Genomic DNA, 288,358 nt, shown 5'->3' on the forward strand with positions numbered 1-288,358 from the left:
ATTGCACCTTTTAAGGGAAAATATGATAAATATTTGAGGCAGAGGAAGGTACATAGCGACAGGGAGAGTGTGGGGCCGGTGGGATTCATTTTGGATTGCTCTATCAAAGAGCTGGCATAGACAAGATGGGTCTCTTTCTGTGCAATAAACTTATATAGTTCTATACAACCAGACTGATACTAGGTCAATTGCTAAATTTAAATCTGAGATAGATAGCTTTTTGGCAACCAAAGGTATTAAGGGATACGGGCCAAAGGCAGGTATATGGAGTTAGATCACAGATCAGCCATGATCTTATCAAATGGCGGAGCAGGCACGAGAGGCTGAATGGCCTACTCCTGTTCCTATGACTGAAAAATTTGCATTTGGTGCTAACTTCAGTAACATCAATAAAAGCCAAAAGTGAGGCTTAGGCTTAGTGGTACATGCCTCTCTCTGAGTTAGAAAGGTGAAGGGTTCAAACCCCACTCCAGGCAGTCCTGGTGAGTAGGGACCGGAGCTCCGGCTCTGAATTCCGGTTGATGTCCAGTGGGGTACTCATGTCCCATTGTCCAGAGGGTTTAGGTGGCCCCTCCCTCATCATACGGGTTGTGAGATCACTAAAACCCTCCTGCTGCATAAAGCTAACCACCCAGTCAGCTGGTAAACGTGTCCTCTAATCAGTATATACCCCAAAGAGATAAAAATAGAAGGAAGAAATACTACAAACAGAGTTTAATTCTGATATCATTAGAGAGGAATTGGATCAATACATGTTGAGAAAGTGGACTAGATGTTGTATAGATATTAATTATCAAATGATGGAAATGTCAGCACTGCACCCATTGTGTCAGTGCTAGCTACACATCAAAGCTTTCCTCTCTGATTCCTTTTTCCTGCTCATTTCCCCTATACTTTCAACAACACTCAAGAAACCAAGACCCAGGATGGTGTTGGGTTTCTTGAGTGTTGTTGAGACTGCAGTCATCGAGGGGAGTGGCCAGCATTCCTTGTGCAATATCCAGGCTTGAGCTGACAAGTGGCAGGGAATGATTGCACCACATAAGTGCCAGATAATGGCCATCACACAACAAGGGAAAGCCCAACCATCTCCACTTGGCATTCAGTGGCACCATCATCACCAAATATTCCCCTGTCAACATCTCAGGGGTCAACATTGAGCAGAAACATAACTGAAACAGCCATATTAACATCATGGTTGCAAGACCAGGGCAGAAGTTGGGTCCTCTGTGATGATTGCCTCACTTCCTGACCCCTCAAAGCCTAGCCACCATCTACAAGACTCAAGTCAGGAGTGTGAAAGAATGCTCACCACTGCAGACTGCAGAGATGCAACAACACTCAAGAAACTCAACACCATCCAGGACAGAGAAGTCCACTTGATCACTAAAAAGAAAGAAATACTTTAATTTATATAGCCCCTTTCACTACTTCAGGACATCCCAAAGCATTTTACAATCAATGAAGCGCTTTTTGAAGTGTAGTTACTGTTGTAATGTAGGAAACGCAGCAGTCAATTTGTGAACAGCAAGCTCCCACAAACAACAATGTGATAACGCCCGGATAATCTGTTTTAGTGATGTTAGTTAAGGCATAAATATTGGCCAGGACACCAGGGATAACTACCCTGCTCTTCTTCGGGATCTTTTATGTCCACCCGAAAGGGCAAGCAGGGCCTCGGTTTAGCATTTCTACCGAAAGACAGCATCTCCGACAGTGCAGCGGAAGCTCCCTCAGTACCGCACAGAAGCATCAGCTTAGATTTTGTGCTCAAGTCTCTGGAGTGGGATTTGAATCCACGACCTTCTGACTCAGATTGCTACCACTGAGCCACAGCTGACACCACTGCACTCAATATCAATTCCCTCACCACCACCTGTATAATCTACAGGATGTGCTGCAGCAACTGAGTAGGATTACTTGAGTACCGCCTCTCTCCCTCATGACCTCTAACACCAAGGAGGACACGAGCAGGGTGAGAACACCATCTCCTCCAACCACTGTGACTCGGACATACATCGCCGTTCCTTCATCGTGACTGGGCTTGCGGTGTCTTTCCTAACACCATTCTGGGATCGCCATCAGCAAAAGGAAGGACTGCAGTGGTCCAAGGAGAAAGCCCATCACTTTCTCGGGGCAACTAGGGATGGGCAATAAATGGGAGCTTCGCCCACAGGCCGCGAACAAATAAAACAAAGAGAGATATAGAGAATTTGGAAGGGCAGGGCAAAAACCACGAATGAGATGGTAATACTTAGACCAAGGAAAACATGCAAATAAAATCGCAGGAAGCATGCAGATTGTAAGAATGCAATTTCATTAGCCGACCGTTAAACATGGAGAACAAAGGGCACTGTCTTGTTTTTGGTTAGAAGTGGAATTCTGTCTATTGATAAACGGCCAGCATGGTTTAACAGCAGGTGAATAGACTTGAATATGGCAGACGCAGGTGGAACATATTGGATGCTTTACAAAGGTCATCCCAGATGAAGTATTAATGTCGTTTTTCTTTCTGCAGATGCAGAAGGACCTGCTGTTTTTATATCGTCAGTGTTTATGTCACACTTACTGGGCTGTTTTTAAAAATTTGTTCTCAGGATGTGGGCAACACTGACAAGGCTGCAGTTATTGCCTAGCCCCTGAGACGATGTTGTTGAGCCTTTTCCTTGAATCACTGCAATCTTTGTGATGATGGTGTGCCCACAATGGTTATACAGCGATTGTTTTGAACAGCTGAGTGTCTTGCAAGGCCACTTTGGAGGGCATTAAGGGTCGGACATGTGGGGGGGGTGATTTTAATCTCCAAGAACGGGTGGGTTGGGGGCGGGTGGGAGTTGAAAATAGTTGTTTCTGGGTCACGACTGCAACCTGGCTTTATTTCCGGGTTTAACGTCGGTGCGTAAAAGTACACTGGGAATGCAAAGTCTGAAAATTTTGCGGTTGCAACCCAAAAAAAACAACTATTTTCAACCCCCACCCGCCCCCAACCCACCCGTACTTGGGGTTTAAAATCACCCCTGTAGTGGGGGACTATAGGTCAGACCAGGTTGGAGTGGTAGGTTCCCAGTAAGCCAGATGGGCTTTACAACAACACAGTAATGACGCTAGTTTACAAATGAGTAGATTTTTTAAATGCACAATGGTGGGAGTTGAACTAATGACATCTGTGTTGCTAGCCCGGTACTATAACCATTACACAACTGTACCCTACAAAAGTACAGATTTGGTTTTAGGGGTATCACACCATTAGTCTCAGTCCTGCAGGCAGCATAACAGCCTGTCTAAACTGAAACAGTCTGAAGCAGTCTTCAAATAAAATGCCCATTTTCGATCATAGAATCTAATAGAAATCCGATCCAAACTTGTCACAAGGATAGAGGACTCAGACCTTCCAAGCTACCCTCATTTTCAGTGACACCCTCATTTCTGAACATCTCCCGTATACCTTATATACATACACTTAGCTCATTACCTAGATTACTACTATATATCAAACTGAACGACAATGCAAAGCTTTTGGGGTGTCTAAAAACATAAGCACATAAGACATAAGAACATAAGAAATAGGAGCAGGAGTAGGCCAATCGGCCCCTCGAGCCTGCTCCGCCATTCAATAAGATCATGGCTGATCTGATCCTAACCTCAAATCTAAATTCATGTCCAATTTCCTGCCTGCTCCCCGTAACCCCTAATTCCCTTTACTTCTAGGAAACTGTCTATTTCTGTTTTAAATTTATTTAATGATGTAGCTTCCACAGCTTCCTGGGGCAGCAAATTCCACAGACCTACTACCCTCTGAGTGAAGAAGTTTCTCCTCATCTCAGTTGTCCGCCCTCTCATCCCTGGGATTAACCGAGTGAACCTTCTTTGTACTGCCTCGAGAGCAAGTATGTCTTTTCTTAAGTATGGACACCAAAACTGTATGCAGTATTCCAGGTGCGGTCTCACCAATACCTTTTATAACTGCAGCAATACCTCCCTGTTTTTATATTCTATCCCCCTAGCAATGAAAGCCAACATTCCGTTGGCCTTCTTGATCACCTGCTGCACTTGCATACTAACTTTTTGATTTTCTTGCACTAGGACCCCCAGATCCCTTTGTACTGAATCATAAAGCACAGAAGGAGGCCATTTGGCCCGTCAATGTCTGTGCCAGCTCTTTGAAAAAGCTATCCAATTGGTCCCATTCATCTGCTCTTTCCCCACAGCCTTGTGAATTTCTCCTTTTCAAGTATATATCCAGTTCCCTTTTGAAAGTTATTATTGAATTTGCTTCCACCGCCCTTTCAGGTAGTGTCTTTGGCTTCTAATATTGCAATTACTATGATACTGCACTTGGCTGAGTCTTTATCTTCATGAACCATTCCTTAGGTCATTAAGTCTAAGAATTTCCTTGAGTAATCATTGCTTCCAAGAGACAAGCAAAATCACACCATCACCTGCATTCTGTAAATTAACAATGGTCTTACCAGGTTTAAATTCGGGCCTCTATTGACTCATCACATTCCTTTTCCTTGTTGCTGACTCCAATGGTCTAGAGGTGCTGCCATTTATCCAGAGGTTCTCCACTATCTCTTCGAAGTCCTACCCGCTGAATCACTCACCAAGGCAACACAAATTTTGAACAAGTCCATTTTAAAGATGGTGAGGTAAGCCAAGGGGATATCCATGCAATAAGACTGTTGTAAATCACTGCAAATGGAATCAAAATGTTTAGCTTAAAGGTTTGGTTTTTCATCTTTGTCTGTCTATTCCCAGCACCCATCTCTAAACTGACCATCTTCTTCTCGATGGAACACTTCAGATTTGATGCAACAGCTCCCCCAGTGGCCATGTGGGTTAATGTATGAAGTGGTACTAACCAGGAAGATCCCAGGTACACAGTGCCTAGTCTGTGCTGAGTCAGGCGACCTCCTCGTTGCAATCCATCGATCCCTACTGAAAACTGTGGACATTGACTGTAATGCCCCCCATGACAAAATAGCATACTTAGACTCACTGTCTGGGCTCACACATGAAGAATGCAGAGTTGGGTGAGATACCAGAGGGCTTTTCATGGTTGTGCAACCAGGACCTTGAGTGAAGAAAAGGGAGAAAACTAAAAAATTAAACTTCTTGTACCTTCCACGTTAACTACAGCACAAATCTGTGTTCTTTCTTATTTCCTACACAAGCACAGTATTCCTAAAAATAAAAGGCACTTTGTTTTTAATCCACTCAAATAACTTACAACTTAGCATCCAGCTCTCCTCCTGTCAGCATTGCTAAATAACTGGACAAACAACAACTGCCCCAAAGTTGAGAGTCTAAAACTCAAACAAACTATTCCTAAATTGGCCAGTAACACTCTACCATAAGTTTGTACATGAATCAGTAATAAATTGGCATTGATCTGCAAATAAGAGACTGATACACATTGGGGGTAATTTTGACTTTGATTATGGCCGTTCCAGTGCTGTAGCAGGGACGGAGTTGAACCTGATTGGAGAGGTTCAAACATGAAGTTGCGGGAAAGATGGGCATGGATTTGGAAGGTGACAACATGTTAAAGGACTTTGGAGAGGAAAGGGAGGATGGAGATGGGGTGGTAGTTTGCAAAGGCGATTAGTACTGAACTGCGGGTAATTTTGAGTTATGGGCTTGTGCTCACTGGCAATTGGATGGTAAATACTCAAGTTCGTTTCATGTGGAATCCTCACACGCTGTAGTTAAAGGAAACATTCATCCTATCAGACTGAGCTGGAACTGAACACAGGTCCCAGAAGTGAAAAGCAACTGTCCAATACATTGCACAATCCAGTCCCATTTTGTTTCATAATTAAAAAAAAAATCAGTTGCTGTGATGTCTTATATCTTGTAAGAAGCTTAATTAAACACTGAATGTAATATGCACTACTTCTGTAAACCACCAAACAGCGAGAAGAAAGCTTACATAATAGATGGAGCACCTTATTACCATGAACCATAGTCATTAATTAAACTAGATAAGACTGAACTGTCCAAAACTTGGAAAAGTTTTCACTCTGTTGATGAAGTATCCTAGATAATCAGTAGTGACAGACAATTATAGCCTGTTTCTCACCAATTTGCAGCTCGCACTGATTAGGCCTAACAGCTTAGGCTTCCATCACTTACAGACAACCCACACCTCAATACTGTTGTATGGTACATAGAGTGTGCAATCTAACCCTCGGTGAGTTGTGGATGAGTTATTGAGGTCCAATCAATCAGCGCAGCCAAAATAACTCATCCCTTTCATGGCAGAAAATCGACTCCAAGATTGACCTGGTCCTGTCCATCATTGAGGGGGACAGAGCCAACCAGAAAGAGAGAAAAACCTGAGAGCAACCAGAGGAAAGAATGACTTGCATTTATATAATGCTTTTCATGACCTCAGGATGTCCAAAAGTGCTTTACAGCTAATTAAGTACTTTTTGAAGTGTAGTCACTGTTGTAATGTAGGAAACGCGGCAGCCAATTTGCACACAGCAAGGTCCCACAAACAGCAATGTGATAATGACCAGATAATCTGTTTTAGTGACGTTGGTTGAGGGATAAATATTGGCCAGGACACTGGGGAGAACTCCCCTGCTCTTCGAGATAGTGTTGTGGAATCTTTAACATCCACCTGAGAGGACAGACGGGGCCTCGGTTTAATGTTTCATCCGAACGTCGGCACATCCAGCAGAGCAGCACTCCCTCAGTAGTGCACTGAGAGTGTCAGCCTGGATTTTGTGCACAAGTCCCCCTGGAGTTTTTTTTTTTTTATTCGTTCACGGGATGTGGGCGTCGCTGGCAAGGCCGGCATTTATTGCCCATCCCTAGCGAGATTGAACCTACAATCCTTCTGACTCAGAGGCGTCAACCTGGAAAAAGAGAGAATAGCCCGGAGAGGGGGAGAGCAGCCGCAAAGAGAGAGCGAGAGAGGACACCCGTAGCAAATCTGAGGACGCCAACCTGAACCACTCGTACATCCCAATTTGCGAAACTCAGAAAAGCTAATGTAAAGCCTATGACCAAATCCACTGCCTTAAGGCTGTGGAATAAGTTAAACCTCTTTTTATTACTTTAGAATTCTGAATTTTTATCTGTGCTTTGGGGTTGCAATCCGCAATTCAATTTACTTTTCTGTGAAATGTTTCATTTCATTTACCCCCACCCCGAACTATTTTTTATTCTCCCCGCAATTACCCACTTATAAGTTGAAAGCATTAGAGGAAAGGTTAAAATTTATTGCCTTATACTTTCATTTAACAAGAGCTGCTGTACGGCAAATCCATTATTAGTAATTAAGAGTTTAGCAAGTATTAAATAATTTCACTGACATTTTTCTTAATAAAATACTAGAAACATGTTTTAGTTGGATGCACATGTCCATCTTGGAAGCTTTTTAAATGAAGTATATAAACCTAAACATTATTGTACATAGTCTTTAAATTGTTGTAATGTAAAGTTATTGCATTTACCAGACTGATTCCTGGGATGGCAGGACTGACGTATGAGGAGAGATTGGGTCGACTAGGCCTATATTCACTTGAGTTTAGAAGAATGAGAGGTGATCTCATCGAAATATATAAAATTCTAACAGGACTAGACAGACTAAATGCAGGGAGGATGTTCCCAATGGCTGGGGGAGTCCAGAACCAGGGGTCACAGTCTCAGGATACGGGGTATGCCATTTAGAACCGAGATGAGGAGAAATTTCTTCACTCAGAGGGTGGTGAACCTGTGGAATTCTCTACCACAGAAGGCAGTGGAGGCCAAGTCATTAGATGTATTCAAGAGGAGATAGATATATTTCTTAATGCTAAAGGGATCAAGGGATATGGGGAAAAAGCGGGAACAAGGTACTGAGTTAGACGATCAGCCATGATCATTTTAAATGGCGGAGCAGGACCGAAGGGCCGAATGGCCTACCCTTGCTCCTATTTTCTATGTTTCTATGTTAATACAGTTGACAGATTTCACCTATTTTGAAAGCCTAACCGCTAACGATGGACTTTTTGCCTCTAAGTGCAATGAAGCTTTGTCAGTGCGATCTCTATTGCTGTGGACTGTAAGTGATAGTGCCCCTGAGTCAGAAGGATGTGGGATCAAGTCCCACTCCATAAACTTGAGCGCATAATCCAGGCCGATACTCCCAGTGCAGCACTGAGGGAGTGCAACACTGTCGGAGGTGCCGTCTTTCGGATGAGACGTTAAACCGAGGCATCGGCTGCCCTCTCGGGTGGATGTAAAAGATCCCATGGCATCATGAGGAGAAGAGTTCTCCCCGGTGTCCTACTCTTGGCGATGCTCTCCTTTGAAATAAATGACCAACTTTCCAATCTGCTCCTATAAAATGCAAGATTCCGGGCTAGGTGTGTAGCCTCGCTGAACTTACTCTATCGTAGGAAATATTTTTGATGAAAGTCTGTTCCTCATATTATAAAACATTTTGTCGAGAAGAAAGTCGCTCGGCCATCGTACCTGTGTGAGTTGCCAGCTCTCCCACTGGAGCTGTCTGCTCTAATTCTATTACCCTGCTCGTTCCCCATACCCTTTAATATCTTTCTTCTTCAAGTGTTTCACTTATATGTCATGACTGACTTGGCTTCAATAGCCACTTATGGAAATGCATTCCAAATCCTAATAACCCATTCATATGAGAAGATTCCTTCAAACCTCCCCCATCTGGTACTAATCCCAAGTTTATGTCCCTTGTCACTGATTCACCGACCAGTGGAAATAATCTTTCACTATTTACTCTCATAATGTTGAACACATCTATTAGATTCCCCTTAACCTTCTCTGCTTCAGTGAACACAGTCCTAGTTTTTTTAAGCCTCTCATCTGACTGTGTTCTTTTCTCCCTGGTATCAACCTATTAAATCTATATTGTAACTCTTGCACAGCTCGAATATTATTTCCATAACAGGGTTCCTAAAAGTGCACACAATACTCCAGCTGTGGCCCAATCAATGTCTTGTACAGATTTGCTTTCAACTCCTTACTTCTGGGTTCCGTGCTCCTGTATATACAAATAAATCTGTTCTTCTGTGAGGGAGAAAAAGTTACTCTCAGAGAAGGCATGATACCATAGAGTGAAATATGTGCGAGCAATTGATCCTGGACATTTGGAAAGACTTTAGTTTGTTTTATTAAAGTCTTGTTTGGCGAGCTGTTGTTGGCGGGCTGTACACGAGAAACTTCCTCCCCTTTACTGAACGGTCTAGAGCAGGGATGGAGTCAAGACTCCTCACAGATCATCCGAGAAGTCCAGCAATGACCAACTGTACCATGGGGCCACTTGGTTGTCTGGTTCTAAGTGAAGAAATCATGACTGAAGTATTCTCACTTGCAAAATTATTTTTTTTTTGAGTCAGCTGTGGCTCAGTTGGTTGCAATCTCGCCTCTGAGTTAGAATGTTGTGGATTCAAGTCTCACTCCAGAGAATTGAGCACATAATCCAGGCCGACAGTCACGGTGTAGTACTGAGGGAGAGCTGCACTGTTGGAGGTGTTGTCTTTTGGACGAGATATTAAACTGAGGCCCTCTCAGGGTGTAAAAGATCCCATGGCACTATTTCGATGAGGAACAGGGGAGTTCTCCCTGGTGTCCTGACCAATATTTATCCCTCAACCACCATCACCAGAACAGATTATCTGGTCATTATCACACTGCTGTTTGTGGGAGCTTGCTGTGCGCAAATTGGCTGCCGCGTTTCCTACATTAGAACAGTGGCTGCACTGCAGCAGTACATCATTGGCTGTAAAGCACTTTGGGACATCCCGGGGTTGTGAAAGGCGCTATATAAATGCAAGCTTTTCTTTCCTGTCTTTTTTTCTCCCCAATTGTCTCTTCCTGCCCGCTCCTGAATGCCTTAGGCCTCCGCTGGTGTACAGTTCCCAGAGCACACAACGTCCTGCAGTGCCTCACCTGGGTAGCCGTTATTTGTGTGCGAGCGTCAACAGTGAGCGTTGGCAGGAGAGCGGTTCAGCTAACTCCGAACAAACCAGAGATCGACCCTGTGACCTTTCCGGGCAGCGCATTAGCTGAGCGAGTCACGCAGGCCCCTTTACCTCAGAGAATTTCTGCAGCATCTTTCTTCACTGTCTTTTCCCGGATTAGGTGTTGTCGAGACACATTGTCAGAGAAACGTAATCAGTGCAGTTTTCACAGTGTGTGCAGATTCTTTCGGGAGCTGGAATCTCCTGTAATCCGATTTTCCTTTAATTGCCATTTTGCTGCTCCACAGAGCTTTGTGAATACTACCTGCATGCTAATCTAGGAGTGCGCACACCTGCAAGAACAAGTGCAGCACTGAGCAAATAAAAAAACACCACAAAAGGATTCTTTTCCACCCGAATCCATACTTGTGTACCACAGTTCTACAAAAACAATCAGCACGTGGAATTTGATAGCACGGTTATTTATGCGCAAATCGGACTGCAACTTCCAGTGAGCACACATGCGTGGTTATACACTAAAATCCGAAAGTTGCCGTCTGAGATGAGCTGCCCCTCCGTAAACTGCGCGGAAAGAAACGGCATCTCGCTGTCTGGCTCCCCGTTCAAACGCATTGAACGGCATGAAGTTCCTGAACTGACGTCGTAGATACAGACTAAACTTGCCACGAAAAGTTAGGGCTTGTCCATTCCAGTCTAAGTAGCCGTTTAAGGCGTGGTGATTCTTAATTACTGTCACTGGCACTGAAAATTAACTTTAATAAGTGTGGAGTCTCATTACTTCAGCTTTTAATTATTGATGGAGATTGTTAAAAAGATTTAAAAACATATCTCCGATCTGACAAATGTGTGCTGTACTTTTGATGTAATGGCTCTTTAAAGAATATATTTTCAAATAAAGATTTATATATATATATATATATTTATATATTTGGCTGCATGCAGTGACACCACTAGTCCTGAACAGAACGGAGATGATTGGCGAATTCGCCCTTCAATCGCGCCTGGAGAATGCACTGCTGTCAGTGACTGGAATCGATTTGATGCACATAATGTGACTATCCTCCACTCACTGCATTTCGCTGGAGAAATAATCCTGCTTTAATCGGGAGACTCTGTTTGTTGGAGTTTGGAGACTCTGTTTTTAAAATCACAAGTCCCTCTCTGCCTCCAACTCGTTGGCTGACACAGTAGTGTCAATTTTCACTCTGTGTGTATATATTTATATATATATATATATGTAATCTAGATCGAGAAAATGCCTTTTGGCCATTAAGCTCCTCTCTCACCACCTGCTGATCCCATTAATTTAAGGAACACTAAGTTCCCTCCTCTGAAAACAAATGAAGGAGTGCATTACTATCTCTTTGCCCCTCAATCCCCCTGCTCAATAGATATCCATCCAGCTCCCTTCCGAAGTTGTCAGCTGGCCTCGAATCAAGGACCTCCTCTGGTAGTCTGCGTATATACAAAAAGGCAGACTGTAAATGGTGGGAATAGGGGGAGCACACAATGTAATACCACTGGTCTTTTGTTTTTATTGATTTCTAAAGTGTAATCCAGTTCTACCCTGGAATCTAGGAGGACTTCCCTTTAAATACTGTGCACCTAAGCTTGCTGCTTCCATTGGTGGTACTGTTGCTATAACAGGGAATGCATGCTGTTTGTACTTGTGTTCTACTCAAGATCGCACAGGAATCGAGTGCCTCAATGCCCAGGCTCAAAGGTTTGATCCGCAGTCTGTGCTGAGTTAGATGATCTCCAGGTAAAGTGACCTCAGGGTGTCTGCAACTGGTCTCAGTCTCCAAGAAAGAGGAAAAATCAGCTAGGATTCCCACTTCCAATTGCAATTCAACTCATTGTTGGGGTTCATTTCTAAAGGAACAGAACTGAAAAGCAGAGAAGTTGTGTTAAAATTGTATAGAACCTTGATTAGTTCACACTTAGGGTACTGCGCATAGTTCTGGTCTCCATATTACAAAAAGGATATAGAGGCACTGGAGAAGATGCAAAAAAGATTTACAAGAATGGTACCAGAACTGAGGGGTTATAACTATCAGGAAAGACTGCGTCTTTTCCTTCGAAAAGAGAAGACTGAGGGGTGACCTGATAGAGGTCCTTAAAAATTATGCAGGGTTTTGATAGGGTAGATGTAGAGAAGATGTTTCCACTTGTTGGGGAGTCCAAAACTAGGGTCCATAAATGTAAGATAATCACTAATAAATCCAATAAGGAATTCAGGAGACACATCTATACCCAGAGAGTGGTTAGAATGTGGAACTCGCTACCACATGGAGTAGTTGAGGCGAATAGAATGGATATATTTAAGGGGAAGCCAGATAAGCACATGAGAGAGAAAGGAATAGAAGGTTATGCTGATAGGGTTAGATGATGTAGGGTGGGAGGAGGCGCGTGTGGAGCATAAAAATACCGGCATAGACCAGTTGGGCCGAATGGCCTGTTTCTGTGCTGTAACTTTCACATGACTCCTGCTGGGAGGTGTTCATGTGTGAACAGTGGGCGATGACAGTATAGACCTTAGTTGTGCTGCACGTCACTGTCCGTCAGCACTGACTTTCGAAGCTCACATTTTTTTATTCACGGGATGTGGGCATCACTGGCAATGCTGGCATTTATTGCCCATCCCTAGTTGCTCTGAACTACTTCAGACCACAGTTAACTATCAACCATGATGGTGTGGGACCAGAATCACATATACGCCCAGACCGGGGAAGGACGGCACGTTCCCTTCCCTGAAGGGCATTAGTGAACCAATTGGGTTTTTACAACAATCCGACAGCTTCATGGTCACTTTTACTGATAACCAGCTTTTTATTTCCAGATTTTTTAAAATTGAATCGAAGTTCTCAAACTGCCATGGTGGGATGTGAACTCACATGCTCTGGATTAGTCCAGTATCATAACCACTACACTACCGCACCCCTAATGTGCACATGTAGAATGGCCACACAAGTGTTGCATTGGGAGCCTGACCATGCCCACAGCACCATACCCCGCCACCTCCAATTGAGGAGGAGAAAAATTAAAGGGACAATGTAAAGATCTCATGCAACAGCTTTCAAGATTTTGCACGAGGATTAGCCAAGTATTCTAACACAGTTCTTCCTTTCTAACTCAGTAAAGTGAAGTCCTAAGCCATAAAACAGCTTTGCTTTGTGTGAGGAAACGCACTTTAGTTAAATGGATGCGCAGTCAAAGATCTGGATCCTGATTAAAAACCATTTGTTGCCAGTACATAAGAAATCGATTCTCAACAAGTACAGTTCCTGCGGACTGCGGAACAGGCATGGTTAGAAGTTGAATGGTACTTCACTGAAATTACAGACATTGATTTGGATTGTGACATGCCTCAGAATTCATGCCAGCATCAAATCAATGTGGATGCTCCGTGTTCGGGTGCCAATGAGGGCCCCAAGGGTGCAGTTCATCAGGTTTTGCCATCCCAACTTCGAATCAGAGAAATGGCCGATTCAGTTCGACAAACAACCATGTCAGTGTAAGTAAGTTTGGAAATTTTAATCCTGATCCCATTGGAGATGTTTCTGGATACTCCTCCTCCCTCCCCTCCAAAAAAATAATTGGGAATGGCCTTAAATTAAGTTGAAATTGCGAATGAAGCAGGAATTTAACTTTTTTTTTGGCTATTTATCTTTAGCCACCTAGGTCCCACTCTCTGGAATTCCTTTCCTAAACCCATGGACCTCTCCACTTCCCTCTTGTCATTTAAGGAACCTCCCTGAAACCCATCTGTTTGACCAAGCTTTTGGTCACCTCTCTCCTTTGCCCATTTTCCTTATGCCCTGTGAAGCACCTTGGGACTTTTTTCTATGTTGATGGCACGATATAAATGCGAGTTGTTGTGACTTATTTTGTCTGCAATTTTCTCCCATCTTCTCCTGAAGCCTCATGTAGGGGTGAGGGGGGGGGAGGGGGGCATGACTGAACAGGATGGGGCTCTTTTCTCTAGAAAAGAGAAGGCTGAGAGGTGACCGATAGAGGTCTTTAAAATTATGAAGGGGTTTGACAGGATAGACGTAGAGAAGATGTTTCCACTTGTTGGTGAGTCCAAAACTAGGGGCCGTAGATATAAGATAGTCACTAATAAATCCAATAAGGAATTCAGGAGAAACTTCTTCACCCAGAGAGTGGTGAGAATGTGGAACTTGCTACCACATGGAATAGTTGAGGCGAATATCATAGATGCATTTAAGGGGAAGGTCGATAAGTACCTGAGGGAAAAAGGAATATGCTGATAGGGTGAGATGAAGTAAATAGAGTGGCAGGAGGCTCGTGTGAAGCATAAACACTGGCATTGGGCCGAATGGCCTGTTTCTTTGCTGTAAATTCTATGTAATTCTTTGTAATCGAAGGCGATCCTGTACCTCACCCGGAATCACTACACACACTTACATTCACATAAACTCACACTCACACACACACAAAAACTCACACACCACAAACACGCACACGCACTCATGTCACAAACACACACACACTCACTCACTCACACACACACACACACACACAAATTCTCCAGCAGAGCTAAGTGGATAACAATCAGGAGTCAGACCCCCAGATGATTTTTTCCCCTCCATTGTCCAGGCCAAAGGTAGCACCATAGTTGAATTCAGCTAACAGACATCCTTCACAAATACACGGGGACAGAGAAGAACATACAGTATTTAAAGATTGTGTTAAGAAAAAAACCCGGTACGATCAAAGTCTGTGGAGCCAGGGTGCAAATGTAATATGTGTCCTGAGGCTGAGACATCTCTTTGGAATAAAATGCATATCTGATCATTTTGTTTTCTAAAAGCTGAACCGAAAGGTGGAAATTTTTGTAGATACGATCAGTAATTTTGAAGAGATCTGTATGACAGGAAGATAGACAGGAAAGCCCATTATCATCGCATATTCTGAAGAGGCAGAATAATTAAATGGAAATTGGTATTGATCTTCCCGAGGATTAAGCTTTGAGGGGAATTAAAAAAAAATCAAGTGATTTCTTTTTGGTGAATTCATCCAGTGGTTTTCCCAGGCCCTTGTATGGCTTTCAGGTCTTAACAGAAAGAGGTAAATGTCAAATCACCACCTCAATCCTGAAGCATAAAGACCAACCTGGATCTGTGTTCGTTTTGGTGATTTCAGCTTAGTAATACCGAATGATACAACCTCACATCAATTAATGCTGACAACATCATTTACTTCAGCCGTTGTGAACGTACTTCTTTTTTCCATCTTCTCTCCTCTCCTCATGTTGCTAGGCATTCACCTCTAGAGCAACAGTTATAGAATCACAGTTATTACAGCATACAGGGAGGCCATTCAGCCCCTCATACCTGTGCTCTGCTGATGCTGATTAACCTAGAGCTATCAAATTCCATTCCCCCTGTGCTTATATCTTATCCTTTTATATTCTTCCTTTTCAAATGCTTATCCAATTCCGTTTTAAGTGTTGTTATAATCTCTGCCTCTACGTCCTCTAGTAGTGAAGCATTCCATGTTTTGATAACCTTCTGTGTGAAAACAAACATCTTGTAACTTCCCATTTCGTTCTTGGAGTGATGATCCTAAGTCTGTATCCGCTTGTTACCAATAACCAACCAGTGGAAACAATCTTTCATTATTTGCCCTCGCAAAACCCTTGAGACTTTTGAACAGCCTCCATTAGATTCATTAGATAAGATGGCAGCCGTGGCTCAGTGGTAGCACTCATGCCTCTCAGTCAGGAGGTTGTGGAGTCAAGTTTCACGACAGAGACTGGAGCACAAAATCTAGGCTGTACAGAGAGAGTGCTGCACTGTCAGAGGTGCCATCCTTTGGATGTGACACTAAACTGAGGCACCATCTGCCCTTTCAGGTGGACATAAAAGATCCCGTGGCACTAATTGAAGCAGAGCAAGGAAGTTCTCCCTGGTGTCCTGGGCAATATTTATCTTTCAACCAACATCACCAAATCATATTATCTGGTCATTATCTCATTGCTGTTTGTGGAACCTTGCTGTGCGCAAATTGGCTGCTGCGTTTCCTACATTGCAACAGTGACCACACATCAAAAGTATTTCATTGGCTGTAAAGCGCGTTGGGAAGTCTTGAGGCCATGAAATATATATGCGCTATATAAATGCAAGTTCTTTCAAATTTCTCCTTAAATTAAAAAAGTTCCAATTTTTCAAGCCTTTCTTAAGAACATAACTTCTCATTTTATTTAAGTTGTTTTCGGTGGTGTTGGTTGAGGAAGGGATGTTGGTCAGAACATCAGGAGGACTCCCAGCTCTTCTTTGGATAGTGCCACGGGATCATTTACATCTACCTGAACGGGCAGATGGGGCATCAGCTTAACATGTCGTCTGTATGACTGCATCTGTAACAATGCAACGCTCTCTTAGTTTACTTGCTTGAGTCCAGCAGTGAGGCTTGAATTCACAATCATCTAACATAGAGATAAGAGTGCTCTCAGCTGAGCCGAGTTTATCCTCTAAGCTGTACCCTATAGATCTACACAAGAAAGTATTGAAATTCATTGCGAGAAAAAAATCCGAAATAAAAATAAAATTGATTGAAGAGTTTTCCAATAATTCTCTGATAATAACTTTGTAATACTGTAGTACACATCTCATGAAGCCTAGAAATTATCCAGTTCAACATTATATCATAACACATTCGTGTGAAATTACTGTGTCTGATATTTTAGCAGAGGTGCCGACCAGTTTAAAACACCTCCGTTAAAATAGTGGACAAATTAATTTCACATCAATATGCTAAGTGTTCGTAATGTAGTAACAGTTTCAGTCAGGAGAAGACTTCAATCCATTTAGCCCACCTGCCCACTGTGAATTTCTAATGATCCTGAATCCCATTTGTTGATAAGAACCTGTCCAGTTCTTTCTTCAAACCCATTAAGGTTCCATCATATATATATATATATATATATATATATAGGGTCTGGTAGTGTAGTGGTTATGTTACTGTACTGTAATCTCTGAGGCTAGGACTAATCAACCCAGCTGATTGTGAGTTCACAATCCCACCATGATAGTTTGAGAGTTTGAATTCAGTTTAAAAGAAAACATGAAAATAAAAAGCTGGTATAATTAAAAGCTGTCGGTTTGTCATAAAAAACCTAACTGGTTCACTAATGTCCTTTAGAGGAAGGAAACCTGCTGTCCTTACCTGATCTGGACCTACATATGAATCCAGTCCCACACCAAATGTGGTTGACCCTTAACTGCCCTCTGAAGTGGCCTCGTAAGCCACTCAGTTGTATCAAACTCTGCACGGGCCTTGTCAGTGACGCCAATAATATATTTTTAAAAAATCTGTTCCACATACTTATCGCCATTTTAATAAAAAAATTCCTCCTCTTTATCTATTTTCTTTTGTTGTCCTTAATTTGTAAATATGACCCTTGTGCTTTCCTTAATCATTTTAAAGACCTCGATTAGGTCACTGCTCGACTTTCTAAACTCATAGAAATACAAGCCAAATTTATGCAAACTGCCCTCATAATTTAACCCTTTAAACCCAGGTATCATACTGGGTCATTTCCCCTCACCCTCTCGCAGGCAGTAGGGAGCCTCACCTGAGTTATACCCCTTGAAATTACAATATTATCAGACAAAATTCTTCAAGCATTCTTATCACATTCCCTTGTACGTTATTTTAAATGGGTTAACACCTCCACTAACATAGCGGCCAGAAGACTGTCCTTAAGCATGTTGGGCGGTCTCCCCCTAATGTTGGCGATTGTAATTTTTCGGCTTATGTTGTATAACTCAGGTGCGCAGTCACTCAAATCATATTTAGGTCCCATTGAGGTGGTAGTTTCACACAGCTTGGCTTTGCAGCAGTTGTAATTATATTGGCCAACCTGGGATCATTTCTAAACTGCCTTTCTGCCGTTAGCTGGCTGTTCTGTCGTCTCTCTGGTAATATTAAAATTAATTTCCCTGGCCAGCCTGCAACAGGGAAACTGACTGTGTAACGCGGGTCTGCCTGGCCTCTATGCTGTAACTCTTGATACCAGTCTAGGTGTCAGCCATGGCTCAGCAGCTAGCTGAGATTTGTAGGTTCAAGTCCCACATAATCTAGGCTGACACATCAGTGCTACACTGAAGGAATGCTGCACTGTCAGGAGGTGCCACCTTTCAGGTGAGATGTTAAACTGAGGCCCTGTCTGCCCTCACAGGTGCATGTAAAAGATCCTCTGGTACTATTCAAACAAGAGCAGGGGAGTTCTACCTGGTGTCCTGGCCAATATCCATCCCCTAACCAGCAACACTAAAAAACAGATTGTCTGGTTATTACCTCATTACTGTTTGTGGGACCTTGCTGTGTGCAAATTAGCTGTTATGCTTCCCTACATTACAACAGTGACTGCACTTCATTGGCTGTAAAGTGCTTTGGGACATCCTGAGGTTGTGAAAGGTGCTATATAAATGCATGTTCTTTCTCAGTCTGAGACTGGTACCTGACGTATATCAACATCTTTACTATAATGTCTATTTCTCAAAGGTTATTGTTAGAATTTTTTTTTTAAATGATGAAAATGTTGCTGCTAATTTGTAGCATACCAACTAGCTCACCTCCAGATTGAACCTCCCAACAGCCATCCAACCACATTGCAAACTAGGGGCCATAAATATAAGATAGTCACTAATAAATTCAATAGGGAATTCAGGAGAAACTTCTTTACCCAGAGAGTGGTGAGAATGTGGAACTCGCTACCACATGGAGCAGCTGAGGTGACTAGCATAGAGGCATTTAAGGGGAAGCCAGATAAACACATGAGAGAGAAAGGAATAGAAGGATATACTGATAGGATTAGATGATGTAGGGTGGGAGGAAGCTCATGTGTAGCATAAAAACACTGGCATAGGCCAATTGGATCAAATGATCTGTTTCTGTGCTGTAAATTCCATGTAAAATTCTATCATGGAACATCTTTCTACCATGTCAAAGGACAATGCAGGACCATCAGTATAGCTTGGATCCGCCAGCCCTGTGTTGCTATAAGCAATTATTGATCCCTGTAATGTAACAGCACTTTTAACCAAGAATAGACAATAACTCTGCATTATAGTTATACCTGATAACAGCAACGGACTGGTGGTGAGGTTTGGGCTGTAATTCAATCACTAACTTCTGCTGACAAACAGAATCGACAGAGCCTTCGGTCTTGCGGTTTAAGACGTCATCACATCGTCTTGATTGAATTACGGCCTTGTAACTCACTGTCTGCCATTTATTACCCTATATAACGTGACTGTTAGAGGTCATGCATTGCCAGTTTGCGCAGTGGTACAAACGCTGTTATCCATTCTGCGAGGCAGCTGGTTGACATTACGTTTTATCATAATAAGCACTGCAGCTTCACAGAATCACATTTATATTATTTTTTTTTTGAAATCCCTTGCCAAAGGCTTCATACATCTGCCCCATTTGAATGAATCACTAAGGGAGAAAACGGAGGGATCAATATTTAGGATGTCTCTTTCCAGAGTACAACTTGCACAAGGAGCTTCACAATAGTTAACTCTTTAGATCAGGAGAAAGCCTGAAACAAAACAAAAACAACCCATCAGGCCCATTCAGCCCATCAGACCAGCTCCTTCTGTACATGACTGGTAGAATCATCCTCACCCAAGAGTGTCTAACCTCTCCTCCTAACCTCACGATCATGGGATTAAAATGACCTCCTTCTTAATATCAGTACAATTTGGAGCACTGCAGCAACTCATCAAGATTACTTGGACAGCCCCTCTCTCCTCTATGACCGAGCAGGACAAGAGCAGCAATGTTGTGTGAACACCATCACCTCCAAGTTCCCTTCCAAGTCATCAGTTCCTTCATCATCGCTGAGTCAATATCCTGGAATTCCCTATCTGACAGCCTAACGGGAGCACCATTAGCACAAAGACTGCAGCAGTTCAAGGAAGAGGCCCATCACCACCTTCTCAGGATAACCAGGGAACAAATAACAAAAAAAAGTAGCAGTAAATTTTGAGAATTCTAAGTGTAAGGAATGTGGGCCTGAGTGTGGTAGAGCAGCAAGATTGGAAAGGTAATGAGACAAAATGGGATGCTTTGTTAATAAAAAGCAGGACCTAAAGTGAATAAATCCATAAAGAAAGTACATGGAATACTCGGTTTTATGGCAAGAGGTATAGAATATAAAAGTTGAGAGATAATGGAGAATATATAAAACCTTAGTAAGATTATAGTTGGAATATTGTGTGCAGTTTTGGGCTCCACACTATAGGAAGGAAATTGAGAATAGAGAGGGTACAGTGCAGATTCATTGGGATGCTGCCTGGTTTGAGAAATACAAATGCGACAAAAGACTTGAAAAACTGGACCTGTTTTCACGAGAATAGAAGAGATTATGGGTTGAACTGATAGAAGTGGTGGAAATAGAGTTTTTCCAGTGATTGGGAGGTGTAAAACAAGGGGGACAGATATAAGATTAAATGTATGAGATTTAAGACAAAGAACAGGAGAACCTTTTTTTACACAGAGGGCAGTGAGACTGGAATGTAATACCGGAGTTAACGATTGAAGCAAAGATCGTGTCAACATTTAAGAACAGATGGTTGAGGGAAAGATGAATAAAAGAGATGGGGAACAGAGTCGGCACATGGGTTAAGGGTTACTGCTCTTTTTTTTTTATTATTTGTTCATGGGATGTGGGCGTCGCTGGCAAGGCCAGCATTTATTGCCCATCCCTAATTGCCCTTGAGAAGGTGGTGGTGAGCTGCCTTCTTGAACCGCTGCAGTCCGTGTGGTGAAGGTTCTCCCACTGTGCTGTTAGGTAGGGAGTTCCAGGATTTTGACCCAGCGACGATGAAGGAACGGCGATATATTTCCAAGTCGGGATGGTGTGTGACTTAGAGGGGAACGTGCAGGTGGTGTTGTTCCCATGTGCCTGCTGCTCTTGTCCTTCTAGGTGGTAGATGTCGCGGGTTTGGGAGGTGCTGTCGAAGAAGCCTTGGCGAGTTGCTGCAGTGCATCCTGTGGATGGTACACACGACAGCCACAGTGCGCCGGTGGTGAAGGGAGTGAATGTTTAGGGTGGTGGATGGGGTGCCAATCAAGCGGGCTGCTTTGTCCTGGATGGTGTCGAGCTTCTTGAGTGTTGTTGGAGCTGCACTCATCCAGGCAAGTGGAGAGTATTCCATCACACTCCTGACTTGTGCCTTGTAGATGGTGGAAAGGCTTTGGGGAGTCAGGAGGTGAGTCACTCGCCGCAGAATACCCAGCCTCTGACCTGCTCTCATAGCCACAGTATTTATATGTGCAGGATAAACACCAACCTGGATTGGTTGAGCCAACGGCCTGCTTCCATGTTGTAATTTCTATGTCATTCTATTGTAGCACCAGCATTCTGGCCATTTTTATGAATCATATTTTAATTCCAATACCCCCAGGAAAGAACTGTGCTGTTTGGCAAGCTTGTGGGAGTGGCTTAGGGAATAGGATTGACCGGCAGGAGTTTCAAGCCAGCCAAGGTGCAGTCATATGCAAACGGGAATTTCACACTGACAGGCTGGGTGGGAGGGAACCCAGGCCGATTGACGTCATCACCATTTAACATGATTACTGGGAACGATACCCCGAGAGGTAACTCAGAGACACTCAGTCCCAACCGAAACTGGTGGAAGGCAGGAGATGGCCGGGCCATTGTCTTCCAGGAGAGAAGCCAGTTAAGCAAGATCGGTTTGAGATCGAAACCCATTACCTGCTAATGGGGGCCATCAACTCAGGAAACGACAGACCCCCAGTAATCAGCACCCATTGTCTCTCCAGGTGCAAGGCCAGGGAGCGGGAAAACAAAATAGCATTTTTCACAAAGATTTCAAAGGTTATGAGTCACTCCAGGCCACGGGGGGCGGGGTGGGGGGGGTCCAGACAGATCACCTGAGTCAATACATTGATCAGTATTGGCGGGAGAAAAGGTGATGGGTGTTTTGGGGATATAAGGAGTCATTTTGCAACGGTTCGAGGCCCGGCTCTGCTCTCTGCTCTCTTCTCTCTTCTCCTCGGCATCAATCTACAGTGAGTCTCCCGAGTGGGGCTTGGCTCGATTCAAGGGAACACCGCCAGAAGCTGAGCGCTGCTCTTCATCCCTCATCAACGGACCTCGACTCGAACTGGAACTTGGATACTGCGTCGGCGGTACGGAACCAGGAGCGAGACGTGCAGGAAGAAACTGCAGGCAACAACCGGCTATCGGGATGAGCATATTGCCTGCGCCTACACATCCACAAGACCACTGAGCTGTGTGAGGGGGTGATTGTAAGTCCCAACCAAACCATGGAGGGTTTTAGTGCTGGATGGGGGGAGGTCCTGTGTTAGTTTATTTCACGGGAGGGGTTTCTCTTATTAGGCCGTGGTAATTTAGCACAGTAAGGCTTATTGGACAAGCCAAGGTTGTACTGTTTGTACTGTTTACTGGTGTCATTGTTAATCTTATTAAACACAATACGGTCGAGCCCGAAAACGTGTGTCCGAGTCTGATCTGTCCTTATAATCCCTATCGTTCCAGAACTTATAGTAAGAGGTGTGCTTTCGGTACGCCCGAGAAAACCACTTACACTATGTAACTTCAGAGAGTGATTGTTAGTGAGAGGCAGAGGGAATTGAAAGATGGAAAGGGAGAGAAGCATTTAGCAATCAGTCAAAACACTGGAATCTCCTTGTGGAATGTAACAGTATCTACAAGAGATGTCCATGGTGCTGCACAAGGAGATCAGAGGGCACCTACCAACTTTTATTGGTCAATAGCACAGTGGAATGCTGTTATACCAGTCGTTGCTCATAATGATCAGTCTTTTTTTAATGATCCAAAAATCTGCTTTCCTGAGCCACAGCCCAGCTGAGACGATGTTATTATAATCATTAATAGTGATTATGTTAGTGACAGTTTTCCATAGTTGAAAGAAAATTGCCTCGGTTGTAATATTGTTAATCTGCACCATCGAGCATATGTAATAACATTACTGATGGCCAGCTCATTGTCCTTAGCTGGATCCTGAACATGACTCAATGACAACACTGCTGAGCAGTGCAGCTCCACTTTATACAATGCTTCGCTCAGAATGCCAGTTTTGGGATCGAGAACAACGAATGGAACAGAGAAGAAACACTAACATTCTGGGCAGCATTGTGGAGAGGATGGGCAGCTATTAAAATGTAGTTTTCAGCACTTTAAAGCACTCGGTGGTGCTGCCCAGTGGCTCAGCACACATTGGGGATTTTTATTTTCCATTTTTGGAACGTGGGCTTCGCTGGCAAGGCCGGCATTTATTGCCCATCCCGAGTTGCCCTGAGAAGCTGCTGTTCAATGGAAAAGAAAATTGGACGGTCGGTGTATAATGGACGGCCGATACGGTATCGTCCGTTTTACGCCCCCGCAGAAGTTGAAGGTTTTGCCGATCGTTTGGACACACCTGTGATGAATGGGCACTTGTGTGAGGTACCACAAGGTGACCTCCACCCACAACATGGCAGGAAGAGGGGAAATTGAAAGGAGAAACAAAATGTCAGCGGTGGCTATTATTGGTGACCTTTGCTAAAAGCTAAAGCATATCATACTAAATCTAGACAGATGACACAGTGTAATACTGAGGGAGTGCTGCATTGTTGCAACTGCTGTCTTTCGGATGAGATTTTAAACCGTCTGCCTGTTCAAGGAGACATAAAAGATCCCACAGCACTATTCGAAGAACAGGGGGGAATTCTTCCGGTGAAGGATTTTGGACTTTTCAATATGGGCGTTCAATACTTGTTTCTCAGGAAGACTGAAAGAACACAGTTTGACCAAAATCTGAGTGCATGATGGTCTTTGCTCATTGTCCAGGATGTTTAGCGAGAGAAAAGTACGTGTCAACAAGACTGAATAAGCTACAAGACCAGGACTTGTAAACAAGGCCTGAGGAACTGATAAGAAATTCTTTAGTGTTAGAACTGAAAGCAACCCAAGTATGGTGTTATGTTCAGCAGCAGACTTGAAGGAAAACATATAAAACAGCCCATTCTGCAAGAATCCTCAGGAGAACCATATGCAACGTCGGAACAAGACAGCGTAGGAGAAGAACCTTCTTATTCTCCCAAGACAAAGGACTTCATCAATCCTGCAGTATCGAGCTACACTCGCTAAATATATGAGAAGCTACTACTTTCTGGTAAAAACTGTTGTGTCTGTATGTCAATAAAATCCTTTAAAGATGGAAAATAACTACAGTGTCTCACTTGATCCTTGACCTTTCTTATTCCAAACAATAGAGAGGAGAAACATTAATCTCAGTCAACATTTGTCCTTCAACCAACACCATCAAAAACAGATTAGCTGGTCATTCACCTCACTGCTGTTTGTGGGACCAAGCTGTGAGCAAATTGACCACTGCGACTGCCTACATAACAACAGTAACTGCACTTCGAAAAGCAACTCTTTGGCTGTGAAGCGCTTTGTGGCTTCTTGAGGATGTAAAAGATGCAATGCAAATTCAAGTTCTTCCTTCAAAAACTGACTTTCCACCTTGAAAAAAATAACCAGCATCTTTGAACCAACCAATATCTGGTTACTGGCGGTTCAGCGGGATCAAACAGATGGCCAAGGTTTCAATTCCAGTTGGTACCTAGAAACTTTCCCGGGGAAACAAGATTTTTTTAATTTGCCATTGAGTTAGAGGAAGGGATTCTATTCTGAATCAAATTTAATTTTGATTGAAACTCCAATCACTCATTCTTATTTGACGTTGATCACCACAGCTCTATAATTAAGCAGCCATATCATTTTCTTTCTTCCTTTGTCTGTACTTTAAGGACAGAAGTCTTTAGAATAATTTCACCGAGCGTTGCCCTACGGATTTCTTCATTGTCTCTTCTCTGCTTAGAAGTAGGTTTTGAGGATTAAATGGAACTAATATAAAATACAGTGAAGCCTGTCTTACTGATGAATAGCCACCTCTCTCAAGCAGCTAGCATTTTCACTTAGGATGAAAAGCTTTTTTCTTTAATTTAATTAAACGGGGACCCAGCCACCAGCTGGAATGAAAGATCAGCAATGTAGGTGAATGGAAACTGTGGTCAGATTGAGTAACCAGTGTTAAACACATTCGTGATCAGCTTCCCCCATGGGTCAATTGATTCAATTTTACAACACCAAGTTATAGTCCAACAATTTTATTTGAAAATCACAAGCTTTCGGAGGCTTCCTCCTTCCTCAGGTGAATGTCAAGAAATCCTCGAACCTTTCGCATTTATAAATCACAGAACAATACCTGATGATTACAGATAGTCTTTCCAACTGCCCGTTGCCAAGGCAATCAAAGTGTTCAGACAGAGAGGTGTTACTTACAGGGCCACCGAATATACAAACAACCAAAAAAAAAACAGAGAGAGGCAGAAACATGGAAACATCCGGAAGGAAGAGAAAGACAGCAAATGACCCGTTATATTAAAAACAGATAACTTTTGTTCGCTGGTGGGGTTACGTGTAGCATGACATGAACCCAAGATCCCGGTTGAGGCCGTCCTCATGGGTGCGGAACTTGGCTATCAATTTCTGCTCGACGATTTTGCGTTGTCGTGTGTCTCGAAGGAACACTTCGGGGAACACTTCAGCAGTCAAGGACATTCAGCCACCGACCTTCGGGTAAGCGTACTCCAAGGCGGCCTTCGAGACACACGACAACGCAAAATCGTTGAGCAGAAATTGATAGCCAAGTTCCGCACCCATGAGGACGGCCTCAACCGGGATCTTGGGTTCATGTCATGCTACACGTAACCCCACCAGCGAACAAAAGTTATCTGTTTTTAATATAACGGGGCATTTGCTGTCTTTCCCTTCCTTCCGGATGTTTCCATGTTTCTGCCTCTCTCTCTCTCTGTTTTTTTTTGGTTGTTTGTATATTCGGTGGCCCTGTAGGTAACACCTCTCTGTCAGAACACTTTGATTGCCTTGGCAACGAGCAGTTGGAAAGACTTTCTGTAATCACCAGGTATTGTTCTGTGATTTATAAATGCGAAAGGTTCGAGGATTTCTTGATATTCACCTGAGGAAGGAGGAAGCCTCCGAAAGCTTGTGATTTTCAAATAAAATTGTTGGACTATAACTTGGTGTTGTAAAATTGTTTACAATTGTCAACCCCAGTCCATCACCGGCATCTCCACGTCAATTGGTTCAGGCAGTGAGTAGCACAGCCATGAGGTCCCAGGCTCCATCTCTGATTTTGTGGTAGCACTCTCGCCTATGAGTCAGAGGTCTTGGGTTCAAATCCCACTTGAGAGACTTGAGCACATAATCTAGGCTGACACTCCAGTGCTGCACTGTCAGAGGCGCTGCAGAGACGTTAAACCGAGCCCTTGTCCGCACTTTCAGGCGGACGTAAAAGATCCCATTATACTATTTCGAAGAAGAGCAGGGCTGTTCTCCCCGGTGTTTTGGCCAATTTTTATCCTTCAACCAACATCACTAAAAAACAGCGTAGCTGGTCATTATCTCATTGCTGTTTGTGGGACCTTGCTGTGCGCAAATTGGCTGCCGTGTTTCCTACATTACAACAGTGACTACACTTGAAAAGTATTTCATTGGCTGTAAAGAGCTTTGGGTTGTCCTGAGGTCATGAAAGGCGCTGTATAAATACAAGTTTGTCGTTTGTTGCAGTGTTTACTGTTTTCAGTTGGGGCCAATGTAGGGATGGGAGTTAACTCTACTGGGTTTGGGAAGGGTAAATTGGCCATGTTTCCTATTCCTGATTGCTATGCAATGTTCCTTGCTGCAAAGTGTATGTATGTGGACCTCAGGTGACAATAGGATTGGGTTTGACAGTGAAGCCCCCCCCACATCATCCATTAGCCTGTCCACACACACTGGGGAGAGGAGGAATTGCCAACCTCCCCTGATGGCCAGAAACGGGCAGGTTTCTCGCAGGGGTCACCAGATGATGATCAGGAGCAGGGACCCCACCAGTCCACTAGCCTCTCTAAGCTAGCACGGACCAGGGAAGTGTGCTGCTTATTAAATTAACCCCGTCCCACCCCTGAGGGGGAGAAGCACTGGAACAGATGTGTGGTCATTTTTGTTGGGTTGAGAGTCAAACCCAAACAATGCCATGGCATGTTGCATTGCTGCTTACATCATCATGCCAAGTTACAATAACAAATGAATAAAAGTTTCCCAATCCTTTTTTAATTAAAGTGGTGTTCCTTTAAACATTTGATTGCCTTGAGATCTGAAGGTGACTACTCCACAAAGGTTCAGTGTAATAGATGATGCAAAAAAAAAATCATTACTAATCTTAAGGCTCATATGAATTGGAAGTATGGTTCAATTTTCACAGTAAAATTTGAAAAATGTCTAAAGGAAAAATCAATGCATATATTTGCAGGAGAATATTAGTGCATGCAGAGCACTAAATTAAAACAGGTTCCTTTAGCGGACAGAGTGAATGGTAGGTTCTGAATTTTCCAATTCATGAAAGTTCCAATCTCATTTGAACAGTTTTTTGTACAGTATTTTTAAAGGGATTGGGTCAGAAGTTTGTTAACTCTAATGTAACGTCTTTTCATCTCTAAAACCAGTGTTTAAGTCTGGTCCCAATTCATACATTGAGCAGTTCAATAGTGTCTAACTCCTTACATTTCTCCTACAATTTACAGGATTTTAAAACCCAAGACTCATCATTTAACCAGTACCTCTTGACTTATTTCATCTTTTATCTTGGTAATCTTGGTGCTATCCAGCATTATTTGCCTTGGCATTTCAATTATGGTTCTCAACAAGGTAGGGAAGGTGAAAGCCTCTACTCGCGGATCTGGGACTAGATGGCACCACGGGCTAAGGTACCGACAATGAACATGGGCCCACCTCACTTTTGAGGGCTGTGGAGTAGAACAGTGACCTTTGGGAATCAGATTGGACTTTTATTTAAAGTTGCTCAGTGCCTTGGACATTAGGATTGTCACTGAGCATGCCGAAGCATAATTTATTTGGCAAAACACTTCACTTGAATTTTTAACGAAAGGAAGTTAATGCTCAAAAGAAAATAAATGTATACTGAGGTACTACTGGGCGGGGCGAGGGGGGGGAGGAGAGGGGGTGGCAGCGGTTGAGCGGGGGGGCTTGCGGGGAGGGGTTGTTAGATGTTGCAAAGGGAAGGGTGACAACAAAGCCAGTTAAAGGATACAAGGCAGCATGGAAATGGAGACAAATATTAATGATAGATAAGCGAGAATAAAGAAACACAATGGTGAAGCTTCCCAAGTCGGATCATTTTGTTTTCCAACATGCCAAAGTTAGAGAGTAACTTGAGCTGTGTAGGAGAAGTGCAAATTATAGGTTGAATTGAAGCATTCATTCCCTCAATTAACACTGGTGTCACGGTACAGGCAATACTGAAATCAAAAGTGGTGTGCAAGAAACAAAACCAAACTCAACCGAGATGTTCTGACTGGTGTCATTTTAACACCGTAAACCCGTTTATTTTAAGCTAACGTCAATCAGAATGTCTGGGCTCTCTAGTGTTGTGTGACTAGAAAGTTTATGTAGATAAAGTGAATGTAATGACAATGATTTCCAGTACATGATTTTCCAGTTCAATAAAAGACAAATGGGATTTATGGTCCTAGGTCTTGGGTCGATAATGTGATGCAGTAAAATTTGTGGGAGTTTATACAGAAGATGGTAGCTTGGCAGTCACAAATTCCTCAACATATCTTTTCCAACTGAATCATCTTTTTCATAATGATTGATAACAATGCATTTCTTTGCTGCAATTGGTCACATTGCCTGAAGTATTGTCCCATTGTATTATTTTAGGTTGAAAAAGGTTCATCTAAATCAAAAGGCTTTCGAACATCATAGCAGGGATTAAGAGTTTTAAAGAGGTTTTGAAGAATTTTAAGACTTTGGAAAGAGAACAAAGAGAATGAGGCCGAAAAAACAATGAAAGAGAATTGGCAAAACTGGAATCAATACATTATTGAAACAGACTCACACACTCAACACTCCAGTGAATCTATTGTGACATAAAAGAGGTTGTATCTTTTGTAATTGAAAATCTACATTAAACACTTAACCTGAAACAGACTAATGCTTCTTTGTTCTCTGCCAAGAACATGCTGTAACCTTGGAAATTAAATTTTGTTATTGAAATGTTGGGTTAAATCTACCCAATGCGAAGCTATTCTAATCAAGTTTATTATTGTGCTTAAATTGATTTAGATTCTGTTCATTTACACTAAACATCAATTGCCTTTATTGTGACCACAAGCATTGAAACATATAATGGTGGTAATCATAGTGTTGCAGATATAGTTAAAGAAAAGAAAGAACTTGCATTTATATAGCGCCTTTCACAACCTCAGGACGTCCTAAAGCATATTACAGCCAATGACGTACTTTGGAAGTGTAGTCACTGTTGCAATGTAGGGAACGAGGCAGCCAATTTGCTCACAGCAAAGTGCCATGGACAGCAATGTGATAATGGCCAGCTACTCTATTCTTAGTGATGTTAGCTGGGGGATTAAATATTGGCTAGGACACCAGGGAGAACTCCTCTGCTGTTACTTCGAAATAGTGTCATGGGATCTTTTACATCCACCGGAGAGACAAGACAAGGCCTCGGTTTATAGTCTCATCCAAATGACGACACCTCTGACAATGCAGCACTCCTTCCATACTGCACTGGAGTGTCAGCTGGTGCTTGAGTCTCTGGAGTGGGACTTGAACCCATGACCTTCTGACTCAAAAGACATTAGTGCTACCAACTGAGCCACAGCTGACACCTCTACCGATCAGAAAGTAAATTAAACACCAGTCCTTCAAGTTTTCCAAGTGTGTTAAGTGTTGATAATAAATCTTCACAGCACTGCATTATACTCACGTTATTCACTGAATGAGGCAGTTTCTTTAATTGAATTGTTTTGCATGGGACAATTCCAAAGCTGAACAGCATCAAAGGTAAAAACCTAGACGTAAACAGTAAAACCCAATTCAATTCTCCCTACTTCTTCTATTTGGGCATCGTATGGCATTTTTGTGTAATGGTGTAAAGGGCGAAGAGGGGGAGGGATTCCTGAAGTGTGTTAAGGAGAACTTTCTTGATCAGTATGTTTCTGGCCCAACGAGGAAGGAGGCATTGCTGCACCTGCTTCTGGGGAATAAGGTGGGTCAAGTGGAGCAAGTGTCAATGGGGGAACATTTAGGGAACAGTGATCATAGTATCATAAGGTTTATATTAGCTATGGAAAAGGACAAGGAGCATTCTAGAGTAAAAATACTCAATTGGAGGAGAGCCAATTTCAGTGGGTTGAGAACAGATCTGGCCCAGGTAAATTGGAATCCAAGATTGGCAGGCAAAACTGTAATCGAACAATGGGCGGCCTTTAAAGAGGAGATAGTTCGGGTACAGTGTAGGCACATTCCCACGAGGGGGAAAGGTAGGGCAACCAAATCCAGAGTTCCCTGGATGACGAAAGAGATAAGGAGTGAGCAGAAGCAGAAAAAGGGGGCATATGACAGATGTCAGCTTGAGGATACAAGTGAGAACCAGGCTGAATATAGAAAGCACAGAGGAGAAGTGAAAAAGGAAATAAGGGGGGCAAAGTGAGAGTATGAGAATAGACTGGCGGCTAACATAAAAGGGAATCCAAAAGTCTTCTATAGGCATATAAATAGTAAACGGGTAGTAAGAGAAAGGATGGGGCTGATTAAGGACCAAAAAGGAGAACTATGCATGGAGGCAGAGGGCATGGCTGAGGTACTAAATGAGTACTTTGCATCTGTCTTTACCAAGGAAGAAGATGCTGCAAAAGTCACAGTAAAAGAGGAGGTAGTTGAGATACTGGGTGGGCTAAAAATTGATAAAGATGAGGTACTAGAAAGGCTGGTTGTACTTAAAATAGATAAGTCACCCAGTCTGGATGGGATGCATCTTAGGTTGCTGAGGGAAGTAAGGGTGGAAATTGCAGAGATGCTGGTCATAATCTTCCAGGAAGGTCATAGAGTCATAGAGTTATACAGCACGGATAGAGGCCCTTCGGCCCATCGTGTCCGCGCCGGCCATCAAGCCCTGTAAAGGGAATTAGGGGTTATGGGGAGCGGGCAGGAAATTGGACATGAAGCTGAGTTCGGATCGGTCAATGCCCTGTGGGTGGCGGAGAGGGCCCAGGGGCTATGTGGCCGGGTCCTGCTCCGACTTCTTGTGTTCTTTAGATTTATGGTTGGGATCAGATCAGCCATGATCTTATTGAATGGCGGAGCAGGCTCGAGGGGCCGATTGGCCTACTCCTGCTCCAATTTCTTATGTTCTTATGTTCTTATGTACTCTAATCCCATATTCCAGCATTTGGTCCGTAGCCTTGTATGCTATGGCATTTCAAGTGCTCATCCAAATGCTTCTTGAATGTTGTGAGGGTTCCTGCCTCCACAATCCTTTCAGGCAGTGAGTTCCAGACTCCAACCACCCTCTGGGTGAAAAAGTTCTTTCTCAAATCCCCTCTAAACCTCCCGCCTTTTACCTTGAATCTATGTCCCCTTGTTATAGAACCCTTAACGAAGGGAAAAAGCTCCTTAGTATCCATCCTATCTGTGCCCCTCATAATTTTGTACACCTCAATCATGTCCCCCCTCAGCCTCCTCTGCTCCAAGGAAAACAAACCCAATCTTCCCAGTCTCTCTTCATAGCTGAAGCGCTCCAGCCCTGGTAACATCCTGGTGTTCCCCAGGGGTCAGTGCTAGGACCACTGCTTTTTTTGATTTATATTAATGACTTGGACTTGAGTGTACAGGGCACAATTTCAAAATTTGCAGATGACACAAAACTTGGAAGTGTAGGAGACAGTGAGGAGGATGATAATAAACTTCAAGAGGACATAAACAGGCTGGTAGAATGGGCAGACACATGGCAAATGAAATTTAACGTAGAGATGTGCGAAGTGATACATTTTGGCAGGAAGAATGAGGAGAGGCAATATAAACTAAATGGTATAATTCTTAAGGGGGTGCAGGAACAGAGAGACCTGGGGGTATATGTGCACAAATCTTTGAAGGTGGAAGGACAGGTTGAGAAAGTGGTTATAAAAGCATACGGGATCCTGGACTTTATAAATAGAGGCATAGAGTACAAAAGCAAGGAAGTTATGTTGAACTCTTATAAAACACTGGTTCGGCCACAGCTGGAGTATTGTGTCCAATTCTGGGCACCACACTTTAGGAAAGATGTGAAGGTCTTAGAGAGGGTACAGAAAAAAATTACTAGAATGGTTCCAGGGATGAGGGACTTTAGTTACGTGGATAGACTGGAGAAGCTGGGGTTGTTCTCCTTAGAGCAGAGAAGGTTGAGAGGAAATTTGATAGAAGTGTTCAAAATCATGAAGGGTTTAGATAAAGTAAATAAAGAGAAACTGTTCCCATTGACAGAAGGGTCGAGAACCAGAGGACACAGATTTAAGGTGATTGGCAAAAGAACCAAAAGCGACATGAGGAATAGCTTTTTTACACAGCGAGCAGTTATGATCTGGAATGCGCTGCCTGAAAGGGTGGTGGAAGCAGATTCAATTGTGGCTTTCAAAAAGGAATTGGATAAATACTTGAAGCGAAAAAATTTGCAGGGCTCTGGGGAAAGAGCAAGGAAATGGGACTAACTGGATTGCTCTTACAAAGCGCCAACACAGGCTTGATGGGCCAAATGGCCTCCTCTGTGCTGTAACCATTCTATGATTCTATGATTTTCCATTTAATTCTTCTTACAGTTGGTGAGGAAAATATTCCCGAACTACAGCTCTTTTTTTAAATGAAGGAACATTGGTAGATGATAAAGGCAACAAAGATGAAAAAGGAAGAGACAAGACGAGGTAAATCAAGACGTTGGGAACTGGGTGAGACAATTTTGGGGTCTTAAAAACCTGTAGAAGGAAGAGAAGATTGAGGGACTTGAGGAGTTCCACAGTCTTCGGAAAGAATGAGTTGGAGCAGAAGATAAGTCTTGATTTTAACTCAGAGATGATGCAGCAAGGAGGAAGAATGTGTAGGATAGGATAATGGGATAAGAGGAACGTTGAGAGGGCCATTGATCGCAGTATTATAGAGAAAATATAGAAAGATAACAAAGCTTGTGACAGAAAGAGTTTGGAAGCCAGTGGAAGGAAGGAATATCTATACAAGTTTTTTTTCTCCTAGACTAATTTCAGTTCAGAAGAGACCGTCTTTCTGTAACAGTGCAGGCCATCCAATGCAATGGGGCAACTGATCCCAACAGATCAGAGGCTTTAATAGCAAAACAAATGGAGACAAAATCTGAAGTATTTATAAAAATATATTTCACAAAGTAGGAAACAATACAGGGGTTCCTCTGATGTACAATACATGGAGTAAAATAAATGAAACGTACAAGTAAATAGCATTAAAGCAACGTATAAAATTAATAAGGGCTCTTTTTGTGTGTGTAAGACTATTGTAATATACAATATCTACTCTGAAATGTCATATTTCCCATTAAAAATTGGCAATGCACGTAGCTTTCAGTGCTGTTATCATCAAGTTTGTGTGCAGGAGCTATCGTGCACAGCCAAAGTACATTTTCCAAAATAAAAAGCCACAAAAGTAAGCAGTAAATCTATATACACACAAAAAAACATTTTTTAAACCATTTTCATTTTTTTTTGTTCAAATTACACAGTGAAGCACAATAAGCACATGTTTGACACCGGTACTGTACTGTGTAATGAGCGTGTATCTAAAGGTTTGGGATTCAAATATTCACATGAACTCACTTCCATTCCAGCTGACGTACTTGGCTCACTGGCAATAGGTCAATAGGCCTGTGAATGCAAGCACTGTAATTAACCCAAAATGGTCATCGCCGTATGCTTCAAATCGTCTGGTCTCCTGGCAAACTGTCATCGAGGGGGTCTCAGGTATTTTATCGATATTTAAACTTGGCATGATATTAAACTCTTCATTTTTTTTTTAAAAAGTCCCAAAAAGATTTGATTTTTTTTTGTATCCTTGAGTCCCCTACCTGAGTTGGTGATTTGCTTCTGCCATCCTTACTCGGTGCCTACTTTTCGACGTACCCTTTTGGCTGGAATGGACATAGAGCATGAGCATATTATGAACCCTAAGGGCACTCTGTTAGAGTACACTGTGCCTACTTGTGTGACCACCAATCACAAAGAAACACTCGATTACACCTCAGCTAATATTACTGCAGGGGAAGGAGCTGGTATTGGTTTCGAAGCTTTATGATGTTCTGTCACAGCTGTCCCCTTCAATTCCTTTGGTTTCTTTCATCAGTTCTGCGATAAACACATTGATATTGCTTCACTTTGACTCAGCAGGATCTTGTTCTGCAATCAGAGAAAAGCCACTATCTACGGAAACATATAGGAAGCACTGTAAGATCCCAGCGTGTCCTCCACTTGAACGATAGTCTATATAAGAACCAGGAAACCAAAACCTGCCTAAACAATCCACATAATCCACACTCCACAAGAGTAAAACAGTCATACAATCTGCAATTTTTTTTGGTTCAATATTACAATGAGCTGGACTTCAAGGATGATAGGAGCTAATGTTGACTGCATCTAAAAGATTGGCCAGCTTATCCATTGTTAATAATTGGCAACCCTATAATTATACACCACTGTCCATTAAAATGTTGGGCAATTGTTAATTCCAAGTTGGAGTCAAGTTTCTCTGTCACTCTCTCCGACTGCGTACATATCCCCGAGTTTTTTAAACCGTGGGCCCCACTCCTTGAGGTAGTCAAAGTTCTGCTCTGAATCTGTCGATGTTGTTTCTAATGAGCTCAGTGAGCCAGCTACTGATCCTCTTCCTTCGTAGCCATAGATCTGGATGGAATCATAGGGAGGGGCAGTCGGATCGATGTCGGCATCGTGAAGCCTGACGTTAATAAACTCATCCACGTCGACTCCGTTAGGGACAGGTGGGAGTCCTTGCCTCGGTACGTACTGCAGGTCCGGTTTAATGTCCTTCCGGGGCAGAAATCCATTGAAACCATCAGGGTTTTGTAAAGTGGCGATATCAAAGGCTTCTGTATCCTCTTCCCCACCACCTTCATCGTCATAGCGAATGATGTTTTCCCTCACGTCTTCATCATCCTTGATAATAAGAGGCTCGTTCTTGTGCCTTCTTAAGGTTACAAAGAGTACCACAATAACTGTGAATGAAAAATCATATAGCAATTAATCGCAGAATGTAGCTCACCATTCCAATCTTGTTTTGCCTTTGTTTACATTCTCCCCACCCCCTCATTCTTTGCCCCCATTCCGGACGAACTTGGACAGATACCACTGCATCTCTCTCCAGACCTTCTTTGCAAAGGCGCATTCCAGAAGGAGATGGGTGACGGTGAATTTGGCCTAGAAAGAGTGCGCACTCTTTCCCTGTCGCAGCACACGCCAGTAGCTTAGGCCCAGAGAGCTTGGGTGCATGTTAGCATCAGGCTAGGCTTTAAGAATCCCCCCTCCCCCGTGTGTGTATAGGGATTCTGTTGGCATTTAACCAGTACAGAACACTAGTAAACTTCACATTGCTGGTTCAGCAATGTAATGCTACGGCTTGCAAGAGCTTAAGTAGGAAGAATTCCTGCCCCATTGACTGATCTACATCTCCAGGTCTCAATAATGATCCATACTTGCTGATCAATCATCAACAGTGCTCGAGCATGGAGGGTTGACTTGGTTTCAACTTTTCAATGCCAGTCATGTCCTCTTGCTTAAAATTACATGAATGTACAGCATAGAAACAGGCCATTTGGCCCAGTTGGTCCATGCCGGTGTTAATGCTCCACACGAGACTCCTCCTTCATCTCACCTTATCAACATATCCTTCTATTCCTTTCTCCCTCATGTGCTTATCCAGCTTCCCCTTAAATGCATCTCCCCTATTCGCCTCAACCACTCCACGGTAGCGTGTTCCACATTCTCACCATTCTCTGGGTAAAGAAGTGTCTCCTGAATTCCCTATTGGATTTATTAGGGGGGATGTGGGGGCCTTGGAGAGGGTGCAGAGGAGATTTGCTAGGGTGATTCCGGGGATGGGGGACTTTAGTGGTGTGGATGGACTGGAGAGGCTGGGGTTGTTCTTCTTGGAACCGAGACGGTTGCAATGGAGGTATTCAAAATCATGAAGGGTCTAGACAGAGCAGATAGAGAGAAACTGTTCCCACTGGCGGAAGGGTCAAGAACCAGAGGACATAGATTTAAGTTGATTGGCAAAAGAACCAAAGGTGACACGAGGAAAAACTTTTTTATATAGCGAGTGGTTGGGATCTGGAATGCACTGCCCGAGAGGGTGATGGAGGCAGATTCAATCATGGCCTTCAAAAGGGAACTGGGTAAGTACTTGAAAGGAAAAGAATTACAGGGCTACGGGGATAGGGACTAGCTGGGTTGCTCTTGCATAGTGCTGGCGCGGACTTGATGGGCCAAATGGCCTCCTTCCGTGCTGTAACCTTTCTATGATTCATTCCACCTCTCCTGAAGATGCTGAGTCATGCCAGGTGAGAATGGACTGCCCAGGTAGGTAGTGGAGGCAGAGAGCGTGGAACATCTTAAGGAATAATTGGATAGATATTTGAGTGAGTGGGAAAATGAGAGGCAATCATTTGTGGAACAAGCCAGATGGATTGCAGAGCCTATTCCAATCCTGTAATTTCCTACGTTATGGTTCCATGGTTGCTGGCAGTCCTCAGCTCCCTTGTACAAGTGTCCATTCTTCAGATATGACTCTAGACAATGAGGGTTGGCAGTCTATTTGACCACAGTACACACCACAGCTCAACCCAATCTTGCTCTTTCCCATTGTCCAATTGTGCACACCTTCCAACAATAAGGAGTGGGTCCCATAACTTATTTTTGCTCTCCTTAGCTCAGAGCTGCTGAAATTCTCCAATCACTGCCCCACCTGAGATCAGGTAACTCTTCACAGTCCAAGGTTAGAACTTGGAACCTTCTGGTCTACAAGGCGCAGTATCACAGCTGGCCAGTGCATGTATGCACTGAGCTAAAGGACCTCTTTATTGTCTTGCTGGAGAAGGACATTAACTGAACAAGGTGTTGAACGAACCTTTGTTGCTAAAGCACTGCATCAGTATTGTTTATTTTAATGATGAAGTTCTGCAATGTGCAAAAGTATCATGCTTTCCTCTAGTCTCTCATTTAACTATGCCCTTCCATCCTTTGCAGTAGATGCTGGTTTTCACACAATTATCAACGGCCCGTAACACCAGCAAATAAGTTTTATTGCAGAGAAGAGGAAAAAAATACACACACGCACGGGTTTCCTTAAAGGGCAGTGGCTTTACCAGCTGGACTCATCTAGTGAAGTCACGGCCTAGTATGGAACTGAGCCATTCAGATCAGGAAGTCCTAGATTTGATTCTCCGCCTGTTTTACATTATCTGATCTCAGCTACAGTGGTGACAAGGGCACCACAACTGGCTTGAGTGTCCTTGGGGTAGCGAGGAGAACAAAACATCATCCAGGGTTCCTATTTTGATCTCAGCTGGAAAGTGCATATGCCTGGATGCCAGCTCAAGACAGGATCAGGCTTAGCTTCTTCCCCTGGTCAAATAGATTGCTGGCACTCACTGTCCAGTCGGTGAGCGGCGGTAAAGAGCGAGACCAGAGCGGGGATAAAAACAGCGTGGAGAGAGCGAGAGTCCAGTTGGTGAGTGGCGGTAAAGAGCGAGACCAGAGCGGGGATAAAAACAGCGCGGAGAGAGCGAGAGTCCAGTCGGTGAGCGGCGGTAAAGAGCGAGACCAGAGCGGAGATATAAACAGCGCGGAGAGAGCGAGAGTCCAGTCGGTGAGCGGCGGGAGAGAGCGAGACCAGAGCGGAGACATAAACAGCGCAGAGAGAGCGAGAGTTCAGTCGGTGAGCGGCGGGAGAGAGCGAGACCAGAGCGGGGATATAAACAGCGCGGAGAGAGCGAGACCAGAGCTTACTCTGAGAGCGAGACTCTGAGACCAGCGGCAGTTCGGGGTGACGTCACCAGTCAGAAAGTGACGCGGCACAGGGGAGGCAGCTGATTGGTGAGTAGGTTCAGGTGAGTATTTCTACCATTTTACTGTAAGTAAAGTAATAAGAAAGGGAAGATCTGCAGGTTTTATAGCAGATAGTGTTTTTTTTTAGTGAACCTAGGTCCCTAGTATAGTTAACATTTTCTAATTTCAACGTAATTTAAAAGGGGTAACTAAGCTAAGGCAAGTCATGGCAGCAGACCTCGCACCCGTGATATGCTCCTCCTGCAAGATGTGGGAAGTCATGGACACTACCAGTGTCCCTGCCGACCATGTGTGCGGGAAGTGTGTCCACCTGCAGCTACTGACCGATCGTATCTCGGAGCTGGAGCTGCGGGTGGACTCACTGTGGAGCATCCGCGATGCAGAGAAACTCGTGGATAGCACGTTTAGCGAGTTGGTCACACCGCAGGTAAAGGGTATACAGGCAGGAAGTGAATGGGTGACCACCAGGAAGAGTAAGAGATGCAGGCAGGTAGTGCAGGGGTCCCCTGTGGCCATCCCCCTCTCAAACAGATATGCCACTTTGGATGCTGTTGGGGGGGATGACTTATCAGGGGAAGGCAGCAGCAGCCAACTTCCTGGCACCACGGGTAGCTCTGCTGCACAGGCTGGGAGGAAAAAGAGTGGCAGAGCTATAGTGATAGGGGACTCAATTGTAAGGGGAATAGACAGGCGTTTCTGCGGCCGCAACCGAGACTCCAGGATGGTGTGTTGCCTCCCTGGTGCAAGGATCAAGGATGTCTCGGAGCGGCTACAGAACATTTTGGAGGGGGAGGGCGAACAGCCAGCTGTCGTGGTGCACATAGGCACCAACGATATAGGTAAAAAAGGGGATGAGGTCCTAAAAGCAGAATATAGGGAGTTAGGAGGTAAATTAAAAAATAGGACCTCAAAGGTAGTAATCTCAGGATTGCTGCCAGTGCCACGTGCTAGTCAGAGTGGAAATAGGAGGATATTTCAAATGAATACGTGGCTAGAGGAATGGTGCAAGGGGGAGGGATTCAAATTCCTGGGACACTGGAAACGGTTCTGGGGGAGGTGGGACCAGTACAAACCGGATGGTCTGCACCTGGGCAGGGCCGGGACCGCTGTCCTAGGAGGAGTGTTTGCTAGTGCTGTTGGGGAGGGTTTAAATTAAAGTGGCAGGGGGTTGGGAACCGGAGCAGGAAGAGAGAGGAAAGCGTAACAGGAAGGGACAGAAGGTATGGAGTAATAGGTAAAGTGTTAAAAAAGGAAAAAGCAGGAACTAAGCGTCACAAAACAGATTTGAAAGTTCTTTATCTGAATGCACGTAGCATTCGTAATAAAATGGACGAGTTAACGGCACAAATAACTACGTATGGGTATGATCTTGTGGCCATTACAGAAACATGGCTGCAGGGTGACAACGACTGGGAATTAAATATGCCAGGGTATTTAACAATCAGGAAGGACAGGCAGGAAGGAAGGGGAGGTGGGGTGGCTATGTTAATAAAGGAAGGAATCACTGTAATACAGAGAAATGATATTGGGACAAAGCATCAAGATAATGAAACAGTTTGGGTGGAGATAAGGAATAATAAGGGAAAAAAAACATTAGTGGGCGTAGTATATAGGCCTCCTAATAGTTGCAACTCTGCTGGAAGAAGTATTAATCAGGAAATAGTCGGGGCATGTAATAAGGGAACAGCCATAATTATGGGGGATTTTAATTATCATATTAACTGGACAAATCAAATTGGGCAGAGCAGCCTTGAGGACGAGTTCATTGAGTGCATCAGGGATGGATTTCTTGAGCAGTATGTAACTGATCCTACAAGGGGGCAGGCAACCTTGGACCTGGTCCTGTGTAATGAGTCAGGATTAATTAATAATGTCCTAGTTATGGATCCCCTTGGAACGAGCGACCACAACATGGTTGAATTCCATATCCAATTAGAGGGTGAGAAGGTTGATTCTCAAACAAGCGTACTGAGCTTGAATAAAGGAGACTATGATGGTATGAGAGCGGAATTGATTAAAGTGGACTGGGAAAATAGATTAAAGGGTAAGACGGTACATGAGCAGTGGTGTTCATTTAGGGAGTTATTTTACAACTTTCAAAATAAATATATTCCACTGAGGAAAAAAGGGTGTAAAAGAAATGACAGCCATCCGTGGCTAAGTAAAGAAATCAAGGATAGTATCCGACTAAAAACAAGGACATATAAGGCAGCCAAACTTAGTGGGAGGATAGAAGATTGGGAATTCTTCAAAAGACAGCAAAAAGTAACTAAAGGATTGATTAAGAAAGGGAAGTTAGATTATGAAAAGAAATTAGCAAAAAATATAAAAACAGATAGCAAGAGTTTCTATAGTTATATAAAAAGAAAAAGGGTGGCTAAGGCAAACATAGGTCCCTTAGAGGATGAGACCGGGAAATTAATGGTGGGAAACATGGAGATGGAAAAAATGCTGAACAAATATTTTGTTTCAGTCTTTACAGTAGAGGACACTAAGAATATCCCAACACTGGACAAACAGGGGACTCTCGGGGGGGAGGAGCTAAATACGATTAAAATCACTCAGGAGATGGTACTCAGTAAAATAATGGGACTCAAGGCGGATAAATCCCCTGGACCTGATGGCTTCCATCCTAGGGTCTTGAGGGAAGTGGCAGTAGGGATTGTGGATGCTTTGGTGATAGTTTTCCAAAATTCCCTGGACTCAGGAGAGGTCCCGACAGATTGGAAAACTGCTAATGTAACACCGTTATTTAAAAAGGGTAGTAGGCAGAAGGCTGGAAATTATAGGCCAGTTAGCTTAACATCTGTGGTGGGTAAAATTTTGGAGTCTATTATTAAGGAGACATTAACGGAACATTTAGATAAGCATAATTTAATAGGACAAAGTCAGCATGGCTTTATGAAGGGGAAGTCATGTCTGACAAATTTGCTTGAGTTCTTCGAGGATATAACGTACAGGGTGGATAAAGGGGAACCAGTGGACATAGTGTATTTAGACTTCCAGAAGGCATTCGACAAGGTGCCACATAAAAGATTATTACTTAAGATAAAAAATCACGGGATTGGGGGTAATATTCTGGCATGGGTGGAGGATTGGTTATCGAACAGGAAGCAGAGAGTTGGGATAAATGGTTCATTTTCGGACTGGCAACCAGTAACCAGTGGTGTTCCACAGGGGTCGGTGCTGGGTCCCCAACTCTTTACAATCTATATTAACGATTTGGAGGAGGGGACCGAGTGCAACATATCAAAATTTGCAGATGATACAAAGATGGGAGGGAAAGTAGAGAGTGAGGAGGACATAAAAAACCTGCAAGGGGATATAGACAGGCTGGGTGAGTGGGCGGAGATTTGGCAGATGCAATATAATATTGGAAAATGTGAGGTTATGCACTTTGGCAGGAAAAATCAGAGAGCAAGTTATTTTCTTAATGGCGAGAGACTGGAAAGTACTGCAGTACAAAGGGATCTGGGGGTCCTAGTGCAAGAAAATCAAAAAGTTGGTATGCAGGTGCAGCAGGTGATCAAGAAAGCCAACGGAATGTTGGCTTTTATTGCTAGGGGGATAGAATATAAAAACAAGGAGGTATTGCTGCAGTTATATAAGGTATTGGTGAGACCGCACCTGGAATACTGCATACAGTTTTGGTCTCCATACTTAAGAAAAGACATACTTGCTCTCGAGGCAGTACAAAGAAGGTTCACTCGGTTAATCCCGGGGATGAGGGGGCGGACATATGAGGAGAGGTTGAGTAGATTGGGACTCTACTCATTGGAGTTCAGAAGAATGAGAGGCGATCTTATTGAAACATATAAGATTGTGAAGGGTCTTGATCGGGTGGATGCAGTAAGGATGTTCCCAAAGATGGGTGAAACTAGAACTAGGGGGCATAATCTTAGAATAAGGGGCTGCTCTTTCAAAACTGAGATGAGGAGAAACTTCTTCACTCAGAGGGTGGTAGGTCTGTGGAATTTGCTGCCCCAGGAAGCTGTGGAAGCTACATCATTAGATAAATTTAAAACAGAAATAGACAGTTTCCTAGAAGTAAAGGGAATTAGGGGTTATGGGGAGCGGGCAGGAAATTGGACATGAAGCTGAGTTCGGATCGGTCAATGCCCTGTGCGTGGCGGAGAGGGCCCAGGGGCTGTGTGGCCGGGTCCTGCTCCGACTTCTTGTGTTCTTTAGATTTGTGGTTGGGATCAGATCAGCCATGATCTTATTGAATGGCGGAGCAGGCTCGAGGGGCCGATTGGCCTACTCCTGCTCCAATTTCTTATGTTCTTATGTTCTTATATGAAGAATATAGGAAGAACATAGGAACAGGAGGAGGCCATTCAGCCCCTCGAGCCTGTTCCGTCATTCAATGAGATCATGGCTAATCTGTACCCTAACTCCATTTACCCACCTTGATTCCATATCCCTTAATATTCTTGGCTAGCAAAAATCGATCGATCTCAGATTTAAAATGATGGATTGAGCGAGCATCTACTGCTTTTTATGGGAGATAGTTCCACACATCTACCACCCTTTGCGTGAAGAAGTGTTCCCTAACTTCTTAGTAACTTGGGAGAGTTTTGTCCTCAGAACCTATTACTCTTGTACTGCTCGTCCCTCCAAAGCTGATATACAAACTTACTAATGTAAGGAATCTTACAACACCAGGTTATAGTCCAACAGTTTTATTTGAAAATCACAAGCTTTCGGAGGCTTTCTCCTTCGTCAGGTGTGTGTGGGATTCCTTGAAATTTAGCGCATATATAGACAGAGAACAATGCCTGGTGATTACAGATAATCTTTCCAACTGCCCGTTATCAAGGCAATCAAAGGAATTGAATAATGTTCAGACAGAGCGACATTAGATACAAGACTACTGAATATACAAACGGCCAGAACCAAAGACAGAGAGAGAGAGAGAGAGAGAAACATCCGAAAGGAAGAGAAAGAGAGAGAATGACCAGTTGTATTAAAAAACAGATAACTTTTTTTTCGCTGGTGGGGTTACGTGTAGCGTGACATGAACCCAAGATCCCGGTTGAGGCCGTCCTCATGGGTGCGGAACTTGGCTATCAATTTCTGCTCGACGATTTTGCGTTGTCGTTTGTCTCGAAGGCCGCCTTCGAGACACACGACAATGCAAGATTATCTGTAATCACCAGGCATTGTTCTCTGTCTGTATATGCGATAAATTTCAAGGAATCCCACATACACCTGACGAAGGAGAAAGCCTCCGAAAGCTTGTGATTTCAAATCAAACTGTTGGACTATAACCTGGTGTTGTAAGATTCCTTACATTTGTACACCCCAGTCCATCACCGGCATCTCCACATCATACAAACTTACTACCCTTTGACTGAGGGAAGTATACAGTGGTGTTCCCCAGGGGTCAGTGTTAGGACCACTGGTCTTTTTGATATATATTAACGACCTGGAATTGGGTATACTGGGAATGATTTCAAAGTTTGAAAATGACACAAATCTCGGGAATGTAGTAAACAATGTGAAGGATAGTAACAGACTTCAGGAGGACATAGACAGACTGGTGAAATGGGCAGACACAAGGCAGATGAAATCTAATGCAGAGAAGTGTGAAGTGATACATTTTGATTGGAAGAATGAGGAGAGGCAATATAAACTAAATGGTACAATATTAAAGGGGGTACAGGAACAGAGAGACCTGGGGGTGCACATACACAAATCTTTGAGGCTGGCAGGACAAGTTGAGAAGGCTGTTAAAAAAGCATATGGGATCCTGGACTTTATTAATAGAGGCATAGAGTACAAAACCAAGGAAGTTACACTAAACCTTTATAAAACATTGTTTAAGCTTCTCCTGGAGTAATGTGTTCAATTCTGTGCACCACACTTTAGGAAGGATGTCAAGGCCTTAGATAGGGTGTGGAAGAGATTTAATAAAATGGTTCCAGGGATGAGGGACTTCAGTTATGTGCAGAGACTGGAGAAGCTGGGGTTGTTCTCCTTAGAGCAGAGAAGATTAAGGAGAGATTTGATAGAGCTGTTCAAAATCATGAAGGGTTTTGATTGAGTAAATAAGGAGAAACTGTTTCCAGTGCCAGAAGGGTCGGTAACCAGAGGACACTGATTTAAGATGATTGGCAAAAAAACAGAGGCAACATAAGGAAACAATTTTTTACACAGCGAGTTGTTATGATCTGGAATGCGCTGCCTGAAAGGGCGGTGGAAGCTGATTCAATAATAACTTTCAAAAGGGAATTGGATAAATACTAGAAGGGAAAAAATTACAGGATTATTACAAAATTACAGGGCTATGGGTAAAAAGCAGGGGAGTGTGACTAATTGGATAGCTCTTTCAAAGAGCCAGCACAGGCACAATGAGCCGAATGGCCTCCTTCTGTGCTGTAACATACAACGATACTATCGTACATACAGGATGCAACTTGCCACAATCTGTTGTCACACTGAAACTTTAAAGGTACTTCACACAGCAAATTCTCCAACACATCCTAACTGCATGATGCATGTTCAGCTGCTGGCACATAACACATGTGAGCTACCAATGACTCTGCATTTTGAGAAGTGCATTGGTGCAGTGAAATTGAGTAGTGATACATGTTGCTGTTGAAGGAACGGAGATAAAAGTGCTGGCCTTGATCAATAATGCAGCATTTAATTGATACATCTATGAGCAACAAATTGGTTGATACAGCAAACGATCCCTATGTTAGGTGATAAACGCGGTAAAGTTGAAGAAGGAGGTGACTTTAATTGCCGTCAAGTGACACTTCCCATTGGGAGGGCAATATCACTGGATTTAGGAAGGACATATATTTATATAGTGCCTTTCACAACCTCAGGATGTCCCAAAGCGTTTTACAGCCAATTAAATATTTTTGAAGTGTAATGTAAGAAATGCGCAGTCAATTTGCACACAGCAAGCTCCCACAAACAGCAATGCGGTAATGACCAGATAATCAGTTTTAGTGATGTTGGTTGAGAGATAAATATAGGCCAGGACACCGGGGAGAACTCCCCTGCTTTTCTTCGAATAGTGCCATGAGATCTTTTATGTCCACCTGAGAGGGCAGACAGGGCCTCGGTTTAATGTCTTATCTGAAAGACGGCATCTCCTACAGTACAGCACTCCCTCAGTACTGCACTGAAGTGTCAGTCTGGATTGGAGTGGGACTTGAACCCACAACCTTAAAACTCAGAGACGAGAATGCCACCAACTGAGCCCTCCATATACTACTGTTAGCCTCTATGTATGGTACGCTGCAAACTCATACATACCCAGGAGGAGGATTATGCAGGCTAATATTGCTATTAGAGCCCCCATGCTTAACCCGATGGGCAAAACGAAAGCTTCCACGTTACAGGACTGCACATTCCCATCAGTGCTGCAGCCACAGACCCGGATGGTAAGCGTGTTGGTGCTGCTCATGGGTGGGTTCCCGCTGTCCGAGATCACAATGGGCAAGAAGTAAACGTCCTGTTTTTGCCGGTTGAATCCACTGTGTCTTGCCAAAATACTGACTGAGTTATCTAGGGGGAAAAAAAAAACAAGTGAAAATCAAAATCCAGGTTGTGTTGGATTTCTATCACCATCACGACAATGCTTTTCTTTTAGCCAGTCCGGTATCTGGTTTGCATGAAAACCCATGAAAATCCTTAATAACAACAATGACTTGCATTTATATAGCGCCCTTAACTTTGTAAGACGTCGCCAGGCACTTCGGAGGAACGATTATCAGGCAGAATTTGACACCGAGCCACATAAAGAGATATTAGGACAGGTGACCAAAAGCTTGTTATAGAGATTGGTTTTAAGGAGCATCTTAAAAGGAGGAGAGCGAGGTAGAGAGGTGGAGAGGTTTAGGGCCTAGGCAGCTGAAGGTGACATGAATCATTACTTTCAGAAGAAGAAGGATGAAAATTAGGGAAAGTAAATTTATACAACAAACATCTCCCTATTGTTTTAATGGATCTCATTTCGCATGAACCTACACTGCAGAGTACCTAATGTGATAATCGACGTCAGATTCCCTTCTGTGAAACGTTTGATTTCTTTATCACTAAAACTGATTAGAGAGTGACCAGATTAAGAATGAAGTCACCCGATAAAACAATTCTTTCAGCTGGTTTTGAAAAAAAAATCTAATTTGTGTGTTGTCAGATTGCCAGCAGCCAGTGTACAATTTGAGTTTCTTGAAGGGGATTGGAGGTTCTTCTCTATAACTGGAGCGACAGACGCCCCCAGGGAGATTTCCAACATTTAAACGTGCCCTTGAAGCAGATCCCACTCACCCATAAAATAATTTTCTAAAAACCTGTAGCTTTTCTCGGAGTAAAATATTTTAAATTAATACGCCAGGCCAACGAGCTTTCTTTGACTTGATTCAAAGCCAAGCATGTGGAACAAGTCACAGAGTATCTCGCCATCGCATTCATGCCAAAATTTACACCCTCTGAATGCCTAATTGGAAAATATACTCTGGAGGGCAAGAGTCCAAGGAATGGCGTGAGGACAGAGTGGTTGATAGGTGGCCAGTGATTTTGACAGCAGTGTTGAAGAACTGTCAATTCCTGGTTTGGTGTTTTGGCCCTTGCTATAATGTAGTTGGAATTCACACAACAGTAACTTTTGATGTGGACAATCTTAAGGACACTGGAATTTTAAGGGAGAGAAGGACGTGGGGGTAAAATATATCATGGATGAATCCACAAAACGGCCAATAACGAATCGGCAGCCCATTTTACACTCCGCCCGATTTTCATTTCCGAACAGGCTGTCGATTTGCTATCGCTCATTTCTGCTCTACCGCCCGAGATGGATGAGTTTCACTCCCCATTATCTCCCAACAACTCTATTCCTTTCTGAAAGATCTGTTGCACCTACCCACTTTCTCACCGTCTCTCTCAATCTCTTCTCTCTCCAGACTACATCTAATTATCTCTTGACCCATTTATACCGTCTGCTTCAGTGTCCTTCCCTCGCACCTTCCTCCACAACTCTATTAGCCTTCAGATGAAAATATTCTCTCTGACTTCCCTCCTTCCTCCTACATGCTTAATTTTTTTTAATCTTGCGTCCCCTGGGATTTGAACCCTTTAACCACAATGAACAATTTCCCTAGATCCAACCTTGTCAATTTGTTTGTAAGCTTTTATTCCGCGACCTTGAATTCTCCTTTTGTGCAGAGAGCATCCTTAATTTTTGCTCATATCTTTAAAGGATTGATATCTAGTCATCTTTGTTGCTCACCTCTGTTTCCCTCTCAAGGGTAAACAGCAGGAAGAGATAGACAAGTCTTTCATCCTATTGATTCAGGTTGGATACAAGCCTGGTTCCTATAGATCCAAGGATGATGTGCTAAACTGCTTTACCTGTCCCCAATTTCTAGTTTTATTTCTTGTACCAGAGACTCTTGTTGTATGTCAATACAATGTCGCTATGTTAGTAAGTAGGATTATACACGTTCTCCTCCCATTCGCATGCAACAAAGCTTTACTAGAATTTGTGAACAAGTATTAATCTTTCTGGATACTCATGAAATTCTCCAATATGAGAGATGACAGACAATATATATTCTACTGATGATATCGACTATTGAAGCATATTGAAAGATTCACTGCTGGCCTGCTTGAAACTTAGTAGGAGGTGAAATTGGTCTTTCACGATAGCACAAAATGGGTGATAGCGAATCGACAGACCCCTTTCAACAAACCCTCGACTCATTCATCCTCCCCAAGTTGTATTGCCCATCTCCAACCTCCCTTTCCTCTCTAAGGTCCTTGGACATGTTGTCATCTTTAAACTCAATGCCAATCTCTCCAAACAAGCCCCCCTCCACCCTCTCACAGCCCTAGCTATCCTGTGCTTTATCCCTACTCATCGTCCTCGACATATCTGCAGTATTTGATATTGATGATCAAAGGTCTATGCGTGATTCCCTTCTCAACCTTATTTACCTGCTGCCCCTTGGCAACATCATCCATAAGCATGGAGTAAGCTTTCAGATGTATGCTGATGATACCCAAATCCACCTCCTCACCGCTTCCCTTGTTCCTCCCCCCATCTTGCTGTTAGACTGCTGGCCTGCCATCAAATCTTGGGTGAGGCACAGCTTCCTTCATTTCAACAACAGGAAGACACAAAGCCTTGTTGCCCCACCACCTAATCCACTCTCTTGTCACTGACTCCATCCTGGCAATTCTCTCAGGTTGAACCAGACCATTTACAGTTTGGGCCTCCTGTTCAACCCTGAACTGACCTTTAAACCCCAACTCCATTCATCACCAACACCACTTACTTCTACTTCTGCACTATAGAAAATTTACATCACTGAAGGAGGCCATTCGGCCTATTATGGCTGTGCCATCTCTTTACTAGAGCATATACAATTAATCCCACTGCTCAGCTGTTCTTGCATATCCATGTAACTTCCTCTGTTTCAACTATTGATCCAATTTATTCACATAAAAGATGCAATAGTTTCTAGCTCAATCGGCCCTATGGCAAAGCATTCAATGATCCAACAACCCTCTGCATAAAAAGATCTCTCCTCACCTCTCCTCACTCTCTTAGTGGCAAGTCCCTTGTGACTGATTCCCCAACCAGAGGAAATAGTCTTTCCCTTATTCAATCTATCGAAACCTTTATAATTTTAGAAACCTCTATTAAATCTCTCACTATCACATCTCTCTTCATGACTACAGCTTTCCATCCCTGGCATCATTCTGGTCAATTGACGCTGTACTTGCTCTGTTTCTTGCTCTCAGTCTGCCTCTATCTCTTTGTTTTCCAGTCTCTCGATCTGACTGTCTCTTGCTGTCTCAGACTCTACTTGTTTGTCTGAATCTTGTTCCCTATCTCTGTCTTTTGCTGGGAATTTCCTTGGGGCATCTCCTGCTGTGCTGCAGGAAGTTTGGCAGAAAGAGAAGAACAAACTTGCATTTATAAAGCACCTTTCATGACCTCAGGACATCCCAAAGCTCTTTTACAGCCACTGAAGTACTATTAAAGTGTAATCATTGTTGTAATGTAGGGAGCCAATTTGCACACAAGATCCCACAAACAGCAATGAGATACATGACCAGATCACCTGTTTTAGTTGTATTGTTTGAGGAATAATTTTGACCAGGACATTGGAAGAACTCCCCTGCTCTTCTTCGAACAGTGCCATGATATCTTTTACATCTACTTGAGAGGGCAGACGGGACCTCGGTTTAACATCTCATCCAAAAGAGGCACCTCCAACAGTGCAGCACTCCCTCAGTACTGCACTGGAGTGTCAGCCTAGACTATGGGCTCAAGTCTCTGGCATGGAGTATGAACCAACAACCTTCTAACTGAGAGGCGAGAGTGCTACCAACTGAACCAAGGTTGACATCTACGCCAAAATTATGCTGGCAGAGTGGGTGAAGCCCTGGCGAAATTCCCAGAATTTGTCTCATTGTTTATCTGTATTATACAATGTCTTTTTTTCATTCTGAAGAGATTGTTCCCTCCGCAACACCCTGGTCCACTCTTCCATCACCCATTCCCCTTCCCATGGCACCTTCCCGTGCAAACGCAGGAGAAGCAATACCTACCCTTTCATCTCCTCCCTTCCCATCACATCATCCAGGGCCCCAAACACTCCTTCCAGGTGAAACAACGATTTACTTGTACTTCTTCTAAATTAGCATACTGTATTCGCTGCTCTCAATGCGGCCTCCCCTACACTGGGGAGACCAAACGCAGGTTGGGTGATCGTTTTGCTGAACACCTCCACTCAGTCCGCAAGCACAACCCTGACCTTCTGATCACTTGACACTTTAATTCTCCATCCCACTCCCGCTCTGATCTCCCGGTCCTCGGCCTCCTACACTGTTCCAATAAAGCTCAACATAAGTTTGAGGAACAGCACCTCATCTTTCGATGAGGCACTTTACAACCTTCCAGCCTCAACATTGAGTTCAACAACTTTAGATCATAACCACTGCTCCCATTTTCTCGGGCAGCAGGTGCTGGTAATGGTTTTGTTGTTACCATTTGCACCTCCTCTAGACCCATCTTTTTGTTTCTTTACTTGTCCCATTACCACCCTCCTTGCCTTGCACTATCAAACCTTTTGTCATTTAATCACTCCTGCCATCCTCTCTATCACAGGCCTACCCTTTTGTTCTTTCCTCCCCTCCCCCCTTTCCCAAGCTCTGCATTTGCTTAAAAACTGTTGAATCTTTAACTTCTTCCAGTTCTGACAAAACGTCATCGACCTGAAACATTAACTCTGTTTCTCGCTCCACAGATGCCGCCTGACCTGCTGAGTGTTTCTAACATTTTCTGTTTTATTTCAGATTTCCAGCACCCGCAGTGTTTTTGCTTTTGTCTCTCTTTCTGGAGTCTGGAACTTACTGCCTGAAAGGGTGGTGGAGGCAGAAACCCTCAACTCAGATGTGCATTTGAAGTGTCATAACCTACAGGGCTACGGACCAAGTGCTGGAAAGTGGGATTAAGCTGGATAGCTCTTTTTCGGCCGGCACGGACATGATGGGCTGAATGGCCTCCTTCTGTGCCGTAACTTTCTATGATTCTAACTGTTTCTTGCTGTCGGTCTCTGTCTCGTGGTCTGTTCGCATGTTGCTCTCTCACTGTCTTTCGCTCCGTGGTGCTCTCTCAATCTGTTTACCGGTCTATTTATCTGTGGCCCATCTCTTGCTCTTTCAGTCTGATTGCCTGTCACTGGCCCACTCAGTACAATCCTTTGTGCTTTTCATTTTCATACTATTTTAACACTCAATGGCTGAATTTCTAAAGCAAAAATCTCTCCCAAAGGTGATGATAATTGGTAAATTAGAGTAATTGGTTAATTAGAGTAATTAAAACACTAAAACATCTCAGCTGTGAAGCTGTTCGATCACCATGATTTTGCTGAACTTCTCCCAAGTGACCTTTCTTCATAATGTTAGCCTCGACAGTGGGTGTTGGTGGACTATTTGACTTTGAGTGGCATTACAGCTGAACATGATCCTACCCTCACTTGACATCTACACATGCACAGTATCCAGTCACTGCATATCCTCAACCCACCAAACCAGTGGGCAGGCGAGTGGCTGTGATATTTATTTGAAGGGATAAAGGAGAGTAATTGTTTCCCCATCCCTCGCCTCCCACAGTAAAGTGAAGACTCTCATTTCAGCTTGGACAACACTTGTTGAGACAATGGTTACACTCATTGCTCAGCAGGAGTGTCAACACTTTCCAATATCTTTCAGCCAGCACCAGGTGGGTAGTTGCTAACTGGGGTTTTGGAGATACCAGTTTTCTGAATCATACACGAGTAGTCATGGTAACAGAATGGCACACGTTTTGTTCATTCCCCCTGCACCTCTCGCCCCCTCTCCACTTGGGATGCAGCGTAGAATGGCCGCTGAGGTCTGTACGTCGTGTCCCCAGCAAGGACCCAGTGGGGTAGACTTTCAACTTGCCAAGCAGGCGTTCCCGGATGCCTTCAGGAGAGGAGGGGAGAACATCGGAAAAGAAATCCAAACAGCTCAAGTGATCATTTGTAAACTGAGTCCAAAAGTCGGTAAAGAGCTAGTGATGAATTCTTCCTTTTTGCCAACAACCTAATCACTTCTACATGGTTGGGTTTCACCTCTCTACTTAGGTCAACATTAGTTTGGCACTGTAATTTTCTTCCCTTGTTGTTATAATGAAAAGTTGAATGTATTTTACAAAAAACTGAAATGACATTTCCACAATCAGAGGCTGGTAGATTTTTTTTAAAAATAGCGTTTTGTAGTAAGAAGCAATTTGTGGTGACAATTCACATCCATGTGACTATTTGAACAGTGCTGAAAATATACACCCAAGCAGTGCTACCTGATGATTATTTAACTTGTAGAGAGATGAGAATGATTCCCCCAGCACCTGTGTCTTCAATGCACAGGCAGATGGATGGGAGGGGAATTTAAGGCAGAAAACACAATTGAAGGTTAGGGATAACATATACAAAACACTTGAGTTCTGCACCAGCAGGTTAGAACATCTGATTCCTCTCAATTTTATTGCAGTGTCTTGTCACTCCTTCCTGCCCACCTGTTATTCTGTGTTGATGGCAGAAGTGTTACAGGCACAAATGAGTGTTCGTATTCTTTTCACTGGTTTCAGTAATAATAAAGAACCTGCATTTATATAGCACCTTTCACAACCTCAGAGTGTCTCAAAGTGCTTTACAGCCAATGAAGTACTTTTGAAATGTAGTCACTGTTGTAACATAGGAAACACAGCAGCTAATTTGCGCACAGCAAGATCCCACAAACAGAAATGTGATAATGATCAGATAATTTGTTTTTGAGTGGTGTTGGTTGAGGGATAAATATTGGCCAGGACACTGGGGAAAACTCCTCTAACTCTTACTTGAAATAGTGCCATGGGACATTTACATCCACCTGAGAGAGCAGACAGGGCCTCAGTTTAACATCTCATCCAAAGGACAGCACCTCTGACAATGCAGTGCTCCCTCAGCACTGCACTGGAGTATTAGCCTTGATTTTGTGCTCAAGACTCGAACCCACAAAGAAAAGTAGTGACAGAGAGGCAAAGATTGTCTATCAGATCAAGGCTTTTTTCTTTATATCCTCTCCAGGCGACCGAAGAGCTTTCCCAGACACATCTAAGTCGTATCTAAGTGGAATGAACCTGGGATTTCCTTCTAGATTTGAATTTACTCAGGAAAGTACCTTTTCCTCCATATTCTGTGCTTCCCGCACAGAACCTATGGATGAGGACAGAAACTCTCGGTGTTGGAAATTGTGCTACCAAGGGGCTGCCTCTCTCATATCCCTACTAATTAGTAACCCCCCCATGTATCATTAAAAAATGATGAATTGGTTATTTCTCTTGTGAGAACATTGAGAGGGAGGGACCCGCTAATGCACAGGGAACAAAGCTGCCATCTCCTTCCCTTCAAATAACTACGTAATTACATGTGTAAGCTTCGGAGGGTGATTGCTAAAAGCCATTAATTAAAAACATGCAGTTCATAATTATGTAATTTTCCAAGATAACTCATCCATTTTCATTGTTCTTTCAATAAGAAATATACAAACAGAATCCGAAACTCCAATACATATGCCACTGCAGGTTTTATGTCTCAGCACTCCTATTGGCTCGGCCATGTACATTCAAACTCCACTGAGAGGATTCAGAGCAGGTTCAGGGCACCAGGATCTTTTAGGCATGTTCACGGGATTGAAGAGTTCCTCACTTCAGCTTGAGCTTGGGAAGCTGCGACAAGGAACCTGATGCTTGGAGATAGTGACAGGAAACTTGAGATTGGGAGGGAGTGACAGGAAACTTGAGGATGGGAGGGAGTGACAGGAAACTTGAGGATGGGAGGGAGTCACAGGAAATTTGAGGATGGGAGGGAGTCACAGGGAACTTGAGGGTGGGAGGTAATCACAGGGAACTTGAAGATGGGAGGGAGTCGCAGGAAACTTGAGGATGGGAGGGAGTCACAGGGAACTTGAGGGTGGGAGGTAGTCACAGGAAACTTGAGGATGGGAGGGAGTCACAGGGAACTTGAGGGTGGGAGGTAGTCACAGGAAACTTGAGGATGGGAGGTAGTCACAGGAAACTTGAGGATGGGGGAGAGTGATAAGAAATTTGAGGATGGGAGGGAGTCACAGGAAACTTGTGGATGGGAGATAGTCACAGGACACTTGAGGATGGGAGATAATCACAGGAAATGAGAGGCTGGGAGGTAGTCACAGGAAACTTGAAGATGGGAAGAAGTCACAGGAAACTTGTGAATGGGAGATGGTCACAGGACACTTGAGGATGGGAGATAGTGACAGGAAACTTGCGGTTGAGAAATAGTCACAGGAAACGTGAGTTTGGGAGGTAGTCACAGGACACCTGAGGCTAGCAGGTTGTAACAGGATACTTGGGGATGGGAGGTTATGACAGGAAAGAAAAGACCATACATTTATATAGCTCCTCATCATGTCTCTTAGAATGTTCCAAAGTGCTTCACATCCAATGAATTACCTTTGAAGTGCAGTAACTGTTGTTATGTAGGTAAACATGACAGCTAATTTGTGCGTAACAAAGTTCGACAAATAGCAAATGAGATGGATAAGCAGTTAATATATTTTTTGTCATGTTGGTTAAAAGTTGAATGTTGGCCAAAACACCAGGGGAGCGCCCTACTCTTTTTCACACAGTACATGGGATCTTTTGTGTCTATTTAAACAAAGAGATGAGGCCTTGGTTGAACTCCCTCAGTACTGCCATAAAGTGGCAGCCTAGACTATGTACTTAAGTCTTGGAGGAGACTTGAACACACAACCTCGAGAGAGGTACTAGCTGAGCTAAACTGACACTTGAAAGTCGGTGTTGGCTCATTGAAAACAAACCAGCGACCAAGATAATCTTGAATCAAATTTATGATGATAGGTTAAAGAACGAGGCTTGTTTTCTTTGAAAACAGGAAATTTTGGGTGGAGAGCTGTTTGCTCTGTTCCTGACCCCAGCTGACTTTCGAGAGCCAAGCTCTTAAGGTGAGATCCCAGCAGAATTCCTGCCCCCAGTGGGGAGCCAGGCTTGGGGAATGGTTGGAAAATGGCTGCGGCAGGACTTGGGCATGTGTTGCAGTGTAATGTGGCCACGGTAGACTCCATACACTCTCGTGTACACCCACGTTAGACCCCATACACCCTTGCGTACTCTCTTAGATCCTGTACATGGTTGCACACACTCATTCGACCCCGTACACACTCATTAGACCGTGTACACACTCATTAGACCGTGTACACGTTTGTTAGACCACGTACACCCTTGTGCACCCTCTTTGGAACCCATATACCCTTGCGCACCTGTACACTCTGGTGCTATAGGCTCATGCCCGTTGAGAGCTGGATTGAGATTGTCCACACTGATTTCACATTGGACCTTCACTGCCAGCAGATGGAAGAGATTTCCATCCTATCAGTCTGAGCTGGATTTGAAATCAGGTCGCAGAGGTGAAAGGTTAATATCCAGCAGTTCACCCATCTGTTTTTGTTCAATACTCTTATGGTCCTCTCATTCATGACACTTCAAGGGTTAACTACACATTCCCACGCTCGCTGTGAGCATTCCTCCTCACTGAGAATGCGGGATTGTGAAATTACCCCTTTTATTTCTAGATATTTGGCTGTTTAACTTGCTCTTCTGCTCCACCCCATAGTTTCCTCTCTTCATTTCCCTGCCAATTTGGATTTCCTGGCTATTCAAATCCTTCTTTCTGAAAATTTCAATTTGTTCAATGTCTTGGCTTTCACTTCCCTTTTTCTTTCTCTTACTGAATTCACTGCCATAACCCATCCTTCTGGATCATTCAGTTGCCCTTTTGTGAGCTTTCTATCTCTGTTCATCTGCTTTCTCTTTCAATTCTAAATCTCTTTCCATCCTCCTTAATTTATTCTTTGACTTTCAGCATGGAAGGAATTCACTGAATACATAATTTTTGGGTTGACTTGTTTAATAATTAGTCATCTTCACAGGCCTATTTATAGGATCTGGTAAGAACTAGTCTATTGGGACCACTGTACAATTCAGCAGAAGAATCTTGCCAATGTATTTTCAGTTTAATTGTGCTATTTTTTTTCCCAAAACATATTTGAATAGCTGGTAACTTTATAACACAGCAACTTAATGAATTAATTCAGCAAGTGACCCACAGTATGGTTTCTCCTTAGTACAATTTAGCATGAAGTAATATTTTGCTTGGCACCCAAGAGCTAAACAAAACAATAGATTTAGATAAAGAACAATTGGTAAGACATTATCTTCAGATTGTTAGCTCCTCTTGAAACTGCCCAAAGGAAAAAAAAGGGCAAATATTTGAAAAATGAAAATTTAGAAGGGTATGGGGTTAGGGTGGGGGGAATGCAAATAAATGTCTGGCTCTTTCAGACAGCTGTCATAAGTGCGATGGGCCGAATGGCCTCCTTCTATGCTGTAAAATTCTATGGGGGTCAACTGGCGGAATGGATTGCCAGCCCGTTGGAGAATCTGCCAAACTTTCAGCCCATAATTCTAGAGGAATCTCAACTTATCTACAGTTTAGTAAGTTTAGAGACAACTCATAACTCCGTCTCCTACTCTAACTGAAAACTGTGAGTTCTCAGACTGGTTTAGTGGCTGGTGCACTTCCCTTCCTCTTAAAATCTTCAAGCTTTTAAAACCCAAACTTTGAGTCACCGAATCACTCATTGTTAACTTGTCTTGCCTACTATTCTTTTCAAACTTAGTGGAATCCCAAAATAAGGGCCCTGGTCCTTCATCTTGGTGCCTCAGTCTTTTTTTTTAAATGTAATTAGCTTTTACAAACCCAACTTTAAGTATAAACAGATAAATGGGAGAGGAACTAGGTGGCATGGTTAATTGGAAAACTATCCTTTCACGTCTGGACTTGGGTTCAAATCCATGTCAAACTGAAGAGGTTGTCCTAAGTGAAATTACTTTGATCGGTCTTCATGCTGTTCCTACTCTGAGGGGGTCGACAGTGTAAAGCTGCCATATTCACAGTAAATGGTGCTAAATTTGGCAATCTGACCCAGATACATCAGAGGTGCAGTGGCTGTTGCTCTCTGAGGTTGGGGTCTGGACGTGACATGTTGGGGCTTGTGAAGGGAACATTAGCCTGTCGCTAATCAGTGCTGTATCTGGTTAGGTGTGCGCGATGCTGACGCCAAGTGTTAAAAGTAGGAGATCTGCTTAGTTTCCCAGCGACAATATCTCACTCGAGGGGAACAAATATTCACAGCCCCCTTCAACCTGATCACTATAACTCAGGACCACCGAACTCCAGATTAGCAGAGGTGATGTTCAACCCCAGTCTCAAATGATATTCACTGTCTTGAGTTTCGCCACAGTATTGACCTGTCCTGGTAGATTCTGAGGTGGGGAAGAGGAAACTGGTTCAGAGAAAAGGGGAGTCTTTCTATTCCTTTCAAGCACATCGTCTAGCAGATTGGCAAAAAAAACAATATCCTGTTCTCTGGTACAGTAGGAAATCGGAGCACTTCAATTGGTCTTGTATTAGGGAGGGCGACAAAAATCAGTCAGGGTTCTTGCTCCTGACCGCTCTGCACTGACTCTTGCTGCAAAGTGCTAGATATGCAGATGTTGGATGAGAGCCCGGATCAGCTTCAGCTGTGATGCTCTCCACAGTCGAACAGGCTGCCGGCAAGGTTCACACATAAAGAATGGGCATTGGGGTGAGGAACTAGAGGGGTCCAGACATCGGTGCAACTGTACTGTGCAACGGCAGGAGGGCACCTCCCCTTTTCACGGGTCAGGTGGGCACGAGCACCACCTCGAGCACAACCACAAATGCACTTCCCAATTGGAGTCATTTGTTTGTGCTCAGGAACGGGAACCTCGTCCTAGCCCAAGGCAATGTGATAATGACCAGATAATCTGTTTTTTGTAGTGGTGTTGGTTGATGGATAAATATTGGCCAGGAACACCGGGGAGAGCTCCCCTTGCTCTTCTTTGAAATAGTGCCATGGGATCATTTATGTCCACCCGAGAGGGCAGACGGGGGGGCCTCGGTTTAACGTCACATCTGAAAGACGGCACCTCCAACAGCGCAGCGCTCCCTCAGTACTGCGCTGGGAGTGTCGCTACTAATTCTCTGGTTGAGATCTGCTAAATCAGCACAGGCTGCAGATCAAACATGGGCCCTTCCATGTGCGTACAGTCAAGTTCCACACGGGGAGGCACATCGATCCATTGAGGTGTCACAGGAGCTGCATGATCAGCATGTATTTAATATATGTAAGGCCCTTGTATTTAGTCTTTCATAGTACATCACCCTTATTGAAATTAGTGCTCTCTCATGCAGCCGTTCTCACTGAGCAATACATTTATGTAAAATAGGAGCAATAAGACCAAAACAAAATTGCTCAGGCATAGTTACTTGGTTTATCTCTTCACTGCTGCTTTCTCTCAGAACCCTCGGAATGGATAATCTTTCAGCTAATTACTGTGGGTTATAATTAAGATCCAAAGGCACCGCAGCACGACCTGAACTTTCCTGATTGCTCATTGGCTTGCAGGCAGTGCTGTCACCGCGAAAGTGGAAGGATCTCACGTAGAAACATTGAACGTTTGGCATTTTACTTTCTGGCTCATTTACCTGCGTTGTTCTTGATCGTAAAGTTGGGGTTCCTGGAAACCTCTGGCGCCAGGCTGTAGAAGAAGTACTGTCCAGCCTTTGGGTCATCTTTGTCCGTGGCGCTGACCGTCTGAATGACCTGTTAATAATTAAATCACCACTGAAGATAAGCATTAACACTTTCATAACAAGTTTCATCTGGTGGCTCTTTTCAGCAATGACACAAACATTCTTTTGGAACGAAGATGTGGATTTGTAAGAAACAGAGGAAACCTCCCTCGGGAAAGCCCTTGTGATGTTGCTGCATGTGGCGACCAAAGGAATCTTTCCCAAGTGCTTTTACTCCTCTCCCTCCAATCTTTCTCTCCTGAAGGCGCTGTCTTAAGCCAGGGTATGGCTCCACGGGTCTGACAGGCCTCCAATACCTACCTATAGTGCCCGTTAATCGCACGCCAGCCTCGACAGTGAGCGTCAGCAAGTTATTCTCGTGCCGTGTGCGTCACGGTTGAGCCCAGCCATGACCTCATCTCGTCCACAGATGCGCAATTTTCCAGCGGGAGTTTCTGGATGGTGATTAGGAACCTGGGATGTCTTTACCTCACCTTGGCCCACAGACACTGCAAACCCCCCCCCCCCCCAGCTGAGATCAGCACAGACTGAAAGGTACGGTGGTGTGGTAGTTATGTTGCTGGACCAGAAATCCAGAGGCCTGGACTAAATAATCCAGTGAGAACGTGAGTTCAAATCCCACCATGTGAACTTGAATTCACTCTTACAAAATAATCTGGTAAAGTGACTGTGAAGATGTTGGATTGTCAGATAAAACACCAACTGGTTGATTAGTGTCCTTTAGGGAAGGAAATTTGCTGTCCTTACCCACTCTGGGCCTCTATGTGACTTCTGACCCACTTCAGCATGTTTGACTGTTAATTACCTTCTGAGGTGGGCTGGGCCTAGCAAGCTGCTCAGTTACTTCATGAAGACACACCACCAGTTTCTCTGGGCAATTAGGGATGGGCAATAAATGCTGGCCTTGCCACATCTCAAGAATGAATTGTAAAAAAAGACCCAGGGACCTTCCTGGTCTGTGTGGCTGAATTCCAGACGAGCTTGTGATTTTTAATGACCGCTCTGATTTAGGGATGTCAGGAAGGTTACTATATGGCTTTCTTGTACAGCAGGTACCAGTTGGACACTGATATCTGTTTCAGAGTGGTGCAAGCTGTTAAAGAAGTACTTTTTGAATGGTAATCACTGTTGTGGGGAAACACGGCAGCCAATTTGTGCACAGCAAGGTCCCACAGACAGAAATGAGATAAATGACCAGGTAATCTGTTTTTGTCGTGATATTGGTTGAGGGATAAATGTTGGTCAGGACACCGGGGAAAACTTCCCTGCTCTTCTCTGAAATAGTGCCATGACCTGAGAGGGCAGACGGGGCCTCGGTTTGACGTCTCATCCGAAAAGGTGGCACCTCCAACAGCGCAGCACTCCCTCAGTACTGTAAAGAAGCGTCAGTCTAGATTATGTGCTCAAGTCTTTGGAATGGGGCTTGGACCCACAACCTCTGACTCAGAGGCGAGAGTGCTACCCCCAAGGTTTGTACTCAGTGGGCTACTTGACCATGGGGGGCTAAGCCTGAACTTGTTTGCATATACATACACCTTTCAGAAGTAGTCACTGAATAATGGTCAAGCAGCAACTTTGGCTGTTTCCCACCCCCCCTTCCCCCACCAATCCCAGAGACACTGAAGCCAATTGTTACACCCCTGTGGCTGCCCTTGCTGAGATCAGCTAACCCATCACAGACCAGAGGTCAAACCTGAGAATTTCCTGGTCTATATGGCTCAGAACTGCGCTGATGCTGTTTATAGACAATATAACGCTGGTGTTCACAATAGGAGAAACTTCTTTACCCAAAGAGTGATAAGAATGTGGAACGGGCTACCACAAGGAGTAGTTGAGGCCAATAGCATAGATGCATTTAATGGGAAGCTGGATAAACACATGAGGGAGAAAGGAATAGAAGGATATCTTGAAAGGGTGAGATGAAGTCGGGAGGGTGAAGGCTCGTGTGGAATATAAACGCCAACATGGACCAGTTGGGACGATTGGCCTGTTTCTGTGCTGTAGTTTTGATGTAACTCAATGTAACAATAGTAACAATGGCACCATTTTATATGTTCAATGGCCAAAACTGAGGAGGTATTTCTGACCTAACTCACAGGGCGGGAAACCCACGAGATCAGACGAGACGCCAGTTTTACATCCCGCCTAATATTACTCTCTGTTAACTCCAATGGAGAGTAAAGTCGGGCGAGGGGATAAAACCAGCGGCCCACCTGATCCCAACAGCCTCCCGGCGGCCAGGTTAGGTTCAAATCAACTCCAATGTCTCGTTGGACTCTCACTTTGCCAGATCTAAGAATGAGTGCCTTCAGGGCCGGTGATGGGCATCAAACCTTTTAAACGGCTGCTCTGATGTACCCACCTGCCCGGATTTTCCATTTTCACACAGGTATGCTTCAGATTGTGAGGCAAGCTCAGGAGCGTTGTCATTAACATCAAGAACCTTAATGGCCATAAGCACTCGGGACACTTGGCTATGATTCCCTGCAGGGAGGAGAAAAAAAAAATAAGGGACTGTAGGTTAACACTTCCAACACTGAACTCATAAAAAGAATACATATTTGTCAAAAATTGTTCTTCATTTTCCGTGTTTTTTTTTTGTTTCTCTTCGCACTTTCTGCTGTTTTACATCACTCGGTGACCTTGATTGTTACAAAAAGGTAGCAGTTTAACTCATCCTTTCGTAGGAAGAGAAAACTGAGGGAAGAAAGGAGTTCTGAACTGTGAAACTTCTTGCATCTCTGGGTCTCCTTTTCCTCTGCAGGTTTTTAAAATGCAAGGTTGGTGTTATCGAACCATTACTTCTCAAATTACTTTGCCACTTCTCCTACTCTTTTCAACCTTGGGGCTGTCCTGCACCCTGGACCTCAGCCCTTCACCCAGGGTTACAGAGGAGCAGGAGTAGGCCATTCAACTCCTTGCCCTTGTTCCACCATTCAATTCGATCATGGCTGAACTGTACCTCAATTCCAATTACCCGTCTTTGTTCCATATCCCTTGATACCCTCACCCAACAAAAATATATCCATCTCAGAATTGAAAATTTCAATTGACCCCCCCAGCAACCACAGACTTTTGGGGGAACGAGATCTAGATTTCTTCTGCCTTTTGCGTGAAGAAGTGCTTCCTGATTTCACCCCTGAATGGCTCAGCACTAATTTAAAGACTGTGCCCTCTTGTTCTGGATTCTCCCACCAGAGGAAATAGTTTCTCTCTATCCGCCCTATCAAATCCCTTTATCATTTTAAACACCTCGATTAGATTACCCCTCTAAACTCAAGGGAATAAAAACCAAGCTTATGCAACCTGTCCTAATAAATGAACATTTTAAGCCCCGGTATCATTACGGTGAATCAGCACTGTAGCTCCTCCAAGGCCAATATATCATTCTTGAGGTTTCACTTCTTAATTTAAAAAAAACAGACATCATGTAACAAAACATCAACTTCAGCAGATTCTGCTTGAGGTATTTTTCCTCTAGCACATGAAATATTTCTTCACAAATATTTTTCCAACTCATTAAAATGCAAAATGCCTCTTCATAAATATGTGAAGCATTTAAATCAATATTAAATACACCAAATAGCAAAGAATAGCTACATGTAGTCTCGGAGAAAAAGCATTGAGATGTAAATCTCACCAAATGATCTGGCAAATATTTCACTTCAATCTGCAATGTAAACATTAATTTGAGATCCCTTCTAATTGTTATTTTAAACAGGCTAAAGAAAATAAATTATTTCTAGCTAGTTTGAATGCTCGCTTGGTAAGTGTTGTGCTATATCAAGCCATGCAGATAAGGAAAGTCCCAGGTTTGATCTCTGGTCTCTGCTGAGGAAGTTGGGCTCAACTGGATCAGTAGCTGGTGACACTATAATTGTTCCCAGTGCACGTCTACCAAGGAATGGATAATCACCCAGGATTCCCGCTCCTGATCACTATCCAGTGCAAAGCGTGGTGTGTGTGCCCTTCCCAGGAGTTCCAGGAGGTGCCAATGCACGTGCAATTTAGCCAGCTGGATTCCCAACTTTAATGAGCTCGACGAGAGAGAGCGGCGCGAGAGAAAAGGGCAAAGAATGAGATTGAAGACCAGGAAAGTGAGCTCAGAGAGAGCAAGGAGGTGAATGAGGCCAGACAGCGAGAGAAGGAAAGAGAGAGAAAAGAGCAGGGCATTAGCTCACAGCGATAGAGGGGCGCGGAATGGGTTTGCAGAGACACTGAAGGCCAGGGAATGCATTCACAGAAAATATCCTTTAGGGAAGGAAACCTGCCGTCCTTATCCTGTCTGGCCTATACATGACACCAATCCCACACCTACGTGGTTGACTCTTACCTGCCCTCTGAAGTGGCCCAGCAGGCCATGCAGTTGTCACCTTCACCACACGGACTGCAGTGGTTCAAGAAGTAGGTCCACCACCACCTTCTCAGGGGCAACTAGAGGATGGGCCAAACTTTACCTAAATGCCAAACTTGCCACATCCCGTGAATGAATAAATAAAAGAAATGAGTGACAGCGAGGGAGCTAACAGAGAAATTAAAGGGCAGGGGAATGAGTCGACAGAGAAATTTTTAAAAAATCATTCTCAGGAGGTGGGTATCACTGTCAAGGCCGGCATTTATTGCCCATCCCTAGTTTTGCTAAGAAGGTGGCGATGGGCTTTCTTTTTGAACCACTGGTAATGGTTTTTACCTCACTGACACTCACTGTCTTAGGTTTAGAATGACCGCTTGTGGGAGGTAATGGAGAGCAAATGGACGTGTATCTCAGGAAGGAGTCAGCACCTTCAAGGAGGAGAGGAGAAGATTGGAAATATATTTTTCCAGAGAGTTGATAGAGTTGTCACCCTTCAGAAGACACGAAGACATTAATTAATCACTCATCAATCTCTCTTAGTGTTGCACGTGGCGGGTGGAGATGAAATGCAGTCTTCAGGTTGTTGTTATTTTCGTATCTTCACGCTCTTCCCTTGGAGAATAGTGTGGAAGGATTCACAGGCTGATCAATAGTTCTTCCCTGGCCATAACAATCTTTATGCCAGAGGATAGGGTGGTTAGTCCTATGCAGCTGGAGGATTTTATGGGCTCCCAGAACCCATATGATGGGGGGTGGGCGAGGGGCCACACACCGATTGAGAGAATCCCACTGGATGTCAACCCAGATTTCAGAGCCATCGCTCTGGTCTCCACTCACCGGGACTGTCTGGAGCGAGGGTTTGAGCCCTCCTGACTCAGAGGCGGGAATGCTATCGCTAAGGTTCACTCCTTGGCTGAAGTGTAACGTCAAGTTACATTGAAATTACATTGAAATTACAGCACAGAAACTGGCCATTCAGCCCAACTGGTCTATGCCAGCGTTTATGTTCCTCCAGAGCCTCCTCCCTCCCTACCTCACCTAACCCTATCAGCATATCCTTCTATTCCTTTCTCCCTCATGTGCTTATCTAGCTTCCCCTTAAATGCATCTATGCTATTCGCCTCAACTACTCCTTGTGGTAGCGAGTTCCACATTCTTACCACTCTTTGGGTAAAGAAGTTTCTCCTGAATTCCCTATTGGATTTATTAACGACCATTTTATATATATGACCTCTAGTTTTGGACTCCCCCACAAGTGGAAATATTTGCTCTACGTCTATCAAACCCTTTCATTATCTTAAAGACCACTATTAGGTCACCCCTTAGCCATCCCCCAGCCTGCTCAGCCTTTCCTGATAAGTATATCCTCTCAGTTCTGGATTCAACCTTGTGAATCTTTTTTGGACTCTCTCCAATGCATCTACACCCTTTCAATAATATGGAGACCAGAACTATGCCCAGCACCTGAAGTGTGGTCTAAGCAAGGTTCTATAAAAGTTTAACATAACTTCTCTGCTTTTCAATTCAATTGGGGTTAGTGGACAGGGTATAATTGGAGGCAAACATATTTCAGTGGCCATTTTAAAGTCATGATTATCATATTCCCATTATAACTTTGTATCTCCACATTTGTAATGGGAAATGGCTATGTAAACTTGTCATGCTGTGATTACACCCACCCACCAGTGGAGGCACTGCAGTATATACACAGGCGGAGTCCGTTATAAATGTAGACAAAGGAACTTGTAATGTAAAAAGTTGACAGGAAGTCCATGCAGATGTAAGTTTTTTTTAAAATATATATTTTAGATAGATGTAACGAAGCTGCCCCATGACCATCGATAACCTCATCTGCTGCCCTGCATCTATTCCACTCCCATCCATTTTGGACTCCACAAAAGGTAGCATAAGGTTCTACCAACCCAATTGGCCAACCTGATACATACTGCTTTCTGTGGCGATAACGCTGATGTTATGCCAAACATCGGTTTCTCTGTCCAGAGGTTTTGCCAGGGTTATTTTTCCATTGTCAGCATTAACGTTGAACAACCTTTCAAGGTCGGTGTGCCGATCAATCGAATACCTACAAAACAGATAGGTTCAGTAATCATCCCAGGTAAAACACAGATACTCACGACAGAATCGGGGGAGGGGGGAGGGAGGGTAATTTTAACTTTTGGCAATAGTGCAAAATGTGCGACATTTGACTGACTACCCACTATACACCCCGCTCTATCGTCCTTTCCATTAAAGTCAACGGAAAGGAAAACTGGGAGAGGTGTATTGCTGGTGGCCGATCAAATATCACCCGTTTATACTAGAAAGAAAGAACTTGCATTTATATAGTGCCTTCCATGACCTCAGGATGACCCAAAACAGTTTACAGCCAATGAAGTACTTTTGAAGTGTGGTCACTGTTGTAATGTAGGAAATGCGGCAGACAATTTGTGCACAGCAAGCTCCCACATACAGCAATGTGATAATGACCAGATCATCTTTTTTTTTATATTCGTTCACGGGATGTGGGCGTCGCTGGCAAGGCCGGCATTTATTGCCCATCCCTAATTGCCCTCGAGAAGGTGGTGGTGAGCCGTCTTCTTGAACCGCTGCAGTCCGTGTGGTGATGGTTCTCCCACAGTGCTGTTAGGAAGGGAGTTCCAGGATTTTGACCCAGCGACAATGAAGGAACGGCGATATATTTCCAAGTCGGGATGGTGTGTGACTTGGAGGGGAACGTGCAGGTGGTGTTGTTCCCATGCGCCTGCTGCCCTTGTCCTTCTAGGTGGTAGAGGTCGTGGGTTTGGGAGGTGCTGTCGAAGAAGCCTTGGCGAGTTGCTGCAGTGCATCCTGTGGATGGTGCACACTGCAGCCACAGTGCGCCGGTGGTGAAGGGAGTGAATGTTTAGGGTGGTGGATGGGGTGCCAATCAAGCGGGCTGCTTTATCTTGGATGGTGTCGAGCTTCTTGAGTGTTGTTGGAGCTGCACTCATCCAGGCAAGTGGAGAGTATTCCATCACACTCCTGACTTGTGCCTTGTAGATGGTGGAAAGGCTTTGGGGAGTCAGGAGGTGAGTCACTCGCCGCAGAATACCCAGCCTCTGACCTGCTCTTGTAGCCACAGTATTTATATGGCTGGTCCAGTTCAGTTTCTGGTCAATGGTGACCCCCAGGATGTTGATGGTGGGGGATTTGGCGATGGTAATGCCGTTGAATGTCAAGGGGAGGTGGTTAGACTCTCTCTTGTTGGAGATGGTCATTGCCTGGCACTTATCTGGCGCGAATGTTACTTGCCACTTATCAGCCCAAGCCTGGATGTTGTCCAGGTCTTGCTGCATGCAGGCTCGGACTGCTTCATTATCTGAGGGGTTGCGAATGGAACTGAACACTGTGCAGTCATCAGCGAACATCCCCATTTCTGACCTTATGATGGAGGGAAGGTCATTGATGAAGCAGCTGAAGATGGTTGGGCCTAGGACACTGCCCTGAGGAACTCCTGCAGCAATGCCCTGGGGCTGAGATGATTGGCCTCCAACAACCACTACCATCTTCCTTTGTGCTAGGTATGACTCCAGCCACTGGAGAGTTTTCCCCCTGATTCCCATTGACTTCAATTTTACTAGGGCTCCTTGGTGCCACACTCGGTCAAATGCTGCCTTGATATCAAGGGCAGTCACTCTCACCTCACCTCTGGAATTCAGCTCTTTTGTCCATGTTTGGACCAAGGCTGTAATGAGGTCTGGAGCCGAGTGGTCCTGGCGGAACCCAAACTGAGCATCGGTGAGCAGGTTATTGGTGAGTAAGTGCCGCTTGATAGCACTGTCGACGACACCTTCCATCACTTTGCTGATGATTGAGAGTAGACTGATGGGGCGGTAATTGGCCGGATTGGATTTGTCCTGCTTTTTGTGGACAGGACATACCTGGGCAATTTTCCACATTGTCGGGTGGATGCCAGTGTTGTAGCTGTACTGGAACAGCTTGGCTAGAGGCGCAGCTAGTTCTGGAGCACAAGTCTTCAGCACTACAGCTGGGATGTTGTCGGGGCCCATAGCCTTTGCTGTATCCAGTGCACTCAGCCGTTTCTTGATATGACGTGGAGTGAATCGAATTGGCCGAAGACTGGCTTCTGTGATGGTGGGGATATCGGGAGGAGGCTGAGATGGATTATCCACTCGGCACTTCTGGCTGAAGATGGTTGCAAACGCTTCAGCCTTGTCTTTTGCACTCACGTGCTGGACTCCGCCATCATTGAGAATGGGGATGTTTGCAGAGCCTCCTCCTCCCGTTAGTTGTTTAATTGTCCACCACCATTCACGACTGGATGTGGCAGGACTGCAGAGCTTTGATCTGATCCGTTGGTTGTGGAATCGCTTAGCTCTGTCTATAGCATGTTGCTTCCGCTGTTTAGCATGCATGTAGTCCTGAGTTGTAGCTTCACCAGGTTGGCACCTCATTTTTAGGTATGCCTGGTGCTGCTCCTGGCATGCTCTTCTACACTCCTCATTGAACCAGGGTTGATCCCCTGGCTTGTTGGTAATGGTAGAGTGAGGAATATGCCGGGCCATGAGGTTACAGATTGTGCTGGAATACAATTCTGCTGCTGCTGATGGCCCACAGCGCCTCATGGATGCCCAGTTTTGAGCTGCTAGATCTGTTCTGAATCTATCCCATTTAGCACGGTGGTAGTGCCACACAACACGTTGGATGGTGTCCTCAGTGCGAAGACGGGATTTCATCTCCACGAGGACTGTGCGGTGGTCACTCCTACCAATACTGTCATGGACAGATGCATTTGCGACAGGTAGATTGGTGTTTTAGTGATGTTGGTTGAGGGATAAATATTGGCCCTGCATGCTGGGGAAAACTCCCTTGCTCTCCGCTGATCTTTTATTTCCACCTGAGAGGATTAACGTCTCATCCAAAAGACAGCACCTCTGACGGTGCACCGCTTCGCTGCAGTCTCAGCCTAGATTTTGTGCTTGAGTCTCTGGAGTGGGACTTAAACCCACAAACCTTCCAGACTCAGAGGTGAGAGTGCTGCCCACTGAGTCACAGCTGACACACTATCGCCAAACCTAAAATGATTCCCAACAAATTTCGAACTATCTCTTCGTGGCCTGAGTGCATATTTCAATTCACTGCGATAAGCTTACGGACCGGAGCTTAACAAATGCATGGATGGATGAATGATTGACAGCGGGCTAAGAAGAGCCACGTACACCAACAAAGGGCTAAATAAGTGTTGATTGTTACTCAAGTGCATTTTACTACAGAGTGACAGCCAGTTCGATACCTGCTGCTAGCATCATTCAAACCTCCTTCAAAGCTCGGCATGCTGGAAGAATAATTTTGTTTTAAATTAGCCCGTAATTGTTTTGTGCGAGATGTAGGTATTATCAGGGAGAAATAAAAACGCAAACACTTTGAAATAAGTACAGTAAATCATTTGTAAAAACAAGAGATTGTCAGTCCCTATTCGTACTGCTAGGAAATGCTTGAGTTTTCTATTTACTGAGGAAATACTTGGCTGCAATACAAGTGGCAATTCTTTCATTTTGACCTGTATTCTGCTCCATCACCCACAGGCATGGTTAAAGACAACAATGGGGGACATGTAGGAACATGTGTCTTCCTAATCCCCGTGCTGTTGTATTTTTACAATGACCTGTCAGTTGTTTCTTTTTAAATTTCTGCATGCGCTCAGTGCGTGTGTGTACGTGTGTGTGCCTGTTAGTTTGCTTACGTGCATGTGTATGAGCGTGCGTGTGTGTACTTGTGTGTGCCTGTGTGTGCACGCCTGGGTATGTGTTTGTGTGTGTGGGCACACGTGCACTTGTGTGTGCGTCCGTGGATGCTTGCATGTCTCCGTGCGTGTATGCATGGGTGTGTGCATATGTGCGTGCGTGTGTGCTCGTGCGTGTGTGTGCATGTGCCAGTGTTCACACTCGTGTTGTGGACATTCAATAAAAACAGGATCGGCTGTGATTCCCCCCGTGGCAAAACAGCCTCCTGGGATTCATGCACAAATAACAGTCAATTGGACAAGGTTCTGGAGGATGCCTAGAGCTGAAGAATCATACCCCAGCAAGCAGACATCACCTTCAGGAAAGAAGGGCAGGTGAGAGATATTGACAGAGACAATTGTTTTATCCATGCAAGACACCACAATGTGAAATGGACGGTTCATTGCTATTGTTTGAATAACACTTTAGTGAAGTATGCTGGGTAAGACTTTATATTTGTCTCTATCCCATCTTAAAATGGGTTTTAAATATTAATTGGGTTTTAAAGTTTGATTGGCTATCTCAACTGCGCATTTGAAAATTCTAAAATGACTGCTTCGAACATTACTCTGCTATAAGCTACATGGCTGAATCAGACTGAATCAGGGCAATGTAGCATTCTACACTTTCCTATTATTTGAAGCTATTTGCTTCAATTGAATAAATAGATAAATCAAACACTTCTAGTCTAAGAGCAGCACAGGTTATAAAAAGGGCACATCAATCTCTGCACCAAAAGAAAGAACGTGCATTTATATAGTGTCTTTCACAACCTCAAGACGTCCAAAAGCGCTTTACAGCCAATGAAATACTTTTGAAGTGTAATCACTGTCGTAATGTAGCCAATTTCCGCACCGCAAGGTCCAACAATCAGCAATGTGATAATAACCAGATAATCTGTTTTTTTTTTAGTGATGTTGATTGAGGGATAAATATTGGCCAGGACACCGGGAGAGAATTGCCCTGCTCTTCTTTGAATAGTGCCATGGGATCTTTTACACCCACCTGAGAGGCCTAATGGAGAGGTTTAATGTCTCACCCGAAAGACAAATTCTTGGTCTCTCAGAGACTCTTCGGTTCCAAATTAGGGACGGTCTTGGGCCGTAGACCCATTGTCTGCCAGAAAGGATCGAAACTGCCCCCAATTAATTTCACGTAGCACCTTTAGAACCAGCAGACAAATCTCCACCTGGCATGACTGAAATCAGGTGCTTGAATGGAGGAATCGAGGCACAGACTAGCATTCCTGAGGGCGACTCGAATCGCAGCCCTCACGAGAAAGTAATAGCGAGTAACGTGGGTTGGAATCCTGTTCCATCGAGGCCAAGAATTTAGGATGCGTTCATGGCAACAGTGCAATTATTTGTACTTCACAAAGGTACTACTGAGCAAATAAGCTCTTCAAACAGTTCTGTAGGCTTCAATTGTAAGCAGCTTTAAACTGCTGAATCCATGCTGGAAACATGGATTAAACCGCGACAAAATACAGGAAGACATTAATAAACTTGCAGAATGTGCGTGTAATTGGCAAATGAATTTTAAAAAAGACAAGTGTGAGGTGGTGCATTTTGGTAGGAAGAATGAGGAGGCCACATACTGCTTGGAAAATAAGAGTCTGAATGGGTTAGAGGAGCAGAGGGATCTGGGGGTACAGATACACAAATCACTAAAAGTAGTGACGCAGGATGATAAGGCCATTAAAAAAAGTAAACCAATCACTGGGGTTCATTTCTAGAGGGATAGAATTGAAAAGCAGAGAAGTTATGTTAAACTTGTATAGAACCTTGGTTAGACCACACTTGGGAGTACTGTGAACAGTTCTGGTCTCCATATTATAAAAAGGATATCGAGGCACTGGAGAAGGTGCAAAAAAGATTTACTAGTATGATACCAGGACTGAGAGGTTATAACTATCAGGAAAGATTGAGCAGGGAAGACTGAGAGGTCTTTTAGATTATGAAAGGGTTTGATACAGTAGACGTGGAGGAGATGTTTCCACTTGCAGGGGAGACCAGAACTAGGGGCCATAAACATAAGATAGTCACTAATAAATCCAATAGGGAATTCAGGAAAAAAGAAGGATTTGCTGATGGGGTGAGATGAAGCAGGAAGCGAGTAGGCAGATATGGAGCATAAACACCAGCATGGACCAGTTGGGCCGAATGGCCTGTTTCTGTGCTGTGCATTCTATGCAATTTTATGTCTTGTCCCCTTTGCATCAGTATTTGAGTGGTTTGGTTGAGTAAACCACCCCAAACCCTGTTAACAGCTTCCTACCACTGGCACTCATGAAAGGCGGCGGGTTGGGGCCTCTGGACTTCATGCTGATGCAAACACTTGCACGCTGATACCGCACTGGATTTCCCCTTACGCCAAGAAGCTGGCCAATCATGAAGTGCAACAATAGCGCTGGGAACCTGCAAGGGGTTGGACGCAGGAAATTTGGGTGGGTTCTAGGAGGGGCAACACTGACCAGCCGAAGTGCGGTATGATACAGCACAGAAGGAGGCCATTCGGCCCATCGTGTCAATGTAGGCACTATTTTAGCGCTAAACGGATGAGAGGAAAATCCTAGACCATGAACTTTAATTTTGTTTGTCTCGTCTTCCAGTCCTGCCGTCTAGCATTTGGGACTGTAGCTTCAAAGAATTGATACATCCTTAGAACTTCTGGTTAGACCCCATTTAGAGTGCTGCATTTAGTTCTGGGCACCGCACCTCAGGAAGGACGTATTGGCCTTGGAGGGGGTGCAGTGCAGATTCACCAGAATGACGCCTGGGCTAAAAGGGTTAAATTATGAGGACAGCTTGCATCGGCTAGGCTTGTATTCCCTTGAATATAGAAAATTAAGGGGTGATCTAATTGAAGTGTTTAAGGTGATTGAAGGATTTGCAGGGTAGATAGAGAGAAACTATTTCCTCTGGTGGGAGAATCCAGAACAAAGGGCATAACCTTAAAATTGGAGCTAGGCCATTCAGGGGTGATGTCAGGAAGCACTTCTTCACGCAAAGGGGAGTGGAAATCTGGAACTCGCTCCCCCAAAAAGTTGTTGAGGCTGGGGGTCAATTGAAAATTTCAAAACTGAGTTTGATAGATTTTTGTTAGGGAAGGGTATTAAGGGTTACGGAACCCTGGCTGGTAGGTGGAGTTAAGATACAGATCAGCCATGATCTAATTGAATGGTGGAACAGGTTCAAGGGGCTGAATGGCCTACATTCTGTCCTATGTTCCTAACTGCTGTCAGGCTTCACCCATTGGGTGTGTGGGTAAATGCTCCGCCTGGTGTGGTATGGACCAGAAAGTCCTAAATTTGATCCTTGCCCTGGTGTTAAGTTCGTTTGTCCTAACCCGGGCCAACAGCCGGGGCAGCGCGATTGTTCGCACCGAGCGTGAGAGATTGAAAAAAAAATCAGCTGCAAATCGTTTTCCAGTAAAGGTTACGGTTGCCTCGGGGGTTACGGTACTGGACTAGCAACCCGGAGGTGACGAGTTCAAATCCCGGTACGGCCACAAAAGCTGGCAGACTGTTGTAAAAAAAAACCCAACTGGTTCTCTAACGCCCTTCAGAGAAAGGAACCTGCCGCCCCTTACCTGGTCTGGCCTACGTGTGGTTCCATTCCCACACTAGGTGGTTGACTCAATGCCCTCAACTGGGGATGGCTAATAAATACCAGTATAGCCCACCTGCCAAGAACCAATTAACAAAGATGTATGCGTGTGGGTGTTGGGTGATCGGGCCCGGCTATGATGTCGTCCACTCTTGAATAACTTGACGACACTCAATGTCAAGGTTTACAGGTGGAACATGTTTGCTAGATGGTGGTACTTGACACATGGGACCATCCCAGCAAGGAGTCAAATTCTCAGCTGAATAGCCCGCTGACAATCACTGTCCACATTCACACAGGGTCAGTAGGACCTGAGGGAATTGCACCCCAGCAAGGAGCAAAGGCAGAACAAAGAGGTATGGGGGGGGGGGGAAAAAATGAAAGGAAACAGAAGGTGAGCTTTCATACCTAATAGGGCTAGTGATGACATCAGGGTCACGAGCCATTACTTGACCAATGACAGAGCCCACAGCTGAATTCTCCCTCACGTCCAAGGAATAGGCAGGTGACGAGAAGACAGGTGGCTCGTCAGTATCCTCCACCATGATCTTGACTGCTGCCGTGTCTTTGAAGGGTCCCTTGCTGATGAAGCGAGGATCAATATGTGCATTACCTGCCTCCACTTTCAGGGTATAGGATCTCTTGCTCTCGAAGTCCAGGGGCTGTTGGAAGTGACAGAGATGAATGCTTTTCACTAACGACTTCAAGCAGCAAGAACAAATGAATTTAACGTTGATGGATGGAAGTTATGGAGAATTAGTACATCTGCAGCAAGCCCACCAGAGCTGCCCAAGTCTACGAGTATTAGTCCTCTAAAATAATCAGGCAGCTTACCGATTATTATGCATATTTTATTTGGAGAGTGGGGAATTGCTTAGGGTGCTGTTAATTATTTCCAGCAGTAAAACACTCAAGGTCTTTTTTTTTTCTTTTCTTCCCATTCATTTATCGAGACAAATGCATTAAAATTTTAACAGTCATTACACAGATGGGGAACCGGCCTGACTATTTTTTCGTTATTAAAGACCTGCATGAGATGAGACATCCTTTCTCTCAGGAGCTCTCGTGCTGCTGCACTTCCAGCTGTACGTGGTCAAGGCAAGCCGGGGCCTGAGTCTGGTGGTGGTGGTGCCCCCAGGGCTGAGGGGGGTTGACCGCAGAAGCATTTCTTTTAAGCCTCGCACCGCTGCACTTGCCGCAGTTATACGTTGCGCGGTTCACGAGCTTTCAGCTCCTCCCCTTACGGGCAGACCACTCTGCATCTTTTGTTCTACTCGGAAGGGCAGGCAACAGGATCTCAGGGAACTGACTGCGGGGGGAGGAGGGGTTACTGAGGGATGGTGCGAGGGAGCAGGGTTAACATCAATAGAGATACAGTCAGGACAAAGGGGCGCTGGCTGGGAGGGGTTAATGAGTGACAATGTGAGGGAACTGGATTAACATAAGTTGAGGTACAGTCAGTCACAAGGATGCTGGCTGGAAGGAGTTACAGGGCGACAGTGTGAGGGAGCTGGATTAATATCAGCACAGATACAAGTGCTGATTTTCTGCCCGGGCAGAATGGTGGTGTATATTTGGCAGACTGCAGTCCTCCTACCCCGCGCTGCACACCTATCCCCAATCTCCCACGATCAGGTTAATTTTTATATATTCAGTGGGCTCCCAGCAGAATTCCCATCTGCTTTGGGGAAACCACCTTGGGGGGGGGGGGAAGGAGGGAAATGGTTGGAGTAGACTTTGGGAGCCAGCAGCATGAATCGATTCAACAACAACTTGCATTTATATAGCGCCTTTAACGTAGTAAAACGTCCCAAGGCGCTTCACAGGAGCGATTATCAAACAAAATTTGATACTGAGTCACATAAGGAGATATTAGGACAGGTGTCCAAAAACTTGGTCAAAGAGGTAGGTTTTAAGGAGCGTCTTAAAGGAGGAGAGAGAGGAGAAAAGTCAGAGAGGTCTAGAGAGGGAATTCCTGAGCTTAGGGCCCAGGCAGCTGAAGGCACGGCCGCCAATGGTGGAGCAAAGGAAACTGGGAATGCGCAAGAGGCCAGAATTGGAGGAGCCCAGAGTTCTCGGAGGGTTGTAGGGCAGAAGGAGGTTACAGAGATAGGGAAGGGGGGCGAGGCCATGGAGGGATTTGAACACAAAGATAAGAATTTTAAATTTGAGGCGTCGATGGACCGGGAGCCAACGTAGGTCAGCGAGCGCAGGGGTATTGGGTGAACGGGACGGCAGCAGGCCAGAGTTTTTCCGTGGACCCAGGAGAGGCACACCTGCTCCTTTCAGCACCAACAATTAAAAATTTCCTGGGTTGTTTTTCTCAACAACTTCCAGAGTTCCCTTTAAGGAACGCTAGTTAGGTCTCAACGTCTGGTACAAATGGGCACGCCATGCAAGGAGCATGCTCTGCCCATTTGTGCTTCAAAATTGTAATCAGGGGCCTTATGTATGTGCTAGGACCTCGATTCACACATTACAAGTGGCCTCAAGCCTGAAACAGGCCAGTGTTCCAGCCTCCCATCTCAGGACCCTATCCAAGATGGCGGCGGCTGGAGCCAGGGCAGTCAGGGTGATAAGTGACCCAAAGCTATTTTCAGGCCACTACCTGCCTCATTTAGGCCAGGCTGAGTGAGTTTAAATAAGCCCTGACAGTCTGTAACACATTGAGAGAGTTACGGAGCCCAACAGCGTGAGGGAGCTGGATGAACATCAGTAGAGATGCAGCCTGCATCACTGGGCATTGGCTGAGAGATTTACGGAGATTTGACAGTGTGAAAGAAGTGGATTGACAAACAGGCACAGCTGGATGTGAGTTACCACAGTGCTAATGAAGGGATAGCTGCTGGTGTTAATTCAACTTCCTCACGTTGCAAGATTCAGCAATCCCTCTGAGCTTTCTCTTCCTGTTAATGCCTTTGGTACTTAAAGACAAATCAAAATATTCAAAGCAGGCTTACAGGCCGGCAAAAAAAACACAAAAAACATATCAAATATACTCATTCTTCTGTAAAGGGATTCTGATCTTGTGGCTCCCTCTTTAAAAAAGGGGTCCCAAACTGAGATTTCTCTTGAAGTGGAGATGCCGGTGATGGACTGGGGTTGACAATTGTAAACAATTTTACAACACCAAGTTATAGTCCAGCAATTTTATTTTAAATTCACAAGCTTTCGGAGGCTTCCTCCTTCGTCAGGTGAACGATGTGAAAAGAGAGATTTCTCTTGTAAGAGGGCTAAAGATGGTCAGACTTCTTCTTTGAAAGGCTCCCTAAAGGTGAGACTTTCTTCTGGAAACTCCATTTATTTTATTTTTCCTCTAAATGAACTTTGCAAAAAATAGGCGATCAATTGAATCCTGACAATTGTACATCTATATAGAGATGTCACAAAAATTAAACGTGCAGTGACACAGTCATGTTGAAAACTGAGAAACATTACATTTTTTTTATGCTGATGAGGCCATTACTGTGATTAATGCTCACATTTTCTCTCTGAAGTTTAATGACCTAATAAAATCCTTTGGAGAAAGTACCATCACAGGATGTCGACTGTTGCAGCAATTCATGAGCGCAAAGTATCACTTGCAAATTGATAGATTAAAGTAGCATCATTGTTAAAATCTCCGACAGAAGTCTCCTGTTAAACCTTTATAAGTTTTAGCCCCAGCTGGAGTACTGTGGCCAATTCTGGGCATCACACTTTAGGAAGGGTGTCAAGGCCTTAGAGAGGGCGCAGAGGAGATTTATTAGCATGGTCCCAGGGATGAAAGACTTCAGTTACGTGGAAAGACTGGAGAAGCTGGGGTTGTCCTCCTTAGAACAGAGAAGTTTAAGGGGAAATTTGATAGAGGTGTTCAAAATCATGAAGGGTTTTGACAGAGTAAATAAGGAGAAACTGTTTCCAGTGGCAGAAGGGTCTGTAACCAGAGGACACAGATTTAAGGTGATGTGCAAAAGAACCAGAGGCGACATGAGGAAAAAAAAATTTACGCAGCGAGTTGTTATGATCGGGAATGCGCTGCCTGAAAGGGCGGTGGAAGTAGATTCAATAGTAACTTTCACAAGGGAATTGGATAAATACTTGAAGAGGAAAAATTTGCAGGGCTATGGGGAAAGAGCAGGGGAATGGAACTTATTCAATAGCTCTTTCAAAGAGCTGGCATGGGCAGGATGGGCCGAATGGCCTCCTCCAGTGCTGTATCGTTCTATGAAATAGAGGTGAAATGGTGTGAATCAGAAGTAGTGGCAGTGATATTGCTTTTGCAATCATGGCACTGAATTGGGAGAGGCATTACTATTGGTGACAGTGCCTCTGAGCTCGGAAAGGTAACGGCTGATCACTATCCACAGAACCCTACTACAAAGGTCATGTATGGATGGTTCGGCAGTGATGCCTCCATAGTATTATACCGTGCCAGAATACATAGTCTTGGCTCACGAATGATGAATGGTCACTTGACCGAGGTAATGAGGGGTGCTTTTTACCCATGGGACTGTACCCCAGTAAGAGCAGCTTCATAAGGGGAGGATCATAACTTATCGGGGAGAGGGAGGGGGTTGAATTTTAATGTCATCCACTTTGAAATATTCCCCATTTCAATTCCACATCGGTCTCCCTGTTAATACATGGAACAACATTGCCTTGATGGAATTAAGAAAACGCATCAGGCTTACTTTTTTGAGAGTGACGATGCCCTCTTGGGTCTGGGAGTCTGTCGTGATCTCAAACACGCCCATCCCATCTCCATCGACGATATCATACAACGACCTGGCATTCTGTCCCACATCCCGGTCATTGGCTTTGACCCTTCCCGCAACATCACCGACTTGCATGTCCTCAAACACAGATAGATGGTAGAGGCCTTGAAGGAAACCAAGAAGATCATTGCACACAAGTCATCAATGCTTGTTAAAGGGGCGAGGGGGGGAAGAGTGGACATTATACAATAAAGCTCATGTCACAATATAAACAAGCAACTTTTTTCCTCCTCAATCTCCTACGAGCAAAAGGATTTGTTCTCTTCTATTACAATGTCCAACTCCAGAGACGTGAGCGTAAAATCTAGGCTGACATTCTCGGTGCAGTACTGAGGGAGTGCTGCACTGTCAGAGGTGCCGTCTTTCGGATGAGACATTAAACCGAGGCCCTGTCAGCCCTCTCAGGGGGATAGAGAAGATCTCATGACACTACTCGAAGGAGAGCAGGGGAGTTCTTCCCGGTGTCCTGGCCAATATTTATCCCTCAACCAACACCACTAAAACAGATTATCTGGTCATTATCTCATTGCTGTTTGCAGGAACTTGCTGTGCACAAATTAGCTGCTGCATTTCCTACACTACAACTGTGACGACATTTCAAAAGTACTTCATTGGCTGTAAAGCACTTTGGGACATCCTGAGGTCATAAAAGGAGCTAACTAAATAAATGCAAATCCTTTCTTTTCTTCTTTTTTTACAATAAATTTGATTCAGTGCAATATCCAAATGAAGTTGATGTCATTTTGACTGAGCGTGAACACAACAAAGCAATACCGTATGGTATATTAGATACTTTGTACAGTCAATTGTGCAATTGGGACAAAATGTCACCTCAGAATTCAATTCCCCAGCAATTTTGCCCCCTGTGATTTATAGAAGACCACTGAAATCTTAGTTATTCCAAAGAGCAGAATTTATCATTTGGTTGTTCAGTCCCAACCCTAACACTCAAGTCGTAGGTTCCCTGAGCAAAGGAACCAAACTGGCTGCAGTTGGCAAAAAGATTGTTCCTTACTATTTTCAGGGGCCTTAGTCTCTTGCCTGGCCAGGACCATAATGGTGGGGCCCACGTGCGCCCATTGCAGGACCTAGTAACCCTCATCTCACTGGGTATACTGACCGGCACCGCAACACCAGATCCCTTTCCAGACTCAGGAGCACGGCGCTCCCTAAGCTGAGGGAGACCCTGGCCCCAGCTCGACTCATCGTTAATGGGCAAACAGAAGTTCTGCCCAACAACGGGTTGGCATGGCAGAAAAAAAACGTTCATCACCGGCTCTTCACCATTTCCCTAGGGGTTACGGAGGGACACTGGCCAAGTCATGGCTGGAGACCAGTGGACCTCCCCTGCACCCCCTTCCCCAAAGAATTGCAGGCCCAGAGGGTTTGGCTTAAACCCTGGGCAACTGTAGCTATCCCAAGTCATATTCACGTAGCGGACTATTAGCCGAGCCTTATCCCTCTTGTGATGTTTCTGCTCAGAAGCCAATAACTTGAATTTGTTGACATCGGACCTCAGAGATACGAGGGGTTTCTTGATACGAGGGGTCTTATAGATTATGAATTTAATTACACTCAACAAATTGAGGAGGCCACCGCCTAGATTTTCCAATCAGTATTAGGAACACAGGAGTAGGCCATTCAGCCCCTCGTGCCTGCTCCGCCATTTGATAAGATCATGGCTGATCTGTGATCTAACTCCATATACCTGCCTTTGGCCCATATCCGGTAATACTTTTGGTTGCCAAAAAGCTATCTATCTCAGATTTAAATTTAGCAATTGAGCTAGTATCAATTGCCGTTTGCGGAAGAGAGTTCCAAACTTCTACAACCCTTTGTGTGTAGAAATGTTTTCTAATCTCGCTCCTGAAAGGTCTGGCTCTAATTTTTAGACTGTGCCCCCTACTCCTAAAATCCCCAACCAGCGGAAATAGTTTCTCTCTATCCACACTATCTGTTCCCCTTAACATCTTATAAACTTCAATCAGATCACCCCTTAACCTTCAAAACTCCAGAGAATACAACCCCAATTTGTGTAATCTCTCCTCGTAACTTAACCTTTGAAGTCCGGGTATCATTCTAGTAAACCTACGCTGCACTCCCTCCAAGGCCAATATGTCCTTCCGAAGGTGCGGTGCCCAGAACTGCTCACAATACTCCAGGTGCGGTCTAACCAGGGTTTTGTATAGCTGCAGCATAACTTCTGCCCCCTTGTACTCTAGTCCTCTAGATATAAAGGCCAGCATTCCATTTGCCTTCTTAATTATTTTCTGCACCTGTTCATGACACTTCAATGATCTATGTACCAGAACCCCTAAGTCCCTTTGGATATCCACGGTTTTTAACTTTTTACCATTTAGAAAGTACCCTGTTCTATCCTTTTTTGATCCAAAGTGGATGACCTCAGATTTGTCTACATTGAATTCCATTTGCCATTTTTGATGAATGCCTGGAGTTAAAGGCATTCCCTTCCCGTTGCATACCACACAACACACAATAGCTCCCAATATCCATCGGACAGTGCTATTGGAAGCAGCTCAGCGGATAACAAGGTGAAACAGTCAGCTTATTAACACTGCCAGTAACTCAGCTGTTAAAGCCTTTCCTTTTTCATTACCCATTATATTAAAAAAACCCTCACAGCAGGGTCACAGGCACCATTAATAAAACTGCCATTTCCCAGCATTTCCTGCGATTCACGCCAAGTAACTCCAAAGATCTGAGTCGTCAAGATCATATTTCAAAACAATTTGATTTTTTAAATTCATGTTCTCCCATTCACATCCACTCTTGAAGTGTTGACCCGAGCTGGGGTATGGTGACCTGGGTGCCACTCACCCTCTGGTACCTCAAGCAAGAAGTGGCCACACTTCATGTTTGAGCCTAGGGGGTACGGTAGTTTAGTTGTTATGTTACTAGACTAGTAATTCCAGAGAAATGCATGTTCAAATCCCACCAAGGCTGCTTAAGAATTGATTTTAGTTTAAATAATCTGGAAATAAAAAGCTGGTATCAGTCAACATGACCATGCAGCTGTCAGATGGCCATTAAACAAGGTTTAGCTACTGTCCTTTAGGGAAGGAAACCTGCTGTCCTTATCCAGCCTGGGCCGAAAATGTGACTCCAGTCCCACACCAACATGGTTGACTCTTAACTGCCCTCCAAAGTGGCCTAACAAGCCATTCCGTTGAAGAAGGCCCAACACCACCTTCTCAGGTCATTAAATGCCAGCCTTGCCAACGATGCCCACATGCCAATAATGAATGATAAATGAAAATAGCAAGAAAGGCTTTTTGAATATCACAGCCAAGCCCAGTCCAGGCCCCGTCCAACATTCACACTTGCCAGCAGGAGTCATTGGTACCAGGCATTGAACATAGGAACAGGAGGAGGCCATTAAGCCCCTCGCACCTGTTCCACCATTCAATTAGATCATATCTGATCTGTATCTTAACTCCATCTACCCGCCTTGGTTCCGTTACCCTTCCCTAACAAAAATCTATCAATCTCAGGTTTTACATTTTTAATTGACCCCCAGTCTCAATAGCCTTTTGGGGGAGAGAGTTCCAGATTTCCACTACCCTTTGTGTGAAGAAATGTTTCTTGACATCACTCCTGAGTGGACTAGCTCTAATTTTAAAGCTATGCCCCCTTGTTCTGGACTCCCCCCACCAGAGGAAGCAGTTGAGTGTCCTAACCCGCAATCCTTAAAGGAACCACTGAGGGCTGCTAATGAAACGGCTTTTGGCCCACCAAAATAACTCTGGCCCGCTGGCAGCCCATTCGAGTCCCCCTTGGGATCACCTCCCATCCTCTCTCCTCCTCCTCCTCCTCTTCCCACACCCGACCTGCGGGCCAGCTCAGCACGGGAGCCATTCGATTTCCCGCCTTCCCACAGCCCACAAGCTGCGGCGGGGTGCCCGCTTGACACATGCAGCTTGCTGGCGTCATGTTAACCAGGCCCAGGCCTCAAAATGGCGTGAGCCTCACGCCAGCAGCGATGGGTGGGCGGCAGGCCAGTTGGCGGACTTCCCAATCGTTTCAGGCGGAAGTCGAAGGTCGCCTGCCCCATGAGATTAGCAAAACCTCTTGGCCCAACTGTTCTCCATTTTTTTCACCCTCGTTCCTTCTTTAGATCTCACTGTGCCACCCACCATTGCCTTGGCCGGAAGAGGTCATGACCTTGTTCCCGTAGCTCTGCCATTGGGCCTATTTTGAGGCAGCTGCTAAGAAGTACGGAAAAGGGAGTAGAAGTTATGCTACAGCTGTACAAAGCCCTGGTTAGACCACACCTGGAGTATTGTATTCAGTTCTGGGCACCGCACCTTAGGAAGGAATTATTAGCCATGGAGTGAATGCAGCGTAGATTTACTAGAATGATAGCTGGACTCCAAGGGTTAAATCACGAGGAGAAATTGCACAAACTAGGGTTGTATTCCCTGGAATTTAGAAGATTAAGGGCTGATTTGATCGAAGTTTTCAAGATAATAACGGGAACTGATAGGATAGATAGAGAGAAACCATTTCCGCTGGTTGGGGAGTCTAGGATGAGGGGACATAGCCTAAAAATTAGAGCCAGGACTTTCAGGAGTGAAGTTAAGAAACGCTTCTACACGCAAAGGGTGGTAGAAGTTGGGAACTCTCTTCCACAAATGGCAGTTGATAGATCATAGAATCATAGAATCATAGAAGTTACAACATGGAAACAGGCCTTTCGGCCCAACATGTCCATGTTGCCCAGTTTATACCACTAAGCTAGTCCCAATTGCCTGCACTTGGCCCATATCCCTCTATACCCATCTTACCCATGTAACTGTCCAAATGCTTTTTAAAAGACAAAATTGTACCCGCCTCTACTACTGCCTCTGGCAGCTCGTTCCAGACACTCACCACCCTTTGAGTGAAAAAATTGCCCCCCTGGACCCTTTTGTATCTCTCCCCTCTTGATGCTAGCTCAATTTTAAATCTGAGATTGATAGATTTTTATTAACCAAAGGTATTAATGGATATGGGGCTAAGGCGGGTATATGGAGTTAGGTCACAGATCAACCATGATCTCATTTAATGGCAGAATAGGCTCGAGGGGCTAAATGGCCTATTCCTGTTCCTATATTCCTATGATCCTACTGAGTGACCTGGGTTGACTCTCACACCAACAATCGGATCTCATCAGCCCAGTCTCTGGTTGGCGCCTCTCTATGATAGCCATGTAGTCAAGCTCTGCAGTGCACTATGTGTAACATGGCACCTGCTGACCTATGTGTCTTAATTCTCCATGTGCTGCTGCCTCATTCACTGTCTCTGGAATAACATGTTGAAAGAGCACAGGGGAGACAAGCAAAAAGTTAAACAGAACAATGTCAAAGAGGGGGAAATAGCACTTTCCAGGAAAGATGCCAAGTGACTTTGTTGTAGGCACTTACTGGAAATCAATGAAGATTGGCGAGCCAAGAAAAGCTGACGCTCGCTTCGTTAAGGAATTCATCGCACTGAGGATGTCAATGTTGGAAGCTCCCAAACCACTAGGCACTGAAGAAATAAAAAAGAAAGCCCCCAGCCTCCCCCTCAACAATGCCTTAAGAGTGGGATATGTACCCCCCCACCCACTGTGTTATTGTCATATAGACCAGGAAAGCCCCATGTTGAATCATTAGTCTAGATTCTGCTCCCTGAACTGAGGAGGGGAGAAAAAATTAGCCAATGGTCAAATTCCTGACTGCAATGCGCTAACCACTACTTGAAAGTGAGGACGGCGTCGCATGGCTGCGATGCCTCCATAGTCAAATAGAAACTCACTGCCTTTGCTCGCACTCATAGGTTAGTGAATTGGGCAAGGTACTAGTAGGCTGGTGACAAGCACGAGTCAGTGACTTTGGGAAAGATAGTTGGAAAAGAAAAGAGCAAGTGATCCAATTGTTCACCACTTTCTGGAAGAACAGATGCAGGTTGTAACCATAGTGATGTAGGGCAAGGTATTCCGTTAGAGTCAGGAATAACATTGTATTGGTGTGAGGTCTGTTTTTAACTCATCATTGTTAATTAAAGCTTTCAACAAATCTTAATGTACCTGTTTGAGAGCTCATGTTGAGACAAAGGGCCCTTTCAAGAATGAATTTATTACGATCATTAAAAATAAAGCAATCTTCCACAGTGAGAAGGAACGTTTCCCCTTATTGTTAGGCCTAAAATGTAATTTCTGTTACTTAACGTGATCACAGAAATTTTGTTTGCTGCCTGACCAAAAACTTTCAGTCTAAAAGTTGCAGGAAGGTTTTTTAAGTTCAGGTAATGGGAAGAAAAATAAACTACCAACCAACATATAGCTAAACAAAACAAAACATTTTTAAGTTAAGGAGCCTTATTGAAGGATCAAGGCCCAGGTTCAGGACCACCGCTAAACTGAAAAGAGCATGAGGGTAGATGAGGTGAATCAGGAAGTAGTGGTTAAGTGACACCAAGATTGAAGTTTAAAAGCCTGTGATTGTAAGAGAAAGGGGAGGTTGAGGGAGATAAGGACCAAGAGTGCGTTTTCAAGGAGAGAAGAGGAGCAGAGAGGAGGAGAGGAAAAGAGGGGAGAGGAGAGGCGGGGAGAGGAGGGGAGAGATGGAGAGTTTGACATGTGGCAGCAAATGTTGAAGCAATATGAGTTTATAACTGTTAGTTTAACGCTAAGGTCAAGGTCTGGAGCTTCTCATTGTTACGCTGCCTTGATGATGTCAGTAGCACTCACTAAGAAAACGAGAGTGTGCTTTTGGAAAATTGGCCCAACTGAATCACCCTCCAACACGTAACGCAATGCGTGCATGAAAGTCTGTTGGCCCTGTGTAATCATTTTTAAACAACCAACATCTATTTGGGATTTGAAAGTGCAATAATCTGTGTGTTCACATTCAACTTAAGAGAGTCAAGCAGGACGAGCGATATAGTCAACAAAATGACAGGCATCCACCAATCATTTCACATGCCATTTTTTAAAATCAGCACGGACTGGATGGTGCAGTGAATCTGTTGCTGGTCTTTGGGGCCTGGAGTCAAGTCCAGCTTACATTGATGGGATGAGAGTCTCCTTTCCTCAAAAAAGAAAGTTGATCCGTCTTTCAGATGAGACGTTAAACCAAGGTCCTGTCTGCCCTCTCAAGCGGACATAAAAGATCCCATCACAATATTTCGAAGAAGAGCAGGGGAGTTCTCCCTGGTGTCCTGGTCAATTTTTATCCCTCAACCAACATCACTAAAACCGATCATCATCACATTGCTGTTTGTGGGACTTTGTTGCGCACAAATTGACTGATGCGTTTCCTACACTGTAGAGGAGAGGAGAAGGGAGGAGCGGAGAGGAGAGGGGAGAGGAGGGGAGAGGAGAGAGGAAAGGACAGGAGTGGAGAGGAGAAGAGAGAAGAGAGGGGAGGAGAGAAGAGGAGAGGGGAGGAGAGGAAAGGGGATAGGAGGGGACAGGAGAGGAGAGAGGAAAGGAGAGGAGGGGAGAGGGGAGAGGAGTGAAGTGGAGAGGAGAGAAGAAGAGAGGAGATTGAAAAGTGAGCAGAGGAGACAAGAGGAGAAGAGGTGAGGGGAGAGGAGAGGAGAGGGGAGGAGAGGGAAGAGCAGTGGAGAGTAGAGGAGAGGACAGAAGAGGAGAAGGGAAGGGGAGAGGAGTTTTTTTTTATTCGTTCATGGAATGTGGGCGTTGCTGGCAAGGCCAGCATTTATTGCCCATCCCTAAATGCCCTTGAGAAGGTGGTGGTGAGCCACCTTCTTGAACCGCTGCAGTCCATGTGGTGAAGGTCCTCCCATAGTGCTGTTAGGAAGGGAGTTCCAGGATTTTGTCCCAGCGACGATGAAGGAACGGCGATATATTTCCAAGTCAGGATGGTGTGTGACTTGGAGGGGAACATGCAGGTGGTGTTGTTCCCATGTGCCTGCTGCCCTTGTCCTTCTAGGTGGTAGAGGTTGTAGGTTTGGGAGGTGCTGTCAAAGAAGCCTTGGTGAGTTGCTACAGTGCATCCTGTGGATGGTACACACTGCAGCCACAGTACACCAGTGGTGAAGGGAGTGAATGTTTAGGATGGTAGATGGGGTGCCAATCAAGCGGGCTGCTTTGTCCTGGATGGTGTCGAGCTTTTTGAGTGTTGTTGGAGCTGCACTCATCCAGGCAAGTGGAGAGTATTCCATCACACTCCTGACTTGTGCCTTGTAGATGGTGGAAAGGATTTGGGGAGTCAGGAGGTGAGTCACTCGCTGCAAAATACCCAGCCTCTGATCTGCTCTTGTGGCCACAATATTTATGTGGCTGGTCCAGTTAAGTTTCTGGTCAATGGTGACCCCCCAGGATGTTGATAGTGGGGGATTCGGCGATGGTAATACCGTTGAATGTCAAGGGGAGGTGGTTAGACTCTCTCTTCAGTGGAGAGGGGTGTGGAGGGAAGGGGAGGGGAGAGGAGGAGAGGAGAAGAGAGGAGATTGAAAGGAGAGGAGAGAGGACAGGAGAAAACATTGCAAGTTCGATGTGCAATGTGGGTTAATAATTGTTCATTCAACTCTAAGGAACGATGAATGAAAGTCAGCACTGCAGCAATGGAATTGAGGATAAGCCTTGGCCTACTCTTTGACCTGCTGTTCACTGGCCTGTTCTTTCCTCTTTCTGGGCATCTGTCCATTGTTGCTTAAATATTTTAAAGCCTCAAATATGCTTTGGTGACCTTGCACTCTTGCAATGTAGTGTGTGGTGGGAATAACATACAAACCTCATAATGCTGTGTGGAGCTTATCTGGTCTGTAATATAAAATGTGTTCACCAGCTACTATAGATGAAAGATTGTCAATATATATTAAAATTCAGTTGCAACAAAGTATGAACTCAAACACCCTTTTGCTTTTTTTCTGTTTTTTCCCTCAAAATATTTTGTTTCCCTTGTGAGTACCATTGATATCATCAAGGCAGTGTGACAAAGAGAAATTCCAGAGCTTGACCTTAGAGTTAAATTAATAGTTATTAACTCACATTGCTTCAAAATTTGCTGTCATATGTCAATCTCCTCTCCTCTCCTCTGCTCGCCCCTCCCCTCTTCTCCCCTCCCCTCCCCTCACTCCCCTCCTCTTTTCTCCTCTCCTTGCCCTCCTCCCTTTTCCTCTTCTCTCCTCTCCTCCCCCCTCCTCTACTCTCCCCTCCCTCCCCTCCTCTCATCTCCTCAAGATGCTGACACTTGCTGGAGTATCTTTCCAAAGGCCTTGGCTGCCATCTGGTACCTCAGCCAAATGCCCATTCCTCATGCATGAGGCTGGACAATGAGTGCCAACGAGGGTGTGGGTAGGCAGTATAGCTGAGGCCGATCCCATACTGCCCTGAAGTCCACACATGCTTTTGCCAGCATGAGTCACTCTACAGCACTCAGTCTAACCTTTCTCCTCCCCAGCCCGTGGTATTGTCCACCCCAGTGGCACTGCAGCCCATGGTATTGTCCATGCCACCACAGCTGATCTGCACTGACTAAGGACTGGACCTTGTATAATCCTGATATATATGGGTCAGATCCACTCTGGGTAGTGCCAATTGGGAAGTACAACCTGTTAACTTTAATACTCTCCACTTGCCTGGATGAGTGCAGCTCCAACAACACTCAAGAAGCTCGACACCATCCAGGACAAAGCAGCTCGCTTGATTGGCACCTCATCCACCACCCTAAACATTCACTCTCTTCACCACCGGCGCACTGTAGCTGCAGTGTGTACCATCCACAGGATGCACTGCAGCAACTCGCCAAGGCTTCTTCGACAGCACCTCCCAAACCCGCGACCTCTGCTACCTAGAAGGACAAGGGCAGCAGGCACATGGGAACAACACCACCTGCACGTTCCCCTCCAAGTCACACACCATCCCGACTTGGAAATATATCGCCGTTCCTTTATCGTCGCTGGGTCAAAATTCTGGAACCCCCCCAACTAACAGTGCTATGGGAGAAGCTTCACCACATGGGCTGCAGTGGTTCAAGAAGGTGGCTCACCACCTCCTTCTCAAGGGCAATTAGGGATGGGCAATAAATGCTGGCCTTACCAGCGATGCCCATACCCCATGAATGAATAAATAAAAATTTTCCATGGGATTGCTAATGGCGAGACTGGCTCTTTGAAAGGGATCCTGATATTGTGTCAAGGAGATTAAATTACAAACACAGGCCACCTATCTTCAGAAAACTTTAACAGGGGTGTTGTGATAATTCATAGGGGTTTATTTTCCGATTGACAAAGTTCACATATGAACCCTTTGGGCAGTTGTGCTACATCCTCCTGTGTGCTACTTTTAGGCAGGCGTCAACCTGGTCGTTTTAAATAAGTCAACAACCGCTGAAAAATAGCACATAGCAAAATGTGGTGGGAGCACATTAAACGTTCGGGCTTGAACTGCGGCGAATGGAAAATACTCGCCATTAGTACTGATGTCTCGGTCTTAGTTTGAGGCCTACGTGCAGAATGGTCCTTTCCCAAAAAAAACGCAGAGTACTCAGACCAGCTCGGTCAGTTATTTTTTGTCAGATGTTTGGCATGAGTAAGTGACCTATGAATGTTTATGTGACTATTTATTTTAACAAATATGTAATTACTTTAGGCTCTGGGAGTTATTTGTATTTTTTTCCCGTGTGATTAGATAACCATGGTGTCCTGTGCCAATGACCCTTTTCTCGAAATTAAGCAATGGGAGAGAAAGAACTCCCCCAATGGCTCAGTGAATTTATCCAGTTAGTAATTGATTCCATACACACCAGCAAGGCCCGGGAACCCATTCCCAGTCCACGCTGAATTAGCCAATCTCAACTAGGGTGACATTAGGGGTGTGACTATTGGCTTTGACGTCCATTGCTTAAGCATGGGGAAAATCAGCCGAGGTTCCTGCTCCTGATCGCTGTCCAGTGACCCTGACTGGAAGTGTATGTGTGTGTGTGTGTGTGTGTGTGTGGCTGTTTAGTAAGAAGATAATTGGACTTGGCTGTAATACTATCTACAGTCAACTCGCTTGCTGACACTCATTGTCAGGGCATTCACAGGAAAACTGGATTAGTACAAGAGAAGGAACTGTACCCCAGTAGGGGAGTCAATACTGTCAGGGAAGGAGGGGGCAAATCAAAAACAATGTGGGGGGTGGTGTCATCATTTTCTGCATTGACTGTGAATTGTATAATCACACTTAACATAGATAACAAAGTACTTCTCAGGGACGTAATCAAATAAAAGGACGCCAAGCCAAAGGAGATATGAGGAGGGTGACCATAAACTTGGATAAAGTGGTGGCTAACTCTCTCTCCTCCTTTAAGACACTCTTTAAAACCTACCTCTTTGACCAAGCATGTGGTCACCTGTCCTAATGTCTCCTTTGACTCGGTTTCAATTTGTGACTGATTACGCTCCTGTGAAGCGCCTTGGGACGTTTTTGCTACGTTAAAGGCACTATATAAATGCAAGTTGTTGTTTATGGAGGGCTTTAAATCAGGAAAGGAAGGTAGAGAAACGGAGGGGTTTTAGGGAATTTCAGAGTGTGGGAGCAAGACAGCTGAAGACACAGTCACCAATGATGGGGCAAAAGGAGTGGGGGGAATGCAGAAGAGGCCAAAGTCAAGAAGAACTGAGAGTTTGTGGGGGAGGGGCGAGGCAATGGAAGGATTTAAATACTAGAATGAGAGTTTTAACTTTGAGGCTTTGGTGTATTAGGAGCCAATGTAGGTCAGCGAGGACACGGGTGACGGCGAGCGGGACTTGGTGCAGAATCGGATATAATAGCAAACTCATGTTCAGGGCCATGGACGAGATAGGGATATAGAGTTGAGCAGGTTGGCACCTTGGCATCTAATGGAGCCTTCAGCACCTCCCAAGAGGGAGGAAGTAAAGTTTGAGGGAGAGTCATACCTTCTAGAGGCTGGTTACAGGGGCTTGGCACCAGCCTGGAGGTAGACTCTCAGTTGCGAGAATCAGGCCAGGCAGCCAAAGAGAGAATCATAGAATCATACAGCACAGAAGGAGGCCATTCGACCCATTGTGTCTGTGCCAGCTCTTTGGAAGAGCTAGCCAATTAGTCCCACTCCCCCGCTCTTTGCCCAAAGCCCTGCAAATTTCTCCTTCGAAATAGTGCCATGGGATCTTTTACGTACAGCTGGAAGGGCAGACGGGGCCCAAGCTTAACGTCTCATCTGAAAACTAAAACAGTGGGGATAAAAAACAATTGGTAATGCAAATGCACACACTGAAATACAAATGACAAAAAGAATCAGTTCAATGAGGTGAAAACTGGTGCAAGAGAGTTTGTCCTGTGAAAACTTCAGGGAACAATGAGAGATTGGGGGGTGGAGGGGGGGGGGGGGCGATAATCAGACTGCAGATCGAGGAAGCCCAGTGAGAAGTATGTAGGGTGTGTGACAATCAGAATCACGTTCATTGGAGGATTTGAGGAGTACATTTTGCCTTTGGAGAAAGGCACTGAGCCGTGTCAAATCGTGCAGATGGAAGCCGTACGGGTGACTGCTCAAGTGCTGATTATATAACATAAGCCTTGTTCCACAGTTTTTTTTTATTAATAACCTGTATGCCTTCAATATATAACAATAAGAAAAGAGAAATCTTACACGTGGTTTAAAATCGAAGCACATAACAGTCGTGATTGATGGAACTTACTCTGTGTAAACTTGGGTGGGTTGTCATTGACATCAGTCAACGTGATGGTAACAGTTGTCGTCCCGGAGAGGCCTCCCATGTGGCCTCCCATATCCTTTGCTTGTATCACCACGAGATATTCCTCCCTCGCTTCCCGATCCATGTTCGGAAGGGCAGTCCTTATAATTCCTGGTGCAGAAAATGAGATTGTGCGTTAAAAAAAAAAGAAGCTCTAAACGTGAAAGGTTAAACTCACTTTTATTATTCAATAGACGCCGCCTATTTTTATTAAAATCTTTTTTCTGTGAAAATGTATTTTTGGAACAGGAATATAGATTCACTCATGTGCATTGCCATTCAAGTCATAGTGCCAGGGGAAATTTAATCTACCAGTATTGCTGTCTACTCTTCTAAAACCATGACACTCAAGGGATCTGTAATATGCTCAGAGTTGACTTCTCCTGATCCCGATTTTCATTGTCCTTTCCTTGAGGACACTACTCCTTGGAAAACAGTTCAATAACTCAAGAGCCAGCAGTTCCCTTTATCCTCCTTTTACCTTGTACACTTCTAATCGTAGCAGCCAAGTACATTCTCAGCTAAATTAATTAAATGTCTACCTGAGAGAGGGTAGCCCTCCTTTCACCTCTGGCAGTTCAGAGTTCAAACCCAGCCCAGACTGATGGGATGAAAGTCTTCTTTCACCGCTGACTGCAAAGTCACAGCGCGAAATGAGTTTGAGCTTCAGCTTCCATTGGGTTCCCATCACACAACATTCGCTGCAATTCAGAAATTCAGAAAAGTCACACTACATGGCGGTTGGGATGGAGGTGTCAAACTGGTGCAGTAGGCGTTAAGGTATTGCATTGAGGTAGAGCAGGGAGAGCTTGATCCTTCCAATAAGCCATGTAGGACCTCACACCAGATGCACAAATTGGACAATAAAATCCATTCCTAAGCACTGTTTTGAATAGGGAAACATCTAAACCAGCTCTGGCTCAGTGGGGTTGTACTTTCACCTCTGATGACAAAAAGTTTGTGGGTTCAATCCCCACTCTAGATACTTTGAGCACAACATCTAGGCTGGCACTCCAGCGCTGTACTGAGGGAGTGCTGTGCTGTCTATTGGATGAGATATTAAACTGAGGTCCTGTCTGCCCTCTCAGGTGGATATAAGATATTTTTGAAAAAGAGCTGGTAGGTTCTCCCTCGCATCCTGGCCAATATTTAGCTCTCAACTAACATCACTAAAAACAGATAATCTGGTCATTATCTCATTGCTGTTAGTGGGACCTTGCTGCAGGCAAATTGGCTGCTGCATTTCCTACATTACAACCATGACTACTCTTCAAAAATAGTAATTCATTGGCTGGAAAACGCTTTGGGATATCTTGAGATTGTGAAAGGTGCAATATAAATGTAAGTTCTTTCTTCTTTTTAAAGAAGGCTGTTTAAAAATAAAATTAACCTTCCTCTCTTCTCCCCTCCTTTCCTGAAGGTCCTGACTCTTGCTGGAGTCAAGTTCACCTGCGTCAGTGGTACTGTGGTGTCGTTGGGTTGAAGGGAAAAAATTTACAGGGCAATGGGGAAAGAGCAGGGGGGAATGGGACTAATTGGATAGCTCTTTCAAAGAGCCGTCACAGGCACGATGGGCCGAATAGCCTTCTCCTGTGCTGTGCCTACTATGATACTATGGTACTATGATAGTCATAGGAAATACTTCCCAATTTCCACATCATTTTTCACGTACAAGCCTATGAAACCATGTATATGTGTGTGGAGGGGGGTTGGGAGGAGGGGCGATTGGGGGGTGGGATTATCACAGTTGGGCCCAATACGACTCTCACCTGTTGCCCACATAATTCGCAACTGTCAGCAAGGAAATCATGGCAGACTCTTCCTTCCCTTCCAATAGATCAATTATAGGTCAAAATCATGAAGAGTTTTGATAAAATAAATAAGAAGAAACTGTTTCCAGTGGCAGGAGGGTTAGTAGCCAGAGGACACAGATTTAAGGTGATCGGCAAAAGAACCAGAGGCAACATGAGGAACATAAGGACATAAGAAATAGGGGCAGGAGTAGGCCATACAGTCCCTCAAGCCTGCTCCATGGCTGATCATCAACCTCAACTCCACTTTCCTGCCCGATCCCCATATCCCTTGATTTCCCCTCGAGTCCAAAATTCTATCTATCTCAGCCTTGAATATACTCAACGACTCAGCATCCACAGCCCTCTGGGGTAGAGAAACAAAAATGTCGGAAACATTTTTTTTTTGTACGCAGCGAGTTGTTATGTTCTGGAATGCACTGCCTGAAATGGTGGTGGAAGCAGATTCAATAGTAACTTTCAAAAGGGAAATGGATAAATACTTGAAGGGAAGAAATTTACAGGGCAATGGGGAAAGAGCAGGGGGGAATGGGACTAATTGGATAGCTCTTTCAAAGAGCCGTCACAGGCACGATGGGCCGAATAGCCTTCTCCTGTGCTGTGCCTACTATGATACTATGGTACTATGATAGTCATAGGAAATACTTCCCAATTTCCACGGCATCCTAATGTTTCCAAGCCTGCCACTTCACTGGCAATTTCTGAAGGGTGACAAAATCCTGGAACTCCCTTCCTAACAGCACTGTGGGAGAACCTTCACCGCACGGACTGCAGCGGTTCAAGAAGGCGGCTCACCACCACCTTCTCAAGGGCAATTAGGGATGGGCAATAAATGCCGGCCTCGCCAGTGACGCCCACATCCCATGAACGAATAAAAAAAAAGGACAGAGACCAGAATTCCTCCCCAGATGCCACCCCCTCTACTCAGATAATGGCAGCTTTCTGCCCCAGGCCCCTGGGATTTTGGGGCCTTATCTTCTCATTCGTTTCTCCCTTATCATGCTCCTTCCTGCAAAAAAAAATAACTTGGCTTGTAGCTTCTGCGAGCGCAAGTCGTGGATGGATTTGTGGCTCTGTCTCACAACGCACTGCCGGAGGCTCGGGACTATTTCCCTCTTCCGTGTGTGCTCTGTACTGCAGGAGGAAAGGCTGTGCCCTACGAGGCACGACACAGGATAACGAAGAACATCCCGCAATCTAAAGAGTGAAACCTTTAATAAAAAGGACGTTCAACATTTTAAGGTTAATGGACTTGAACTCCAGTATCAGTCCTGACTGACTTGTACGCTTCCCGTTATGGATTGGTTAAATCCTGGAGCATTGCTTTTCTACCAGTGGCACTTTTAGTAATTACAACAGCAACAACATCAACAACTTGCACTTATACAGTGCCTTTAACGTAGTGAAATGTCCCGAGGCGCTTCACAGGAGCGTTAGCGCACAAAATTTGACACCGAACCACATAAGGAGATATTAGGACAGGTGACCAAAAGATTAGTCAAACAGGTAGGTTTTAAGGAGCATCTTAAAGGAGGAACATAGGAACAGGAGTAGGCCATTTAGCCCCTCGAGCCTGTTCCACCATTTTATGAGGTCATGGCTGACCTGTGACCTAATTCCATATACCCGCCATATCCCTTAATACATTTGGTTAATAAAAATCTATCAATCTCATATTTAAAATTAACAATTGAGCTAGTATCAACTGTTGTTTGCGGAAAAGTTCCAAACTTGTAACACCCTTTGCGTGTAGAAGTGTTTCCTAACTTCACTCCTGAAAGTCCTGGCTCTAATTTTTAGGCTATGTCCCCTCATCCTAGACTACCCAACCAGCGGAAATAGTTTCTCTCTATCTACCCTATTAGTTTCCCTTAATATTTTGAAAACTTCGATCAAATTACCCCTTAATCTTTTAAATTCCAGAAAATACAACTTTAGTTTGTGTAATCTCTCCTCGTAATTTAACCCTTGGAGTCCAGGTATCATTCTGGTAAATCTATGCTGCATTCCCTCCATGGCAAATAATTCCTTCCTAAGGTGCGGTGCCCAGAACTGAACACACTACTCCAGGTGTGGTCTAACCAGGGCTTTGTATAGCTGTAGCATAACTTCTACCCCTTGTATATCCAGTCCTCTAGATATAAAGGCTAGCATTCCATTAGCCTTTTTGATTATTTTCTGTACCTGTCCATGACATTTTATTGAGTTATGTACATGGACCCCTAAGTATCTTTGGACCTCCACTGTTTCGAGCTTTTCACCATTTAGAAAGTATACTGTTCTATCCTTTTTAGGTCCAAAATGGATGACCTCACACTTGCTTACATTGAAATCCATTTGCCACAGTTTTGCACATTCACTTAATCTATTAATAGCTCTCTGTAATTTTATGCTTCCATCTACACTGCTTACAATGCTGCCTATCTTTGTGTCATCGGCAAACTTGGACATGTGGCTCTCTATCTCATCATCCAAGTAATTAATAAATACAGTGAACAGTTGAGGCCCCAACACAGATCCCTGTGGGACTCCACTAGTCACATCCTGCCAATTTGAGTACCTGCCCATTATCATTACTCTCTGTCTCCTGCCGCTCAGCCAATTTCCTAACCAGGTCAATAATTTGCCCTCAATTCCATGAGCTTCAACTTTAGCTGATAATCACTTTTGAGGGACTTTATCGAATGCCTTCTGGAAGTCCATAGAAATAACATCCATAGACATTCCCCTGTCTACTACTTTGGTCACCTCTTCAAAAAATTCAATCAGGTTCAATCAGACATGACCTACCCTTTACAAATCCATGCTGGCTCTCTCTGATCAGATGAAAATTTTCACGGTGTTCAGTAACTCTAGTAATTTCCCCACAACAGATGCTAGGCTAACTTGTCTATAATTCCCTGGTTTCCTCCTCTCACCTTTCTTAAATAGCAGAGTGACATGTGCAATTTTCCAATCTAAAGGAACGGTTCTTGAATTGAAAAAACTTTGGAAGATTATCGTTAGGGCATCTGCAATGTTCTCACCTACTTCATTTAAAACCCTGGGGGGAAACCATCTGGTCCTGGGGATTTGTTACTCTTTAGTGTCATTATTTTCTTCATTACTGTTAATTTGCTTATATTAATTATGGTGAGTTCCCGTTCCTGATTCAAAATTAGATTACTTGAGGTGGTCCAGCATGCTATCCTCTTTCTCTACTGTAAATACTGCGCAAAATAATTATTTAACATGTCCGCCATTTCCTTATTTTCATTTACAATATCACCATTATCAGTTTTTAAGGGACCCACATTGCTCTTGACCACCCTCTTTTTCCTAATATAATTGTAAAAATTATAGGAGCAGGTGGGTTTCCATCCCAGGGTTTTAACGGAAGTAGGTGAGGAGAGAGAGGTAGAGAGGCGGAGAGATTTAGGGAGGGAATTCCAGAGCTTAGGGCCCAGGCAACCGAAGGCACAGCCGTCAATGGTAGCGCGATTAAAACCGGAGATGCGCAAGAGGCCAGAATTGGAGGAGCGCAGAGATCTCAGAGGGTTGTAGGGCTGGAGGAGGTTACAGAGATAGGGAGGGGGGCGAGGCCATGGAGGGATTTGAAAACAAGGATGAGAATTTTAAAATCGAGGCTTTGCCAGACCAGGAGCCAATGTAGGTCAGCGAGTATCATATCCATGAATCATATTAAAGGTATCTTAGGGTACAACATAGATATAACACAAAGTGTTTTCTCCTTTGGTCCGAAATCAAGAGGAAGTTGTCCTTTCAGGTGATGCTATCTGAAGAAATTATGCACTTTAATGTTTAAATTATTTATAAGCTATAGCAGAGATACATTAAGCGAAGTAGATTGCGGTACATATGTTTGGTATTGTCTGCTTAAAAGGTGATTCTATTTAATTTAAGCGATTCATTTCTTCTGTGAATGGAATGCAAATCTTGACCTCTTGTGAAATTTCTTGGCATTGGAATTGTGCGCTCAGAGGATTTTTGATGACTCCAAATTGTACATCTATTAGCGAAAATGAGCCAGTAATTCATTCAGTGCTATCACACAATAACAGTTTTGCATTCGTAGAGTTTTTTTTGCGGGGTTTTTTTTTCTTCTATGTAGCTACAAAATGGTTTATTCATAACAATATATAACGGAGATTACAAAAATGCAACAAATTCTTCTTCTAAAGATGTGTATGTAAGCTCCAATTTATAGCATGGATGCTAAAGGTTGACTGAGTCATTCAGACTGCGGGCATCCCAGGTTCAAATCCCAGCTGTGCTATGTTAGCTAATCTCAGCTGAGTGAAGTTGGGGACGTTAAAGACTTAGGAGGGAAAAATCAGCCGCGGTTCCCACTCCAGATTGCTATCCTGTGAATCCCCCCACCCGCCTGGAAAATGCATATATGTAGCCATCAAAGCTACAACTCCACGATCGCACGCTCCCTGTATGGAGTCCAGCTCAAGAGGAGCACAGGTGGGAACCACACCATAGAACTGATTCTCCGACCCACATTCCCCTTCATGTGTGGCTCTGTGTTGGGGGCACTGGATTGGCGAATTTACCCTAAACCGAGGATCGAACTGGGCTCAGCTGTGATGCTCCCTTGATTAAATAGCCTGGTAACACTCACTGTCTATGTTTATACATGAAGCATGGCCACTTAAAGAAAGCACCATAGAATGACAGGCGCCTCTGCTATGCGAGAGCAATGCTGTCCAACAGAAATAGCTGACTAGCCACAGGCATGGCTACGACGACAGCTTTTTAGCCCCATGCACTAATTCCAGTAGAAAACGCCTCACACAATTCAGGTAACTGTACTTCACGTGTGTACATTTACTTAACAAACGTCCACCACCATTCAGTAACCAAGGAAGTAAAGCAAGGACAACGATCGAAAAAGACTCGCACACTCTGCTTTTCGTCTTACCATTTACCAACAAACGCACAAAATGATCAAAGTTCACATTCACAAGCCGTGCCAATATGAGTCTTGAGATCACATGCCCAATGATAGGGTCTATTACTCATTTTTTATTTACCAATCAGAAATGCAATCAGCTGTATCTGGATGCCAAATTGGCCACATTTGGCAAGTGGCTCACGTATTGGACAGCACTGGGCTGGCAGATGCCTCCAGGAGAGAAAGGGGGTAGAAAAAGGGGGAGAAAAATATATATTCAACCTATGATTGCGTAATTACGAGCACAAGTACAGACATTATAAAGGCGTGGTACCGTGGTGTTAGCCTTCGCTCAGTGGGTACCATTCTCGCCTCTGAATCAGAAAGTTGTGGGTTCAAATCTCACTCCAGAGACTTGAGCACATAATCTAGGCTAACATTCCAGTGCAGTACTGAGGGAGTGCCACACTGTTGGAGGTGGCGTCTTTCGGATAAGACATTAAACCTGTCTGCCCTCTCAGGGGGACGTAAAAGATCCTATGATACTATTTGAAAAAGATCAGTGGAGTTCTCCCCGGTGTCCTGGGCCAAAATATATCCCTCAACCAACATCACTAAGAAACAGATCTGGTTATTATCACATTGCTGTTCATGGGATCTTGCTGTGCGCAAATTGGCTGCCGCATTTCCTACATTACAACAGTGACTACACTTCGAAAGTGCTTCATTGGACGTAAAGTGTTTTGGGACGTCCCGAGGTTGTATCAGTGCAAGTTCTTTCTTCCTTTCTTTTCACGAGACATACACTTTGTAGAAGCGATTGTGCAATGACCTGGCTGTAATGCCAACCAGGCGTTCTACACCAGTCTTCTACATCATTGACTCTTTGGGGGTGAATTTCCTTTGGGCTTCTTCCACTCGGCCACCCTAACTTTGGTGGGAGTTTGGGAGGGAACCCCATTTACCCACGTAAGCAGAGTTTCCGCCAAACGTCTGCCGAACTTACGGCGGTAGAGTGGGAGAGGCCCCGAGGAAATTCACCCCCTATGTTTAGGACCTTTATTCCATTCAATGTCTTGCTTGAGGGAAACTCTGAGGAACCCTTTGTACCAGAGTGTTGGGACACTCGTCTGCTGTTCCACGCGCCATGAGCTTGTGATTTCAGTCCTGCCACTGCGGTCAGTTCCTAAGTGGAGTCCAGCCCCTTCCCCACAGGAAGAGGAAACTACAGAACCAAGAGCTATGTGGAAGATGGGCTAACCCTACCTCCTGGACACCACTTCCTTTTAGGGTAAAGCAAGAAAAAGAGTGGAAGCAGCACCAAATCCCAGCTCGGCCAACATGCCACCACTGGGCTATGAACAGAGGCCTACGGGCTCGTCATCCACTTTGGACCTCAGAAAGAAATATCAGAGTAGATTCTAAATGGTGAGAAGCTAGGAACTGTGGCGGAGCAGCGAGATTTAGAAGTCCAAGTACAGAAATCATTAAAAGTCAGTGGACAGGTAATGGAATGTTGGCCTTTATCTCAAGGGGGCTGGAATACAAAGGGGTGGAAGTTATGCTACAGATGTATAAAGGTCTGGTCAGACCCCATCTGGAGATACTGTGTTCAGTTCTGGGCACCACACCTCAGGAATGATATATTGGCCTTGGAGGGGGTGCAGCGCAGATTCACCAGAATGACACCGGGGCTGAAAGGGTTAAATTATGAGGACAGGTTGCATAGACTAGGCTTGTATTCCCTTGAGTATAGAAGTGTAAGAGTTCATCTAATTGAGGTGTCTACGATGATTAAAGGAGTTGATAGGCAAGATATAGAGAAATTATTTCCTCTGGTGGAGAACAAAGCAGCATAACCATAAAATTAGAGCCAGACCGTTCAGGGGTAATGCCAGGAAGGACTTCATCACACAAAGGGTAGCGAAAATCTCGAACTCTCTCCCCCAAAAAGCTGTTGAGGCTGGGGGTTAATTAAAAATTTCAAAATTGAGATTGATAGATTTTTGTTAGGTAAGGGTATTAAGGGTTACGGAACCAAGGTATAGATGGAGTTAAGATACAGATCAGCCATGATCTAATTGAATGGCGGAGCAGGCTCGAGGGGCTGTTCCTATGTTCCCATGTGGATCAGCAAATCTGCTGAGCCTATAAAGGGAAGATGAACCTCAAATGATCCCCAGGCTATTTAATGAGTCAGCTTGATCTGCTTTAAAATATTTTCTTCTCTGTGGTGCTGAGCTTGGAGCTTATCCAGCTTACAGCATGAATGTGCATGGGCTGGCACTGAGATCTACTAGAGCTGGGCAGTAGCAGATGGGAGTCAATCGTCAACGTCTACTGGTCTTCTATTACTGATTGCAACTTGATTTCCTGGACGAAGATTATCTGGAACCAGCAATGGCCAAAGCTTTCAGGGGCGGACAGGGAGAGACAACCGGGAGAAAAAAGACAAAGAAAGACTGGCATTTACATAGCGCCTTTCATGACCTCAGGACGTCTCAAAGTGCTTTACAGTCAATGAAGTACTTTTAATAAGAACATAAGAAATAGGAGCAGGAGTAGGCCAATCGGCCCCTCGAGCCTGCTCCGCCATTCAATAAGATCATGGCTGATCTGATCCTAACCTCAAATCTAAATTCATGTCCAATTTCCTGCCCGCTCCCCGTAACCCCTAATTCCCTTTACTTCTAGGAAACTGTCTATTTCTGTTTTAAATTTATTCAATGATGTAGCTTCCACAGCTTCCTGGGGCAGCAAATTCCACAGACCTACTACCCTCTGAATGAAGAAGTTTCTCCTCATCTCAGTTTTGAAAGAGCAGCACCTTATTCTAAGATTATGGCCCCTAGTTCTAGTTTCACCCATCCTTGGGAACATTCTTACCGCATCCACCCGATCAAGCCCCTTTTGAGGTGTAGTCACTGTGGTAATGAAAGAAAATGCAGCAGCCAATATTCCCACAAACAACAATTAAATAAATGATCAGATCATCTGCTTGGTTGAGGGCCAAGAAACCAGGAGAACTCCTCTGCTCTTCTTGAAATAGTGCCGTGGGATCTTTTACGTCTTTCTGGGAAGGTTTAACGTCTCATCCAAAAGACGGCATCTCCGACAGTGCAGCACTCCCTCAATACTCCACTGGAGTGTCAGCCTAGATATTGTGCTCAAGTCTCTGCAGCGGGCCTTGAATCCACAACTTGTATAATGATTCATGCTTAATTTTGGCACGAACTGTTTGGGTTTTAATTCAACTTAAATGTCTGTCTTGCTGTCCATTTGTTTCTTTAACTTCATGCGACACATCTTGTCAGTGTTGGGAGAATAAAAAGAGAAAAAGGAGGGCGAATGCTGGAAATCTGAAATTTAAAGGAGAAAAGCATAAAATGCTGGCAACGCACAGCATCTGAATCTGAAATAAAGGACAGATTAACATCCTTCACCAAAACCAGGACACTTCACCTGGCTGGGGGAGTCCCCTGTTTTGGACTCATGGAACAAAGGGTGGGGGGGAGGGGGGTGAATAACAGATAGGTGGCAAGGGCACAGAGAGACTAATGACTTTCAAAGTACTGAGGGAGTGCTGCACTGTCGGAGATTTCGTCTTTTGGATGAGATATTAAACCGAGCCCCCATTTGCCCTCTCAGGTGGATGTATAAGATCCCATGTCACTACTTGTAAAAGAGCCGGGGAGCTCTTCCCGGTGTCCTGGCTAACATTCAACCCTCAACTAACATCACTAAAAACAGATTATCTGGTCATTATCACATTGCTGCTTGTGGGATCTTGCTGTGCGCAAATTGGCTGCTGCATTTCCTACATTACAACAGTGACTACACTTCGAAAAAGTACTTCATTGGCTGTGAAGCGTTTTGGGACATCCCGAGGTCATGAAAGACGCCATTTGATGCAAAAATTTTTCTTTCTTGATTTCCTTCTTTCTTTCCTTATTTCTTTCTTACTTTCTTTCCTTCCTTCTTTCCCTCTTTTCTTTCTTTCTAAAATGCAGCGGATAAATTTAAATTGCTGGCTACTGAACAACAGTCATTTCTGGTGTAGGTCTGCACCCAAAACATTTACCGATCGGTCTTTCAGGTACCGATCGATCCGTTGCATATCTACGACACGTTCCCTTTCTATTCATCTCAGTACTCAAGTGCCATTCTGATGGTCAGCCTTTCGGAACATTGTGTTGTATTGTTTTCAATATGCTGCAAAACTTGGACCCAAAGGGTTAAATTTCATCTGCATCCCAAAACAAGCTGGGCCTTGGCCGCAAAATCAGAATACACAAGTCATTCCAGGGGAAGGCTGGGCACGTGCACCAAATCTCATAGCAGAAAGTAAAAAGCTGCAGTCATGGGAATGTAGGAACAGGAGGAATTTTCAGAAGATGCTTGAAGAATAAAGGCATTCGAAGAAGATCGAAGGGACCTTGCAAAAGGCTTGAGTAAAACAGTTGGAACAAGGAGAAAACTGAAATGAAATTATTTATTATCTAGAGCGGGGGATGGTGGGGGGGGGGGAGTGGAGGTAGAAATTATTGAAGGAGAAGAGACAAAGAAAAACCTATTTGAGATACAACTAAGATGGAAACAGAGGCCAAAATACAAACCCAAACTTCTGGGAGGGACGGAGAGAAGAATGCAGGGCAGTTGCCACGGTGCCTGCTGGAGAAGCGGAGAATCACACACAAACAAGAGAGTGAGATGAACACAAGAACAGGAGTAGGCCATTCAGCCCCTCGAGCCTGCTCCATCTTTCAATTAGACCAACTCCATTTACCCGCCTTAGCTCCATAATCCCTCGGCACCGTCACCCAACAAAAATCTAACGATCTCAGTCTTGAAAGCTTCATTTGACCTCAACAGCCTTTTGGGGGCGAGAATTCCAGATTTCTACCATCCAGATTATGCCCCCTCGTTCTTGATTCTTGCTTCCTCCATCAGAGGAAATAGTTTCGCTGTTGAATCTTTTTAACATTTTAAACACTTTGATCAGATCACCTTAATCAATCAAACAACTTAACAAGCTGAACTAATGCCAGATCACTGTGAGGCCTGCACAGTTTAGCCAGAATGACTTGCGAGGCAGTGTAAGAAGATAGCTTACAGGTCAATGTGCTGCATCATGTGATACTGAGCTATGCAGACAAGGAAGTTCCTAGCTTCGACCTTTGGTTTCTGTTGCGTTCGCTGATGACGGCTTGGATGGCAGAGGGGATACAGCCAAAGGCCTCAGTAGGTCGGAAAGGAGGAAAAAATAGATCTCAAGTCAAGTTTGCTATTCACTAACCACAAGGTGGAAAGTGAGCATTGGGTGAAGACTGGATTGGGCTCGAGGTGATCTCACCAACTTTCAGATAGCCTGACGTGCTGACACATGAAAAATGGCCATTTGAAAAGAAAGACAGAATTTGCATTTATATAGCACCTTTCACGATCTCAGGACATCCCAAGGAGCATTATAGCCAATTGAGTACTTTTTTGAAGTTTAGTCACTGTTGTAATGTAGGAAACATAGCAGCATTTAAGAACATAAGAATATAAGAAATAGGAGCAGGAGTAGGCCATACGGCCCCTCAAGCCTGCTTCTCCATTCAATAAGATCATGGCTGATCTTCAACCTCAAGTCCACTTTCCCGCCCAATCCCCATATCCCTTGATTCCCTTAGAGTCCAAAAACTCTATCGATCTCAGCCTTGAATATACTCAACGACTGAGCATCCACAGTCCTTTGGGGTAGAGAATTCCAAAGATTCACAACCCTCTGAGTTGAAGGGCTGAGGTTCAGGGTGCAGGACATCCCCAAGGTTGTAAAGAGTAGGAGAGGAGACAAAGTAAATCGAGAAGTAATGGTTAGATGACACCAAGGTAGGATTTTAAAAAACCTGCGGAGGAGAAAGAGAGACCGAGGGATGCAAGAAGTTTCACAGTTCTGAACTCCTTTCTTCCCTCGGTTTTCCCTTCCTACGAAAGGATGAGCTAAACTGTTACCTTTTGTAACAATCAAGGTCACTGAGTGATGCAAAACAGCAGAAAGTGCAAAGTGAAACAAGAAAACACACAAAGTGAAGAACGTTTTTTGACAAATATGCTTTGAGCATTGGAAGTGTTAACCTACAGGACTGAGGGAGTGCTGCACCGTTGGAGGTGCCGTCTTTTGGATGAGACTTTAAACAGAGGCCCCGTCTGCCCTCTCAGGTGAATGTAAAAGATCCTGCGGCACTATTCGAATAAGAGCAGGGGAGTTCTCCCTGGTATCCTGGCCAATATTTATCCTTCGACCAATATCTCTAACAAACATTTTATCTTGTAATTTATTTCATTAACGTTTGTGGGACGTTTTACTATGTTAAAGACGCTATATAAATGGAAGTTGTTGTTGTTGTAATGGCCGCTGGCTTCAGGGCCTTTTGGCCGTTGTCCGAAAACAGGCTTAAAGATCCACCTGCCCTTTTGGGGCCTTCACCGCCTAGCAGCCTGCTCGTCTTCACCGCTCCTCTCCGAGGGGCAAGGGAGGGCATGTGCAAGGCATAATGCCAACTTCTTCTGGGCACCTAGCATACCTGAAGGGAACTGGGGTGTGAGGGGGCCAAGCTGGGGCCTACCCATCACATTTACACGGCTGAACCTGCTTGGAGCATAACTGCTCCCTTGTCCCTCACGCTTGGGAATTCTCCGGAAATCCCTTGGGCAATATAATGGGAGTGGAGTCCTGGCTAAACGGGACCCTGGCCCTTTTACCTTGGCTGTGCACCTGGGAAGTAAGTGTTGCCGAAGCAGCAAAATGAGAGGAAAATATCGGGGAGATTTTCTTCTTTTACACTTGGCCCTTAAATAATCGTGTGTGTGCAGAATGGAATGGAGAATTTAAGCCAGGAAGACCTCACCCCAGTTGAGCAAGCTGCCTGATTTGCCATCCATCAAATTTTTAATTAATTCTGGGGATGTGGGCATCGCTAGCAAGGCCGGCATTTATTGCTCATCCCTAGTTGCCTCTTGAGAAGGTGGTGGTGGGCCTTCTTCTTGAACCGCTGCAGCCCGTGTGGTGAAGGCGCTCCCACAGTGCTGTTAGGAAAGGAGTTCCAGGACTTTGACCCAGCGATGGTGAAGGAACGGCCGATATATGTCCAAGTCGGGATGGTGTGTAACTTGGATGAGAACTTGGAGGTGATGGTGTTCCCATGTGCCTGCTGCCCTTGTCCTACCAGGTGGTGGAAGTCGCGGGTTTGGGAGATGCTGTGAATTATGCTGGTGGTATAAGTTATTTACCACCAGTTGTTCATGTACAGATTGGGGAGTGAACAAACTGATTAAATGGGTTCGTTACAATGGGATCAAACGTCAGATGAAAAGATGATGATGTCGATCTCAACTTGCTGCCCACGCGTAAAACTGGCATTGCAGATCGACGGCCTGTCATACAAACTGCCCTATTTTCATTTCTGTTGGAACTGATAATTGGGCGGTTTCTGTAACAGCCCACTGTTACACCTGGAGTGGGGAAGGAGGGGGGGATCTACTCCAATGTTAGTTGTTCACCTGCCCTGCTCACCCAGTGGAATACACAGTTTCCCTGCGATGGTCAGCTCACAGGTTTAATTCCTTCTGTGCGCTATTTCTGGTGCCCTGTTCAACAAGCTCACATAAATTCCCTTCTGAGCTTTTCGACGTTAACCCATTTGAAACTGCTTTTAAAATTAACGGGTAATGATTACGGTAAAATAGAACGGATAAATGTATGCGAGCGCATGAAAGTAACACTAAAAATAGCACAGGGAGGGAATTAAATCCACTGCTCCCCCACTGAGCAGGTGAATGTGAATAAAAAGCTGTATTATCACAAATCATTCATAGAATTCCAATGTACCAAAGCAGATCCTTTTTAACCTTGTTCTATAGAATTGCTGGTCTATCCAACCCATTCCCTAAATTGTTCAATGGTCTGTGCTCAGCCAATGTCATTAATCCATGGCTACTCTCACACACATCAAAAAAACAAATGAAAACTATCTTAGACCTCCAGGGAGCAGAGATGCACCCAAATCCAGAGGTAAAAAGATACTGATCTATACCACTGCACTGTCTGGTCCTTGCACAATACCTGCTCTCAGTTTAGAAAACTTCTATAAGACATTTTGGTCCATGTGAATTCATCTTGACAATGGAAACTCTGCAACACAGCTACTGACATCTAAGTCCAACACCTGGTAGAAATTCTCTCCTCAAGGACAACGGATTAAAGGGTTAAATTATGAGGAGAGGTTGCATAAATTTGGTTTGTGTTTGTATTCCCTTGAGTTTAGAAGGTTGAGGGGTGATCTAATCGAGGTCTTTAAAATGATCAAGGTATTCGGTAGAGTAGATTCAGAGAAACTATTTCCTCTGGTAAAGGAATCCAGAACAAGAAGGCACAATCTTAAAATTAGAGCTGGGCCATTTATGAGCGAAACCAGGAAGCACTTTTTCACATGAAGGGTAGTGGAAATCTGGAACTCTCTCCTCCAAAAAGCTGTGGCTGCTGGGATAAATTTAAATTTTCAAGATTGCTAGATTTTTGTTGGGTAAGGGAATCAAGGGACATGAAGCAAAAGCAGGAATTGAGGTTACAGATCAACCATGATCTAGTTGAATGGCAGAGCAGGCTCGAAGGGCTAAATGGCCTACACCTGTTCATATGTTCATCTCACTCTCTTGCTTGTGTGTGATTCTCCTGCTTCTTTTCCAGCAGGCACCATGGCAACTGCCTCATAGTCTTCTCTCCGCCCTTCCCAGAAATTTGGATCTGTACTTTGCTCTCTGTTTCCATCTTAGGTGTATCTCAAATAGGTTTTCTTTGTCTCTTCTCCTTCTACCGCCCCCCACCCTACCCCCCACCTTGAAAATAAATAATTTCAGTTCAGGTTTCTTCTTGTTCCAACAGTTTTACTCAAGCCTTTGGCAAGTTCCCTTCAATCTTCTTCAAATGCCTTTATTCTTCTAGCTGGAAATAGTATCTTCTGAAAATTCCTTAAGGCTTCCTCTAAAAAATGTGTTCCCAAAGTCCTGTTCAATTCCTAACCAACTGAGTTCTTTCAAAGCGAGCCTTACAACACAATAATTGTGTGACGATGCAATGTCAAGGTTTCATCAGTTAACTCAATGCAACTTTGTAATCTTCTCCCACCATTAGTACAGCTCATGATAAGAGTCTTTTAATCTTGGCATTCCTCATACTGTTAAGCTCATTAAGCTAATAGTAACTCATTAGTATACTAATATAATTGGCCTAAATTTTGCATCTTGGGGCGTGCCTGGTTAGTTAGGCTTAATCGTGCACGTTTAGGTTTTAATATTTTTTTGCCTACAAAGTTGCTGGAAGTGCGAGCTGGGACCTTAGTGAACGACGGGACCAACAGTCTATCTCCTTAACCAATGAGATTAAAGGATTGAGAAATGAACAGAGGAAGGACTGAGGAGGGTGAATTATAATGGGTGAATTCAATGTCAAATCAGGTTCAGAAAGGGAAATAAAGAGAGGAAAAGAAAGATTGGATTAAAAGAGAGAGAAAAAAAAAACACAGAAAGGAAAAGTAAGAAAAAAGACAAAAACATTTAAAATTTGACATTTTTAAAATCTCCAAAAACAATTCACGACCTGAAGGAATGAGACTCCACATTTAATTGTTCACCTTCTGGGCAAGAGATGTTGACTGGCAGTCATCAACAATGATCACGTCATTATAAGGGTAATTACGCTGTTGATTACCAGACTTGGCATTCTGTGACAAGTGTAATGGGCAATTAATGCGCAAATGCAGCAACTTCACGAAAATCACGGAGAGGTTGAGGGCGAGATGCCATTTTCGCGAAGCTAGCGGTGAAGTGGTGCAATTCGTCCAGCAACTTGTGGCGATTCGCAATTCACAGGGTAGCTCTCCCTCGTCACAAGTTGCTGGACGATTTGTGTATTAATAACGGCGAGCGCCATTAAACTCGCCGTTATTTTATCATCCAATTATGGGCCAATATATTTGTAGATCAAGAGAGGTCCTTTTTTTTCCCTAAAAGGATCATTCTCCATTCTAGTTGGATGATATAAATATCTTCCTTCTAACTCGTCTATATTGTTACGCCTTTAATTTGTGTTACCATGGTTACTAGACGTTAATAAGTAACGACACAAATGCCAACACGTTGCTCGCAATAAAATAACATAACGACCTCATGAACTCTTTCTGTTTGTTGTGCTGAACCTTGTAATATTTTCCTTGTTTATTGTAATCTTCTGAAACAATTGTAACCTTGTCAACCCTTTGAACAGGAGATGTCATAAATATCTATCTTTCTCCTTATGAGGGTAGCCAAATTGAAATGATAGACATAACAGATTTAAACTTTGACCTTCTGAATAGCTCAGTACTTTGCCATGAGGCTACTATATCATTCAAAGGATAGATTTTGCTTATCAACTGTTAAAACCAACAGTTTACCCAAGTGATACCAATATGATGGCATGATTGTGGCCACGTAATACACCGGCATAGTCAAGGATAAGGGCTACATGTCTAAGGCATGAATAATTCATGTTTTTAAGGTTATCTCACAAACAAAATAAGTTTCAAAGTTACCCCTTGCCAAAAGAATAAATGCAACACTTTTCACTTCCAATTTCCTGCCTGCAGGCGTTAATGGTTTCCTGGGGGCTGGACACAGCTGCCCTCCATTGTCTCATTCTTCATGTGTGAACCTTGCCAATAAATGTTGGCAGGCTGATCAATTGTGGACTGCGTCACAGCCATCTCAGATCTCGTCTTCACCATGCACTTTCTGGCAATGGTCACTACGGGCCCTGGCTCGCAGTCCCAGCTCGGGTATGCGCTACAAGGCCATCGGGGACCTCCGTTGCTCTGACCAGTGGCAGATTGAAAAGAGAAAATCACTTTACATGACATTTCCATTTATATAGAATGGATTTTTTAATCTCCCACTTTCAGAGACAATGATTGGATTTATGATTCAGCTTATATTTGCTTGGTGGTGAGTTCATGGTATGAGGTAAAATTATCACTTGAGGTTACAACATTTAAACATATGAAAAGAGCAAGAAAAGACGATCAGATTCATCAAACTAATTCCAACAAATACATGGAGCAGCCTTGCATACCTTCTTCCCAGCTTCTACTAATGCTCAACTTTGACAAGCTCATCCTCAAATAAGGGTTGAATGGGAATCTACAGCCAAGCAGAATATTTTTGACATTTGATTTGAATATAATATTTCTGTCAACCATTGTCTAATTGCTCAATTTCGCGAGTGCAGAGGAGATACTGTAATGGAATACCTCGGTTGCAAACACACACGGGCAGAGAAGGGAATTATAGTGTGCTTGTAAATCCTATCAGGCCTTTATAGAAAGAAAACAATTGGCTCAAATCTTAACAGCAACACATATCTCCTTTTCAAGGAAAGAAAAAGAAAAAGGAGGGGGCAAATGAGTCAACAAATTGGAATGAATGGTTTGCTTTGCTCCTGTAATAATCTCTCCTGAGCAGCTGCCACAACCGCTCCTCTCTAATTATATAGAGAAAAATCACCTAAAGGGTGGAAAATGAACAATGCTTTGCAAGAATTTCAACATATGCATAGAATGTTGGCTGACCTGAATATTTGTACAGTGTCTGCCCCACTTTGCCTGTCCCTCTATTTGTACAGCACCTGTCCCTCTTTGCCTGTCCCTCTATTTGTACAGCACCTGTCCCTCTTTGCCTGTCCCTCTATTTGTACAGTGCCTGTCCATCTTTGCCTGTCCCTCTATTTGTACAGTGCCTGTCCCTCTATGCCTGTCCCTCTATTTGTAAAGCACCTGTCCCTCTTTGCCTGTCCCTCTATTTGTACAGCACCTGTCCCTCTTTGCCTGTCCCTCTTTGCCTGTCCCTCTATTTGTACAGTGCCTGTCCCTCTATGCCTGTCCCTCTATTTGTACAGTGCCTGTCCCTCTTTGCCTGTCCCTCTATTTGTACAGTGCCTGTCCCTCTATGCCTGTCCCTCTATTTGTACAGCACCTGTCCCTCTTTGCCTGTCCCTCTATTTGTACAGTGCCTGTCCCTCTTTGCCTGTCCCTCTATTTGTACAGCACCTGTCCCTTTTTGCCTGTCCCTCTATTTGTACAGCACCTGTCCCTCTTTGCCTGTCCCTCTATTTGTACAGTGCCTGTCCCTCTATTACTGTCCCTCTATTTGTACAGCACCTGTCCCTCTTTGCCTGTCCCTGTATTTGTACAGCACCTGTCCCTCTTTGCCTGTCCCTATATTTGTACAGTGCCTGTCCCTCTATTACTGTCCCTCTATTTGTACAGCACCTGTCCCTCTTTGCCTGTCCCTCTATTTGTACAGTGCCTGTCCCTCTTTGCCTCTCCCTCTATTTGTACAGCACCTGTCCCTCTTTGCCTGTCCCCCTATTTGTACAGCACCTGTCCCTCTTTGCCTGTCCCTCTATTTGAACAGCACCTGTCCGCTCTGTGCCTGTCACTCTATTTGTATAGTGCCTGTCCCTCTTTCCTGTCTCTCTAGTTGTACAGTGCCTGTCCCTCTTTGCCTGTCTCTCTAGTTGTACAGTGCCTGTCCCTCTTTGCCTGTCCCTCTATTTGTACAGCACCTGTCCGCTCTGTGCCTGTCACTCTATTTGTATAGTGCCTGTCCCTCTTTGCCTGTCACTCTATTTGTACAGTGCCTGTCCCTCTTTGCCTGTCCCTCTATTTGTATAGTGCCTGTCCCTCTTTGCCTGTCTCTCTAGTTGTACAGTGCCTGTCCCTCTATGCCTGTCCCTCTATTTGTATAGTGCCTGTCCCTCTTTGCCTGTCACTCTATTTGTACAGTGCCTGTCCCTCTTTGCCTGTCCCTCTATTTGTATAGTGCCTGTCCCTCTTTGCCTGTCTCTCTATTTGTACAGTGCCTGTCCCTCTTTGCCTGTCCCTCTATTTGTATAGTGCCTGTCCCTCTTTGCCTGTCTCTCTAGTTGTACAGTGCCTGTCCCTCTATTGGTACAGCACCTGTCTGCTCTGTGCCTGTCCCTCTTTGTATAGTGCCTGTCCCTCTTTGCCTGTCACTCTATTTGTATAGTGCCTGTCCCTCTTTGCCTGTCCCTCTATTTGTACAGGACCTGTCCCTCTATGCCTGTCCCTCTAGTTGTACAGTGCCTGTCCCTCTTTGCCTGTCCCTCTATTTGTACAGCACCTGTCCCTCTTTGCCTGTCCCTCTATTTGTACAGTGCCTGTCCCTCTTTGCCTGTCCCTCTATTTGTACAGCACCTGTCCCTTTTTGCCTGTCCCTCTATTTGTACAGCACCTGTCCCTCTTTGCCTGTCCCTCTATTTGTACAGTGCCTGTCCCTCTATTACTGTCCCTCTATTTGTACAGCACCTGTCCCTCTTTGCCTGTCCCTGTATTTGTACAGCACCTGTCCCTCTTTGCCTGTCCCTCTATTTGTACAGTGCCTGTCCCTCTATTACTGTCCCTCTATTTGTACAGCACCTGTCCCTCTTTGCCTGTCCCTCTATTTGTACAGTGCCTGTCCCTCTTTGCCTCTCCCTCTATTTGTACAGCACCTGTCCCTCTTTGCCTGTCCCTCTATTTGTACAGTGCCTGTCCCTCTTTGCCTGTCCCTCTATTTGTACAGTGCCTGTCCCTCTATGCCTGTCCCTCTATTTGTACAGCACCTGTCCCTCTTTGCCTGTCCCTCTATTTGTACAGCACCTGTCCCTCTTTGCCTGTCCCTCTTTGCCTGTCCCTCTATTTGTACAGTGCCTATCCCTCTATGCCTGTCCCTCTATTTGTACAGTGCCTGTCCCTCTTTGCCTGTCCCTCTATTTGTACAGTGCCTGTCCCTCTATGCCTGTCCCTCTATTTGTACAGCACCTGTCCCTCTTTGCCTGTCCCTCTATTTGTACAGTGCCTGTCCCTCTTTGCCTGTCCCTCTATTTGTACAGCACCTGTCCCTTTTTGCCTGTCCCTCTATTTGTACAGCACCTGTCCCTCTTTGCCTGTCCCTCTATTTGTACAGTGCCTGTCCCTCTATTACTGTCCCTCTATTTGTACAGCACCTGTCCCTCTTTGCCTGTCCCTGTATTTGTACAGCACCTGTCCCTCTTTGCCTGTCCCTCTATTTGTACAGTGCCTGTCCCTCTATTACTGTCCCTCTATTTGTACAGCACCTGTCCCTCTTTGCCTGTCCCTCTATTTGTACAGTGCCTGTCCCTCTATTACTGTCCCTCTATTTGTACAGCACCTGTCCCTCTTTGCCTGTCCCTCTATTTGTACAGTGCCTGTCCCTCTATTACTGTCCCTCTATTTGTACAGCACCTGTCCCTCTTTGCCTGTCCCTCTATTTGTACAGTGCCTGTCCCTCTTTGCCTCTCCCTCTATTTGTACAGCACCTGTCCCTCTTTGCCTGTCCCCCTATTTGTACAGCACCTGTCCCTCTTTGCCTGTCCCTCTATTTGAACAGCACCTGTCCGCTCTGTGCCTGTCACTCTATTTGTATAGTGCCTGTCCCTCTTTCCTGTCTCTCTAGTTGTACAGTGCCTGTCCCTCTTTGCCTGTCTCTCTAGTTGTACAGTGCCTGTCCCTCTTTGCCTGTCCCTCTATTTGTACAGCACCTGTCCGCTCTGTGCCTGTCACTCTATTTGTATAGTGCCTGTCCCTCTTTGCCTGTCACTCTATTTGTACAGTGCCTGTCCCTCTTTGCCTGTCCCTCTATTTGTATAGTGCCTGTCCCTCTTTGCCTGTCTCTCTAGTTGTACAGTGCCTGTCCCTCTATGCCTGTCCCTCTATTTGTATAGTGCCTGTCCCTCTTTGCCTGTCACTCTATTTGTACAGTGCCTGTCCCTCTTTGCCTGTCCCTCTATTTGTATAGTGCCTGTCCCTCTTTGCCTGTCTCTCTATGTGTACAGTGCCTGTCCCTCTTTGCCTGTCCCTCTATTTGTATAGTGCCTGTCCCTCTTTGCCTGTCTCTCTAGTTGTACAGTGCCTGTCCCTCTATTGGTACAGCACCTGTCTGCTCTGTGCCTGTCCCTCTTTGTATAGTGCCTGTCCCTCTTTGCCTGTCACTCTATTTGTATAGTGCCTGTCCCTCTTTGCCTGTCCCTCTATTTGTACAGGACCTGTCCCTCTATGCCTGTCCCTCTAGTTGTACAGTGCCTGTCCCTCTATGCCTGTCCCTCTATTTGTACAGTGCCTGTCCCTCTATGCCTGTCCCTCTAGTTGTACAGTGCCTGTCCCTCTATGCCTGTCCTTCTATTTGTACAGCACCTGTCCCTCTATGCCTGTCCCTCTATTTGTACAGTGCCTGTCCCTCTATGCCTGTCTCTCTAGTTGTACAGTGCCTGTCCCTCTATGCCTGTCCCTCTATTTGTACAGTGCCTGTCCCTCTATGCCTGTCCCTCTAGTTGTACAGTGCCTGTCCCTCTATGCCTGTCCTTCTATTTGTACAGCACCTGTCCCTCTATGCCTGTCCCTCTATTTGTAAAGTGCCTGTCCCTCTATGCCTGTCTCTCTAGTTGTACAGTGCCTGTCCCTCTATGCCTGTCCCTCTATTTGTACAGCACCTGTCCCACTATGCCTGTCCCTCCAGTTGTACAGTGCCTCTCCCTCTATGCCTGTCCCTCTATTTGTACAGTGCCTGTCCCTCTATGCCTGTCTCTCTATTTGTACAGCACCTGTCCCTCTATGCCTGTCCCTCTATTTGTACAGTGCCTGTCCCTCTATGCCTGTCTCTCTAGTTGTACAGTGCCTGTCCCTCTATGCCTGTCCCTCTATTTGTACAGCACCTGTCCCTCTATGCCTGTCCCTCGAGTTGTACAGTGCCTGTCCCTCTATGCCTGTCCTTCTATTTGTACAGCACCTGTCCCTCTATGCCTGTCCCTCTATTTGTACAGTGCCTGTCCCTCTATTACTGTCCCTCTACTTGTACAGCACCTGTCCCTCTATGCCTGTCCCTCTATTTGAACAGTGCCTGTCCCTCTATGCCTGTACCTCTATTTGTACAGTGCCTGTACCAGTATGCCTTTTCTAAATAAACCAACAAGGAGACATTGGGTTGCCCCAGTGTCATTAAACAAAAAACAAGCGAAAGTGCCCCCTTCTTACTGGGGCATATCTAATAAGGAACTAAATCATAAAGAACAAAGGAAGCTTTGGCTGATCTATTCCCAGCATCCATTATACATTCACAGTCCCCGCAGTGCTCGCCCATTGCAGACAAGACCACAGAAGAGAGGCAGGCAGCCAGAGCAAACTCTCCCCACATCCCCCCGTCTAACCTAGACCTGTAGATAGCCACATCCATGAACAGACCCTCTGACTTACCCACACCCCTCCTCCTCTATACCAGGTGGCAAAAGATCAGGAGTATGCTGCCAAAATAAATCCTACAACACCCCGGTCAGTATTCCTTGGCGGTCTCCCATCCAAGTACTAACCAAGCCTAACTCTACTGAGTTTTCAAGATCAAACCAGATCAAGAGCTATTTGAGTAAGTTGGATTCTACATGGTATATGTTCAGGCCCAGAACAACTCGGCTGATATTGTTCATCAAGGGCTTCAGGAAGGGAGAATTGGAGTGTTGGTAATGAGCACCTACCAGTGTGTGGCTCGATGGAAAAATACGGCTGTCCTTCCAGGATACTGTATACCAGTTTCGCGCTGTTCCCATAAACCGGATCATCAGCGTCAGTGGCTGTTACCCCCATGACAGAAGTGCCTGTTGGAATGTAAGAGCATAAAGATTTTTAGGAACAGGAAAAGGACATTAGGCTCAACAATCCTATCTCTTTTCAATAGATCAACTTCACCTTCTCACGGTATCCCTTATATCCTTCAATCCCTCCTTGGGCTGAAGAAAATCATAATATGATTAGGCAGAGTCAACATGGTTTTATGAAAGGGAAATCATGTTTGACAAATTTATTAGAGTTTTTTGAGAATGTAACTGGCAGGGTAGATAAATGGGAACGAGTGGATTTTTAAAACATTTGTTCTTGGGATGTGGGCATCGCTGGCAAGGCCAGCATTTATTGCCCATCCCTAATTGCCCTTGAGAAGGTGGTGGTGAGCCGCCTTCTTGAACCACTGTAGACCGTGAGGTGAAGGTTCTCCCACAGTGCTGTTAGGTCGGGAGTTCCAGAGTTTTGACCCAGCAACGATGGAGGAACGGCGATATATTTCCAAGTCGGGATGGTGTGTGACTTGGAGGGGAACGTGCAGGTGGTCTTGTTCCCATGTGCCTGCTGCCCTTATCCTTCTAGGTGGTAGAGATCGCGGGATTGGGAGGTGCTGTCGAAGAAGCCTTGGCGAGTTGCTGCAGTGCATCCTGTGGATGGTACACACTGCAGTCACGGTGCGCCGGTGGTGAAGGGAGTGAATGTTTAGGGTGGTGGATGAGCTGCCAATCAAGCGGGCTGCTTTGTCCTGGATGGTGTTGAGCTTCTTCAGTGTTGTTGGAGCTGCACTCATCCGTATATTTGTCATATGTTCGTCGTATATTTGTATATATTCATTGTATATTTGGATTTACAAAATGCATTCGATAACGTGCCACATAAAAGGTTGTGACACAAGGTAAGGGCTCATGGGGTTGGGGATAATATATTAGCATGGATAGAGGATTGATTAAAGGACAGAAAACAGAGAGTAGGGATAAACGGTCATTTTCAGGTTGGCAGGCTGTAACTAGTGGGGTGCCGTAAGGATCGATGCTTGGGCCTCAGCTATTTACAATCTATATTAATGACTTAGATGAAGAGACTGAATGTAATGTATCCAAGTTTGCTGACAATACAAAGCTAGGTGGGAAAGTAAGCTGTGAGGAGGACACAAAGAGTCTGCAAAGGGATATAGACAGGTTAAGTGAGTGGGAAGAAGGTGGCAGATGGAGTATAATGTGGGGAAATGTGAGGTTATTCACTTTAGTAGGAAGAATAGAAAAACAGAATATTTTTTAAATGGTGAGGAACTATTAAATGTTGGTGTTCAGAGAGATTTGGGTGTCCTGGTACATGAAACACAAAAAGTTAGCATGCAGGTACAGCAGGCAATTAGGAAGGCAAATGGCATGTTGGCCTTTATTGCAAGGGGGTGGAATATAAGAGTAGAGAAGTCTTACTACAGTTGTACAGGGCTTTGGTGAGACCTCACCTGGAGTACTGTGTACAGTTTTGGTCTCCTTGTCTAAGGAAGGATATACTTGCCTTAGAGGCAGTACAACGAAGGTTCACTAGATTGATTCCTGGGCTGAGAGGGCTATCCTATGAGGAGAGATTGAGTAGAATAGGCCTATACTCTCTGGAGTTTAGAAGAATGAGAGGTGATCTCATTGAAACACATAAGATTCTGAGGGGGCTTGACAGGGTAGATGCTGAGAGGCTTTTTCCCCTGGCTAGAGAGTCTAGAACTATGGGATATAGTCTCAAGATAAGGGGTTGGACATTTAAGACTGAGAGGAGGAAGAATTTCTTCACTCAGAGGGTTGTGAATCCTTGGAATTCTTTACCCCAGAGGGGTGTGGATGCTGAATCATTGAGTATATTCAAGGCTGAGAGCGATTGATTTTTGGACTCTAGGGGAATCAAGGGATATGGAGATCAGGCGGGAAAGTGCAGTTGAGGTCAAAGATCAGCCATGATCTTATCGAATGGCAGAGCAGGCTCGAGGGGCCTTATGGCCTACTCCTGCTCCTATTTCTTATGTTCTTATGTAATAATCCTATCTCTTTTTGATAGATCAACTTCGCCTTCTCATCTTCTCACCGTATCACTTATATGTTTCAATCCTTCCTCTGGCTGCAAACACATCTAACTATCTCGTGAAATAAAAAAATATCCCAGAAAATGCTGGAAACACTCAGCAGATCACGCAGTATCTGGCTCAGGGGTCAGAGAGGGGATGGCGAAAACAAGACAAAGGGTGAGATTTGGAAGGAGGAGTGGAGTCAGAGGCAAGTGAAGGGGAAGAAGGATCAGGAGGGGCGTTGGTATCTAAGAGTTGTTGAAGCTTGCAGTCTTTGACATCTGAAAGGAAGAAGAAAAGTGTTTTGTTAAAGTGCCGGATGCTGCCTGACCTACTGAGTGTATCCAGCATTTTCTCTTTTTATTTCTGATTTCCAGCATCCGCAGTATTTTGCTTTTGTAATTATCTCTTGAAACACATTTAGCCACTTGACTGGCCAAACCTGGGAATTTATTCCACACCTCGGTTACCTATTAACTGAGACGATGTTACCCCTCACGGGGGGAATCTAAAACTAAGGGTCGTGGTCTCAGAATAAGGGGTCGCCCGTTTAAGACGGAAATGAGGAGGAATTTCTTCTCCCAGAGGGTCGTGAATCTTTGGAATTCTTTACCCCAAAAAGCAGTGGAGGCTGAGTCATTGAATACATTCAAGGCTGAGTTAGACAAATTTTTGATCAGCGAGGGAGTCAAAGGATATGGGGAAAAGGCAGGAAAGTGGAGTTGAGGTAAAAATCAGATCAGCCATGATCTCATTAAATGGCGGAGCAGGCTCGAGGGGCCGAATGGCCTACTCCTGCTCCTATCTCTTATGGTCTATTGGGTCAAAATGTTTTGCTTTACTTCCCTTCTAATTCTTGCTTTCCTAATTTGTAACTTGAGTCCCCCACCCTGGTACTTGAACATATTGTTGCAGAAAACGATTAGTTCTGGATTAGATCTGTCAGTTCCCCTTATATTGAAACCTTCAATTCAGCCAACCCAAAGTCTCCTTTTCTGAAAACAGTGCCCTTAGGCTTAAGCAGAAGGTATTTCAGGGTTCACTAACTTCTACCATCTGTTGCTGTTCTTTCTCATCTCTTTTTGATGAACTTTATGCTCATCAGTTGCCTCATTCCCAACCTTGGAAGAACATTCCCTCACTGCAACATTGTGATGTTTTGTTCCGTTTCCCACACCAGCTACCCAGTGGCCTGTCAGAGTAAGATTGCTAATCATAGAATCTTAGGATCTTACAGCTCAGAAGGAGGCCATTCGGTCCATCGTGCCTGTGCCGGCTCTTTGAAAGAGTCACTCCCTGCTCTGCAAATTTTTCCTTTTCAAGTATTTATCCGATTCCCTTTTGAAAGTTACTGTTGGATCTGCTTCCATCACCCTTTCACATGTGTGTTTCACATCATAACAATATTAATAATATTAATTAATAATACTAATCTAGTACCAATTAGTGGCAATCTTATGCTGTAGGCCCGGGCCCATTCTAAATGGATTGAGATGAACCAAGCTCATTTCAGAAAGGACCCTTGCACTCAGTAGTTTCTATTTATTTCTGGCCTCTAGCTCATCCCTCTCTTCCTCCGCTCTTATTCTCCTTTCTTCCCTGTTTATAGACCGCTCACTGGGACATCTCTTCCACCTACACACCTGGTGCCAAATGGAAGGCAATCTAACCAGCCTACAGATTGAGATGGAACACCAACAATTCCATGAAGGGTGCTCTACTCTATCCAACACGACCAGCTGGGAAATGGCAGTATTCACCCAGGATGATGCAAACGAGGTTTAGTAACAGGCAGCCCAAAGTCGAAAACCGCTGAACCATCCAAATCCAACACTGGCAATTACGTCAATTGTTCAGATACTGGGCTTCCTGCCACTGCCACAGTACATTCATGCTGCTGCAGAATGAGTAGTTCATGAATATACTGTATTACTGCATTAGGGATTCCATGGAAGTCACAGCAACACTGAAGAGAATGTTTTTAGTAAACCATTAAAATACCAGACAGTTAAATAAATTCTGATTAGCTTTAAAATCCTTCTTGCTGCATATTAATCCCTCACACCTTCACTGTCGGGAACTCTTCCCAAGCCAGCGCCCTCAGTTACTTGTTGTGGAGCCAAAAATTTGTGGCCTTTGCAGAAAGGTCGCGTATTGGATGGGTCTCGGCCTTAAGTTGGAGTTTCCTGAGGCCTTTGTTCAAGGTGGAGCCTCTGCCCATGGGGCCATCGATGTAGGAGGGGATGGTGTTGAGGTTGGTGCAGGGACTCCCTACGCCGGTTGTTTCCATGTCCCTGGCCCCCAAATATATTATCCCCAACCCCATAAGCCCTTACCTTGTGTAACAACCTTTTATGTGGCACCTTATCAAATGCCTTTTGAAAATCCAAATATACAATGAATATATGACAAATATACGGATGAGCTGGCAATGGTATGCCTAGTTCGGGCCCTCAAAACGGGAGGTGGGACCTACCTGGAGGTCTCTGCATCCCTGGAACCAGCAACCTCTGCCCCAATTTGTGACCTGCGGGACAAGGCGGATGCCCTTGATGCACTCTCATGGGGCAGGCACCTGCTCGTGGCATTAAAATGAAAGGACCTTCCCCTTATCCTGTCAAATTTAGCAGCTTCAGCGAAGGAAGTCTTGGGCGAGTGCATTCCAATACCTATGCCAGAAGGTGCCACCTTCGGCAGATTTTCAAACCCCGTATCTCTACTGATGTTAATCTAGCTCCATGTACTGTCGGGCTCAGTAACTCCACCTAGCTGGTACTCTGTGCCAATGAATGTATCTCGACATTAATTCAGCCCGCTCATATTGTCAGGCTAAGTAGCCCTTTCCAACCAGCACTGTGTGTTACTGACTGTACCTCTATTAATCTTAATCCAGGTCCCTCACACTATCGCGCTGAGTAACTCTTCCTAGCAACTTTGGCAATGATAGAATAAGGGCATAAAAGGTCATAAATTACTAACAGTTGTGCTGTGCACTGTGAGTAGAGTTAGCGGTGATTTGATTGAGATTCATAACACGATGAAGGGACTAGATTGTATTTGTGCAGACAGTTTGTTTCAACTAAATAGGTTAGGGAGGACCAGGGCTCGTAATCACAAATTATGTAGATCTAGGTTAGATGTCAGGAGATGGTTCTTTTCCCAGAGAATAGTGGTCCTCTGGAACAGGCTGCCGGCTTGTACGGTGGACGCTGATTCACTGAATTCCTTCATTCGCATAAGGGGGTCGGAGAGGAATTTTCCAGATTTGTTTTCCCCTAATTGGCCTGGGTTTTTATCTGGTTTTTCTCCTCTCCCAGAAGATCAAATGGCTTTCGGGTGGGGTGGGGATTATATATATTGTGATGCACAAGGCACGACAGTTGTGTGGGGCAGGCTGGATGGGCCATAGGGTCTTTTCCTGTCCAACATTGTTTGTATACTTATTGGAACTGAGCCCGTTTTATTTTATCTTCTTCCCTCTCCTACCCTTATTTTCCTTTCTAACTTACTTATAAACTGCAGCCACTGTGGTGGGATTCAACGCTATATAGCCAGCCTTCAGGAAGTGCAGGATTAAGTTGGTATGCCAACACTTACATGAAGAGCACTCAATCCAACGGGACCAGCTGTGAATTTGGCAGAAGTCACCCAACTGAAAAAAGCAAAGTTGAGTAGCGGGCAACCCAAGGACAGAAACACGCAACCAATGCAAGCCCAGTATTGCGATGAAGTCAAGTGCTCGGATACTGGGCTTCCTGCCATTGTTGGACTACGCTTGGGTTCCAGCAGGCTGAGTAATTAATTAATACACTACTGCACTAGGAACTCTATGGAAGCCAAACCAGCAGCCCAGCACCGTTGGAAAATCCCTATATCTTTATTTGAACTAGGGTGTACAATTAAAATCATAGAATCATAGAATGAAACAGCACAGAGGGAGGCTGTTAGGCCCATCCACTTTGGTAGAGCTATCCAATTAGTCCCATTTCCCTGCTCCTTCCCCATGGCTCTGTAAATTTTTTTCCTTCCAGTATTTATCCAATTCCCTTTAGAAAGTTACTACTGAATTGTGTATTTATTGGAACAGTGTAGTGAACAGTGAGGAGGATGGTAATAGACTTCAAGAGGACATGGACAGGCTGGTGGAACGGGTGGACACATGGCAGATGAAATTTAATGCAGAGAAGTGCAGAAAGAACGGGGCGAGGCAATATAAATGAAATGGTATGATTCTAAAGGGGGTGCAGGAACAGAGAGACCTGGGGATATATCTGCAGAAATCTTTGAAGATGGCAAGACAGGTTAAGAAAGTGGTTAAAAAAGCATACGGGATCCTGGACTTTGTAAACAGAGGCATAGAGTACAAAAGCAAGGAAGTTATGTTGAACCTTTAAAAATCACTGGTTCGGCCACAACTGAGTATTGTGTCCAATTCTGGGCACCATACTTTAGGAAGGATGTGAAGGCCTTAGAGAGGGTGCAGAAAAGATTTACTAGAATGGTTCCAGAGATGAGGGACTTCAGTTATGTGGATAGACTGGAGAAACTGGAGTTGTTCTGCTGAGAGCAGAGAAGGTTAAGATGAGATTTGATAGAAATGTTCAAAATCATGAAGGGTTTAGATAAGGTAAATAAAGAGAAACTGTTCCCATTGGCAGAAGAGTCAAAAACCAGAGGACACAGTTTTAAGGTGATTGGCAAAGAACCAAAGGCAACATGAGAAAAATATTTTTTACGCAGCGGATAGTTATGATTTGGAATGTGCTGCCTGAAAGGGCGGTGGAAACAGGTTCAATTGTGGCTTTCAAAAAGGAATTGGATAAATACTTGAAGGGAAAAAATTTGCAGGACTACGGGGAAAGAGCGGGGGGATGGGACTGACTGGATTGCTCTTACAAAGAGCCGGCACGGGCTCAACAGACCAAATGGCCTCCTTCTGTGCTGTAACCATTCTATGATTCTATGAATTATAGATGTTCTCCTCAACTGAGGCCCTGTCTGCCCTCTTAGCTGGACGTGAAAGATCTCATGGCACCCTTTGAAGAAGAGCAGGGGAGTTCTCCCCGGTGTCCTGGACAATATTTATCCCTCAACCAACATCACTAAAAACCAGATGATCTAGTCATTATCACATTGCTGTTTTTGGGACCTTGCTGTGCGCAAATTGGCTGCTGCGTTTCCTACATTATAACTGTTTAAAAGCACTTCATTGGCTGTAAAGCGCTTTGGGACAGTCTGAGCTCTTGAAAAGTGTTATATAAATGCAAGTTATTTATTTTTTACCACCCAGGCAGTGAAGACATTACCCCAATGTGTTCAGCTATTTTTTTTTGAGATATCTATTTGAAAAACACAAAGTTTGTAGTATAGAATTCAGCTACCTAGATCCTGAGCTCTGGAATTCTCTCCCTAAACCTTTCCCTCTCTCTACCTCTCTCTCCTCCTTCAGACGCTCCTTAAAACCTACCTCTTTGACCAAGGTTTGATCACCTGTCCTAATATCTTCTTATGTGGCTCGGTGTCAAACTTTGTTTGATAATCGCTCCTGTGAAGCGCCTTGGGACATTTTACTACGTTAGACGCGCTATATAAATGCAAGTTGTTGTTGTCGTCGAATGCTACCGAGCTTGAATAGAATAGGAGGGAAGACGAGGCAAATCGAGATGCAATGACCAGGTAATGCCAAGCTTGAGTTGTAAAAGCCAGTAAGAGGAAGGAAAGACTGAAGGTAAAGGGTTTCATGGTTAACATGGTGAAAATTAATAATGTCAACACTGTAATTGGCCAACATAACTTCATAACGTGCTCGACTCGTTCACACCGAACGTCAACTTTTGAATTCCAGTTGCATCCTCCAAATGTCTCTCTATAATGACTCATCTCACTGTTGCTGCCACTACCTATCATCGAGATTCAAAATTCCAGCTGGTACCTATCTAACAGGTCTGTGGCATTTCACTTTTGTTATGAAGGAGCACAGCTTCTGTTCAGTACAGCACCTGACTTCAGTAAAGAGCTCCAAGTCATACAATACATTAGAGTTCATATCCTTCCAGCCACCGTTCTCTCACTGGTGTGAATCTGTGCATTGGTGCCAAAACACACTGTAGGAAAAAAACACATATCAGCCAGCACACATTAACATACTAATATGGTTCTGGTTCAACACTCTGAGCTCTTCACCTGTCACCATTACCATTTCCCCTTACATCTCACTTTGTTGAGATGAAAGATCAGCATGCTAAGAAGAACTTACATTTACACAGGGCCTTTCACGACCTCAGAACATCCCAAAGCGCTTTACAACCAATGAAGTATTTTTGAAGTGTAGCCACTGTTGTAATGTAGGAAGCGCGGCAGCCAATTTGCACACAGCAAGGTCCCATGAACAGCAACAAAATAATGACCAGATAATCTGTTTTAATGATGTTGGTTGAGGCATAAATGTTGGCCAGGGCACCAGGGAGAACTCCACTGCTCTCCGTGTGATCTTTTATGTCCACCTAAAAGGGGCCTTGACTTGAAGCCTTATCCGAAAGACAGCACTTCCTCAGTACTGCATTGAAGTGTCAGCCTAGATTATGTGCTCAAGTCTCTGTAGTAGGACTTGAACCCACAATCTTCTAACTCAGGCAAGAGTGCTACCACTGAGCTGACACTAGGATAGAGCTTCCGATTGGTGTATTTCACTTGTAAATGGTTAACACGCTGATGTTACATTCTTGTTTTGCACTATTTTTACACAGCTGTAAAATAAACAGGTCTGATTAAAAATAGTGCTCAAAGGAATGCAGTACGTGTGCTGAAGTATTCGAGCATGAGCGTCACCAATCTCAATTTCTACCCTACTCTCTCCTCTTTTAAGAAATTCTTTCCCAAGACCACAAAGCTGTGGAATTCCTCGTCTCTCCCGTCAATTTTTCCTTTGTCCCGCAATCTACAAGTTTTTAAAACTGAAGCTTAGTGTCACTGAACCATTGCTTTTTGTTGTGGCTTGTCTTTCCTTCCTCTCTTTCCAAGCTTGATGAGGTCCTGAATGATGGACCTAGGCCTTCCAAAAAAAAAATATTTGGAGCGAGTTTACCCCTTTGGCGAGTTTACCCTTTGGCGTCCCCAGCACACGGGCACGTGGGGAAATCTTGCATCCCCCCTAGCTCGTGATTTTCCACCCGTTAAGTTCAAAAATCAAGGGCAGTGGGTGTGAAACGTGAAGTGGAAATTCTTTCCGATAATGTTCTTGCAACCCAAGATTGGAAAGAGCCGCGCAATCCCGGCTTGTTGAACTCTGAGCCTGAATCTCTGACCTGCTCTCCCATCGAGCGAGACTCTGTGCCAGGACTGGGGCCTCACAACTTCAACATTATAGTCTAATGGTGGGTGTGGGGTTGGGGGGCGGGGGTGGGGTTTGGTGGTGAAGGGAAGAGGCGACAATGGACTTCCATGAAAATTGTCCATTAAACTTACTGGCCAGAAATAGCTTTGCCTCTTGCCAAAATAATCACTGGGAGCAAAAACCCTGCCGCGTGTGCATTGTCCTCTCGTTCACTGCTACCTAATTAAGCTTCAGCTACACAAACCTCACTAGGAGACTTTAGAAATAGGAAAATAAAATCCTGCAAGTTGCTGCAATTTTGGGGCTGGTTTTCCTCCCCCTCTTGCCTGGGCATAGAAACATAGAAAATAGTCCATTCAGCCCTTCGAGCCTGCTCCGCCATTCAATATGATCATGGCTGATCCTCTATCTCAATACCATATTCCTGCTCTCACCCCATACCCCTTGATGCCTTTTGTGTCTAGAAATCTATCTGGCTCCATCTTAATTATATTCAGTGACTTGGCCTCCACAGCCTTCTGTGGTAGAGAATTCCACAGGTTCACCACCCTCTGAGTGAAGAAATTTCTCCTCATCCCAGTCCTAAATGTCCTACCCCGTATCCTGAGACTGTGACACCTCGTTCTGGACCCCCCAGCCAGGGGGAACATCCTCCCTGCATCCAGTTCTGTACAGCCCTGTCAGAATTTTATATGTTTCAATGAGATCCCCTCTCATTCTTCTGAACTCGAGTGAATATAGGCCGATTCGACCCAATCTCTCCTCAGACGACAGTCCTGCCATCCCAGGACAGTAGAAATACGTTGCACCCAAAAAGTGTCCAGGCATCAGTACACTTGAATTTAGTGGGCCTGATCATTAATATGGCTACCTTGCAGCCATGTGGCGGGAATCAGCGGTAAGAGGGAGGGGAGGTGGAAACAGAGTGGGGCTAGCTCTTGGTCTCAGGCCTTCTGGCTGCTGTTCGAGAACAGATCTTCACGCCCAAAGAACAGAAGGCCATTCCAACAAAAAGAAGGCCACTCACCTTTTGAGCCTTGTTTGAATTGTTGGCCGGCACCCAAAGACTATAGGAGGGTTTGAGAGGGGTACAGGCACAAGGCTCACCACCAGCTTGTTTAGTCCCCTCCACTGTATCTAGACATCCTTCCGGGGCAATGGCAGGAAGGTGAGATCTGAAGCCTTGGAATGGCCCCCTCCCAACTCATTTCCACAACAGTGCTTAGCCAATACCTGTTGCAGGCCCCTCAGGCGATGCCCTTGAAATCCTGAGGTAACGTAAAGGGGGCAGAACCCGCCATAATGCATCTCCGCCTCCTTCTTCCTGATCTTTGTGTCCGAGGAAGAAGCATTTCCCCACACAATGAGTCCAGGAAAATCGGACCTCATTGTGTTTTAGAACACACGGCCTGGATAGTTGAGAAAAGCCGACTGCCAATTCCTGTGGTGAGCTACCTTCCAGAAGTGTGCTCTCTTCACAGCTCTGAAATAGAAGGTTCAAGGTCTCAGGGCTGCCCGAGCCTCAGATTTGTCAACTTCTTTTGTGATGGGTTGTGTCAGTCTTTGGCTGCCCTGCCAGACGAATCATTTCACAACACTAGAGCATCCAACCGTAGACAGATGAAAAAAAAACACTCCAGCAGCTCCTCCTGTCTCACCCCACTGTATTCGTGCTTTGATTCACGGACTGGGCAGGAAATGCAGAAAGGTTCTGTCACAGACAAGGGCGTGTGAGTCTGTGGCTTGAATCAACTCCTGGACTGCACATAAAAAATGCAAGTGGTCTCTATTTTATCAATACTAATATGGTCGGGGCTAATCTCTTTCTTCTCTTGTTTGCCCTAAGCACCACATACACCAGCCTACACATTTTTCCTCCTTCTTAGCTCCACACTGTGCAGAAACCAACACTCGTCACACCATCTCCTGCTCTCACTTATTTTTATCCAGGACCTCAAAACTGTTGAACCCTTTGCTCTTCTCAGACCTCCTTTCCTTCTGCAACTTTCATAGCATCATAGTAGGTACAGCACAGGAGGAGGCCATTTGGCCCATCGTGCCTGTGCTGGCTCTTTGACAGATCTATCCAATTTGTCCCATTGCCCTGCTCTTTCCCCATAGTCTTGTAAATTTTTCCCTTCAAGTATTAATTCAATTCCCTTTTGAAAGTTACAATTGAATTTGCTTCCACCGCCCTTTCAGGCAGCGCATTCCAGATCATAACAACTCGCCGCGTAAAAAAATGTTTCCTCATGTCGCCTCTGGTTCTTTTGCAAATCACCTTAAACCTGTGTCATAAGAACATAAGAAATAGGAGCAGGAGTAGGCCAATCGGCCCCTCGAGCCTGCTCCCCCATTCAATAAGATCATGGCTGATCTGATCCTAACCTCAAATCTAAATTCATGTCCAATTTCCTGCCCGCTCCCCGTAACCCCTAATTCCCTTTACTTCTAGGAAACTGCCTATTTCTGTTTTAAATTTATTTAATGATGTAGCTTCCACAGCTTCCTGGGGCAGCAAATTCCACAGACCTACTACCCTCTGAGTGAAGAAGTTTCTCCTCATCTCAGTTTTGAAAGAGCAGCCCCTTATTCTAAGATTATGCCCCCTAGTTCTAGTTTCACCCATCCTTGGGAACATCCTTACCGCATCCACCCGATCAAGCCCCTTCACAATCTTATATGTTTCAATAAGATCGCCTCTCATTCTTCTGAAATCCAATGAGTAGAGTCCCAATCTACTCAACCTCTCCTCATATGTCCACCCCCTCATCCCCGGGATTAACCGAGTGAACCTTCTTTGTACTGCCTCGCGAGCAAGTATGTCTTTTCTTAAGTATGGAGACCAAAACTGTATGCAGTATTCCAGGTGCGGTCTCACCAATACCTTATATAACCTTATATAACCAGGGTCTGGTTACCGACCCTTCTGTCACTGGAAACAGTTTCTCCTTATTTACTCTGTCAAAACTGTTCATGATTTTGAACACCTCTATCAAATCTCCCCTTAACCTTCCCTGCTCTAAGGAGAACAACCCCAGCTTCTCCAGTCTCTCCACAGAACTGTCCCTCATCACCTCAACTTCAGGCTTTTAAAACCCAAGCTTGGCGTCACTTAACCTCCACTTTCTCACTGACCTCATCTTTTACTTTTGACTCTTTCAACCTTGATGTCCTGCCCTATAGGCATTGACCCCTCCACCTTGGTTTTCTAATTAAAACAGAACTCAGTGTCTGTCTCAGTTACAGGAGGAAGCATTGATGAAGAAGGAAAACAAAAATTAGCCCATGAATCTACATGCCCCATTGTCAACGCATCCTTAACACTGCACTTCAGAGCATGTTAATACAAGCGTGAAAGGAAAAAGAGAGCGAGAGAGATGTATGTACTGGAGTGTGGTGACCTCAATACTGCAGATGAAATTTAATGAGTATGTGCTGAGAAGGGAATTCCTTCATTTGGGAAATATTCCTCAGGTGCCAATTAAATCCCAATGTCTTGAACATAGCACGGTGGGTTTTGCCTAATGGGAATGATCTGATATATGGGATAATTTCAATGCCAATAGGAACGGTCATGAATATTCATATTAGTGGATGTCATCGAACATTACCTTGTACATCGCAAATCCACTTAAGTAGATCAAAGTGACCCCACCATTCCACGATTCGTGCCTCTGGACATGGACTAATAACCTAACCAAGAATAGCAGATCTTATACTGCAGTATCTTCTAATACACACACTATTTGACTCAAATTTATGCCACTCCGGAAGCCATACATTCTCAGCTGGACCATTCTGTACGCTGCAGATCCGTATTTAGCTTTGCACACTATATAGTTGTAGATTCATGGTAGGCCCTATTCTAGAAATTCTTGGTTGATCCGATACGCCGCTGTCGATCCTGGACGGCTCTATATGCTCTAGGTTCTTGGCTGGCTCTGCCGACTGTCATTTTTGGTCATCTCCCTATGCAGTAGATTTTTAGCTAACCTGGAAGGGGGTGGAGGGAGAGGAGGGGTGAATTTCCTCAGGACTACTCCCGCTCTGCCACCGTAACCTCAGCGTAATTGAGGTCTCGCCAAACTTCCGCTGATTAACAGCAGCGGAGCTGGAGAAGTCCAAAGGAAATTCATCCCATAGAAGAGGAAGAGCCAGTGGGTTCATAAAAGGGAGATGGTTTTGTATTTAAAGCACCTTATCGCATCCCTCAAAAGCATCTCAAGGTGCTTCACATCAATCAATTACCTTGATCATTTCTATGTCGGCAACGCAGCAGCCATTTTGCACACAGCAAGCTCCCACAAACAACATTGAAATGAACGGCTAGCTAATCTGATTTTGATTGAGGGAGGAATGTTGACCGGAATATTTGCCCTGTTCTTCTTTGAATAGTGCTGAGGGAGCTTCCAATGCCCATCAATCACAGTCTTGGGTAAACAACTAACCCAAAGGACAGCACCTACAACAATGCTGCACATTGAATGGAGGGTCAGTTTAGGTCATGTGCTCAAATCCCGGAGTGGGGCTTCAATCCATTTGACTCCCAGGCGAGAGTACTACCAACTGAGCCAAGCTGACAATATTCCTGGTGATGTGAGATGTTGTTTGGGTGCTCGGTTTTTGATCACGAGTCCTTCTCTTCATGTTGTCAGCCGTGGCTCAGTGGCTGTCACTCTTGCCTCTGAGTCAGTAGGTTGTGGGTTCATGATCCCACTCTAGAAATTTAAGCACAAAATCAAGGCTGATGCTCCCAGTGCAGGGAGTATTGTACTGTCAGAAGTGCTATCCTTCGGCTGAGATGATAAACCAAAGCCCCATTTGCCCTCTTACATGGATGTAAAAGATCCAATGGTGATATTTTGAAGAAGAGCAGGGGAGTTCTCCCTGTGTCCTGGACAACATTTATCCCTCAACCAACATCACTAAAAAATACAGATTACCTGGTCATTATCTTGTTGCTGTTTGTGAGATTTTGCTGTTCGCAGATTGGTTGCCACGTTTCATGCATTACATCAGTGACTACACTTCAAAAGTACTTAGCTGGCTGTAAAGCGGTTTGGGAAATCCTGAGGTCAAGAAAGGCACTATAGAAATGCAAGTCTTTGGTTTTTTTTATTGGCGAGCCTTGCTAAGTAGATACAGATTCACGCGGAGTGTGTTTTAAAATTTTAATGAGCTACTCAAACAAAGGGTTAAAGGCTACAGGGCGAGACGCCGTCAAGGTTGAAAAGCAAAGAAGAGGTGAGGTAAATCAAGAAATAATAATTGCACGATGCCACGCTTGGACTTTAAAAGGCTGCAGATGTGTGCTGACGCCGATGGTTTTGCAAGTTAATCAAGTCAGTAGCTAAGCCGTAAAGAAAGGAAGGTCGCAGGTACAATTCTCTGTTTGTGCTGAGTTAACTGATCTCAGTCAGGTCAGTGGGAGCAAAAACTGGCCAGGGTTGCTGTTCATGATTGTTATTCCGTGCGCCCTGCTGGAAGTATACGTGTGGGTGTGTGCGTATAGACGGTGAGGTCTCAGGACTGGTGACCTCGCTGACCTACATTGGCTCCTGGTCCCCCAACATCTCCAGTTTAAAGTTTCCACCCTCATGGCCTCACCTGAGGTGGACTGTCTCTGTCGTCAGAAAGCACGACACACTTTTCCTACGTGAAGCCGCTGTCCAGGCCTGTTGTGGGGGGGTGGATGGGGGGATCTCCCAGGCATAACACTCCCACACTCCCATCCTTAACTGGGCCAGGCATTGGGAAAATGGGAACAGATCTCATCGGGCCTCTGAGCTCAGAACTTTCTGGCTGCTGAAGGAAATCAGCAAGAAAGAAAGGGAGAAAGTGCGGGGGAAGATGAAACACAATCCACCGTGTTCATTTATAGAGTTACAACAGCCTTTCACGGTTTAACAGCAATTTACCAGCACACAAGGTGATAAGGGAGGGTGCCTTTTATTTTTAACTTGTTGACATTTGCATCTCATTTTGCCAGAAGTGAACAAGACTCTGATAAAGCGTCTTAGGGATTGTTTGGTGTGTTGCTGAGTTCCCAGTACACGAGACAATCTTTAGATGCAGCAAAATCCACGTACGATGACAACAGTTGGGAAAAATAAATGACAGCCGTGCATTGCTCAGCTGCATCAAATATGCAAACTCCTCTCAGAGCTGCACAAATCTGCAAGTTTTGTTGACAAAGTCAATATTATTCACCTAAATATGGTCTTCCAGCAAAACTAGTGGATTCAACAAAGAATAAGGATGGCCGGCCATGATTAGAATGCAATCATTATAAGAGGACATTAATTGAGAAGAGGCCATTGTGCCCATCAAGTCCATTCCTTCCACAGCCCATGGACCATTTACCCATCATGGACCCTATCTTATCCATTTAACTTCTTCTACACCTCCGGTATTGTGGGGGATAAACCTGATTGTAGTTTATGTCAACTGTTTCTAGGGAAGAGTGTTGTATAAGACTTTAACAGGTGAAAGAAATAGGACTTCCTCTAATTGCAGAACAGATGTACCTGCAATTCCCACTTGATACCTCCATGGCCTCGCCCCCTCCCAATCTCTGTGAACTCCTCCAGGCCTACAACCCTCCGAGATCTCTGCGCTCCTCCAATTCTTGCCTCTTGCGCATCCCTGATTTTATTTGCTCCACCATTGGCCGCCGTGCCTTCAACTGCCTCGACCCAAAGCTCTGGAATTACCTCTCGAACTCTCTCTCTTCCTTTAAGACGCTCCTTAAAACCTACCTCTTTGACCAAGCTTTTGATCACCTGTCCTAATATCTCCTTATGTGGCTCAGAGTCAAATTTTGTTTGCTAATGCTCATGTGAAGCACCTTGGGGCATTTTGCCATGTTAAAATTGTTATATAAATGCGAGTTGTTGTTGTTGTTGTTGTTGTTGTGCTGGTGGTGATAATACACAGCATACTCCTGGTGAGAAACACAGAAAACAGCACATGCTAATTTGCTCACCAGTTAATTTCAGTATAATATGCTACTGCAACTGTTGCCTGTTTCTGCTTAGAGCTTTCTCTGCCAATGTTATGCTCATGTTGCATTGTCGTTCAAGGTGTGGCAATTGGGTTTTCTGCCCAACTTCTCAAACTCGTCAGTGTCAGCCTTAGCTCAGTTGGTAGCACTACTGCCTCTGAGTCAGAATGCCATGGATTCCAACCCCACTTCAGAGAGGAGCACATAATCTAGGCTGACAATCGTAATGCGGTACTGATGGAGAGCTGCACTGTTGGAGGAGCCGTCTTTCAGGTGAAATATTAAATTGAGTCGCTGTCTGCTCTCTCGAGTTAACATAAAAGCTTCCATGACACTTCCTGAAGAAGAGCAGGAGTGTTCTCCCGGTGTCCTGGCCAACAATTATCCATCAACCAACAACTGAATATCTGATCATTTAACTCAATGCTGTTTGTGGGATCTTGCTCTGCGCAAATTGGCTGCTGTGTTTCCACACAATACACTAGTGACTACACTTCAAAAGTACTTCATTGGCTGTGAAGCACTTTGGGCCAAACTGAAATGCACTATATAAGCAAGGCTTTGTCCCAAAATAGTTCCATGGGATTTTTTACATCCACCTGAGAGGGCGGATAGGGCCCCAGTTTAACATTTCATCCCAAAGACAGTGCAGCGCTCCCTCTGTATTGCACTGGAAGTGTTAGCCTAAATTTATGTACTCAAGTCTCAGGAGTGGGAATTGAACCTCTGACCTTCAGACTCAGAGGCGAGAGTGCTACCCACTGAGCCACAGCTGACAAAGAAGGAACCGCCGGAGTGGCTGTACGAGTGGGTGAGTTAGAAGATTCGTGTGCTTCTTTGCTGAAGTATATCAACATTTTTCTTGGTACATCACACATGTTACAAAACACAGCATAATTGTGGTATGTCAGACAAAATAAGTCATTTTTGTTATTCCTGGTCTCAGTAGACTCCTATTCAATGCCGGTGGGTTGCTGCTAGGTTTGGGAAGCTGCGAGGTCAGATGAAGTAATGTGTAAGAGATTCCCTCATCGTCCTAAATACTTTCAACTCAGCTGTCACAAAATACAGCTTGGAGGTGTTTGCTGAAAGGAAATGTGACTTCCCTCTTGGCTATAATCTCATTTCAGTGGAGACTTCGTGCTGTGATCCAGGTTCAGCATCCTAATACATGCGAGTGGATTCATACTGGTAGCTAACTCTGCTTGTAGTCGAGGCTGTTTGCTTTGTTCTACAAACGTTAAAGCTGTATTGGTATTAAGATGCTCTCATACTTGGTGAGGGGCTCCGTGAAAGTGGTCCTCAAACAGAGACCCCCCCCCCCACCATGACCTCTGCTGTTTATTTTGTCTGCGCCCACCTCTTCTGTTATGTGACTGGGAGCCAAGATTTTCACCGCTACTACCAAGGGAATCCAACTCCGTGTTTTTAAACAGAGACTCGATGGCAGCTCGCACGACTCACAATAATAGTTCATAGAATTACATCGAATTTACAGCACAGAAACAGAGCATTCGGCCCAACTAGTCCGGATGGGATGCATCCTAGGTTGCTGAGGGAAGTAAGGGTGGAAATTGCGGAGATACTGGCCATAATCTTCCAAACATCCTTAGATATGGAGTTGGTGCCAGAGGACTGGAGAATTGCAAATGTTATACCGTTGTTCAAAAAAGGGTGTAAGGATAAACCCAGCAACTACAGGCCAGTCAGTTTAACCTCAGTGGTGGGGAAACTTTAAGAACCGATAATCTCGGACAGAATTAACAGTCACTTGGACGAGTGTGGATTGATTAGGGAAAGCTAGCACGGACTTGTTAAAGGCAAATCGTGTTTGACGAGCCTGATTTTTGATGAGGTAGCAGAGAGGGTAGATGAGGGCAATGTAGTTAATGTGGTGTATATGGACTTTCAAAAGGCGTTTGATAAAGTGCCGCATAATAGGCTTGTCATCAAGATTGCGACCCATAGAATAAATGGGGCAGTAGCAACATGGATACAGAATTGGCAAAGTGACAGGAAACAGAGAGTAGTGGTGAACGGTTGTTTTTTGTACTGGAGGGAGGTGTACAGTGGTGTTCTCCAGGGGTCAGTGCTGGGACCACTGCTTTTCTTGATATATATTAATGACTTGGACTTGGGTGTACAGGGCAAAATTTCAAAATTTGCAGATGAAACAAAACTTGGAAGGGTGGTAAACAGTGAGGTGGATAGTGATAGACTTCGAGAGGATATAGACAGGCTGGTGGCATGGGGGGACAAGTGGCAGATGAAATTTAACGCAGAAAATGCGTAGTGATACATTTCGGTAGGAAGAACGAGGAGAGGCAATATAAACTAGAGGGCACAACTCTAAAAGGGGTACAGGAACAGAGAGATCTGGGAGTATATGTGCACAGATTGTTGAAGGTGGCAGGGCAGGTTGAGAAAGCGGTTAAAAAAGCATGCAGGATCCTGGGCTTTATAAATAGAGGCATAGAATACAAAAGTATGGAAGTCATGATGAACCTTTATAAAACATTGGTTTGGCCACAACTGGAGTATTGTGTCAGTTCTGCACACTGCACTTTAGGAAAGATGTGAAGGCCTTAGAGAGGGTGCAGAAGAGATTTACCAGAATGATTCCAGGGATGAGGGACTTTAGTTACGTGGATAGACTGGAGAAGCTGGGGTTGTTCTCATTGGAACCGAGAAGATTTGATAGAGGTGTTCAAAATCATGAAGGATCTAGACAGAGTAGATAGAGAGAAACTGTTCCCATTGGTGGAAGGGTCAAGGGCCAGAGGACATGGATTTAAGGTGATTGGCAAAAGAACCAAAGGTGACATGAGGAAAAACGTTTTTACGCACCGAGCGGTTAGGATCTGGAATGCACTGCCCGAGGGGGTGGTGGAGACAGATTCAATCATGGCCTTCAAAAGGGAACTACATAAGTACTTGAAAGGAAAAAATTTGGAGGGCTACGGGGATAGGGCGGGGGAGTGGAACTAGCTGGATTGCTCTTGCATAGAGCCGGCATGGACTCAATGGGCTGAATGGCCTCCTTCCATGCTGTAACCTTTCTATGATTTTACATCATTCTTCCTCACAGCTGTAATTGTTCTTTAACCAAAATTGCTACCCCCCTCCTTTTTTATCCCCCCTCTCTATTTCATCTGAAAACCCTGTAACCAGGAACGTTGAGCTGCCATTCCTGCCCCTCTTTAAGCCATGTTTCTGTAATAGCTGAGATATCATTCTGCCACGTGTCTATCTGTGCCCTCAGCTCATCTGCCTTATTCACTATACTCGAGGTATATACCATTAAGCTCTGCCAAACTCCTTCTTTGTCTATTTTCTAACCTTTGTTTCCTCTGTTCTAAAGTGAAGCATCCCAAGTGTGCTATCTGATTCTCTTGTCTCGTGTCAAGTTCTGGATGAACCAGAAGATTCTGCAGCCCAACTGGACAGACTAAAGCCAGTGCGTTCGGCCCCCAACAGAAACTGCCCACCTTCGCCCCTGATTCCATCCCACTTCACGGATAGCCTGGCGGTGTGTAATCATGATGTCCTGAGCTTACTTTCAAATCCCAGTCCATCACCAATATGGGTTTCTGTCACTAACAATATATCACTCATCTCTTTATTCCCATCTGCCGCTGAAACCTTTATTAACACCTTTGTCACCTCCAAACTCATCTTTTTCAATTCCCTTCCCACTTGACTCTCAAGCCTTACTGTACATAAGCTCCAACTCATCCAGAATTCTGCCAACTGCATCCTATCCTGCCCAAACTCCCACTCAACTCTTATTTCTGTCCTTGCTGACTATTATTGGCTCTCTCTGCCTCAGTATATGGCTTCAAAATCCATGTTCTCATCAACAAATCCTTCCATTGTTTCTCTTCATCCTAACTCTGCAAGCTCCTCCAACTTTGTGTCCCCACCTACACCGTCCGCTCTTCCAACTCTGGTCTACTGCACATTCCTTCCTTCCCCTGCTTGTATTCCCTTGAGCTTAGGAGGTTGAGGGGTGATCAAATCGAGGTTTTTAAAGTGATAAAGAGATTCGATGGAGAGAAACTATTTCCTCTGGTGGGGAAATCCAAAACAAGGGGAGCACAATCTTAAAATCAGTGCTAGACCATTTAGGAGTGAAACCGGGAAGCACTTTTTCACACAAATGGTACTAGCTCCCCCAAAAGACTGTGGATGCTGGAGGTCAATTAGAGCTTCCAAAATTGAGATCGATAGATTTTGTCAGGTAACGATATTAAGGGATATGGAGCAGAGATGGATAGAGTTGTGGTCACTCATGATCTAACTGAATGGCGGAACAGGCTGGAGGGGCTGAACGACCTACTCCTGTTCTTATGTTCCGCTCTGTCACTGCTAGGACAGCCATCAACCCTCTTGCTACCCCACCCCACAATGGAACTTTCTGCAATCCCCTCCTTCTTGCTTTCTCAATTGCTAATTTTACATCTGAGATTGATAGATTCTTGTTAACCAAAGGTATTAAAGAATATGGGGCTAAGGCGGATGTATGGAGTTAGGTCACAGATCAGCCATGATCTCATTGAATGGCGGAACAGGCTCGAGGGGCTAAATGGCCTACTCCTGTTCCTATATTCATTTGTTCTCCTTTCCAACCTTTAAGGGCCTCCTTCAAACTTCGACTGAGCTGTGAAACATCTTCCCAAATTCTCCTCTTACTCCTGCTTGGGTCCAAACCTGAACTGTGAAGTGACTTGTAATGTTTTGCTACATTAAAGGTGCAATATTCTTGTTCCTTGTTTTTAAAAGCACCGTTAAAGAACCACCTCAAGAGTGGTTCTTCAATATTGCCTGAGATGCGCAGTGCATGGGGAACCTGTGCTCTTCAGCCCTAGCAGGCTATTCCACCCCATGTTCAGCCGAGCCCAATCCTACCTTTGCCTCCTGTCCATACAGATACATATCCCAGGCATGGTCATTGGTTGGCGATCAAGAGTAGTAACAATGGATGATTTTACCTTCCCTGGCCCAAGGACATTAAAACTAATTGTAGCACCTCCAATCGCTACCTCGGTGAGTTCATCTAGTTCAGTACAGACCAGGAATCAAATCAAGGTGAGGAATTGGATAGCATTGTAAGTTACTCGCTGTCTTCTCCCCTCCCCCTCCCATCATCGTCAGGCACGTGTTGCAGGCACGCGACCAATTTCCCAGTCTAAGCTTCAAGATGTCCAGTTATAACTATATACTATCTGCCCAATACATTCACTCCCCAACAAAAGAATGGTGTTCTCCCAGCATCCATAGTGGAGGTGAAGGAGGTGCTCTCCCTACCATGACTCAGCTGCTTGAGGCATACAAACAACAACAACTGGCATTTATACAGCACCTTTAACATAGTAAAACATCTCAAGGGCTTCACAGGAGTGTTATCAAACAAAATTTGACACTGAGCCCCATAAAGAGATAATAGGACTGACGACCAAAGAGGTAAGTTTTAAGGAGCGTCTTAAAGGGGGAGAGAGAGATATAGAGAGGCGGAGAAGGAATTCCAGAGTTAAGGGCCTGGACCGCTGAAGACACAATCATCGAAGGTGGGGTGAAGGGACTCGGAGTTGCACAAGAGGCCAGAGTTGGAGGAACGCAGAGATCTCGGAGGGTTTTAGGGCTGGAGGAGGTTACAGAGATAGGGAGGGACGAGGCCGTGACGGGATTTGAATCCAGCAAGGTTGCAGGTCTGATCCCTTGTCTGTGCTGACTTTGTTGATCATAGCCAAGCCAGAAATGGGGTTTAGGAAGAGCAACATCAGTCTACAATCCCCTTCTTGATTGCTAACCAGTGACCTCTGCAGGAAGTTCGTGCGTATGAGTGATGGGCAAAGACTTGATTAGGCTCAATTGTGATGATCTCGGCAATTGAACAGCTGGCATATAAGGAATGGGTGAAATGCCAGAGGGCGCTGGGTGCCTGTAGTAACCCCACAAAGCATCAATGCTTCCAACAGAAGAGGAGGCAAACAAAGAAAAATGACGCAAAAGAACAGTAACAAATGTTGTTTTAGAGTAGATCATTTTGATAAAAGACTTCCACTACTGCTGGAATAGTTTCACTTCTAGGGTGATTTCTTACTCTCCAGAAGAAATACGTTGAGATTTGCCTGCACAGCCCCTACATCCAAACGATTAAGATCCTAAACTAGGAGGGAGGACAACTCCCACCAACTGTGGGAGAGTTAGCAAGGAAGAACTGGCCTGTTACGACCTCAGGACACCCCAAAGTGCTTTGTAGCCAATGAAGTACATTTTTTATTTTAAGTGTAGTTACTGTTGTAACATAGGACACATGGCTGCCAATTTGGTCCATAATGTGTTTCAGAGATGTTGGTTGAGGGATAAATATTGGCCAGGACACTTGGCAAACTCCCTGCTCTTCTTCAAATAGTACCAGGGGATCATCTACATCCACCTGAGAGGGCAGACATGGCCTCAATTTAATATCTCAAGAAAAGTCAGTACTTCCAGCAGTGCAACACTGGAGTATCAGCTTAGCCTTAAACCCACAAACCTCCTCACTCAAAAGCAAGCATGCTACCCACTGAGCCACAGCTGACACCCGCTGGCTCACTTGGTCCTGTATTCCTGGCAGCTTAGTGCAAAAGGAGAGCAGAGCTTCGGAAAATGTGATGGCGGGGAGCGCGGAGGAAGCCTGACTTTGACTATAAAATAAATCCTTTAACTATAGCAGAGAAACTGACATTAAAAAGCTTGACACACACATGCATTTGTTTTAAAACTGGATGTTTTATCCCCTGTAGTTACCCACATTATATTGTCAGTCTGGATCAATTTAGGTACCAATTGACTGGACTGTATTCAGTATAACCTCAGCGAAAAAAAACACAACATATTCATAGTCTCCTTGGAACCAAGAAAGAGGCAAAATGCTTTTCAAGGGAGTACGACCCCTTCCCCTTCCCCTTCCCCATCCTCCCATCAGCATAAATATTGGTCAGGGCGTTATGTGCTGTACACTCACAAGTCTACAAGGGTTTGAAGAGTACAATATATCCTGTGTGACGATAGAAACTTAATTAAATATTGACTATTAATGATTTTAATTTGTTCATATCCACCAGCCACATAAAAATCACTGAGAATGTGATGTGGGGCCCGTCCTTTCTGTAGGATCTGTTCTATTCGCACGCTCTCCTGGTTCCTTTGCTGATGATTTCCTTGTGATTTTGGATGCTGAGCATCATGTATTAAATACATAATAGTGACAGCCCGGTGAAGCAACAGCAAAGAGCTTTAGGTCATTTTTATTTGCACTGCATTGGGTACAACTGACATGGGTTGCAAAGGCTAGGAGAGAGAGAGAGAGAAAGAAGGAGGAAGAGGAGAACGAAAGGGTAGAGAGAGGGAGAGAAAATGGAAGATAGGAGTGAGAGTGAGGGGAAGAGATACCAAGAAAGAAAGAAGCAAAGAGAGAGAGAGAGAGAGAAAGAAAGAAAGTGAGGAATAAAACAACAACTTGCATTTATAAGGCGCTTTGAACGTAGCAAAACGTCCCAAGGCGCTTCACAGGAGTGCAATTAGACAACAAAATTGAAGGCAAGCCAAAGAAGGAGACATTAGGACAGGTGAGCAAAGATGTAGGTTTTAAGGAGTGTCCTCAAGGAGGAGAGAGAGCCGGAGATGATTAGGGAGCAAATTCCAGCACTTGGGGCCCAGATGGATGAAGCCAATGGTGCAGCAAAGGAAGATAAAACTGAAGGAAAGAGAGGGAAGGAAAGAAAGAGAAAATGAAAGAAAGAGAGTGAGGGTATGAAAGAGAAAATAAAAGAAAGAGAGTGAGGGTAAAGAGAAAATAAAAGAGAGGGAGGGAAAGAAAGAGAAAATGAAAGAAAGAGAAAAAGGGAAAGAAAGAGTAAAGGAAAGAGGGTGAAGGAACGAAAGAGAAAATTATAAAAAGAGAGGGAAAGAAAGCAAGGGAGAGAAAGAGAGTAAAAGACAGTGAGGGAAAGAAAAAGCGATTTACAGTAGTTGCTTATTATAGCTCACTCGGCTCTGTAGGTGCTGGAGATAATTTTCTTGCTGCACTGCTGGAACACTTTGCCAAAGAGCTGTGGGTGGAAATTTCAGATAATATTTTTTTAAAAAAGGAAATCCACAGGCTGAAGTGTCTGCTTGCGATAATTTTAGCGGAAGATTAGAAATGATTAAAAAGCATTATTTCAGCTCCCAGTGATTTGTACAACAGTAGCAAGATTTCAGTCAATATTTACAGCCAGAGGACACCTTCCAGTCCAGAGCACTGCTGGCAGGAGAGAGTTTGTGCAGATAATTAAAACAGTAAAGGGCCTGCGAGTGTTTCACGGTCGACTCCACAGCAAAACAACAGGAATTTTTACAGCAATGTACTCATCCTTAAAGGGGCCACGCACTAGATTTTAAAAAAAAATTCCGTGGTGGGAGGATGCAGTCATCGCAAAACTCATTGGGATCACCATCGTTTTTCATTAGAAGGATTTTTTTTTGAAAAAAAAAATTATAAATATTTTTCTGCTTGGGTCAGAAAGGCTGTTGCATGAAACAATGACTGTACTTCCATCTCTGAGGCATGGTTTCAAATCCAGACCAGACTGAGGGGATGAAAGTCTCTTTTGTCACTGCTGTTGTAAGACTCTTATGAGTTTTGAATTCTAGGGAAAGAATAATCGGGGATTGTATATCGGGCGGCAGATTCGCTACTGCCCACTTTGCACCTCCCACCATAGTTGAATTTCACTCCCCCCCCCACCTCCGGCTTTGAAAACCCAAGCTTGGTGTCACCCAAAAACCACAGTTTGATCTATCCCATCTACTCTCGTGTTTTTTGGAGGTGTCCTGTACTTTAGGTCTCAACCCTTGCATTTATATATCGCCTTTCACGACTTCAGGATGTCCCGATTCCCTTATCAGCCAATGAGGTACTTTTAAAGTGCGGTCACTGCTGTAATGTATGAAACACAGCAGGCAATTTGCACATAGCTTGCATTTATATAGCACCTTTAATGTAGTAAAACATCCCAAGGCACTGCACAGGAGCGATTATCAGAGACAATTTGACACCGAGCTACATAAGGGAATATTAGGACAGCTGACCAAAAGCTTGCTCCAAGAGGTAGGTTTTAAGGAGCATTTTAAAGGAGGAGGGAGAGGAAGAGAGGTGGAGAGGTTCAGGGAGAGAATTCCAGATCTTAGAGCCTAGGCAGCTGAAGGCACGGCTGCCAATGGTGGAACAATGGAAATGGGTGTTGCACAAGAGGCCAGAATTAGAGGAGTGTAGAGATCTCAGAGGGCTGGAGGAGGTTACAGAGATAGGGAGGAGGTCCGGCCATGGAGGGATTTGAAAACAAGGATGAGAATTTTAAAATCGAGGCGTTCGTGGATCGGGAGCCAATGTAGGTCAGCGAGCACGGGGGTGATGGGTGAACGGGACTTGGTGCGAGTTAGGATACGGGCAGCAGAGCTTTGGATGAGCTCAAATTTACAGAGGGTGCAATTTAAGAGCGACTTAAGAGCCCTAGGAAGCAAAAAGGAAATCCAGAGGTGCTTTTATATGGCTGAACATGAACTGGAGAAGTGGATGTGTGTACTTACCCACGGAGGACATTTCTGGCACTGTTGCATGATAAGGTTCATCTGGAAATTCTGGTGCATTGTCATTGATGTCCTGAACCTTGATGATGAACTCCGACGGGGGCTCCAAAGGGTTATCAGTCTCCCTGTCGATTGCCTGCGCGGTTAATGTGTACTCAGCCTTCTCCTCACGGTCAAGCCTCTTCATAGCATGAATGTCCCCTGTTTTGTCGTTGATCACGAAGATTGTACCAGCACCCTCTCCCGACAGGATGTACTTGATTTTTCTACTTGCTGGGTCAAGGTCTGTGTGCAGCTAGAAAGGGAACAGAGATTAAGTGTTAATAGATATTTATTTTCTCAGTGTAATGACTTTATTTCCTTCCTCCCTTCCCTACACTGTTTGCTACACTGAAGTGCTTGATTCTGCCCTGCATCGAAAGGCACTGTCAGTCCCACCCTGGTTAAGGCATTAAGGCAATGGCACATGTAACATTTTGAAAAAATTGATTCTCAGAATGTGGGCGTCGCTGGCAAGGCCGGCATTTTATTGCCCATCCCCAGTTGCCCTTGAGAAGGTGTTGATGGGTCTTCTTCATCAACTGACTGTCTCTGCAACTGGGTAACAGGCCAAGCCACTTCAGTGGACAAGAATAGTCAACGATGTGATGTGGGACTGGAGTTACCCTTAGATCCAGATAGGTCCCATTTCCTGTAAGATATATTAGCGAAACTGAAGGATTTTTACAGCAATCCAGCAGCTTTTATGATCAGTTTTTCCTGTTGGCAACACATAAATTAGCAGATTTATTGAATTTAGCTTTACAACTGGTTATGGTGAGATTTAGAACTCAGTACCTCTGGGTTGCTAGTCCCCTGTTGTGACCACTGGACTGCTCTACAGAGAATTAAAATCTAATTGTGATGCAAACTGTTTCTTTATAAGAGCAGTTGGAGGATGTGAGATAGCTTAAAACACAGCGCTGCCCATTACTGACTGAATAACTGGCAAGGCCGGCATTTATTGCCCATCCCTAGTTGCCCTTGAGAAGGTGGTAGTAAACCTTCTTCTTGAACCGCTGCAGTCCTTGTGGTAAAGGTGCTTCCACAATGCTGTTAGGTGGGGGGTGCTAGGATTTTGACCCAGTGACAATGAAGGAACGGCCGCCATATGTCCAAGTCGGGATAGTGTGTGATTCAGATAGCCCAGGGACCACCTGCAGTCTGTCTCTCCTTAACCTGCACTCCTTGACAGACTATCGGTGGGAATTTCCTCAAGGGTTTCTCTCCATCAGCCACCAGAACCCTGGATGCACGCGAAAATGGGCTGTCCACTGATCTTGCATGTAGCCCTCCAGTATCTCACTCCACCCAAGTAGCCATTACTGATTTGAGAATCAAGGCAATGTTGGGGGGGCTACTTGACCACGGAGAGCCTCACATTCCATGATCAATCTTGTCATCACCCTACAGCCATACTTTCATGTATCTGGTCAGCAAGCAAGAAGCAGAACCCTGGCTGATTTTTCTCCGCTACGGCCCAAGGGAGATTAGGTCAATTGCAAATTCTCAGCTGAGATTACAAATCAGGGATTCAACCTGGGATCTTCCTGGCTTGTGAAGCTGTGTACCACCATAGGAAGCAAACTTACCCACCCAGCCATCGTATATTATCTCTTTGCTTAGACTACTCATTTTCTTTAGTTCCGATTAGCTTGATTTAACGACTACACCATAACTGGATAATTTGCATACCCATCATATAGGCAGATGAGTCAATATTTGAGAGCATGATAACTTGTCAAGGATTAAGACTCTGTATTCGCTGCTCACAATGCGGTCTCCTCTCATTGGGGAGACCAAACGCAGATTGGGTGATCGCTTTGCTGAAGACTTCCGTCCAATCTGCAAGTGTGACCCTGACCTTCCAGTTGCTTGGCATTTTAATTCTCCATCCCACTCCCACTCTGACCTCTCTATCCTTGGCCGTCTACACTGTTCCAATGAAGCTCAACGGAGGTTCGGGGATCGACACCTCATCTTTCGATTAGGCACTTTACATCCTTCCAGCCTCAACACTGATTTCAACAACTTCAGATCATAACCACTGCTACCATTTTCTCCAACAGCAAGTGCTGATAATGCTTCTGCTGTTGCCATTTACAGCTCCTCTTGACCCAACTTTTGTTTCTTTACTTGTCCCATTACCACCCTCCTTGCACCAACATCCCTTTTGTTATTTAATCACTCCTGCCCGCCACCTATCACAGACCTTTCCTCCTCTTCCCTCCCCCCACTCCCTTTGCCTGGCTCTGTACTTGCTTAAAAATAATTAAATCATTACTTCTTCCAGTTCTGACGAAAGGCCAATGATCTGAAAAGTTAACTCTGTTTCTTTCTCCACAGGTGCTGCCTTACCTGCTTATTTCCAGCATTTTCTGTTCTTATTTTTATTTCAGATTTCCAGCATCCGCAGTATTTTGCTTTTGATTAAGATTCTGCTATTTACTTGTCTACAAGTCACGTAAGGTATACATCTCTTGGGCAAATGAGAGCAATGGAACACGAATCTGTGGACTGTGACCTCCTGATTTCATAATCATAGAATCAGCACAGAGACAATTCGACCAGCCCTTTGAAAGAGCTATCCAATTAGTCCCACTCCCCTGCTCTGTCCCGATAGCCCTGTAAATTTTTCCTTTTCAAGTATTTATCCAATTCCCTTTTGAAAGTTACTATTGAATCTGCTTCCACCGCCCTTTCAAGCAGTGCATTCCAGATCATAACAACTCACCGCATAAAAAAAATTTCTCCTAATCTCCCCACTGGTTCTTTTGGCAATTATTTTAAATCTGTGTCCTCTGGTTACTGACCCTCCTGCCAGTGGAAACAGTGTCTCCTTATTTACTCTATCAAAACCCTTCATGATTTTGAACACCTCTATTAATTCTCCCCTTAAACTTCTCTGCTCTAAGGAGAACAGTCCCAGATTATCCAGTCTGTCTATATAACTGAAGGCCCTCATTCCTGGTATCATTCTGCTAATTCTCCACTGCACCCTCTCCAAGGTCTTTTTTTTTCATTCATTCATGGGGTGTGGGTGTCGCTGACAAGGCCAGCCTTTATTGCCCATCCCTAATTTACCTTGAGAAGGTGGTGGTGAGCCGCCTTCTTGAACCGCTGCAGTCCGTGGGGTGAAGGTTCTCCCACAGTGCTGTTAGGTAGGGAGTTCCAGGATTTTGACCCAGCAACAATGAAGGAAAGGCAATATATTTCCAAGTCAGGATGGTGTGTGACTTGGAGGGGAATGTGCAGGTGGTGTTGTTCCCATGCGCCTGCTGCCCTTGACGTCCTTTCTAAAGTGTGATGTGCAAAATTGGACACAATACTCTAGCTGAGGTCTAACCAGTGATTTATAAAGGTTCAGCATTACTTCCTTGCTTTTATACTCTCTGCCTCTATTTATAAAGATAAGGATCCCGTACGCTTTATAACAGCCTCATCAACTTGTCCTGCTACCTTTAAAGATTTGTGTATGTGAACTCCCAGATATTTCTGTTCTTGCATCCCCTTTAAAATTGTGCCATTTAATTTGTATTGCCTCCCCTCATCCTTCCCTCCAAAATGCATCACTCCTGTTCAATTAGTGGACCTGGAAGCAACTGGGCAAATGCTCACTACATAGATGGAACATTCTTGTTATATAGTAGAGTATAGTAATAGTACTACCATGTTATACCGGCCATCAAGAAAAGAGAAGAGGTGACCTAATAGAGGTCTTTAAAATTCTGAAGGGGTTTGATAGGGTAGACATAGAGAAAACATTTTTGCTTGTGGGAAAATCCAAAACTAGGAGTCATAAATATAAGACAGTCACTAATAAATCCAATAAGGAATTCAGGAGAAACTTCTTTACCCAAAGAGTGGTTAGAATGTGGAACTCGCTACCACAAGGTTGAGGCGAATAGCATAGATACATTTAAGGGGAAGCTATATAAACACATGAAGGAGAAAGGAATAGAAGGATATATTGATAGGGTTAGATGAAGTAGGGAGGGAGGAGGCTCGTGTGGAGCAAAAACACCGGCATAGACCAGTGCTGTAATTTCTATGTAAAAACTACAGGGGTCTTTTACTTGCTTTGTGTATACAGGTACAGCTTTGGGTCTTAATAGCATTCTCTCACTTGCTCTTACTGAACAAGGAGAGATAGAACAATGCCAGTTTAGGGGGAAATGTGCCTAAATCTCAGGCAGGGCATCTGTTTAACATCTCATCTGAAAGACGGCATCTTGACAGTGCAGCACTCCCTCAGTACTGCACTGGGAGTGTCAGCCTAAGATTTTGTGATCAAGTCTCTGGAGTGGGACTTTGAACCCACAACCATCTAACTCAAAGGTGAGAGTTCTACCAACTGAGCCAGTGAGCTACAAGAGGCAACAGTTTTGAAGTGTGACAGTGTTGTAAGGAGAGATTATTTTTGCTCGACTGCATTCAGCAACAGTCTCAAGAACGTCCAAGTTAAATAGAGCTGGGCTCATATCAATCCAGAGCTGCTCCTTACTTCACATTGATGATTCACCTCAATTTAGTCTCAGAACGACATGTTCTATTGTATCACTGTGACATTTCCAGTCAGTCTGTCCTTCATTTAGGAGTGAGATTGCCAACACATTATTGCCAATTGTGCCAATTTTGAGAGCCTAGTTCTCATGTGGCTATAGGCAGGCTGGGAATTGCACTGAGATGCTTGAAGCCTCGTCCATTCAAGGCTCTAAATTGCTATCAGAGACAGTAGACTTGTTTTTAAATCAATTTTCTTTCCTCCTACCCTGATGTTTCATCCATGCCTTTTGTTACTTCTAGACTTGAATATTCCAATGCTCTCCGGGCTGGCCTCCCGCCTTGCATCCTCTGTAACCTTGAGCTCATTCAAAATCCTGCTGCCCGTATCCTAACTTGCACCAAGTCCCGTTCACCCATCACCCCTGTGCTTGCTGACCTACATTGGCTCCCAATCCGGCAACACCTCGATTTTCAAATTCTCATCCTTGCTTTCAAATCCTTCCATGGCCTCGCCCCTCCCTATCTCTGTAACCTCCTCTGTGCATTCAGCTGCCTAGGCCCTAAGCTCTGGAATTCCCACCCTAAACCTCTCTGCCTCTCTTCCTCTCTCTCCTCCATTAAGATGCTCCTTGAAACCTATCACTTTCACCAAGCTTTTGGTTGCATAAAATCATAGAATCATAGAAAGGTTACAGCACGGATGGAGGCCATTCGGCCCGTTGAGTTCGTGACGGCTCTATGCAAGACCAGTCCAGCTAGTCCTACTTCCCCACCCTATCCCCGTAGCCCTGCAATTTTTTTCCTTTCAAGTACTTATCCAGTTCCCTTTTGAATGCCATGATTGAATCTGCCTCCACCATCCCCTCGGGCAGTGCATTCCAGATCCTATCCACTTGCTGTGCAAAAAAGTTTTTCCTCATGTCGTCTTTGGTTCTTATACCAATTACCTTAAATCTATGTCCTCTGGTTCTTGACCCATCTGCCAATGGGAACAGTTTCTCTCTATCTATTCTGTCTAGACCCTTCATGATTTTAAATACCTCTATCAAATCTCCTCTCAATCTTCTCTGTTCCAAGGAGAACAAACCCAGCTTCTCCCGTCTATCCGCATCATCCTGGAATCGTTCTAGTAAATCTTTTCTGTACCCTCTCCAAGGCATTCATATCTTTCCCAAATGATAACAATTTCCTTCTTGATGACAAGCCTATTATGTGGCACTTTATCAAACGCCTTTTGAAAGTCCATATACATCAACCGCATTGCCCTCATCTACCCTCTCTGTTACCTCATCAAAAAACTCTATATCAAGTTAGTTAAACACGATTTGCCTTTAACAAATCCATGCTGGCTTTCCCTAATCAATCCACACTTGTCCAAGTGATTGCTAATTCTGTCCCGAATTATCATTTCTAAAAGTTTCCACACCACCAAGGTTAAACTGACTGGCCTATAGTTGCTGGGTTTATCCTTACACCCTTTTTTGAACAAGGGTGTAACATTTGCAATTCTCCAGTCCTCTGGCACAACCCCTGTATCTAAGGATGTTTGAAAGATTATGGCCAGTACCTCCGCAATTTCCACCCTTACCTCCTAATATCTCTTGATGTGGCTCGGTGTCAAATTTAGTTTGATAATTGTCCCTGTGAAGCACCTTGGGATGTTTTACTACATTAAATGCGAGTTGTTGTTGTTGTTGTTGTTGTTGTTGATGCTGATGATTCAGTGCATTCAGATGTACATTTGTCTACTGAGCAAGCACATGATTGATAGGAGGCCTTTATTCTATCCATGTGTGTTGGGTTTGAACCCAGATACCAGAAGTGAGTGGACTATAATATCCAGTACTCCCAAGAATCTGAGTTTTTTTTACAATTCATTCATGGGATGTGGGCATCACTGGCAAGGCCGACATCTATTGCCCTTCCCTAGTTGCCCTGAGAAGGTGACAGTGGGCCTTCTTCTTGATGGTGAAGGTGCTTCAACAATGCAGATCCTTCTCTTCATTGCACCTGGGAATTGCTCAATTCTTCGAAATAGTGCCATGGGAGCTTTTACATCCTCCCGAGAGGGCAGACGGGCCCTCGGTTTAACGTCTCATCTCAAAGATGTCGCCTCTGTCAATGCAGCACTCCCTGAATACTGCACTGGAGAGTCAGCCTAAATTACATGCTCAAGTCTCTGGGATGTGAAAATGTTAAAAAAGAAACAATGAAATTCTAACTATTGATGAGAGGAGTCAGCAATCAAACCTCTCAACATTAACTTCCCTGCCTATTCCACCATCTGAATCGAATCCACTAAATCCATAAGTATCTGGCAAGCAGTTTCATACATTGATCAGGATTTCATCCGGATCAGGAATTCGACAAAAAAACAACTAACAACAGCCAATTAGAAAATCTTTGCGTCACAGCTTCTTTAACCATGAATTCAACAACTCAGTGGAAAAATAAACAGAAAGCACTGGGCAAAACAAATTATTCCACACAGAAGGTCGTTATTCTTACACGAGGCTCCTCTGTCACCTCAGTGAAAAGTGCCACTGGACTGTCTGCAAAAGATGGATAAGAATTTTGTAGTTACGTGTCAAGCTTACACCAGGAATGTCATGTGGTGGCAATGTATGGGAAATGGTTTGGTGCACTGCTGTGAGAATGAATGAGAATGTGTTTGGTCCAATTGAATACTATAAAGTGGGAGTTGATGGGAAGGGATTCATAGAATCATAGAAAGTTACGGCATAGAAGGAGGCCATTCGGCTCATCGTGTACATGCCGGCCGAAAAAGAGCTATCCAGCTTAATCCCATTTTCCAGCACTTGCTCCATAGCCCTGTAGGTTAGGGCACTACAAATGCATATCCAAGTACTTTTTAAATGAATCAAAGGTTTCTGCCTCTACCCCTCTTTCAGGCAGTGAGTTCCAGATGCTCACCACCCTCTGGGTGAAAAAATTTCTCCTCAGCTCCCCTCTAATCCTTCTACCAACTACTTTAAATCTATGTCCCCTGGTCACTGACCCCTCTGTTAAGGGAAATAGGTCCTCCCTATCCACTCCTTCTGGTCCCGTCATAATTTTATATACCTCTACTCCCCTCCGCCTCCATTGTTCCAAAGAAAACAGTCCTAGCCTATCCAATCTTTTCTCATAGCTAAAATTCTCCAGTCCTGGCAACATCCTCGTAAATCTCCTTTGTATCTTCTCTAGTGCAATCACATCTTTCCTTTAATGTGGTGACCAGAACTGTACACAGTACTCAAGCTGTGGCCTAACCAATGTTTTATACAGTTCTACCATAAGCTCCCTGCTCTTTTATTCTATGCCTCGGCTAATAAAGGAAAGTATCCCGTTTGGTTGATTGGATTTCTATAAGGTGGGAGTGAATAGGAAAGGGTTTGATCCGTTGGGCTTCTATTAGGTGGTAGTGAATGGGAAGGGGTTTGGTCTATTGGAGTTTTATAAGGTGGGAGTCAATGGGAATGGATTTATCCATTGGTTTTGTATAAGGTGGGAGTCAATGGGATGGATTTGTCTAAAAGTCGATAAACCTCCTGGACCTGATGGCCTACATCCTAGGGTTCTAAAAGAGATGGCTTCAGAGACAATGGATGCATTGGTTATGATCTTCCAAAATTCCCTAGATTCTGGAACAGTTGCAGTGGATTGGAAGGTAGCAAATGTAACATCGTTATTCAAGAAAGAGGGAGAGAGAAAACAGGGAACTACAGGCCAGTTAGCCTGACATCAGTCGTCGGGAAAATGCTGGACTCTATTATTAAGGAGGTGGTAACAGGGCACTGAGAACATCATTAAATGATTAGGCAGAGTCAACATGGTTTTATGAAAAGGGAAATTGTGTTTGACAAATTTATTAGAGTTTTTTGAAGATGTAACTAGCAGGGTAAATAAAGGGGAACCAGTGGGTGTAGTATATTTGGATTTTCAAAAGGCATTTGATAAGGTGCCACATAAAAGGTTGTTACGCAAGATAAGGGCTGAATGAGGGGTCACAGTATTAGGATACGGGGTAGAACATTTAGCACTGAGATGAGGAGAAATTTCTTCACTCAGAGGGTAGTGAACCCGTGGAATTCTCTACCACAGAGGCTGTGGAGGCCAAGTCACTGAATATATTTAAGAAGGAGATAGATAGATTTCTAGACACAGGAGGCATTAAGGGGTATGGGGAGAGAGGGGGAATATGGTATTGAAATAGAGGATCAGCCATGATCATATTGAATGGCGGAGCAGGCTCGAAGGGCCGAATGGCCGACTCGTGCTCCTATTTTCTATGTTTCTATGGGGGTGGGGTAACATATTAGCATGGATAGAGGATTGGTTAACAGACAGAGAACAGAGAGTAGGGATAAACGGATTATTTTCATGTTGGCCAGCTGTAACTAGTGGGGTATCGCAAGGATCAGTGCTTGGGCCTCAGCTATTTAGAATCTATATTAATGACTTGGATGAAGGGACTGAGCATAATGTATCCAAATTTGCTGATGATACAAAGCTAGGTGGGAAAGTAAGCTGTGAGAAGAACACACAGAGTCTGCAAAGGAATATAGACAGGTTAAGTGAGTGGGCAAGAAGGTGACAGATGGAGTATGATGTGGGGAAATGTGAGGTTATTCACTTTGGTAGGAAGAATAGAAAAACAGATTTTTTAAAAAATGGTGAGAATCTTTTAAATATTGATGTCCAGAGAGACTTGGGTGTCCTGGTACAAGAAACACAAAAAGTTAGCATGTAGGTACAGCAGGCAATTAGGAAAGCAAATGGCATGCTGGCCTTTATTGCAAAGGGGTTGGAGTACAAGAGTAAGGAAGTCTTACTACAATTGTACTGGGCTTTGGTGTACTGGAATACTGCATACAGTTTTTGTCTCCTTATCTAAGGAAGGATATATTTGCCTTAGAGGCGGTGCAACAAAGGTTCACGAGATTAATTCCTGGGATGTGAGGGTTGTCCTATGAGGAGACGTTGAGTAGAATGGGCCTATACTCTCTGGAGTTTAGAAGAATGAGAGGTGATCTCATTGAAACATATAAGATTCTGAGGGGGCTTGATCGGGTAGATGCTGAGAGATTGTTTCCCCTGGCTGGAGAGTCTAGAACTAGAGGGCGTAGTCGCAGGATAAGGGGTCAGCCATTTAAGACTGAGAGGGGGAGAAATTTGTTAGAATCATAGAATCATAGAAAGGTTACAGCATGGAAGGAGGCCATTCAGTCCATCGAGTCCATGCCGCCTCTCTGCAAGAGCAATCCAGCTATTCCCACTCCCCCGCCCTATCCCCAAAAGCCCTGCAATTTTTTTCCCTTCAAGTGCTTATCCAATTCCCCTTTGAATCTGCCTCCACCACCCCCTCAGGCAGTGCATTCCAGATCCTAACCACTTGCTGTGTAAAAAGGTTTTTCCTCATGTCGCCTTTGGTTCTTTTGCCAATCATCTTAAATCTATGTCATCTGGTTCCTGACCCTTCCGCCAATGAGAACAGTTTCTCTCTATCTACTTTGTCTAGAACCTTCATGATTTTGAACACCTCTATCAAATCTCCTCTCAACCATCTCTGCTCTAAGGAGAACAACCCCAGCTTCTCCAGTCTATCCACATAACTGAAGTCCCTCATCCCTGGAACCGTTCTAGTAAATCTCTTCTGCACCCTTTCTAAGGCCTTCACATCCATAACTCCCTCTCCATACCCGAAGATGCCCTCACAGTTATATTGTTCTATTATTGTTAATTGCTGGCACCAGCTCTGACTATAGCTGATAGAAAAATGTTTTATTTTTATAATGTGTACCCTTGCAGGTTAACACAATTACTGATCTCGGCCTCACATCATCGTAATAATCTACCTTTACATAGCCCCCGATTGCTCTGAAGAGGTTTTGTGTATTGAAGAACCTCTACCTTTACCTGACAACTTTGCTTCCTACAGAAGCACTTCACGGAGTGAGGTGGAAACAGACTGAGAGTGAGGACTTCAAAAAGCGGGTATTAGGTGAGAGTGGGAATTAGGCACAGAGGGTAAGAAGGTTGGCTGATATTATAAACAAAGTGGAAGAAAGTAACTAAACTTAAAAATGTCAGCCCAGGAAGGTTCAGTGATGTACCATTCCTGCAGGTGTGGAAGTTTCGAGCAAGCAGCTTGCCGATCTAATTTAAATAAGGCCCGAAGCCCAACATCAATCGGGCCTCAGGCCTACCTGTTCCAGTGCACGGATCGTTCCCTGTGCCCAGTTTGCATTGGAAGGCTGCACTATCCAATTTTCACTCCTAAGAGTCAAGGGCAGTTTTTAAAGTGATTGGAAGTGGGTAGTGGCATCTCACAAAGTTCTATTCTGAAGTCACTTCTGTTTGCTATGCACATCAATAGTTTGGATACAGGCCGAGAGGCAGTGGTGTAGTTGATACCAAACTAGGAGGTATAGTTAATTTTTTAGAAGACCAAAGGAAGCTGCAAAGGCATATTGATAAGATGGGCGAATGGAATTCAATTTCAGCAAGAGTGAGTGATACATTTAGTCATAAAAAGAGCAATAATGATACTCTGAATGGAGGCAGGCTTGATGCTGTAGAAAAACAGAGGGATTTGGGGGTACAGGCTCACAGGACATTAAAGGAAGCAGCTCAAGTTGATAAGGCCGTAAATAAACTAATGGAATTCTAGATCTTATCACAAGAGTATAGAATCTAAAAGTCGATGATGAACCTATTTAAAACCATAATTAGATCTCAGTTAGAGCACTATGGGCAGTATTAGGCTCCAATATCCTATAGAGAGAATATTAAAGCTTTAAAGAGGGTACAGAGCAGATTCGCTAGGATGCTGCCTGGTATGAGGAAATACAAATACAAAAAAGACTTGAATAATTAAGGCTTTTTTCGTTAGAACAATGCAGATTGCAAAGCAATAAAATAGAAGTGTTTCGAATTATAAAAGGATGGGAAAGTGTAAATCATAGCAGACTGTTACCAGTAGTTGAGGGGTCTGGAATGTAAGATTAAATGTAAGAGATTTAGAACAAGGGGCAGGAGAAACTTCTTCACACAGAGAATTGTGGGGCTGTGGGATTCACTCCCGGGGTTAGTAGTTGAGGCAGAAACTACGTCAACATTCAAGATTAGATTTGATAGGTGGATGAAGGAAAAGGACCATATGAACAGGAGTAGGCCATTCAGCCCCTCGAGCCTGTTCCACTATTCAATTAGAGCATGGCTGATCGGTACCTCAACATCATTTATAGAAAGAAAGACTTGCACCTTTCACAACCTCAGGGTGTCCCAAAGTGTTTGATTCAGTGGTATCGATCTCGCTTCTGAGTCAGAAAGTTGTAGGTTCAAATCCAGGGACTTGAGTACGACATCTAGGCTGACACTCCCAGCACAGTACTGAGAGAGTGCGGTACTGCTGGAAGTACTATCTTTCGGATGAGACGTTAAACCGAGGCCCTTTCTCCCCTATCAGGTGGACTTAAAAGATTCCATGGCATTACTTCAAAGAAGAGCAAGGGAGTTCCCCCCGGTGACCCTGGCCAATATTCGTCCCTCAAGTAACACCCCTAAAACGGATAATCTGATTATTATCACATTGCTGTTTGTGGGACCTTGTTGTGTGCAAGTTGGCTGCCATGTTTCCCTACATTGAAACAGTGGCTACACTTCAAAAGTACTTCATTGGTTGTGAAGTGCTTTGGGATGTCCTCAGGTCATGAAAGGCGCTATATAAATGCAAATTATTTCTTTCGGGAAGGAATAAGTTACAGTATGCAACAGCACAATGAGCCTGTTATGACTTCTACTGGCACATTTAGAAGACAGAACTCCTTCTTGTGATGCAGCATGCAGTGCATCGAAAGGCCATTCTTGTTTGTTCATTATTTTCATCTTAACCTCATCCTTAATGCTTATGCCCACATAAAGTAGTGAAAAAACACCTAAATTATCACAGTTTGATTTTATTAAAAGCTGTCTCAGACATATTCAATCATCCATGTTGACTGAATTAATGCTGGCTGTTGATGGAAAATGATTAAATGTTATTAATACCTATTGATATGAACCGTGGGTGAAATAGAATGGCTCGACTGCTGATAACCTTTGGCATTAATCACACAGAGTCAGCCTCAGGAATCAGGCAGAAAATATCATAGTCCACGTGTATCCATGCTAAGCCTTCGGTTTTCTCATACGGTATTAGCGGCAATGCTTCACCATATCACCCTCCAATATACAGCCCCATTAACACAACATACCCAGCAAACCACACTGTATTACCCTGCAATACACCACACACTACAACACCCTGTAATAAACCATATCCCTTATCGTAACACCTTGTAATATACCTCACTCCTCACCATAACTCCCTGTAATATACCTCACCCCTCTCCATAACACCCTGTAAAATACCACACCCCTCAACATAACACCCTGTAATATACCTCTTCCCTCACCGTAACATCCTGTAATACATCTCATCCCTCACCATAACACCTGTAATATACCTCATCCCTCACCGTAACATCCTGTAATATACCACACCCCTCACCGCAATATCCCTGTAATATACCACACCCCTCAGCATAATATCCCTGTAATATACCACACCCCTCCCCATAACACCCCATAATATACCACACCCCTCCCCATAACACCCTGTAATATACCACATCCCTCACCATAACACCCTGTAATATACTTCACCCCTCAGCATAATATCCCTGTAATATACCACATCTCTCACCGTAACACCCTGTAATATACCACATCCCTCACCGTAATACCCTGTAATATACCACATCCCTCACCGTAACACCCTGTAATATATCATATCCCTCACCATAACACCTCTAATATACCACACCCCTCCCCATAACACCCTGTAATATACCACGTCCCTCACCATAACACCTGTAATATACCACACCCCTCACTGTAACACCTTGTAATATACCACGTCCCTCACCATAACACCTGTAATATACCTCACCCCTCACCATAATATCCCTGTAATATACCACATCCCTCACCACAACACCCTGTAATATACCACATCCCTCACCGTAACACCCTGTAATATACCTCACCCCTCACCATAATATCCCTGTAATATACCACATCCCTCACCGTAACACCCTGTAATATACCACACCCCTCACCATAACACCCTGTAACACTCTATTAGGGATAGGCAATAAATGCTGGCCTTGCCAGTGACGCCCACATCCCATGCACGAATAAAAGAAACCCTGTAATATACCACACCCCTCACACTACAATACACCTCACACTGCAACACCATGTGATATACTTCATCCCGCACAGTAACATGCTGTAATATATCACACCCCTCACAGTAACACCCCGTTATATAACACAATCCACACCGTAACACCCAGTTATAGCACACTGTAACACCCTGTAATATACCTCACACCTCACTGTAACTCCCTGTAATAAACCTCATACCTTGCTGTAACACCCTGTAATAAACCTCACACCTCACTGTGACAGCATGGAATATATCACACCTTTCACTGTAACACCCTGTAACAGACCAAATCCCTCACCGTAACATCCTGTCATATACCATACCACTCACCATAACACCCTGTAATATACCACACCCCAGACTGTAACACCCTGTAATATACCTCACATCTCACCAAAACTCCCTGTAGTAAATCACACCCAAAATTATGTTCAGAATTATGAAGGGTTTTGATAGAGTAGATAGGGAGAAACTGTTTCCATTGGCAGGAGGGTCGGTAACCAGAGGACACAGTTTTAAGATAATTGTCAAAAAGGTCAGGGAGAAGATGAGTTGAAATTTTTTCAAGCAGCGAGTTGTTATGATCTGGAATGCACCACCTGAAAGGATGGTGGAAGCAGATTCAATCGTAACTTTCAAAAGGGAACTGGATATAGACTTGAAAAGGAAAAATTTGCAGGGCGACAGCAGGAAGGTGGGTCTAATTGCATAGCTCTTTCAAAGAGCCGGCACAGGCACGATGGGCCGAACGGCCTCCTTCTGTGCTGTATGATTCTATGAACACCCTGCAATACAATGCTACATCCTGCAATATACCACACCCCCACTGTAATATACTGTACCCATCACTATAACTTCAGGTATCACTTTGTAATGTATCCTGCACCATGTAATAGATCTCACCCCTTGCTATAATGCTCTTTCATTGCTTGCTACAACATTTTCCTATACTTTACAGCCCTCCATATAATACAATGACATACTTCACTTCACTCCAACAGAATCTGATACACACCCCTCACCGTTTACTATAACATTCTTCAATAAATACCCCCACACACTCACTTTAAAAAGGGAGATAGGGATAGACCAAGTAATTACAGGCCAGTTAGTCTAACCTCGGTGGTGGTCACATTACTGGAATCAATTCTGAGGGACAGGATAAACCGTCACAGAGAAAGGCAGCGAGTAATCAAGGGCAGTCAGCATGGATTAGTTAAGGGAAGGTCGTGTCTGACGAACTGGATTGAATCTTTTGAGGAGGTAACAAGGAGGGTCGATGAGGGTAGTGCATTTGATGTGGTCTACATGGATTTTAGCAAGGCTTTTGACAAGGTCCCATATGGCAGACTGGTCAAAAAAATACAAGCCCATGGGATCCAAGGGAAAGTGGCAAGTTGGATCCAAAATTGACTCAGTGGCAGGAAGCAAAGGGTAATGGTTGAGAGGTGTCTTTGTGACTGGAAGGCTGTTTCCAGTGGGGTTCCGCAGGGCTCAGTACTAGGTCCCTTTCTTTTTGTGGTATGTGTTAATGATTTGGACTTAAATGTAGGGGGCACGATTAAGAAGATTGCAGATGATGCAAAAATTGGCCGTGTGGTTGATAGTGAGGAGGAAAGCTGCAGACTGCGGTAAAATATCAATGGACTGGTCAGGTGAAAAGTGGTAAATAGGAACATAGGAATATAGAAACAGGAGTAGGCCATTCAGCCCCTCGTGCCTGCTCCGCCATTTTATAAGATCATGGCTGATCTGTGATCTAACTCCATATACCTGCCTTTGGCCCATATCCCTTAATATCTTTGGTTGCCAAAAAGCTATCTATCTCAGATTTAAATTTAGCAATTGAGCTAGCATCAGTTGCCGTTTGCGGAAGAGAGTTCCAAACTTCTACCACCCTTTGTGTGCAGAAATGTTTTCTAATCTCACTCCTGAAAGGTCTGGCTCTAATTTTTAGAATGTGCCCCCTACTCCGAGAATCACCAACCAGCGGAAATAGTTTCTCTCTGTCCACTCTATCTGTTCCCCTTAATATCTTATAAACTTCGATCAGATCACCCCTTATCCTTCGAAACTCCAGAGAATACAACCCCAATTTGTGTAATCTCTCCTCGTAACTTAACCCTTGAAGTCCGGGTATCATTCTAGTAAACTTACACTGCACTCCCTCCAAGGCCAATATGTCCTTCCGAAGGTGCAGTGCCCAGAACTGCTCACAGTACTCCAGGTGCGGTCTAACCAGGGTTTTGTATAGCTGCAGCATAACTTCTGCCCCCTTGTACTCTCGTCCTCTAGATATAAAGGCTAGCATTCCATTAGCCTTATTGATTATTTTCCGCACCTGTTCATGACACTTCAATTATGTATGGACCTGAACCCCTAAGTCCCTTTGGACATCCACTGTTTTTAACTTTTTAACCATTTAGAAAGTACCCTGTTCTATCCTTTTTTGATCCAAAGTGGATGATCTCACATTTGCTTGTATTGAATTCCATTTGCTACAGTTTTGCCCATTCATCTAATCTATCAATATCCCTTTGTAATTTTATGTTTTCATCTACACTGCTTACAATGCCACCAATCTTTGTGTCATCGGCAAACTTAGATATGAGACTTTCTATGCCTTCATCTAAGTTGTCAATAAATATTTTGAATGATTGAGGCCCCAAGACAGATCCCTGCGGGACTCCACTAGTCACATCCTGCCAATGTGAGTACCTACCCATTATCCCTACTCTCTGTTGCCTTTCGCTCAGCCAACTTCCTAAACAAGTCCGTACTTTTCCCTCGATTCCATAGGCTTCTATCTTAGCTAATAGTCTTTAATGTGGGACCTTATCAAATGCCTTCTGGCAGTCCATATAAATAATATCCATTGACATTCCCCTGTCCACTACTTTAGTTACCTCTTCAAAAAATTCAATCAGGTTTGTCAGGCGCGACCTACCTTTCACAAATCCATGCTGGCTCTCTCTGATTAACTGAAAATTCTCGAGGTGTTCAGTCACCCTATCCTTAATTATAGACTCCAGCATTTTCCCCACAACAGATGTTAGGCTAAATGGTCTATAATTCCCTGGTTTCCTTCTCTCTCCTTTCTTCAAAAGCGGAGTGACAATGTGCAATTTTCCAATCTAGAGGGACAGTTCCTGAATCTAGAGAACTTTGAAAGATTATAGTTAGGGCATCTGCAATGTGCTCTCCTACTTCCTTTAAAACCCTGGGATGGAAACCATCTGGTCCTGGGGATTTGTCACTCTTTAGTGCTATTATTTTCTTCATTACTGTTGTTTTACTTATGTTAATTTTATTGAGTCCCTATCCCCGATTCAATATAAGTTTTCTTGGGATTTCCGGCATGCTATCCTCTTTTTCTACTGTAAATACTGAAGCAAAGTAATTATTCAACATGTCCGCCATTTCCCCATTGTCAATGACAATATCCCCACTTTCAGTTTTTAAGGAGCCAACACTGCTCCTGACCACCCTCTTTTTCCCAATATAACTATAAAAGTTCTTCGTATTGCTTTTTATATCCCTTGCAAGTTTCTTTTCATATTCTTTTTTTGTAGCCCTTACTATCTGTTTTGTGACCCTTTGTTGATCTTTGTATCTTTCCCATTCGCCAGGATCTGTGCTATTTTTTGCCTTTTTGTATGCCCTTTCCTTATGTCTTATATTGATCTCTTACCCCTTTAGTTGTCCATGGCTGTTTTTTTTTGGCATGTAGATTTCTTGCCCCTCGGGGGTATAAACCGATTCTGTATCACGTTAAATGTTTCTTTAAATATTTCCCACTGATCATCAGTCATTTTACCCATTAACAGATTTGCCCAGTTTACTGTGGACAGTCTCTGTCTCATCCCATTGAAGTCGGCCTTTCCCAAGTCTAGAATCTTAGCAGCTGATTCACTTTTTTCCCTTTCAAACATTGTATTGAACTCAATCATGTTATGATCGCTATTGGATTGATGTTCACGCACAGTTAACCTGTTAACTAAATCTGGTTCATTACTCATTACTAAATCTAGTATGGCTTGCCCCCTTATTGCCTCTAGGACATACTGCTGTAGAAAAATATCCCGGACACACTCAAGAAATTCACTACCTTTCTGACAGTTGCTAGTCTGCTTTTCCCAATCTATGTGAAGGTTAAAGTCCCCCATTAAGACCACTATGCCTTTCTTACACGCTTGTCTAATCTCTGCATTTATACAATCTAGCACTTCAGAGCTGCTGCCAGGGGTCCGTTACACAACCCCTACTATAGTCTTAGATCCTTTCCTATTTCTCAATTCAACCCATAAGATCTCTGTTGGCTGCTTACCCCTCATTATATCCTCCTTTATCATTGAAGTGATTTAATCTCTAGTCACTAAGGCTACTCCTCCCCCTCTTCCATTTTCCCTATCTCTCCTGTAGACCTTATAACCTGGTATATTTAGTTCCCAATCCTAACCATCCTGCAGCCATGTCTCAGTAATAGCTATCATGTCATACTCTCCAATTTGAATTTGAACCTGTAGTTCATTTAATTTATTCCTTATACTCCATGCATTTGTGTATAGAACTCTTAGTCAGGCCACACACCCGAGCCTGACCTTCAGCTTTGATGCTGGGTTAATTGCTTTACACCTTCTAGTTTTTACTTTATCTGTAGTGCCTAAAGTACACTTTCTTTCTGCTGCTCTACGCTTTTCCCTTTCACTTGTTCTTGAACAACTATTTGTACTATTTGTATTGTAAATTTCCCCTGGGTCCTCCCCTCTCTTGCTGCTCTCAACTTTACTCTCTTCTGACTCCCAGCTCAGGTTCCCATCCCCCTGCCACTCTAATTTAAACCCTCCCCAACAGCAGTAACAAACCCCCTGCGAGGATATTAGTCCCGGATCTGTTGAGGTGCAACCCGTCCAGCTTGTACAGGTCCCACCTTCCCCAGAATCGGTCCCAATTCCTCAGGAATCTAAATCCCTCCCTCTTTCACCAACCCACCAGCCATGCATTCATCTGATCTATTCTCCTATTCCTATACTCACTAGCACTTGGCATTGGGAGTAATCCTGAGATTACTACCCTTGAGGTCCTGCTTTTTAACTTATTTCCTAACTCCTTATATTCTGCTTGCAGGACCTCATCCCTCTTTTTACCTGTGTCGTTGGTACCGATATGGACCACGACCTCTGGCTGTTCACCCTCCCCCTTCAGAATGTCCTGCAGCCGCTCAGTGACATCCATGGCCCTGGCACCAGGGAGGCAACATACCATCCTGGAATCATGTTTGCGGCCGCAGAAACGCCTGTCTGCTCCCCTAACTATAGAATCCCCTTACACTATTGCTCTCTCGACCTTTCTCCTCCCCCCTTCCACAGCTGAGCCACTCCTGGTGCTTTGGACTTGGCTCTGGCTGCACTCCCCAGAGGAACCCTCTCCCCTACCAGTACCCAGAAATGAATACTGGTTGGAGAGTGAGATGCCCTCAGGGGACTCCTGAACTACCTGCCTGCTTCTCCTTGTCTGTCTGGCGGTCACCCAGTCCCTCTCTGCCTGCACTCTCTTAATCTGCGGGGTGACCACATCCTGAAACGTGGAATTCAATCCGGAGAAGTGTGAGGTATTGCATTTGGGGAGGGCAAACAAGGCAAGGGAGTACACAATAAATGGGAGGATACTGAAAGGTGTAGAGGAAGTGAGGGACCTTGGAGTGTATGTCCACAGATCCCTAAAGGTAGCAGGACAGGTAGATAAGGTAGTTAAGAAGGCATATGGAATATTATCCTTTATTAGCCGAGGCATAGTATATAAGAGAAGGGAGGTTATGCTAGAACTGTATAAAACACTGGTTAGGCCACAGCTTGAGTCCTGTGTACAGTTCTGGTCACCGCATTGCAGGAAAGATGTAATTGCACTAGAGAGGGTACAGAGGAGATTCACGAGGATGTTGCCAGGACTCGAGAATTTTAGCTATGAGGAAAGATTGGATAGGCTGAAGGGTGATTTAATTGAGGTGTATAAAATGATGAGGGGCCGAGATAGAGTGGATAGGAAGGACCTATTTCCCTTAGCAGGGACGTCAATAACCAGGGGGCATAGATTTAAAGTGATTGGTAGAAGGATTAGTGGGGAGCTGAGGAAAAAATAATTCACCCAGAGGGTAGTGGGGGTCTGGAACTCACTGCCTGAAAGGGTGATAGAGGCAGAATCCCTCATCACATTTAAAAAGTACCTCGCTATGCACCTGAAATGCTATAAGCTACAAGACTACAGACCAAGTGCTAGAAAGTGAGATTGGGCTGGGTGGCTCATTTTCGGCTGGCGTGGACACGATGGGCCGAATGGCCTCCTTCTGTGCCGTAAATTTTCTATGATTCTATTAACACACTGAGATAGCACATTCCAAGTTTCTGAATTACCGCACACTATTGCTAGAAGACTCTGAGATACCACTTGTACACCTGCTATGATGGTCTCTGATATACGAGGTGATATCACTGTAATCCTCAAATCAGTTGGCTGTGGGTTTAAATCCCGCTCCAGGACTTAGGCTGACTCTTGATTAATGAGGGGTGCTGCACTGTTCGTCTGCTGGGGCATTAAACCCAGGCCTGGCCTTGTGGGTTCAGATGCATGTTAAAGATGTTAAAGGTAACCTTTGTAGAAGTGGAGGAAGTTCTCCAGGTGTTTTGACCAAGGTTATTGCCTCAGTTCACGCTGCCAAAATTCAGTTAACAGGTCACTACTGTCTGTGGGACATTGCTGGCACAAAGTAGATGCCATGGTCACCTATATAACAACAGTGACTGCACTTTAAAGCAATTCATTACATGTGAGGTGCTTTGGGATGTTTCTGAGAGATGTGATAGCACAATATGAATAAAAAGTTCTTACTTTTTCATCTGCACACCTGCGAAAACACTTTCTGATATACCATATTTCCCTCACAGTAACCATCTCTGTTATGTCACAACACTCTCACATAATTAGTATTGTTTATGGGTCTTCACTAACATAATACTATAAGGAGTGGAGGGGGGATGGAAGCAACATAGATGCAGGTATATTTGTCAATTCAGTAAGTCTATCATTTATCCTTACATGGTAGGCCATCGTCACCTATCCTATTCAATGTCTTCATCTGTGATAGGTTGGATGGGGCATCTAATCGAGACTTTTCTGAAACTACTGCAGAGCTCCTTTTGTCTGTGATCCTCGAGGACCTGCCTAGAAATGTAGTGCTTTCCATCCACGATCATGGAAATAGGCTAACCAGCGGGAAAGAATGTCAAATGCCTCCAAGTTCGGTGTTATAGCTTTGAATGTCTCATTAGGGTATTGATGCTGAAAAGGTATTGATGGGAGGTTACATAGTATCACTGTAGGTACAGCACAGGAGAAGGCCATTCGGCCCATCGTGTCCATGCCGGCTCTTTGAAAGAGCTATCCAATCAGTCCCTTTCCCCTCCTCTTTCCCCATAGCCCTGTAAATTTTCTCCCTTCCAGTATTAATCCAATTAATAACCGTAATTCCCTTTTGAAAGTCACTATTGACTCTGCTTCCACCACCCTTTCAGGCAGCGCATTCCAGATTATTACAACTCAAAAAATAAAAATTGGGATTTACACGGTGTCTTATCACATCTCTGAGAAACGTCTCACATGAATTACTTTTTTTTTAAAAAGGGCAAACAACAATTTGTGCATAGCAAGGTCCTACAGTCAGCTGTGATATTCATGACCAGTTAATCTGTATTTGGTGGTGCTTGAGGGAGAATTGATGGCCAGGGAGAACTCCCTGCTCTTCTTCGAATGGTGCCATGGGATCTTTCGCATTCAATTGAACAGACAGATGGTGCCTCAGTTTAACATCAATACCTGAATCAGACAACTGTTCAGTATTCCAAGCGCACTGTTCATAATTGACCAGCCAGCCTGACTCACAAATGGAATTTGGAGAAGGTCCATCACTGAGGGTCAGTGTTCTTTCCACTTGGTTTTGGATAACCTTGCAGGCCAATGCCTTAAGAAGTTGAGGGATCCCAATTGGACAATTGGCAGGAAGCTTACCGGTGATTTGCTTAGTAAGCTGGCTGGTTTTAGCTGGTTAAAATCCAGCAGTCCCCCTTTTCATACTTGCTGGTCTAAGCCATGGCATGAGATCTCTGGACTTAGATAAGTAAAGAAAGAAGAAGAAAAAACTTTATACAGCGCCTCTCACGACCTCAGGATGTCCCAAAGCACTTTACAGCCAATGAAGTACTTTTGAAGTGTAGTCACTGTTATAATGTAGGAAACGCAGCAGCCAATTTGTGCACAGCAAGGTCCCACAAACAGTAACGGGGTAATGAGCAGGCAATCTGTTTCAGTGATGTTGGTTGAGGGATAAATTTGGCCAGGACACCATGCCCCTTGCTCTTTTACAAATAGTACCGTGGGTTCTTTTAGATCCACCTGAAAGGATTTAACGTCTCATCTGAAGGACGACACATCCGACAATGTGGTATTCCCTCAGTGCTGCACTGAGGGAATCAACCTAAATATTGTGATCAAGGGCATGATTTTAGCTGGGAGCCGGGAACCCAGCTCGTCTTTAGATACTCGCGTGGGGAACCTAGAAGCCAAATGAGTGCTTCGCAATCTGCGATCGCAACTCAACTGAGGGTAAGTATTTGTGCTTCCGTGTTTCCCATGTGCCAGGCAGCGTGATTGACAGGCTGGCTGTCCATTGGAGGGGTGGGGGGCATGGACAACATTGTGGGCCTTGGATAAGATCGGGGGGGTCCAGCATTGGCGGGGGTGGGGGGGAATCCAGCATCGGTGGGGAGGGGGCGTCCCCCATTGAGCTGGGGAGGTGGTGGTCCAGCACCGGTAGATCGGCGGGGGTGGGGGCGCGTCCAGCTTCGGGGGCAGGGGCCACAAGCAGTGCAATAAAGGCCCCCACCTCATGGACCCGGCCCTTCCCGCCTGCTTTCACCTGACGTCAATCGGAAGTAATGGGAATGCCGAACAGGTAAGGTTAAAGTATTTTTACTTAAAAATTTCAATGAGGTACATTGCCCCTTTAAGTATTGGCCCGCCAACTTTAAGTGGGTGCGGGACTTCCGGGTGTCTGTTGTGAGCGCGCATCCAAACGTGCCTGGGTCAATCCCAGAAGTGGGCACGGTGGAGCCGCGATCCCGTCCTGCTCCAAAAATCCACTATTTTTACTGCCTTCCTGCCCTTAACCCGCCCGTTCTTGGGAGTTAAAATTAGTCCCCAAGTCTCTGGAATGGAAATTGAACCCACCACCTTCTGATTCAGAGGCCAGGGCGCCACCACTGAGCCACGACTGACACCAAGTAGGATGCGTCCCTACAAGTATAAAGTGTGCACTCCACAGAAATTCTACATGTCTAGACATCTCAGCAGCCTTGTTTGGAGACTAACAAGCCTTTGGGATCCTGAGCATGTTGGACACACACCTGCCCAAAACAAAATGGCAGCCAGGAACATTACAGTGGAGTAAACCCAATTATAAAACCACATAAAAAGAAAAGTGGTGAATCGTTCTCCCCATCCTGATGATGATACTTCTTCTGCGCCAGAACAGGTTGTTTAAACCTGGTTGGTGAAGCTTGCTAAAGTCCTAGGGCCTTTAAGGAAGACCATTCTCATGGCCATTGACAAATGGAAACCCATAGCCAGCTCTGCCGGAGGAGAGCTGTTTACATCACCAGCATGACATTATTTCACTCGCCATTGTGTTCTTTGAGACTTTTCATCCTGTTGTTGAGGTCTGCTGGAAGGTTTTGGTCTCACTGTGATCAAGAAAAATGAGCTTGTGCCTCAAAGATTTGATTATGTGCAGTTAGAACACTGACTGCATTTCAAATCTCTGGAGCAAACTTATGTTAAACGGGGAATAGAGATAGCGTACAAAGAAAGGAAATGTTTCACTGTTTCATTTTCTAAATAGCGTCGAAAAGTAGTCTCCAGGCGCATGTTTCAGGGGGTGGTAATTGCAAAGGGCCTGATACCCAACTGAACTGCAATAACCGAATCACCAGGAGTTTAGTCTTAATTCTTCTGAGTCATTCCAACATATTAAAGAGTTATTGAAATACCAAGAGAAAATGCTGGAAATACACAGCAAGTCTGTCAATGTCTAAAAGAGAAACGCAAGACCACCTGACAACTGTGGACAAGGATGGCCATTGGACCCATCTTATCTCATCCTTCTGGAAAGATCCTGTCGTTCTCCCCCATTGCATCATCCAATTGCTCTTTTAATGCTTCCGAAGGTGTTCACCTCTGCTATTCCAGTCAGGTGTCTATTCTTTGTGGGGGGAACGTTAATGGTTTGAGTGGGACTCTTTATCGGAATCAGTTCTAATGAATGAACATTCCCTGAAACATTAAATTATCCCTTGCCTTCCAGATGCTGAGGGATCTGCTGTGCATTGCCAACATGTTCTGCTTTCATTTGAGATGTTCAGCATTCAAAATTCCTTCTTTATCAATGTTAAGTGCTTTAGGTGTTAATACCATTGCTTCACATCAAGAGTCTGCCACTGTCAGCTTGGCTCCACGGGTTGCATTCTCACCTCTGAGTCAGTCAGAAGATCTTCAACTCCAGGACTTGAGCACGCAATCCAGTGCGTTTTTCAGAAGCACCATCCTTTGGATGAGAAACTAAGCTGAGGCCATCTGAATGAAGCCATGATGTTGTTTGAAGAAATGTAGGGGGTTTTCTGGTGGGAAAAGCCTAACAAATATTCCTTTGCCAACCAAGGCTAACAGAGCAAAAAAAAAATACAGGTTCCCTGGCCATTAGTCTGACTGTTGTTTGTGGGACCTTGCTGTGCACAACATGGCTGCCGTGCTTCTCTATAATAGCAAGTCATTGGATTTCAAAGTGATTTCATTGTATGTGAAGTGCTTTGAGATATAATCTGCCACTACATCAATGAAAGTCTTTCTTTCAGTTTTTCAATGCATTTGCCATATCTTGCCCCCTCTTCCTAATAAGTAAGATACTCGATACAAAGAATTATGGGACAGAAGACACGTGGTAGCTCAGTGAGTTTATCCAAGGAGAAGCTGGGCCATAGAAACCTAGAGGTGCCAGGCTGGTCTGTGCTGAATGAGCTGACCTTAGTTGGGATGGCAATAGGAGGCAGCACAATGAATCTCAGCTATCCTAGTTTATGGAGGGGGAAATCGCCCAGGGTCCCTGCTCCTGCTCACTGCCCAGGGGTCCCTGATAGAAGTGCAAGTTTGTAGAGGCTGGGTAAGGCTTGCAGCAGGCACAGCTCTGACGCCCCACGGTGCCAGCTGTAGCTCAGTGGGTAGCACTCTGGCCTCTGACTCAAAAGGTTGTGGGTTTAAGTCCCACTCCAGAGACTTGAGCACAAAATCTAGCTGACACTCCAGGTTCAGTAGTGAGGGAGTGCTGCACTGTCGGAGATGCCGTCTTTTGGATGAAAGGTTAAACTGAGGCTCTGCCTGCCCTCTCAGGTGGATGTAAAAGATCCCATGGCGATATTTCGAAGAAGACCAGGGGAGTTCTTCCCTGTGTCCTGGTCAATATTTATCCCGCAACCAAAATCACTAAAAACAGATTAGCTGATCATTATTACGTTGCTGTTTGTGGGATCTTGCTGTGTGCAAATTGGCTGCCGCATTTCCTACATTACAACAGTGACTACACTTCAAAAGTACTTCATTGGCTGTAAACACTTTGGGACGTCCTGAGGTCGTGAAAGGCGCCATATAAATGCAAGTTTTTTTTTTCATCCTTTCTTTTCACATAGCCTGCCCCACACTCACTGTCAAGGCTCGACCACCTGGGTGGGACACAGGAAGGTGCCCAATGCCTTTGGAACCGCAGTCAGATAGAGAGGCAATGCCTTCGCTAACTGAGAGGTTGGAAGAGAAAATTGTGAGAAGACAAAAAAGTAAAAGGGAAGAATAATGAGAATCTTGATAGAGACGGTCTCTTTACGCCTGGGAAAGGACCTCGGTGTCATTTCAGTCGCAATCATGTAATATACAAACGACATAATGACTTTTGCAGTGCAGTGACATTTTACAATAGAATTTTCATTATCACTATACAGTAGTTGACAAAACTGGAAAGAATATTCCCCAAGTACTTTTTTTTTGTCATTCGAGATATGCTCATGTCAGTGCTGGCGAATATTTCCACTTTGCGAACCCTTGCATCACATTCTCCCTTTTGTGCCTCATCTCTGGTGGTAGCAAGCACTCTTGACACTGGGTCAGAAGGTTGTGGGCTCGAGTCCCATGCCTGGGCTTGAGCACATAGTCCAGGCTGACACGACCTCAGGACAACCCAAAGCGCTTTATAGCCAACGAGATACTTTTGAAGTGTAGTCACTGTTGCAATGAAAGAAAGGTGGCATTGAATTTGCGTACAGCAAGACCCCACAATGTGATAATGAACAGATAATCTGTATTAGTGATGGCAGGCCAGGGATAAATATTGTCCGGGACACCAGGCAGAAATCCCCTGCTCTTCTTTGAAATGGCACCATGGCGTCTTTTACGTCCACCCGAGAGGGTCTCAGTTTAACGTCTCATCCGAAAGGTGGCAGCTCCAGACTGTGCAGCGCTCCCTCAGTACTGCACTGGAGTGTCAGCCTAGATTTTGTGCTCAAGTCCCTGGAGTGGACCTTGAACCCACATCCTTCTGACCCAGAGGACAGAGTGTGACCATGGCCACTGAGCCACGGCTGACACTGCCCATAGTGCCCTAATGCCCAGCAGAGTGAGGAGAATTTCGTCCTCCCCGTTCAGGCTAGATATGAACCCAGGACACTTGGGAAAAGAGCAGTGTCCCAATCCACTTTTTATTAAATATAGACAGTGCCCCATTGACATCCTTTTTTTTATGTCTGTTGATTTTTTTTTTCCCCTGAGGGAACGTTGCTGCTTCAACAGTGAGGGCTGCATGCATGATCGGAAGGACTGGCAGCAAGGAATTACTGAGTGCGAGTGGGTGTGGGAGCTGAATCAACATCAATGGATGTGCAGTCATTAGCTTTCAGATGTCTTATTATTTCAACTGTATGTGTTAATTCAGTCCCCTTTTATCACTGGCACTTTTCAAACCACTTGCCACAATAACATCATCAAGATCAAAGTGGGAGGAAAGGCTCAGAAAATATTTGAATTCCTCACCCATATTTGGGGGACGCTCGTCCAGCCGTACTCTCACACTCCTGGGCAGGATACAAGAAAGTACCTGTCTGGTGACAGCTGATTCCTTCTGTCACGTCTTATTTCCAACTTCTTTCTCTCTATCCTTTCTTTGACTGTCATATTTTATCAACATTATCATCATCATCGCTCCTCTGAGCTTTCTTCTTTGTTGCTGCTGTATTCCAAATATGCTGTGTTCCCCTTCCCGCTTCATCGCTGTGATGAAACAAAAACTCACTGTACTGACTCCTCCTCAGATCCATTGCCTGAAAGGAACCCAATAGTATATAACTCCTTACCTGCCTAATTCCCCATCCCCCCCCCCCCACCCCACTTCTTCCTACAAACTTTAAACCCAAGCTTTGGCGTCAACAAATCACTTCCCCTGTCTTCTTCCCATCTCTTTTCAGTCCTGGTGGTGTCCCATATCTTAACCCTTTCACCATGGTTTCTCAATCAGTACTAGCTTTCCCCGGATTGAACACTTCATGGTCAGCGTCAAGACTTCTCCAATGTGTTGGCTCACATAAAATTGACAGGTGCCACTCTGAAATGCATGGAGTTCAATCCCCCCTTCCATCTCCTCCCTCAATAATACGTCAACGGAGTTTCTTAGAAATTGAGCATAGACCCAAAATAGCAAGTCTACATGTATATGCTTAAAATTAAGGTTATCTCCCAACAGGTAGAAGATGTGTTACCATCATTTTTGAATCATACAGATGGATGACTGTCTTGTATAGGTTGAAATCCCAATTTACTTCCTTTGAATAAGAATTTTGAACGGAGATCAGTACACTCGGGAGGACGTATTCTTTCTGAGCTGCAAGAGGAAATTCTACTTTTTCAGAGTCACCACACAATTGCTGAAGGATTTGGGTGCATCCAAGGTTCGGTGTAGTTGCACTGGTCCCTCCAACTGGGACTGGTCTGTGGTTAGCCCCTTTGAAAACAATGAGACTTGAGTAGAATTCAAAAGAGGGTATAGTGGTGGGGTGCTGGAAAGAAGTCCCAAGCTTTCAGCCCCAAGCGACATCAATCACTGGCAAGCTCGACTGACTTCTGGTGTCCCAGAAAATTGACTTTATGATCCTGGGCCTTGCCTTGCCTCATCATGGTCTCCTGCGTCCACCCCCTGCTTCTTCAACACCACCTTAATCCTCGCACCCTCCCCCATTCCCTTCACTCCACCATCATTAATCATTCTTTCAGCCATGCAATTAAATCCCTTCTCCCTCCCATTTTCCAAAGGCTCCTAGAAATCTTTCTTCTTGACCGTGCCTTCTGTTCCTCTTCCCTCCCTCCAAACTTATGGCTTTTCCCCTTTCTCCCTCCTGCTCAGTGTCCATTCTTTTCCTGCACCATGCAAAGCCCTTTGAGACCCAAGGAATGCAATAGAATAAGATATTGTAAGTAATAGTGATGAGGCTTGGCCAAGGTTGGATTTTAAAAGCCTGTAGCTCATAGAAGGAAGGGAAGATCGAGAGAGGTAAGGAGTTTTAGAGTTTGAAAGTCCTAGCAAAGTATGAGAGAATAGAAAAGGAAAGAAAGAACTTGCATTTATACAGCACCTTTCACAAACTCAGGATGTCCCAAAGTGCTGTACAGCCAATGAAGTATTTTTGAATTTTAGTCGCTGTTGAACTGTAGGAAACACGGCAACCAATTTGCACACAGCAAGCTCCCACAAACAGCAATGCGATAATAATCAGATGTTCTATTTCAGTGATGTTAGTTGAGGGATAAATGTTGGCCAGCACGCCAGGGAGATCTCACCTCCTCTTCTTCAAAATGGGGCCATGAGATCTTTTATGTCCACCTAAGAAGGCAGACGAGACCTCGGTTTAACATCTCACCCAAAAGACAGCACCTTTGACACTTCCTCACTACTTCACTGAGAGTGTCAGCCTAGGTATCGTGCTCAAGCCCCAGGAGTGGGTTTATGAACCCCCGCCCTTTCTGATGGGGAGGCAAGTGTGCTATCACTGAGCCACAGGAGACGTAGCAGTGTAGATACAGAAAGAGGAAGAGCATATCAGACTGCATAGAGAAAGAGAAGGGGGACGTAGTCTTACAAAATTCTAATAGTATATTTAAAATTGTAGGTTTATGAATAATAAAACCACTGCTTGCAAACAGTGCAATCGCCATGGTGAAATCATTCCAGAAAGAAAAAAGATGGAGGAGTGTTTTAATCTTGCCGTAAGCAATTCATCAGCATCAAATAAAAAAAAAATAGATTATGTGTAAATCATTGACACTGAGTGACTTATCAAAGCAAGCTCTGTCAGGCCAAAGAATTAAGAAATATCTGAGACTGGTACTTAATGTGCACATGTCAAAAAAAAATTCACTTCAAAAATTAGCCTCTGTGAAAATGACTGTGAAAAGCTGGGTTCAACACAGTTTTGTTTCCATTTTGCTTTACGACGAACCTCTCAACAATGACATTTGGAAACTACAGAGGTCCTTCACATAACACTGCTGAATTCTGCTCACACACAAGGAAGATCAGGATATATAGTATCATGAAATACAACAATCCTATCTGACTAATCTCCTCCTTGGAGAGACCTAATTGTGTCACAGAAAATATCACTCCAGTCACACATGAAGGAGATCGTCAATCAAGAAAAGGTCTATTTTTTTTTTAACATCACTACTCACCGCTGCTTTGCCTCCTTTGTAACGGTTAGGAATACCTTTAGTGAAATAAAGCCTTGGTTGACCTAAAAGTCGTACTGCATCCTTCACTCAGAAACAGACTGCAGCTTTTGATACAGTTCAGTTGTGTCACAAGAATAGCAAGAAACACAGTGGCTGGAATTGTGAGATTAAACACAGAGAGCGAGGGTTTAAAATTGATAAGCTCATGAAGACCTGGCTAGCCTAGAATTATCTCTCTTTTTTTTAAGACTGAGCTCTATCTGAGCTGTTTATTCCCTCCTCAAGAGACATTCTTACTGGTGTGCTCCCTGCAGAAGAGATACTTGCATCTGCATTCCTGGAGACTCGCAATCTCCAAATTTGCCTTTCCATTGTGTGAGGTGAGGGACGACAATTCAGAGCGATGGACCACTTTTTCCCCATTTGCATTCAAATCTCTGCATCAAACGCTCCAACGTCTAAGTCTGACAGACACCATGCTGAAAGAAAAATGCCCTATTTTATTGCTATTTTTCCTATTCCTTGCTTCTGCAGCATTCCTCATGTCTCAAAGGGCTTTGCATGGTGGAGAAAAAGAATGGACACTGACCAGGAGGGAGAAAGGGGAAAAGTCATATGTTTGGAGGTCTGGGAGAGGAACTGAAGGTACGGTCAAGGAGAAAGGTATCTAGGAGACTTTGGAAATTGGGATGGAGAAGGGAGTTAACTGCAGAGGACAAGGGTGCCATGGCTGAAGGAATGACCAGCGATGCGGAGTGAAGGGAGTGGGGGAAGGCACGGATATTAAGCACCTCGACTACAAAATATCTTTACATTCTTAACTCCAGCATTCGACTCCAACAACCTGCCTACAAAGAATTGCTTTGTGCCTTTTTATATTTGATTCCTGTGCTTGTAGTGGGCAGAGGGACTTCCTTATGTGCCAGGCATGAATCTAGAATATGAGTTGCCTTTCTCAATGCACTGTAATTGGATAGGCAGCTGAGGAGACATACCTTAACCAATATGCTACAGGATCAGAGGATGCCTTTTGTTCCCCATTTGCGATGATATTTTTGTCACTGGAGGTATAATAACCCTGCCAAGTCAGATATTAGTTTGTGCTTAACATCACTTAGAGCTCACTTTGCCTTCATCCATCATCTTAGTCCCTCAGCAGTTACACGACAAAGTAACATTTCTCTTTTGTCTCTTCGATATTCTATTCTCCTTTCCTAAAGGTGCTAAATCATGTCGGGGTTTAGTTCCACAGGTGCCAGCAATCCTCCATCACTTCCCCCAATCCCCTGGCACTGCATCCAATCCCCTGATACCTCACCCACTACTTTGTCACCTCATTAAAGTGTCCATACCTCTGCCACAGCTGAGGCCTTGGTGAGACCACATCTGGAGTATTGTGTGCAGTTTTGGTCTCCTTATCTGAGGAAGGATGTCCTTGCCATGGAGGGAGTGCAACGAAGATTTACCAGACTGATTCCTGGGATGGCAGGACTGACGTATGAGGAGTGATTGGGTCGACTAGGCCTATATTCACTAGAGTTTAGAAGAATGAGAGGTGATCTCATCGAAACATATAAAATTCTAACAGGACTAGACAGACTAGATGCAGGGAGGATGTTCCCGATGGCTGGGGAGTCCAGAACCAGGGGTCACAGTCTCAGGATACGGGGTACGCCATTTAGAACTGAGATGAGGAGAAATTTCTTCACTCAGAGGGTGGTGAATCTGTGGAATTCTCTACCACAGAAGGCAGTGGAGGCCAAGTCATTAGATGTATTCAAGAAGGAGTTAGATATATTTCTTAATGCTAAAGGGATCAAGTGATAGGGGGAGAAAGCGGGAACAGGGTACTGAGTTAGACGATCAGCCATGATCATTTTCAATGGCGGAGCAGGCCCGAAGGGCCGAATGGCCTACTCTTGCTCCTATTTTCTATGTTTCTATCAACAAACTAATCAAACCTGGGACTTTCCTGGACTGCATGGCTCAGTTTGACATTGGGCAGTGCACCTACCAACCGAATATTTAGGGCATCGTTCCTAGACGGTGGCCCTCGATAAGAATGTTTTGTGCCACAACATACAAATCTATTACTTCTGGGAAAACTGTGAAAAGCATCATTTATATCACAAATGTGGGAATAAACTTTGAGGTGACAAATTTTCATTCTCACGTACACCTGGTGTATAAAATGGATACAGTGACTGCTGTGATCACCCTGTTGGATGAAAACACTCTTTTACACCTCAGTGTGATATGACATTCATTACACGGTACGGTGTCGCCATGAATGGAATCGCCCTTCTCCAACTGTTGCCAGAAATCTGCTCTCCTCAGCCGGTTACATCGGCGCTACTGCCCACTGAAAGTGGTAAAGGGCATTTATTTTTATGTTTACTAGCTGCCATCACATTTGACAACATACTAAAAAAAAATACATTTTTAAATGCCTGGCAAGACTGCCTGTTCTTTATTAATCATTAATGTTTACCGGAACCTCCGAAATAGGCAAGTCGCGGCGTTGGTTTAATTTCTCAGCCAAAGGAAGGCACCTTACGATAGTTCAACAGTCCATCAGTCGGAGTGTCGGCCTAGATAATATGCTCAGTTCCTGGGGTTTCAATATACAATCATCTGCTCTGGAGGTAAGGTTGCTACCAAACTAACATTGGGTAGACAAGTTAATGCTGAATAATATCTCAGTTTTAAAGCCACGACAACCCAATAGTCCATAACTGGGAATACAAGAATTTATAGGAACGGGAGATGGCCAATAGTCTCATTAAGCCCATTCCTTTTTGAAAGATCAATGTCATCTACCCACCTTCCTATTATATCCCTGAATTCCTTCTCGCTCCAGATACAAAGCCCTTGAACCCACTAATACTGTCCACATTAATGGTCTTCCCTGGCAAGGTATTCCACAACTTGATATCTCTTTGAGTGAAAAGTCCTCCCTGGTTTACCATCGTACTCTTAATTTAACTGGACAGAACTACCTGCCACTCCTGCTCCACCAGGTTCCCGTCACTTGCCAGTACCAAACTACTGAGATCGCTCAGCGGGACAAATACAGAAATAATTCCAACTAACGCCACCACCCTCCCCATCCCCCCTCCCCCTGCCCATCTCTTTATAAATGGTTCTACCTCTTTTACTATGGGAACAATACATCTTAAGAAATACATTGTTTCTGTATACTTTAAGATGTTGGTTTTAAGATCGTCTGGAAATCTGGAGAGAAAAGGTGCCTCAACCCATCAATCCCACTCCACCCGGAGTCCGTATATGATTGTCATTAGGTTGAAGTCAATGGAAATGAAAATCGGACGGTTTCTATAGTGGGCGACCGATCCGCATCGCCAGTTTTACACCTGGGCAGCAAGTTGAAAATCTGCCCCCAAGTTTCTTCCTCTCCTTCCCCTAAAGTAAAGTCAAGCAGCACTGTTCATATTTCTCTAACCCTCAATCCCCTTTCTCAACGGACAGTTCCTTTTTAAAGGTGTCTGGGAAACGAATTTTCCTTGGAGAGGAGGGAAAAAAAAATTTGCTTTGCTTGTGGCTTGTGAATTCTGAACTGGGGTCCGCTAATCTTGTGCTGATTGTCCAAGTTAACTAACTTGCATACTTCAATAACTTGCTTTCATTGTTCTAAAGATATATACCTCAGTATTTCTGCGAGCGAAAATATGTTTAGTTGTTTGAGTCTTTGTTGATAATATAGTTCCCTAAGTGCTCGAATCACCCAGGTCACTATTTTCTTTCTTTAAGTGCAGATGACTTGTTGCATGGACTCGGCTCGTATTCCCTTGGGTATGGAAGATTAACGGGTGATGTGATTGAGGTGCTTAACATGATTCAACGAGTTGATAGCGTAAATAGAGAGAAACCATTTCCTCTGGTGGGGGGAGTCCAGGACAAGGGGGGCATAACCTTAAAATTAGAGCTAGGCCGTCCATGGGTGATATCAGGAAGCACTTCTTCACACAAAGGGGAGTGGAAATCTGGAACTCTCTCCCCCGAACAGCTGTTGAGGCTGGGGGTCAATTGAAAATTTCAAAACTGAGATTGATAGATTTTTGTAAAGGCAAGGGGTATTAAGGGTTATGGAACCAAGGCAGGTAGATGGAGTTAAGATACAGATCAACCATGATCTAATTGCATGGATGAACAGGCTTGAGGGTCTGAATGGCCTACTCCTCTTCCTATGTTCCTATGATGCCGAGAGCTTTACATATATATATATATATATATATTAAAAATGACTGCGCCAGCAAAACATGCATTCAAAGGATTATTATATCCCGGGTTTAGGCGTGAAGAAAATGAACCGATAAACATACCCTGCCAACGAGGATAGGTTCGGGGCCAGAAAATTCTTCCAGCACAAACATTTGGTTCCACACCCAGCCCCTCTTGGCACGGTTGAGAGCTGCTGCTTCGCTGCTCAGCCCATCGAGCGTTAAGACGGCTCCGTCCTGGAAACTCTGTGGAGGGTCCAGAGGAAGTGACTGCACAAAAGGAAGCAGGCTAATCCACGCCAGCACCAACCGAGTCCGCATATCCGTCAGCATCATTCCCAGTCGCTCGGGCATTATTCCGTGGATCTCTCAGGAGGTGAGGCGGAGGGTGCGTGGGAGAGGACAAGCAAACCGAAGCGCTCCCTCAGAAAATGTCCCCGATTACCGTGGTCCTTTGCGGTTGAAAGCCATCAAGTTTGTCATGTGATAAATCAGGCTTACTTGCACAGTCCCTTTCCAGTGTTTATAGGATACTGAGTGTAAAGAAGAGACACCTTTAATCTATCTGAAGAGCTCGTTGGCTTGTTCGGTCATGAGAACATTCTGGAAACATAATAAGAGAAAGTCATTATTTTACTTGCTTATCACCATAACATAACCTTTACCATTTCACATCTTTAAGGGGCACTTAGAATCATAGAATCGTACAGCACTGAAGGAGGTTGTTCGGCCCATCGTGCCTGTGCCGGCTCTTTGGAAGAGCTATCCAATTGGTCCCACTCACCCCTGCTCTTTCCCCATAGCCCTGCAAATTTCTCCTTTTCAAGTATTTATGTGATTCCCTTTTGAAAGTTACTACTGAATCTGCTTCCATCGCCCTTTCAGGCAGCGCATTCCAAATCATTACCACTTTCTTCAGGAAAAAAAGGTGATTGGCAAACCTTTTTCTTCATTTGTTCACAAACACACGACAATGTTAATTTTCTTGCCACGATTGTAGTCAAACTGATGTACACCTCTTCTCCCTCCATTCATCTGGCATAGGCCTGTTGGGCCGATTGGCCTGTTTCTGTGCTGTAAATTCTATGTAATACAAAATTGTTTGCCAAACAACTTTTTTTGAATGGACAGCGCCTCATTAATCTGATTAATACAATGTGCTGGGCTATGGTTCCACTGTATCTTTCCCAGGTGACCATCTATCATGAGTGAGCAAGACAGCGAGTAGCCATGGGGACCATCACTGCCAAACCCAATCCTGATCCTCTCCAGATGTTCCACACATGCATGTTTTCCAACATTACAGGGGTGACTGACTGGATGGTAATCAAGAGCTGGGACACTGGGTGAATATTTTCCCCTTCCCCCAGTTTGCCAATTGTAGCAAACTTGTACCTCTAGCCTGAGCGAGATCATTAATTCAGCACACACCAAGGATCAATCCTTGGACCTTTCCAGGTCTGTATAACTCAGTACCACACCCGCTGGTGCAGTTACCCACTGAGGCATCAAGTGAGCAAGCCCATGATGTATGTAAGAAAGACAACACTTTAAATTTGGTTCTGGAACATGTTATTGAAACAACAGCAACAACTTGCATTTATGTAGCACCTTTAATGTAATAAAAGATCCCAAGGCGAATCATAGGAGCCAAATAAGGAGATATTAGGACAGGTGACCAAAAGCTAGGTCAAAGACATAGGTTTTAAGGAGCGACTTAAAGGAGGAGAGAGGGGTAAAGAGGCGGAGAGGTTTAGGGAGGGAATTCCAGACGTTAGGGCCTAGACAGCTGAAGGCACGGCCGCCAATGGTGGAGCGATGAAAATCGGGGCTGTGCAAGAGGCCAGAATTTGTGGAGCGCAGAGATCTCAGAGGATTGTAGGGCTGGAGGAGGTTACAGAGACAGGGAGGGGGCAAGACCATGGAGGGATTTGAAAGCAAGGATGAGAATTTTAAAATCGAGATGTTGCCGGACCGGGAGCCATCAGCTTTCCTGAAGTTCACTGGTGCCAGGGATATGATCTGCTAATGTACCCTTCCTATAAATCGAGATTTCTGCAAACAACTCCTTAGCATATAAAGTGATTAAATGTATGCTTTCATTAAAAGGATTAAGAAATCCTCCTTCATTCCAAGGGTAAAGGCAATCAATTTAAGTATAGATTCTCAACCCACACACTAAATCTCAGGTTAGATATTTCATTCCTTTGCAACAGAATTGCATTGATTTCAAAACGTAGTCTCCAACTGTAAAACCTTAAACAGTTGTCAGAGAAAGCCTGTGTGGAAATACATGGAGAGTACTTTTACTTGGCAGATCAGGAGTTTTATTTCAGCAAGGAGCAGGACCTGAAGAACCTCCAAAAATATAACGGGGCCAAAGTTTCCGCTTTGGCCGCATATAGAACATAATCATTTCTTTTATTTTTCTTCTCATTAAAAAGTATTCCTTGATATATTTAAGAGTGGTATCCTGGTACAGTTTTATTAATACAGCTGAAAATGGATTTATAACCAAAAATAAGCAGTTTTAATAAAGGTATCCAGTCCTCTGCCTGCAAGTAACCTGATTTAAAGTCACTGAAAATGACTTGAACAAAAACTATACTGAACCACTTAATAGTTTCATTCATGTACACTAAGTCAGTTTCTTAGCAAATTAAATATTTTTTGATGTGAAGAAACTTTTAAACGTGCCAACTAGTGCCTAAGAAAATGAGCGCAATTTGAAGAGCCTCCCCGAACCAGCACAATTGGTGGAATCTCGCAATGTGGGGGAAGGAGGCACAGGTGAATTTCGGACTCGTCACACAAAGAGTGATCAACACTTGGAATAGAAATTGACTTCCAAGAAGAGAAGGTGAGGCAAAAGTATTCATCTTTTAAGAACCTGTCTGCAGGTCATTGAGGGATTTCTGTTCTAGAACTACGATGAGCCGAATGGCCTTTCCTGTCTGTACTTATCTAGTGATCTGTACTTATCTTACTCAGAGTCTGCTGTTTACTGGTCGACTATGTTGCTTGTACCACAATATTTTAATCTTCGTGATGCACCACAGCCTTTTAATGGAAAGCTTTTTTAGCTAAAGTTGCAATCTATCTTGTAATATTTCTGTAGTGGGTTTATGTGACAATCACTTTGGGAGAGGACGGCAGTGCCCATTTTAATCAAAGTTCTTGAGTAGATTAAGCCCGATGGCCAACTGGGCTTTCCTCTTTCCAACTGAAATCCCAGCAGGCCTTGCCATGTTAAAACCCATGATGACAAGGCCCACTAATTTAATGAGCTCATCAGACATCTTGTGAACTGTGGAAGTCTTATGAGGGTGGATATTATAACAAGACTTTTGGATATTTGAAACAGCGGAATAATTTGTTTAAAGGGCAGTTTATCATATCTCTCAGAAACATCTCAAAGCACTTCACACACAATGAATTCCTTTGGCGTGCAGTGACTATTAATCGCAGCAGCCATTTTGTGCAGCAATGAGATGGACTACCAGTCAATCTTTTTTTTGGTAGTGTTGTTTGAGGGATCAATCTTGGCAAGGTCGCGAGGAGAACTTACTATTCTTCTTCCAATAGTATCAAGGAGTCTTTAACATCTACCTGAACCACTGGATCAGGCAGGCAGGACCTCAGTTTAACATCTCATCTGAGGGGCAGTGCAATGCTGGAGTATGAGGCTGCATTATGGTTCAGATCCTGGGGTGGGACTTGATGCCCACAATCTTGTGAGGTGAGAATGTTACGATTGAGCCAAGCCAAGCCGTAAAGAGGGAGAAACTGTTTCCATTGGCGGGTGGGTCAGTAACAACAGGAAGTAAATTTAAGATAATTGGCAAAATAACCGGGGGGAGTTTAGGAGAGTGAGTTGTTACGATCTGGAATGCGCTGCTGAAAGGATGGTGGAAGCAGATTCAATAGTAAATTTCAAAAGGGAATTGGTTATATACTCGAACAGGAAAAAATTGCAGGGCTCTAGGGAAAGAGCAGGGAAGTAAAAGTAATTGGATAGCTGTTTCAAAGAGCCGGCACAGGCACGATGGGTCGAATGGACTCCTGCTGTGTGGTAAGATTCTATAAAGAGCGAATAAATGTAAGAAAGGAGACTAGCCTTTCCATCAACTTCTCATTGGTGCTTCTATTTTAACAAGAGAATCCTGGCAATACCCTGGTGAAACTTTGTTTCATTGACTGTTTGTTTCTAAGCTAGACTGCACCATGATACAGAGCTAGGTAAGTATTGACCAGTCCTGATAGACAGTAGAGTAGCCTGGGAGACTGTATTGAGAAAATAACTGATGATGACGACCCTATTGCCACCTAATGTTGCCCAGAATAATACATCAGTTATTTAGCACTAAAACCTTATGGGAGACTATTCATCCGTGAAAGACACCATTTGCAATAGATAGATCTCATTGTATTTTTACCCTAGTTTTGATATCTTCTGATGAAGGTTAAGGAGAATTGAGTGAAACTGTAAGGCAATCTTTGTACTTTATGATTTGAAAAATAGTCGGCTTGCAACTGTGCTTCGACAGAGTAATATGGGGGAACATGGGGGTGTTTCATTAACCTTCGCTCTGCTGAATAAACAGTAAACCTGTACAGCTACTTATCAAATGCAGTAACTAGTGCTTTAGTGCTCACTCGTCCAAATGAATAGGGCCTTAGTAGAGCCTCCAAATGTTCTGACTACCAGTTAACCCTTACATCCCTGAATGCACAAGTCCCCCCAACAACAACTTGCGTTTATATAACGCCTTTAACATAGTAAAACATCCCGAGGCGCTTCACAGGAACGTTACCAGACGAAAAATTTGACATCGAGCCGCATAAGGAGATATTAGGACAGATGAGCAAAAGCTTGATCAGAGAGGTAGGTTTGAAGGAGCTTCTTAAAGGAGGAGACCGAGGTAGAGAGGCGGAGAGGTTAAGGGAGGGAATTCCAGAGCTTAGGGCCTAGGCTGCTGAAGGCACGGCCGCCAATGGTGGTTGCAACAAAAGTAATTAGAGACTGTATCTGTGAACACTGGGATAAGAATTCCTCTTATTCCATATGCAACAACATCATAAATAGCCTTGTGATGATTTCCTCTGCTCACTACTTCAATTGAATTTATGAACATATTCTAAAAGCATAAGTACGTTTTTCTAGGAAATCTTTTCAAAGGCCTTAATGATACCATCATACACGGAGAATACTTATCCCACTGTAACCAGCTGTACTCATGCACTGAGTTCTGTTGCATTTGCAAGCATACATCAACCATCTGAATGGAATCTACTTAAAGCCATTTTTTTTTGCTTCGGGCAATGAGTTCAGTCTCATTCAATAATTCATTTTCTAAACCAATGCAGCACCGAAGTGAGATTGTGCAAAACACATTGCATAATTTCATGACCACCACACCATATCTAATTGTGCAACTGCTGGTGTGATACTATGAGCAACAGGAACACAGGAGACTTGGCCACGCCACAGAGCTGCTGGCTTGTCAGATTGCATAGTGGATTATGCCAACTAACACCAGCCCTTCCATGGTAATATGCTAAACACAATGAACGATGAAATAAGTTGTACACCGTGAAACATTCCAGTATGATATATATTTGAAAAGGAAAAATGAGCAGGGTTATGGGGAAAGAGCAAGGGAGTGGGACTAATTAGGTAGCTGTTTACAGGCGCAGTGGGCCAAATGACCTCCTTCTGTGCTGTAACATTCTATGATTCTATGATTCAATGATTGATGTGAGTTCAAGACCCACTCCAGCAACTTGAGCATAAAAATCCAGGCTGACATTTCAATGCAGTACGGAGGGAGTGCTGCACTGTCAGAGTTGCAGTCTTTCCGATGAGACGTTAACAATGGACCCAGCCTGCCCTCTAAGGAGGCTGTAAAAATCCCATGGCATTATTTGAAGAATAAAATGGGAGTTCTCCCAGGTGTCCTGTTCAACATTTATCCCTAAACCAGTATGTTCCTATCTTCCCCTAACACCATCAGAAACAGATTGTCTGGTCATTTATCTCACCACTGTTTGTGAGATCTTGCTGTGCACAAATTGGCGGCCGCATTTACCTACTTTACAACAGTGACTACACTTCAAAAGTACTTCATTAGCTGTAAAACAGAGTGTAAGAGCTCCTACAAATATATAAAAAGGAAGAGATTCGCAAAAGTAAACGTGAGTCCCTTAGAGGCTGAGACAGGAGAAATTATAACGGGAATATGGAAATGGCAGAGACGCTAAACAAATATTTTGTATCTGTCTTCACAGCAGAAGACACAAAAACATATCGGAAATAGTGGTGAACCAAGGGGCTAATGAGAGTGAGAAACTTAAAGTAATTAAGATTAGTGAAGAAAAAGTACTGGAGAAATTAGTGGGACTAAAAGCCGACAAATCTCCTGAACCCAATGGCCTTCATCCTAGAGTTTTAAAAGAGGTGGCTGCAGAAATAGTGAATTCATTCGTTTTGATCTTCCAGAAATCCCTAGATTCTAGATCGGTCCCGGTGGATTGGAAGGTAGCAAATATAACCCCGCTATTCAAGAAAGGAGGGAAAGAGAAAACAGGGAACTAAAGGCCAGTTAGCCTGACATCAGTAGTAGGGAAAAAGCTAGAATCTATTATTAAGGATGTAGTAACAGGGCACTTAGAAAATCATAATATGATTAGGCAGAGTCAATATGATTTGATGAAAGGGTAATTGTGTTCAACAAATCTATTAGAATTTTTGTAACTAGCAGGGTAGATAAAGGGGAACCAGTGGATGTAGTATATTTGGATTTTCAAAAGGCATTCATTAAGGTGCCACACAAGAGGTTGTTACATAGGATTAGGGCTCAAGAGATCGGGGGTAATATATTAGCATGGATCGAGGATTGGTTAACGGACAGAAAAAGAGAGTGGGAATAAATGGTCATTTTCGGGTTGGCAGGTTGTAACTAGTGGAGTGCCACAAGGATCAGTGCTTGGGCCTCGGCAGTTTACAATATGACTTAGATGAGGGGACTGAGTGTAATGTATCCAAGTTTGCTGATTATACATTGATAGATGGGAAAGTAAGCTGTGAGGAGAACACAAAGAGACTGCAAAGGGATATCAACAGGTTAAGTGGGTGAGGGAGAAGGTGGTAGATGAAGTATAATGTGGGGAAATGTGAAATTATCCACATTGTTGGGAAGAACAGAAAAGCAGAATATTTTTTAAAAGGTGAGAGACTAAGAAATGTTGGTAGTCAGAGGGATTTGGGTGTCCTTGTACATGAATTACAGAAAGTGAACATGCAGGTACAGCAAGCAATTAGGAAGGCAAATGGTATGTTAGCCTTTATTGAAAGGGGGTTGGAGTATAAGAGTAAGGAGGTCTTGCTTCAATTATGTAGGACTCTGGTGAGACCACACCTGGAGTACTGTGTACAGTTTTGATCTCCTTACCTAAGGAAAGATATATTTGCCTTTGAGAGGGTACAACAAAGGTTCACTAGATTGATTCCTGGGATAAGAGGGTTGTCCTATGAGGAGAGATTGAGTAGAATGGGCCTATATTCTTTGGAGTTTAGAAGAATGAGAGGTGATCTCATTGAAAAGTATAAAATTCTTAGAGGGCTTGACAGGGTAGATGCTGAGAGGTTGTTCCCTTGGCTGGAGAGTTTAGAACTAGGGGGCATAGTCTCAAGGTAAGGGGTCGGCCATTTAGGACCAAAATGAGGAAAAATGTCTTCATTCAGACGGTTGTGAATCTTTGGAATTCTCTACCCCAAAGGGCTGTGGATGCTGAGTCATTGAGTACATTCAAGGCTGAGATCGATTGATATTTGTACTTTAGGGGAATCAAGGGTTATGGGGATAGGGCGGGAAAGTGGAGTTGAGGTCGAAGATCAGCCATGGTCTTATTGAATAACAGAGCAGGCTTGAAGGGCCGTATGGCCTACTCCTGCTCCTATTTCTTATGTTCTCATGTAAAGTGCTTTGGGACGTCCTGAAATCATGCAAGGTGCTATATAAATGCAAGTTCTTTCTTTCTATTTCCAAGGGTAAAACAGTAACGAATTTCAGTTCCTGCATTTTAAATTGATTCTTTCTTAAAGCAAATGGAGATTTTTCTAAAAATAAAAGCAGAAAACGCTGAAAATACTCAGCAAGTCAAGCAGCACCTGTGGAGAAAGAAACAGAGTTAACGTTTCAGGTCGATGACCTATCTCCAGATTTTTTTTTCTTGAGTGAGTCTCTAAGCTGCCCCCGATGATTTATTTGGTGAATGCATAACCCAGTGTGGAACTGAGCCACAGAGACCAGGAAGACTCCCCATGTTGATCTTGTGCCTTCAGCTGGAAAGTGTGCATGTGCAAAACTTATTTTTATTCGGTAAGGTTATCAAGGGCTATGGATCAAAACAGGGTAAAAGGAGTTGAGGTACAGATGAGCCATGATCTATATCAATGTTGGAATAGGCTTGAGGGGATCAGGTTGTTTGGCTGTGATGCCCTCCCATGGTTAAACAGCTAGCTGATGTTCACTGCCCAGACTCATGCAGGAGGATTTATTCAGGAATCCCGCACTCCCAAAAAACAGAGTCTCGCTCAATGGGAGCGTGGGCCGGGGAACCAACAAGGCCAACATACTGTAGCCCTGTCTTTGACCTTTGCTCCCGTCTAGCAAGGCTTCGTGCTGGAGTGCACGATTGTTGAACGTTTCCTAAGAAGGTGAATAATCATTTCAGTCAGGTACTGAAGCACAGCCATCATCCACAGAACTGTACTGCAGCACAAATCAGAGCCTTCAAATCAGAGGAAGAGAGGGGTAAAAAGACAGAGCCTCTTTATCTACTGAATTTCATACACAATAAATTGGGTTTCTGCTATAGTCTGGTCTGAGGGGACACATATCTGAGCCTGCTGCGTTACCAGGCAATGCATGGAAATTTACAGAAGGCTGGAATAAGACAACCTATTTACTCCTAGGTACACACATACGATAGCACTGAAAAATATTTCAATCGTCATTTACTGGCTGATATTTAGGATCGTTCTTTGGAATTTGGTTAAATTAACTTTTCATTTACCTCCCCTCCCACCCTAAAGAAAAACTCTTACTTGTCGTTTAAATGAAAAAGCAAAAAGTTAACGCAATTCAACTTGGGTCTATATAAGGAGTTAGTCGTGGTGGGGGGGTGGGGAAATGAACAGAATTTCGTGCATTCTATTGCAATTCTCATCCTTGGAATAATTCATTGTATTTATTGCTAATTGAAATGATGAAAGAATTTTTTTTTAAATTCACAATTCGATCAGAGCTACAAATTCCATTTCTTTCTAATTAGTTGCCGGCTACATTTCTTCAGATTTGGCATCCAGAAGTTAAAATGCTATAGACTGTGTAACACTTCATACGGAGTTCTGGATCTCACTGGCTAACTACACAATGAAACATGCCTCCATTAGTAGGTTTGCATTGTGCGAAAGCCAAAGTGGTTCTTGATATAAGCTGGCCTGAAGTGACGATTTTTTTTACCTCTCCCTTTACGATGTTGGTGCTTCGGGAATGGGATACTCCCATTTCCCACGCCCAGTGCCCACACCAAGTACTCCCAGGGCAAATAAGGGCATGGTTAGATGCAAGGTAAATCTCCCTTTACTCTGTCCAAACTACCTGCCTCGACCCCCAACCCAATCCTTCCCTATAAACAATTTATCATGAATTCAAATGTAGTACTCCAATTAATATTTTAGTCGTCAAGGGTTACTGAGAATTTCTCTTTATGGTTAAAAAGGGGAAGTGGCCGCATGCAGGGATGGCTGCAGCCCACATCGACCCATTGCTAGGTTCCCTGGAGAGGGAGTCTAGCTAATGATGGGCACACCTCTTTTCCATGACCCTTAAAAGAGGACCTTAATTAAGCAGACAGTGATGAGCAAGCATGGTACGCAGAACTGGGTTTGGACATCCGGCACATTAAATTGGTTGGCATGGCACAAGTTGTTCTTTGTAAGTCTTTCCATCATGCTGACGCGCACCATTCACCCAGATGCTCGCTGACCTACATTGGCTCCCGGTCCGGCAATGCCTCAGATTTAAAATTCTCATCCTTGTGTACAAATCCCTCCATGGCCTCCACCCTCCCTATCTCTATAACCTTCTCCAGCCCTAAAACCCTCCGAGATCTCTGCGCCCCTCCGATTCTGGCCTCTTGTGCATCCCCGATTTCCTTCACCACTCGGTTGGTGGCCGTGCCTTCAGCTGCCTAGGCCCTAAGCTCTGGAATTCCCTCCCTAAACCTCTCCACCTCTCTACCTCTCTCTCCTCCTTTAAGCTGCTCCTTAAAACCTACCTCTTTGACCAAGCTTTTTGGCCACCTGTCCTAATACCTCCCTACGAGGCTCGGTGTCAAACTTATCTGATAACGCTCTTGTGAAGTGCCTTGGGATGTTTTACAACATTAAAGGCACCATATAAATGCAAGTTGTTATTGTTGAAGTCAGATGTCCTTCATACTGTTGATGAGGAAACTCTGAGATTTGAAGCAACAGCTTCTGACATGGAGGCTAGATATAAGAGCAGGTGCTCATATATCCAGGTCTTCATGCCTACCTTGATTGGATTGCAGAGAGGCAAGGAGCTGCTGCTGAAGCTCTGCATCTCCAAGCGGCGGAACCACTGGGGTACAAATTTGCCTTGGGCGGTAACGCAAAATTGGCGAAAGCAAATTGGCAGCCCCGTTTTTGCACGTCTTGTCCAACTGATGGAGTTGGCCAGGAATAAAATTGCCAGTTTAATATAACACCTGGAGCAGCGAATGGCCAGTTCCCTGAGGTTCGTTGCAATTATCTACATTTCTTCCAGCCATGCTTTTGCCCAATCCTGAAATTGCTGGGTTAATAAGTGTTTGATTGGACACACGTGACAGCATCAATGCAGAAAATAGGAATTTTTTTGTTAGAAACAGGGAGAGGCTATTTGATCCAACAAACACATCTATTTTTGACTGATCTCAACTCCACTTATCTACCTTCTCATCATATCTCTTAACCCATTTTTTTTCTCCAGAAACACATGGAGGGAAGGGAGATTTTATTAAATCGCTCTCCCATCGGGTGAAGCTCCCGGATCAATGCTGTCAAATTACCTCTCTATGTATTTGCCTCTAACCCATTTCTACTATTTGCTTCAATGGCCTCTCCGTGTGACTCACCCCACACATCTATTGCTCTTTCTGCCTGACTTCCCTTCCTACTCCAAACAATCTAATTTTTAAACGTGTGTCCTCTGGTGTTCGAACCTTTGCTATCGTAAAGAATTCTCTTCGATCGATTTTGACAATCTTTTTAGTATAATAGAATCATAGAATACATAATACAGCACAGAAGAAGACCATTCAGTTCAGCGTACCTGTGCCGGCTCTTTGAAAGAGCTATCCAATAAGTCCCACTCCCCCCACTCTTTCCCCATATCCCTGAAAATGTTTCCTTTTCAAGTATTTATCCAATTCCCTTTTGAAAGTTACTATTGAATCTGCTTCCACCGCCCTTTCAGGCAGCGCATTCCAGATCATAACTCGCTGTGTAAAAAATTGTCTCCTCATCTCCCCTCTGGCTCTTTTGACAATTATCTTAAATTTTCATAATCTTAAAAATTTCAGTTGGGCTGCATGGAAATCTCCAGCCTTTTGAAGGACAATATGTCCAAATTCTTTAACCTTTCCTCGTTACTGAAATTCCTGATACCTGAACTCACCTTTGTTGCTCCCCTCTGTACCCTCTCAAGGACAATGGTATAATTCCTCTGATGAGGTGGCCAGAATATTAAACTGAATATGGGGGTTTGATCAACATCCTTTATGTCAACCTGACAGAGTTGATAGTGATCCTGCCCCGAGTTAGAAAGCTGTAGATTCAAAGCCGGCACCAGAATGAGTACATAATCTAGGCTAACAATCCAACACAGTACTGAGGGAATGCTGCATTATCAGAGCTTACTATCCTGCAGCTGAGATGCTAAACCAAGGTCCTGCACTGTGATTTAATTGGATGCTAAAGATCCCACTATTCAAAGAAATACAGGGAACTCTAGTAATGTCCTGTTCAACATGCTTGCCTCAGCCAACATGCTCAAAAAAAGAGATTAACTAATCATTCATCTCATTTCTGTTTGTGTAACATGGTTTGTGACATCTTGTAATGATAGGGTGATATCAAATACAAGTATTATTGTACATAAGCCCTTTTATTTTGTATTCCGCCCCTTATTTACCTTTTCAAATGTATTTCAGCAAAATCTAACATACTTAAACAGCTACAATTTTTGTAATCTGGCTAAAAATGAATTTCAGCTGGTGGTTGTAACATTTGTAAGATGGCTTGATATATACCGATTGGTTTATTTCCTGTAATCAACCATTAATTATCAGTAGTGATTGCAACGCAATTATTAATCCCTCAGTGATGACATCGCCATACAATTGCTGTCGAGAATTGCCATGATAACTGCAGTCTGTTAAAATGGACCGAGAACATAATCCAATCCCCACCCTTACTGACTGCACATTATAGGTTGCAACAAATAGTGGACACACGGAAACAATTTCTTATCTTGGGGTTCAGATAACGCTTGTAAACTGCTTGAACTTTGCTCTTGCGATTTAGATTCCTCAATTAGATCCACTCACAATGAATACTAGCGATAATTCTCCATATTATTCATACAGAACTGTTATGGCCCAGTAAATAATATGTGTAGTAGATGCAAAAAATATTAAACCCACGTAAGACATAATGTAGTATTTATTATACACGGGAATGTTAATCCCCATTAACTCATACTGTGATATAAAATATATAATAAAGTGCTATTTTATATCATGTATATGCAGAAATTATATACCCAGGAACAAAGAGTGTATTGAATAACATGTACAGGACTATTATAATTCGGTAAATCATAGCGTATCATAATATACACAAGAATGTTAAATCCCAGTGTTACATAGACCATACTACTGTATCGTTCTACAGTAAGAACTCCTATTTACTGTTAGGTGCTCTCATCACAGCCTTGGTCTAGTGGCACAAAGAATACTCCATCGCCCTATTACATGATGCTGAGCCATACCGAAAATTGCACTCATGCCCATCTTTTTTTTATATACTCTCTAACTTACTTACCTGAAGATTGAGTCAAACGAGACTGAATTTCTCAAATGCAATAATCCTTGAAGGAATTAGGGTTTGGGATTTTTTTTGGGGATAAATGTTGTTCAGGATCAGCAAGTCTGTGTTACTATTTGTAAAAAAGATTCATTACTATTTGTAGTCAGCACCATCCATCAGGGCGTACGGTCAAGACCTTGGCTCGATATCTCATCTGGACAGTGGCTGCGACCCCTCAGCATTCCATGACCCCTTATCACTGATCTTTAGCAGTGCCCTTCTACCAATCACATCATAGATAAACTTGCACTTGCTTACATCAGCGTGCTTGTAACCACCATCATCCAATGTAGAAAGTGCAAGGAATGCTCTAGATAAGGATATATCTCTAATTGTCGCAAAAGTATGAAATAGATCTGTATACCTAAGAGCTAGTGAGACATTTAGGACCTTTAAAATGTTGGTTACTGGTATGTACGGTTAATTAGGACATATGGGCATGTTGTCCCAATTTTTAAGGGTGTAAACCTTCTAATGGGCACGCAAAAGTGGCAACTTTTGCAGCAAAATTGGAGAAGTCACATGTGCCCTTCAGTGTCCTCTCTCGCACTGCCTTCCTCCTGCAATATTCAGTGTCCACCTGGACTGCTCCATTAAGAGCAGTCCGGCTCCATTTTGGTAAAAGACTTCATGACTCCCGCTCCTGATTGTGATCCAAAGACTCCCGCTGTAGAGAGGAGCCGTCTGGACAGTGAGTGAGGACAGGATCGGGCTCAGCTGTGATTCCTTGCCAGCCGTGCCCGATCAAATATAGCCTACTCGCTGTCTAGGTTCACACCAGGAGAATGGTCAATCGGGTTATGTAGTGGTAGAACCATGCCCCAGCAAGAATCAGTGCCTTCAGGACAAGAGAGCAGGAAGAGAACCAAAAAAAAAATGCAATGCACAGTCAAGTGCAAGATATATCTTTCTTGCCCTCGTTGCTAATCAAAGGAAGCAGATGTGAAACAGCAACTGGTTTGTCAGATATATTGAACATTCCATGTAACAAGCTGTGGTTTGAATTGGCGAACTGTTATATTCTCCCAACTGCACTCTGCCTACCCTACCCTATGTACTATTGCTCGATATGCTGCTTAACCCTGTCAGGGTTAAAAAGGAGGCACTCTTTACTGTCAGTGTTTTCGCTGTAATACTTACCCTGGAATAAAAGCATAATTGAAAAAAAAAGGATTAAAACGACATCCTCTGCACTCTATTATGTTTGCCCACCGTTCAGATCTAATATTTAAATGTTCAATGGCATTGCTGATTGTTGGATTCTGAAGTCTTTCATTCGTGACAGCTATACACTGTGTAGCTCTAACTCCTACATATTTAATTAAAGTGAGGTTTAATGGATTCAAATGCATTCACTGCTAAATGGGTTTTAGCACACTTTATGATTTTTTGAAGGCTGGGTTTTTGGACAGAGAAAAAAAAATCTGATAAGATCACATTATTGTGAATCTTATTGGAATGAAATTGTTTTCTGAAGTATATGTGACCTTCTTTCAGTGTCAGTCACTGTTACTGCATCAGAACAAAGCATGATCAAGCTAATATGTATTTTTTGTACATTTGTGATATAAAACGATTTTGTGATATTAATCTTCTTTAAACCTCGGTAGCATTTCCAAGAGATATTGCTTGTTCACTGGCGTGTGATTTGAACAGATCATCCCTCGTCTTGCTCTTTCTCTCCTTGTTATCTTTCGCATCCGCTAATATTGCAAAATCTAATTGCCTCACGGTTAAAATATGAGGACGAGGGAAAACTGACCACCGTCGCGTTATTTTCAGGGGCTCTTAGTCCTTTTTAGCTTTCATGTGTCCTGGCTCAACGGCGAGGCAACATTTTAACCAGGGTCTTGTCACTACTGCAGGGGCTGTATTTTCACAAGATTTGCTTGAACACAACTTTTACAACGACGTGTCAAATTTATTCGCTATTTATGTTCAGTGAAGGGGAAAAAAAATACAGAGTAACTTTTTCCAAATGCCTCATCATCACGGCAATGGTGAGTTACGTGGGTTATGTTTCAGCAATACAGCCGTTACTTATCAGACTTGTTTGGAAACATATTTGGTAATATAAAAAATAATTAGTTTCCGTATTTTAAAATGATTAAATCCTATCTTTGTGCTCACAGCGACTGACGGTCCCAGATAAAGATTTCCTGCCGTTTCCATAAAAGAAAACGACCAGAAGTAGATTTCATTTTTGCAAGTTTAACATTTCCTCAAACGAGTGAGTGAGTGAGTGGATGGATGAATGAGTGAGTGAGTGAGGTGGATTACTGGGGTGGAGGGAATGGATCACATTGACTGTCGGCCGGCGATCTGCGGCCCCAGACGCCTGCCCTTGCTTCGGGATTAACTAAAGGGTTTTTGGCTCGCCAATATCAGAGGGAAATTAGGGAACCCGCCGGTCAATTTCAGAGGGAGAGTGTGCCTGTCAATTCCACTCCCAGTCGGTTCTACCTGTAAACCTACATGATGGATTTATGCCTTGTTGACCCTCCAGTAAATTTGGACATGTGCTCAAGCAAACAACAAGAATGTACAGGACGTTTACAAAAACAAGGGCCGCGCATTCTATTTAATTCCAAACATACTTGTGGTGGGGGTGATTTTAACCCTCCTTCATATTAAATACCCATTATGCTTCTCTGTTTCCCTACATACTTGCAGGGGACAAATTGATATTCATCATCTCTAAACTGGTTTAAATTAAAACGCCCAAGCCATTTTCTATTCCACGTCAATTTATTAATTATTATAATTAATACTAAATGTTATTAATTGCCTGAAGGAGCGCAACAGAAGCTCTGAGAATAAATAAATGGAATCTGGGATTCCTCGGACAAACGTGTTCAACATGTCGGTGCTGTGATTTTATGAGGGTTCTGTACACTTCACCTTTAAATATCTAAACAGATATTTATTTATCACTGGCAACTAAAACGTCCCAAGTCCTTTAAGAATTGATGCAATGTCCTTCCACAAACCCGGTTAGCCGGGAGGATTGAAGTAACCTCTTAAATTCTAATGATGTACAAGAGGATTGTGAGACATCTTCACACGCCATAAACCCATAGTTTGTTGTCTTTAGATATATATATATATATATTGATATAACCTGAGCAGATCATCAGTTTATTCTGGTATAATCAGATAGCCTAATTCTCTTGATGGCGCCATTTGAGTGGTCAACCTTCAAACGTTTGAGGTGATTTATAGTGAGTCCAGATCAAGCTCTCCACAGATCGGGTTGGATCAAGGCTAGGTTAGCTGGGATAGTGTAAAGTGTCCAGTGTGTGTCCTAACCGTTGAAATAGAAAACAAAGTTAGTTGACTCAATCGCCTTTACATTCTGTATGTCCCAATGTCATGCACTTTGGCTGTTCGGGAGGAAAGTAGCACTTGCAAAGGTACATGATGGAGAAGGAGGGAGGGATATTTTTACATAAACAGGCAAGATAAATAGAACATGGGCAAACGAGACAGACCAAAGCGCTCGTTATGCAGAGAGGGAAATTGATACTTCAAAGTTGGAATGTTTGCTAGCCCTACCTCATCGAAGCGATAGGAATGGTCCCTTTTATAATATATGATGTCAAAAAAAAATAATGGTATTCGCATCAGTGGAATGGATTGGACAAGGCATTAGAATGGTTTTAGTAACAGCTTTGGATACCACAAATGCACCGATTAGCAAACACGTCCGGTCACAAAAGCTACCACACATTGGTGGAATGCACTGCTTTCGATTTACAGAGTGGGGAAAATGCAATATTTGCCCGAGAACCATTTCTTTAACTTTGAACGAGCTCCGTTAGAAAGCTGTTAAACCCTCGCGGCCAGCCTGACTTACGCTCTCACCTCTCTCTTCCATTTCAGCGATTACTAAAAAGAGGAGAGCTAAGATCAGAATTCACATTCTCAGCACGCAAAAACTGTACATAAAAAATACACAAGACTTTACCTTATTCAATAGGGCGACGGGTCCGTCAGAATGTCCTTTTCTTTACCCCCTCCAGTCTCATCGTAGTGACAAGTGCAAAAAAAATATCACTGATGGGAAGAATGCAGCAATCACCAACCGAAGGTGATCCGTTCACCTACTTGTTAATGATCAGTGTGGGTTACATGCGATTCCTCCAGGATCAATGCAACGTGCAATTTTTCGCTCCTAGTGATTCATACAGAACGCGACCATCTCTTTCCAAGTCTTCGTCTTCTCCTGGTAGGTAAGACAGAGACAGTCAAAGAGCGAGGAATTTCACAATTTCATCCCTCCCTCCTCTCTCCACTCCCTCCCCCTTGTTTAAAAAGCTCAGTGCTTTTTTTTTTGTCTGGTCGAAGGAATCCTCAAAATAACTCTAGTTATAAAAATGCATGAGCTGTACAGTGTGTCTCGCTGACTCTCCTGAACTGCTAGTACAAGCTCCATAGCTGGGAGCCTCCCCTGACAGCTCTCATTGGGCTGCAAGTGTAGGAAGGTCCACTGTTCGGTAATTAATGCGAGCTCTTCCATGAGTATGTGTGTGTGTGTAAGAGAGAGAGAGAGAGAAACACACACACGACAACAACTTTACAATCCAGGCAGTGGACAGTGAGGTCGCGGGGGACAATAAACCTTCATGTACGACACCCCCCCTGTTGACTGTTGCCTTGAGATCACAATTTACTACACAGTGAATTCCTAACAGGTTTTAATATACTGCAGTTATCGCTCGTTTGGCGGGGTGGGGGCTTTCTGAATGGTAGTGTTTCAGTAGATTTTGGTGTCTCAGGCACGAACTGTATGTAATTAAAGTTAACACCGAGCCGGGGATGGAATTTCATAGCCGATTGTGCTATTCGATGTAATTGTCAATGAAATTTAACGTATCTGAAGCAGGTATTCCCGCCTCGCCAGTCACTGACAATTTACCTTTTCGTGTCAATAGTGAATTCACATCCACTTAAGGTGAAGGGCGGATCGGACTGTCTTATTACTATAATATATGCCTGTGATTTTAAATCACATCGAATCGTTTCTATTAACATTTGCATTTTTTTTGGAAACGCAGATGTGGAGTTGACTGCGATGTAATCTTCATTGCAGCAACAGTGATCATTAATATGCATACATATAAAGAGAGAGACAGGGAGTAAGCATCTGTACTGGAGCTCCTTCACATCACTGTCATATCTGTGTAATGAAAAGCTCACACACACACATACACACACACACACACACAGGCACAATATATACTCACACCCACAGGTATAAGGACACCCACCCAAAGGCAGACAGCCTGTCTCACTCTCTCACACATAGGCACAGGGATATCAACACACAAGCATAAGTCTGTTTCTCTCTCACACTGACACACACACACACACACACACACATACATACACAATGAGTCTGTCACACAGAGGCATGGGGACATACGCACATGGTCACTCATTCAAATACACTCACACTGGTGGTACACTCAATGAGGAACACACAGGCATACAGTCATTTTACAACAAACACACACACACAGTAATATAACCACCCACGTAGTCACACATATAATCTCACACACACATACAATGGAGCATAGTGATATACACAGTCACATACAGTTACACATATAGAGTTTACATATACATGCTCTCACATAGAATCATATGCTCACACAGTCGCAGGCATACAGTCACACACATAACCATGAAAGGACAGTCTCAAACACGCACAATTGCACATGCATTGGTGGAACAGCAGACAGAAAACAATTGGGAATTCTCAGCGATGAAGGAACAGTGATAAAGTTCCCATGCTTGGTGACCATGGTGAAGATTATTTTAGGGACTAGGTGCCTGTGACAAACTGTGAACCAATCGGTCCCCCAATATAATCAGAAATGGGATTATCAGAATTATTCGTCAGAATGAAAGGTCATTGACCTGAAACGTTCATTCTGTTTCTTTCTCCACTGATGCTGCCTGACTTGCTGAGTATTTCCAGTATTTTCTGTTTTTATTTCAGATTTCCAGCATCCGTAGTATTTTGCTTTTGATCTACGATTAAACTTCTCGTTTTTCCACATATGTGTTGAGAAATTAAATGCATTCACACTGAACAAATTTAATTAATCTGAAAAAGTAAGCACTGACATATAGTTTAATTTGAAGAACTGAATCCATGAACCAAAGCTGATGAAGGAAGTACCCTCGAAGTTAAGAGGGGGGTGTAATTGAAGTAATCCATTAGTGTTTAGTACAACGATCGATCAGTTGGCGAAGTATCCCAAATTACACATTGGTTTGTTTATTTCTCCGAAATAGGCTGGGGTTCACTGCAGCAACTCGCCAAAACTTCTTTGACAGCACCTCCCTAACCTGTGACCTCCAGCACCTAGAAGGACAAGGGCAGCAGGTGCATGGGAACACCATCACCTCCAAAGTCATACACCATCCTGACCCTAGGACATATATCACCGTTCCTGGATACAAGGTATTCAGGAAAGATAAGGAAGGGAAAAAAAGGAGGCGGGGTGGCAGTATTGATTAAGGAGGATATTGCGTTGCTGATGCCAGAGTAAAGGACTTCACGGAGAAGGTGCAAAATATTCTGCAGGTTGAAGGGGAACAGCCAGGAGTCGTGGTCCATGTGGGTACTAGCGACATAGGAAAGCAAAGAGATGAGGTTCTGCAGTCAGAGTTTCAGGAGCTAGGGAAAAGTTAAAAAGCAGGACTTCTAAGGTAGTAATCTCCAGATTACTCACAGTGCCACATGCTAGTGAGTACAAAAATAGTAAGATAAGGCAGGGTAATGCGTGGCTAGAGACATGTTGCAGGAGGGAGGGCTTCAGATTCGTGGGGCATTGGGACCAGTTCTGGGGCAGGAGGGATCTGTTCAAGACGGATGGTTGCACTTCAACTGAGCTGGGACCAAGGTCCTCGGGGGGAGGTTCGCTAGTATTGTGGGGGAGGGTTTAAACTAATTTGGCATGGGGATGGGCACCAGGATGTAGCATTAGAAAGGAGAAACGAGGTGCACAAAGGATTGGTAGGGACAGAAAGAACTAGCGTAAGAAATAGCATAGTATTAGTTGGGATTAGACTAAGAGAGAATACAAGATGGTCTAAGATAGGTTTAGAGTGCATGTGTGTAAACGCACAAAGCATGTTAAATAAGGTTGGTGCAGGTGCAAATAGCCACATTGGAATATGATGTAGTGGCAATAATGGAGATGTGGCTCAAAAAAGGGCAGGATTGGGTACTAAATATTCTTGGATACAAGGAGTTCAGGAAAGATAGGAAAGGAAATAAATGAACTGGGGTGGGGGGGTGCGGGTGGCTGTATTGATTAAGGAGAATATTGCAGTGCTGGTGAGAGAGGATGTCCGTGAGGGGTTAAAGTCAGAATCTATTTGGTTAGAGTTAAGAAATAATAGAGGTGCCATTACACTACTGGGTGTATTCTATAGGCCACCATCTAGTGGGAAGGATATAGATGAGCAAATTTGCAGGGAAATTACAGAGAGGTGCAAGAACTATAGAGTAGTGATAATGGGGGACTTATAGACTGGGATAGTAATAGTGTAAAAGGCAAAGAGTGAGAGGAATTTCTGAAGTGTGTTCAGGAGAACTTTCTCACTCAGTATGTTTCCATCCCAATGAGGAAGGAGGCTTTGCCAGATCTAGTTCTGGGGAATGAAGTGGGTCAAGTGGAGCAAGTGTCAGTGAAAGGAAATTTAGGGAACAGTGATCATAATATCATAAAGTTTAGATTAGTTATAGAAAAGGACAAGGAGCAATCTAGAGTAAAAATGCTGAAATGGAGTAGGACCAATTTCAATGGGTTGAGAATGGATCTGGCCCAGGAAATTGGAAACAAAGATTGGCGGGCAAAACTGTAATCGAACAATGGGCGGCCTTTAAAGAGGAGATGGTTCGGGTACAGTCTAGGTACATTCCCACCAGGGGGAATGGTAGGGCAACCAAAGCCAGAGCTCCCTGGATGACGAAAGAGATAGGGAGTGAGCAGAAGCAGAAAAAGGGGGCGTATGACAGATGTCAGGTTGATAATACAAGTGAGAACCAAGCTGAATATAGAAAGTGGAGAGAGGGGAAGTGAAAAAGAAAATAAGAGGGGCTAACATAAAAAAGAATCCAAAAGTCTTCTATAGGCATATGAATAGTAAACAGGTAGTAAGAGGAGGGATGGGGCTGATTAAGGGCCATAAAGGTGATCCACGCACAGAGGCAGAGGGCGTGGCTGAGGTACTAAATGAGTACTTTGCATCTGTCTTTACCAAGGAAGAAGATGCTGCCAAAGGCACAGTAAAAGAGGAGGTAGTTGAGATACTGGGTGGGCTAAAAATTGATAAAGATGAGGTACTAGAAAGGCTGGCTGTACCTCAACTAGGTAAGTCATCTGGTCCGGATGGAATGCATCCTATGTTGCTGAGGGAAGTCAGGGTGGAAATTGCTGAGGTACTGGCCATTATCTTCCAATCCTCCTTAGATATTGGGATGGTGCTAGAGGACTGGAGAATTGTAAATGTTACATCCTTGTTCAAAAAAGTGTGTAAGGATAAACCCAGCAACTACAGGCCTGTCAGTTTAACCTTGGTGGTGGGAAGCTCTTGGAAACGATAATCCGGGACAAAATTAATAGTCACTTGGGCAAGTTTGGATTAATAAGGGAAAGCAGGCACGGATTTGTTAAAGGCAAATCATGTTTAACTAACTTGATTGAGTTTTTTGATGAGGTAACAGCGAGGATTGATGAGGTGTGGTTGATGTTGTGTATATGGACTTTCAAAAGGCGTTTGATAAAGTGCCGCATAATAGGCTTGTCAGCAAAATTGAAGCCCGTGGAATAAAAGAGGCAGTGGCAGCATGGACACAAAATTGGCAAAGTGGCAGGAAACAGAGAGTAGTGGTGAACGGTTGTTTTTCGGACTGGAGGTGGGTGCATAGTGGTGTTCCCCAGAGGTCGGTGCTGGGTCCATTGTTTTTTTGAAATATATTAATGACTTGGACTTGGGTAAACAAGGCACAATTTCAAAATTTGCAGATGACACAAAACTTTGAAATGTAGTAAGCAGTGAGGAGAATAGTGACAGACTTCAAGAGGATGTGGACAGGCTGGTGGAGTGGGTGGACATGTGGCAGATGAAATTTAACGCAGAGAAGTATGAAGTCATACATTTTGGCAGGAAGAATGAGGAGAGGCAATATAAACTAAATGGTACAATTCTAAAGGGGGTGCAGGAGCAGAGAGATCTGGGGGTTTATGTGCACAAATCTTTGGAGGTGGCAGGACAGGTTGAGAAAGCGGTTCAAAAAGCATGTGGTATCCTGGGCTTTATAAATAGAGGCATAGAGTACAAAAGCAAGGAAGTTATGTTGAACCTTTATATAACACTGGATCGGCCACAGCTAGAGTATTGTGTCCAATTCTGGGCACCGCACATTAGGAAGGATGTAAAGGCCTTAGAGAGGGTGCAGAAAAGATTTACTCGAATGGTTCCAGGAATGAGGGACTTCAGCTATGTGGATAGACTGGAGAAGCCGGGGTTGTTCCCCTTAGAGCAGAGAAGGTTAAGAGGAGATTTGATAGAAATGTTCAAAATCATGAAGGGTTTAGATAAAGTAAATATCGAGAAACTGTTCCCTTGGCGGAAGGGTTGAGAACCAGAGGACACAGATTTAAGGTGATTGGCAAACAAACCCAAGGTGACATGAGGGAAAACCTTTTTATGCAGCGAGTTGTTATGATCTGGAATGTGCTGCCTGAAAGGGTGGTGGAAGTGGATTCAATCATGGCTTTCAAAAACGAATTGGATAAATACTTGAAGGGAAAATGCTTGTAGGGCTACAGGGAAAGAGCGGGGGGATGTGACTAACTTGATTGCTCTTATAAAGAGACGACATGGGCTCGATGGGCTGAATGGTCTCCTTCTGTGCTGTAACCATTCAATGATTCTATGATTCCTTCATCATCGCTGGGTCAAAATTCCATGCACAATCGCACAGAAAAAGGACAAGGGCAGCAGGTACATGGGAACAGCATTGTCTCTAAGTTCCCCTCCAAGTCACACACCATCCCGACTTGGACATATATCACTGTTCCTCCACCGTTGCTGGGTCAAAATCCTAGAACCCTCTACATAACAGAACTGTGGGAATAGCTTCACCACATGGACTGCAGCAGTTCAAGAAGGCCCACCACCACCTTCTCAAGGGCAATTAGGGATGGGCAATAAATGCCGGCCTTGCCACCAATACCCATGCCCCTATAAGTTAAAAAAAAAGAAGTACCAGTAAGTACTGCCAAATTCGACAGAGCCCCTCAGAAAAAAAAAGCACCATAATGTGTCAGAGCCCTTAAAAATAATGCTACTTCACTGCTCGGCTAGTGCAGACTTTCAAAGGTTCTCTACTTTGGTTGTACAAAAATTCCATGCACTTTACCACACCGTCCGAGACTCTCTTCCCCCCCCCCCCATTAAAGCTGTACATTAATTAGTCCAATTTCACCTTCTTCTGGATTTATTTCGCCAAAATTTTACTGCTAGTGATACATTTTAGCTTTCAGTAGAGTTGTTAAATAGAAATACAATACTTGACTGGAGTTTCTATTGGAGCTGGTTTACAGCCATAGATTGGTGACACTGAGTACTGGGATATCCTTGCCTGCTGATCAGTTTTTCCCCCTTTTCTCCCCTTTTCAACTCTCCCTCCTCTCTTTTCTGGTATTAAATGCTCTTGCTTCACCTGGCCCCTAGTAGCTGTCTCTAATGTATGAGCCTAGATGGTGATTGCTAGCAGACTATTCAACTTCGAGTGGGAGGAAGGGTGACATCAGGGCATAGCCCAACCCTGGTCCTCACCTGATGTTCAGATACATATTTTCCAGCAGGAATCACTGGATAACAATCATGAGCTACAGCCTTGGCTAAATTTTACTCCCCTTATTTTTTAATTCATTCATTCTCGGGGATGTGGGTGTCGCTGTCAAGGCCGTCATTTATTGCCCATCCCTAGTTGCCCTGAGAAGGCGGTGGTGGGCCTTCTTCTTGAATCGCTGATACAACTGAGTGGCTTGCTAGGCCACTTCAGAGGGCAATGAAGAGTCAGCCAAGTTGGTGTGAGACAGGAGTCACATATAAGAAAGAAAGAATTTGCATTTATATAGCGCCTTTCACAACTTCAGGACGTCCCAGAGTGCTTTACAGCCAATGAAAAACTTTTTGAAGTGTAGTCACTGTTGTAATGTAGGAATAGGCCAGACCGGGTGAGGATGGCAGGTTTCCTTCCCGAAAAGACAATAGTGAAGAATTTTTTTTTTCCAATCCAACAGCTTCATGGTCACTTCCACTGATATTAGCTTTTTTCTCAAATCCTCAGACCACTATCCAGGGGCATTGAGGCCAAATGACAATATATTATATGTTACTTTTGGCTGCAGTTATACTCTTGCTGTTGCTCTGAGATCAGTATCTGTACAGTGTAATGTGCAACTCAGTTTTATTGCTGACTGCACATTGCTGTGATTAGCATTCAAGTCACCCATAAAGGTATAATTTTTGCTTGGGTGCAGGTGCCAAGCTCTGCTTCTTGGGCAGGTAATTTTGTAATATTTGGAGTCTGCACCCTTGCTTTCTCCCAACATTAAAACCAGTGCAAAGTGAGTTTATAAAGTGGACAGAAAGTCCAACAGACTCCCTCGGCACATCCTAATGTGTTGGCAGAGCTCTTGGCTTTAGATCACGTGGGAGCTCATTCCCTAAGCTCTACTGCCAACTCACATTGGTAGTGCCCCTGTAATCAATTCACATCAACATAAAGGTATTTGTTTATATCACAACTTTAGCAAGTTTCCACTTTGCTGCAATGCTGATGTTTGGAGTCAGAGCCCAACCCTACTCTGGAGAGAAGCAGTTTGAAGGTTCTTGGAGGAGCCAAGCTCACGCCACTTCAGCTTGACATCGCATGGAGGTGTGAAAGAAGCAGAGGGAGCGAGGGGAAGTCTGATGTTAGGGGAGCAGAGAGAACATGTAGGGACCTAAGACAGAAGGAGATCACTGAGTTAGGATTTTTTTTTTTTATTCGTTCACGGGATGTGGGCGTCGCTGGCGAGGCCAGCATTTATTGCCCATCCCTGTGAAGAGGTTTGAAACAAGGACGGAAATTTTGAAATCGACACAATGGGAGCACAGGGAGCCAATGAAGCTTGGGGAGGATGGGCTGATGGATTGTGTGGGGCTTAGCACGGGTTGGGAAAATGGCCTGAGGCAATTTGGATCATAGAATCATAGAATCATAGAATCATAGAAGTTACAACATGGAAACAGGCCCTTCGGCCCAACATGTCCATGTCGCCCAGTTTATACCACTAAGCTAGTCCCAATTGCCTGCACTTGGCCCATATCCCTCTGTACCCATCTTACCCATGTAACTGTCCAAATGCTTTTTAAAAGACAAAATTGTACCCGCCTCTACTACTGCCTCTGGCAGCTCGTTCCAGACACTCACCACCCTTTGAGTGAAAAAATTGCCCCTCTGGACCCTTTTGTATCTCTCCCCTCTCACCTTAAATCTATGCCCCCTCGTTATAGACTCCCCTACCTTTGGGAAAAGATTTTGACTATCGACCTTATCTATGCCCCTCATTATTTTATAGACTTCTATAAGATCACCCCTTAACCTCCTACTCTCCAGGGAAAAAAGTCCCAGTCTGTCTAACCTCTCCCTGTAAGTCAAACCATCAAGTCCCAGTAGCATCCTAGTAAATCTTTTCTGCACTCTTTCTAGTTTAATAATATCCTTTCTATAATAGGGTGACCAGAACTGTACACAGTACTCCAAGTGTGGCCTCACCAATGTCTTGTACAATTTCAACAAGACATCCCAACTCCTGCATTCAATGTTCTGACCAATGAAACCAAGCATGCTGAATGCCTTCTTCACCACCCTATCCACCTGTGACTCCACTTTCAAGGAGCTATGAATCTGTACTCCTAGATCTCTTTGTTCTATAACTCTCCCCAACGCCCTACCATTAACGGAGTAGGTCCTGGCCCGATTCGATCTACCAAAATGCATCACCTCACATTTATCTAAATTAAACTCCATCTGCCATTCATCGGCCCACTGGCCCAATTGATCAAGATCCCGTTGCAATCCTAGATAACCTTCTTCACTGTCCACAATGCCACCAATCTTGGTGTCATCTGCAAACTTACTAACCATGCCTCCTAAATTCTCATCCAAATCATTAATATAAATAACAAATAACAGCGGACCCAGCACCGATCCCTGAGGCACACCGCTGGACACAGGCATCCAGTTTGAAAAACAACCCAATTGATGCTTGTGGAGGGTTGACATGGGGAGACCATCTAGGGGAGTACTGGAGGAATGAATCACCATAGCAATGAAGGTGTTGTCTATTATGGATATTATTGATGGCAGGAGGGGAGAGATGGGGAGGAAGGACGACGATGATATAGAAATGGTAGAAAGTGTTTTTTTTGTAAATAAATGGATATGGGAGCGGTTGAACAGGATATTTTACCTGCTGGCAGGGGACCTCTGCATGTGCCTGTAAGCAGGCACATTGTGGGCATCTTTTCACTGGGAAAGAGAAGGCTGTGAGGCGATATGATTGCTGTTTTTAGGATCCTAAAGGTACTGGATAATGTAGACCATGACAAGATGTTTCACCTAGTCCAGGTCAGTAGAACCAGAGGACATGGCCTGCGTTCGAAGGGGCTAAATTCAAAACTAATCTGCAGAAACAATATTTCAGATTAGATAGGTTTCTTTCAGAAAATAATATTTTGGGACACAGTATATGAGCAATTTGAAACATGACATGTGTGTAACATGCTTGGGAGGAACAGGTGACTTTGGACCTCTGGTTCCCAAAGCTCTCCACCACTGGGGGTTTTCCTCACCTCATCTCTGGGTCTGCTGTAGCCTAACTGATAGAGATTGATTGTTATGATGAGTCAACAACTCCATTATCACTGTACTATGCAACTACCAGGATGGTAGATGGTGAACCAGATGGACCTTGGTTTTTTTTTGTCAAGCAATTCCGATCTTTTTATGTGTATGAGTGCCTGTGTGTTGTGATTGTGTGTGCATGGCTGCCTATGTGCATGTTTCTTTTTTAAAATTCAATCTTGGGATGTGGGTGTCGCTGGCAAGGCCGACATTTATCGACCATCCCCTAGTTGCCCTTTGAGAAGGTGGTGGTGGGCCTTCTTCTTGAACCGCTGCAGTTCGTGTGGTGAAGGCACAAGTCAGGAGTGTTATGGAATACTCTCCACTTGCCTGGATGAGTGCAGCTCCAACAACACTCAAGAAGCTCAACACCATCCAGGACAAAGCAGCCCGCTTGATTGGCACACCATCCACCACCCGAAACATTCACTCCCTTCACCACCGGCGCACTGTGGCTGCAGTGTGTACCATCCACAGGATGCACTGCAGCAACTCGCCAAGGCTTCTTCAACAGCACCTCCCAAACCCGCGACCTCTACCACCTCGAAGGACAAGGACAGCAGACACATGGGAACAACACCACCTGCACGTTCCCCTCCAAGTCACACACCATCCCAACTTGGAAATATATCGCCGTTCCTTCATCGTCGTTGGGTCAAAATCCTGGAACTCCCTTCCTAACAGCACTGTGGGAGAACTGTCACCACACGGACTGCAGCGGTTCAAAAAGGTGGCTCACCACCACCTTCTCAAGGGCAATTAGGGATGGGCAATAAATGCCGGCCACGCCAGCGACGCCCACATCCCATGACGAATGAAAAGAAAAGAAGTGCTCTCACAGTGCTGATAGGTCGGGAGTTCCAGGATTTTGACCCACTGCCAATGAAGGAACGGCCGATATATGTCCAAGTCAGGATGGGGTGTGTGACTTGGAGGGAAACTTGGAGTTGATGGTGTTCCCATGTATCTGCTGCCCTTGTCCTTTTTCTGTGTGACTGTGTATGTTTGTTTGTGTGTGTGTGTGTGTGTGTGTATTAGTGATAATTATCTTGTCTACAATTCCAGTTTGTTCACAATAAAATAGATTCAATACAAATCTCCCCGCTCACTGTCTCGATATTCCAGACCTGCTACCTCCAACAGTGCTCAGAAATCAGTCCCGGAAATGCACAGAATGCCAAAAATATACAGAGAGCGGAATATCATTGGAAGAAATGTAAGGTGGAGAAAGGACAGAACCTCTAATGCTAAGAAATAACTAAAGCCAAACTGTGTCAATTATAGCAAAGCCGGGAGTGAATTCTGTGAGTTATCTTAAAGTACATACAGTCATGAAACGAGTGTGGAAGCAATATTTGAGAGTACTAGCACCTGTTAGTATAAATACCATTTAACAACGTGTGAGAATATGTCTTTTAGAGACCATTCCACGCGTTGAATTGTCGGGAGTGGAAAAAACAACTAGGCTGATTTTCATGTCGGTTCAACAGTAAGATACAGTACTTTCTTCCCCCCCCTGACAGATCAAATCTTGAACGTTTTAATCGCACTCCACAGTTCGTCACAACCTTTCAGAGCGGGTTTCTCGACTTTGGAAAGTAATGCACCGGCTGAAACCAAGATTAAAATCTAACAGGGTCATTTATCCGAGCTGATTTTTTTTTTAGCATAAAGCACCACCAGCCCGATCAGATAGTGAGACCAGCACAGACACAGTGGGATTTGCCATGGATTCTGTGCATCTGACACACAGCACACACACCAATCTGTTGCAGCTGCAGCAGGAACATGGTCCAAGAGCGCCCCCCTCACTTCTGCAGGTTTCCCACCTCTATTGCAACCCTGGTTATTTAAAATGTGGAGTTTGCAGAGAAGGGGGAGCTTCAGTTGCCTTAGTGCAATCTTTTGTTCATTCCATTTTTCTCATCGCCTGTACTGTTCTTTCTCCCCTTCCCCCTCTCTCTCTCTCCCCCCATATATAAGCCTGGAGATTACGCTGTGTGATATTATCCTATCGACACTTAACGCCTTAGAACCAAAGAACCATAGAAAAGATATGCACAGAAGGGGGCCATTCGGCCCATCGTGTCCCCGTCGGCTCGAAGAACAACCAGGTGCCCATTCTAATCCCACCTTCCAGCACCCGGTCCGTAGCCCTGCAGCTTACAACACTTTGGGTGCAGGTCCAGGTACTTTTTAAAAGAGTTGAGGGTCCCTGCCTCTACCACCAATTCGGGCAGCGAATTCCATACACCCACCACCCTCTGGGTAAAAAAGTTTTTCCTCATGTCCCCTCTAGTCCTACCGCCAATCAGTTTAAATCTATGTCCTCTAGTTCTTGAACTCTCCGCTAATGGAAACAGGTACTTCCTGTCTACTCTATCTGGGCCCCTCATAATTTTGTACACCCCAATCAAGTCACCCCTCAGCCTCCTCTGCTCCAAGGAAAACAAATTATCCAATCTCTCATCGTAGCTGCAATTTTCAAGCCCTGGCAACATTCTTGTAAATCTTCTCTGCACTCTCTCCAGAGCAATTACGTCCTTCCTGTAATGTGGTGACCAGAACTGCGCACGATACTCCAGCTGTGGCCTTACCAGCGTTTTATACAGTTCCATCGTTACATTCCTGCTTTTGTATTCTATACCTCGACTAATAACGGAAAGCATTCCTCACAACCTTATCTACCTGTACTGCCACCTTCAGGGACCTGTGCACATGCACTCCAAGGTCTCTCACTTCCTCTACCCCTCTCAATATATTCCAGTTTACTGCGTATTCCCTTTTACTGTTTGCCCTCCCTAAGTGCATTACCTTACACTTCTCCGGGTTGAACTCCATTTGCCACTTTTCCGCCCACTCCACCAACCCATGGAGTCTACAGCTATCCTCTTCACTATCAACTACACGGCCAACTTTTGTGTCATCTGCAAATTTGCCAATCATGCCCCCTACATTCAAGTCCAAATCATTAATATATACCACAAACAGCAAGGGACCCAACACTGGAAACAGACTTCAATTTGCAAAGACATCCATCGACTTTTGCCATTTGTTTCCTGTTACTGAGTCAATTTTGGATCCAATTCACCACATTTCCCTGTATCCCATGGGCTTATTATAGTCAGTCCCCGTCTTATAGTCCTACCCACAACAACTTGCATTTACATAGCGCCTTTAACATAGTAAAAAGTCCCAAAGACACTTCACAGGAGCGATTATCAAACAAAATTTGACACCGAGCCACATGAGGGGATGTTAGGACAGGTGATCAAAACCTTGGTCAAAGAGGCAAGATTTAAGGAGTGTCTTAAAGGTGGAGAGAGAGGCGGAGAGGCAGAAAGGTTTAGGGAGGGAATTCCAGAGTTTGGGGCCTAAGCAGCTGAAGGCACAGCCGACATGTTTTTTTCTGTGGCATCAGTCTGCTTATTTAAATTGATTAAAAGAAAGAACTTGCATTTATATTGCACTTTTGAAGTGTAGCCACTGTTGTAATGTAGATTAAATGTCTCAGTTAAAATAGGGGATGGAGGAATCCTATAGAGATGTACTAAGGGTTTGCATGAATAATGTTGCAGCAGGCTATACTTTTTTAAACTCAGTACTGCACTGGGAATATCAGTCTGGGTTATGTGTTTAAATTTCTAGATTGGGATTTGAACCCACGACCTTGGTGATATAAGAGGTGAGAATTCTACCCACTGAGCCAAGACTGTTACAGATACAGGCAATGACCTGATGGCGCATTGGTGCTGTTGCTACATGTACAGAAATGGGGACATTCTTAGAATAGAGAGAGCAGAATTATCCTGTCTGTTCAGTCAGGAGAAGCAGAGCTTATGGAGACTCGTAGACGGACAGAGAACCCTGCCTATCATGGACTTCAGCAGCTTACGACATTTCACGGCTGTGATATTTTTAAAGTTGGAAAAGGAGCTGATTACTCACAACCTTCGTTTGATATTAAAAAGAATTAAGATGCTGAGACTGACCGCTTTTAACATTAACTTTATACTGTCAAAACTTGACCAGTGTGAACTCAAAGCAAAACACGATGAACAAACTCAAACTGATAGCCCTTTGGCTTCAGTTATTAAAGAAAGAAATATGTTATTGCAAAGCAGAGCCCACTTCACACTGACGCAAAACATACATTCAAACCGGCTAATGAAGGGTGACTAATGCCCTTAAAGGGTGTATTGCAGGAATAATAACAGCTCTGACTATCCTATCTACCAGTCCATCGTTTATTTTTCCCAGTTCTCTCTCCTCTCCTGAAGGTGCTGGGACACAGTTCCATGGTCAAGTCACCACTCTCTAGTCATTCTTGACAATTCTTTGTGCTAGGGTCAGGACTAGCAGGCTATTTGACCATCACAGCCGCGAGCACAATCCCGTTCCTGCCTCTCATCCACGTACATGCCGCCATTAAAGGAGGAGGGGGGGGGCCGGCTGTGTATGAGCCATGAGCAGGAACCTTGTCTGATGGCTCCCCTCCCTAACCCGGGGGCACTGCGACCCACTGTCGAGCTATTTAATGGAGATCATATAACTCTGCACAGACTGAGAATCGAAGCTGAGACCCTGATTTGTATGGGTCAGTGGTGCACTGCGGAGTTCCTTTACCCTCTGACCCATCAAGGGACGATCAGTTCACTGTTTAAATGTAATTCATTCCACTCGCTTTTTTCAGTTCTGCAGTGATCATTCCCTCAAGGACCATATTGTAATTTTCCAGACTGAATACATTCAGAGCATCTAATATCACATGCCGTACTGATATTCTGCACTTTTATTTATTTTAAATTCTCCCTGACTGCTAATCGTGTTAATACTCGGTCTATTAAAGAAAAATGGATCATTAGTGAAAAGCTCCCTCCCTCAGATGTGAGATGAGGCCTATTTGGATGATGACAGTGTGTTTGAAAATAAACAAATAACAATTGACTAACTCACTGGGAATATATATAATTTGTTTAGGCCTGAGGTTATACCCCAGACTCTGCTAATTGCCTTTCACTGGCAGGATCTCAAATTAAAGTGGTGCATTCTACATGACAAATGGTATCAGGCAGTCTATTTGTCCTTTGTCCATTCCTGCAAGTTTAAGTTATTAATCTACACTTCTAGCAAAGTTATTGTGGGGTTTATTTAGTTGCATTGGTGTCAATTTAAATTCAGACAATAGCAACTTGCATTTATACGGTGCCTTTAATGTAGTAAAACATCCCAAGGCGCTTCACAGGAACGTAATCGGACAAAAAAATAGACACCGAGCCAAAGAAGGAGACCATTAGGACAAATGACCAAAAGCTTGGTCAAAGACTTAGGTTTTAAGGAGCACCTTAAAGGAGGAGAGAGAGGTAGAGAGTTTTAGGGAGGGAATTCCAGAGATTAGAACCTAGACGGCTGAAGGCATGGCCACCAATAGCCAACATGCTTAAATGTTGTGCTAGTACACTTCATAGAATCATAGAATCATACAGCACAGAAGGAGGCCATTTGGCCCATCGTTCCTGCGGCGGCTCTTTGAAAGAGCTATCCAATTAGTCCCACTCCCTGGCTCTTTTCCCCATAGTCCTGCAATTTTTTCCCCTTGAAGTATATATCCAATTCCCTTTTGAAAGTTACTATTGAATCTTTTCAGGCAGCGCGTTCCAGATCATAACAACTCGCTGCGTAAAAAAAAAAAAATTCTCCTCATCTCCCCTGTGGTCTGTGATAGACCTCTTGATAGACTCATGTCCCTTTCCTATTAACAAACTGGCTCGTGCCGGAGCTGAGTCACCTTGTTTAAACTGCAGTGTGAACAAGGTGACCGAGGGCTACCAGATCTCTGCTCGCCGTCCCGCGACTCTTCTCCGGTTACAACACGTGGGCGGAGATGGCAGGCTGGCGACTCGGCACCGACGAGGAACGCACGAGTGCGGTTGCCTTAAAGTCGCAAAAGCAAAATACAGCGGATGCTGGAAATCTAAAACGTTGACAGAAAATGATGAAAATGCTCAGCAGGTCAGGCAGCATCTGTGGAGAGAGAAACAGAGTTAATGTTTCAGGACAATGGCTTTTCAAAAGGTCATCGACCTGAAACGTTAACTCTGCTTCTCTCGCTACAGATGCTGCCTGACCTGCTGATTGTTTTCCAGCATTTTCTGCTTTTACTTTAACAACAACTTGCATTTATATAGCGCCTTTAATGTCGTAAAACGTTCCAAAGCGCTTCACAGGAGCGATTATCAAACAAAATTTGACACCGAGCCACATAAGGAGATATTAGGACAGGTGACCAGAAGCTTGGTCAAAGAGGTAGGTTTTAAGGAGCATCTTAAACATAGAAAATGGAGGAGAGAGAGGTAGAGAGGCGGAGAGGTTAAGGGAGGGAATTCCCAAACTTAGGACCTAGGCAGCTGAAGGCACGGCCACCAACTCTGGGGCGATAGAAATCGGGGATGCGCATGAGGCCGGAGTTGGAGGAACGCAGAGATCTCGGAGGGTTGTAGGGCTGGAGAAGTTACAAAGATAAGGAGGGGTGAGGCCATGGAGGGATTTGAACACAAGGATGAGAATTTTAAAATCGAGGTGTTGGTGGACCGGGTGCCAATCTTGGTCAGCGAGCACAGGGGTGATGGGCGAAGGGGACTTGGTGCAAGTTAGGATACGGGCAGCAGAGTTTAAAGTCACAAACTCTTGTGCACAGGCACATTTGGTTCAGAGTTGCATTTCCCAAGGGTTCATTTACACTGTGGCTACTGTTCAGAGACCGGTAACTGCAGTTCAAGGTCATGCCAGAGAAAATCGTATTTACATTGCTCCTGTCTGCCTGGAACTTTAACCGTCCTGTTTAGCAGAGCGTTCTGAGCATGTCTGGGTTGAGCAAGAGCAGGTCTCTTTCCCAACAGTTAGAAATGTCAATGTTTAGAGAGAGGGGAGGGGAGAATCCCTCCTCCCTAAACATTTAAATTGAGGCCCCCACTGAGTATTTTGCAAACCGGGTTTGAACCACACTGGATTTACACTTCATGCATTGTCGAACCAAAGTAATATTTCAAGTCACCACTCCGGAGATTTGAGCACAAAATCTAGGCTGACATTCTGAGTGCAGTACCGAGGGAGTGCTGCACTGTCGGAGGTTCCGTCTTTTGTATGAGATGTTAAACCAAGGCTTCATCTGCCCTCTCAGGTGGTCATAAAAGATCCCGCTGCAATATTTCGAAGAAGAGCAGGGGAGTTCACCCAGGGAACAGCAATCGTAATATCATAAGGTTTAGAATAGTTATGGAAAAGGTCATGGACCACTCTAAAGTAAAAATACTCAATTGGAGGAGGGCCAATTTCAATGGGATGAGAACAGATCTGGCCCGGGTAAATTGGAATCAAAGATTGGCAGGCAAAACTGCAATTGAACAGTGGGCGGCCTTTAAAGAGCAGATGTTCGGGTACAGTCTAGGCACATTCCCATGAGGAAAGGTAGGGCAAGTAAAGCCAGAGATCCCTGGATGACAAAAGAGATAGTGAGTAAGATGAAACGGAAAAAAGGGGCTTATGACAGATGTCAGGTTGATAACAGAAATGAGAACCAGGCAGAATATAGAAAGTTCAGAGGGGAAGTGATAAAGGAAATAAGAGGGGCAAAGAGAGAGTATGAGAATAGACTGGCGGCCAACATAAAAAGGATCCAAAAGACTTCTACAGGCATGTAAAGAGTAAACGGGTAGTAAGAGGAGGGGTGGGGCTGATCAGGGACTATAAAGGAGATCGATTCATGGAGGCAGAGGGGATGGCCGAGGTACTAAATGAGTACTTTGCATCTGTCTTTACCAAGGAAGAATATGCTGTCAGAGTCTCAGTAAAGGAAGATATAATTGAGATACTGGATGGGCTAAAAATTGATGAAGAAGAGGTACTAGAAAGGCTAGCTGTACTTAAAGTAGATAAGTCACCCGGTCCGGATGGGATGCATCCTAGGTTGCTGAGGGAAGTAAGGCTGGAAATTGCAGAGGTACTGGCCATAATCTTCCAAACATCCGTAGATATGGGGGTGGTGCCAGAGGACTGGAGAATTGCAAATGTTCTATCCTTGTTAAAAAAAGGGTGTAACTATAAACCTGGAAACTATTGGCCAGTCAGTTTAACCTCAGTGGTGGGGAAACTTTTAGAAATGATTAACAGTCACTTGGACGAGTGTGGGTTGATTAGGGAAAGCCAGCACAGATTTGTTAAAGGCAAATCACGTTTAACTAACCTGATAGAGTTTTTTGATGAGGTAACGGTGAGGGCAATGTAGTTGATGTGGTGTATATGAACTTTCAAAAGGCGTTTGATAAAGTGCCGCATGGTGGGCTTATCATCAAGATTGCGGCCCATGGAATAAAGGGGGCGGTAGCAACATGGATACAGAATTGGCTAAGTGACAGGAAACAGAGAGTAGTGATGAACGGTTGTTTTTAAGACTGGAGGGAGGTGTACTGTGGTGTTCCCCAGGGGTTGATGCTGGGACCACTGCTTTTCTTGATATATATTAATGATATATTAATTCAGCCAACGTCCCAGATTCTTCCATCACAATCCCTGGGTATGTCCTGTCCCAACGGCAGGACAGACCGACCAGAGGTGGCAGAACAGTGATATACAGTCAGGAGGGAGTGGCCCTGGGAGTCCTCAACATTGACTCCGGACCCCATTAAATCTCATGGCATCAGGTCAAACATGGGCAAGGAAACCTCCTGCTGATTACAACCTACCATCCTCACTCAGCTGATGAATCAGTCCTCCTCCATGGTGAGCACCACTTGGAGGAAGCACTGAGGGTAGCAAGGACACAGAACGTACTCTGGGTGGGGGACTTCAATATCCATCACCAAGAGTGGCTCGGTAGAATCACGACAGACTGAGCTGGCTGAGTCCTGAAGGACATAGCGGCCAGACTGGGCCTGCGGCAAGTGATGAGCGAACCAACACAAGGGAAACACCTACTTGACCTCATCCACACCAATCTACCTGCCGCAGATGCATCTGTCCACGACAGTATTGGTAGGAGTGACCACCGCACAGTCCTCATGGAGACGAAGTCCTGTCTTTGCACTGAGGACACCATCCAACGTGTTGTGTGGCACTACCACCGTGCTAAATGGGATAGATTCAGAACAGGTCTAGCAGCTCAAAACTGGGCATCCATGAGGCGCTATGGGCCATCAGCAGCAGCAGAATTGTATTCCAGCACAATCTGTAACTTAATGGCCCGGCATATTCTTCACTCTACCATTACCAACAAGCCAGGGGATCAACATTGGTTCAATAAGGAGTGTAGAAGAGCATGCCAGGAGCAGCACCAGACGTACCTAAAAATGAGGTGCCAACCTGGTGAAGCCACAACTCAGGACTACATGCATGCTAAACAGCGGAAGCAATATGCTATGGACAGAGCTAAGCGATTCCACAACCAACGGATCAGATCAAAGTTCTGCAGTCATGCCACATCCAGTCATGAATGGTGGTGGACAATTAAACAACTAACGGGAGGAGGAGGCTCTGTAAACATCCCCATCCTCAATGATGGTGGAGCCCAGCACGTGAGTGCAAAAGACAAGGCTGAAGCGTTTGCAACCACCTTCAGCCAGAAATGCCAAGTGGATGATTCATCTCAGCCTCCTCCCGATATCCCCACCATCACAGAAGCCAGTCTTCAGCCAATTCGATTCACTCGACGTGATGTCAAGAAATGGCTGAGTGCACTGGATACAGCAAAGGCTATGGGCCCAGACAACATCCCAACTGTAGTGCTGAAGTATTGTGCTCCAGAACGAGCTGCGCCTCTAGCCAAGCTGTTCCAGTACAGCTACAACACTGGCATCCACCCAACAATGTGGAAAATTGCCCAGGTATGTCCTGTCCACAAAAAGCAGGACAAATCCAATCCAGCCAATTACCGCCCCATCAGTCTACTCTCAATCATCAGCAAAGTGATGGAAGATGTCTTCGACAGTGCTATCAAGCGGCACTTACTCACCAATAACCTGCTCACCGATGCTCAGTTTGGGTTCCGCCAAGATCACTCAGTTCCAGACCTTATTACAGCCTTGGTCCAAACATGGACAAAAGAGCTGAATTTCAGAGGTGAGGTGAGAATGACTGCCCTTGACACCAAGGCAGCATTTGACCGAGTGTGGCACCAAGGAGCCCCAGTAAAATTGAAGCCAATGGGAATCAGGGGAAAACTCTCCAGTGGCTGGAGTCATACCTAGCACACAGGAAGATGGTAGTGGTTGTTGGAGGCCAATCATCTCAGCACCAGGACATTGCTGCAGGAGTTCCTCAGGGCAGTGTCCCAGGCCCAACCATCTTCAGCTGCTTCATCAATGAACTTCCTTCCATCATAAGGTCAGAAATGGGGATGTTCATGATGACTGCACAGTGTTCAGTTCCATTCACAACCCCTCAGATAATGAAGCTGTCCTTGCCCGCAAGCAGCAAGACCTGGACAACATTCAGGCTTGGGCTGATAAGTGGCAAGTAACATTCGCGCCAGACAAGTGCCAGGCAATGACCATCTCCAACAAGAGAGAGTCTAACCACCTCCCCTTGACATTTAACGGCATTACCATCGCTGAATCCCCCACCATCAACATCCTGGGGGTCACCATTGACCAGAAACTTAACTTGACCAGCCATATAAATACTGTGGCTGCAAGAGCAGGTCAGAGGCTGGGTATTCTGCGGCGAGTGACTCACCTCCTGACTCCCCAAAGCCTTTCCACCATCTACAAGGCACAAGTCAGGAGTGTGATGGAATACTCTCCACTTGCCTGGATGAGTGCAGCTCCAACAACACTCAAGAAGCTCGACACCATCCAGAACAAATCAGCCCGCTTGATTGGCACCCCATCCACCATCCTAAACATTCACTCCCTTCACCACTGGCGCACTGTGACTGCAGTGTGTACCATCCACAGGATGCACTGCAGCTACTCGCCAAGGCTTCTTCAACAGCACCTCCCAAACCCACGACCTCTACCACCTAGAAGGACAAGAGCAGCAGGTACATGGGAACAACACCACCTGCACGTTCCCCTCCAAGTCCCACACCATCCCGATTTGGAAATATATCGTCGTTCCTTCATCGTCGCTGGGTCAAAATCCTGGAACTCCCTTCCTAACAGCATTGTGGGAGAACCTTCACCACATGGACTGCAACGGTTCAAGAAGGCAGCTCACCACCACCTTCTCAAGGGCAATTAGGGATGGGCAATAAATGCCGGCCTCGCCAGCGACGCCCACATCCCATGAACGAACAAAAAATAAGAGCAGGTCAGAGGCTGAGTATTCTGCGGCAAGTGACTCACCTCCTGACTCCCCAAAGCCTTTCCACCATCTACAAGGCACAAGTCAGGAGTGTGATGGAATACTCTCCACTTGCCTGGATGAGTGCAGCTCCAACAACACTCAAGACGCTCGACACCATCCAGGACAAAGCAGCCCGCTTGACTGGCACCCCAACCACCACCCTAAACATTCATCCCCTTCACCACCGATGCACTGTGGCTACAGTGTGTACCATCCACAGGATGCTCTGCAGCAGCTCACCAAGGTTTCTTCGACAGCACGTCCCAAACCCGTGACCTCTACCACCTAGAAGGACAAGGGCAGCGGGCACCTGGGAACAACATTACCTGCACGTTCCCCTCCAAGTCACACACCATCCCGACTTGGAAATGATCGCTGTTCCTTCATCGTCGCTGGGTCAAAATCCTGGAACTCCCTGACCAACAAAACTGTGGGAGAACCTTCACCACACAGACTGCAGCGGTTCAAGAAGGCGGTTCACCACCACCTTCTCAAGGGTAATTAGGAATGGGTAATATATGCTGGCCTCGCCAGCGACGCCCACATCCCATGAACGAATAAAAAAAACTTGGACTTGGGTGTACAGGGCACAATTTCAAAATTTGCAAATGTCACAAAACTTGGAAGTGTAGTGAACAGGGAGGAGGATTGTGATGGACTTCAAGAGGATATAGACAGGCTGGTGACATAGGCGGGTACATGGCAGATGAAATTTCACGCAGAAAAATGCGAAGTGATAAATTTTGGTAGGAAGAATGAGAAGAGGCAATATAAACTAACGGGCACAAGTCTAAAAGGGGTACAAGAACAGAGAGATCTGGGGGTATATGTGCACAAATTGTTGAAGGTGGCAGGGCAGGTTGAGAAAGCAGTTAAAAAAGCATATGGGATCCTGGGCTTTATAAATAGAGGCATAGAGTACAAAAGTATGGAAGTCATGATGAACCTTTATAAAACACTGGTTCGGCCACAACTCGAGTATTATGTCCAGTTCTGGGCACAGCACTTCAGGAAAGATGTGAAAGCCTTAGAGAGGGTGCAGAAAAGATTTACTAGAATGATTCCAGTGATGAGGGACTTCAGTTACGTGGATAGACTGGAGAAGCTGGTGTTGTTCTCCTTGGAACAGAGACGGTTGCAAGGAAATTTGATAGAGGTATTCAAAATCATGATTGGCAAAAAATCCAAAGGTGACCTGAGGAAAAACGTTTTTACACAGCGAGTGGTTAGGATCTGGAATGCACTGCCTGATGGGATGGTGGAGGCAGATTTAATCATGGCCTTCAAAAGGGAACTGGATAAGTACATGAGGGTATGAAAATATGTTGCCAAGTAAAATCAAGGAACATTCAAAGATGTTTTATAAATACATTAAGAGCAAAAGGATAATTAAGGAAAGAGTAGGGCCTATTAGAGACCAAAAAGATAAGCTATGTGTGGAGGCGGATGTTGTTGGTATGGTTTTTAATGAATACTTTGCGTCTGTCTTCACAAAAGAGAGGGAACGATGCAGACAATGTAGTTAAGGAGGAGGAGTGTGAAATATTGGATGGGATAAACTTAATGAGAGAGGAAGTATTAAGGGGATTAGCATCTTTGAAAGTCGATAAATCACCAGGTCCGGATGAAATGTATCCCAGGCTGTTAAAAGATGCAAGGGAGGAAATAACGGAGACTCTGACCATCATTTTCCAATCCTCACTGGATACAGGTGTGGTGCCGGAGGATTGGAGGACTGCTAACGTTGTGCCATTGTTTAAAAAGGAGCGAGGGATAGACCGAGTAATTACCGGCCAGTCAGTCTAACCTGGTGGTGGGCAAATTATTAGAATCAATTCTGAGGGACATGATAAACCCTCACTTAGAAAGGCATGGACTAATCAAGGACAGTCAGCATGGATTTCTTAAGGGAAGGTCGTGTCTGATTAACTTCATTGAATTTTTTGAGGCGGTAAGAAGGAGGGTCAATGAGGGTAGTGCATTTGATGTGCTCTACATGGATTTTAGCAAGGCTTTTGACAAGGTCCCACATGACAGACTGGTCAAAAAAGTACAAGCCCATGGGATCCAAGGGAATGTGGCAAATTGGATCCAAAATTGGCTCAGTGGCAGGAAGCAAAGGGCAATGATCGATGGGTGTTTTTTTGACTGGATGGCTGTTTCCAGTGGGGTTCTGCAGGGCTCAGTACTATGTCCCTTGCTTTTTGTGATATATATTAATGATTTGGACTTAAACGTAGGGGACGTGATTAAGAAGTTTGCTGATGATACAAAAATTGGCTGTGTGGTTGATAGTGAGGAGGAAAGCTGTAGACTGCAGGAAGATATCAATGGTGGGCAGAAAAGTGGCAAATGCAATTCAATCCGGAGAAGTGTGAGGTAATGGATTTGGGAAGGGCAAACAAGGCAAGGGAGTACACAATAAATGGAAGGATACTGAGAGGTGTAGAGGAAGTGAGGGACCTTGGAGTGCATATCCACAGATCGCTGAAGGTAGCAGGACAGGTCGATAAGGTGGTTAAGAAGGCATATGGAATACTTTCCTTTATTAGCGGAAGCATAGAACATAAGAGCAGAGAGGTTATGCTGGAACTGTATAAAACACTGGTTAGGCGACAGCTTGAGTACTGTGTACAGTTCCGATCACCACATTAGGGTGATCAGAACTGAAAGGGTATAATTGCACTAAAGAGGGTAGAGAGGAGATTAATGAGGATGCTACCGGGACTGTAGAATTTTAGCTATGATGAAAGATTGGACAGACTGGGGTTGTTCTCTTTGGAACAGAGGAGGCTGAGGGGTGATTTAATTGAGGTGTACAAATTATGAGGGGCCTAGATAGAGTGGATAGGAAGGACCTATTTCCCTTAGCAGAGAGGTCAATAACCGGGGGCATAGATTTAAAGTGATTGGTAGAAGGATTAGAGGGGAGCTGAGGAAAATCTTTTTCACTCTGAGGGTGGTGGCTGTCTGGAACTCACTGCCTGTAAGGGTGGTAGAGGCAGAAACCCTCAACTCAATTAAAAAGTACCTGGAAGTTAACCTGAAGTGCCGTGACCTACAAGGCTATGGGCCAAGAGCTGGAAAGTGGGATTAGGCCGGGTGGCTCATTTTCGGCCGGCGCAGTCATGATGGGCCGAATGCCCTCCTTCTGTGCCGTAAATTTTCCAAGATTCAATGATTCTACTTGAAAGGAAATAATTTTCAGGGCTACGGGGATAGGGCGGGGGAATGGGACTAGCTGGCGTGGACTCGCTGGGCCAATGGCCTCCTTCCATGCTGTTGCCTTTCTATGATTCTACGATTCTATAGGTGTCCTGGTCAATATATGTCCCTCAACCACCATCACCAAAACAGATTATCTAGTCATTTATCTCATTGTTGTTTGTGGGATCTTGCTGTGCGCAAGTTGGCTGACGCGTTTCCTACATTACAACAGTGACTGCACTTCAAAAGTACTTAATTGGTTGTAAAGCGCTTTGGGACGTTTTGAGGTCATTAAAGGCGCTGTATAAATCCAGGTCCTTTCTTTCCAGGTGGCACAGTTGGTGAATGGCTCTCCGTCTCTGGGACTCAATCCAGCCAGAACTGACAAAAGCTCTTCTGTCCAGTGGTTTCAAATGGGCACTAACAGGACTGTTATGCTGAACGTGTTGTACAATTCTTGCTTCGCAGACACAAAAACGTGCAGCATTATGATCTCAAAGAAGTCTTGGGTTGGGTTTTGGTACCAGATGTGAAATCGATTCCTCGATGCAGTCTGACATGGTTGCATTTTCATACCGGCAGTAATATAATGGCAAGGAGCGCAAAAACAACTTGCAATTATATAGTGCCTCTGATATAGACAAAACATTCGAAAGTACCCCACAGATGTAATCAGCAGACAAAAATGGACACTGAGCAAAAGGAGGAGATATTAGGAGGGATGACCAAAAATTTAGCCAAAGTGATGGGTTTTAAGGAGGGTCTTAAAGGAGGAGAGGGAGGTGGAGGGGAATTTAGGAGGGGAATTACAGACATGGGGTTTAGATGGCTGAAGGCATGGCTCGCAATGGTGGGGTGAAGGGAGTTGGGGGTACGCACAAGAGGCCAGAGTTGAAGGAACAGCGAGTTCTGGGGAGGTTGTAGGGCTGAAGGAGTTTACAGAAATAGGGACGCCATGAAATTTTTAAAAATTCCTGCTGGTCTGCTGGACCATCTTAACATTTAAAATGCGAGCAAAGAGCCAACAAGACAATTTGTTTCTCAGCTAATTTCTCCTGCTTTCGGGCAATGTTTGCCGAGCTCTCTGGGTGCATTCAACTGTGCACCTGTAAGGTTTCACTTTCTCCTGATTTGACAGCTGTCGGCTTAGCTTAGTGCTGCCGTCTCTGGATAGAAAGGAACTAGGAACGAAATTTGAGCTAGGCCAGATGTTTCTAACAGATGTGGCCCAGGTGTCAAAACTGCCCCATTATATTTTAGCGCAAGAGAATGTACTGGGGCCTGTGAACAGGTATGAAGCAGGAATGGAAATGCCATGTTGGTGCAGAGGAGAAAATAACGGATCTGATAATAGAGGGCATATGCCTCACCTTTATTGAAGAAAGAGGAAAGCTAGCTGCCCCTTTCTTTGCTCATAATCAGCACTAAATTTACAAAAAATAATACTGGCCTGGAAATGACAGTGTGTGATATTAGATTGCTTAATGCATCCATATCAAATTCCTCTGGCCCCAATCTTATGTTAAATGGGTTAACACCTCCATCAAAATAACGGAGAAAGAAATTTGATATGAAGACATTAGTGATCATACAATAATATTGCATGGTGGAATTTCCAGTTAATAACTTTCAGTGTTATTTTTTCCATTGTTTTGCTACCATTTGTCTTTATTTGTGGGCGTCCATTTTCGACCAATTCATATCCTTTGCATGGAAGCAGAAATGTTGGAATTTCACAGCAGGCCAATTTGAAAGAGAAATAACAGCTAATGTTTTGGGTGAGGCCCCTCATGAGAGTTGTCCATCGAAACATTAACTGATCTATTTCCTTCAGGTGCTGTGTGCTTTCATCATTTTTTTGTTGTTGTTTTATATCTTGTGCGTTTAGTTTTATTTCAGTCAATCCAATTGTATTTTTTTTTGTTTTATTTTCTTCTTATTCCATTTATTTTTACCATTTCTCTGATCCGTGTAGCATTACTTTATCTTATTCATTGTTCCTTGACTTCATTTCCTTGCCATTTTATTGAGAAAAACTCTATTGCCTTGCAAATTCTTTGCTTTAACTGGTTCCATCCCATTAGTTTACATGACTATCGCTTTCTCGAGATAAACCTATGTCTGTATTCTAACATGTAATAATATATTTGATTTGCTCTCCACTGCTTTATTTATCTTGCCTTTAATTTCATCAGAGACTTGGTTAAACCAGGGCATTGGTTTACCTGGAATACTGCATACAGTTTTGGTGTCCATACTTAAGAAAAGATATACTTGCTCTCGAGGCAGTACAAAGAAGGTTCACTCGGTTAATCCCGGGGATGAGGGGGCAGACATATGAGGAGAGGTTGAGTAGATTGGGACTCTACTCATTGGAGTTCAGAAGAATGAGAGGCGATCTTATTGAAACATGTAAGATTGTGAAGGGGCTTGATCGGGTGGATGCGGTAAGGATGTTCCCAAGGATGGGTGAAACTAGAACTAGGGGGCATAATCTTAGAATAAGGGGCTGCTCTTTCAAAACTGAGATGAGGAGAAACTTCATCACTCAGAGGGTAGTAGGTCTGTGGAATTTGCTGCCCCAGGAAGCTGTGGAAGTTACATCATTAAATAAATTTAAAACAGAAATAGACAGTTTCCTAGAAGTAAAGGGAATTAAGGGTTACGGGGAGCGGGCAGGAAATTGGACATGAATTTAGATTTGAGGTTAGGATCAGATCAGCCATGATCTTATTGAATGGCGGAGCAGGCTCGAGGGGCCGATTGGCCTTCTCCTGCTCCTATTTCTTATGTTCTTATGTTCTTATTGACTGGGAGATTGACAATATCAGAAATATATGGCTTGGGCATAACAATACAAGTGGAAGGGGTAGAATTTCAACTTGCCAGCCGGGTATAAAACTGGTATTACGGGTCAGCCACACATTATAGAAACTGCCTGATTTTCATTTTGATTGAAATCAAGGCAACGCTAGTCTAACGTTCAGGTATCAATTTGGAAATCTATCCCAAGGAGTGGTAACACGAGTAATGGAGGACACTGTATCCATGTTTATTTCTTAATGCTACAGGGATCAAGGGATATGGGGAAAAAGCGGGAACAGGGTACTGAATTAGACGATCAGCCATGATCATTTTGAATGACGGAGCAGGCCCGAAGGGCCGAATGGCCTACTCTTGCTCCTATTTTCTATGTTTCTATGTGATAAAATGAAGTAAGTGCAGCAGAGTTGGTGTGAATTGAGGTCAAGAATAGCAAAGGAAAGAATGTTGTTTTGCGCAAAGCATGGATAGGGAAACGAAGTCGCAAATCCGGTCTGTAAAAAGGCCAGATGTTAATCATACGGGTTTTTGATTGTCCAGATGTTTGCTTAGATTAGAGCAGAAGAACTCCCTTGCACTCCTTCGAATATTGCCGTGGGATCTTTTACGTCCACCTGAGAGGGCAGACGGGGCCTCAGTTTAATGTCTCGTTAGAAAGACGGCAAGGACAGTGACACAGAAATAATGGACTTTAAAGAGGCAGACTTTAAGGAACTGCAAACTGAGTGTTAAAAATTTAACTGAAGCACAATAATTGTGGGGGAAATCTACTGTTGAAAGTAGGAGGTATTTGAGGAAATGTTGATAAGACAACAATCAAAATTCATTCTGGCCAAATCAAAACAGATTAGCGAACAACAAGACTAAGGTGGTTGAGTGGAAATGTTAAGGGTGGTATTGGGGATAAGCAGAAAGCTTTCATAATGTACAAGGAATCAGTAGGCAGGAGGACTGTATAAATTAAAACGGTAAGCAAAAGTAGGTTAAAAGAAGTAATGACCAAGAGAAACATGGAACGTAAGATTGATGAGGACAATTCAAGTGACAATAAAGGATTTATTTTTAAATGGTGGAAGTATTGATCCATTTTAAAACGATAGTGAGAAGGTGGAATCCAAGGACAAGGAAATAAATAATTACTTCACATCCGTTTATATTCAGGAAGAGAATGGAAGATTGCCTGCCTCAGATTTCCAAGAATAGCAGAGGAGAAGTTAGACAGCGTGCAATTAATGGCAGACATGGCTTTAGAAAGCCAGGAATCTCTTAAAATAGACAATAGTGTAGATTGTAGGAATCCATGGGGTGACAGAGATCCATCTGACAGGAATTTGATACCGAGGTCAGTGTGACCGTACCATGTTCCCCCATTAATTCATCTCATGAGATTCTGTGCTGGGACCTCCACCTCTTTGTCACTGGTCCTGACACCTTGTACCCATGTGCCTTAGAAGTGGTGGGGGCTGAAATTAGTGCAGCTTTCACCGATCCTTTTCCTAAGTTCACTAAATTTGGGAAAGATCCCAGAGGAACTAACATAATTCCATTATTTTAAAAAGGGTCAATCGACACATCAGGAAAAGATAGACCAGTAAGTTCAACACTGGTTCAGCGGTAATGTTCTTGTCTCTCAGTCAGAAGGTCCTCAATCTACCGTTCGAGCACATAATCTTGGTTGACATTTCAGTGCAATACTGAATGAGTGTTGTACAGTCAGAGGTGCCATCTTTCGGGATGAGACGTTAAACCGAGGCCCCGTCTGCTCTCTCAGGTGGACGTAAAAGATTCCATAGCACTGCTCAAAGTCCTGGCTAACATTTAACTCTCAACCAGCACCATCAATACATATTAACTGGTCATTTATATCACTGCTGTTTGTGGGACCTTGCTGTATGCATAAATTGGCTGCTGCATTTACCCACATAGCAACAGTGACTGCAATTCAAAAGTAATTCATTGGCTGTAAAGCACTTTGGGATGTCCTGAGGATGTGCAAGGTGCTATATGAATGCAAGTTCTTTCTTTGTTATGAGGACAAAGTCTTTGAGAATGATTTTGAAAGATCTCATGAGTGGACACTTGGAAAAAGCACAAGTTATTAAAGAACAGTCCCCATGGATTTTAGCAAGAACAGTCATATTTAACTAACCTCCTCGAGTTTCAAAGACTTTCCTGACATGGTGGAGAGTGGAATGGAGTTGATATAAATTCCTTTGGATTTTCAGACAGCTTTTGACAAGTCTTACCTGTGTGATCAATGGCTATGAGAAGGAGTCATAGATCATGAGGGGAAAGTATGGCTTAAAGACAGAACTTAGCCATGAATGGAAAAGAGATTATGGGCTGACATTGATTGAGAATGTGATGCTGGCAGTTATGCCAAGGTCGCACCCACTGGTGATCTTCTCCATTGACCCTGCCAGAAGTACCTTGGGATGTTACACAAGAGGCACTATGTAAATGGAAGTATTTATGATTTGAACTGAAGTGATGTGAAGGCAGAGGAGCGTACTCTGTGTACATTTCTGTGGTATCTGTTAAGGCACTATGAATCTAATGGGCCGCAATCTGTTATCTTTAAGCAGAGTTACAGTCTGGCATTACGTCAAATTATTACTAATCCAGAACTCTGTAGGTCCTTCTATCCCTAATTAATAATTGGTGTCTACAGTTGACACCCTACAAGTTTATTAAGAGATTCATTAGAAAATATGTTTTTCTGTCACTGCAGAATACAAGAAGAGAGCAGACATGCGTCCTGGGGGAATGAACACTCGGTGTCATGAGAGTTCTTAATAGCAAATTTAATTGCATTACCTACAGCATGTTCCTGTGAGTATTGCAATAATTATGGCTCAATACCAATTGAGACTTCACATCAGGCTATCTATTGGTGATGCTCCACTTCAGTGTTACAGACACAAGAGGCGAAAGATCATCTTATGCTTGTGTAACCGCATTTATGGGATGGCTGCATAATGGTGCCAATGGATGTTTCTAGTCAGGTGCTGTGGTCTGATATCTCTATCTGTGTTAACGTAAGGGGAGTGGTACCCTTGATGGAGGAGATGCCATCAAAAGGAAGAGGGGCCTTGAATTAGCAACGATGGACAGTCTGAAACACAACACCAGGGGTTCAAGGCCCTGCTTTAATAAAGAGGCATGCAGGATAGTCACATGATCTCTGATGATAGTTGACCGATGATGATGGTGATGATGATGATGTTAACAGATTTGTTATGGTCATTTCCCGCTTTGCTCCACCTGAGCTCTGTCCTATCCAGTCTTCCTTTGCCCAAAGTGCATCGTCGTCAAGACATGACGGATCTAGAAGCAAGGGTTTGGGCGATGCCAAGTTTGGGTTTCAAAAGTCACTGATGGCCTTAAGGGGGTGAGCAATTCTGCAGTATTAAGGTCCAGGGAAAGGATGAGTTAGAGTAGGAGACTGTGTGATGAATGGGGACACGGGAAGGAGACAGACGGTGTGATATGGTGTATTTGGAGCTTAAGAGGAACAGCAGAGAAAAGTTGAACTGAATGTTCAAATGGAAAAAGACTAGAAAGATGGTGACAGAGAGAGAGAGGTTGGAGTCTAGGGTGATGAAGTTGGTCTACTCCAGTAGCGCAAAACGGGCTCACAACGAATCGGGAGCCCCTTCTGCACCGCGCTCGATTTTCCATTGGAATGGGCATCCCGCTCCAGTTTGCCGTCTCCGGACCAGAGCAAAATCAGGTGGCACAGAGACTGACCCAGCCGACAGGACAGTAGGTGCGGAGGAAAGGGGCTTGATCAGGTGTGGCGGAGAAGGGGGGAGAGTCTGGTGTGGCAGAGGCCCACGTTATTCACATGGAGCCCAGTGGAGCACACCTGCTCCTCTTGGCCCCACAAAAAATAGTTTTTCACTTACCTTTTTGGTGCCTCTTCCTCTTCACTGCCCGGTTCAGCTGAGCGGAACACGGGTGGGGCATGTTCTGCCCAGTTGTCCCTCTCTATTGCTGATGGTCTGATAGTCGTCATAGGACCCCAATTTGCAGAGTAATGAGGCTCCCACTGTGTAAAACAAAGTTCTCTTCATCTCCCCTCTGGTTCTTTTGCTGATTATCTTAAATCTGTGTCCCCTGGTTACCAACCCACCCGCCAGTAGAAACAGTTTCTCCCCATCTACTCAAAACCCCTCATAATTATATCCGCCCTTAACCTTCCTTCTTTGCTCTAAGGACAACAATCCCAGCTTCTCTAGTCTCTCCACGTAACTGAAGTCCCTCTTCCCTGGATTTTGCTTGGGTTTTGGTTGAGGACAGGATTGGCCTCAACTGCATTGCTATCAGTTGTTGAGTAGACTATCGGCACTCAATGTCTAGACTCCCACATGAAGAATGGCCACTTGGAGGAGAGCCAGGAGGACAGCCTGCACCTTTAGAACTGGACCAAGCACCACTGAAGGATGTTCCTTCAGGAGTATAGAGTAGAAATAGGAAAATAAATAGGGGGGGATGGGAGTGGCGTATTTAAATGAAAATGGTAATGGGTCTATCCTTGGGATTTTACAACCACTAGTTTATCTGATTTGACGGTAGATGTAAATTCTTGTGAGCTTTGTGCAGCCGAGCTGTTTTTTTAAAATACAATCTTACCAACCAGCAGGGGGCACCTGTGAGCTCCGTCTTATGGTCTTTTTTTCTGAAAATGTTCCTTCAGGCTGTGCGGTGGTGCTGATGCAGGGGTGCAGTAAACCTTCAGCGTGTAGGGTTCCCGCTGCCTGCTCCTGTGGCCCTTCAACAGCGATCTCCAGCCTCCACCCATCTCTGTCTTGCCTCTAACTCTCAACAAGTGACACGGACACATAGAAATGAGCCACATGACCACCATCGTGTTAGGTTTGCGAAGTGGAAGTTGTAATCAAAGAATTGGCTGACGCAACAGACTAAAACTAACTGTTCCGCTGAACTGATCTGTAGCTTTTACCCAGGAATGAATGCTTTAGTTCAGCCCCTGTGTTCAGATGACATAACAACTGTTGACTCTTCCCTCCCTTCCACATTCAGGATTTGATTTTTTATCTAATTTTTGTCCCCTTCAGTTTTCTGCCTTCCTCTCCGAGTGTCACTAATTCATGCGTGGGTATCACTGAGCTACCAGGCGTGGTTCAGTGGGTCACACTCTTTACCTCTGAGTCAGAAGGTTGTGGGTTCAAGCTCCACTCCAGCGACTTGAGCACACAATCTGGGTCGACACTTCCAGTGCAGTACTGAGGGAGTGCTGCACTGTCAGAGGTGCTGCCTTTTGAATGAGATGTTAAACTGAAGCCCTGTCTGCCCTCTTAGGTGGACGTTAAAGATCCCATGGTACTATTTCGAAGAAGAACAGGGGAATTGTCCCCAGCGTCTTGGCCAATATTTATACCTCAACGAACAACACTAAAGAAAACAGATGATCTGGTAATGATCTTATTGTTATTTGTGGGAGCTTGCTGTGCGCAAATTGGCTGCCATGTCTCCCTACATTACAACAGTGACTACACTTCAAAAAGTACTTCATTGGCTGTAAATCACTTTGGGGTGTCCTGAGTTTGTGAAAGGCGCTATATAAATGCAAGTTCTTTCTTCTTTTCATTCTATCCCAGGGTCTCAAAACTTTGGAGCCCCTCTCCGCCCTCAACCTTTCCTTCCTTTCACAATCTACAGCTTTCAAACACCAAACCTGGCATCGCCTTAATCACAGCTTCTTGGGTTATCTTCTCTTTCTGTCCCACATGGACCCTTTACCTTGGTTCCCCAAGAACCAAAAAAAAAATACGCGGAGGAGAGTTCGGAGTGCATCGTACACGTTTAGTAAATCATACACCTGAAGAGGACTAGTATAGCTCTGAGCCCGCGACACAGGATTGTAGAACAGTAGTCACTTTGCCAGAAGACAAAATAAAATGATCGTAGGAACTTAAGTGTCATCAGATGGTGTTAAAATAGAAGCTAAATTAACGCATTTCCTACACTAAACCATTTCGCAGGCAGTTGTTCCCCAGATGTTTGGACTGTATTGGCAAACCCTCCAAGGATTCCTGGAAGAGAATGTCTATTAATTTCCCCCTGTACTTGTTGACGGAAGGGCCGTCAGGATTACTCTTTGCAAATATCTTTACAGTTGGAAATTAAGGGATGCAATTAATCTCGGCCAACTAAAATATACTTCTCTTCATTAATCTTTTATCGTAAGCGAGCAAAGCAATTGAACCAGTACCGTGCTGTCAGTACCAACACAATACCAGGGGGACACGCATGAGAGGGTACATACTGATTGAGCATTAGAATTCTCACAGTATTAATTTATGCCTCATTACATTTTCCAGAAAAAAAATTCAGCTCAATTTTTAAGTGTGCAGTTTTTTTTTAGCAAGAAATTACCTGACATTGAAGCTCTTAACAATGAAAATAATGGTTCTCTATTATTATTTCTTGCCCCGTGCAATCATTATCCTGCCTGAGAGCAAGAAAAAATCTTCCTTCCTCTCCTAAAGGCTGTTATTCATGCTGGGTAGCGGATTGGCACCATGCCCAACTGACCATCTCATGCTGGGTCATTCATTGGTACCATGCCCAACTGACCATCTCATGCTGGGTCATTCATTGGCACCATGCCCAACTGACCATCTCATGCTGGGTCATTCATTGGCACCATGCCCAACGGACCATCTCATGTTGGGTCATTCATTGGTACCACGCCCAACTGACCATCTCATGTTGGGTCATTCATTGGCACCATGCCCAACTGACCATCTCATGCTGGGTCATTCATTGGCACCATGCCCAACTGACCATGTCATGCTGGGTCATTCATTGGCACCACGCCCAACTGACCATCTCATGTTGGGTCATTCATTGGCACCATGCCCAACTGACCATCTCATGCTGGGCAGCCCTTCGGTACCTTGCCACCACCTAATTCTCATCTATATGCTGCCCCTTGGCGACATCATATGAAATCACGTCAGATTCCACATATATGCTGATGATACCCAGCTTTACCTCACCACCACTTCTCTCGACCCTTCCACTGCATCTGATTTGTCACGCTGCTTGTCCGACATCCAGTAGTGGATGAGAAGAAATTAAATATTGGGAAGGCTGAAGCCATTGGCTCCGTTCCCTAGTCACTAGTTCCAGCTCTCTCCCTGGCCACTGTATGACGCTGAACCAGACTGTTCGCAACATCGGCATCCTATTTGATCCTGAGCTGAGCTTCTGACCCCATATCCAGACCATCACCAGGACCACCTACTTCCACTTCCGTAATATCACCCGTCTCCACTCTGTCTCAGCCCATGTGCTGCTGAAACCCTCATCTATGGTTTTGTTACCTCCCGACTCCACTATTCCAATGCTCCCCTGGCCGGCCTCCCATCGTCTGCCCTGTGTAAACTTGAGCTCGTCCAAAACTCTGCTGCCTGTATTCTGACTCGAGCCAAGTCTCATTCACCCGTCACCCCTGTGCTCGCTGACCTACATTGGCTCCCGGTCCAGCAACCCAGTCCAGATTTTAAAATTCTCATCGTTGTGTTCAAATCCCTCCATGGCCTCGCCCCTCCCTATCTCTGTAACTTCCTCCAGCTCTACAACCCTCTGAGATCTCTGCGCTCTTCCAATTCTAGCTTCTTGCGTAGCCCCGATTTCCGATGCCCCTCTATTGGTGGCGGTGCCTTCAGCTTTCTTGGCCTAAGTTGTGGAAATCCCTTCCTAAACCTCTTCTTCTCCTTTAAGATGCTCCTTGACCTCACCTGTCCTAATATCTCCTTATATGGCTCAGTGTCAAATTTTGTCTGATAACGCTCTTGAGAAGTGCCTTGGGATGGTTTACTATGTTAAAGGTGCTATATGAATGCAAGTTGTTGATGTTACTGCCCAAACCTAAGAGAACCAGCCCCAAAATTTTGCCACTTCATAGGTTTAGTGTATTTAAAGACATGATCATGCTGGTGGTGATTTCAGATCACTAAAGTCATGATTGCAATGATTAGAAAGCTTTAATATGATATTTAACCGCAGTAGAGTTTACAAGCTTAAAAGTCTTAATAGTTGTCTCAAAGAGTTTAGGGAAGAATGACAAGGATGACTTTAGGGAATGAAGTTATGAAGCTCAGACGACTGAATTTATTTTCGCTGGAGAAAAGACATGAGGGGAGGCTTGATAAAGTTGTTCAGAATAATGAAAGATACAGATAAGGTAGAGGTGAGAAGAATTTGACAATGAGCACAGAACTCAAAGACATGTTTGAAAATCTCCTAATCTAGGAGCTAGAAGCTTATTACAATTTTTTTCTTGCACAAGATAGTGGATGTTTGAAAGGATTTCTATCTTTAAAAAGCATGATCAATCCCTGTTGAGAAAAGACGTAGTAATATTAATAGATCTGTTTGATTGCTGTGGGGGTTAGGGAATGAGTAGAAAGATCCTGGAGAAGAGGGGTTGGGGCTCCATGAATGAGGTAGTCATGCATGGACTGTGGAAGGGCCAAATGGCCTTTCCACATTCTGAGCTTTCTTATATTCGACTTTATTCTCTTCAACAGCTGAGAAACCCTCCAGGATTGTCCCGGAGTCTCCAGGAATGAAAGATTAATCTTCCAGACACTACCAGCAGCTCGGGGGAAAAATAATTTAAAATCATTTAAAAAAATGTGTTTTTTTTTTCATTTTCTTTGAATAGTTTCGTCTATTACTCATAAAAATATTGGAACTGGGGAAAACAATCTGTTTGACTGACAGTCAAGAATCATCCAATCGGGTAATAGAGTCTTCTCGCTTTCCAATTGGTGCGGAAAGGCAGGGTGCAGTCAGGATTGACATGTTGGGCGACCAATAACGGGATTGTGGGGGCGGGAGATCATGTGATGACATTTTCCAGAATACGTCAGACCAGGGTTGTCAACTCTACTGAGTAATCACATTGAAAGATTTTCCAGCATCATATTTGCATGGTGGCTTGCACACTTGATTACATCTAAGGCATGGCGTCCACTAATTGTACCATCTCCACTGGCCTGGGACGTATTCTACCTCACAGATAAGAAAATGTTGAGTGTCTCTGGATTTATTATTTTCTTCTGCCTCCTATTTTCTCCCTTCATCTGCTGAAGTCACCGACACTTTCTGATGTACAGTTCAGCACCAACCAATCCAAATCCTGGTCTTCAGAAGTGGATCTGCAATTTCTAGAACTGGGTAGCTATCAAGAACATGTTCTCACTGGGAAAGAGAAGGTTGAGAGCTGATATGATTGCTGTTTTTAGGATTCTAAAGGGACTAGATAATATGGACCATGACAAGCTAGTTCACCTTGTCCAGAACAGTGGAACCAGAGAATACGGTCTGTGCTTGAAGGTGGGTAATCTCAAAACTAATCTGCGGAAACAATATTTCAGTGAGTGAGTGGTCAATCTGTGGAACAGGCTCCACAGAGAGATGGTGGAAGCAGTTAGTATTGATTCATTCAAATGCAAATTAGATAGATTTCTTTCAGAAAATAACATTTTGGAATACAGTAATTGCGGAATTTGTAGCTGTACCTAAAGCAGGTAAGTCACCCGGTCCGGATGGGATGCATCCTAGGTTGCTGAGGGGAGTAGAGGTAGAAATTGTTGAGGTACTGGCCATACGGGGGTGGTGCCAAAGGACTGGAGAATTGCGAATGTTACACCCTTGTTGAAAAAAGGGTGTAAGGATAAATCCAGCAACTACAAGCCAGTCAGTTTAACCTCGGTGGTGGGGAAACTTTTATAAATGATAATCCGGGACAGAATTAACAGTCATTTGGACAAGTGTAGATTGATTAGGGAAAGCCAGCACGGATTTGTTAAAGGCAAATCGTGTTTAACTAACTTGATGGAGTTTTTTGATGAGGTAACAGACAGGGTAGATGAGGACAATGCAGTTGATGTGGTGTATATGGACTTTCAAAAGGCGTTTGATAAAGCGGCACATAACAGGCTTGTCATCAAGATTGAAGCCCATGGGATAAAAGTGGCAGTAACATGGATACAGAATTGTCCAAGTAAAAGGAAACAGAGAGTAGTGGTGAACGGCTGTTTTTCGGATTGGAGGGAGGTGTGCAGTGGTGTTCCCCGGGGTCGATACTTGGACCATTGCTTTTCTTCATATATATTAATGACTTGGACTTGGGTGTACAGGGCACAATTTCAAAATTTGCAGATGACATAAAACTTGGAAGGGTAGTAAACAGTGAGGAGGATGGTGACAGACTTCAAGAGGATATAGACAGGCGGGTGGGCATGGGCGGACACGTGGCAAATGAAATTTAAAGCAGAAAAATGCGAGGTGATACATTTTGGTAGGAAGAATAAGGAGAGGCAATATAAACTAGAGGGCACAACTCTAAAAAGGGTACAGGAACAGAGGGATCTGGGGGTATATGTGCACAAATTGTTGAAGGTGGCAGGGCAGGTTGAGAAAGCGGTTAAAAAAGCATACGGGGTCCTGGGCTTTATAAATGGAGGCATAGAGTACAAAAGCAAGGAAATCATGATGAACCTTTATAAAACACTGGTTCGGCCATAACTGGAGTATTGTGTCCAGTTCTGGGCACCGCACTTTAGGAAAGATGTGAAGGCCTCAGAGAGGGTGCAGAAGAGATTTACTAGAATGGTACCAGGGATGAGGGACTTCAGTTACGTGGATAGACTGGAGAAGCTGGGATTATTTGCTTTGGAACAGAAAAGGTTAAGAGGAGATTTGCTAGAGTTATTCAAAATCATGAAGGGTCTAGACAGATTAGATAGAGAGAAACTGTTCCTGTTGGCGGAAGGGTCAAGAACCAGAAGACATAGATTTAAGGTGATTGGCAAAAGAATCAAAGGTGATATGACGAAAAACTTTTTTACACAGCGAGTGGTTAGGATCTGGAATGCACTGCCCGAGGGAATGGTTGAGGTGGATTCAATCATGGTCTTCAAAAGGGATCTGGATAAGTACTTGATAGGAAAATATTTGCAGGGCTATGGGTTTCGGGCGGGGGAGTGGGACTAGCTGGATTGATCTTGCATAGAGCCGGCACAGACTCGATAATCTGAATGGCCTCCTTCCGTGCTGTAACCTTTCTATGATTCCACGATTCTATGATTTGAGACATGACATGTGGTAAGTGTAACATGTTTGGGAGGAACAGATGCCTTTGGACCTATGGTTCCCAAAGCTCTCCACCACTGGGGGCTTTCCTCACCTCATCTCTGGGTCTGTTGGAGTCTAATTGATAGAGATTGATTGCTAGGTTTAGTCAACAATTCCATTATCATTGTATCATGTGACTACCAGGATGCTAGAAGGCAAACTAGATGGACCTTGGACTTTCTTCGTCTAGCAATTCCTATGTTCCTAACAGGAACTCAGGCTGATAATCCCCTCATTTGAGAAGGGGTGCAGACACCAATTGTAGTCACCCTTCTCCCAACCTGGCTGAGATGAGTTAACTCAATGTGGACCAGGGATCAAATCTGGGCCTTAATATGATACTCCATTTCACACTTGACAGTGCATTTCGCAACTGATCCAATGGGGGGCATTAAAATCCACTCTGATTTTCTAACAATGTTTGCAGGCACTTACCTCGATATTGAACATGCCCTCTTGTGACCTTCTGGCCCACTGTGAAGTGTTAACCAGGAGGGATGGCATCAAGAGAAAACACTTTCAACACAGGGGTAACCCCAGGTGCTGCTATCACATCTTTAGAAATGATTGAGATTGGCTTGAGATCCTTTAATTGAATAAACTCATTAGCTTGAGAATATTTAAAGAAAGAAAATTGCCTGATTGCGAGAATTGATGGAGCATTGGGGTGGAATGGATTGCTGTCCAGGTGACAGCATATGTTCCAAGCTTTTCTCTGCTCTTCAACAGCACCCCTGTTTGGTCAAGAATGTCATGAAGGTTGATACTGGAACATGTTAAAAAAAAAACTTAAAATAAAATTCTCCTGGAATATTATCATTGAAACATCTGGATGAAGCTCCTATTTCTTATGTTCTTATGTTAAGAGCAAGGTTTTCAAGAGTAGGAGAGAAGATGAGATAGATCAAGAGATAGAAGTTAGATTGAGGAAAGGAGTTCCATAATCCTGAGGTCCGGAGAAAGCGTTCATTAGAGAAGGAGATGGTACAATGAGTCTTGACTTCAATACAATGAGGATGCAGAGAGGAGAAAGAGTGTGAGAACGCTGTATTTTGGGGGTTAGGAGAAGCAAGAGAAGAAAGTTCAGAGGACCGCTGGTCAGCACAGCACTGACGAAGTAGACATGGGCTGCAATGGGGGAGAGTGAGATGTGGAGTTTAAAGTTTAAAAACAAGGATAACACCAAGTGAAATACAGTAAAATTCTCTTTCCTCAAATTAACTGTGACTAAAGTGACTTGCCACATTCTCATGGCTTCATTATAAGGACTTAAATTTTAAATTGTAGTTGATTGCCATCACAAGTCTGAGAAAAGATCCATGTTTAAATTCTGCATTATAATCTCTAATAGGCATGGATACTAAACTCTTAAAGCAGTCTTTTGTACGTGTTTCTAATCTATGATTTCTAATATGTCTGTGTTTGTGTTTTCTCAGTGCATTAGTCGATAGGTGATGACTCACAAATCCTTGCATTACAGTACTGCATGTTGATTGATTAAAGGATTGTTACAGTGTGAATGTATTTCACATCATTAGTGCACAGTATTTGGTCTTTTACAACTTGCTCACATGCATGACTGAACCATAAACTTCAGACACGGCAGTGAAAGTTCTTCAGGGAGAGGAACTAAGACGTTGATAGTTAATAGGGAACTGACTGCTGCTGCTTTGAATAAAGAACATCAAACTTATATCTGCTTGAAATAACTGACATACATGGTCATTACCTCATCTCTCTTAACTAAGTGCTCTCAGCTCACACACCCTGCTCTATACCTTTCCCCATTTCTTGTTTGTGACTTATCTGTCACATAATCTTTGGAGGAATACAGTAAAGGAAATGGAATAGATGGATCAAATTCAAAAGATCAATGGATTGTGTACGACAGTACCACAGTTGTGTATAGTTAGCTTCATGATCCATGCCGGTATGTGCTGCAATCTCCATTTTGAAACATTGCAAGGTCAATTTCCAACCATGGATGAGATACTACAGAGGAGAACACATGCCAGGAGTGTTGACGTGAAAGATTTTAACTTATGTATCAAGTACTCCACGAGGCACAGTCACACAATAGAGGTGAAATTGGTCTTCGGGCAGAGTGTAAAGCAGGCTGGCGATTCATTATCACCTGTTCTGCACCGGCACCAAAGACCAAAGTCAGCCCCAGTGCTGGGGCAGGACTGTGGGGGTGAAATATTTGTAGGTGAGGATTGTTCAGATGTGAGAACCTTCTTTCAGATGCTTAGATGGGGTTGGGGGATGGGGGGGTGGTGGGGGTGCCTTTATGACACCTTTGTGAAGCACCTTGCGACGTTTTCCTATGTTAAAAGGTGCTCTCTCTCTATATATATAGATTCTGATGAAAGGTCATCGACCTGAAACGTTAACTCTGTTTCTCTCTCCACAGATGCCGCCTGACCTCCTGAGTGATACTAGCATTTTCTGTTTTTATTTTATATTATATACATTTGTTGTTTTTTTGTTGATGTTGATGAATAGATAGGGTAGGTTGTAGAAGGATCAGAATTGATGGACCAAAGGACTTTTCTCACTCCATGCGTCCTTATGACCCCCCCTTAACCTCTCCGCCTCTCTGCCTCTCTCTCCTCCTTTAAGACTCTGCTTAAAACCTAATTCTTTGAGCAAGCCTTTCGGTCACCTGCCTTAATTCCTCCTCCTTTGGCTCTGTGTCAATTTTTTGTCCGGTGATGCTCCTGTGCAGCGCCTTGGGACGTTTTGCTATGTTAAAGGCCCCAAATAAATGCAAGCTGTTGTTATTTTCATTCACATTTATTTCGATAACAGGCAGCCGATCCAAAATGCCAGTTATACGCCCAGTCAGAAAGTTAAAAATTTACCCCAATGAGTGAATTTACTCCCCTTTACCTGGTACCTGTAGCATCTTTTTAACACAGACAAAATGATTTGGATATTACAAGCTGGAACTGAAACAGTTAAACATGGAAATCATTGAACCTCAAATTGAGCAATTTCTGAGGCATATGGTATATTCGTAGGTATTACTGGAGCTGGAGCTATCATGTGTAACAATAATAATATTTCAGCTCCTGCAATCATTGAAATGATTTTAGAACTGCTTTCTGTTCTGTCTTTTAAGGTCATTATGTTGGATGTTGTGTTCCTTCAAACGTAATGTGTCACATCGAATGCGAGTCAGCATGCAATAAAGCCAGCAGTACGTACAAAATATTTTCATTTTAAACCAAGTTACTGTGTGGCTGCTTTAAGCATTTCAGTAAAAGTCACACTTAATGAACTGGACTAATACACAGTATTGCCTGGGAATGCAAATGCAATGGTTAGGTGCATTTCTGGAAAGCTACAAGATCACGGCAGAAGCAAAGTAAGACTTTCCCTAAACTTGAGCTCATCCAAAACTCTGCTGCCCGTATCTTAACTCACACCAAGTACCGTTCACCCATAAACCCCTGTGCTCACTGACCGACATTGGCTCCCAGTCCGGCCATGCCTCGATTTTAAAATTCTCCTTCTTTTCAAATCCCTCCATGGCCTCGCCCCTCCCTACCTCTGTAACCTCCTCCAGCCCTACAACCCTCCGAGATCTCTGCGTTCCTCCAATTCTGGCCTATTGCGCATCGTCGATTTTAATCGCTCCACCGTTGGCGGCCGTGCCTTCAGCTGCCTGGGCCCTAAGCTCTGGAATTCCCTCCCTAAACCTCTCCTCCTCTCTACCTCTCTCTCCTCCTTTAAGATGCTCCTTAAAACTTATCTTTTTGACCAAGCTTTTGGTCACTTGTCCTAATATATCTTATGTGGTTCGGTCTCAAATCTTGTTTGATAACGCTCCTGTGAAGCGCCTTGGGACATTTTATTATGTTAAAGGCGCTATATAAGTGCAAGCTGTTGTTGTTGTTTGGTTAATAAACACTTTGGGGGAAAAATTGGAAAAGGGTCCATTCTGGGTGATGCGCTACCACCCCGCGCCCGACGGACCCTACGCAGGCAGCACGTGAATTTCGTGCTGCCTGATACTTACCCTGAAATCTCCGTGCAGCAAGCGCAGCCCTCACTGCTGAGAGGCTGCACGGAGAATGAGGAAGTTGGAAATGGGGCGTGCACAGCGCACGTCATCAGCAGCCTGCACTACTTAAAAGTGCAGGCACATTTCAAATGGCAGATACACAGCCAGGTAGGAGAAGGGAGAATGGCATCGCGAGTAGCTGTACCAGCATGAGAGCGGGCTCCGCGATTCTCGGACGATGCTTTGGAGGCCCTGGTGGAAGGCGTAGACCAAAGGAGGGCAGGCATGTACCCACAGGGTGGCCGGAGACCCTCTAGATTACAGCTGCGTAGGCATTGGCAGGATGTGGCGCAGGAGGTGAACGCTAGGAGCATTGCAGCACGCATGTGGGTGCAGTACCGGAAGAAATTTAATGACTTGGCACGAGTGGTCAAGGTGAGTGAATGCAAGTGTCAAGTGGCACATCCTACCAACTGCACCAACACTCCATGCACGACACCTCCCGTCACCCACCCACCCACCAACAAACACTGCCTATCCATACGCAAAGCTGCATCTCACCCGCACATTGTACCACACTTGCAGGTCACACAGCCACCACTCACAAGTCACACAAACTGGCAGCTATTCTACCATGACAGGCACATCACTCACACACCTTGCAGGACACTCACTGACACACTGTCCTCTATCTTGCAGGAGAAGGTGGCATATAACACCCGGCAGCAGGAGAGACCTGAGGCTGGACGGGCACGTCTGCACGCCCTCACCCCCATAGAGGAGATGGTGCTGCCGATCATTGGGCAGGCCATCACTGCAACCTTCACAACGTGCCGTGCTGGAGGTCCTGGTCAAGGGGGGGGTCTCTGCATATCTAATGCTCCCTCTCCTTTTCCACATCTCCCTCCTCCCATAATCTTTTCCGACTCATGTGCTGCACATGCCGTCAGCACACACCTCTTACTTGCTCCTCTCCCACTTCACAATTCAACCTGTTTCCCTTTGTCATTGCAGATACCCAAGAACATGTGATGGCACCCAAGTAGGATGAGGAGGAGGAGGAGGAGGACGCTGAAGCCACACCAATCTGACACTTGCTTCCACCAGCTCAGAGACTGACACTGCGCGTCCTTTAGAGGTTGGTTAGAGGAGGGATCTGCACGTGTTGAGACACCGAGCACAAGTGTGCAGGAGCCGGGGGGGGAACGGATATCACAGGTGCCAGCTCGCCGGAGGGCGAGGTCACTCACTAGTTCTGCTGCAGAGGAGTCAGATGAGGACTTCGATGGGCCAGGCTACAGAAGATGGCTGATGGCTGTACACCAACAAATGCTTGGGGCATTGGAAAGCCTGCCAGAAAGCCTGCACATGAGAAGGGGCATGGAGGAGTCCAGCTCCAACTTGGCACAGGGCTTTGCGCAGAGCTTGGAGTCCATCCTTTCCAACATGGAATGGGTGGTCACCTCCATCAGCGCACCTGTGGAACCCACCATGATACAGGGTCTGATGACTGCTGTCACAGCTTCCATTGCAGCACAAACATCTGCCATCCAAGGTCTGACTGCTGCCTTGGAAGCTCAAACTGCTGCTATCATGGCTCTGGGGACCACTGTGGAACGGGGCTTCCAGGGCGTTACAGTACTCCAGCAATCTGTTCCCCAGCAGATCACCAGGATTGCTGAGGCACTGCCCCGGGAGGGTGGCAGTGGTATGATGACAGTCGGACCTGCTGTCCTCTCTCAGGACGACAGCATTCCTGCTCCCACCTCTGCCACTCCGCCAGTGTCCCTGTTGTTGCTTCTCGGCCAGCCAGGCCAGACTGCTGCAGCCCATGCTGAGATGGTGCAGTCTGAAGCCGGGCTCTCCAGGCCCAAAGCTGCTCGAGGTCATTCTCCAAGGCCATCTGGACATTCCTCCATTGAAAACCAGCATCCTTCCACCACCCATGCTCCAGCCACTGGGAAAGCAACTCTTAGGAGCACGAGGATAGATAAAGGCACACGGACAACAGGCACTAAGGGAATGCACAAGGGTGAATAGTTCTATTATGTTGGCATAATTTCATTTATTAATCCATAAATGAGAGTTTGATTTTTCATTTGGTGGTGGTTTTTATTCATGCAATGAGCTGATAGAGACACCAATGTGTAATGTGATGGAGGGCGATTTGATTGTCTTGTGGGAGGGGAAAGGTGGGGAATGTAGGACTGTTGGTGAGTTGGGGGATGTAGTTCCAATTATTGATACTGGGCACGGATCAGGCGAGCACGCACAGCCCTTGCAGACAAGGCGTGTGGTTCCTGCTGCGCCCTTGCATCCTCCTCCACTTCCTCTTCCCAATTCACCCCCTCCTCCTGCTCCTCCTCAGCCCCTTCCTCCTCCTGCACCTCCGCCTCTTCCTCCTCAGCTTCCTCTTCCTCCACCTCTGGCTCAGGATCTTCTGCAGTCATTGGTGACAAAGGCTGGTCCCTCATGATGGTGAGGTTGTGCAGCATGCAGCAGACCACCACGAATCTGCCCACCCGCTCAGGGGAGTACTGCAGGGCTCCTCCAGACCAGTCCAGGCAGTGGAAGTGTTGTTTGAGGAGGCCCATGGTGTGCTCCACGATGTTGCGTGTGGCAGCATGGCTCTCGTTATAGGCCGGCTGTGCACGTGTGCGTGGATTCCTGACCGGTGTCATGAGCCACTTTGTGAGGGGATAGCCCTTGTTGCCCAATAGCCAGCCTGTGACTTGCTGAGTCGGATGAAAGATAGCTGGCACGTTGGACTGCCGCATGACAAAGGCGTTGTGACCGCTCCCAGGGTAATGGGCATCGACCTCCAAGATCCGATGCATGTGGTCGCACACCAGCTGCACATTGAGGGAATGGAAGCCCTTTCGGTTGACGAAGACAGCCGATTTGATGTGCGGGGCACGCAGGGCAATATGTGTGCAGTCCATGGGACCCTGCACCATGGGGATGCCAGCAATGCAGGTGAACCCCCATATTCGCTTGTTCTGATTGTCTCTGTTGAGTGGAAAGATGATAAACCTGTTCCTTATGTGGTACAGTGCGTCTGTGACTTCCCTCATGCAGCAGTGCACTGCATACTGTGAGATGTTGCACATGTCACCAGCAGAGGCCTGAAATGCTCCTGAGCCACAGAAATTCAGCACCACGGTGACCTTCACAGCCCCAGGCAATGCTGTCCTCGCCCTGCTCTGAGGCTGCAGTTGTGGCCGCACCAGTTGACAGATCTCGGTGACGGTTTCCTTGGTGAACCTTAGGGGTCGGATGCAATCCTTCTCGGTCATGTTGAAGTGAGAGAATTGATCCCGGAAGTCCCTCATTAAGTAGGGCCTTCTACTCAGTGCCCTGCACCTCCTCATCCTCCATCTCCTCGCAGCTTGATCTGCTGGTGCGTGGTCTCTCTGCATGCTCCCAGTCATGCTCAATGCCTAACAGGAGCCCTAGCAGACCCCCCATGGCTGGCAGGTATGTCGTTCCACCAGGGTTGTAATTTTCCGACCCGTAAGGCAATACCTGCCAAAGCACTTTCAAAAGTAGTGTAGGAACTCTGAATAAAAATAGGGAGCTTCAAAAAACACTTCCTACTCCTCCAGCAGCCAGAAGCAATAATCCAGCAACTAACCTGCAACACCTGCAGGGCACTTCAAATGGCGCTGGTGCGGGGTCCTTCAGGCACTGTAAGAAATGTTTAGATGGTCGGGGATAAGACAGTGCGTTGAGTTGAGCGTTAAGGTCCAAAATTGTGTGTATCACTTTAAATCAGCGTTGCACACTGATTGCAGCCATTTTCTCTCTACTTTACATGCTTCCAGCATCCGGTATTAGTGCATGCGCTAACTCCTATACCAAGATGGCGTCTGGCGCATGTCATGCAGGAAATGTGCGTGCGCATCCAAGACGCCATCTTGGATGTCGGAGAGGTCGTGTAGCGCCGAAACAACGGGCGCTATACGGCCCAATTTAGTGCCCTTTGTCCCCTGGAACTTGCCTGGATCAGCCATGATCATATTGAATGGCGGAGCAGGCTCGAAGGGCCGAATGGCCTGCTCCTGCTCCTATTTTCTATGTTTCTATGTTTCTATTATCTTTGAGAGATCAGAGAGAAATTTGAGACAGATGTTTCCTGAATTGGCTATGGGTCTCTATACTATTTTTGCCTTTCCCAAGAGGTGGGTGGGATGGAAGAAGAGTGAGGAACAATGCAGTAAGAAGTGAGGTGAGCCTGCATGGGGCTTTTCCTCATCCTGAGTACATCATTTCTACTGTAGATACCTTCTTGGGTTCAATGGTGTCACTCACTCCCATAAGTGATCTGAGCATCTTACTTTTATTGGAGTTGACTCACACTTCCCTATATCTGCTTGTGCTATAGCATAAACTAAGGATATAACAATAGCATCCCCTTGTGGCCTCCACCAGATACTCGTGGCTTTTACAAGTGTATTTCTTCAATCTCTCCAAAAGTGGACCAAGTGAACACTTGTCGAGATAAGTCTTGATATGAAACTTTGAGCTGTTTTATTTCCCAACAGATGAATATTCAGGACAACAGTTTTGATTTGCTTATTTCCATCAATACAACTTGTTTTCATGCAACCATATAAAAATAATGAATATGCTACATTACCCCACTTCAGTGGGCCAGCTTCCTTGACTTAACTTTCTCACTCCTCTCTCCTTTATTCCATCCTTATCATAGCCTCCTGCTGCCTGACTGCCTTCCTTTGCTATGTTTTATTTTTTTAAAAGCGAGCTTTTCTGCTTTGTTATTTTAAAAGCCTCACTGCAGTGTTAACTTTTAGTTAAAACTGATTACTCTACCCTCCTCCCAAATCAGAATCCACAAGGCTAAGTCGGTAATGACTCGCTGAGTCCAAGTGAATTGGATTGTTGCAGCAGTAATAAGTGGGGATGTTCACTGAATGTCAAATTTTCTTTCGATATCTAAGGACATTGGTTCAGGCATTCCATCTGAAATCTAATCAATAACTGCGAACCATGCTGTCCTGTGAATTTAACCCTTTGACACCAAATTTAGTGCTGTAGTAACATTTTGTAAATATGACATCAAGATTACCTCCTTGAAAGAATAGTCTGAAATCCTGAAATATAACAATAACATAACATACATGCAGCACAGAAGCAGGCCATTCAGTCCATCGTGCCTGTGCCGGCTCTTTGAAAGAGCTATCGAATTAATCCCACCCCACTGCTCTTTCCAAATAGCCCTGCAATTTTTTCCTTTTTAAGTATATATCTAATTCCCTTTTGAAAGTTACTATTGAATCTGCTTCCACCGCCCTTTCAGACAGTGCATTCCGGATCGTAACAACTCGCTGCGTAAAAAAAAATTCTCCTCATCTTTCCTCTGGTTCAGTGTCCTCTGGTTACCGACCCTCCTGCCAGTGGAAACAGTTTCTACTTATTTACTCTATCAAAACCCTTCATAATTTTGAACACCTCTATTAAATCTCCCCTTAACCTTCTCTGCTCTAAGGAGAACAATCCCAGCTTCTCTAGACTCTCCACGTAACTGAAGTCCCTCATCCCTGGTATCAGTCTAATAAATCTCCTCTGCTCCCTCTCTAAGGCCTTGACATCCTTCCTAAAGTGTTGTTTTGTATTTTTCATTTTATTTTACACTAGAACAGGGAATCATGAGCAACAACTCAACTTACATTTATTTATGATGTGGAGATGCCGGTGATGGACTGGGGTGGACAAATGTAAGGAGACAAATGTAAAGGTGTTGTGCGTCTCCTTACATTTACACATTTATTTAGCCCCTTTAATGCAGAAAATGATCCAAGACACTCCAAGTCAAAGAAGGAGCGATTAAGAGAGGTGATCAAAAACTTGGTCAAAGAAGTAGGTTTGAAGGATGATCATGAAGGAGGAGTGGGGGATGGAAACATGGAGGTTTTTGGAGGGAATTCTAGAGCATGGGATCTAGGCAGCAGAAGGCTTGGCTGCCAAAGGTGGGGCTAAAATGAGGGTGGGGGCGCAAAAGATCTGAAGCCAGAGGAATGGAGAGTTTGGAGGGGGTGGTAGAGCTGGAGGAGGTTGTGGAGATTAGGGAGGGGTGAGGTGATGGAGGGATTTAAGAATAAAGATGAGGCTTTTAAAATTGAGGCATTGGAGGACCAGGAGCCAATGTGGGTTGGCGACAACATAGAGGTGTGTCTTATGGGAGCATAAAAGAGAATGGAACAAGAAAAAGCCAGGCAGAGAGAAATCACACAGTGATAGTTGACACTTGGTATTTTTACCCATGGTTACTTATGTACCTTGGGGGCATTAATTAGGTTACAGAGAATTCACTTGTGCGGTGTGACAGGTGGAATAAGCTTGAGTGGCTGATCGGCCTTTTACATCGAGTTACAGCGAGCCTACAGCACAAAAACAGGCCATTCGGCCCAACCGGTCTATACCAGCGCTTATGAGCCTCCTCCCAGCCCTCTTCATCAAACTCTTTCAGCATATCCTTCTATTCCTTTCTCTCTCGTGTGCTTATTTAGCTTCCCCTTAAATGCATCTATGCTATTTGCCTCAACTACTCCATGTGGTAGCGAGTTCCACATTCTTACCACTCTTTGGGTAAAGAAGTTTCTCCTGAATTCCCCATTGGATTTATTAGTGACTATTTTATATTTATGACCTCCAGTCTCTTCTTGCTTCATACTTTTGATGTGCCACATATCCAGGAATGGAGCCCACCAGTGATTCTGTCCTTCATTGGCTGGGCATTTTTTGTTGTTATCAATAAAACTGCATCAGAGACTGAGCTGGTGGTGACCAGTCTCTTGTCTTCTGATTTGGCTAGAAAAGTGACAGTTGTAGCCAATCAAAATCCCCCTTTTAAAACAGTGGCTCCCATATTCAAAGTGGACAGTAGGAGGATGAAGAAAGTACATCTTTAAAAATTTGTTCATGGGATGTGGGCGTCGCTGGCGAGGCCGGCATTTATTGCCCATCCCTAATTGCCCTTGAGAAGGTGGTGATGAGCCGCCTTCTTGAACCGCTGCAGTCCGTGCGGTGCAGATAAAAGATAACTAAAATTAAAAACACCATTGGGAAAGACAGAGTAGGTAGGAAGAAAGTAAAATAAAAATAGTGCAGATAGAGAATGGGAAAAGAGGATAATGGGAGAGAGGTTGGAAGGGCTAGCAGAGTTAAAACTTTTGAAATGTTCTTTTGATTTCAATCAAAATGATGATTTCATCTGTGGAGAGAACAGATAAGTAAACGTTCAGGTTTCATCAGAGTGGGAAAATTAAAAATGAATAATCTTTGAGATTGGAACATCATTTAAATGCTTGTTTATTTCTCATTTTTTCAGTTTTGAAGAGAGGCTGGTGCCTGAAATGTTAACTTGTCAGTTCGCTCCACAGATACTGATTGAAAAGCCATTATCCAATTGCTGACTTTGTTTCAGATTTACAGCAATTGCAGAATTTTTGCTTTTTATTTCTATGGTTTTTTATTCATGTGTAATTTAGCTGCTTGGAGTTATTATTATTACAAGAATAATTCAAACTGATGTTCGAGTAGCATTATTAACGTTACAAAAGCAAAATATTGCGAATGCTGGAAGTCTGCAATAAAAACAGAAAATGTTGGAAAACAGTGAGCTGATCAGTGGAGAGAGAAACAGAATTAACGTTTCAGGTCAATGACCTATTGTTGTTTGTTCCAGTGCAGTTGAAAATCTACAAAAAAGGTCAGCCCGTGGAGACAGGCATTTCCTGGACAGACAAACAATCTAAGGATTAAATGGTGTCAGCCGTGGCTCAGTGGGTAGCACTCTGGCCTCTGAGTCAGGAGGTTGTGGGCTGGAGTCCCACTCCAGAGACTCGAACACATAAATTAGGCTGACACTCCAGTGCAGTACACTTGGATGAGATGGTAAACCGAGGTCCCGTCTGCCCTCTCAGGTGGACGTAAAACACCCCATGGCACTATTTGAAGAAGAGCAGGGGAGTTCTCCCTGGTGTCCTGGTCAGCACTTATTCTTCAACCAACATCACCAAAACAGATTATCTGGCAATTATCACATTGCTGTTTGTGGGAGCTTGCTGTGTACAAATTGGTTGTCACGTTTCCTACATTACAACAGAGTCTACATTTCATTGGTTGTAAAATGCTCTGCAATATTTTGAAAGGTGCTATAGTGCATGTTTTTTCATTTTTTAAATAGGAGGAGGGGAAGACATTCCCTGACAGAATACAACTTCTGCAACAAGGCTGAATGCAGACAGTTACCTTACTACAAGAATTTAGTTTCACTAATACGTACTTTTGTGTATCACAGCAAAGCAGAAAGAAATTCAAACACTGCATTTTAGCTCCTGAGGGCTCTCCTCGTGCTTTTTGAATTGCAGCAAACTTCAGACACTTCTTCACTAAAATCAATCATCTGCTTCCCACTGGTTTTCTTTGACTGTAAATAGCTGATGTTTCTCTCTGGGAATATAACTGAGGGCTAGTATTGGATATTTGGGGGATTTTTGTGTGCTGTTTTGGGGGCCAAGGTTATATCCTGTAACAAAGACTACAGTGCTTATAAGATTATGAATCTTTGGTGTGCTACGGACAAGCTTAGTTATCCTGTTCACTCTTCACCAGGGGGTGCTGCCAATTAATTTCTTGTCTGTTAGCTGTCCTTCCATGCAGAAAAAGATTTTAAAGATTGACACAAAGTCATTGATCTTTAATTCTTATTCTTTGTGGTTGAAAGAAGAAAGAAAGAACTTGCATTTATATAGCACCTTTCACATGCTCAGGACATCCCAAAGCACTTCAAAGCCAATTAAGTACTTTTAAAGTGTAGCCACTGTTGTAACGTAGGGTTGGCTGAAAAATGGTCACAGAAGCCAGTTGTGGCTCATTAAAAGGCATTGTTTTTTTACGCTAGGTAGCTCCCAGCTTCGAAGAGGACAGTGGGAGTAGGGAAGGAGCAGAATAAATGGCAAGCTAAAGAGTTCAAATTTAACAAATTAGGAAGAGGAGCTTAGAACATATAAAATAGAACCGGTAAGGCAATTTTTTTTTTAAAACAGGAAAAAGCCATTAGACTCAAAGAAGGGAGCAGGGGAGGTCTCCCAGGTGTCCTGGCCAATATTTATCCCTCAACCAACATCACTAAAACAGATTATCTGGTCATTTATCTCATTGGTGTTCGTGGGATCTTGCTGTGCACAAATTAACTGCTACGTTCCCTACATCACAACAGTGACTACACTTCAAAAGTACTTCATTGGCTGTAAAGTGCTTTGGGACATTTGCTGAGGATATGAAAGGCGCTATATAAATGCAAGTTCTTTCTTTCAATCTCTACTGCATTGTCCCTAACACACCTAACAGAGAGAGACCAGAGGGAATCATCGCACTTTCTTTACAGTGTCGATAGCACACAAAGACCAGAGAGAATTTTCCCGCTGTGTTTACAGTGTCACTAACACACAGAGACCAGAGGGAATTTTCCCCGCTGTGTTTACAGTGTCACTGACACACAGAGACCAGAGAGAATTTTCCCACTATGTTTACAGTGTCATGAACACACAGAGACCAGAGAGAATTTTCCCCGCTGTGTTTACAGTGTCATTAACACACAGAGACCAGAAGGAATTTTCCCCGCTGTGTTTACAGTGTCACTGACACACAGAGACCAGAGGGAATTTTCCCACTATGTTTACAGTGTCACTAACACACAGAGACCAGAGGGAATTTTCCCCGCTGTGTTTACAGTGTCACTAACACAGAGAGACCAGGGGGAATCTCCCTGGAGAGTAGAGTAAATCTTGTCACTGTGTTTATAATGTCATTAACATAGAGAAACCACAGGGAATCTTCTTGCTGTATTTACAGTGTCACTAGCACACATATAGATAGAGCAGAGGGAATCTTGCCACTGTATTTATAATGTCATTAGCACACAGAGACCACAGGGAATCTTCCAACAGTCTCCATTATGTCATTATGTATCCCTTTATTTACCCAGCTCTTTATGCCAGTAGCTACCAGCCTTCAGAGTGCTTTGGTGGTGAATGGGGCCAGCTGTCTGCTCACATACATTTTCTTCACTGAAGCGTGTAAGTGATCACCTTTGGGACTGGAGGAAGACTGGCTGCTTGCGGCATGCACCTCTTAACCCTGAGTGACAAACAACGGAACAATCTGACTGAAACCCAACCCCACTCTGCTGGCAAACCCCAACAGTGACTGAGACCATGTTTTACAGATGCCGTGTCCAGTCACTGCAGGAGCTAATGCACGGGGAATCAGATTAGAAAACCTGGCACTCAAAATACAATGTGATTTTATTTTTCTTCTTCACTGACACCGAACCACAAAAGGAGATAGTGGCCCAGAAATTACTTACCTTGGACGCCGCACCGTAATGGCGTCCATCCCACCCGCCATCGAATCCATCGGAGCAAGTTCGCGAATGCACACGTATGCATTAAAATCCGGAAAACGCGAACTTGCGGTTCAAAGGTGTTTTGACAGTTCTGAATTAAAGGGCCACCTGCACTATAATCAATACAATCAGCAAACAATCGTAAACTTACCCATCTGCCCAGCAGGAACAAAGATACTTAAGCCACGAGAAGGTACTCTTGAAAATACCAGCCCTACACTACTTTTTAAAAGCGTGGTGACTTATAATGACTGCAAAACAGCAAAAGATTACATTTTAAAAATGTGGAATGTCTAATTATTCCTATTTTAATATATTTTGATCGTTAAAAAAATTTAATGAAAAATAAAAATGTTATTTTTTTTTACTTTTAACTTCTGTATGTTTCAGTACATTATAAATCATTTCCTTGCATTTTCATAATAAGGTAAGTTACATTTTTATTTAGACTAACATAGGAAATGTCACTTTAAATGAATGAATTTTATTTGCCTGCTTATGGGCGGGGCTTGTGTTTCCACAGTCTTTGCACGCGCACATGGCCTTGTGAGCAGGTAATGTTGGCCGTTCTGCATAAGTAACATTGGGCATTATGAGTAGGTTAAATTGGTCTTTCTGAGTATGTAGCATTGACCATTGTGAGTAGATGGCATAACTCTCATGAGTCGGTAGGGTTGGCCCTTGTAAGTAGGTAATATCGTCCCTTCTGAGTAGCTAACATTGGCCATTAGGGGTAGGTAATGTTGGCTTCATTGAGTAGGTGGCATTGGCTCCTGTGAGCAGATAGCATTACCCGCATGAGTATTGGCACTGGTGAAAAAGTGATGTTGGCCTTTGTGAGTACATAGTGTTGACCCTTGTGAATATATAATGTTAGCCCTTGCTAGTAGGTAGTGTTGGAACAAGTGTGTGGGTAGATTGGCCCTTGTGAGTTTAGAATGTTGGAATTTTGAGTAGGTAACATTACCCGAGTGAATCATGAGTGTTGGCCCTTGTGAGCAGGTAGCGTTAGTGTTAGTGAACAGGTCTAGTTGGCCCTTGTCGGTAGACAGTGTCAGCTTTGTGAGTCGTTAATGTTGGCCTTGAGAGCAAGGATTGTGTGTTGTTAAGAGCACAGAGTGTTGGCCTTTAACATCAAGCCTATATTTTAACATTGAAGAGTTACTTTCTTGTGATGCTCATTGTGAGGACTCTTAATGTTGCTGAATAGAATACTCTCCATTTCAGCCACCCAGCGTTACCTTAAAGAACCCTCAGGTCATACCCACTATGGTTCGGTACAGATGGTTCCTCCCACTCTTTCCCAACATTGTTCTGTGACACTGAAAATAACATTGATATTTCAGTGATAAAACAACTAAAATTTTATTACTGTAACATTAGCCCAACTGAATTGTTTGTTTGTTGTCCTTAGAGCAGAGAAGGTTAGGGGAGATTTAATAGAGGCATTCAAAATTATGAAGGGTTTTGATAGTGTAAATTTGGACAAACATTTTTCCACTGGCAGGAGGGTTGGTAACCAAAAGATACAGATTTAAGATAATTGACAAAAGAACCAGAGGGGGAAATGAGGAGATTTTTCTATGCAGCGAGTTGTTACAATCTGGAATGCACTGCCTGAAAGGGTGGTGGAAGCAGATTCAATAGTAACTTTCAAAAGGGAATTGGACATATACTTGAAAAGGAAAAATTTTCAGGACTATGGGGAAAGAGCGGGGGAGTGGGACTAATTGGATAGCTTTTTCAAATAGCCGGCGCAGGCACGATGGGCTGAATGGCCTCCTTCTGTGCTGTACGATTCTAAGATTGGGAAATTTTGAGTCCGCGGCATGTGATGTTCCAACTCTTAAGATTAATGAATGGAAAATCAGGGTCTGTGGGCCTGCAACTTCCTGTATCACTCCTCATCGGGAGCACATGAGTGTGCAACAAGCCTTTTGTTTTGCTTTTAATTGCCTGTTGGTCCACCTCTGCTTGAGAGTCCACTTGTGGCGAGCTGTGATAGTAGATTCATCACTTAGTATGTCAAACTACCGTTCAGCACTAACATACAAAGCAAAAGAAGGTGCCGAATTGGTCGGTAGACCATGAGATAGATTTTACGAGTTAGCATTCCTGGCACACAACTTTCTGGCGTTAGGAGCTCACGTCAAAGAATTCAGGCACGAATAGGTCAACTCGCCCTAAGGCGATTTTCGATCCATTAGTTTTGAAACTGGATACCCAATCACTCAAATTTAAGTAATGTCCTATGAGGGAAGATTGAGTAGAATGGGCCTATATTCTCTGGAGTTTAGAAGAATGAGAGATGATCTCATTGAAATGTATAAAATTCTTAGAGGGCTTGTCAGGGTAGATGCTGAGAGGGTGTTTCCCCTGGCTGGAAGAGTCTAGAAATAGAGCTCAAGATAAGGCATCGGCCATTTAGCACTGAGATGAGGAAAAATTTATTCACTCAGAGGGTTGTGAATCTTTGGAATTCTCTCCCCACAAAAGGCCATGGAGGCTCAATCATTGAGTAAATTCAAGACTGAGATCGATAGAATCTAAAGAATCACTGGATTGGGGGTAATATTCTCATGGGTGGAGGATTGGTTATCTAACAGGAAGCAGAGAGTTGGGATAAATGGTTCATTCTCGGACTGGCAACCAGTAGCCAGTGGTGTACCGCAGGGGTCGGTGCTGGGTCCCCAAATCTTTACAATCTATATTAACGATTTGGAGGAGGGGACCGAGTGTAACATATCAAAGTTTGCGAACGATACAAAGATGGGAGGGAAAGTAGAGAGTGAGGAAGACATAAAAAACCTACAAGGGGATATAGACAGGCTGGGTGAGTGGGTGGAGATTTGGCAGATGCAATACAATATTGGAAAGTGTGAGGTTATGCACTTTGGCAGGAAAAATCAGAGAGCAAGTTATTATCTTAATGGCGAGAAACTGGAAAGTACTGCAGTACAAAGGGATCTGGGGGTCCTAGTGCAAGAAAATCAAAAAGTTAGTATGCAGGTGCAGCAGGTGATCAAGAAGGCCAACGGAATGTTGGCTTTTATTGCTAGGGGGATAGAATATAAAAACAGGGAGGTATTGCTGCATTTATATAAGGTATTGGTGAGACCGCACCTGGAATACTGCATACAGTTTTGGTGTCCATACTTAAGAAAAGACATACTTGCTCTCGAGGCAGTACAAAGAAGGTTCACTCGGTTAATCCCGGGGATGAGGGGATGGACATATGAGGAGAGGTTGAGTAGATTGGGACTCTACTCATTGGAGTTCAGAAGAATGAGAGGCGATCTTATTGAAACATATAAGATTGTGAAGGGGCTTGATCGGGTGGATGCAGTAAGGATGTTCCCAAGGATGGGTGAAACTAGAACTAGGAGGCATAATCCTAGAATAAGGGGCTGCTCTTTCAAAACTGAGATGAGGAGAAACTTCTTCACTCAGTGGGTGGTAGGTCTGTGGAATTTGCTGCCCCAGGAAGCTGTGGAAGCTACATCATTAAATAAATTTAAAACAGAAATAGACAGTTTCCTGGAAGTAAAGGGAATTAGGGGTGATGGGGAGCGGGCAGAAAATTGGACATGAATTTAGATTTGAGGTTAGGATCAGATCAGCCATGATCTTATTGAATGGCGGAGCAGGCTCGAGGGGCCGATTGGCCTACTCCTGCTCCTATTTCTTATGTTCTTATGTTCTTATGATAGATTTTTGGACGCTAAGGGAATCCAGGGATTTGGAGATAGGGCGGGAAGATCAGGTTGAAGATTAGCCATGGTCTTATTGAATGGTGGAGCAGGCTCGAGGGGGCATATGGCTTACTTCTGCTCCTATTTCTTATGTTCTTATGTTCTTAAGAAGCAGAAGCAGGTTTATAGCTCGAATGGAGCAAATAGATCCCAGTTGATTAAGTTACACTCAGACAGTAATGTTCGCTTGTGACCTCCAGTGCAGAGACTGGCACAGTGCCCAACAAGTGGGATGTTAAATATCAAAGTCCCTTTCAACATTAAGTTGTGGCAAGGTCTGTGAATTTTTTTGCTCTTTGCATTGTGTTTTTGTATGTCCTGAGGTTGGTGGTGTGGTGAATAGTTAAGTATGCCTAGTGATGCATCTTTGTGGTTCCCTTGAGCTTGTTTAATTGCCTTAGGGAGTCCAAGAGAAATTTCCCAGAGTTTTTCCTGAAGTTGGCCACAGTTTTATTTTCTCTCTGTGTTTTTTGCCTTCCCCAGTGTCAACTGCTCCACTGGTTGGGGAGGGCCAAGCACAAGGTAATGGATAAGGTGAGCGCTGATGGGTTTGATGGTCTTTTCTCACTTTTCTTTCAGCATATACTCTCCTGATCATCACTACAGCCTCCACAAGTACAGGACATCTTAAATACATTGATAAGACAAGGATTAGAGGAATAAGGAATTGGAATTTTTACATAGAATTACATAGAATGTAAGCACAGAAACAGGTCATTCGGCCCAACTGGTCCACGCTCCACGTGAGCCTCCCACCTTACTTCATCTCACCCTATCAGCATATCTTTCTATTCCTTTCTCCCTCACGTGTTTATCCAGTCTCCCCTTAAATGCATCTATGCTATTTGCCTCAACTGCTCCATGTGGTGGCGAGTTCCATATTCTAACCACTCTGTGGGTAAAGACATTTCTCCTGAATTCCCTATTGGATTTATTAGTGACTATCTTATATTTATGGTCCCTAGTTTTCATCTCCCCCAAAGTTGGAAGCATTTCTCTACGTCTACCCTATCAACCCCTTTCATGATCTCGGGGACCACTATCAGGTTACCCTTTTGTTGGATTCTTACCAACTCTTCTCCAACCCTGTGAGGAGGGATGATATGTTAGAAGGATCATCGAATGAGGCCTTATGCGTTGACCTAAGGAACAAAAAAGGGACAGTCACACTACTGGAAGTGTACAATAGACCCCCAAACAGTGAGAGGGAGATGGAAGAGCAAATATGTCGGCAACAGTGCAAAACCAGTAGGGCAGTAATAGTAAGGGATTTCAACTACCCTAATATTAACTTCACAAACAATGTGAAGGCTATTCTTAAAGTACATTCAGGAGAACTTTTTTAGCCAGTACATAAAAAGCCCAACGAGAGAGGGGGCAGTTCTGGATTTAGTTTTAGGGAACGAAGCTGGGCAGGTGGAAGGAGTATCAATGGGAGAGCATTTTGCTGGTAGTGATCATAATTCAGTTCGTTTTACCATAGTTATGGAAAAGGACAAAGATAGAACAGGAGTTAAAGTTCTCAATTGGGGAAAGGCCAATTTTACTAAGCTAAGAAGTGATTTAGCAAAAGTGGACTGGAAACAGCTACTTGAAGGTAAATCAGTGTCAGAGCAGTGGGAGGCATTCAAGGGGAAGATTCAAGGGGTGCAGAATAAACACATTCCTACAAAGAAAATGATTGGGGCTGCCAAATCTAGAGCCCCCTGGATGTCAAGGAGCATACAGGGTAAGGTAAGGCAGAAAAGGAAAGTTTATGTCAGACACCAAGAACTCAATATTACAGAAAGCCTAGAGGAGTATAAAAAGTGCAGGGGGGAAATTAAAAAGCAAATTAGGAATTAGGAAAGCAAAGAGAAGGCATGAAAAAATATTGGCAAGTAAAATCAAGGAAAACCCAAAGATGTTTTCTAAATATATTAAGAGCAAGAGAATAACTAAGGAAAGAGTAGGGCCTATTAGAGAACAATAAGATAACCTATGTGTGGAGGTGGAAGATGTTGGTCTGGTTTTAATGAATACGTTGCATCTGTCTTCACAAAAGAGAGGGATGATGCAGATATTGTAGTTAAGGAGGAGGAATATGAAATATTGGATGCGATAAACTTAGTGAGAGAGGAAGTAATAAGGGGATTAGCATCACCAGGCCAGGATGAAATGTATCCCAGGCTGTTAAAAGAAGCAAGGGAGGAAATAGCAGAGGCTCTGACCATCATTTTCCAATCCTCACTGGATACAGGCGTGGTGCCGGTGGATTGGAGGACTGCTAATGTTGTACCATAATGGTTGACGGGTGTTTTTGTGTTTGGAAGGCTGTTTCCAGTGGGGTTCCGCATGGCTCAGTACTAGGTCCCTTGCTTTTTGTGATATTTATTAATGATTTGGACTTAAATGTAGGGTGCATAATTAAGAAGTTTGAAGATGATACAAAAATTGGCCACGTGGTTGATGGTGAGGAGGAAAGCTGTAGACTGCAGGAAGATATCAATGGACTGGTCAGGTGGGCAGTAAGGTGGCAAATGGAATTCAATCCAGAGAAGTGGGAGGTAATGCATTTGGGGAGGGCAAACAATACAAGGGAACACACAATAAATGGGAGGATACTGAAAGGTGTATAGGAAGTGAGGAACCTTGGAGTGCATGTCCACAGATCATGAAGGTAGCAGGACAGGTAGATAAGGTGGTTAAGAAGGCATATGGAATACTTTCCTTTATTAGCTGAGTCATAGAATATAAGAGCAGGAAGGTTATGCTGGAACTGTATAAAACACTAGTTAGGCCACAGCCTGAGTACTGTGTATAGTTCTGGTCACCACATTACAGGAAAAATGTAATTGAATTAGAAAGCATACAGAGGAGATTTACGAGGATGTTGCCAGGACTGGAGAATTTTAGCTATGAGGAAAGATTGGATAGGCTGGGGTTGTTCTCTTTGGAACAGAGGAGGGTGAGGGTAGATTTAATTGAGGTGTACAAAATTATGAGGGGCCCAGATAGAGTTGATAGGAAGGACCTATTTCCCTTAGCAGAGAGGTCAATAACCAGGGGGCATAGATTTAAAGTGATTGGTAGAAGGATTAGAGGGGAGCTGAGGAATTTCTTTTTCACCCAGAGAGTGGTGGGGGTCTGGAACTCGCTGCCTGAAAGGATGGTAGAGGCAGAAACCCTCAACTCATTTAAAAAGTACCTGGATGTGCACCTGAAATGCCGTAACCTACAAGGCTACGGACCAAGTGCTGGAAAGTGGGATTGGTTGGGTGACTCATTTTTGGCCGGTACGGACACTATGGGCCGAATTGCCTCCTTTTGTGCCATAAATTTTCGATGATTCTTCTCTGAATCTAACCTATCTCTGGTGTGATGAACTCAACAGCTGAACTTCCAAGTGTTAATTATTCCTGGCACATTCAATGGCATTACTTTCCTCTGTTAGGTCTTGAGTTAGCACTTGGCGTTAAGCAATTTTCTTTTTTTTGGCATTCCACATAATGCCACTGTCCTATTCTCAGCTGCAATCCAGATCCTCATAATGTCAAGAATTAAAACTGTACCTCCCTCTTCCCTAGCCTGCGATTCCACTCTTAATGGGACGGTTTATGTTTTGGCAGCAAATCATCTCACTGAGTACTTGCATTTATACAGCGCCTTTCGTGATGTCTCAAAGTGCTTTATAGCCAATGAATTACTTTTAGAAGTGTAGTCACTGTTGTAATGTAGGGAAACGCGTGCAGCCAATTTGTACTCAGAAAGGTCCCACAGACAGCAATGTGATAACGACCAGATAATCTGTTTAATGATGTTGGCTGAGCGATAAATATTGGCCAGGACACCGGGGAGAGCTTCCCTGCTCTTTTTCGAAATAATGCCATGGGATCTTTTATATCCACCTGAGGGGGCAGACGGGGCTTTGGTTTAACATTTCATCCGAAAGACGGCACCTCCGACGGTGCAGCACTCCCTCAGTACAGCACTGAGGTGTCACCCCCTGTATATTAAACATTCCTTGTATTCCAACACCACTGAAACAGATTAACTGGTTGTTTATATCATTTGCTATTTGTGAAGTCTTGCTGCGTGCAAATTGGCTGCCACATTTGCCCTCATTAATAAAAACAGTGACTACACTTCCAAATAATTTGTTGGCTGTGAAGGATGTCCTGAGCATGTGAAAGGTTTGTTTGTTTTTCTTTCATTCTCAGGATTTGGGCATCGCTGGGAAGACTGACATTTATTGCTCATCCCTAGTTGCCCTTGAGAAGTTGGTGATACAACATAATGTCTTGCTAGGTCACTTCAGACAGCAGTTAAGAGTCGAACACGTTGATGTGGGACTGCAGTCACATATAGGCCCAGGCTGGGTAAGGACAGCAGGTTTCCTTCCCTAAAGAACATTAGTGAACCAGTTGAATTGTCACCACAATCCGACAGTTTCACGGTCACTTTTACTGATACCAGCTTTTAATTTCCAGATTTTTCAAACTAGATTCGAATTCTCAAACTGCCATGATGGGATTTGAACTCACGTTCTCTGGATTAGTCTAGCAACGTAGGTGCTATATAAATGCAAGTAATTTCATTTCTTTTTTTATTCACAACAGAATCTTCCGTACAGTCAACAGAGGAGCTCGTACCTTGGTAGGATGATCCCTTCATTTCCCTTCATAAATAGAAACTTGGGGATGTGTTTAGCCTTGTTTATTAATTTTAGTGAAAAGGTAGCTCTCAACGTAGAGTATTACTCCTCATTTTATACTCATGTCGCCTTTTTATTTGCTATGATTATCAAACAGAGGAAAATACAGGCCATGTACTAACCATGTACTCCATAACAAGGAGGAGACAGGTTCCTGAAATTATTGCATCTGTCGAATTAAGGATGGAATTAAACTCTTGTTTGCCTTCAGCCATATACTTGGATTTTCAAAAGGCCTTCGATAAGGTACGGCATAGTAGACTCATGGCTAAGGTCAGAGCATGTGGAGTCAGAGGACAGGAAGCAGAATGGATAGCAAGCTGGCTACAAAAGAGCAAGACAGAGAGTAGGGGTTAAAGGTATTTACTCGGACTGGCAGAAGGTGGGAAGATGTGTTCCATGGGGATCGGTGATGGTACGACTGGTTGGTCAGGCGGGGAAGCCACCATTGCTCCTCGGTTCAGACCTCAGCTCAAAATGGCAGATCGGGCCCCCGATGAAATCATTGGAGCTCGGCCCGCATATTTAAAGAGGACCCCACTGGCTTAGGCCGAGTGTCCTTGCCGCCTGCAATTTAAAATTGCAGTAGGTCAGATCTGGGTGAGAAAGGAAAGGGTCAGTCCCCCCTGTCCCATCTTAACAGCTCCCCATGTCCCATTTCCACTGGGCAGAGGGAGTTAAACTCAACCCCTCAGAGTCTAGCCTTATACGTGAGGAAGGGTTGTTTGAGCAAGGTACCAGAGGCCTGACAGCAACAATACCCCAACTAGAGGCAGTGCCTACATTAGGAGAGCAGTAAAGGGATCATTTTACTTCAATGTGGTGTACCGATTCAGACTAAAATGACTCGTGGTAGATTGATAAAGGAATTTAATTGAATTCTGTACCTTGATTTTTATTTGCAAGAACCTAAAACTGATAGCAATGTATAGTCATCATTTCAATTTAAGCAACTGGGGTTTTCAAACATATTTTAAAGATTAGATCAAAGCCTCTAGATGACATTGTCTGTGTCGAGAAAGTGGTCTCTGCTTTATCTTTCAATGACACATGCCCTCATCTTGAATAAACATCTCTGGCCTATGTTATCCTGATGTGTTACAACTCTTACATAATATCACAGCACCGCAGCTCTGAGATAGTACCACATCCTCTCACATAGTACCGCAGTTCTCAGATAGTATCGCACCTAAGAGGGCAGACAGGTTCTCAGTTTCGTGTCTCATCCAAAAGACAGCATCTCCAACAGTGCGGCACTCCCTCAGTTCTGCATTGGGGATTTGCCCTCAATTCTCGGAAGTGGAGTTTGAACCTCATGACCTTCATGACTCAGTGCTGAGCGTGTTACCTGCTGAGCCAAGGGTGCATTGAGTGAGAAGTCCAGGACATGGGGCAATGTAATATGTACACACTGTGTTAATGGCGTACTTTAAACCCCTGCGGAATACATATCTACAGGACTCCTAATCTTCAACAAATATTCTTCACTGTCAGGTGAGAAGACCACACACTTTGCTTTGCAATTACTACAAACCATTCTAGTTCACACAATCTTAGAAAACTGCCACCCTCCCTATAAAGAGCTGCTGAGCTACACAGAAAAAACTTGGCAGCCATACAGGCTGGGGATTGGTTTTGGCAAGAAAAAATTGGCTGTGAGGAAGGAAAAAAAAGTTAGGAAAGGTTTGTATTTATATAACACCTTATCGTGTCCCTTTGGAACGTTTGAAAGTTCTTCACAATTAATTTGAAGTGAAGTGAAGTAGACAAATGCAGCAGCCATGTTGTACACAGCAAGCTGTTCGGAAGAATCTTCAGTGTAAGCAAACGCAGTTCTGTGAATCTAGACCTGAACTTCCCATAGGAGTTTCCTCAGGCCGTTGTTGTGGGAGGAGGAGCCCCGACCCGTTCCAAAAAAGGACATTGGCATAAAAGGGGTGCAGTGCTGGTAGCAGGGTCTCCCAATACTGGAGGGTTCCCACCTCCTTAGCCTAGAGGTGGCCAGGACCCCAAATGGTGGCAAATTTTACAAAAGGCATTGCAGCCCCCTCACCAAGCAGGCCGAGGGGGATTTCCTCTCTCTCTATTCCGGGCAGGACTTGGCCATCTCTGGAACCCCTAGTACCAAGGGTATCTACCATTGGGGCATAAATGAGGGACAACCCCCCCCCGCCCTTCCCAGCCCTTGACTCCGGGTGTGCGGCACAGATCCCCAGCATCCCAGAACTTCCACCAGAATGGAGCTGCCAGGAGTTTTCGGATCCTCTTGAGTTTTTCTAATCTTCCCTCGGTCCTCTGTCATTAGGGATTGGTCTCAGAGCCCTTTCGTGCATCATCCCCAGGGCAGGGATGTTTATCTTGTGCATCAGTGAGAAGAATGGAAATGCAAGGTGTTGCCCGAACGGAGCACAGCACAGTACAGTTTCAGCATGATTACCTCAGGCTTGTACTCTATCGATTTAGCGAAATATAACCCACCGTCCTGCTGGCTTTATTCACCGCACCTTAACGACCGAGGATGGTACCGCCAATTTTCCTTCTGCACCCCCGCCACTTCAATCCATCATGAGTCAGGCACTGTGCTCGTCAAGTGGATCTTAGCTGGACCTGGATTCAGTTAACCAGCCTGCCTTGGGTTTTCACCCAGGTGCAGGGACATCCCTGCAATAGGCCATGTGCCCCCTCCTGATCGGGGGGTGGGGGAGGGAGGTTCCTGGAACATTGCCTGAGAGGCCCACAGCTGATCTAATGTTTCCACTTGTGGAGGGAGACCAAAACCAGGGGCCATAAATATAAGATAGTCACTAATAAATCCAATAAGGAACTCAGGAGAAACGTCTTTACCCAGAGAGTGGTGAGAATGTGGAACTCGCTACCACAAGGAGTGGTTGAGGTGAATAGCAGAGATGCATTTAAGGGGAAGCTAGAGAGACACATGAGGGAGAAAGGAATAGAAGGATATGCTGATAGGGTTAGATGAAGAGGGATGGGAGGAGGCTCATGAAGAGAATAAACACTGGCATGGACCAGTTGGGCCGAATGGCCTGTTTCTGTGCTGTACTTTCCATCTAATTCTATGTAATGACCCCCTCCCATTCCCTCTGGCTTGGGGGGGGGGGTCTTCTGGTTGCCTCTCAAAATGAAGCAGCCAGATGACCGAGAGCTCTTCCGATCCTCCTGAAATGAAGAAAGGTCCCTGTCTGCAAGGGAGAGGGGGTTGCTGCCAGCTTCTTCTCTGATTCTCCAATCAGAAGGGGCACAGGTACGATCCACAATTTCACTCCAGCTCCGGCCTCCTCCAAACAGAGAACCAAGAGAATGATACAGGAGACATCATTAACATCCACTGCCCGGTTCATGGTGACACCCTTCCACTCTTCCCCCACCGCCCCCGCAGTTCAAGCTGGCGTTCTTCTTCTGCATCTCCAAATTCATGCTGGCGCTGATGTACCCTCACTATTCAATTCCACACCTGCCCCCTCCTGGCCCTCCGTTCTGCTCCAGAACCTTTGCCCCTCCTCCTGCTTCTGCTCCAAGACATCGAACGCCACCTCTCTGTGGGCGGGAACTGCTGACATCGCGAGAATTCCCCATCCACGGCATGTAACGTGTGCCTCGTTGTGCAATAACTTGAAGGCAGGAACTGGCAACAGTGCTTGGCGGGAGGGGAGGGGAGCTGGGCAATGGGGAGGAGGTGGCAATTGTGCTTTGAATATAGAATATAGCTGGTACTCGCTAGGAGAGGCTGTATTTTCTCCTTTTATAATCCCTGATTGGTTCCATTGCGAGAGGAAGTAAAGTTGCTAGTGACACACATTCGTGATATAATGCTAGCTTCCTCTTCTGTCTAGTTTTGCTCAGACTTGTTACTTTTTGGTCAGAAGTCAGTTAAGTCATTTGTCTGATAATAACAATTTAAGCCCATTTTTAAGCAAACTCTATCTTACTCTAATTTACCCATGGCACTTGCAATAGCTGTTCTGCCTTGCGAAAGCATACCAAAGGAATAATCAAGAACATAAGAACATAAGAAATAGTAGCAGGTGTAGGCCTCGAGCCTGCTCCAACATTTGATCAGATCATGGCTGATCTTCAAACTCAACTCCACTTTCCTGCCCGATCCCCATATCACTGGATTCCCTTAGAGTCCAAAAATCTATCTCAGCCTTGAATATACTCAATGACTCAGCATGCACAGCCCTCTTGGGTAGAGAATTCTAAAGATTCACAACCCTCTGAGTGAAGAAATTCCTCTCAGTCATAAATGGCGGACCTCTTACCCTGAGAATATGCCCTCTAGTTGTCGACTCTCCTGTCAGGGGAAACAACCTCTCAGCATCTACCCTGTCAATCCCCCTTAGAAACTTACATGTTTCAATGAGATCACCTTTCATTCTTCTTAACTCCAGAGAATATAGGCCCATTCTACTCAACCTCTCCTCATAGGACAACCCTCTCATCTCAGGAATTAATCTAGTGAACCTTTGTTGCACTGCCTCTAAGGCAAGTATATCCTTCCTTAGATAAGGAGACCAAAACTGTACGTAGTACTCCAGGTGAGGTCTCACCAAAGCCCTGCAAGGGTACGGTAGCGTAGTGGTTATGTTACTGGGCTAGTAATCCAGAGGCCTAGACTAAAATCCAGAGTCATAAGTTCAAATCCCACCATGGCGGCTGGCAAATTTAAATTCAATTAATTAAATAAAAAATCTGGAATTAAAATGCTAGTATCAGTAATGATAGCCATGAAGCTACCGGATTGTCATAAAAACCCACCTGGTTCACTAATGTCCTTTAGGGAAGGAAACCTGCTGTCCTTACCCGGTCTGGCCAATATGTGACTCCAGACCCACAGCAATGTGGTTGATTCTTAATTGCCCTCTGAAATGGCCTAGCAAGCCACTCAGTTGTAAAAATCTCGCTAGCGATGCCCACATCCTGTGAACGAATAAAAAAAAATTGTAATAAGACTTCTTTACTCTTGTACTCCACCCCCTTGCAATAAAGGCCAACATGCCTTTTGCTTTCCTAATTGCCTGCTTTACCTGCATACTAACTTTTTGTGTTTCTTGTACAAGGACACCCAAGTCTCTCTGAACACCAACACTTAATAGTTTCTCACTATTTAAAAAAAATTCTGTTTTTCCCCACATTATACTCCATCTGCCACCTTCTTGCCCATTCACTTAACCTGTCTATATCCATTTGCAGACTCTTTGTGTCCTCCTCATAGCTTACTTTCCCACCCAGCTTTGTATGATCAGCAAACTTGGATACATTACACTGGGTCCCTTCAACTAAGTCATTAATAGATTGTAAATAGCTGTGGCCCATGCACCAATCCTTGCGCTACCCCACTAGTTGCAGCCTGCCAATCTGAAAATGACCCGCTTTTCCCTACTCTTTGTTCTCTGTCCATTAACCAACCCTCTTTCCATGCTAATATGCTACTCCCAACCCCATAAGCCCTTATCTTGCGTAACAACCTTTTATGTAGCGCCTTATCGAATGCCTTTTGAAAATCCAAATATACTACACCCACTGGTTCCCCTTTTTCTACCCTGCTAGCTTCATCCTCAAAAAACTCTAATAAATTTGTCAAACACGATTTCCCTTTCGTAAAACAATGTTGACTCTGCCCAATCATATTATGATGCTCTAAGCGGCCTATTACCACTTCCTTAATAATGGATTCCAGCATTTTCCCGATGACTGATGTCAGGTAAAGTTTTATTCCTCAACGTAGCACAACAGACGTCAAGGTTTCAAGGGAGGGGGGGGCAACCATGGGGGGATATAAAAAATCCAAGCTTCAGTAGAAGACAGCTAAAGCTGACACCATAAGGAAGGGGGGAGAGGGGAGCGGAAGATTTTGGTGAGGAGGGAAATAGAAGAAGGCGTAGGAAATGAAGAATTAGATAAAGTTACATAGAACGTACAACTCAGAACCAGGCCATTCGGCCCAACTGGTCTGTGCCGGTGTTTATGCTCTGCATGAGCCTCCTCCCACCCCTCTTCATCTCACCCTATCAGCATAACCTTCTATTCCTTTCTCCCTCATGTATTTATCTAGCTTCCCCTTGTATGCATCGATTCTATTCACCTCAACTACTCCATGTGGTAGCGAGTTCCACATTCTAACCACTCTCTGGGTAAAGAAGTTTCTCCTGATTTCCTTATGGGATTCATTATTGACTATCTTATATTTATAGCCCCTAGTTTTAGACTCTCCCACAAGCAGAAACATTTTCTCTAGCTCTACCCTATCAAACTCATTTATAATTTTAAAGACCTCTATTAGGTCAACCCTCAGCTTTCTCTTTTCTAAAGAAAATAGCCCCAGCCTGTTCAGTCTTTCCTGATAGTTATAACCTCTCAGTTCTGGTATCATCCTTTTTTAAGCACCTTCTCCTGTGCCTCTACATCATTTTTGTAATACAGAAAACAGAACTGTACACAATACTCCAAGTGTGGTCCAGCCAAGGTTCTATACAAGTTTAACATAACTTCTCTGTTTTTCAATTCTATCCCTCTCGAAATGAACTCCAGTGCTTTGTTTGCATTTTTTATGGCCTTGTTAACCTGTGTCGCTACTTTTAGTAATTTGTGTATCTGTACCCCTGGATCTCTTTGCTCCTCTACCCCATTTAGACTCTTATTTTCCAAGGTGTATTGGCCTCCTTATTTCTCCTACCAGAATGCACCACCTCACGCTTATCAATTTTGAAATTAATTTGCCATTTACGTGCCCATTCCACAAGAGCTGGTCGAAAAATGATAAGAGTCAGGAGGAAATAGTGGAGGGACAAGGAATGCAGGCCGTTGAGGAGAGAAGTTAGGAAACACTTCTTCATGCAAGGGGTGGTAGAAGTGTGGAACTCTCTCCCACAAAAAGCAGTAGATGGGGTTGTATTCTCTAGAGTTTCGAAGGTTAAGGGGTGATCTGATCGAAGTTTATAAGATATTAAGGGGAACAGATAGGGTGGATAGAGAGAAACTATTTCCGCTGGTTGGGGATTCTAGGGGTAGGGGGCACAGTCTAAAAATTAGAGCCAGACCTTTCAGGAATGAGATTAGAAAACATTTCTACACACAAAGGGTGGTAGAAGTTTGGAACTCTCTTCCGCAAACGGCAATTGATACTAGCTCAATTGCTAAATTTAAGTCTGAGATAGATAGCTTTTTGGCAACCAAAGGTATTAAGGGATATGAGCCAAAGGCAGGTATATGGAGTTAGATCACAGATCAGCCATGATCTTATCAAATGGCGGAGCAGGCACGAGGGGCTGAATGGCCTACTCCTGTTCCTATGTTCCTATGTCTTCCCATGTCTTATGTCTTCCTATGCTAGCTCAATTAAGAACTTTAAGTCTGAGATCGATAGATTTGTGCTAGCCAAAGGCATTAAGGGATATGGAGCCAAGGTGGGTGGATGGGGTTTAGGACACGGCTCAGCCATGACCTCATTGAATGGCGGAACAGGCTCGAGGGGCTGAATGGCCTACTCCCGTTCCTATGACAACTGTCAGCGTCACACTGCGTAGGAGGGGAGCCAGGAGGCTCAACGCAGGTTAGCTTCGGTGGGAGAATTGAAGGCTTGTCGCAGCTGGTATGGGGGAGTGAGAGCTAACAGCAAGGGGAGGGAGGAGTGGAGAAGACCCTTGGTAACAGTAGCAAGAAACCAAGATTGAAATCTGAAATGTCAGAAATCATTAACTGCTCCTGCGGAGTAACTGATGCCTTCAGACATGCGTGGCACAAACATATTAATATTCAATAGGCATTCAAAAATTGTGTATATTATCTTAATAGCAAATATTTGACCCCAAAAATTCAGTTCATGTTGTTGCTAAAACTGATCTTTCCCCCCCGATCATGTGTCCATACACATCAGAAAGCAACTGGGATAGTGAGGCTGTGTGAGTTTTAGATCATAAGAATCTCTATATTGGATATTTTATACAGGAATTCATAATCACACCAGTGTTGCAGGAACTTTATAATTTCTTCTGTGACTGGATTATGGGAAGAGATTTGCTCCTCCCTTTGTTTCAGGGAATACAGAACTCTGTCTAGTCCGAAAGTGACCATCAGGGGGCAGATTCTCACCCACTGAAGCAATTTCGCTTTGTTCCGAAGGCATTCTTGACTCAAGATTCCAAGAAGCCGCCTTAATTTCCTCGACAAAAGCAATAATACTGCGGGTGCGGGGGTATCCTAAATAAAAACAGAAAATGCTGGAAAACACTCAGCGGGTCAGGGACAGCATATGTGGAGAGAGGTCAATGTCAATGACCTTTCAGGTCAATGACCTTTCGTCAGAAATGGAAGAAGTTTGAGATTTAACAGTTTATAAGCAAGTACAGAGCCAGGGTAAGAAAGTGGGGGGCAGGGGGGGGGGGAAGAAGAACAAAAGGGGAGGTCTGGGGTCGGGTGGAGGGCAGGAGTGATTAAATGACAAAATGGATGATGTTGCAAGGCAAAAAGGAGTGATAATGGGACAAGTGAAGAAACAAAGGATGGGTCGGGAGGTGGTGTAAATGGTTACAGCGGAATGGCAGAGGGTGAGAGGGAAGCAGGGAAAATCTGGCAAAGAGGAGAAGGCTTCCGCGGCCCAGGAATGTGGCGGAGAAAGGAAGGTAGACCGCAGGGGTGCAGACCTCTTACCCTGTCACAGACCTTCCCCTTTGTTCTTTGCCCCCCACCCTTTCCCCTGGCTCTGTACTTGCTTAAAAGCTGTTAAATCTCTAACATAGGTCTTAGTACCATAGCAGGTACAGCACAGAAGGAGGCCATTCGGCCCATCATGCCTGTGCCTTCTCTTTAAAAGAGCTATCCAATTTGTCCCATTCCCATGCTCTTACCCCATTGCCCTGTAAATTTCTTCCCTTCAAGTATTTATCCTTTTGAAAGTTACTATTGAATCTGCTTCCACCGCCCTTTCAGGCAGCGCATTCCAGATCATAACAATTCGCTGCATAAAAAAACGTTTCCTCATGTCGCCTCTGGCTCTTTTGCCAATCACCTTAAACCTGTGTCCTCTGGTTACCGACCCTTCTGCCACTGGAAACAGTTTCTCCTCATTTACTCTGTCAAAACCGTTCATGATTTTGAACACCTCCATCAAATCTCCCCTTCACCTTCTCTGCTCTAAGGAGAACAATCCCAGCTTCTCCAGTCTCACCACATAACTGAAGTCCCTCATCCCCGGCACCATTCTAGTTCTGGCGAAAGCTCATTGATCTGAAACGTGAACTCTGTTTCTCTCTCCGCAGATGCTGCCCTGACCCATTGAGTGTTTCCAGCACTTGCTGCTTTTATTTCTCATTCCTTTGACATTTACTTTGATTGACAGCCTTGATTAAGATGCAGGTACCTTTTTTTCAGTCTTCCTTTTACCAACAATAAACACAAATCATTGGCCTCAGTGCCCTAGGCTGGAGGGGGAGGAGGAGGGGGAATTGGTAACCTCTGCTAGAAAATGTGTGGGCACTGGGTGGCGACAGGATCCAATTCACCTGTGATACCTTCCATGGTTGAACAGCCCGTTGGCGCTAACTACCTCGGCTTACCAATTAAGAATGACAATCTGGACAGGGTGTCAGCATAAGGCAGCGCCGAGGGGAAAGGAAATTGGGGTAGGGGAGGGAAATGTTTCTAAATTAAGTGTAACTGAAGAATGCTTGAGAAGTCCAATAATCCAGCTCGGATTTGTACCTAATTCCCAGAGGGATAAGGACTTTTTTGAGAGGGCTGGGAGAGAATAGCTTTGTCATTTTCATCACGAACGAGTGACATGATGATGCATTTTCATTTTCTTTTCACCATTCTATCTGTGTTTACAGAAAAGATCCACGGGAATTTTTTTACGGCGAGACACTGCCCTTTTAAATCTGGTATATTCTTGTCAGTTTTTAAAAAAAATTAAGTCTGTTTAGTCGGCTATTATATTTCAGTCCTGCATCCGTCTACCAAAGGTGAAAGGGGAACTTTGCTGTTTTAGAGCTGGAAGCCTTTCAGTTAGTTAATCCTGATGGGAAAGGATTTCGCTCTTTGAAAAAAAAAGGCACTGACTGAGCTAGCAGCCCCCTGGGAACTCACAGCAGGTGGAAAGTAAACATTGGCCCCCATCAGGTAACAAGATCGTAATCCCTCCTGTCACCCGCAGCGAGAGTGAGAACATTTACTGTCTCTCTGGGGAGCGATGCTGTGGATGCCTGAGGTGATGCCTCTGGAGAAAGCAGGCAGGTTCGGCCGAGGCAATGCTCGGAGAGTTTCTGAACCTGATCTGGATACTTCAACACGCAGGGGTGAGATGGCTCCCTTTTTTTTCCCACGGAGCAGCTATTTCCATAAAGGACTTAGGTTTGACTCCAACATCAAAAGCGTGTTCTTCTTAATCGGAATTATCAACGGTCTCGTTACACACTTAGCTAAGGGTTGCCAACCCTCCAGGATTGTCCTGGACTCTCCAGGAATTAAAGATTAATCTCCACGACTGCTGTGAGCAACCAAGGTGAAAAAATCATAGCGGCGTTAAAAAATAACGTTTTGTTTTAAATTTTCTTTGAACAGTTTTACTTATTAGTTATAAAAACATTGGAGATGGGAAATGTTTGACTGGGCAGTTGGAGGTGATGAAACCTCCAGGAATGCTGTTGGCAACCCTACACTTAGCATCAAGGCATCATCTGGGATTCTGTAAAGTTAGTGCAAGGTCGTCAAGTGAAAGGAGATTGAAAACTGGCTCCACTGTCCTTTGTTTTGAACTATTGAATCCAATCAATAGCAATCAACTGGCACCTCATTTCTTGCTGCTGTTTTCTAACCTGGTGCTGTGGCTTAGTTGACCAAAGCACCTATCTAATAAACTAAGTGGATTGTGAGTTCAAATCCCAGCCCCGTGCCTATCACTTGTTACCTCTTAAAGGTGACCTGTGCACCTGAAATTGCTTTTTTTTAGGTGTTAGCGTAGGCTCAGTGGGTGGCACTCTCGCTTCTGAGTCAGAAGGCTGTGGGTTCAAGTCCCACTCCGGAGACATGAGCACATCATCCAGGCTGACACTCCAGTGCAATTCTGAGGGAGTGCTGCAACGTCAGAGGTAGTGCCTTTCGGAGGAGACATCAAAATTGAGGACCTGTCATAAAAGATCCCATGGCACTATTTCAAAGAGCAGGGAAGTTCTCCCCAGTGTACTGGCCAATATTTATCCCTCAACCAATATCACTAGAACAGATATCTGGTCATTATCTCATTGCTGTTTGTGGGAGCTTGCTGTGCAAATTGGCTGCCGTGTTTCCTACATTACAACAGTGACTACACTTCGAAAAGCACTTCATTGGCTGTAAAAGTGCCTTGGGACGTCCTGAGATAGTGAAAAACGCTAAATAAATGTAAGTTCTTTCTTTTCTTTCTCATGCCCTGGATCATTAAATAATCTAATGGGCCTACCGCACAGAGGAAAATTCGATGGAAAAAAATTGCACATCCGTAATGAAGGCTGCCTGATTTGTGTTCATTTGTTTGAATCGAGTGGGCTCCGTTGCTGTTGTGCAATCCTCCCCGCCCAGATTCCACTATGCATTCAGCCAAGGCGATTACTTAATGGCCCTGCTCAAGAGAGGCAAATTTTGTTTCCTAGGACTTATCAACAGAAAAAAGTCACGCAGTTGACATTTCATTAGCTTTACTGGTGAAATAAAAATGAATTACAGTTGAGCTTTGTGGGATTTTCCAAAGTGCTGTTGCTTTTGGTGAGGAACACTAGAAATGTTACACTGGGTTGAACAATGGCTTTTCAAATCCTGCCAAGGCAAATAGGAGGGCAGTCGGCGTTCCCTAAGTGAGATCAGTTTGGGTGGCCCAATCCAGTTTCTCGTGGGCATTAGGCCACAGAACAAATCTACCCCTAATTTAGTACCAAGTAGGGAGATTTTCGGTTTTGGTGCCCCAGCGTACTCTGGGGAAATTGGGCACACCTAGCCTATGATTTTCCATCCATTAAAAATAAACAGAAAATCTCCCCTTCTATTGGCAATCTCGCTCAAAATAAAAGACATGGGATAGCTGGTTGTTGTTTGTGTACCTTCACACTCTTCCCTTGAAGTCATGGAAGGATTCCCAGATTAATTAACAGTCTGACAGGCCATATGTGACATGAATAGTCCCATATGACAAGGCTTTTATGGGCTCCCAGAACCCATATGATGAGAGGGGGGGTGCCTCTCATACCCAGCGAACACAAGTATCCAGATGGGTGTTATCGCATAATTCAGAGCCAGAGCTCCGGTCACCGCTCATCGGGACTCTCTGGAATGGGGATCAAACCCTGCGTCTTCCAACTCAGAGTCAGGAATGCTACCACTCGAGCCAAAGGCTCTCTCCAGGCCAGCTGGTGAGAGAAATGCAGAAGTGGCACACTGATGCACAAGGCAGTGATCTTCAGAGGAAAGATTAGAGAAGCTTTACTCTGCATCTAAATCTATGGAACAGTACTTGGGACTGCTTGATGCTGATACCGGATGCCCAAAATAGGAAAGTATTCGATTCCTCAGCACTAACGTCCCTCATCTTGATGAGTACAGGAAAAAAAAAATTCATTGGATTCTGTAGTAATTTATGCAACACAGAAGCTGATATAAGTGTAAAAACGTGAGTCAGTTCTGGGATTTATTGTTGACGTAATCTTTCTAAGAGGATTGCTATAACCCAATGACCCATTCTGCCTCTTGGCTTTATCCTGGTGTGTTTTTTCAGTGGGATTCTAGCTGCTGCTCCACTCTCCCTGCAGCCCACCCGCCCCCCCCACCCCAGCCCAAATCATTGCTCCTGGGAAACTGATAGTACTACAACGGTTAGCTTTCAAACAACAGAAGGCTGAAGAATTTGTGTGAAGATCCATTTTAATTTTAGCTTGCTACTGGGGGAAGGGATCATATTGTGTGTATGTTTTCAGGAAAAGCGCAGGGTGTCACTCCTATGGGCAAGCTTCAATGAATATGAGTTACAAAGACAGAAAGAGGCTGTGTGCATTATGATTCTAAGACTGCACATCTCAAACTTGCAGAAGCCTTACAATAGAGTGCTGTTTAGTATTCTGGTGCTGTTCAGGGGCTATCCGTATCAGCAGCCCAGCAGAACTTTAAATAGTGCATATTGTTGGAGCTGGAGAAGCGATTACAGAGCATTCCTTATTGTGTCATCACCACTTAAAAGATTTAGAAATGACTAATTTCTAACTAAACCGAAGATGGCTATCAGGTGAAATTACACTGCTGCTCCTTTCTTTCTGATAACTCAGAGATATTCTAGACTCTTTATTTTGAAGAAAAAGTGCCCTGTGTTAATCAAACTATTCTTTCTGGTCATGTCGAACCACATATCGGGAAGACCGAAGCCATTGTCTTTGGTCCCTGTCACAAACCTCGTTCCCTGGCCACCGACTCTATTCCTCTTCCTGGCCGCTGTCTGAGGCTGAATCAGACCGCTCGCTACCTCGGAGTCCTATTTGACCCTGAGATGAGCTTCCGACCACATATCCGCTCCATCACCAAGACCACTTACTGCCACTTCTGTAACATCACCCGTCTCTGCCCCTGCCTCAGCTCACCTGCTGCTAAAACCCACATCCATGCCTTTGTTATCTCTGGACTTGACTATTCCAATGATATCCTGGCCATCCTCCCAGCTGCAACCCTCCATAAACTTGAGCTCATCCAAAACTCTGCTGCCCATATCCTCACCAAGTCCCATTCACCAATCATCCCTGTGCTCGCTGACCAACATTGGCTCCCAGTCTGGGAACACCCCAATTTTAAAATTCTCACCCTTGTTTTCAGATCCCTACATTGGCCTCGACCCCCACCCCCCCCATCTCTGTAATCTCCTCTAGCCCTAGAACCCTCCAAGATCAGTAGTAGGGAAATGCTAGAATCTATTATTAAGGATGTAGTAACAGGGTACTTAGAAAATCAGAATATGATTCGGCAGAGTCAACATGGTTTTATGAAAGGGAAATCATGTTTGACAAATCTATTAGAATTTTTTGAGGATGTAATTGGCAGGGTAGCTAAGGGGGAACCAGTGGATGTAGTATATGTGGATTTTCAAAAGGCATTCGATAAAGTGCCACTCAAGAGGTTGTTACACAAGATTAGAGCTCATGGGATTGAGGTTAATATATTAGCATGGATTAAGGATTGGTTAACGGACAGAAAACAGAGAGTTAGAATAAATGGGTCATTTTCGGGTTGGCAGGCTGTATCTAGCGGGGTACCGCAAGAATCAGTGCTTGGGCCTCAGCTATTTACAATATATGTCAATGACTTAGATGAGGGGACTGAGTGTAATGTATCCAAGTTTGCTGACATTACAAAGCTAGGTGGGAAAGTAATCTGTGATGAGGACGTAAAGAGGCTGCAAAGGGCTATAGACAGGTTAAGTGAGCGGGCGAGAAGGTGGCAGATAGATTATAATGTGGGGAAATGTGAAATTACCCACTTTGGTAGGAAGAAGAGAAAAGCAGAATATCTTTTAAAAGGTGAGAGACTAAAAAATATTGGTATTGAGAGGGATTTGGGTGTCCTTGTACACGAATCACAGAAAGTGAACATGCAGGCACAGCAAGCAATTAGGAAGGCAAATGGTATGTTAGCCTTTATTGAAAGGGAGTTGGAGTATAAGAGTAAGGAGGTCCTGCTGCAATTATATAGGGTTCTGGTGAAACCACACCTGGTTTACTGTATGGTTTTGGACTCCTTACCTAAGGAAGGATATATTTGCCTTATAGGGGGTGCAACGAAAATTTACTGGATTGATTCCTGGGATGAGAGGGTTGTCCTATGAGGAAAGATTGAGTAGAATGGGCCTATACTCTCTGGAGTTTAGAAGAATGAGAGGTGATCTCATTGAAACATTTAAGATTCTGAGGGGGCTTGACAGGATAGATGCTGAGAGGTTGTTTCCCCTGGCTGGAGAGTCTAGAACTAGAGGGCGTAGTCGCAGGATAAGGGGTCGTCCATTTAGGACCGAGATGAGGAAAAACTTCTTCTTTCGGAGGGTTGTGAATCTTTGGAATTCTCTACCCCAAGGCACTGTGGATGCTCAGTCGTTGAGTATATTCAAGACTGAGATCGATAGATTTCTGGACACTAAGGGAATCAAGGGATATGGGGATCGGGTGGGAAAGTGGAGTTGAGGTTGAAGATCACCAATGATTTTATTGAATGGCGAAGCAGGCTCGAGGAGCTGTACGGCCTTCTCCTGTTCCTATTTCTTATGTTCTTATGTTCTTAAGACCTCTGCGCTCCTGCAATTCTTGCCTCTAGCGCATCCCCAATTTTCATCACTCCACCATTGGTGGGCGTGCCTTCAGGTGCCTAGGCCATAAGCACTGGAATTCCCTTCCAAAATCGTTCCGTCTCTCTACCTCTTTCTTCTCCTTTAAGAAGCTCCTTAAAACATACCTCTTTGATTAAGCTTTTGGTCACCTGTCCTAATATCTCCTCATGTGGCTCAGTGTCAAATTTTGTTTGATAATCGCTCCTGTGAAGCGCCTTGGGACATTTTACTAAATTAAAGGCGCTATATAAATTCGAGTTGTTGTTGTTGTTGTTGTTGTTGTGCCGTGTGGCGCCACTGTGTTTAGTGGGAGAGATTAAGAACAGATCCAGCAGTTCAAAACTGGGCGTCCATGAGGTGCTGTGGACCATCGGCAGCAGCAGAAACTTTCAAAAGGGAATTGGATATATACTTGAAAAGGGAAAAATGTGCAGGGCTCTGGGGCAACAGCAGCGGGAGTGGTACTAATTGGATAGCTCCTTCAAAGAGCCAGCATAGGCATTATGGGCCGAATGGCCTCCTTCCCGTGCTGTATGAATCTATGTATCTAACATGCATTACGATTAACACCAGCACGGCCATATTTTATCGTGATCCTCAGCTGGAAGGGTTAATTTCCTTTGGCTAGTGGCCCTGGCTAGTGAGTTCATGTTAAACTCCTTTATACATGACTGAACCATTTCTTATCCACACGTGCACTCGTTGGAAATGCATTTAAGGGTTAAGTTACGAGGAGAGATTACACAAATTGGGGTTGTATTCTCTCAAGTTTCGAAGGTTAAGGGGTGATCTGATCGAAGTTTACAGGATATTAAGGGGAACGGATAGGGTGGATAGAGAGAAACTATTTCCGCTGGTTGGGGATTCTAGGGGTAGGGGGCACAGTCTAAAAATTAGAGCCAGACCTTTCAGGAGCGAGATTAGAAAACATTTCTACACACAAAGGGTGGTAGAAGTTTGGAACTCTCTTCCGCAAACGGCAATTGATACTAGCTCAATTGCTAAATTTAAATCTGAGATAGATAGCTTTTTGGCAACCAAAGGTATTAAGGGACATGGGCCAAAGGCAGGTATATGGAGTTAGATCACAGATCAGCCATGATCTTATCAAATGGCGGAGCAGGCACGAGGGGCTGAATGGCCTACTCCTGTTCCTAAGTTTCCGATGTTTCCTATAAAATTCCTGTAGTTTTACGCTTATGGAGTAACAGATCATGCGCAACCTTGGCTCAGTGGCATCACTCGCCTCTGAGTCAAAAGGTCATGGGTTCAAGTCCCACAACCTTCTGACTCACATTTATCCCTCAACCTATACCTAAAAAAACAAGATTATCTGGTTATTATCTCATCGCTGTTTGTGGGACCTTGCTGTGCGCAAATTGGCTGCCGCATTTCCTACATTACAACAGTGACTACACTTCAAAAAGTACATAATTGGTGCACAGATCACTAAAGGATCATGACCAATGTAGAGAAACTGTAGCTAAAGCTAACAAGGTATTGGGTTGTATTAATAGAACCATTTGGTATAAATCAAAGGACACCATTTTGACACTATACAGCTCACTAGTCAGACCGCCTCTGGAGTATTGGGCCCAGTTTTGGTTCCCCCACATGGTGGGTGATATTGCAGCTTTGGAAAAGGTCCAGAGGAGAGCTACAAGAATGATTCCTAGCTTAAAGAACCTCAGCTACTCAGAAAGGCTCAAGGACCTTGGTCTATTTACTGTAGAGCAGCGTAGACTTAGAGGTGACCTGATAGAGGTCTAGAAAATCATTAAAGGGTTGGATAGTGTCCCTATTGATAGATTATTCCAGTTTAACAGGTTGGGGAGGACCAGGGGACATGAGTTTAAATTATGGAAAAGTGGGAATAGACTGGATGTTGGGTGGTTCTTCTTTTCCCAGAGAATTGTGAGCCTCTGGAATACATTGGCGGCTGGTGTGGTGGGTGATGAGTCTTTTCTTTCAAGAGGGAGCTCGCTGGGGCAGTGATCGCATCATATAGAAGGTCAGCGTCTTTATAGATAACACTCGGTCCAAGGGATCTCCTGGACTGGTTTCGATCGCCTGAGGGGGTCGGAGAGTAATTTTACAGAGTACTTTTTCCCTTATTGGCCCTGGGTTTTTTCTGTTTCTGGCACATCCCAAGAAATTTCATGGCTACGGTGGGGGGGGGGGGGGGTTGGGGGAGGGAAGAAGTGTCTGGTCATGATGGTTCAGCCATCATGGTATGGGGCAGGCTTGATGGACCAGCTGGTCTTTCCTGCCTGTCAATTTTGTACGTTCGTAAAGCGCTTTGGAACATCCTGAGGTTGTGCAAGGCGCTATACAAATGCGAGTCTTTCTACATCTATCAAATCCTTTTTCTAAAATCTGATAGCACAAGCTCCTCAGCTTGCACTGGTGTTGATCCAAACAGATAGAGAAGGTCGCAGGTTCAGTACAGAATCTATCCTGATCTAGCTGATCTGAGCTGGTTCAGTGGTAGAAATGCTACCGTGGGCCTCAGTCTACATGGGCTAAAGAGATAAACAAATTTTCTGGTCATCATCACATTGCCATTTGTGGGACCTTGCTGTGCATAAATTGGTTGCCTTGATTTCCTACATCACAACAGTGATTACACTTCGAGAGTAACTTCACTTCAGCTGTGAAGCACTTTGGGACATCCTGAGGTCATGGACGGCTCTAAAAAAATGCAAGTTCTTCCTTTAATGTGAGTCTGCGTCTTGTTCTGTCTATGTTCTGTTTTTATCATGGTATTTCTAATAAGTGAAGTAAGTTGGGACCCTATTGTATTTTGGTAGCCCTCTCACTTCAAATTTGGAAGGTCATGGGTTCATGTGAAGCACCTTGTGACATTTTTCCACATTATAGGTGCTATAGAAATGCAAGTTGTTGTTGTTATTGATCTGCAAGTACAGTACTGAGGGAGCGCTGCACTGTCGGTGGGGCTGTACTGTCAAAGATCTGCCAACAGGCCAATTTCTCAACGTCCCAGAAGCAGCAAGCTACAGTGGGACACCCACTTTCAGGTGGCTGGTCCCCTTTCCTGAAGGACATTAGTGAACCAGTTTGGTCGTTGCGACAATCCGGCAGCTTCCATGGTCATTATCTGGTGTCAGCCCACAAATGACCAGATTTATTGAATTCAAATTTCATAGCCTGTTATGTGTGAGATTTTAACTCACAATGCCTGGATTATTACTCCTGTAATTTAGCCACTGCAGCAGAGTCTCTAGCAATTGATGCCTTGTCGTCTAGTACATCTGCACGTCAGGTAGGAGCCTCAGGGTATAATCAAGGTCTAATGTAAAGTAGCATTCCCTGCTTTACACTCGTGTCTACTATTTCACTAAAAGAAGCAAACAGAGGAAAAGAAAGGAAGCAAATTGTTTTTAAAATAGTGAAAAATAAAAACTGTTGCAGATCCATAACTCCTTTAAAATATTTCTAAAGCGAATGAACCAAGGTTTTAATTAACACATTAAATGCAAAATCACAGCGAGGAGCCAGCAGTGTAATGGTGACCGTTGAATTATCCTTTCTCAATGTAATATCCCCGCAGTCGTTGTCTTGTACATGCCATGTGCCCTCAGCTCTATGCCATCTCCAGAGCCCAAAGGCTTCAGTGAGGGAACACTGGCTGAATCTACAGCTCAACGGACACCATAGATTTGAGGGTGAGGAAAATCCTTCCAAGAAAGTCCCAAATTTAAAAGGACATTGCATCCCTGAAGCTGTTGTCTTGACAAAGTAGCTGCTTAACTCACGCCCGAGTATAAAGTTTGTCCCAAAGGGCTAAAAACGTGGATGCTATTCGCATTTGTTTTCGGGACCCAAAATATGGGGGCGGGGCAGGTTTCTTCAGAGCTATCATTGGATTAACAAGGATCTTCAGAAAGAAGACATCCATCATAGCCAAGCTGCCCACAGTCATTTTAGAAGCTTGCCCATATAACTGACAACGCATCGAAAAGTTTTTTACTCCCACATACCATCTGGGAAAGCCAAGGGAGAAATTTTCTCTGGTTCCAGCTGGCATGAATGTGCCACCATTACAGGGGGCTGATTTTTGGCCCAGTTTTCATTTCTAAAGCTTTAACAAAAAATGGCTGTGCACCTGTTAAAATCCCAGAGGGTAACTTTGTCTTAAATTGGCAACAAGGTAGTGCTTGTGTACACTGAGAAGGAAGCCAGGAATTTCCTTCACATAGTCCCACCTTTTGGCAGGCTGGGGCTACCATTAAACTAGGAGAAATCCCAGTTGGAATCCGCTCAGGATATAATTTTCAAAGCAGCCAAGTTTGTACCTGCTCCAGGTTTAGTCCGTTACCAGCGGAAATTCGTTTTTTGTCTGGATAGCCAGAGACAGCAGGTGTTCTTGAGTTTGAGCCATAGAACTGCATCCAGAACCATAGAACATTTAGAGTAACGCCAACAGCCATCTGTTCAAGTGCCAGGCTCTTCATACAACTCCTGGAACTGAAGCTCCTGGCACAATTATTGCTCAAACTTGCATTAGATCTTGGCTGGGTTGTGTGGCACTGTTGCAACAGCTGGTTCTAAGGAAAATAAAGACAGAACTAGTGTTGTAGTATATAGCAGAGTACATCCATAACCCTTTTTAACATTCGCAGGGGATGACTCCCTCGCTGGTTGAGAGGCATTTTAGGAAACAGATGGGATACGGGACAGATGGTCATCCAAGAGACTCATTGACATGACCGGATTGAAGCTGAGGGAGATCTGGCCAGTCTACCAATACAGTCTGCCTCAGATACAAAACTTAACGATCCTTTAATGGACAGACAATATCAGGTGGTCACCATTATAACAAAGCAAGGTCCAACAATGTTCTCGACCATTTTGAAGAATGCCTGAAGATTATATTGATGTAAGAAACACAACATTCCAGCAGCCCAACTCCAAATCCTAACACTGAGGCAAACTTGCTCAAAGTGGTCATTGTAGCCTGAAAATTACACAATATAATTTTATTGTATGAACATTTACGAGGATGTTGCCAGGACTGGAGAATTTTAACTATGAGGAAAGATTGGATAGGCTGGGGTTCTTTGGAACAGAGGAGGCTGAGGGGTGATTTAATTGAGGTGTACAAATTATGAAGGACCCAGATAGAGTGGGTAGGAAGGACTAATTTCCCTTAGCAAAGAGGTCAATTACCAGGGGGCATAGATTTAAAGTGATTGGTAGGAGGATTAGAGGAGAGCTGAGGAAAATTTTTCTCACTGAGGCTGGTGGGAGTCTGGAACTCACTCCCTGAAAGTGTGGTAGAGGCAGAAACCCTCATCACATTTAACAAGTACTTGGATATGCACTTGAAGTGCTGTAACCTACAAGGCTACGGACCAAGTGCTGGAAAGTAGGATTAGGCTGGGTGGCTCATTTTCGGTGGACACGATGGGTCGAATGGCCTCCTTCTGTGTCATAAATTTTCTATGATTCTATGATTTTATGATTTAACCTGTTCATATGAATATTTTTTCCCTCTATTTTAAACAAGTGCTAACTCTTTTACAGAGAATTACATAGAATTTACAGCACAGAAACAAGCCATTCGGCTCAACTGGTCTATGCCGGTGTTTATGCTCCACTCGAGCCTCCTCCCACCTTACTTCTTCTAATCCTATCAGCATATCTTTCTATTCCTTTCTCCCTCATGTACTTATCGAGATTCCTCTAAAATGCATTTATGCTAGTCACCTCAACTATTCCATCTGGTAGCAAGTTCCACACTCTAACCTCTCTCTGGGTAAAGACATTTCTCCTGAATTCCTTATTGGATTTATTAATGAATATCTTATATCTTTGACCTCTAGTTTTGGTTTCCTCCACAAGTGAAAACTTCTTCTCTATGTCTACCCTAACAAACCCCTTCATAATTTTAAAGACCTCTATCAGGTCTCCCCTCAGCCTTCTCTTTTCTAAAGAAAAGAGCCCCAGCTTGTTCAATCTTTCCCGATAGTCATAACTGCTCAGTTCTGGTATAATTCTTGTAAATCTTTTTTTGCACCTTCTCCCGTGCCTCCAGATCCTTTTTGTAATATGGAGACCAGAACTGTGCACAGTACTCTTAAGTGTGGTCTAACCAAGGTTCCATACAAGTTTAACATAACTTCCCTGCTTTTCAATTATATTCCTCCATTCCTTTCCTTTTAAAGTAAATGAGTTAAAGCCTCTGTTAAAATAGTGGATGGAAGGATTTGATCCGAGCACAGTTTGCACAGTAATATCTCACCATGTAATGTCCAGCCTGGTAGGTGCAGTGTGGGCATTGTAGGATAATTTTGCAAGGCTCTGCTCCCTGAGTGTAGCCTCACTAGATGTCAGGTTGGAGATAGGGCTTTAACGCAATTGGGCCAATTCTCCAATCCACTTTCCTATCTAGTGAGGCCTCACACTGGTAGGGGCTTCTCACAAAATTACCGCTTATCCCAAGGGATGACAGCTATTGGACTAGATGGTCTGCTCATTGACTATGAATCGGCAGCGAGAGCCAAATCCTCAAAGACAAATCTTTTTGACACGGTAAGTGTGTAGGAAGCTTCTTCTCTAACAGTGATGACCCACCTCCTTTACCATTGCATACCATCAGATGAAAGATCCATCTTTGCTTCTATTTGATTCTTGGGTCAAAAGTGAAGGAAGAGGTGGTTGGTTAAACATGACTTAGGCTGATAATTTAATTTTCTCTGCCTCTGGATTCAAATAATGCAATTGTACCAAACCTGGTGGCCTGGTTAATGAAAGAGACTGTCTTAGATCCATAGATTTAAGTATTACAATTGTATAGGACCATTAGTGCATGGTTGGAAGAGTAAAATGGATTTGTTATTTGGCATCAAACGGGGAAGGAGATCCTTAAAACCCTGGTCTCCCCGATTAAAACATTCGGCAAAGGTCAAAAATCTAGTTCAACCATTCTCTCTGAGAAAGGAGCACAAATTTTATGAGGCGTAACCTAACAGAGATCTTTAAAATTATGAAAGGGTTTGATAGGGTAGCTGTAGAGAAGATGTTTCCACTTGTGGGGGAGTTCAAAACTAGGGGTCATATTTATATGATAGTCACTAATAAATCCAATAAGGAATTCAGGAGAAACTTCTTTACCCAGAGAGTGGTGACTTGCTACCACATGGAGTAGTTGAGGTAAATAGCATAGATGCCTTTAAGGGGAAATTAGATAAGTACATGAGGGAGAAAGGAATAGAAGGTTATGCTGATAGGGTGCGATAAAATAGGGTGGGAAGTGGCTCGTGTGGAGCATAAACATCAGCATGGACCAGTTGGGATGAATGGCCTATTTCTGTGCTGTAATTTCTATGTAATTCTATGTAAATTGAAGATTACCCTTTTATATCCAAGTGCATGAAAGTCTCAGTTTTCGCATGGGACTCTAAATTTGGAACAACAGAAACTAACAGATAAACAATGGTGGAAGCAGAATCCACAAGAGCTTTTAAAAGTAGATAGCTATTTGGAAAAACAAGGACATATAAGGTAGCCAAACTTAGTGGGAGGATAGAAGATTGGGAAGTCTTCAAAAGACAGCAAAAAGTAACTAAAGGATTGATTAAGAAAGGAAAGATAGATTATGAAAATAAATTAGCAAAAAATATAAAAACAGATAGCAAGAGTTTCTACAGTTATATAAAAAGAAAAAGGGTGGCTAAGGCAAACGTAGGTCCCTTAGAGGATGAGACCGGGAAATTAATGGTGGGAAACATGGAGATGGCAAAAATGCTGAACAAATATTTTGTTCAGTCTTTACGGTAGAGGACACTAAGAATATCCCAACACTGGACAAACAGGGGGCTCGAGGGGGGGAGGAGCTAAATACGATTAAAATCACTAAGGAATTGGTACTCAGTAAATTAATGGGACTCAAGGCGGATAAATCCCCTGGACCTGATGGCTTACATCCCAGGGTCTTGAGGGAAGTGGCAGTAGGGATTGTGGATGCTTTGGTAATAATTTTCCAAAATTCTCTGGACTCGGCAAAGGTCCCGGCAGATTGGAAAACTGCTAATGTAACACCCTTATTTAAAAAGGGTAGTAGGCAGAAGGCTGGAAATTATAGACCAGTTAGCCTAACATCTGTGGTGGGTAAAATTTTGGAGTCTATTACTAAGGAGACAGTAGCGGAACATTTGGATAAACATAATTTAATAGGACAAAGTCAGCATGGCTTTACGAAGGGGAAGTCATGTCTGACAAATTTGCTTGAGTTCTTTGAGGACGTAACGTACAGGGTGGATAAAGGGGAACCAGTGGACATAGTGTATTTAGACTTCCAGAAGGCATTCGACAAGGTGCCACATCAAAGATTATTGCTCAAGATAAAGAATCACTGGATTGGGGGTAATATTCTGGCATGGGTGGAGGATTGGTTATCTAACAGGAAGCAGAGAGTTGGGATAAATGGTTCATTCTCGGACTGGCAACCAGTAGCCAGTGGTGTTCCGCAGGGGTCGGTGCTGGGTCCCCAACTCTTTACAATCTATATTAACGATTTGGAGGAGAGGACCGAGTGTAACATATCAAAGTTTGCAGATGATACAAAGATGGGAGGGAAAGTAGAGAGTGAGGAGGACATAAAAAACTTACAAGGGGATATAGACAGGCTGGGTGAGTGGGCGGAGATTTGGCAGATGCAATACAATATTGGAAAATGTGAGGTTATGCACTTTGGCAGGAAAAATCAGAGAGCAAGTTATTATCTTAATGGCGAGAAACTGGAAAGTACTGCAGTACAAAGGGATCTGGGGGTCCTAGTGCAAGAAAATCAAAAAGTTAGTATGCAGGTGCAGCAGGTGATCAAGAAGGCCAACGGAATGTTGGCTTTTATTGCTAGGGGGATAGAATATAAAAACAGGGAGGTATTGCTGCAGTTATATAAGGTATTAGTGAGACCGCACCTGGAATACTGCATACAGTTTTGGTGTCCATACTTAAGAAAATACTTGCTCTCGAGGCAGTACAAAGAAGGTTCACTCGGTTAATCCTGGGTATGAGGGGGCGGACATATGAGGAGAGGTTGAGTAGATTGGGACTCTACTCATTGGAGTTCAGAAGAATGAGAAGCGATCTTATTAAAACATATAAGATTGTGAAGGGGCTTGATCGGGTGGATGTGGTAAGGATGCTCCCAAGGATGGGTGAAACTAGAACTAGGGGGCATAATCTTAGAATAAGGGGCTGCTCTTTCAAAACTGAGATGAGGAGAAACTTCTTCACTCAGAGGGTAGTAGGTCTGTGGAATTTGCTGCCCCAGGAAGCTGTGGAAGCTACATCATTAAATAAATTTAAAACAGAAATAGACAGTTTCCTAGAAGTAAAGGGAATTAGGGGTTACAGGGAGCGGGCAGAAAATTGGACATGAATTTAGTTTTGAGGTTAGGATCAGATCAGCCATGATCTTATTGAATGGCGGAGCAGGCTCGAGGGGCCGATTGGCCTACTCCTGCTCCTATTTCTTATGTTCTTATGAATTGAAAAATTTAAAAGAATATGAGGAAAGGACAGGGGAGTGGGACGAAGTGGATAACTCTCCCAGAGAGCTAGCACAAACGATATGAACTCCTTTTGTGCTGTACAATTTTATAATTCCATGAAACAATTTGAAGGCTGGACTTTCTCATGCTGGGTTGGGGGGAGGGTACAGGTGATGGTTGGAGACTACTTGATTCCCCGTCAGATTTAGTTTGGCAAAGAACTGGCAGTTTTTAAATGGGGTAAGAAAAACTTAAATATTTAGGGCGGAGGAGATCTGTTCTTTATCTGTATTAAATAAACAAGTCATTTTCATACTTAAGAACGTTTTGGGTGGAACTTTCAACTTTGGCGGGAACTTAAAATCTGCGGTAATGAATTGGCCGCTCACTATACGCCCTGTCCAATTTTCCATTCCATTAACTTCAACGGAAACAAAAATCACCCCCTCCGATGTTCCTCAAATTGACTCGGAAGAATTTCTGGATGCGCAAAATTTCCAAATTTGGACACTCTACCAACACTAGATACCTTCTAGATACAAAACAAAAATGTTTCTTCATATAAAAAGAAGGGTGGGGATGTTAACAATGGTAACTGAATGCCTTTCCATAGCTTAAATTTGTCGTTCCTTACTAAAGATGGTGCTCCTTGACTTAAAGCAAATGGTCTTGGAATTCACCAGCAGCAGTGATTTATAAAGTTGGATTGGAAGTGCTTGCAGAATCTTTCCAACGCATAGGAGGATGTCTATTCACATGGTACCATCCACACCCTCCAAGGAAGTAAAATGCTCTGCTAAAACTTATTAAATTGGTCATTATGTGGAGAAGACTGAAGTCTTTCAGAGATTCGAAGGAACTGTAAAGACGTCATTGTTGAATTGAAGTGAGATGGACGCTGTAAAACTAACACCTGGTCTGCTCTTGAATTTATCTTGACATTTGTACTAACCATATGTATGCACAGTTATTGTCAGCTGTTTTCCAGACTCAATGTTATCTCTTCACCACTGAGTACTACATTTCTCTTTGAAAATTCTCATCCTTGTGTTCAAATCCCTCCATGGCCTCGCCCCTCCCTCTCTCTGTGACATCCTCCAGCCCTACAACCCTCCGAGATCTTGGCGCTCCTCCAATTCTGGCCTCTTGCGCATCCTTGATTTGCGACTGTGTCTTCAGTTGCCTGGGCCCTAAGCTCTGGAATTCCCTCCTTAAACCTCTCCGCCCCTCTACCTCTCCCTCCTTTAAGATACTCCTTAAAACCTAGCTCTTTGACCAAGTTTTTGCTCACCTGTCCTAAAGCACTAGTTACTGCATTTGATAGAGTTACTGTTTATTCAGCAGAGCGAAGGTTAATGAAACACCCCCATGTTCCCCCATATTACTCTATCGAAACACAGTTGCAAGCCGACTATTTTTCAAATCATGTAGTACAAAGATTGCCTTACAGCTTCACTCAATTCTCCTTAACCTTCATCAGAAGATATCAAAACTAGGGTAAAAATACAATGAGATCTATCTATTGCATCAGGTGTCTTTCACGGATGAATAATCTCCCATAAGGTTTTAGTGCTAAATAACTGATGTATTATTCTGGGCAACATTAGGTGGCAATAGGGTCGTCATCATCAGTTATTTTCTCAATGCAGTCACCCAGGCTACTCTACTGTCTATCAGGACTGGTCAATACTTACCTAGCTCTGTATCATGGTGCAGTCTCGCTCAGTAACAGTCAATTCAACAAAGCTTCACCAGGGTATTGCCAGGATTCTCTTGTTAAAATAGAAGCCCAATGAGAAGTAGATGGAAAGGCTAGTCTCCTTTCTTACATTTATCCGCTCTTTATAGAATCTTACAGCACAGAAGGAGGCTATTCGGCCCATCGTGCCTGTGCCGGCTCTTTGAAGGAGCTTTCCAATTACATTCACTCCCCTCCTCTATCCCAATAGCCCTGCAATTTTTTCCTTTTCAAGTATCTATCCAATCTCCTTATGTGGCTCGGTGTCAAATTTTGTTCGATAACGCTCCTGTGAAACACCTCGGGATGTTTTACTATGTTAAAGAGGCTATATAAATGCAAGTTGTTGTTGTCGGTCTACTTTCTTTTGCAATGGGCAACGTAGAAAAGAGTCAGGGCCTATAGGACATCACCAGGGTCATCGAGGTTAAAAAGAGTAAGAAGAAAGATGAGAAAAGTCATGAAATATTGGCTTGGTGATGCCAAGTTTGGGTTTTAATGGGAGACAAGGAGCTGTGAAAGAATGGGTTTGAATGGGAGACTGTGTAATGAGTCTAGATTTTAAATCCAGAATAAGTTTCTCTCTGTACTGCCCCAAAAACAAGTCATAAAATGTCTTGCTCCAAAAAATGTGCCTTAACCTAACCTCAAGAGAAGAGGTTGTATTTATATAGAACCTTTCACAACTTCAGGATGCCCCAAAAGTGCTTTACAGCCAATTCAGTATTTTTGAAATGCAGCCACTGTTGTAATGTAGGAATATGTGGCAGCCAATTTGTGCACAGCAAGGTTCCACAAACAGCAATAAGGTGATGCTGGTTGAAGGATGCATGTTAACCAGGACAGTGGGAGTATGTCCCTGCTCTTCTTCAAATAATGCTTTAGGATCTCTTATCTCCACCTGAGAGGCCAGACGGGGCTTTTGTTTAACATCTCATCCGAAAGATGGCACCTCCAACAGTGCAGGACTCCCTCGGTACTGCACTGAAGTGTCAGCCGAGATCATGTGCCCAAGTCTCTGAAGTGAGGCTTGAACCCACAACCTCATGGCTCAGATTCAAGAGTGCTATCAACTGGGCCGAGGCTGACACCTCAGGACCTGTTGGCATTTCCAGTTGCCACACCAGCCACCTTTGTACTCTTTCTGACAAAGACTACCAATATTCTTGTGGACTTGTGCCATGTGGCCTACTCCTGCTCTTATTTTTTATGCTCTTATGTTCTTATGAACAGGTCGGAGGGAAGAGTAACGAAGGCTGACAAGGAGGATATTGGAGCAATGAAGTTTGGAGCTGTTAAAGGGGTGTGGATAAGGGTTTCAGGCGTGTGGTGGGGGGGAGGCTGGCGATGTTGCAGAGGAACCTGGGGGTCCGAGTGCAAGAAAATCAAAAAGTTAGTATGCAGGTGCAGCAGGTGATCAAGAAGGCCAACGGAATGTTGGCTTTTATTGCTCAGGGGATAGAATATAAAAACAGGGAGGTATTGCTGCAGTTATATAAGGTATTGGTGAGACCGCACCTGGAATACTGCATACAGTTTTGGTCTCCATACTTAAGAAGAGACATACTTGCTCTCGAGGCAGTACAAAGAAGGTTCACTCGGCTAATCCCGGGGATGAGGGGGCGGACATATGAGGAGAGGTTGAGTAGATTGGGACTCTACTCATTGGAGTTCAGAAGAATGAGAGGCGATCTTATTGAAACATATAAGATTGTGAAGGGGCTTGATCGGGTGGATGCGGTAAGGATGTTCCCAAGGATGGGTGAAACTAGAACCAGGGGGCATAATCTTAGAATAAGGGGCTGCTCTTTCAAAACTGAGATGAGGAGAAACTTCTTCACTCAGAGGGTAGTAGGTCTGTGGAATTTGCTGCCCCAGGAAGCTGTGGAAGCTACATCATTAAATAAATTTAAAACAGAAATAGACAGTTTCTATTTTAATGGGTTAACACCTCCATTAAATAGTGAACAAAGCAATCACATTTAATGTGTTCAGCATTCGAATGCCCAGTCCCGAAAGCACAAAGTGCGTCTATTTTGTGATTGTATCCATTATTGTATTGAAGTGGGAATAATATATTAAATAAAATAATATATTAAATAAAATAAAAACCCTAACATCTTTTATTGATTTTGCCACCTGGAGGATGATTAAAGGTAGAATAGAGTAAGTAATTTGCTTGATCATGCATAAGCATAATTCTCAAGGAAGGATTTTTTGGTGGAGTATAGTTATAGATGATGATAATTTGCTTTCTAACTTTACATAGAGAATCAAAGAAAAACTAAAATCATACCTGGACTTGGAAATATATCGCCATTCCTTCATCGTCGCTGTGTCAAAATCCTGGAACTGCCTTCCTAACAGCACTGTGGGAGAACCTTCACTACACGGACTGCAGCGGTTCAAGAAGGCGGCTCACTACCACCTTCTCAAGGGCAATTCGGGATGAGCAATAAATTCTGGCCTTGCCAGTGACGCCCACATCCCATGAATGAATTAAAAAAAAGTACACTTAATTCAATCCTTATGCATGGTGTGGTCTTAACAAGAACTTGCCTTTAGATAATCTCCTTAATGTAGAAAGATGTCGCATGGTGCTTTACAGAGAAAAGAAATAAGAAAGACTTGCATTTATATAGCATCTTTCACGACCTCAGGATGTCCCAAAGCGCTTTACAGCCAATGAAGAACTTTTAGAAGGCGTAGGCACTGTTGTAATGTAGGAAACGCGGCAAGGACCCACAAACAGCAATATGATAATGACCGGATCATTTGTTTTTTTTAGTGATGTTGGTTGAGGGATAAATATTGGGCAGGACACCAGGGAGAATTCCCTGATTTTCTTCAAAACAGTGCCATGGGATCTTTTACATCCACCTGAGAGGGCAGCTAGGGCCTCAGTTTAACATCTCATCCGAAGGCCAGCACCTCTGACAGTACAACACTCCCTCAGTACTGCATTGGGCATGTCAGCCTAGATGTTGTTCTTAAGTCTTTGGAGTGGGACGTGACCCCATGACCTTCTAACTCAGAGGTGAGAGTACTATCAACTGAGCCATAGCTGACAAAGGGAAGAGGAACATATGCTCAGCAGTGCTGAGAGAGTTGGAAGAGGTCACTAAAAGCTTAGTTGAAAAAATAGCTTTTGAGGAGGCTTTTAAAGGTAGGGAAAGATGAAGGGAGGTGGGGGGGGGTTGGAGAGTGAGTTCCGAGAGTAAGAGGGAGGTGGATGAAGTCGTGGAATGAATGTGGAGGAAGAGTGCAGAAGGCCAGAATGGCAGCACTGAAGGGAGGGAACGTTCAAGTGGAATTTGTAAAGATAGTTTGGAGTGAGTCCATGGAGCGACTTGAAGATGAGCAATTTAAACTTAATGCATTAAAGGGGACAACAGACCAGCGAGGATGAGGGCGATCCACAAATAAGACTTAGTGCTGGACAGGATCTGTGCAGCTGAGTTTCAAATGAGTTGGAGGGAGGAGAGCGGGAGGCTGGCAAGGAGGACATTGGAGTAATCAAGTTTAGAGTGCAATGTGGATAAGTCTTTCGGCGACAATGACAATGTGGTAGGGGAGGAGGCTAGCGGTGATAGAGGTGGAACTAAACAGTCTTAGTAATGGATGAGATATGGGGCATGAATTTATTGCTGCAATATTAACCCTAATCTATAAAAATAAACAAATAGAAATAAAAATTCACCTGTTTTACTGCTTTTCTTCCCCATTCTCTGTTCTATTTCAATTTTACTAATGCACTTCAACTCTTTATTCTGTACCTGCTTTCCCTTCAAGAAAGTTTAAAAACTATGAAGCACCTTTCTTTCTCAGCTTCATTTATTTTGGAGGGTTGGTGCTCAATGATTTTTTTTATATAAAGGCCTTTGATTATATATGGTTATATATATATATATATTGTATATTATATGTAAAAAATGGCTCTAAAGGAGTTTTCCAGAGGGCCATGTCATGGAGTCTAAATATTGGCATAGTCACCACATAACCATAACCAGATCGGTATCAAAAATTACTTTCTTACATTGAATAAAGACCTTAAATATTCACTTCAAAAGTAATTCATTAGCTGTGAAGTGTTTTGGGACATCCTGAGGACATGAAAGGTGCTTTATTAATGCAAGTCTCTCTTTATTCTTTTTACCACACGATGGGTACTGTACAACTTGTGCAAAACAATGAATAGGAGGATATTTATGCTTCATGAGTACCTTACAGCTTGGGTATCACACAATGGGTACCAGACAATTGGTACCACACGAATAGCACATAACGGGTACCACACAACTTGTGCTAAACAAAGGGTACCAGGCAACTTGTACATGAGTAGCATATAGCTTGGGTACAACACAATGGGTACCAGACAACTTGCACCAAACAAGTAGCACACAATGGGTACCATACAGTGTGTACCACACAACTTGTACCACACAATGGTTACCACACCTCCAATTTAGTACAAGTTGTGTGGCATCCGTTGTGTGGTAAAAAGAAGAATGGAAGAGAGTCTTGCATTAATAAAGCAACTTTCTTGTCCCCAGGATGTCCCAAAACACTTCCCAGCCAATGAATTACTGTTGAAGTGAATTCATTGTAATTATGTAGATCAATTTGCACCCAGCATAATCCTATAAATAACAATGAAATGAACAACCAGTTAATTTGTTTTGGTAGTGTTGGTTGAGGGGTGAGTTTGTTGGTTAAGGGGTGAGTGTTGGTTGAGGAATTAATATTGATTGAGGGGTGAGTGTTGATTGAGGGGTGAGTGTTGATTGAGGGGTGAGTGTTGGTTGAGGGGTGAGTGTTGGTTGAGGGGTGAGTGTTGGTTGAGGAATTAATATTGATTGAGGGGTGAGTGTTGATTGAGGGGTGAGTGTTGGTTGAGGGGTGAGTGTTGGTTGAGGGGTGAGGGTTGATTGAGGAATTAATATTGATTGAGGGGTGAGTGTTGATTGAGGGGTAAGTGTTGATTGAGGAGTGAGTTTGTTGGTTGAGGGGTGAGTGTTGGTTGAGGAATTAATATTGATTGAGGGGTGAGTGTTGATTGAGGGGTGAGTTTGTTGGTTGAGGGGTGAGTGTTGGTTGAGGAATTAATATTGATTGAGGGGTGAGTGTTGGTTGAGGGGTCAGTGTCGGTTGAGGAATTAATATTGATTGAGGGGTGAGTGTTGATTGAGGGGTAAGTGTTGATTGAGGAGTGAGTTTGTTGGTTGAGGGGTGAGTGTTGGTTGAGGGGTGAGTGTTGGTTGAGGGGTGAGTGTTGGTTGAGGGGTAAGTGTTGATTGAGGGGTGAGTTTGTTGGTTGAGGGGTGAGTGTTGGTTGAGGGGTAAGTGTTGATTGAGGGGTGAGTGTTGGTTGAGGAATTAATATTGATTGAGGGGTGAGTGTTGATTGAGGGGTGAGTGTTGATTGAGGGGTGAGTGTTGGTTGAGGGGTGAGTGTTGGTTGAGGGGTGAGGGTTGATTGAGGAATTAATATTGATTGAGGGGTGAGTGTTGATTGAGGGGTGAGTGTTGATTGAGGGGTAAGTGTTGATTGAGGGGTGAGTTTGTTGGTTGAGGGGTGAGTGTTGGTTGAGGGGTGAGTGTTGGTTGAGGAATTAATATTCATTGAGGGGTGAGTGTTGGTTGAGGGGTGAGTGTCGGTTGAGGAATTAATATTGATTGAGGGGTGAGTGTTGATTGAGGGGTAAGTGTTGATTGAGGGGTGAGTTTGTTGGTTGAGGGGTGAGTGTTGGTTGAGGGGTGAGTGTTGGTTGAGGGGTGAGTGTTGGTTGAGGGGTAAGTGTTGATTGAGGGGTGAGTTTGTTGGTTGAGGGGTGAGTGTTGGTTGAGGGGTGAGTGTTGGTTGAGGGGTGAGTGTTGATTGAGGAATTAATATTGATTGAGGGGTGAGTGTTGATTGAGGGGTAAGTGTTGATTGAGGGGCGAGTGTTGGTTGAGGAATTAATATTCATTGAGGGGTGAGTGTTGGTTGAGGGGTGAGTGTCGGTTGAGGAATTAATATTGATTGAGGGGTGAGTGTTGATTGAGGGGTGAGTTTGTTGATTGAGGGGTGAGTTTGTTGGTTGAGGGGTGAGTGTTGGTTGAGGGGTGAGTGTTGGTTGAGGGGTGAGTGTTGGTTGAGGGGTAAGTGTTGATTGAGGGGTGAGTTTGTTGGTTGAGGGGTGAGTGTTGGTTGAGGGGTAAGTGTTGATTGAGGGGTGAGTGTTGGTTGAGGAATTAATATTGATTGAGGGGTGAGTGTTGGTTGAGGGGTGAGTGTTGGTTGAGGAATTAATATTGATTGAGGGGTGAGTGTTGGTTGAGGGGTGAGTGTTGGTTGAGGGGTGAGTGTTGATTGAGGAATTAATATTGATTGAGGGGTGAGTGTTGATTGAGGGGTAAGTGTTGGTTGAGGGGTGAGTGTTGGTTGAGGGGTAAGTGTTGATTGAGGGGTGAGTTTGTTGGTTGAGGGGTGAGTGTTGGTTGAGGGGTAAGTGTTGATTGAGGGGTGAGTGTTGGTTGAGGAATTAATATTCATTGAGGGGTGAGTGTTGGTTGAGGGGTGAGTGTCGGTTGAGGAATTAATATTGATTGAGGGGTGAGTGTTGATTGAGGGGTAAGTGTTGATTGAGGGGTGAGTTTGTTGGTTGAGGGGTGAGTGTTGGTTGAGGGGTGAGTGTTGGTTGAGGGGTGAGTGTTGGTTGAGGGGTAAGTGTTGATTGAGGGGTGAGTTTGTTGGTTGAGGGGTGAGTGTTGGTTGAGGGGTAAGTGTTGATTGAGGGGTGAGTGTTGGTTGAGGAATTAATATTGATTGAGGGGTGAGTGTTGGTTGAGGGGTGAGTGTTGGTTGAGGAATTAATATTGATTGAGGGGTGAGTGTTGGTTGAGGGGTGAGTGTTGGTTGAGGGGTGAGTGTTGATTGAGGAATTAATATTGATTGAGGGGTGAGTGTTGATTGAGGGGTAAGTGTTGATTGAGGGGTAAGTGTTGATTGAGGGGTGAGTTTGTTGGTTGAGGGGTGAGTGTTGGTTGAGGAATTAATATTCATTGAGGGGTGAGTGTTGGTTGAGGGGTGAGTGTCGGTTGAGGAATTAATATTGATTGAGGGGTGAGTGTTGATTGAGGGGTGAGTTTGTTGATTGAGGGGTGAGTTTGTTGGTTGAGGGGTGAGTGTTGGTTGAGGGGTGAGTGTTGGTTGAGGGGTGAGTGTTGGTTGAGGGGTAAGTGTTGATTGAGGGGTGAGTTTGTTGGTTGAGGGGTGAGTGTTGGTTGAGGGGTAAGTGTTGATTGAGGGGTGAGTGTTGGTTGAGGAATTAATATTGATTGAGGGGTGAGTGTTGGTTGAGGGGTGAGTGTTGGTTGAGGAATTAATATTGATTGAGGGGTGAGTGTTGGTTTAGGGGTGAGTGTTGGTTGAGGGGTGAGTGTTGATTGAGGAATTAATATTGATTGAGGGGTGAGTGTTGATTGAGGGGTAAGTGTTGATTGAGGGGTGAGTTTGTTGGTTGAGGGGTGAGTGTTGGTTGAGGGGTGAGTGTTGGTTGAGGGGTGAGTGTTGGTTGAGGGGTGAGTGTTGATTGAGGGGTGAGTGTTGGTTGAGGGGTGAGTGTTGATTGAGGAATTAATATTGATTGAGGGGTGAGTGTTGATTGAGGGGTAAGTGTTGATTGAGGGGTGAGTGTTGGTTGAGGGGTGAGTGTTGGTTGAGGGGTAAGTGTTGATTGAGGGGTGAGTGTTGATTGAGGGGTAAGTGTTGATTGAGGGGTGAGTGTTGGTTGAGTGGTGAGTGTTGGTTGAGGGGTGAGTGTTGATTGAGGAATTAATATTGATTGAGGGGTGAGTGTTGATTGAGGGGTGAGTGTTGGTTGAGGAATTAATATTGATTGAGGGGTGAGTGTTGATTGAGGGGTGAGTTTGTTGGTTGAGGGGTGAGTGTTGGTTGAGGGGTGAGTGTTGATTGAGGGGTGAGTTTGTTGGTTGAGGGGTGAGTGTTGGTTGAGGGTTGAGTGTTGATTGAGGGGTGAGTGTTGATTGAGGGGTAAGTGTTGATTGAGGGGTGAGTGTTGGTTGAGTGGTGAGTGTTGGTTGAGGGGTGAGTGTTGATTGAGGAATTAATATTGATTGAGGGGTGAGTGTTGATTGAGGGGTGAGTGTTGGTTGAGGAATTAATATTGATTGAGGGGTGAGTGTTGATTGAGGGGTGAGTTTGTTGGTTGAGGGGTGAGTGTTGGTTGAGGGGTGAGTGTTGATTGAGGGGTGAGTTTGTTGGTTGAGGGGTGAGTGTTGGTTGAGGGTTGAGTGTTGATTGAGGGGTGAGTGTTGGTTGAGTTGTGAGTGTTGGTTGAGGGGCAAGTGTTGATTGAGGGGCGAGTGTTGATTGAGGGGTGAGTGTTGATTGAGGGGTGAGTGTTGATTGAGGGGTGAGTGTTGATTGAGGGGTGAGTGTTGATTGAGGGGCGAGTGTTGGTTGAGGAATTAATATTGATTGAGGGGTGAGTGTTGGTTGAGGGGTGAGTGTTGGTTGAGGGGTGAGTGTTGGTTGAGGGGTGAGTGTTGGTTGAGGGGTGAGTGTTGGTTGAGGGGTGAGTGTTGGTTGAGGGGTAAATGTTGATTGAGGGGTAAGTGTTGGTTGAGGGGTAAGAGTTGATTGAGGGGTGAGTTTGTTGGTTGAGGGTTGAGTGTTGGTTGAGGGGTGAGTGTTGATTGAGGGGTGAGTGTTGATTGAGGGGTAAGTGTTGATTGAGGGGTGAGTTTGTTGGTTGAGGGGTGAGTGTTGGTTGAGGGGTGAGTGTTGATTGAGGGGTGAGTGTTGGTTGTGGGGTGATTGTTGGTTGAGGGGTGAGTGTTGATTGAGGGGTGAGTGTTGGTTGAGGGGTGAGTGTTGGTTGAGGAATTAATATTGATTGAGGGGTGAGTGTTGATTGAGGGGCGAGTGTTGGTTGACGGGTAAGTGTTGATTGAGGGGTGAGTGTTGATTGAGGGGTAAGTGTTGATTGAGGGGTGAGTGTTGGTTGAGTAGTGAGTGTTGGTTGAGGAATTAATATTGATTGAGGGGTGAGTGTCGGTTGAGGGGTGAGTGTTGTGAGGAATTAGTATTGATTGAGGGGTGAGTGTTGATTGAGGGGTAAGTGTTGGTTGAGGGGTGAGTGTTGGTTGAGGGGTAAGTGTTGATTGAGGGGTGAGTTTGTTGGTTGAGGGGTGAGTGTTGGTTGAGGGGTAAGTGTTGATTGAGGGGTGAGTGTTGGTTGAGGAATTAATATTCATTGAGGGGTGAGTGTTGGTTGAGGGGTGAGTGTCGGTTGAGGAATTAATATTGATTGAGGGGTGAGTGTTGATTGAGGGGTAAGTGTTGATTGAGGGGTGAGTTTGTTGGTTGAGGGGTGAGTGTTGGTTGAGGGGTGAGTGTTGGTTGAGGGGTGAGTGTTGGTTGAGGGGTGAGTGTTGATTGAGGAATTAATATTGATTGAGGGGTGAGTGTTGATTGAGGGGTAAGTGTTGGTTGAGGGGTGAGTGTTGGTTGAGGGGTAAGTGTTGATTGAGGGGTGAGTTTGTTGGTTGAGGGGTGAGTGTTGGTTGAGGGGTAAGTGTTGATTGAGGGGTGAGTGTTGGTTGAGGAATTGATATTGATTGAGGGGTGAGTGTTGGTTGAGGGGTGAGTGTTGGTTGAGGAATTAATATTCATTGAGGGGTGAGTGTTGGTTGAGGGGTGAGTGTCGGTTGAGGAATTAATATTGATTGAGGGGTGAGTGTTGATTGAGGGGTAAGTGTTGATTGAGGGGTGAGTGTTGGTTGAGGGGTGAGTGTTGGTTGAGGGGTGAGTGTTGGTTGAGGGGTAAGTGTTGATTGAGGGGTGAGTTTGTTGGTTGAGGGGTGAGTGTTGGTTGAGGGGTAAGTGTTGATTGAGGGGTGAGTGTTGGTTGAGGAATTAATATTGATTGAGGGGTGAGTGTTGGTTGAGGGGTGAGTGTTGGTTGAGGAATTAATATTGATTGAGGGGTGAGTGTTGGTTGAGGGGTGAGTGTTGGTTGAGGGGTGAGTGTTGATTGAGGAATTAATATTGATTGAGGGGTGAGTGTTGATTGAGGGGTAAGTGTTGATTGAGGGGTAAGTGTTGATTGAGGGGTGAGTTTGTTGGTTGAGGGGTGAGTGTTGGTTGAGGAATTAATATTCATTGAGGGGTGAGTGTTGGTTGAGGGGTGAGTGTCGGTTGAGGAATTAATATTGATTGAGGGGTGAGTGTTGATTGAGGGGTGAGTTTGTTGATTGAGGGGTGAGTTTGTTGGTT

At 44.2% G+C, this 288,358-nt stretch overlaps 1 protein-coding gene across 1 annotated transcript; it reads right to left on the reverse strand.

The window, feature by feature from the left end:
* Positions 1-33,317: 33,317 nt before the first annotated feature.
* On the reverse strand, positions 33,318-190,310 carry LOC137333810 (cadherin-8-like). Its single transcript, XM_067998162.1, has 12 exons — positions 190,024-190,310; positions 172,940-173,440; positions 138,911-139,205; positions 112,813-112,932; positions 89,424-89,591; positions 76,686-76,873; positions 72,421-72,674; positions 64,568-64,704; positions 60,630-60,751; positions 58,160-58,277; positions 45,276-45,527; positions 33,318-35,152 (listed from the first exon to the last, which is right to left on the reverse strand). The coding sequence occupies exons 2-12, from the start codon at positions 173,189-173,191 to the stop codon at positions 34,659-34,661; spliced, it is 2,400 nt and encodes a 799-aa protein (XP_067854263.1). The 5' UTR covers positions 173,192-173,440; positions 190,024-190,310; the 3' UTR covers positions 33,318-34,658.
* Positions 190,311-288,358: the final 98,048 nt, after the last annotated feature.

This window comes from Heptranchias perlo, chromosome 16 (genome assembly GCF_035084215.1).
Source record: "Heptranchias perlo isolate sHepPer1 chromosome 16, sHepPer1.hap1, whole genome shotgun sequence".
In the NCBI taxonomy this organism is placed as follows: Eukaryota; Metazoa; Chordata; class Chondrichthyes; order Hexanchiformes; family Hexanchidae; genus Heptranchias; species Heptranchias perlo.

Bases quoted from the DNA above. Each gene is read 5' to 3' on its own strand.
- LOC137333810 (XM_067998162.1), bottom strand. From the start codon at position 173,191: ATGCCCGAGCGACTGGGAATGATGCTGACGGATATGCGGACTCGGTTG. The intron at 76,874-89,423 runs GTAAGTTCCATC...GTTTCCTTCAAG, and splicing joins CCCACCCAAGTTTACACAGA to GCCTCTACCATCTATCTGTG. The intron at 64,705-72,420 runs GTATGAAAGCTC...TCTGTTTTGTAG, and splicing joins GTCATCACTAGCCCTATTAG to GTATTCGATTGATCGGCACA.